Here is a 248,020-nt window from a genome sequence, read left to right as displayed (position 1 = left end):
GGTGCAGTACGTGCTGGCTATTTGTGATTTCAGATCGTTGAAAAATATATGGATGGACGTAAACGGTAATGTTATACCATTTCTTTCTCTTTTTTCAATGCTATTATATGAGTGAGTTGTCTTCATTTATATCACGACATGTTAGCTTAATGTTGGAGGAAAGCCAAATCTGACGATGGATGTAGACATATTGGACTATTATAGAAGTGTATGTATACCTATCTATATATCGCAGGTATAATGACTATTGTGTATAAGGTAAGCATACTTATGTGACCCTTGATGTTTAATCATTAAATTTTAATGTGTTTGATTACATTCATTAACGTTGGCATGGTAACAGGAAGCAACCTACATAGTTATCTGCACTTACTTTTGACTTGGCAGCGTCGGCAGTTTGTAGAGAATATTTGTTTTTTCTTGTCAAATAACATGTTTAAATCTCATCGAGTGACCTGCAAAGTTGATATTTACATGAGTGGAACAGGTCACGAGATGAAATAAACATTTTATTGAAATAACAGCTGCTATGTTTACTGTTATTCTCTTGCATGGTTTTCATAGTCTAATGTCATTAAGGTGGAGTGAAAGTAGTTCCGGCTGGTCATCCAATGACGTAAAAAAATTAAGATTCAAGAATCAGGATATTTTAGTGTAGAGAACATCCTTAAGGGTCAGGGTACACTCGAGTGAATGTCGACTTTATTCAGAGAAAAAAATTGTCATCACCAATTACGTAATAAAAATACGTTTCAAGTGATTGTGGGGCATTTGATTGGCTAACCAAGTAAATATTGTTTCCATAAACCGAAAATAAATTAGGCCACGCCCACTAATGGTTGTTTCCTGATTGGCTGATATTAGAATGGGTAGGGCTTGTGTTGCACGTTGCGAGTCATCACTGTTGACGTATGTAAATTTATTTATAAGAATTGACTTGAATATGTTTGGGTTTTTTTTGTTTATGGAATTATAATTGTAAAAATCGACGTGCACACTTTGAGTAAATCCGCGGATATGCGAGTATGTACTCCTGCTTTTACATCACCACCAAAAATAATAATATCAAAGTCAATTCTTAAAAAAGTAAAGTTATTATTTTCACAAGTGTAGAGATAACACTTTCCTATTGTTCAATGACATTACAATCATGTCATGGAATAATGACATGACGTCATTGGGCATTATTATCCTTGTGTTGAGATTGTGTGTGAGATTTAGATTTTTTTAAATTTAAACAAATTGTCTTTTCAACTAAAATTGGGATCGGTAAACAAGACAGCGCTTATTTTAATACCTCTCCCTGTATAGGAGAGTTGGAAAATGTGTCGAGACGTAAATTTCTGTTGTTTTCATTAACACCAAACTTAAAGAGAATATTTGGTTAGCTTGTCAACAAGATGGTATCACTGGTCATCCAATGACGTAAACAAATTAAGATTCGAGATATTTTAGTGAAGAGAACAACACCCTTAAGGGTCAGAGAACCAAATATATGCAAAATATGTAGCATGTTTTACAGCATGTTATTAAGAAGCAAAATATTTTCCATATTTGCATGCATCCTGAAATATCTTTATGAAGAACATCCTCACGTGGGTTTCAAGTCAAACATATATTAATGGTGTTATCCGATTGCTGTGGCTAAAATAATGACAACTCCAACCTAAAACTTACTCTCAAAAATGATAAACTACCGCACAAAATAGTATTCAAATATTCTTTAGCACGAGACTAGTTGCCTGAGACATAATCGTTTTCTCTCCCATTCATGCCACCGCATGACACATGTTGGCACGTCACGGAAAGTGTCGATGTTATCCGACTGCTCACAGCTGTTGTGTTGCTCGCCACGTGTACCGGCTGAGACAGTCGCCGTGGGGTTACCGGGGGTCGAGGGAGTGACGGCTTCGGTGTTGTGACGTCACTACTGGGATACCAGCCACAAATTTCCAAGTGGTTCATTCTCAGATGAACAAATAAAGACTAGAAAGATGCACAAGAAGTTGATTGAGGTTACATTAGAGAAATGGGTTATGTGACGTTATTTTTCTCACACAATCATTATGTGTAGCAGGAAATATGAACAACATTGATTAAATAGAGATTATAAAACGGCATGTGTGTCATACTGACTATATGACATATATGCAAGTGTAAAAATTTGTTTATTACCAATTATTTCTTTAGCCTAGTGGTTAAAGCCACAGGAACTCGATGATAGCGTCTCACAGGAACTCGATGATAGCGTGTATAGCATAGTAAATTCGTATAGAAAAATAAAAATAAATTCTATACGAATATATTACGCTATACACGCTATCATCGAGTTCCTGTAGTTAAAGCGTTCGCTCGTCACGCCGAAGACCCGGGTTCGATTCCCGACATGGGTACAATGTGTGAAGCCCATTTCTGGATTGCCGAGTGACAATTCGGAATGTCATTCCGACCTAACGTCACAATACGTCGAATGACGTCTACAATGTCATCCGGATGACGTTAACAACACACGGTGCGCGTGAAGTGATATTTGTGCAGGTATGTAGAGCCCTAAGACCGACATTGGGCTTTATTTACGTACGATGTTTATGAACACGGTTATTTCAAATACTATGGGTAATAAAAGATGTTCTTATCCATATATGGTTCAAGATAAATCGAGTAATTAAAATTCCATATAAAACTCATGTGTTAACGTATTACACAATGTTTAATGACGTCGGGTAATATCGAAGTCACAGCATTTTGACCCCGTTGGCTTCACGATACTTCTTTTAAATACAGGGGACAATAAGTCTTCACACAAAAATATTATGAATTGTTGTTATTGCAGGCAATATTACCTATATATCCTACTGATATTACTCGTGTCAGGAAATGCAAAAACATTTTGACACTCGTTTAATAAAATCAGGACAACACACACAGGAACCATGTACTACTACCACTACTACTACTACTACTACTACTACTACTGTTACTACTACTACTACTACTACTACTACTGTTACTACTACTACTACTACTACTACTACTACTACTGTTACTACTACTACTACTACTACTACTACTACTACTGTTACAACTACTACTACTACTACTGTTACTACTACTACTACTACTACTGTTACTACTACTGTTACTACTACTACTGTTACTACTACTACTACTACTACTACTATTACTACTACTGTTACTACTACTACTGTTACTACTACTACTACTACTACTACTGTTACTACTACTACTGTTACTACTACTACTACTACTACTACTGTTACTACTACTACTACTACTACTACTACTATTACTACTACTATTACTACTACTACTACTACTGTTACTACTACTACTACTACTATTACTACTACTACTACTGTTACTACTACTACTGTTACTACTACTACTACTACTACTACTGTTACTACTACTACTGTTACTACTACTACTACTACTACTGTTACTACTACTACTACTACTACTACTACTATTACTACTACTATTACTACTACTACTACTACTGTTACTACTACTACTACTGTTACTACTACTACTACTACTACTACTGTTACTACTACTACTACTACTACTATTACTACTACTACTACTACTACTACTACTACCACTACTACTACTACTACTACTACTATTACTACTACTACTACTACTACTACTACTACTATTACTACTACTACTACTGTTACTACTACTACTACTACTACTACTGTTACTACTACTACTACTACTACTGTTACAACTACTACTACTACTGTTACTACTACTACTACTACTACTACTACTACTGTTACTACTACTACTACTACTATTACTACTACTACTACTACTGTTACTACTACTACTACTAATAATAATAATAATAATTATAATAATAAGAAGGACGATGATGATGATGATGATGATGATGATGATGATGATGATGATGATGATGATGAGCATATTTCCTGTTGTCACTGTCCGACTGACTAATCACTGATCTTGTGACGCAGTATACTAATGCTCACATTCCTGGCAATCTTGCAATGTTTAGGTGCCGTTTGTGAGATGGGATTGTTGTTTTCCATAAACTATATGGCCAGTGTCTTTATTTAAAGACGATCACATTTTACTGAAATGTTTTAATTTAAGCAAGCCCCTTCGTGATTATACTGTTGTAAATATCCAACAGTAGAACAGTTTGTAACTCCTGTTTCATATAGCTCTTAACATCTTCCGATAATTACATTCAATTATGTAAACATATGGCTTGTGTACGTTTCACTGATGAATGTTTACCCCACTCCCCTGTAATTATATCTGATGCAACCCATTTCACTATGTCACTAACAGAATTACTAATAATAAACTTTCCTCTACAATGTATTAATATATAAACAAAATCATAAATAAATAAAGAAATAAATAAATAAATAAAAAAAATATAAAAAAATAAATAAACGGGCGGAATCGATAGACAAATAGGATGGAAAATGTAAATTTCAAAATTTAGAATGCCACAATGTATACTGAACAGAATAAGTTAGTAGTCATTGATATTTTTGAGGATACTTTATGAAATTGTGTGCTCGTTCTTCAGTACCAAAACAAATATCCCCCTAAATAATTCGCGATTGGGAACTTATTTTTGTTCAGTAAATGTTTAATGACAGTCGAAAGAAAACCATCAATTTGAAGAACCATGTCTTTAACAGATGCCTACAGCAAGTTGAAACACTATCTATACACTGCCGTCGTTCATTCTAATCCCGCGATTTTTATCATAATGTTTTACCTTGGTATAAACTGCCAAACTGTAAAATAATTAAGCCAACAAGATGTTTACACGGGTGTTTCATGTGAATGGCGAAAACTAGACACTTGTTATCAATAGTTTTTATTTTCTAAACCTATTAACTGTGACGTTGTCAAACAGTATTGGCCCTAATATTGCACCAACGAACGTCGATATAACATTCGCGGTAATTTTAATTTCTGGCCACATGTATAAATTAAATCAAGCTGAAACATGTTCGGGCTATTTATTAGCCATATCATCCGATAAATCTCTCTGAACAACTGTACGTCTTAAACTGAATGAGTAATACCGTTACACAAGGAATTTAATGTCCGTCACACGTCACCGCTGATATTTATGCATATGTCGGGCTGTAGTCATAACAGTCTGCGCCCACAACAAGCAGGTCGATCATCACATAGCGGTTCAACGCTACGTATAACAGTATCTACTGCGCACCTGTTGATAGAGTTACGTCCCTTGATGTTTTTTCACCTGTCGACAGGTATAGTGAAATATGATTGGCGAAGTTTGAGGAAGTGCCATATCACTACTTTCTCTGGGAACATACCTTGTGACTCATACTGGAATACCTTACCCAGAACACCAGTATACAACGGCGAAACTCATTAATGTAAGTGCAAGCTTATCTTATCCTTTATCCGTTTGATTAGAACCATATTTCAGCCGATGTCGGTCCCTCACGCGAATGTCATTCAACATGTTCTCAGACGTGGATGACATCAGTTCTCAGCTGAGAACGTGTGTCAGATTTCAAACATCCCAAACTATTTTGACTCATCGCTGGGCGTAACAAGATACTTCCAGAAAAGATCGTCGACTTGAAGAAAATTACACCTACTCGACACACAGATCCCGAATGACCGACCTGATAGAAAAGTACCCTCAATTTACAGGTAGCTGTTTGGGGAAGTCAGTCACACGCCCACCTGTCCGCGTACCTCTAATTATCTTATGTGTGTATATGTAAACATACAGTGAACAGTTTTACCTCTACAGCCTGGTGTCATCAAGGTGTGTGTGTTCAGTGCAAGTAATGTCATTTCCTTCTCAACCACTGTTCACGGTCAGTGGTGTGGCCATAGGCTTTGTTTTGATATGAACATGAAACTTGTTGTTTACGTTTTGGAAACACCGTGGGTATACTTTCGTTTTGATTTGGCATTCATTGATATGGATTGTCCAAATATCACATAACATATTGATATTAGTCACAGCAACTTTCTATAATTATAGATTTATTTTTTGGTTTTCAGTATACTTTCAGTACAATGCATGACAGCTGTTATAGCATATTTAATGTTGTTATGAAAATGGTGTATGCCATGTGCTAGGAACATAGTATATTTGTTGTCAGGTGATTATGTCCGCCATGTTCAGTTCTGTAGATCTGAACGTAGACAACATTTTACATGTTTTAAGGCCACAATAATTTCATCATTATATTTTGATCCACATTTAAAAAAAATCTGAGGCGTTTTATTGTTTTAGGTAAACTGTTGCAGACATCTGGGTACATTAACTGTTAAGAGATGTGGTTCGCATAAATGTTTGTTAGGACTACGTAGAGGGTTTAATGTCATCAAGTAAAAAACAAAAAATCACATGTATCACTTTTCTTGTCTATATATACTTACAGTAGACAATGGAATGATGTGAGGTGGTATGTTTAATGGTGAGAGGGTGAAAATCCAGGCAGAGTTTGGGAGGCACGGGTGGCCCAGTTGTGGCGCCGCAATTCGCTGTGCAGAGCTGCGTCCCTTGGGCACGCCAGAAACCTATGATTGTGGGTTCGAATCCTGGTTTGCCCTGATTATGTTTCTAGGTTTGTCAGCATCATACCCATGCTCATGGGTTTCACTGCAGTAGAAAACATCTGACACCTGCATCACTTCGGGCTTTCCTCCCACATTAAGCTGACACGCCGCGACATAACTGTAATACTGTTAAAAGCGGTGTTAACCCCAACTCACTCACTCATTCACCATGCATAGTTGCATCGCTTAGGCATGCCACATGATGATGGGTTTGAATCCCAGTTAACCTGATTTTTTAGGTCTGTCTGTACCATAACTGTACCTGTGGGTTTCATCTAAGGTGAAAGACTAGTTATGAAACGTTAGCTTCCACACACAGTGTTCGACAACCTGGTGATAGAGGCAGTATTTCACAAGTTAGAAACACCTTAGACACTCTCAGGCAGTAATAAATTAATTGGTAGATTTTCTTTCCATCTCCAAGGCATTAATGGAACTCAAAGCCTATAATTGTTGGGGTTCCAGGTAAAGATATAGGTTACACACAACCAAATGTTTTCCCATAGACTTCTGTAGTAACGTTATATCTTTTTAAAAAATAACTAGGCATTCAACAGCCATTACATTTACATATATGCACAGTCTGGCCTTAAAGCTGCAATAAAAACACAAATTTTGGCTAGGTTAGTCAGCTCCTTTTCCGAGTACAGGAAGCTGAACACACCAACCCCAGTTCCGCACCAAATGTCGCCTACTTGAAAATATCTGTGCTCACATAAAGCACAAGTCATCTTGTTAAAAACGTCAGCACCAAATATTGAAAAATATGGGCAGTTTTAATTGCTGGATGGATGTACATTTAAAAGACATAAAAATCTTACACAATATCATCCAATCACAGCCTGCAGATGTCTCTTGATCTGCACTGAAGGCTCCCTACGAAAACCGCACTGTCACAACCAGTTCTGATTTGGTGTAGTAGAACCTATAGGGGCCCCAGAGAAATGTCAAAAATTGAAGTGATGTCAGATTGTGCATGCTCAGAGACCATAAGTTAAATATATGTGTATTCCCCAACTGAAATGTAGTGTTAGCTAAGTGAAGATAGTTAAGATTTTTACTGTGTATGATAATTTTATAATGATTATGTACAGATATAAATTAGTGGTACCACATTATGAAATAGCAGCATTTACTCCTAAACATGCATACACATTTTCTGAGTTATGCTGGTATAGAATTGGTCTTCAGTAACCTTGGTGACCGATGCTTGTCGTAAGAGGCAACTAATAGGATCGTGTGGTCAGGCTCGATGACTTGGTTGATGCATGTCATTGTGTCCCAGTTGCGAAGATCAATGCTCATGATGTCAATCACTGGATTGCCTTGTCCAGACTCAATTATATCAGACTGCCGTCATATAGCTGGAATAATGCTGAGTGTGGCATTAAACAACAAAGAACAAACAAACTCAGAATTCCAATCTGATTTTACACACAGCATTTTTTTGGCATTGTTTGATTTTTGACACTTTCACATACCCCAGTTTTTTTTAGTGTCACTGCATTTTTGACATCTCTGAAACTACAGGGCCTATGGAGCTGAAACTTTGTATGAATGATCACAACTATAGTATTCCTAAAATTTCCAATCTGAATTAAAACACGGACTCCATGGAGGCCACATTTAGAAACACATTTAGTATAATAATGGCTATCAATTGGCCATCTCTTTTCCAAATATACTGCAATTGGCATTGATCTAGCTAGTAGTGTTTGTTTGTTGTTTAACGCCGCACTCAGCAATATTCCAGCTCTATGATGGCGGTCTGTAAATAATCAAGTCTCGATCAGACAGTCCATTGATAGATATAATGAACATCGATCTACGCAATTGGGATACGATGACATGCATCAACCAAGTCAGCCAGCCTGACCACCTGATTCTGTTAGTCGCCTCTTACGACAAGCATAGTCAGTTTTTACGGCAAGCATGGGTTGCTGAGGACCTATTCTACCCAGGATCTTCACGGGTCAGCTAGTAGTGAGGCCTATGATGTGTGTTTTCCTTTTTTTGCAATTTCATTACTTTTGACTATGATTCAACCTTTACTGCATAGTTGGTGTCACACAGTGAAAATGTTGTCATGGGCAATAAAAGCCAAGTATGCAAAACTTGAACACCATAACATGATAACTTTTACCCCACTGCACTCAACCTGCCTCCATGTTTCATCAAGATATCTGCATACATTGGAGAGCAATGTCAAAAAGGAGGTTTATATTTTGTGGTTGCCACGGAAGCCAAACTTGACATCGAAGAGAAATGGTTCATGCAACATTGGGAGAGGTTGTCAGTAGGAGGTCCAGCCAATGTTTCACCATCCTGCATCTTTTGACATAGGAGCGAGTATTGTTTTACACCGCTTTTAGCAATATAAAAAGGGGTTCACATATTGTACCCAAGTCAGGAATCGAACCTGGGGCCTTTGGCATGATAAGCAACCGTTTTACCACTAGGCTACCCCATCGCCCGTTTTGCCAAAGGAGAAAATAGAAAAACGTTTTTTCCCGATTTGACTAGTGTGTCAGTTATCCCTTGGCTGGTCAAAGGCAATGGCTATGGACCTACAAGACTTCAAAGAGGGGTCTCTCTTGTAATGAACTATTTAAATGTTACATGACCCTGTGCTCCCCCAGTAACCCGACCTAACTGTTCAAAGACCTCTGCGCTTATACCATGGTCTTAGTTATCTTCTCCTCTGTTCCTCCTTGACTGATGAAGCTGAGATTTGGCATGCAGGTTTCTTCTTATCTTCATCTTGTTCAAATCAATGTGATTTATTGTAATGTTGTTGTTTTTGAATACAGTAAACTATGTTTATAAAAAACACGCTCATAACGAACTGACGGATAACAAACTGTTCTTTTGGTCCAGGCCATTTGCAATATGTTTTATCATATAAAGTTGATGTATATAACGAACACACTTATCACGAAAAAACGGATATAGTGAACTCACCTTGTGGTCCCATGTGTAACGATAATGTTTAAGTGTATAACGAACTATTTATACCTGAGTTTCACCAATTCTGCCTATCAAAACATCCATCGCCAAACGCGGCTGTTCAAAGCGTCAATAAACAATTGAAGGCAACTGATTTACTCTTAAGTACTGACACCTTGTCCTCAAATTACACCCTCAATTAACAATAGTTACACAGTGATTGAAGTGGATATATTGTGTGTACACTGTACACTGTACACTTTTATATTTATCGAGTAACATGATGTCACATGACTTGACAAAAGATGTCTGATGGTCGAAATGCATGTAACGAATGAAGGATATAACGAACCAAAATTAGTGGTCCCTTTGAGTTTGTTATAACCGTAGTTTACTATAATTTAAGAATCAAATTTTACAAATACCATATTCGACGTAATAAGCGCCCAGGGCGCTCTCAAAATTAGGAATAGGGGGCTGTTATTAGAATATTATTTTGGTGGAAAAAAAACAGAGTTGAAAGATAAATTTTGTGGTTTATGCTGACAGCCTGAAATGTTTATGTATGACAGATATATTTTTCCAGAATTATATTGCCCATAATTAAGGATGCATATAACACACGAGTGTGTCTTATACGCGAATAAATAAGTCTTGTGTACATTGATCAGTTGGAAGGGGTTCTAATTGGGATTGTTCACTTGCCAATATGTTAGCAAATTTCGCCGTGGGTGCTTATTGGAGCGGGGCGCTTATAATGTTGAATACGGTAGTTTAAAAATCTTATAAGAAGACCCAATTGTGATCAAGGTAGGGCCTGGATGGGTAACTCGGGTACTCGGGTCGGTTGGGTACTGAGAAGGACCCGGGTACCCACAGGACTACCCAGACCCGTGGTTAGTCAAGTGATTATATTGTTAATGGCAAAAATTATCTAGAACTCTATGGTTACACTATAAGTGACAAATGTTCACATTTCTTTCTGACTATGCACTGAATCCTTCTGACTTTATATGTTTGCATAGGGTAAAACTTCAGTCAACAATGCATGACCAGATCAGTTTATACGTGTATCTAAATACATTTTGACAGGAGTACGGTCAAACGTTTCCCAATCGGACATTTTGTACCTATCTAGGGTCAGGTAATAGGGGGGTGGGTACCCGGGTAGTAAATTTGGACTCGTCCCAGCCCAAGTTGAAAGCATCACTATTTGCACTCAACATTGTTGTCCTAAATGATGTTGTAGAAAATGTTGGTCTATTTCCCAGAATCTTTTGTACCCTTTTTCTTAAACTCACCATAGATGTTTGTACAACATCAGGTGGGCTGCAGAGTCTTATGGCTCTAATGTTTGGTTAATGTCACCGTACCCGATGATAATGATCTCACAATAGCTATCACTGGATTGTCTGGTCCAGACTCGATTATTTACAAACCGATCTCATATACATGGAATATTGCTGAGTTCAGCATTAAACAACAACCAAATCAAACTTAAGGACAGTCTCATAAAAAAACAAGAAAATATGTTCGGTCTGGCCTAACTCCAAAAATAAAAAGTTAGAAGCATTTTCCATGCGCAAGTGTTTATTGTTATACGTTATTAGAATAGACATGGCGATAAATGGGGTTTCAGTGTGACATGAATCATCGGGTGTTTTACATCATCTCTTTGGCTTACTCAACTGCACATATTACATACTGGATGTAACTTGCAGATCATTTATATATGACCGCCTCCGTGGTCCAGTGGTAGAGCGTCTGCCCGGAGAGCGGAAGGTCGGGGGTTCGATCCCCAGCCGCGTCATGCCAAAAGACGTTAAAAGATGGTACTTGTTGTTACCCTGTCTGGCGCTAGGCACTATAGGGCTAAAACAAGGACAGGTTGGCTCGGAGTCAGTATACTGTGTCTGAGTGGGGTATTCATGTTCAACTGCGGCATGGTATCCCAGTGAGCTAGCACTATAAATCGGCCTCAGTCCGGACTAGTACAAGCAGCCACACATACACACGTACATGCAGTCGCTATATAAGTGCAATACTCTTGGACGTTAAACACCATTTCACCTCACCTCACCTCATTTATATATTCTTACCATGTCTAAATTATAATTTCTTGATTTATAGAATTCCAAAGCCTATTTGAATATTTATGTATGTAAATACTGTGCAGACACTTAAAGTAAATACATTGTTTATTCAAATATTTTGTGCTCTGATCTAATGCATTTTCATTGTTGTTCGGGAACATGTTTGTAAGTAGATAACTGAGATTGTGTGTTTGTCAATTCACACAACTCTCTCTGTTTAGCGTCAGGTTTGATCACAGCTTGCAATTCTGAGGCCACAATGAAATAATGATTAGATTTTCTTCCAAAGTTTACGAAATAGAGGCAAGAGGTATATATTCATTATATTGAAACAAACTGTGTATCTGTGCACATTGATGCAGGAATGCTGTGGTGAGGTGAGGTGAAATGGGCTTCAACATCGTGTCAAAGATTAATGCACTTATATCATGTATATAGCTTCTTATAGTGTTATAATAGTCCGGACTAAAGCCAATTTTATAGTGCAAGTCGACTGAAATACCATGCCACAACATCAATACCCCACTCAGACACAGTATACTGACTCCGAGCCGACCAGTCCTTGTTTTAGCCCCTTAATGCCAAGTAACAGGCAGGGTAACAACAAGTACCATTTTTTAACGACTTTTGGTATAACACTGCCGGGGATCGAACCCCCAATCTTCCCTACCACTAGACTATGGAGGTGGTGTGGATGCTGTAGTATATGGTGTATTCCATTCACACAGGTACAAGTAATTAGGGAATACACAAAGTAGTTTTCTTCGTCTGTAGGTACTTAATTATAAAGCTGTCCATATTTTTTTATGAGTTTTCCATTTCCCGGCCAACTTAAATTTTCATTCCGACGTGAAGTAAGAAAAAGATTATGTGTCTCAATTTTCCCGGCCGCTGTTGAGAAGTGTGCCCTGATGTGTTTTAAAAAAGTACTACTACCGTACACACTCATAAAAAACCCCAGCTCAGACTGATCTTTCTTCAGCAATTTTATTTAAAAATTCGTTTCTGAAGCAAAGCGATTCGATCTACTTATTAATGAATTTGAAGACTGTTACCAAGTGTTTTAAACTTTACAATGTCATAAAATAAGTTACACAATTTTTGAAAAACATGTTTTTAAATTTTAAAAATATAAAATTTTATTTTATTTCACCCGCCCGCTCTATTGCTGGTTTGAGGTAGGAGATGTGTGACATTAAAGAAATCTGAAAAGCCTAATAGAATGATATGAAACAGGGTGTTTTGAAAGAGGTGGCAGAGATGAAATTTGATAATTAAGTTTCTACGGCCTTATCTGAAACATGATATGCCTTCCATATAAGTATGTAGAAGATGAGTGGCATGTTTTTAGATCTGGTGTTTGCTTGTGTTATTGTTATTGCCAGTGTGATGAACACCAGTCCACAGAAGGAGACCAAAAACTAGACATATGGACACTAGTGCTATAGGATGAATGATACTCATGTGAAAACAGTTTACAGTTAATTTTTTGGAGTGAAGTATATCTTTTCTAATAATAAGTTTGTGATGAAAACCAGACTATAAAATACAAAAAAGAATCTGTTTCTGGATTGAGGTGATATATGTGCTGTGAAAACAATTTGTAGGATCATTAATATTGCAGAATCTTTTTATATTTCTGTGATGTGTCTTGTTTAGGGTTTCAAACTATATATGACTGTTGGTATATTTTTAGTATCAAAATTGTGTGTCTAGTTGCTTCTCAAAGAAATGTGTAACATAATGATATTAGTTTTTATCAAATAGTGAAAGAGCTAATATCAGCTGAATATTTTATGTTGCAACAACAATCCTTCAAGCTGAGGCCCTTCCCCTTTTTCTTGTGAGTTTCCCATCTTCATCTCCCCCCAGCTTGGCAGTGAGCAGAAAAACTAAATAAAAAACTAAAAAAACTTTTTTCGACCAATTCTAAGAACACAAAAGGTAAATAATTTGTGAAATATACTTGACACTTGACACAATGTCCCTGGCATGTATGTCAAACTTAGTTGCCACCGGATTGCGTAGACCGATGCTCATGATATCAACCACTGGATTGTCTGGTCCAGACTCCAACATTTACAGACTGCCATCATATAGCTGGAATATTGCTGAGTGCGGCGTTAATAAACAACTAATAAACAAATTGCCACCGGAGCATACACAGGGTCAAGGAAAGCCTGCTTGCGAAGGGATCATTTTAACCCTTTCTGATATGTTTGGATTATATTTGAGACAGTTCCAGTTCAATTTGGCTTAATAATAGGATCCAGCTCACCTGGGTTTTTTAATGAGCGTGAAATGATAGGAACATGTTTTTTGTCACGCGAGCTCATTGAATTCCATAAAATTATGATAAAACGGAATGAAAATTAAGGGCCGGTGAGAGATGGGAAACACAAAAATGTAATATGGACAGGCTGATAGCAATTAATGCCTAAATAATTGTTTTTAGTAGATTCAGTTTTATCATGATTATTGTTTCCGTTTAAAGTATTTTGGATATTTATCAAACTGTTCCTGTATGCAAATTGTATAGATTCCTAATATGGACGATACAAACAGTGTTGAATCCAGGTGGGAAGAGTTGACCAGGGATAGAAACTTGGAACTAAGGTCTGCCAACTTAAGGATTGACTTGATCCTTCATCGAAACGTTGAATGTAATTTCACCAAGGCTATAAAATAAAAAGTTGTAATTTTGAAAGATGTCCTCTTTCCTAGTTTATCTCACAGTCCCTGAACCATATTATTTTACCCTCGGCCCAGCCCTTATTGTATAGCAAAAGCTGTAAATGAGCAAGTCTAGATTTTCCTCAGGTTCACTGGGGCTCCTTTTCAATTCAAATGGAGTTTGTTTCTATCAAAATTATATATTTTCGGAGACCTTGCATTAGTCTGTAGGGGCGGTCGGGTAGCCTAGTGGTTAAAGCGTTCGCTCGTCACGCCGAAGACCCGGGTTCGATTCCCGACATGGGTACAATGTGTGAAGCCCATTTCTGGTGTCCCCCGCTGTGATATTGCTGGAATATTGCTAAAAGCGGCGTAAAACCATACTCACTCACCCACTCACTCATTAGTCTGTACATTCCTTTCATTGAGATTAATAATACCTTTTCATGTCGGAGTACCAACATATTTGTGAATCAGTCGTTAAGAGTGTTCCCAAATTTATCACTTCCATGTGTTTGTCTTGTTTGTTTTTGTTTCATATTTTAAAGATTGTCACAAAGTATTATCGTTACAAAATATATATAAAAAGTGTGCTCTTCATGCACTAGGAACTTATTTAATCAGGGTCTTACCATTTTTACAGTTTCATTGTCACGGAAATCAACATCTTCCCGAGGCAAGTGAGTTAACTGACTATAAAAGTCCAGTTTCCACCCTTGCAGAACTAGGCTGGTATTATGGAGTTACATTTTGGCTGGACTAACGAGTCTATGCATAGTCCAATCAAAATCGCGCAACGAAATTGAAATTCAATTCGTAGACTGTCGTGCTGATTTCGGTCGATTGCAGGATTTGCAAAGAATGTGCACCGCCAACTCGTTGTCAACAGATATTTTCCAAATCTTTTCATGATTTTAATCAAGGTGCTCACATGATTTGATGCATTTTGCGATGTAAGACCCGTTTTATAACAACATAGATCTTGATTATCGATCAGATCGTTTTGATTGGGCTGAATCAAATGCAAGTGATATGAGAGGTGGAATCTGATTGGTCCATAGGAGAGGTTAAGAAGTGACATAATTTGTAATAGCCACTGGTGGCGCTATGATCGAGCCCAGGAATTCCAGCCTAGTTCGGCAAGGGTGGAAACTGGACTTTTAAAGTCAGTTAACTCTCTTGCCTCGGGAAGATGGGAAATAAAATGAATTTTGTTACCCAGTTGACTTGCTATCTTCCCGATGGAAGTTATCTTAACTGACTATAAAAGTCCAGTTTCCGCCCTTGCCGAACTAGCCTGTAATTCCAGAGTTACATTTTGGCTGGACTAATGAGTCTATGCATAGTCAAATCAAAATTGCATAAGGAAGTAGACATCCGGTGGGTAAACAACATGGATTTCAACGTGCAGATTTCGGTCGAGTGAAGTGTATGTAAAGCATGTGTATTGTCAACTTGGTTTCAACAAATATTTTGCAAATCTTCTCATGTTTTTAAACGAGGTGCTCAAGTGATTTGATGCACTTTGCAGGGTGAGACCTGTTTTATTACAATATAGATCTTGATTATCAATCAGATCGTGGTGACTGGGCACCGCCATTTGGTTTGAAGCAATATAGTCAACTAACGCCCTTGCCTCTAGAAGATGTGAACTTGCTTGCAAACAGAGGCTTAGCTGTTGTTTGAGTGCTCAACATGTCAGGGGTCACTCAAGGACACTCGAGGGATGGACACTGGAAACTGTAACTGTTTTTTTATACAGTTTGCGCAGGACAGTTATGGCAGGAAATTAAATATGTCCGATATTTAAGTTTGGATAGGAGCTAAGTTTAGATAGGAACTTGGTTAGATGATGACTGATTAAATAAAGCCTCAGAAGTGAGTGAGGAAGGAAGGAAGGAAGTGAGTGAGTGAGTGAGTGAGTGAGTGAGGAAGGAAGGAAGGAAGGAAGGAAGGAAGGAAGTGAGTGAGTGAGTGAGTGAGTGAGTGAGTGAGTGAGTGAGGAAGGAAGGAAGGAAGGAAGGAAGTGAGTGAGTGAGTGAGGAAGGAAGGAAGTGAGTGAGTGAGTGAGTGAGTGAGTGAGTGAGGAAGGAAGGAAGGAATGAGGGCTTTGAGTGAGCAAGGGAGGAAGGAGTAAAGGCACTGAGTTGGTGAGTGAGTGAGTGAGTGAGTGAGTGAGTGAGGGAGGAAGGAAGGAAGGAAGGCACATTCCTTGACTTGATATCAATGTTCATCAGATACACATAATGAAACAATTTTAATAATCAACACCTGTAGCTATATATAATATGTACCAAGTATTTTAATTATGAAACACCTTGTTTTGTTTTTTCGACACATTCACAGATTGTGCAGTGACGTTGAATCTAGGAAATGGTTTGAAAGCAGAGAAATTTGCATAATGGGAGACTAAATATATAAGTGAGGGTGAATGTGTAAAGCTGCTTTAACCAGTACTTGAGCCATGGTGTTACTGTGTCTCACAGCGTCTTGTGGGGAGGAACTTCTGTTAGCGACAGGATATTTGTTTGGTTTCTGCCTCAAGACAAATTTTATCCATATTAAGAGAGGCAGAACATGTTTTGTTTACAGCGCTTATGTTTTTAATACACCAACCATGACATTTTTTTTCGAAAAACATGAGGCAAGATTATTATTTTCCATTACTTTCTGGAGGAAATTATTTTTTTGCTGGTATATTCTAGACCCCAACCCCTAATATATTGAATGGTTGGTCCCAAAGGGATGCAACTCTGCACATATTGACAGAAGGTGCACGTCATTGTAACTATTGACATACTGTTGCCATGGTTATGATGTCCTCAGCATCCTCAGACAGTGCCATCAGCATGATGAGTATCAGTTCCACCATCAGTGAGCAATTGTGCAGGATCAGCCAGAGAATTGGATGGTCAAAATGGCAGCCAAATATGGTTGGTTGGTTGGTTGGTTGGCTTGTTTTACGCCGCACTAAGCAATATTCCAGCTATATGACGGCGGTCTGTAAATAATCGAGTCTGGACCAGACAATCCAGTGATTGACATCATGAGCATCGATCCACGCAATTGGGATTGATGACCTACATCAACCAAGTCAGCGAGCCTGACCACCCGATCCCGTTAGTCGCCTTTTACGACAAGCATAGTCGCCATTTACAGCAAGCATGGGTTGCTGAAGACCTATTCTACCCCGGATCTTCACGGGTATGCTGTCAAATATGAAAGGTATTTGGTTGATACATAAATCAATCTGTGACAAGGGACAATAGAGTAGCCCAATCATTAAAGCGTTGGCTTGTCATGCCAAAGGCCTGGGTTCGATCCCCCATATGGCTACAATGTGCGAACCCCATTTGTGGTGTCCCCTGCCATGATATTGCTGGAATATTGCAGAAAGCTGCGTAAAACTATACCCACTCACTCAGTGACATTGCTCTTTTAATCTGTGAAGGGGCGGTCGGGTAGCCTAGTGGTTTAAGCGTTCGCTCGTCACGCCGAAGACCCAGGTTCGATTCCCGACATGGGTACAATGTGTGAAGCCCATTTCTGGTGTCCCCCGCCGTGATATTGCTGGAATATTGCTAAAAGCGGCGTAAAATCAAACTCACTCACTCACTTTTAATCTGTGACACTGTGCAACGTGGAACCATACTCACAGCAATGACAATTTTATGACTTTATTAATCAATTTAAGACCCTGAATAATGCCCAGTCTTCTTACTTCAGCACGTTAACTAGTTTCCAATTATATTTGACTTCGAACTCCGTGTAATTAGACTGATCCAAACAATCAATTTGTTTTCTGATAAATGTTTGATGGAATTCATCAAACCACTCAATAATCACAGGGGTAGAAGTTACACTTAATTAATTCTGGTATCTGATTTGCAATAACATTCCATCGTTTCATCTTTTCACTCCTAGAGGGAATAAAACATGATTAACATGCCAGTATGTCGGCATTATTTACAGGGAGGAATCGGGGGATTCCATGCCATGGAGCCTAATTTCAATATTGCGGAAACAGAGATTTCAGACAACTAAGAACACATTTATAAATTACCTTGTAGCAGTAATGGAGGCATGCCAAGGTCAGGCTGTAGAGAATTTCCAGGGCCTAAATTTGAAGCTATTTGCTTTCTAAAATTGTTGTATTTTTGTCATTTGGTTAGGTCGTGTTGACCCCTTGAAACAAACTCGAGTTTACTCTGACTTCAAGAAATTGAATTTGGGTTGATGTAAATTGAGGATTTGATGAATACATACTGGACGGAATAAGATAAATTACTTTTATCCATGTGTTCACAGTCGAGATAAAACGGGTGAAGTAAATTACACAGATTAAGCTGACATTGCAACCATGATGTCATGGTGACCAATTCATGACCCTTCTAATGTTTATTTGAAGTTTGATGTGTAGTCATTTCTTAACCATGGCATGTTTGTCAATAATGTATACTCATTTTTGTTTGTTGATTGTTTGAATGGTTGCATGTTTGTTAATTATATATTATATATCTATATACTTCACTTATCCAGATACAAGTATCGTCTCTCGTGTGCTTTATTTGTTCCCCTGATCAGTGGAACTGTATGCATTCCAGTGATCATTCTCAACTCCCTGGGGAGTATACAACTGTATCAGTATGTGTTTGTATAGACTAACATTTAGTCTCTGAAATCTTAAATTACACAATATCCTTCTTGACTCTAAAAAAATATAAAAAATTCCCTATGCTGATTTCAGAATATAGAGCTAGCTAGAGCTGGCTAGACTTGCTTTTGTATGCATTTCTAGATTTATTTATTTTTATAAAATAAATATATTCCACTGTCATGGTGCAGGACAAGTGTTTGTAATATACAAAAGATTTTAAAATGTATATAAGTTCTACTCAATTTTTTTTTTAGGGATCATCAAATTTTTCGTTCTATTTAAATATACAGTATATATTTATAACGAACGTGCTTATAACAAACTGATGGATATAACCAACTCCTTTTTGGTCCTATCCAATTGCTATATATATATATGCTGTATATATGCTTATAACGATCTATGGTTATAACGAACTAAAATTAGTGGGCCCTTTGAGTTCGTTATAATTGTAGTTTTCTGTTCACTCAACACTCAATTTTGTGTATCACTGAGAGATTAATATCCCTCTCAGAAGTGGAGTAGTATATCATTTTTCTGTTTATAGGAGTATTCTTAGTACCCTGGTCCCTGACTTGCACAAAGCGATCTTAGCGCTAAGACTATCGTAAGCCTATGTTAAAGTATGGGAGTTAAGATGTGCAAGTTGGCCCTAGTGCAGACTGAATGGTAAGCTGGGTTTATTTAACACTTCTTTAAACAGTGAGTGAGTGAGTGAGTGAGTGAGTATTGTGAGAGTGAGCTTTTAGCAATATTCCAGCCATATCCCGGCGGGGGACACCAGAAATGGGCTTCACATATTGTACCCATGTGGAGAATCGAACCCGGGTCTTCGGCATGATGAGCGAACGCTTCAACCACTAGGCTACCCCCCTTCTGTGAACAGTATTTCAATATAAACTCTGTGTGTTGGATTAATGTGAGTCACTACATGATTTAAAACAAGGGTATGGAACTGCTATACCTTGGATCATATGGAGGGTGAATCTTGGATTCAAACCCTTCCCTGACCATGATCCTGACATGACTAAGGGATACAACTCTACACAACAGTGTTGACCGAATGTGACCTATTGCTTGAACATGTTGTCTTCTGAATCATAATGTTCGATATTGCCATGGATTGGAGAGAGTGGTTCAGTTTGGGATTTTGTTTGTTTGTTTGTTTGTTTGTTTGTTTGTTTGTTTGTTTGTTTGTTGTTAAACAATACTCAGTAATATCCGAGCTACATGACAGTGATCTTTCAGTAATCAAAACTGGACCAGACAAACCAGTGATTGACATCATGAGCATCGATCCACGCAATTGGGATACGATGACATGGATTAACCAAGTCAACAAGCCTAACCACCCTATCCAGTTAGTCACCTGTTACAGTGAGTGAGTGAGTATGGTTTTACGCCGCTTTTAGCAATATTCCAGCAATATCACGGCGGGGGACACCAGAAATGGGCTTCACACATTGTACCCATGTCGGGAATCGAACCCGGGTCTTCGGCGTGACGAGCGAACGCTTTAACCACTAGGCTACCCGACTGCCCCCTCACCTGTTACAACAAGCATGGGTTGCTGAAGACCTATTCAGATATATATTTCAGCGGGGTTGTAGGGGAAGAAAGAAGTTGGAAATCAAAGGATGCTATGTACTGCATGCAGTTAGTGTCCCCCTGAATTGTTGCCATTTAATGTGAACATACATTTTTACTCACTTTGGTAAAGAAATGGGAGCTGTTTTCAATTTGATGAGGAAGATGATGATGATGATGGTGATGGTGATGGTGGAGATCATGATGATGATGATGATGATGATGGAGATGATGATGGAGATGATGACGATGATGATGATGATGATGATGATGATGATGATGAGGTAGATGATGATGATGATGATGATGACACAACATTGAAAATAACATCTCGTCTTTAACCATAATGAGATATACTACTAAACATTTTATCCTATTTAGAGCAAACAAAAAATTATTTTTTAATGCTATTTCTATATCAAGTTCGAAATACAAAGGGAAACCCATCGTGACAACAAAGAGTGATTAAGAGTGATTAAATATTTAATCTGAAATCAATATCAGTCGAAGGCAGTGCATTTTCTTACTTGTTTATACTAAAGTTTTATGATGAATTTAAAATTACCTCACCAAAGAACTCTCCATAGATACACAATAACAAATTCCTGTTAATATTCTGTGACTAATTATTTTCATTTCAATTGCTGTAATGATCTAATCCCTGAGGATGAAACCTGTATTCTTTACCTAAAGCCCTCCCCCTCCAGACTCAAAGGCTCCCCCTCTCAAATCCCCCCCCCCTCCCTTTACTCCATCCCCAAAAGACAATGAGATTCTTTTCCCCAAAGTGGGGACCTCATCATTTGTATTGAGGTCAACGAAACACTTGTATACATTAGCCTTAATAGTGGGTCGTGTTACTCCAATTGTCCTGGGATATATGATGCTGATGCCTTGGCTGAAAATGCTATGTTGGAACCGATCTCTGATCAATAACTCCAGTTCCGAGTCGCAACGAGGCCACGAGGCCCAACTGGCTCTTCTCCATCTCAGACTCTGTACCGAGCAGGAAAAAATAAGCTTCTTCTTTCTTGTGTCGAACTGACGCTCAGTGGGATTGCATCGTTATTTCATTATTAATCAGTTTTGAAGCTTGGCAGCTGTAAATCTATGCATCAAGGGGTTTGTGCTGTTTCACCAAGCAAGTCGTGGAGGATGTGTTGTATTTTGATGAATTGTAGCTACAGCCGATTTGAAACCGTTTCTGCAATTATTGGATGTATTTCATGATGCAACTCAAGTGCTCGGTCAATATTTAAACATCGGTAGTTGTCGGGACGAGGCTATCGGTGTGGATATTGCATTGGAATTAGTTGTCACTACAGTAGTATCTGTGTCAAGAGTTTGGTTGTAGGCAGCAATGGCATGAAACAGGAATATTAGAATTGGCATTTCAAGTGGAACCGTTCTCATGTTTAATGTATCAGAACCAGTGAGGATGCGTTGAATTTGTCCAGGCTGACAACAAAAGCTGTTTTCAAGCATACAGTGTGTTCATAGCTATGTGACATTGCAGTTTTCTGCGCTCTACCGCCTTATACAATTGTTTATAGGAATTTTATATGACAATCTACCTCTGAATTCTCTCACTGAAGATCGACAGCGTCTTAATTTTGTAACTCTTCCTGGAAATCAATTCCCTACTCACGGGATTGCCGTTTGGAATATGACTTTACTTGTGAAGATTTCACGTTTTAGAAATGAGGAACTGTTCATCTGTTGCCATGGAAATGTACATGTAGCGCAACACATGTGCTTTGGATAGCTACAATCATTTCCATCTATAAATTCTGGAGAAAATCTAACAGAGGACATGGGACTCCATTATCCGGTTTGGGATTCTCAACGGATTACTGTTCTCCAACCTGATGTGTTATCATTACTGATTCACCTGATCATTGTGTGATCCTGAATACTCCAAAAGAGTACACCCTTCATTCATTGGAGTTTTTTCACAGATTTCCATAATTAGCTGTTGATATATTTGATATTAGACTAGATAATTTCTTAAAAGAAATTTTATTTTTCATTCTTTTTAATTTGATTATCCTTTTTTGGATGCAATAAATGTGTAGCGGGTACATATATTATGCAATTACTTTTATAACTGCTGAAAGATATGCAATTTATTTCTAACCTTTGCCCTTTTTGAATATTTTATATGAATCCATGATGTCCTCCTCTGTATCTAGTCCTGAATTACCTCCCCTTTCTCCTGGTTTTCATGAAATTGAAGATGAAATTGCTAAATTTGTGGAAAACTTTAAGTCTCGGACGTCCTTCTTGGACCGCCGTTTGAGTCTGGAGTCGGGCGATTCCTCTCTCTCTGGGTGGACTGGAAGTTCGGCATACTCCACGACGTCGGATTGTACGTCCACGAACACTGAGAGTCCTGACAAAGACGGAGAAGGTGCCTGTGCTAGTCATAATTCCATTTTGCGACAAAAGGGCATCATTGCTGAAAGTCGCAGGATTAGTGAATGGGCGTGGCTAACTGAAGATGACGATACACTTGACATTGAGAAACCCATACAATGGAAGAACACCAGTAAGTATGGCGATTATTCATTGGCTAGAAGTATTTGGGGCAACCATTAATGGCCTGCTTGAGGAACTGAGAGTGTGTATCCCTGTATTTAGATGGCATTATAATGAAGTATCCCTGTATATAGATGGCATTATAATGAAGTATCCCTGTATATAGATGGCATTATAATGAAGTATCCTTATATATAAACGGCATTATAATGAAGTATCCCTATATATAGATGGCATTATAATGAAGTATCCCTGTATATAGATGGCATTATAATGAAGTATCCCTGTATATAGATGGCATTATAATGAAGTATCCTTATATATAAACGGCATTATAATGAAGTATCCCTGTATATAGATGGCATTATAATGAAGTATCCCTGTATATAGATGGCATTATAATGAAGTATCCCTGTATATAGATGGCATTATAATGAAGTATCCTTATATATAAACGGCATTATAATGAAGTATCCCTATATATAGATGGCATTATAATGAAGTATCCCTGTATATAGATGGCATTATAATGAAGTATCCCTGTATATAGATGGCATTGTAATGAAGTATCCCTATATAAAGACTCATTATAATGAAGTATCCCTGTATATAGATGGTATTATAATGAAGTATCCCTGTATATAGATGGCATTATAATGAAGTATCCCTGTATATAGATGGTATTATAATGAAGTATCCCTATATATAGATGGCATTATGATAAAGTATCCCTGTATATAGATGGCATTATGATAAAGTATCCCTGTATTTGGATGGCATTATGATAAAGTATCCCTGTATTTAGATGGCATTATGATAAAGTATCCCTGTATTTGGATGGCATTATAGTGAAGTATCCCTGTTTATGGATGGCATTATAATGAAGTGTCCATGCATATAGATTGCATCCTTAGATTAAGTGTCCGTGTATATGGATGGCATTATAATGAAGTATCTGTGTAAGAGGATGGCATTATAATGAAGTATCCATGTGTATGGATGGCATTATAATGAAGTGTCTGTGTATATAGATGGCATTATAATGAAGTGTCTGTGTATATAGATGGCATGATAGAGAAGTACCCCTGTAATCGGATGGCATTTTAATAAGGCATCCCTGTATATGGATGGCATTATCATGAAACGTCTGTGTATATTGATGGCTTATAATGAAGTATCTGTGTAATAGGATGGCATTATAATGAAGTATCTGTGTAATAGGATGGTATTATAATGAAGTATCCCTGTGTAAGGATGACATTATAATGAAGTGTCCCTGTATATAGATGGCATTATAATGAAGTATCTGTGTAATAGGATGGTATTATAATGAAGTATCCCTGTGTAAGGATGGCATTATAGTGAAATATCCCTGTGTATGGATGGCATTATAATGAAGTGTCTGTGTATATAGATTGCATTATAATAAAGTATCCCTGTATATAGATGGCGTTATAATGAAGTGTCCGTGTATATAGATGGCATTATAGTGAAGTATCCCTGTATATAAAGATTGCATTATAATGCAGTCTGACTAAAATAAGTAATATATTTGTGCTTGACTGCAAGTTGTTTGGAATTAAAAAGTTTCCGAAATATGAATTATGACTTTTGAAGTGTGCTTTGAGACAAAAGTACTGACCTTAGGATAAATAATTCATGGAGAACCTTCAGTGATGATAGAGTAAGATAGTAAACGCCTAATACACTTCTCGAAAAACCTCTGCATATTAAAAGTTTATGGAGATGTTCCTATGGTGACATATCTTTTGTGTCAAAACAAAAAGTCGGCACAGAATGACCTTGTCAGAAGCTTTCCTCAATATGTGTCTCGTAGGAAGCTGAAAACATGATGTTACCATGGTAACCATATTATATATTACATAAACTCCACAGATACCTCATATTTATGGGAATTCATTTCACAGATTGCATCATATAAGGAGTGAGTTGTAAAATCTTATGAAAATCTGCTTGGTCTCTCCACTTAAAGGCCTGTTTTCACTGATGATGATGTGTGATGTTGCTGAAGTGCAGTCTGTGAGTGAGTGAGTGAGTGAGTATGTTTTTACGCCGCTTTTAGCAATATTCCAGCAATATCACGGAGGGGGACACCAGAAATGGGCTTCACACATTGTACCCATGTAGGGAATCGAACCCGGGTCGTCGGCGTGACGAGCAAACGCTTAAACCACTAGGCTACCCAACCGCCCCTGCAGTCTGTAGAACCCTAACTCACCTCAGTGTATATGCAGCTTATCTGGAGCTCTGGGTGATGTCCTTTTGTGCTGCTACCAGGACAAGGACAAGTGAATGGGTCAGGACAAGCTTCAAGTTTCTCTGCCATCAAATTCTATGAAATTTACTAAATATGAGCTGCATGAAATATACTTCCACTCAGTCTTCCTATGTGACCACTGATCTCACAAACTACTGTCTCAACTCAACTGACCTCAACTGCATTTTAGTCTTGTTTGGCCATAAGAAATTAATTATTCGACTTTTGCAACCACATCACAGAATTATATTGTTCCATAGTACCTTTAGATGATTCCCATAAGGATTCCTGAATAGGTCACCAGTAACCCATATGTTGGTTGGAAGAGTGAGTGAGTGAGTTGGGTTTAACGCCACTTTTAACAGTATTCCAGTTATATCACGGCATCTCAGCTTAATGTGGGAGGCAAGAAGTGATGCAGGTCTCAGACGTATACCACTTCAGTGAAACCCACGAGCACGGGTATGGTGCTGACAAACCTAGAAACATAATCGGGGCAAACCGGGATTGGAACCCACAATCATAGGTTTCTGGCGTGCCTAAGGGATGGAACTCTGCACAGCGAATCGCTGCGCCTTAGACAACTGGGCCACCCGTGTCCCCGTTGGTTGGAAGAAGCAACCAATTGGATCAAGTTGCCAGGCTTTGACAAGGTTGATGGCGTGTCATCGTACCCTGGCTGCATGGATTGTCTGGCCGTGACATCATTATGTTCTGTTTGTTTGTTGTTTAACGCTGTACTCAGCAATATTCCAGCTATATGATGGCGGTCTGTAAATAATCGAATCTGGACCATACAATCCAGTGATTCTCATCATGAGCATTGATCCACACATTTGGGATCAATGACATGCATCAACCAAGTCAGCGAGCATACATACAAATTATATGTACCCCTGGGCAAATATTACTTCACACAAACTTGTGTACTGTTTATCCGGACATCATTCAAATTCATTTGTGGTTTAAATGATGTCACACTAGAAATGACATCATAGCTGAAGATTGTTGATGTTGAACAACATTTGTTGTTTTCTAAGACAGCGGTCATGATCAGTGCAGTTTTGTAAAGGGTAACTCAAAGGATTGATAAATTATGGGTTTTAAAGAAAAGATTAAACTCACATGTGTGTCATACTGGTTTTACGAAACTCGTGTAAGATTTAATGTATTACCGACCGTCTACGTGGTCTAGTGGTAGAGCGTCCGACCGGAGAGCGGAAGGTCCGGGGTTTGATCCCCGGCCGCATCATTCCAAAAGATGGTACTTGTTGTTACCCTTCTGGAGCTCTGCATTAAGGGGCTAAAACAAGGACTGGTCGGCTCGGAGTCAGTATACTGTGTCTGAGAGGGGTATTCATGTTAAACTCCGGCATGGTATCTCAGTGAGCTAGGACTATAAATCGGCATCAGTCCGGACTAGTACAGGCAGCCACACACACACACACACGTGCATGCACGTCGCTATATAAGTGCAATAATCTTGGACGCGACGTTAAACCCAATTTCACCTCACATCACCTCATGTATTACCATTGCCCTCGTTTAGGAAATACAAGAATTCTGACACTCATTTCATCAAATCAGTACGACAGAGAGTGGGAGTGTTATCTATAATCTCTATATGTGTTATGGAGGCGCCAGGTATGACATAGTCAAGGCTACAATTCTATGAGAGTTTGTTTTAGAGCGTTGCTATGACAACCGACAGACTTGATTGTAATTCAATAAAGTCAAGCATATCTTAATCAGCAAGCTTTACTATGGCTTGACAGCAAACAGGAACAGCCTGATATCAGTTTGTTCCAGAAGTCTGGGGCACAATATTAGTTTTTCCGTCTCCGGTGTCATTATTAATAATAGACTGAAGACCTCAGACGATCTTTACTCAAGCAAGGGCTACGTCATGGTGAAGTGTTTCATTGTACTCTGATATGTGGATCAGTACTGACACTATGAAACTCTGGTTTGTGTAGTCCAGACCTGAACTCAGACGATGAAACAGCTACATATTCCTGACTATAATATACAAGTATATTCAGGACCAATCTCATTAGAATCAGAGTTTAATTATGGGCAATTAAATTCTGGAAAAACATATCTGTCGTATATAAACATTTCAGACTGTCAGCATAAACCACGAAATTTATCTTTCAAATTTTTTAACCAGAATAATATTCTAATAAGAGCCCCCTATTTCTAATTTTGAGGTCGCCCTGGGTGCTTATTACGTCGATTATGGTATAATCAAACTCTGAATGCAAAAATATCATGTGCTGCAAGTGGTTCAGTGTGGCAAGAGCCCTGTTCCACAAAGCTATCTTAGCGCTAAGTCGGTCGTAACTCCCATTCTTTAACACTGACTTACGACAGTCGTAGCACTAAGATCGCTTTGTGGAACGGGTCCCAGGACCGTAGCCCTAGAATTTTGCGGGAATCAAGGGTTTTTGGAATGGTGTTCGACATAAAACAATCCCAGGCTGCCATCAGGACCCACAGACTTTACAAACTGCTGGCCCTGACATAACTCTTCAGACCCTCATTTCATTATAAAACTGCAAATGATTGTGACAAATAAATGGACATGTAAATTTACTGAGGACCCATACAAATTTACAACTACAGGCTCGACACAAGATGTACCTGCCATGGGCCTACAGGCCAGCGCTTCTTTCGAACACTGTCCCGGGACCCCAAAAATAGTTTGACTTATCCCGCTTCCAACACTTTCAACTCAACATTATTACTGATATTATTACCGTAAGACCCTGCCATATGTTTACATGTTAATCACTTTTTCCCTATTAAGGTCTTGCTGTTAATTAGTTACAGTTAACTTTATGAGTTCGTGTCAAGTTGGACCCGTGAAGATCTGGGGTAGAATAGGTGTTCAGCAACCCATGTTTGGCGTAAAAGACGACAATGCTTGTCGTAAAAAGCGACTAACGGGATCGGGTGGTCAGGCTTGCTGACTTGGTTGGTGCATGGCATCGTATCCCAATTGCGTGGATCGATGCTCATGATGTGAATCACTGGATTGCCTGGTCCGGACTTGATTATTTACAGACTGTCGTCATATAGCTGGAATATTGTGGCGTTAAACAACAAACAAACAAACAAACATGTCAAGTTGTCTGTTTCCAGTCTTGATGTATCAGGCTGTACAGCGTTTTCACCGTTGTGCTTGATGCAAATTTCAAGTTGTGTTTTGAGTTTGACTTTTAAAGGAAAGTTTTAACTTAAATTAATTCTTTGGACAGCAAATTAAGTTCAAAACAACCAAACATGTTAAACGTCTAGTTTGACACATCTTGATTAAGTTGTGATCTCTGTAGACAGCATGTTCGGGGACTGGCCTGTGAGTTCGAAACAGCATCTGATTTGCATCTGATTTGACAAGGTAAAATAGTGTTCTCTATAGTAAGGTTGAATAGTGATCTCTATAGTAAGGTTAAATAGTGTTCTCTATAGTAAGGTTAAATAGTGTTCTCTATAGTAAGGTTAAATAGTGTTCTCTATAGTAAGGTTAAATAGTGATCTCTATAGTAAGGTTAAATAGTGTTCTCTATAGTAAGGTTAAATAGTGTTCTCTATAGTAAAGTTAAATAGTGTTCTCTATAGTAAGGTTAAATAGTGTTCTCTATAGTAAGGTTGAATAGTGATCTCTATAGTAAGGTTAACTAGTGTTCTCTATAGTAAGGTTAAATAGTGTTCTCTATAGTAAGGTTAAATAGTGTTCTCTATAGTAAGGTTAAATAGTGTTCTCTATAGTAAGGTTAAATAGTGATCTCTATAGTATAAAGAGTTTGCTGGGACCTGACTGTGATTTTGACATAACAGGGAATTCAGTGCAAACATGTTCGTGACTGCGGGTTTCAACTGTATGTTAAAGTGAATGATTGTACACTGCAAGAACCAGGCAGTAGCACCATTGTGGGTACTTGGCTGTAACTGCATCCTCTGTATAGATAATAACAGTAATTAGGTACTATTAGAGTAAGTACTATTGATCATACTGTCTCCATGGATCATTTATTGCATATTTAAGCTGCTTACTTGTGGCTGAAGACTATCTGTGTAAAATGGTTATGATCATCTGTCATTATTTCCGAGGCTGTCCATTATATTTCTGATGTCTATCTCACAAAGGGTTTTACTCTAACCTGAAACCAGTTGTAGGAATATGTGATCACAATACTGTCTACGTTACTTTGAGGTGAGGTTGAAAAGTTCTGAGCCTATGGACTGCGTTGGTGGAGTTGGTTTTCCCAACCGTGGTCCACACACTTCTGCCCAAGATGCTGGAATGCCTGGATTCCACTGGTGCAGACGGCTCACTCCTGCTGGTGTAAAAATCCCTCCACATCAAAAATAATGTCAAGAACATTTACATAATGTTTGCCAGACAGTTCTTTCTTCAAGTTTGGGAAGAGATGGAACATTAATGGAGGAAAACGTTTCACCCACCCCTCACAAATACTTATGTATTCAGTATTCTTTAAATTCTAGCAAGCGGACATCATTGATCGGGAGCTTTGTTTTAGGGCTGTAATAATATGTTGAGATTCAAATCTCGATAAGGAGTTTTTGTGATTTGATGCACGATTCGGTCTCATGGTGTCCAAGGCCATTCAGCTCATAAAATCCCATAGATCCTGGTACAGTAATACATCTAACTCCTAACAGAGACATAGGTATGGTTCCTACTAATTGTTCCATTTCTTTCTTTGTATGTGAAGAGTCCTATAGCAGTGATGTCATAATGAACACATTGTCGCAAATAATTGAAAATGATGTAACCCTTTGTTCTTGACGTCACAGACGATTTGGTTTGAGATTGTTTCAGTAGTAGGAAAACTGTGCTGATGTCTCAACATGACGACATGGACAACATATGACTATGGACAATGGAAGGAATATCCTACTTGCAACTCAATATTACAAGTTGTCTGTCCTTTGTGAAATAATTTTGAAAGTTCCTTGTCTATGTAACAGGGCGTGGAGTCATCCCACAGATGACATCCTTACCTTGTCAGCTTGCTGACAGGGTTAACCATGCTCGTGGTTTTACCTAAGTGTCACACTTCTGAGCAAGGCGTCACTTTTGGTTTTCCTCCCACTTTAAACTTACACGCTGTGATATAACTGGAATACTGTTCAAAGCCGCGTTAAGCCCGACTCACTCACTCCAAATATGTTATGACACGACTGTCAAATGATGCCAGTGGTATAAACATACCTGGATGATATGCTGCATGCCCCTGGCCATTCCCATGAGACCAGGAACTTGGCAATCCCTACTTACCAGGGACTAATCAAGCTTGATGTATGTGCAGCCACAAGTGATTAAGCTTTGGTATACTTGAACATTGATTGTTTAGTGCTAGCCGTTACACAAAACTGTTGGCAGCTAATGGCTAGTTACAACACACACTGACATTCAAGAATTGAATTAGAGCTCACATGTGACAGGGTCATCCATTTGTAAATTTTATAGAGGTAGATTAAGATTTTGATAGCAGTGGGGTACACATTATGCACCAGCCACGAAGTGAACAAAATACGTGCAGCTCTTGCACCTGAGAATTTCACCTCTTGCAGATAGAAATGGATAACAGTTGTCACCTCCATTGCTTATTTTGTGGATTTTATTGATTTCAATGGATATTTAAGCTTGGTGAGGATGAGGTTAAATGATTATTTCACTTGCATGGCAACATGCATGCATATGTGTGTGTGTGTGTGTGTCTTTGTGTGCGTGCGTGCGGGTGGCTGCTTGTACTAGTCCAGGATTAATGCCGGTTTTATAGTGTTTGTCCACTGAGATACTATGCCGCAGTTTAACACGGCTACCACATTCAGACACAGTATACTGACTCCGAGCTGACCAGTGCTTGTTTTAGCCCCTTAATGAAGAGCGCCAGGCAAGGTAACAACAAGTACCATCTTTTAGCATCTGTTTGGTTCGAGGCATGTTTGGTAGCTTGGCTCCTGAGAGTTTCCAGGGCTTCGGCCCCGGCCCACACTGAAGCAAGTGACTTTCTTTTAAATATGCCTCTGTTCACCCAGCAGTAGCAGGGTAACTGGTAGGATCAGAAAGTAATAGGACTGTTGACCTTGGGTTGTATACTCCCCAGGAAGCTGAGAATGAAAATCAAGAGCACACTGATTCATGGACTGGGGTAATTACCATGTTGCGCTTTGAACAAATATTGCATGTGGATTTATGCGCTTTACAAGTGGACTATTATTATATTTAAACCAGGGTCAATCAGTTTTTTATAATTTTTTCAAGTGTAACCTATTTGGCTTTGACATATATTAACAAGAAGTCTTTGCATTGTGCACATATCTTAATTGAAAGCCTATTGAACTTGTGGTATGTCTTCAATCATCATTGGAGCATCAATGATTTGCCAATTATGTTCTTTAACAAACACCTGCATCTATATATGTGTCCTATTCTGGTCCCAACGACTGGATCTCCAAAATGTCACTGAAATTGAGAAATATTTGATTTGGGCTTGTCAGCCTGTATAATCCGGACATTCTTATTGATCTTCTCCATCGATCTCAGTCTTCAAATATGTTTTCATGTTTTCTGCTGTCTCTCTTTAAGGAGGGAAACCCATTATCTGTTTTTTGCATTTTAGAGATGTGAAACGAATATGCCCTTCAATCATCATAGTCAATATGAAGAGTGTGTATTGTATTTCACCTATTTGGCATTCTGTTCTAATTGAATATTCATTATTACGATTCTTTGAAATCGCGCCAACCTGATGAATGAGTGATTTGGGTGTCACGCCACTTTGAACAGTATTTCAGTTATATCACAATGTGATGGCTTGATGTGGGAGGAAATCCCAAAGTTATGCAGGACTTAGATGTTTATCAATTAGTTGAAACCAAAGTGCATGGGTATGGTGTGGACAAACCTTAAAACAATCAGGGCAAACAGGGATTTGAACCCACAATCATAGAATCCTGGCATGCCTGAGGGACATAACTCTGCACAGGGAATTATGACACTTCTGACGATTGGTATAACACTGCACGCCAGGGAGAGACTGGACTGTGAGGAAAGAACACGAATAGATCAGAACCTGATTTTACCCGATGGAAATGGCAAATTAAATGAGTTTGAAATTATTATAAACTAGTGAGTGATTATGATGTTTCTTTGACGCCTTCTTGGCAATATTCCTTTATTATCGGTTTGGGGAGAAATGTATAAAATTCTCATGACAAGCCAATCACATTTCTTTCCTTAATTGATTTTTTTAAAAGAAAATATACTGTAGCCAAATCTGTGTTGAAGATGAATTAAAATTTGTCTAGTGCTTCACATTTGTGCTGCAATATTTTCTTAGATGTAGATGCTGAGTGAGTTAAAATTTATCATCGTATGGGCGATTTTTCTGCCATTTTAGTTGGTTTGAGAACAATTTATTTATCAAAAAAATATCACAGTATCAAAGTTTATATGTTGCATTAATCAGATGTATAAAGAGTTTCAATATATTGAAACGAAAGTCATAAAAATTTAGAAGTAATTGTCTTCATTAATTTTTATGATGCTAATGAAATAATCATTGCTGTTTTACAAATTATCTTTCCCGACGATTGCTCCCAGTTCTATTCTTGGAACCCACACATTGCTAAGTATGTGGAATGCAATCTGTGAATATATTAGTAAAGACTTCCCCTTTTAAATATTGTGCCTGAAGGTTGTGCCTGAAGGTTGTGCCTTGGGTCAACCCAGTGCTGAAACAGCTGCAGGGTGAAGCATGGCTTTTCCGGCTGTCTGTCAATATCTGTCTGAAATAACATTCGTATTGACAGTTATTTGTGGGGGTCACATGGCCAGCGGTCAGTTTGGCATGGTGTGGACATGACAATTGCAGCTGTTGATTTGTACCACTGAGAAGCAGTCTTGTCCATGCAGCTGTTGATGTGTACCACTGAGAAGCAGTCTTGTCCATGCAGCTGTTGATTTGTACCACTGAGAAGCAGTCTTGTCCATGCAGCTGTTGATTTGTACCACTGAGAAGCAGTCTTGTCCATGCAGCTGTTGATTTGTACCACTGAGAAGCAGTCTTGTCCATGCAGCTGTTGATTTGTACCACTGAGAAGCAGTCTTGTCCATGCAGCTGTTGATTTGTACCACTGAGAAGCAGTCTTGTCCATGCAGCTGTTGATTTGTACCACTGAGAAGCAGTCTTGTCCATGCAGCTGTTGATTTGTACCACTGAGAAGCAGTCTTGTCCATGCAGCTGTTGATTTGTACCACTGAGAAGCAGTCTTGTCCGTGCAGCTGTTGATTTGTACCACTGAGAAGCAGTCTTGTCCATGCAGCTGTTGATTTGTACCACTGAGAAGCAGTCTTGTCCGTGCAGCTGTTGATTTGTACCACTGAGAAGCAGTCTTGTCCATGCAGCTGTTGATTTGTACCACTGAGAAGCAGTCTTGTCCACTACAGAAAGATGGGGGACAATTTTAGTTCTGAACTGAAGGTGTTAGGTAAGATGGTTGATGTAGACCCAACTCTACACAATTTGTCCTCGGGTTATACATTAATCTACGGTTGTGTTTTGGAAAGAGAAAGCAAAAAGTTGAAAATTGTGTCTGGTTTGAAATTTTGATAACTGTTATTCTATTTAAAGCAACACACTATAGTAATCTGTACATTGCATACAAGGATAGAAATGCTTTGATTTTCAACTATGCCACGGGGCACTCAGTAAGTTGTTCAGGTGTGCCACATGGCATCCAGTAAAATGTTCAGGTGTGCCACGGGGCACTCATTAAGATGTTCAGGTGTACCAGTAAAATGTTCAGGTGTGCCAGTAAAATGTTCAGATGTGCCAGTAAAATGTTCAGGTGTGCCACATGGCACTCAGTAAGATGTTCAGGTGTGCCACATGGCACTCAGTAAGATGTTCAGGTGTACCATGGGACACTCAGTAAGATGTTCAGGTGTACCATGGGGCACTCAGTAAGATGTTCAGGTGTGCCATATGGCACTCAGTAAGATGTTCAGGTGTGCCACATTGCACTCAGTAAGATGTTCAGATGTGCCACGGGGCATCCAGTAAAATGTTCAGGTGTGCCACATGGCACTCAGTAAGATGTTCAGGTGTGCCATGGGGCACTCAGTAAGATGTTCAGGTGTACCATGGGACACTCAGTAAGATGTTCAGGTGTACCATGGGACACTCAGTAAGATGTTCAGGTGTTACACATGGCACTCAGTAAGATGTTCAGGTGTACCATGGGACACTCAGTAAGATGTTCAGGTGTACCATGGGGCACTCAGTAAGATGTTCAGGTGTGCCATGGGGCACTCAGTAAGATGTTCAGGTGTGCCACATGGCACTCAGTAAGATGTTCAGGTGTGCCACATGGCACTCAGTAAAATGTTCAGGTGTACCATGGGGCACTCAGTAAGATGTTCAGGTGTGCCACGGGGCACTCAGTAAGATGTTCAGGTGTGCCACGGTGCACTCATTAAGATGTTCAGTTGTGCCACATGGCATCCAGTAAAATGTTCAGGTGTGCCACGGGGCACTCATTAAGATGTTCAGGTGTGCCACGGGGCACTCAGTAAGATGTTCAGGTGTGCCATGGGGCACTCAGTAAGATGTTCAGGTGTGCCACGGGACACTCATTAAGATGTTCAGGTGTGCCACATGGCATCCAGTAAAATGTTCAGGTGTGCCACGGGGCACTCATTAAGATGTTCAGGTGTGCCACGGGGCACTCATTAAGATGTTCAGGTGTGCCACGGGGCACTCATTAAGATGTTCAGGTGTGCCATGGGGCACTCAGTAAGATGTTCAGGTGTGCCGCGGGACACTCAGTAAGATGTTCAGGTGTACCATGGGGCACTCAGTAAGATGTTCAGGTGTGCCACAGGGCACTCATTAAGATGTTCAGGTGTACCATGGGGCACTCATTATGATGTTCAGGTGTGCCACGGGACACTCATTAAGATGTTCAGGTGTGCCACATGGCATCCAGTAAAATGTTCAGGTGTGCCACGGGGCATCCAGTAAAATGTTCAGGTGTGCCACGGGGCACTCAGTGAGTTATGCCATCCTTTTCATTGAAATTGATAATGGCATTTTCAGTTTCTGTATCCCTGCTCTAGTTTGTAAATCATACTGTATGTTAAGTGTGTCCATATGCTCAAGACCCGTCAAGATGAGGGGAAGAATAGGTCTACCATGTCTACAGCAACCCATGCTTGTCGGAAGAGGAAACTATGCTTGTTGTAAGAGGCGACTAACAAGATTGGCAGCTTATGCTCGCTGACTTGGTTGATGCCATATTTCTTTCCAGGTAATAATATTCAAATATATGCCGTTTATAGAAACTTTTTCACAGATAAATGATGTGGATGCTCTATCTTGTAGACAATAATGTAGAACGTTTGTGCCAAGGATATGTTAGATTAAGGGGAAGGTAATTTGATTGGGCTGAGCAACATGACGTCAGCCTATTATGGCGTAACTCAATGGTGTAATTTCTCGCAGGATATAGTACTGTTGGTGTTTTTGATCTTTCAGCTAAGCATCTTAGAATACAGCATTCAAGATCCTTTTTCACCTGTTGCTGTAACTGAGTTGAGCTATGACATCATTACTAACTGTGACATCATAATCATTGTCCATTGTGACGTCATGGAAACACCTGCCCCTGTACAAGTAGTTCTTTAAAGCCCTACCCACTAGAGTGCGGTAGTTACTACCGCAGATGGGGCTTTAAGTGCTGAGGGAAGGGATTTAGACCTCTGGATTGTCTGGTCCAAGTTTAATTATTTACAGACCGCCGTCATATAGCTGGAATATAGCTGAGAGTGACATTAAACAACAAACAAGCAAACAAAACATGTGTCTCATTGCTGTCGATGTACACATGGAGCTTAATGTATGGCTCCTTTCAAAATTATATTTGGAGCCATTTGGCTCCATAAAAGCACTTCTTGGCAGAGTTTACAGAGACTTGGCAGTATAAGAATAATTACAGTATCAAGGAATACAACAAATCCTTGGAAGTGAATCTATGATAGCCAGGAATCTCAGTGGAATGGTCCAAAGCTTTCATCAAATTTGATGGCATTATTTATAATGGCAGATGATGCATGCCACAATACAGTTACGTTTCAAGTCTTTGATGAACAGAAAAAGTTAATTTGCACACTATTATCGCTGGATTGTGATCTTTGATAACGCTGATGGCGGACTCGTATGTAAATTTACTCACTGGCCTCAATTTGTTTTTCCTTGTAAGTTGTGAGTAAAGGGCACCATGGCGGTGTGTGCGTCGCTTGTTAATTTTAATTGAACATGGTATTGCGAAGAATTGGATTTGACACTGTGGTGGTGTTGCTTCGATTTTGTTCCCGGTAATGACATTGGTGTTGTGTAAGTGTGAGGGATAACTTCTTAATGTACTTCAATTTGGGTTTAGGAAAGAAAATTAATTTGAAATGATTTTGGTGAAGTCATAGTGGTATTCAACAGGGGCGTCTGATTGTCGTCTTCTTTTGTGTGTGTGTGTGTGTGTGTGTGTGTGTGTGTGTGTGTGTGTGTGTGTGTGTGTGTGTGTGTGTGTGTGTGTGTGTGTGTTTATGTTCATTTGTATGTGTTCATTGTGTGTATGTATGTATGTTCATTATGTGTTTATGTTCATGTGTGTGTATGTTCATTTGTGTGTGTGTATGTTCATTTATGTGTATGTTCATTTATATGTATGTTCATTTGTGTGTGTATGTTCATTTATGTGTATGTTCATTTATGTGTTGATGTTCATTTATGTGTATGTTCATTTATGTGTATGTTCATTTGTGTGTGTATGTTCATTTATGTGTATGTTCATTTATGTGTATGTTCATTTATGTGTATGTTCATTTATGTGTGTGTTCCTGTGTGTGTGTATGTTCATTTATGTGTATGTTCATTTATGTGTATGTTCATTTGTGTGTGTATGTTCATTTATGTGTATGTTCATTTATATGTATGTTCATTTGTGTGTGTATGTTCATTTATGTGTATGTTCATTTGTGTGTGTATGTTCATTTATGTGTATGTTCATTTTTGTGTGTGTATGTCCATTGTGTCTGTTCATGTGTGTGTTTATATTCATATGTATGTGTGTATGTTCATTTGTATATGTTCATTGTGTGTGTGTTCATTTTTGTGTGTGTATGTTCATATGTGTGTGTGTGTATGCCCATTGTGTGTGTGTGTATGTTCATATGTGTGTGTGTGTGTGTGGATGTTCAGATGTGTGTGAGTATGTCCATTGTGTGTGTGTGTGTGTTCATATGTGTGTGTGTATGCCCATTGTGTGTGTGTATGTTCAATTGTGTGTGTTTATGTTCATTTGTATATGTTCATTATGTGTGAATGTTCATTTGTGTATGTGTTCAGGTGTCTGTATGTTCAGTTGTGTCTGTATGTTCATTGTGTGTGTTGGGGCGGAGGGTTGTAGTTTGACCACTTGGCAATATACACAAGTATTTCAATAACAGGAAGGTGTTTTTGTGTTTATTTTCTCCTTGTCAGTTGACCACCAGGCAAGTCATGCAAACACTACTCAGCCATGAAACATTCATCCCATTAACACAAGCACACCACTCACAAATCAGTCCACCTACTTGACCCAGCTGGGCTCGGTGTACTACAGCACCATGCTGCACTGACCATGCTGACTGTCGTAGGTAACAGCACAATCAATAAAACAGTAGTCTCAGTCCAGCAGCGTACATTGCTGTCAGTAGCGACAAGTACATCACTACGTCAGCTGACTCAATCACGCAGTGACAGTCAGACAGGGGACATTATGAAATGTACATGTGTAGCTTTCACTCAGCAATGATTACCTCTATATAATCAGATTTTCGTGAGATAGTTTTTGTCTGAAAGAAAATGAATGATTAAAGCATGTTAATTGAATGATATACACATTTTATTATTTCTTATGGCAACCTCCAAAGTAGTTGCCCTCAATACTATCCATAGATGTTAAAAATACAGTCAACTACGGATATAACGATCTCAAAGGGACCACTAATTTTAGTTTGTTATAACCGTAGTTCGTTTTAGCATATACACACATATTGCAAATGGACGGGACCAAAAAACAATTCATAATATCCGTCAGTTCATTATAAGCGTGTTCGTTATAGTTTACTGTGTACTTATAGTGTCACTATTGAGGGGTCACACAGGTAATAAGAGGTAAAAAAGTATTAAAAAATTGTTGGATTTTCAAATTACAAGCGTGCAGCTCAGTTGCACTTGGAATGAACCATTTTATACCCACTTTGAATGTTACTTGTCATGCATTGTGTCAAGGAGTATCTGATGCTGTTGTGAACTGTTCCCTGGTATTATATTTCTCATGGGGATTTATTCCCTGGAACAGTTTTTACATGGAAAATCTTTCCACAACACATTTACACTGGCAATATTTGTTCCGGATGGAACTGATCATTGTTGACAATTACACGGTATGGGCTTAACCACCATTGTGTCCAGGCATGTTTTTGGTTTCCTTTTCCATCTCCTTCGATCTTGCTCTTTTCATTGTTTTAAATAGACATTGTTTATTATTCCAGTTTTATTGAAGTTGTTTGTTGTTTAACGCGGCACTCAGCAATATTCCAGCTATATGATGGCAGTCTGTAAATAATCGAGTCTGGACCAGACAATCCAGTGAGTGACATCATGAGCATCAATCCACGCATTTGGGATCGATCCCGTTAGTCACTTCTTACAACAAGCATAGTCGCCTGTTACAGCAAGCATGGGTTGCTGAAGACCTATTCTACCCCGGTTTTATTGAAGTAACCTATCAGTGTGACATAGGCACAAACAACATGTTCTGTAACTGTTAATCACATAGTCAACATACCCAGATTGATGGCCCATGTTCATGGTCGACACCCTACGCACCTTATAAGGTGACCCTTCAATAATGATGCTGAGAATGTTAACTTGACACTCGACATATGACTTGAACTGATCTTTCTCTCAAGTGCAATAACTATTTTCATTCTACCTCAATGACATTTCGGCTTGGCAGAAATATCATGGAGATGGTTAAAATAATGCATAATTAAAATGTGGAACATTTGTTTTTTCTGGTTAAATATTAGTGTTTTGTGACAGACAAAGTGGCCCTGCTTGCAAATGATCAGCTTTGTCAGGAGACTCGCATCTTCTGGAGGCAAGAGAGTGAACCGTTCCACAAAGCTCTCTTAGCGCTAAGTCGGTCGTAACTCCCATTCTTTAACATTGACTTACGACAGTCGTAGCACTAAGATCGCTTTGTGGAACGGGTCCCTGGAATTTTAGCCTAGTGCCTTCCATCCTGCTATCCTATCTACATACAGCCTGTTTGTTGTCAATAACATTAGAAATCAATACTGTTGGAATACATGGCTTGACGCTTCAGCTTGTGAGGCAACAATCCTAAATACAGGAGGAAACATGGGGATATGGAATATCTATTTTGTTGTACGTTACTGGCTCTTATAATTTGCCGTGATCGATATTTCACGTCAGAATTAGCTGTGATTAGTTATTTCTCATCAGTACTTTTATCCTGAATTTGCAAAAAAAATACATGTTTTTTTCTCGTGAAATGTTTTAGTCGTTATCATTTGTATGTCGAAACCGCGAATACAGTGTAGTAAATTTGGGGAACAGTTGCTTGAGAAATGTTTGAGATGGTCTGTCTGACAAGACATTTGACCTTACAAATGTTATATTTGGGATAACATTTTCTTAGTAAAGAACAGATTCTCCTACTTTTGGGGGTTAAGTCCCGACCGAGATTCAAACCCACACTGCCAGAGTGAGGCACACAAAGTGAGCGATCTAACTCATTCAGCCACCGAGGCTTCCACAAAAAATAAAAGTTTGACAACTGGTAGTCTAGACCTTTTATAAAATGAGGAAAGGGATTTAACTTTGAGTTCATGTACAATATGAGATGCACTCCTATTTAATACATGCAAAAAACATCCTCTTCACAAGGTTTAACCCTCTGGATGCCGAGGGTTTTTTTTACGCATATTTTCCTAAGATATGAAAAGTGAAAGTTGTGCGAGAATTGTGCTCACACATCACTGGATCTACCTCTGGCTATAAAATTACACAGAGATGGAGATTATTAAATTTCCTGTCTGGTGGTGTAAATTGAACTGCAAATATTAAACTGGCTTTGGGAAAAGACATTGCTAAGTGTTGTCCGAGAATTTATTCTGTGGAAACAGGAAATTTCTCCGCTTTTTATCGTACACCAAGTCTTGTTGGGGTAAGTGACTGTAAGAGTAATAAGTAAGAATGGTCTATGGTTTATCTCAATGAAATATGAATAAATTTACACGATAATTATCTTTGATTGTGAATGGGTCGAAATATTGCCTGTTGGGTTTTAATCCAAGACGTGATAATGATTCTTGGTTTGTCAGCACCATACCTGTAGTTGTGGCTTTATGGCAAAAAATAATGGAAAGTGGTAAACATCTAAAACCTATATCACTACCTCCCTCGTTCTCCTGGGATGCTGAACCCAACCCACTCACCTGTAACACAAACCCGTGGAGATCCGAGGTGGAATAAGTGTTTAGCAACCATGTTTGCCGTAAAAGGTGACTGTGCTTGTCGTAAGATGCAACTTATATGATCGGGAGGTCAGGTTGCTGACTTGGATGATGTCACTCACTGGATTGTCTGGTCCAGACTCGATTATTTACAGACCGCTGTCATATATAGCTGGAATATTGCTGAGTGCAGCGTCAAACAACAAACAAACAAACCTGTAACATGGTAAGATATATTGTACTGCATAACAAAAAATATTGAAAATGACAAAAATATGCTGTTTCCATGATAACAAGTTCCGGAGTATAAATCAAAGATTGTCATTTCTTGATCAAACTTTGCACAGGTGTCAGACTAGCCAAGAGCTGGTGCATTTTGCTAATTAGGAATTTTAGAAATGTTTTTTTGCCTGTTCCCATGACAACAAATGGTGTTCAAATCAGTGAAGAATTCAGTTCCAGATCATGACTCATGACCCTTTTGTATTTCTACACTTCTCAATCAAGAGATCAATAGGTGAATGTTACATTTTAGTCACTGTCTCTTCAGGCAGCTTTGTGGTCAGGAACCTGAGGCATACATGCATTAGAAGATATAATTGGCAGAGATGAGACTAACATCTAGTCCCAGTCTTCAAAATAAAAAGTAAAATCCAAATGGAGCCCAGAACAATGCTTAATTTCTGAGGCAGTCTAGACTTGCCATATCGTTTTAGACTTGAGATGCAATTATTTTTAATTTATTCCACGTGTCTGGGAGACAGGCTAGGCAGTTATGAATATTTCATCCTTGTTCTTGAATAATATTCCAACTAAGAAGACTATGCTGACACAGCTATCTGACAAACACTCACCAAAAGGCAATGTCAGTAATACAAGCCTCAGCAGTATCAGCTTGCTTATTCCTTTGAATAACAGAAGTAATTAAATGTATGTCAATTCATTAAGCCTGGGGCCTAATTAATGAGTCCTTAGTGTTCTAACAAAACATCGTGGCATTCCTTTGAAGGGATTAACTAAAGATAATCCCCTTTGTCCAGATGGAATCTGATACTTAGCTTCAGGCAAATTACTGTTCATAATCTGATAATGAGATAGATGCTGTTATAGCATTGATAATAGGTGGCAACCAATTGAAAAGTTTCAACCAATAAGAATCAAAATGAGTCTACATGTTGCAATGCTAGAGAATGTAATATCATTCCTCGCAGAAATAGATGTTAGACGTGGCAGCAGAATATTTGAGTTGCACGTGCAGATGTTGCTTGCGTTAGATCTTCCATGGATCATCTTTTACCAAGCTGATGTCATAGAATCTGTGCCATGTGAAATCATCAAAGGATATAACAACCAAAGTGAAACCAAGTGTGGTGAAATCATTGTCTCAGTGGATGACAAGAAGCTGCGTCATATTCTGGATGTGGATGTGGATGTGGATGTGGATTTCAAAATTTCAGTATAGATCTAACCAGGAGGGGATTGTGTAATAGTCAGTGGATTTATATAACACTTTTGAAACTATTTTCCATACTACTGATCAATACAATTTACAAGTCAATGGTATGATTATGCTTGTAAATGGCAGATATTAATCAGAATTCATCCACAATGACTGTCACAGGTAGGACTTTTTCAAGTTCTTTAAACTTTCATCAATATTTAATTAATATTTATGATGATTGACCACCACACTGAGCAATCTAACGCTGATCTCGACAGAGATAAATATCATCTCTCAATCTGTATTCATGGCATCACAGAACCTTATATCTTATATGATAAAAACAACAACATAATGATCAATATGTATACAACTCCGATTTGTAACCTGTAAAGTTGGTGTCGACTTGCCGATTACTTTGGTCTGCAGCGTCACGATGGAACTGTCACGCCATCCACTCCACTTCAGGAGCTCATTGCTTAAAATATTTTTTTTGGTAAAAAAGTGAAAGTCACGTCACTTTAGGAGGTCATGCAAATAGGAGCTGACAATCAAACTTGCACAACAAAACACTTGTACTGTGCGTTACTGTTTTTTTACAATTTTTCTGCATTTTTATCTGGCTCCTGATACGGCAGGATTTGTTAGAATAGGACAGAATCTTGTGTAAAAGCTTGTATCATGAAGTGGTTTCCTCAGTGTCGGCCATGAAGAGCGTATCATGCTTTGGATGAATGTATTTACTTTGTTCATCAATGTTTGTCCACAGTTAATTAATTGTAAGAGCTTCATATCTCTAATTTGTAAAAAATATTGGCTAGGTGGCATTTTTATTTTTGATATCTTATTTTGTTTAACAAAGTGTTTAAGGCATCTGTGTACAGGATTCACATGAAGCATGAATGTTTGGTAGGACGAGGCATGAATGTTTGGTAGGACGAGGCATATTGTATTGTTTCATAGGCATTGCTTAGAAGTTGTCGGATGACAAAGTAGACACAATTTATGGATAACAACTCCTTTAATTACTGTAAAGGCGGCATTTCAGTATAAGGATCTTATACCGAAACGTCACCTTTACAGTAAATAAAGAAGTTGTTATCCATAAATTGTGTCTATTTTCTAAGCATATTGTGTATTTCATGAGGTAAAAAACACAAGGGAATGGACATAGCGATTTTCTTTAAAGGTTCATGTTTGTTTGTTTGTTTGTTTGTTTGTTTGTTTGTTTGTTTGTTTGTTTGTTTGTTTGTTTGTTTGTTAATGTTGCACTCAGCAATATTCCAGATATATGGTGGATATATATGATCTGTAAATGATCGAGTCTGGACCAGACAATCCAGTGACATGTATCAACCAAGTCAGTGAGCCTGACCACCCGATCCCATTAGTTGCCTCTTACGACAACCATCATCACCTTTTATGGCAAGCATGGGTTGCTGAAGACGTTAGACCTATTCTTCCCCGGATCTTCACGGGTCTGAAGGTTCAAGGGTACAATATATTGAAGAGAGGCAGGGTCGTTCGAGCGACTTGATGAAAACCAAGTAAAAATATATTGGGATGTAAATCTAATAATAAAGTTATTATGCCTTAGTTATATTAGCCTGTAATTACTGAGGGAACGCTTCATTTTCATGAACACAGAGTTTCTGAAGATAACTTCTTGGAATCTTGTGTATCATATCATGAGTGCCGTGAGTACTGTAAGTTTAGAATTACTGTGAAGATCCCGGGATAGAACTGGTCCTCAGTAACCTATGCCTGTTGTACTAAGGCAGCTTGGGTTGTATACTCCCCAGGGAGCTGAGAATGAAAATCTATTGCTCACTGATCCATTGACCAGGGTAATATTAGTGTAGTGCTAGGAGCATCCACTTGGTGAATGGAATCTGGCGCATTATAAATGCACTTATTATTATTATTAAAGTGCATCTGGTGGTCAGACTCGATTGCCTATTATCATAACCCCGTCAGCATGGGACGTTGTTCATAATATCAACCACTCTGGTTTGCCTGGCCCAGTTTATTGACAAGCTTCAGTCACACTGCAAATGTCACACATAAAACAAATGTTTGAACATGAAACCTTTAATTCACCTTTGAAATTAGCTCACGCATGAACAGCCTTTGCAAGTTTACACTTGCTAACCATCTGCAAAGGCTGAGCCAGTTTTGTGGTGTTAAAAGGTTGTTTCGATCATTTGAAGCTACTTTCAATGAAGAATGTGGCTTTAAACCATGAAGAGCTGACTTCAATGAACATGAAGTCGATTCTTGTGTGGTTAGATGATGGATTTAAGACTAAAAATAGCTTTAAATGATGTATTTTCATGACAAAGAAAAAGTGGAAGCTAAAGCTCATTAGCTGTCTTATGGAAGGAAAAGGGTTTTGAGATGTAATCAGTTGTCTGACGAGTAGCATGTTGTTTTGGCGTCCCCCTCCTTTAAAGCTTTAATAATTCTATGGTTTTACCTTTTCTTCCCATATTTTAATGCCTACCCAATTTATTGATAAACTGTCAAAACACTCTCATAAAAAAACAAGGAAAAACCCACATGGAAAAAATACTGATTTGCTCGGAAAGAAAATATCACAATAGCCACAAAAATGAATTGCCTACCAGCTATTTTAAGAGCTTTGTGCACGAAACCACTATGTTTTATAGCTAATCTATAAAGATCTTAATGTCATAGGTAAAACCTGAATGGTGTTAATGAGTCTTGGGGAATGTAGTGAGTGGATTATCCAGAAAAATTTCATCCTTTGACTGAGCATGGGTAGTTTTCTGTGACTTTGGTGGAAATGAAAAAGTTAATGATTTGTGAAATATTGTAAAACTTGTGGAAAATTGGAAACAAGTCAAAATGGTGGACTGATAGCATTCTTGTCAAGTGTTCGAAGGAGGAAAGGTGGATGCTCTTTTCCTTGGATACATGACATTGAGATGTTTTGAGACTCTTTCAAAGTGAAGGTTATGGTTGACAAATCAATGAAAAATTTGCAGAGGATGAGTGAAAACAGAGCTGATGCAGTCATATAAATGGGGTTTCATTGATTTTTAAAAATTTGAACCATATTTTAAAAAAAACCTTCAAAATATGCAAATATGGTTATTACAAATACCATCAGATACATAGAACATCTTTTTTATGTATTATACTAATATACTGTTCATTTAAAATTTATATCTAAAATTTACACATATGGTTTTGGTAGCCACCTCGGTCATGCATTTATATTGAGAAACAAGGAATATTCATATTTGCTTTGAATTCTTTTTCTTTGCACTTTCTGTGATATTTTATGACTGTGTGTTTGTGTTTCAGGTAATGCGATGGATGAGTCTGTCTGTCACTACAGCGTCCTGGACGTCGCACAACTTTTACAGTCCAGGTTCGCTCTTCTGTCAGGTGAGGATTTCCTACTGAGTTGTCTCCCCTTTAGTTGATGTTTACAAACTGGTTTAAGTAGAGGTTGATAGTTGAATCAGAGTGAATTCCATCCCAACCTTTCCGCAAACCATCACTATGCACTTAGTTGCCTATCTTCTTAGTAATCATTCTCCTCATCTTCTGATGTTCGAATCCATCTCCTACAAACCACCCCCAACCACCCAGGCACTCTACCTTCTACCCTCATTCCATCTCCCTTCCACAGTTCACCCCTAATCTCCAAAAAACTCCACCCAGCCACCACTGACACTGAGAGGCCAAGTTCCCCATCCGCGTCATACCAAAAGACGTTAAAAGATGGTACTTGTTGTTACCCTGTCTGGCGCTCGGCATTAAGGGGCTAAAACAAGGACTGGTCAGCTCGGAGTCAGTATACTGTGTCTGAGTGGGGTATTCATGTTAAACTGTGGCATGGTATCTCAGTGGGCTAAAACAAGGACTGGTCGGCTCGGAGTCGGTATACTGTGTCTGAGTGGGGTATTCATGTTAAACTGTGGCATGGTATCTGAGTGGGCTAGCACTATAAATAGGCATCAGTCCGGACTAGTACAAGCAACAACAAACACACACACACACACACACGTGCATGCACGTCGCTATATAAGTGCAATAATCTTGGACGCGACGTTAAACCCAATTTCACCTCACCTCACCTGAGAGGCCAAGCAAGTATTTAGAAAAAGGAAGAGTTTTGTTTGTTTGTTTGTTTGTTGTTTAACACCACACTCAGAAATATTACAGCTATATGATGACATTCTGTATATAATCGAGTCTGGACCAGACAATCCAGTGATTGACATCATGAGCATCGATCCAGACAATTGGGATCGATGACATGCATCAACCAAGCTGTAGCATCCATGAAGACCGAGGTTAAATGGATGTTAGCTTCTTTATTCGTTATCTTGTTTATCTATAAGCCGACTCCGTCTTCATGTGACCACCTGGCTCATTGCTTGCTTAGTAACCACATTGATTAAATATGCATTCGTTCAGTGTCAGGCAGTGTAATACGTGGAATCTCTACTTGAAGTATTATGATGTTGAGAGACAGAGCAGGTGAGGTTTAGTAGGTGAGGTTTAGTATCTGAGAGGTTAATGAGAGCAGGTGAGGTTTAGTATCTGAGAGGTTAGTGAGAGCAGGTGAGGTTTAGTATCTGAGAGGTTAGTTAGAGCAGGTGAGGTTTAGTATCTGAGAGGTTAGGGAAAGCAGGTGAGGTTTAGTATCTGAGAGGTTAGTGAGAGCAGGTGAGGTTTAGTATCTGAGAGGTTAATGAGAGCAGGTGAGGTTTAGTATCTGAGTGGTTAGTGAGAGCAGGTGAGGTTTAGTATCTGAGAGGTTAGTGAGAGCAGGTGAGGTTTAGTATCTGAGAGGTTAGTTAGAGCAGGTGAGGTTTGGTATCTGAGAGGTTAGTGAGAGCAGGTGAGGTTTAGTATCTGAGAGGTTAGTGAGAGCAGGTGAGGTTTAGTATCTGAGAGGTTAGTGAGAGCAGGTGAGGTTTAGTATCTGAGAGGTTAGTAAGAGCAGGTGAGGTTTAGTATCCAAGAGGTTAGTGAGAGCAGGTGAGGTTTAGTATCTGAGAGGTTAGTGAGAGCAGGTGAGGTTTAGTATCTGAGAGGTTAATGAGAGCAGATGAGGTTTAGTATCTGAGAGGTTAGTGAGAGCAGGTGAGGTTTAGTATTTTAGAGAAGTGCAGGTTTATTCACCAAAGAAAGAAGCAATGAGACTCATTTGATCTAGAAACTCTGCCTGTTGATGGTTGTTGACAGTAATGGACTCATCAAAAATATCAATTTTGTCCAGATGGTCATCAGATAGCGATGGGGCACAACTCACGAGCTGCAAGTCAGTGACCTTGAGACCTTGCTGTGTCAGTCACATACATATAATTACATTGGGAATTTATCATGAAAGCGATATGTACGAACCGACATGACACTTCAAGATGCGACTATGCTTGTCGTAAGAGGTGTCTGGTGGAATCAGGTGTTTCAGGCTCGCAGACTTGGTTGATGCATGTCATCATATCCCATTTACGTTGATCGATACTCATGATGTCAGTCACTGGGTTCTCTGGTCCAGACTCAAATATTTTCAGACCGCCGTCATATAGATTGAATATCGCTCAGTGTGGTGTTAAACAACAAACAAACAAACTTCAAGTTGCAAATTATTTCGAATAACTCTTTCCCATCATTGTCATGATTAGACTGTGAAGAAATTTGTGAATCTGAAGAAATTTGCCAGAACCAGGGATGGTGATTTTAAGTCAGGCTCATGACGAGGATGCTGAAGTATATTCATTTTAACAAAATACAAATATTGGTATTCTGGTGATTCCTCTTTGAGGCATATCTGAGAATGCTTGGTGTTTTTATGACCAAACTAATATTCCTTTGTCCAGAGTTCAAAATATGTGTATTGTGTAAAATATGCAAAATTGATCACCATAGCCCAATTATTTTTGAGTTGCTTTGCATACAACATGTGAAGATATATTTCATTCTCAAAGAAAACTGTCACTACCACTGTAAATATCATGCACATATATATCAAGAGCCTGGTAGCTTCTCTGCCCAATCAACACACCCAGTACACCACGTCACAACAGAGTATCTGTATCGACCTTACTCTCAAATGAGAAACTTTATAAGCCACGGAAATCAATGCTTGTATAGGTTGTTGACTAGACTCGCTTTAGTCTTTAAACATGTTTTATTGCCAACTCATCTTGGGGTATTGATTCAGATGTGCCAGATCAAATATGCTCAGCTTGGCTACTCATTTGACGCTGTGTCCAGGTATATAGACTTTGTAACGAAACTGCTTGGAACGCCCACCTTGAAGGAAGCTTTGCGCTAGTCTGTCAGGCCATCCACATATTTTTATGTGTTTCTCATCTCCATCCTCAACCAGCAAGGAAGCGGGAAGACGAAAATAAACAAAAATGCAAACTGTTTTTCACAAATTGTTTAACTTACTTTATGATATTTTAAGTTTGAAACACTAGGTGCCTGTCTTTAAATAATTTTTTTACGTAGATTGAGTCGAAAACAAATTTTTAATAAAAAATGCTCAAGAAATATCAAGCTGACCTGCGTTTTTTTATAAGTGAGCATAGCATATTTCTGGTATTTTATTTTCCAGGTCCTGACTAGATTGCGCACAGGCAGTTATCATTTAGCTTGACTGTGGCATGAAACATCTTTTACTCATTCATGTTTTCTTCCGGGGTAGGGGGCGGTCGGGTAGCCTAGTGGTTAAAGCGTTCGCTCGTCACGCCGAAGACTCGGGTTCGATTCCCGACATGGGTACAATGTGTGAAGCCCATTTCTGATGTCCCCCGCTGTGATATTGCTGGAATATTGCTAAAAGCGGCGTAAAACCATACTCACTCACTCACTCTTCCGGGGTAGAATAGGTCTTCAGCAACCCATACTTGCTGTAAAGGGCGACTATGCTTGTCGTAAAAGGCGACTAATGGGATCGGTTGGTCAGGCTCGCTGACTTGGTTGATACATGTCATCAATCCCAATTATGTGGATCGATGCTCATGATGTCAATCACTGGATTGTCTGGTCCAGACTCGATTATGTTACAGACCGCCGTCATATAGCTGGAATAATGCTGAGTGTGGCATTAAACAACAAACAAACAAAGAAATCATTCATGCTTTCATATATGTTCAATAAAAGCCTAAAAGTTAAGTCTGGACATAACCACAGAACAGTCGATGGCCAACTGTCACAGGCCATTTTGAAAACATTGACCCTTCACATCCATTGTTGAGGTCTGTGCCCAGTCAGTAGCTGTGGATTGATGTAATTGATTCACATTCAATTTGTCAATATTTGTCAACATTATTAGCGGCTGTCATTGATATATGGAAATATTGATATATTGACGCACAGTGTCTGCAGATGTTGTATCTGTACAAAAAATTCAAATATTGATACAAATGAATTATATCATTTTTAGACTATTTGCAATATATAGGTTAATTCATTTTATATATATATATATATATTTTTGACAGTAGACTGTCTCATGGAACTATGATAAACATGCAAAATAAACTTTTACAGTGATTGAAATATATATTGATTTATTCAAAAATCATAAATTACTTTTTTACTTATTACTTATTCTAACATGCTTTAATCGATGTATCAATACTAATATATTTCACAGCTAATTTGTTATCATGTGTTACGGAATTTTGACAAGGTTTGTAAAATCAGATCATGGGGAAATGTCTCAAGTTGTTTGTATTGAGTTAATATATGTGTAAACATGACAAATTTCCAATTTAAAGGCATCAGTAGCAGAAATTATGTCCGATGCAATTCTCTATTTTGACCATATAGTCCCATGTGGTTTTTTTCAAATTAACAATTGACATGCCTTTGCACGTGTTTGTGACAGGTGTCACCGGTGGGGCAGAATATGCACACCTTTTTGCGGACACCTACTTTTTGATAGTGATTCATAAACACATGGTCATGATATAGTCAGAATCGTACTATCAACTTCTATTAGAAATGGAAAGGGTTTTGTTGTTTTATTTATGCCATACCTCCGTGATACATGATAGGATATGCCCCAGCTGTGTGATATGTACATGTTATTCACACCAGCTGGTACATGTACATGACTAACTGTCACATTGTGTGTCAATCTGATAACACTGTCGTGGACGCTGCCAGTAGCACTGAGTCTGATCAGGAAACTCTGCAGTGTGTAGTGTCATTGTGTTATGGCTTGACTTTTGGATGATGTATTGCTTTCTGTTGTATAGTATGATATAAAATTTGGACTTGGAGCTTATTGTCCTTTTAAATATCAGTTTGCATGCAAGAGCAACATGAAAAAAAACATGGAAAAAAATGAACAAATTACTGAAAACTTACTTTGTAGTTATAAGTATGAAGTTCAGTGTATCCTGGTACATATTGCCGCCTCATATTATCAGAGAAGAAAAAGTGTTTGTTTTTCTTGGTCCCAGGTCTGTAAGATCAGTCAAACGAAACTAAATTAAAGGTTTAAATTTTAAGGAATAATTGATCAAATGCATTGCCTGAAAACTCCAAACACTGCGAACTAAGGCTGGGACGAGTCTAAATTTACTACCCGGGTACCCGACCCCCTATTACCCGACCCTACCCAGGTACCCACTGTAGGTTTCAAAATGTTCAAATGTTAAATTTTTTCCTGGAAAAAAGTATTTATTTATAGTATAAAACGATCTGATTGTGCATATGCTGAAGTTGACTGAAGCTTTGTCTTTACTAAAACATATAAAAATCAGAAAGAATGTGTGCACAGTCAGAAGGAAATGCGAACATTAACGACGTGTACTTATGAAGTGTAACCATGAAATGTTTTTGTTAACGTCATAAAAAAATATATCACATGACTAACCACAGGTCTGGGAAGTCCTGTGGGTACCCGGATCCGACTCAGTACCCACAGGACTCAAGTACCCTAGTTACCCGTCCCAGCCCTACTGCAATACTATTATAAGGAAACTAAAACCTTCTTGGAAGTACATAAATATACATGAAACTGTCAGAATACCAATCATTCTGCACTGTATACAGAATCAGCATGTTTTTTTCCCCACTAAACTGATCAATTGACAGTCGTAATTTCATGCCAAATAAAAAAAAATATAGTGTTTCACAAATTTAGTTTTCTTTTTACTTCAAACAACCCAAGTATTGTAGATAGAAACAAATTGTAAACCATGCCGCATCAGCTCAAAAGATGTTAAAAGATGGTACTTGTTGTTACCCTGCCTGGCACTCGTCATTAAGGGGCTAAAGGAAGGGCTGGTCAGCTCGGAGTCAGTATACTGTGTCTGAGAGGAGTATTCATGTAAAGCTGCGGCATGGTATCTCAGTGGGCTAGCGCTATAAAATTGGCATTAGTCCATAGTCAGGACAAGCTGTGAGCCACAAACACATATGTTCATGCACATTGCTGTATAAGCACAATAATCTTGAATATGACGTTAAAACCGATTTCACCTCACCAATGATGATGATGATGATGATGATGACAAGGACAAGGTAGATGATGATAAAGTTAATGATGATGATTATATAGTAAGTATAAGACAAAGAGGGCAATATTGATGATGATGATGATGATGATGATGATGATGATGACAAGGAAGATCATGATTTAGGTAATGATTATATAGTAAGTATATGACAAAGAGGGCAATATTTATGATGATGATGATGATGATGATGATGATGATGATGATGATGATAAGGACAAGGAAGATCATGATTTATAGGTAATGATTATATAGTAAGTATATGACAAAGAGGGCAATATTTATGATGATGACATTGACATATTGATATCAGTGGTGATGAAATAAAGAAGTGTGACCTAAGTATAAACATTTTGTTTACAGGTGGCAAAGCTAAGAATGGAGCACCGATCATCACTTTCTCTGACTGCCCAATGCTGCCTGAAGTATCCGAAGAGGACTATAAGAAAGTCACGAAATATCTTTGTCACATACCACCGTGAGTTCTTGCAGGATAATTGTTCCTTAATGTCAGGTTATGAATGGTTTATTATAGCACGGGGACGAGTCCAAACTTACTTCCCAGGTACCCGACACCTATTACCTTACCCAACCTGGGTACCCACTGTAGGTCTCAAGAGTTGGATATAAAATGTCTGCTTGGAAATTGTTTTACCCGAGCCCTGGCAAAAAGTATTTAGATACATGTATAAAACGATCTGATCCTGTATACACTGAAGCTGACTGAAGCTTTTTCTTTATTCAAACATATAAAGTCAGAAGGAATGTGTGCATAGTCACAAAGAAATGCTAACATTATTAACTTGTAGTGTAACCATGGAGTTATAATGAATTTTTGTCAATTAACAATATATATTATCACATGACTAACCAAGGGTCTCGGAAGTCTTGTGGGTACCCGGGTCCTACTCAGTACCCATCCGACCCAAGTACCTGAGTTACCCATCCAGGCCTAGTTTATTGTCATTTATTGTGTTGATGTTGAAGGCTGCAATTCATATACTGTGAAATACATAATTCAGTTGACTGCTGCTGGTGTTGCTGAAGATGGTGATGATCATTGATGACTTGGTTAAAGATGATGATGATGATGATGATGATGATGATAGTAGTGTAATTTGATGACATTGACACTAAAGGGATGACGATATCACTAATTTACTAAGTCTTCTAATGATGAGGGGTGGTAGGGTAGCCTAGTGGTTAAAGCGTTCGCTCGTCACGCCGAAGACCCGGGGGCTCGATTCCCAACATGGCTACAATGTGTGGAGCCCATTTCTGGTGTCCCCTGCTGTGATATTGCTGGAATATTGCTAAAAGTGGCGTAAAATCAAACTCACTCACTCACTCTTATGATGATGATGATTATGATGATGATGTATGAAATGATGATAACAGTATCAATGATGATGACATTCTCGATGAATGTAATTCTTACATATAAAGATAAATAAACGGATGCTGTTGATGATAAAATGATGACAGTGATGACCCAGGTAGCCCAATACATTTGCTCATGAGACAGTAAAGATTGTGTAATTATGTTTCAGCTTGAATGATGCTGAGTCTGGCTACGTCCTTGTGATTGATCGTAGACTAGATGGATGGAGCGCAGTCAAGTCAATTCTTCTCAGAATCTCAGTCAGTGCTCTTCCTTTGTTTAACTCGCACATAATGAAAATATTGATAATGATGACAGCCATGAGAATAAAGATAAGGATAATGTTGACACAAAATAATTGATGATTATTTTGATTGATGATGATGATGATGATGATGATGATGATGATGATGATTTGGGGTGGTGGTGGTGATGATGATGATGATGATGATGATGATGATGATGATGATGATGATGATGATGATGATAGGCTGTAATGAGAGCCCAAGAAGCCATGCAATAACTACGGCTCTAGATAGCTATAAATCCATCAGTGATACATCTGTATTGAGTAATGAAAGAGGATGAATAATGACAATGAATAGACCAGAGTAACCATGGAAACAGAAATAACCAAACCATTGATACCATACTTATGTTTTATGCTATATAGTCATCACACACCCATTCTTATGGTGTATATATATGGGTTATGGGAATCTATTATGGAAAGTCGAGACTTTTGTAAAATACTGATACTGCAACCCATAGTTATAGCCCCTGCCAGTGTTGCTGCATCTGAACCTTCATGTATGTATATACTGCATGCTGATCCAGGGACTGTTCGTTTCAGAGTTACTTCCCCACTCACATCCAAGTGGTGTTTTTGCTTCAACCAAAGGGCTTCTTCCAGCGGGCGTTTGCCGATTTCAGGTCCAAGTTTGTGAAAGAGGAACTCGAATATAGGGTAAGTCTATCATTTTGCAATTGTGGAAATACCTTAAGTTACATAATTCATGACTTTTACTGTTTGGTTGCAAATATTTCATTTTCTTCCCTGATGCTCTTCATTTTCATACCTGATGCTCTTCATTTTCATGTCCTGTTCTCTTTTAGTTCATGCTCTATGAAATGTTCTTCATTTTCATCCCTGATGCTCTTCATTTTCATGCCTGATGCTCTTCATTTTCATCCCCGATGATCTTCATTTTCATACCTGATGCTCTTCATTGTCATGCCTGATGCTCTTCATTTTCATACCTGATGCTCTTCATTGTCATCCCTGATGCTCTTCATTTTCATACCTGATGCTCTTCATTGTCATGCCTGATGCTCTTCATTTTCATACCTGATGCTCTTCATTTTCATGTCCTGTTCTCTTTTAGTTCATGCTCTATGAAATGTTCTTCATTTTCATCCCTGATGCTCTTCATTTTCATGCCTGATGCTCTTCATTTTCATCCCCGATGCTCTTCATTTTCATACCTGATGCTCTTCATTGTCATGCCTGATGCTCTTCATTTTCATACCTGATGCTCTTCATTGTCATGCCTGATGCTCTTCATTTTCATACCTGATGCTCTTCATTGTCATGCCTGATGCTCTTCATTTTCATACCTGATGCTCTTCATTTTCATCCCTGATGCTCTTCATTTTCATACCTGATGCTCTTCATTTTCATGTCCTGTTCTCTTTAAGTTCATGCTCTATGAAATGTTCTTCATTTTCATACCTGATGCTCTTCATTTTCTTCCCTGATGCTCTTCATTTTCATACCTGATGCTCTTCATTTTCATACCTGATGCTTTTCATTTTCATACCTGATGCTCTTCGTTTTCATTGTCATTATTTCCATGTTCTATACCTACTGATTCCATTCATGCTGTGTGCATTCATGTGGCCTTCATTTCAATGATTTTGGTCATTCGCTTCCTGTCTCCTACCTTAAAATAATGTAACATTATTTGGCAACCTCAGAGTCATATATAACAATCTGTATGTGACAAATAGTTGACAACAGTGCAAAAGATTTAACTTTATACTTTATGTAGAAGTAAGAACCGAAACGTTTATCCTCTACATTGACCTATGATCCCAACTTCCTGAATTTTTACCCATTATAAAGTATTGATGGACATCGTCATTAGCATATCCATAGCAGCCTGAATGTTGGTCAGTAGTTTGACCTTGACCTTGACCTGACTTGACCTTGGGCCAAATTTCTGACCACATGACATCACAGCATGTCAAGAGATTATGAGTGACAACCATGCTTGAATCACTTTTACCTCTTGGGAGGGGCCTCGAACATGTCTGTACTCTCTTAAGTAGGATTAGTTGCATACCTGTTAGCTATTGACGCAATAGTAAGTGATGCTATTTGTAAACTGCAGTCAGCAGCTGATGGTTGATGTTACTTCACAATTTATTATGGCCCATCCTTGAATTATGAAAGCTTTGTGCTGACAAGTTTAAACTTGCTGATCAGGAATTAAGTTAACATCCTGATATATTTTCAAAATGCAAGAGGAAATGATAAAAATATATATTCAGTTTATGGTTATAAACATTTCTTCCACTTGTGCAGGGCGGTCAGGTAGCCTAGTGGTTAAAGCGTTCGCTCGTCACACCAAAGACCCGGGTTTCGATTCTCGACATGGATACAATGTGTGAAGCTAATTTCTGGTGTCCCCCGTCATGATTTTGCTGGAATATTGGTAGAATCGGCGTAAAACCATACTCATTAACTCACTCACTCCATTTGTGCAAAAATAATTAATTTTTCATAGGTGATCTCATGGAACAAATACGACCTCAGTAAGGTTATGACAAAATGTATTTATCTTTCTGTGAAACTATTGTCATAAACACGATGCACAATTTGTTCTGCAGAGTAAAAGGTAAAATCTTTACATTCAGACTCGTTCCTACGTTTTTGACATATAGATAAAAATAATCACAGGATCTTTTGCCTTTTGATAAATGATAGTATAAATGAAGAAAATCATGATGTGGTGATAAGCCCTTTGGCCTAGGATAAATGTCAGATCTTTTTTAAGAATTTCATGATGTGGTGATATGCTCTCTTATGTATGATGAATGTCTGGTCTTTTCAAAGAATTTCATGATGTGGTGATATGCTCTCTTATGTATGATGAATGTCTGGTCTTTTTTAAGAATTTCATGATGTGGTGATATGCTCTCTTATGTATGATGAATGTCTGGTCTTCTCAAAGAATTTCATGATATGGTGATATGCTCTCTTATGTATGATGAATGTCTGGTCTTCTCAAAGAATTTCATGATATGGTGATATGCTCTCTTATGTATGATGAATGTCTGGTCTTTTCAAAGAATTTCATGATGTGGTGATATGCTCTCTTATGTATGATGAATGTCTGGTCTTCTCAAAGAATTTCATGATATGGTGATATGCTCTCTTATGTATGATGAATGTCTGGTCTTTTCAAAGAATTTCATGATGTGGTGATATGCTCTCTTATGTATGATGAATGTCTGGTCTTTTCAAAGAATTTCATGATGTGGTGATATGCTCTCTTATGTATGATGAATGTCTGGTCTTTTCAAAGAATTTCATGATGTGGTGATATGCTCTCTTATCTATGATGAATGTCTGGTCTTTTCAAAGAATTTCATGATGTGGTGATATGTTCTCTTATGTATGATGAATATCAGATCTTTTTTAAGAATTTCATGATGTGGTGATATGCTCTCTTATGTATGATGAATGTCTGGTCTTCTCAAAGAATTTCATGATATGGTAATATGCTCTCTTATGTATGATGAATGTCTGGTCTTTTCAAAGAATTTCATGATGTGGTGATATGCTCTCTTATGTATGATGAATGTCTGGTCTTCTCAAAGAATTTCATGATGTGGTGATATGCTCTCTTATGTATGATGAATGTCTGGTCTTTTCAAAGAATTTCATGATGTGGTGATATGCTCTCTTATGTATGATGAATGTCTGGTCTTCTCAAAGAATTTCATGATATGGTGATATGCTCTCTTATGTATGATGAATGTCTGGTCTTTTCAAAGAATTTCATGATGTGGTGATATGCTCTCTTATGTATGATGAATGTCTGGTCTTTTCAAAGAATTTCATGATGTGGTGATATGCTCTCTTATCTATGATGAATGTCTGGTCTTTTCAAAGAATTTCATGATGTGGTGATATGTTCTCTTATGTATGATGAATATCAGATCTTTTTTAAGAATTTCATGATGTGGTGATATGCTCTCTTATGTATGATGAATGTCTGGTCTTTTCAAAGAATTTCATGATGTGGTGATATGCTCTCTTATGTATGATGAATGTCTGGTCTTTTCAAAGAATTTCATGATATGGTGATATGCTCTTTTGCCTATATTTAATAACGAGGCCTTTTTTAATAATTTCATGATACCTTTCCTGAATTGAGGTCACTCTAAGTAAGCTGGAATGATGAGTTTCCTGACCTGCTGCCGTTGCATGCTAACATGTTGTGGGATTAATTGCCATCGATTCCTGGATATTGATAACGAATGTGTCACTGCTGAATCATAGTTCAATTTTTAGAACCTGACATCAAATGTGACATATTCCCTAAAAAGCCCCTGGCTCAGATTACAGGCAGTAGTGTGAGATTGACTCATCCCTTGTGCCAGACCAAATCAGGCCCTGCATGAGCATCTGTGAAGAGGAATCAGTTGTTGCCGAAGTCATGCATTTATGAAAATAGACATCCAACATTTCCTTAATTTTGTTTACTTGATAGCCACATCGATTTATTCTCTTCCTCTACAGATTTTTTTGTTTGGTCAAAATGTCAAAATGCATAGACTGAAAAACAGCCCCAAATCTGTGTCTTAGTTTAATTGAGGCTTTTTCCTGAAAAGAACTTTTTCAGTGAATATTTTAATATAAACCACTAGAATAATAGATGATTTTTACTAAAGACCAAACTAATTTACGTACTTGATGTAAAGAATTTCTTGGTCTATTAGACATGATAGTGTAAAAAATTGTGCTTAAACTGAGGGTGTCTTGGTTGTTTTGAGGTTATTCCTTAAAAAAACAAATATATTTTTAATGAAATTTTTTTTTTTTCAAAATTAAGGATAAACTTGTCAATACAATAGGCAAAAAAAGGCCATAGTGAATTAGTTATTAGATTTTCTCCCTGCCTGCGTGACGACAAATGACTCATATTATATTGTACCCAATCACTGAGAGATGAAGGAAGAGGCAATTGTTATTTGAATTGATGAAATACAAAGTACAATGTATATGTAGTCCTACCAAACATTCATTCTTCATGGAAATTGCATCTTTGGACAGTTATTTATAAAAAAAAGTAAAATGTGTTTGGCTTCACATATTTACAAAAAAAAGTATATGAATATCTAATATGTAATTTACAAAAAAAAGTATATGAATATCTAATATCATTTATTGTGACCTAATCAAAATGGTTGAATTAAATAGGCTGCTTTTATTAGTTGGTTTGCAGATGTTTTCTATCAAAACTTGAAGTTGGTGGTAAAAAAATGAAGAAAAAATTACTTCCATATTTTTTTTGTCTTTTGTGTAACATATGGTTGGTAGATATTAAAAATCAAAATTATAATTCATTGCCATGATGGCTTAAAGATCCTGAACAATTATTTAAATTTTCTTTCTTGGTGAGTTTGATATTTTGTTTTGGGACATGCATGAAAACAGTTTGTGATATATTTTATTGCTACTTCTTCAGACTCGATGGTAATAAAAAACTCTCAATTTAGAATTAATTTCTTCTATGTTCCTGAATTTTACACTCTATGATCCTTTAACCAATAAAAAACAAAAATGCCTTACTGAAGTTCTTTTCATGCAAAGACATGACATGATGTGTTTATTAGTGGCCCGTTTCTCTGGTCTGCTGAAGGCTATTTTTATCACACGATTTACCCCATAGTCACGTGGCGATGAGATGCTGATTGTCATAATTATATCGTCTATTTCCAGTGATTGATACAGACAGATAATCTGTCAGTGGCATCCTGTTAATATCTGTTCCCAAGTACCCCATAAACTGATGACAACTTGACTTTTATGGGGAGAATATTAACTGATATGTCATGAAAAAACGATATTATTTAACATTTGTATGCATGGCCGTATTTAATTCCATAATGATATAGCCAGTGAAGTACTCAACAAAGATTGAAAATTGGATATTTCTGTCATAATTCTTATAAATGTGTAAGGGATGGAAGTCAGTATTTAGTGTCATATTAATATTATGCATGGACTGTGTGTTTTAGAAATTGATATTTGGACATATATAAAAATTTATTACCCATAGGTTCATGAAAATAACAGACTATCATCAAGTCTCAGAAATGAAAATATTTTATAGAAACAAATGTTGTGAAATTATTTTGATACAATATAATAAAATGGAGCCCAGAGACTCTTCATGTTCAGAAACTGCAGTAATCTAGACTTGCCAACTATTATAGACTTGCATGGGCTGTATTGGATATATTTGTTTTAGGATCTGTATGACAGACAAATTAAAATCATATGTGCACTAGTGCAAATATCCCCTTTTCATTATTAACTTCGTCCAGATGTCATTGTTGACGTCATTCGAATCTTATAGTAACGTAAGGTCAGAATGACGTCACACTAGAATCGACAGCATAGCTGAAGATTGTTGACATCATCAGACAGTTGAGGTTTTCTAAGACAAAATTTTTTATCATTGCATTTTTTCAATGGGGAGCTCAAAAGGATTAAGAAATAGTGGGTATTAAAGAAATATTACACTTACATGTGTATCATAATGATTTTACGAATTTTGTGTTATAATTCATGTATTAGCCTCGCTCTCTTTCATGAAATACAACATTTCTGACACATGTTTCGTAAAGTCAGTATGACTCACATGCTTGTATGATAATTTCCATATATTTTTGGGGAAATGAATTTTAAAAAAAAGCTGATTTGTATCAGAAACATTAATCTGATTGATGTCTTTGTTGAAGAATATTATCGTGAAGCAGGAACAATAATTTGTACATTTTGACAGAGTCTTAATGGTTTTTCTGCTCTATCTAAAAATTATAAAATCAAATTTCAGATAGTTTTGTTTCATTTGAATAATGGCTTCGTGATAAGAGAACCAAGGAAACAGAACATGAGTAGAGATTCTTGAAGACTCAAAGCCAAAGCCAGATTTACTGGAACAGCTAATTCCTGCTGAATGTGTCTTTCATGACATATGATTGGCAGCAATGCCATCCACTTGAAATTGATGAGTATTGATTAAACTAGCTGTAAGCTTTGATGTAGCACCTTCCTATGTTACTGGTTCACATTGCTCCATCATTCTAACTTGTTAAACTTGAAGAATTTTAATTTGTTAAAAAAAAATGGAATTTGAGGTAATTATATATTTTTTCTGCTGTTGAAAATAATAATTATAACATCTCATTGTGTAAAGACTATTAGGCCCCATTTCTCATTTTTTACTGATTTATTCAGTTTTGAAGTGGAAATTCACAGTATATGAAAAAAGAGAGTTAATTTCCTGTATTGTAGCTCAATCGAAAGAAGAACTTTTCATTAGTTTAGAAAGAAAAATATCTGACATAAAATCAAGACAAATAAACCATTCATTCAAATAACTTTTTACCATTTGTGTTTTCATATCATTGAACCAGGATGTAAATAGAAAATTATTTTCAAAGCATTTTCTACTAATATCTCATGAATGACAGATACATTATAGCCAGTCATCAACGTAATATTTTTTTCTTCATAAACATACTACATTTAAAACATTTTGAAATATTTTAGTCCAGACCAATTATTTTCTTATTTCACCAGTTTCCTTGGGCGATATGCCAAGATTCAAATTTAACCAAAATAATGAAATGCTGTTTGATTAATATGTTAAAAAATAAAAATAGTCATATTTCAATCATATTTTATATCTTTATTTTTAGATTGAATTTTGACAATTTTGTGTAGGATCATATGTAAAACAAGATAAAAATATTGAAATACTGGTCTGGTCTTTCCCACAAAAGAACCCATTAATATCAAGAAAAGTGCTGAAGAAGACAATATTTATTCTCACACAAAGGGGCTACTCAGCAAAAACCTTCCTTTCCCAAAATAGTTGGAAAGTCTCATTGATCAGATGGAGAAAAGTCTTCTTGTTGTGAAGTTTTGACGTGGACTTAGCAGTTGGCTGCATTCAAGTCTCCGACATGACAGCCCATCTCTCTTTCTAGAAATTGACGATTATTGATTTCATACTGTGATGAAACGCCTCATAAATTTATTGCTGGTTCTATAAGGTGGACACCCTTAATTCAATTAATGGTTTTCGTTTTCCCACAAAAAAAACAATAAAATAAAACATTTCTATTAAGAGAAACTTAGACAGTGTAGTTTAATGAGTTGATGTGGGTTTTGATCGTATTTTTATTTTTATATTTCTTGTGTAGGCTAGCTTGGTAGGAATGTAATTGATAACCTTTAAAATATCACGCTGCGTTATTGATTGACAGCGCCATGGGAAGTGTGTTTCGATCACGTTGAAGTCATGTTTTTATTAGAATTTTAATTTTGGTTGTAAAGTACATGTTGTGTTTTTAAAAATGAAAGGCACAAAAATGGTCCTGTCAAGTATGAGGGTATTTTTTTAATGTTGCTTCAATAGTACAATCTCTCAGGAAATCATGGGGAATAAAGGCTGGTTCCTTAAGTGCTCAGGCCAGTGTAATTAGGGTAAGGACTATAAGATAAAGTTGGATTGTATGCAGTGTATGAATTAGTTTGGATTGGTGATTGGCCAAATTAAAGTATTAAAGATATAAAGTATTAAAGATTTAAAATAGTAAAGATATAAAGTGTTAAAGATTTAAAGTATTAAAGCTGGAAAGTATTAAACAATGTTAAAGTATTTAAGATTTAATGTATTAAAGTAATAAAGTGTTTAAGATTTAAAGTAATAAAAGTATTAATGTATTACAGATTTAAAGTATTAAAAATTATCAGTATTAAAGATAGAAAGTATTAAAGATAGAAAGTATTAAAGTGTTAAAGATTTGAAGTATTAAAGATTTAAAGTAAAAAAGATTTAAAGTTTTATTAAAAAGTATTAAAAATTATATGTATTAAAGATAGGTAGTATTAAAGATTGAATGTATTAAAGTATTAAAGTATTAATCTATTATAGATTTAAAGTTTTTAACAATATAAGTATTAAAGAAAGATAGTATTAAAGATAGAAAGTATTACAGTATTAATGTATTATAGGTTTAAAGTTTTAAAAATTATCAGTATTAAAGATTTAAAGTATTAAAGATAGAAAGTATTAAAGATAGAAAGTATTTAAGTATTAAAGTGTTAAAGATTTAAAGTATTAATGTATTATAGATAGTATTAAAGATAGAAAGTACATATTACAGTGTTAAAGATTTAAAATATAAAAGATAAAACATTTTTTTGTCCTTCCCATCTCCTTTCATTCAAGAAATTATATTTGTCTTGAAGCTGTCACTGAAAAAAACAATTTGTCTCCTTCTAACAAACATCCACACACACACACACACACACACACACACACACACACACACACCTCGCCTGCTGCAAGAATATCTAATACATGATTCCCTGAATTGCTCCACTGTGGTTTGTTTCTCAAACTATCAACCACTGGTTTTGTCTGGTCCAGACTCAATTCAACACAAATCATCGTGTTCAAGCTGTGATAGTGTTGAATGAAGAGAAATCCAACATTCCCACTGCTGCCAAGCAACCCTTTTTTAAGGGTAAGCATTGATGGGTAACTTCAATGACCCATCTCCGTCTTCTCTCCCTCTCTTTAAAACCTCTTTCCACCATCAGTACCATCAGAGGATTGCAGAGCTTGCCCCAAAACCGTTATAAATCTGCTATTTTGACATTTTCACAAAAAGCCTTTTCTATAGTTTATCATACTGTCAAAATAATAACATGACCGACACAAGTGCATTTTAAGATTTTCATGTACACTGACGAGTAAATACAAGTACTTTGACACCACCGGTACAATACGTAGAAAATGCAGATTTCATTCACAGAATTTCAGCCAATTTTCTTACACCCTGGGCTTGTATATTCCACGTTATTGATCCTATTGGTCTATTCCTGGCCCAGGCAAACACTAAATCAAAGGCACCAATATTCCACGGAGAGCTCCCGCGCTTCTCCTAACTATTGCCCCTGGCCTTACATCATTGCTAGACTTCACAATGGCGGCAAGTTTGTATGGAGATGGTCAATGGAGAGGTCATATGTTTCGTGTTTTCAAAGATAGCATCTATCTATATGTTATCCTTGATTTACTGCTTGCAGACAAGAGCTTGTTGAAAAAGTCATTTCGGAAATGAAATTGGATTCCAACAAGGAAGATTTAAGGGGTTCGGTTCCAAGAATTTGGCAGGAACGATGTATATTTTGTTGGTCATTCTGGATGGTGGGGCTGAGAGTGGACAGACAGATGCTGACAGATGTGGACTGAGAAGACACATAGACATATTTCAACACAGACAAAACCAGACATTGGCAAAGTTTTGACAGACAGAGATACTCACACAGGTACATGCAGATATGAACAACAACAAACACAGCTAGAAACAGGCAGATGGTATCACAGACACAGGCAGACATTATGACAGACACTGACAGATATTGACAAAATCATGCAGACACGGTGAGACATAACAGACAGAGAGACATGAACATAGACAGGGACACTGATATGGATACATATATGACACAGACATGGACACAAACAGACATGGACACAGACATATATTGACTCAGACAGACATAGACAGGGACAAACAGACATGGACACAGATAGATATTGACACAGACAGACAGGCAGACATGGACACAGACGAGCATACAGACAGATACAGACAGACATATTGATACAGATACAGACAGACGTAGACCCAGACAGACATGGACACAGACAAAGACACAGATAGATGTGAACCCAGACAGACAAAGACACAGACAGATATGGACACAGATACAGACAGACATGGACACAGACAGATGTGGACACAGACATATTTATACAGACACAGACAGACAGATATGGACACAGACAGACATGGACACAGACAGATGTGGACACAGAAATATTGATACAGACACACACACAGACAGACATGGACACAGACAGATGTGGACACAGACATATTGATACAGACACAGACAGACAGATATGGACACAGACAGATATGGACACAGACATATTGATACAGATACAGACACAGACAGACAGGCATGGACACAGACAGACAGATATGGACACAGACAGACATGGACACAGACAGACACAGACAGATGTGGACACAGACATATTGATTCAGACAGACATGGGCACAGACACAGACAGATATGGACACAAACAGACACAGACATATTGATACAGACAGACATGGGCACAGACACAGACAGATGTGGACACAGACATATTGATACAGACAGACATGGGCACAGACACAGACAGACACAGACAGATGTGGACACAGACATATTGATACAGACAGACATGGGCACAGACACAGACAGACATGGACAGAAACAAACAGATGTGGACACAGACAGATGTGGACACATACATATTGATACAGACAGACATGGGCACAGACACAGACAGACATGGACAGACACAAACAGATGTGGACACAGACAGACACCGACATATTGATACAGACAGACATGGGCACAGACACAGACAGTCATGGTCAGACACAAACAGATGTGGACACAGACAGACATGGACACAGACAAATGTGGACACAGTCATATTGATACAGACAGACATGGGCACAGACACAGACAGTCATGGACAGACACAAACAGATGTGGACACAGACAGACATGGACACAGACACAGACAGATATGGACACAGACAGACATGGACAGACACAGACAGACACAGACAGACAGATATGGACACAGACAGACATGGACAAACACAGACAGATGTGGACACAGACAGATGTGGACACAGACATATTGATACAGACACAGACAGATACAGATATGGACACAGACAGATGTGGACACAGACATATTGATACAGACACAGACACAGACAGACATATATGGACACAGACAGACATGGTCACAGACAGATGTGGACACAGACATATTGATACAGACGCAGACACAGATAGACAGACAGATATGGACACAGACAGACATGGACACAGACAGATGTGGACACAGACATATTGATACAGACACAGACAGACAGATATGGACACAGACAGACATGGACACAAACAAACACAGACAGATGTGGACACAGACATATTGATACAGACACAGACAGACAGATATGGACACAGACAGACATGGACACAAACAGACACAGACAGATGTGGACACAGACAAAGACACAGACAGACATGGACACAGACAAAGACACAGACAGACATGGACACAGACAAACATGGACACAGACAAAGACACAGACACAGACAGACACAAAGAGACATGGACACAAACAGACATGAGCACAAACAGACAGACACAGACATTATATTGTATTTCTGCAGCTGGCGTGCCATCCTGCTGTACATGCACCAACATGTTTCCGGTCAGTGGTATTGACGTACATACAACATCCGATGTCATTGATTTTAGGCCTATTTCTAGCAGCTTATTCATCTGTGCATCCTGTGTTGGCATAACAACCAACTGATGTGTTTATCAGACTGATATTCCCTGATTACAAAAGACCATCCCCAGTCCCTCCAAGCATCCCCCAGGCCAGGAATCAATGCGGGGAGGTACACAGGCCAGCACTGGCTGACAGGAGTCAGCTGCCAATTAGCCAAAATTCATATTAATTTTATGGGGCATCTTTGACTCAGGATTTATCACCTTATTTTGTCTGTTATTAGACTATTTCTAGTTATCTGTCTTTCGATGGTCTATTTTGGGCGTGGATATGACAACAGGTAATTCTCTGCGTCGGTCTAGGACTTTGCATTTACCTGTTGCTGTGGCGTGTCTGTCAAATGAATTACTCATCTTTTCTTTCACTCTTTATCTTACTCCTTCACTCTGTCACTCACTCTTTCTCTTTGACCCGTGAAGATTCAGCTTAGAATAGGTCTTCAGCAACCCAAGCTTGTCTCCCCATGAAGATCCAGGGTAGAATAGGTCTTCAGCAACCCACGCTTGTCTCCCCATGAAGATCCAAGGTAGAATAGGTCTACAGCAACCCATGCTTGACGTAAAAGGCGACTATGCTTGTTGGAAGAGGCAACCAACGGGATCCCAATTGCGTGAATCGATGCTCATGATGTCAGTCACTGGATTGTCAGGTCCAGATTCGAATAATTACAGGCCATCATACAGCTGGAATATTACTGAGTGTGGTGTTAAACAACAAACAGACAAACAAACAAACAAACACTTTCTCTTTACCCATTTAGGACCCAGGTTAGACGGACTACCCTGCATCTGAAGTCAGATTGGGGAAGTTGGCTCACTGTTCCTCCCTGTGTCCCGACCATGTGATTTTGCCTATTCTTTCAAGACCTTTTGTGTCAGATCTGGATTTGATCATTTACAGACTACCACGATAGAGCTTGAATTTGGCTGCTGCATGAAAACAAACAAACAAACGAACAAATAATACAATCAAGAACAATCCGCCCGGAGAGCGGAAGGTCCGGGGTTTGACCCCGGACGCGTCATACCAAAAGACGTTAAAAGATGGTACTTGCTGTTACCCTGTCTGGCGCTCAGCATTTAGGGGCTAAAACAAGGACTGGTCGGCTCGGAGTTAGTATACTTTGTCTGAGTGGGGTATTCATGTTAAACTGCGGCATGGTATCTCAGTAGGCTAGCACTATAAATCGGCATCAGTCCGGACTAGTACAAGCAGCCACACACACACACGTGCATGCATGTCGCTATATAAGTGCAATAATCTTGGACGTGACGTTAAACCCAATTTCACCTTCACCGTATATACAATGTTCCTCCATCACCACTAAGTATATGGCGGTGTATAACAGTGTATGGCAGTGACACTTTGATTTGGGAAATCAGCCAATCATTTCTTTTCACATTCTTTCTTATCATTGTCAGTAATCACATACAGTAATTCTAGTTTCAGAATACAAAATTTATGAACCATAATTGAAAAGCAAGAGAAATAATTTAAATTGATAAGTTATCAGCTTTCATAAAAAAGTCTGGCCTCTCGTCTTTTCCTTTCCATCGCCTCGATTGTTACACAAGAGAATTCCATCTCATTGATTTCTGAATACGCCACAAGAACCAAAATCTCTTGGCGCGGAGCAGCAGAACTTTCAACGAACAGCATCAATAAAGGAGATCTACATTTCCCCCAATTTCCCTCCCTGAATTCCCATGAGAGCTGTTAATCTTGATTTGAAGACATTATAGTGGCGGGGATGGAAATTGGCTACATACTAGGCAGCATAATGTAATAAATGAACTTAATTGTCGAATGTTACATTGCAATGTAATTGATAATCAGTCCAACATCTTCTGTCTGATTTTGACTAAATACCAATTCTAAATGTCAGAATATAAGAATCTAATTACTGTTCTGGCACCAATGGTCCCATTACTAATTTCCATCAGTGCAAGTAGGTATGAAATGGAGTGTTGTCAATTTCAAAATTGAACACACAAACTGCAATTTATGATGATGTGTATTGCCCACATCATTGTACATTTCAGTCATCACGTTCCGTTGACATGAAACAGATATGTTTTATTCCCAGCAAATTTAATTAATCAAAATATGACAATGGCTAGTCTACCCATACTGGCTTATTGGAATAGTAACCATTTGGAGAAAAAGCAACTTTTTAATGTCATCATGACATGACCTTTATGCTTTAGTCTATTTGTGACAATTCACTAAAAGATTAATGTGCTGTTTGTGTTAATGTGTCAGAGATGTGATAACGAGTAAGAAATATGAATTTTTTATGCAGCTGTCAATTTGATCAGGAGACTGGAAAAGATGTTTGTCTGAAGTTACATTGACATTTTCATTTTTTTTTCTCCAAGAAATTAAGGTGTGAGAGAAGAGCTCAGTGTTTGGATCATGGAAACAGCAGAATCTGAAGAACAACATTTAGACACTCTAGATAAACGAACAAAACACTGTCCCCTGACATGTGCACTGACAATATACACAATTAAGTATTTCAATAAAAAGAAGGTATTTTTTTTTAAATTACTTGGGGGTCATTTTTAGCATTTGGTTCTAATGTTATACCAAAGTTGGAGTCGATCTCCATGAACACCCAATTCTATGGGAACAAAAAAACCTGATAATTTTTTTAGCAATTGAGTTTTTACCCTTGGGTTTCTATTTTAATTGGGTTATTACATTTTTCATTGGGTAACCAATATTTTTTCACTCATCTATTCATCACTCTATTGGGTTTTTCCCAAAGTAGTGAACAAATTAAGATTTAAAAAAAAAGGAAATAACTGTTCTAAATATATAGGCTTGACATGGAAAGTAAATTAGCTCATTATTGTGTTTTGGAAATTAGCTCCTTTGTATTCATGCTGAAAAAGCTTTAATGGGTATTTACGTGAGCTGTTTTTATGTATTTGAGTTTTTCATTTAATGCATGCATTTCTGTACGCAAGTTGATTAAAAGTAATTGGGTTTTGAATAAAAAAATATAAACAAAATATATTTTTTTTGTGGGGGGAAGGGTTATTTTACGCAAATACGCTGCTTATCTGTAGCTCTGGTAATGTCAGTGTTTGAGCTGTAAGGCCCGTGACAGTCCTCACTGTGTGAGTGTGTTACCTCCTTGTGATGCAGGTTATACTGTGTGACAGCCCCGTGGAGATGCTGGAGCATGTGGACCCGTCCATGCTGACCACGGATGTGGGCGGGGCGCTGGAGTATGACCCCAGTGAGTGGACGGAGCACAGATCGGTGAGTGTGATGAGGGGTGAAAATAATTTATGATGACTTTAAGGTTGCAAGGGTTGGTAATGAGTAGAATTTTATGATGTTTTATAATTTTTTGCAACTTTGAATCGTCATGAAGATGCTGTGAATGGACTTGGAAGTGTTCCCATGAAGGATTTTGATTTTTTGTTGGGATGAACCTTATTTGGCACCTGGAGTTGAAAATATTGACAATGATGACAGCAATGAAAATGAAGATAAGGATATGATGTTGACACAAAATAATTGATGATTATTTTGATTTGTGATGATGATGATGATGCTTTGGGGCAATGATGATAATGATGATGATGAGAATGAAGATAAGGATAATGTTGACACAAAACTAATTGATGATTATTTTGATTTGTGATGATGATTTGGGGCAATGATGATGATGATGATGATGATGATGATGATGATGATGATGATTTGAGGGTGTGATGATGTTGAAATCGTTAATCATAAGACCATGCCTTCCACTCATAATTCAGCAGAATTTCATCATTGTTTTCTAGGCTATAGAGAAGTTTGCATTCAATGTGGATGCAATAGGCAAGACTCTAAATAACCTCGTCAAGAAACTGGATGAGACAGACCTTCCAAATGACGTTCCGGGAACGGAGACGCTGATAAAAGGCCACATCCAGGAGAGGAAGGAAGTGATGGAGGATGTAGCCAATGCAGCCAGTCATGGCGACACGTTACTCAAGTGTATCAGGGGAGAAAACTCTGAAGTGCCTCTAGTCAAACTCACCAATGTCTTGGAGCTGGAAAGGTATGTCAGCAAGCTCCATCCCAGCATGTGACCTTTGTCACTGTGAGGAGCTTGGTAGGCCTGATCAGCAGTACTATTATATCAGGCAGGCTGAAGTTATCTCCCTTATGTAGCTGTACAGCCAAGATCCTTCACAGCGCATGACACCTTCGTTACACTCTCGGTAACATCAATTCCACCAGTGAATCTTGAAATTTGCCCTCCAACCCCAAATGTAGTAACCTTTATACTTTGGTTTATGTCTTTGGGAATGCCATCATAGTTCATTTTGAAAAGCTTTACGACTGACCATGTTTTCCAGATGAATTTACTTTGTTGTTTGTATAATCAGATTGGTTCGAGATTGAAGGCTAACGGAAAATCACTTAACTTCCCCGTTACGTTCTAACAATACCAATCACATGATAGTTGGAATGAAATAGATATTCAAATTGACAAACAAAGATAATTAAGCTGGGATAAGAGTTACCAGCTTCGCAGCAGTCATGGCTTGTTTGAAAACATAATGGTCATTCGGTTGTGAGTTCAACTCCAAGCATGGTTGTGGTCACCTGTCACAGTAAGGAGTTTTGACATGTGGCAGCGATAGTATAGAGAGCTCTGCGAACGGGCTATCGCTGTGAGGAGCTAGGCTGTACAGCAAATGTGTGTGAGAGTTTATGTGATCTTTTTTCTGGTACAGTAAACTACGTCTATAACGAACTCAAAGGGACTACTGATTTTAGTTCGTTATAACCGTAATTTGTTATAAGCATATATACAGCATAACTACAGCATACAGTCGGGACTAAAAAGTTAGTTCGTTATATCCGTTAGTTCGTTATAACCGTAGTTTACTGTATGTTGTAAAAACCCGTAAAGCAGGTTTTGTGCATCCCAGTGACTCTTATGCTAATTATATTGTTGGTGATTTAAATGTGATTAGCCAGGGTATGAAACTCCCAACATTTTCAGCCAGACCACAGGGCTGGCTAGCTGAAATACTTGCCAGCCCTGACCAAAACCTGCCTGCCCACTATAATCATATGTTTCTCAGGATTATTTAATTAAAACTTTAAATCAAATTCATTGAACATGAAGTAATGCAAGAAAAGAAATAGCAAACACTTTTTAGGTCAGAATTGTATTTAATATCCTAGAATACATCATGTAAATAATGCTTATCATCGGGAAATATTTAGAATATTTTTACATATGAAATATAACCCGACCGTCGGGCAGGGGGATTTGAAAATCTGGCAGCCCGAGTTGAAATCAACCCGTCTCGGACGGTCGGGCAGGCAGGTATTTCGAACACTGGATTAGCCCTATAATACATTTTCCAGCACATTCAAGTGTTGTTTATATAAATTTCTAGGAATGGTATTTATTGAACTTAGGCTGTACACACTTCAGCTTAACTATTTAATTACTAAACTGTGTTGTTCACCACTGAAATAATGACTTAAATTGTTGGGTCAGTGTCTGTTGTGTACAGTCAGAGAATCTGAGAATCAGAGAAGTGCACATAAAATCCCTTTGTTAACTAAAGCATTCAATGATCAGAATATCGATGTGTGCTCAATAATTCAGATTATTTATTTAGAATAGAGAAAATGATTTATTCATTAGGACTTATATTTTTTTAGTTTGTTTATGAGCCTGACTGACCAAAAATTGCTGAAATTAGAACTTTTGGCAAATTTAGGGATCATTAATATTTTTGTAGTGAAGACTGAGCAAACAATTTCATAAAGATCCCCCCTCCCCTCCCCCCCCCCCCCCCCCCCAAAATAAAAAAATAAAAAATCCCTAACATTTTTTGTTCAGTAGATAGCTGTTTTTTATATATTTTTCCAAAGTATTTGACATTTAGGATCAATAAGAGCTGCTGTGGCCTCATAATTGTGTGAAATGTGGAAAATGTATGGCATTCAGTGTCATACAATCCAATCCATATAACTGAATCAGTATTTAACAATGTTCTCCTAATAACTTCTAACAGTTTATTAGTTATTATCATTCCCTGCCATCAATTGGAAGGAGGATATAGAAATGGGTCCTGTCCATCCATCCAGAGTAGAACTCAAAAGCTATGAGAGATATTTTAACCAAATTTGGCACATAGATAGGCCTAGTGGTGAACTGGTGCCTTTTGATAGTTTGGGATTTTTTAATAATTCATTCTTCGAATGTCCATCGCAACGACTTGGACTTGGACTGAAAATGGCGGTTGTGCTCTTTTTCAGAGCAGATCTTGAAAAACGTACAATATTTCTTGCCGTGCACACAACTTGACATGTCATACTGGCGGGGGATATAAGTATTTCCTGCTTGATTCATCAGAATTTAATAACCTATTACCTTTATAACTTTTTGAATGAATTCATAATATTGAAAAAACTGCTGATACAGCACAAATCAACATCCGTAACCTAAAACAAGCATATCCTCTATGAAATATATTCAGATATGTTTTTATTACTCAACACTCATTTCATTATTTGACAAATTTCAAAATTAAAAAGAAATAATTAAATAACCATTTCCTGCCTCGCACTAAATAGGAAGACTAATTTGAATACTTCACATTTTGATATAAAATACAAATATAAATATTGTCTGAGACAAATTTTCAAATATGATTAGTTTCTTGGTAAATATTGTTATACAGGCTTTACTCTTTCCAGCCAGACTGTCTAAGGGCTGTGAGCTTGATGCAGCCATGTATGTTTATAAAGATTGTATTTAGACGCAACGATGCTCTGAAGTGTATATTTATTGACAATGGATGCAAACACCACGTGGATCTTGCACTGACCGCTAGGCTCATCCACAAGGGTCATCTCAGAGGAGCCGCATCAAGTGTCTTAAATAAACATCTTCTGATGTCGTACTTAAATTGATGTTGTGCTAAGAATAGAGGTTTGTTGATTCAGAATCAAGCTGAGTGGCCAAATTGCACTTTGTTAAGTTCCATGTTGTTTGATGTTGTCACATGCTGCGTGGACGTGTGTTTATATCGTGTGTTTATAGCGTGTGTTTATATCGTGTATACTTGGATGAGGCAGGGATTTATGTAGACCAGCTCAGAGGCCGATATTTGGCCTCATGCCGCAGCAAATGTCATTAAGATTTCCCAAATTGGAATTATGAATTTCCCATTTCATGTAATAAATATCAACTAAATTTAATCTTTTTAAGGGTAAACTGTATTTCCCCGATAACAGGACCGAAAGAGAAGTAAAGGTTTCCGTGCTTAGTTATATTTTATTGCATTGAATGCAATGTCATAATAACTCCAGATAACTTTTTGAGTAATTGAGTTTTTACTCGAAGGTTTCTATTTTAATTGGGTTATTACATTTGGTAACCAATATTTTTCCCTTATCAAGTCATCACTCTATTGGGTTTTTCCCAAAATGAGTAAACATTTTGAGATTTTAAACAAAATGAAATGTTTTAGATGTATATAACGGTTCGAAATATGGGCTTGACTCGGGAAGTCAATTAGCTCGTAATTGTGTTTTGGAAATTGGCCCCTTTGTATGCATGCTGAAAAAGTTTCATTGGGTATTTACGCATGATTTGAATAGTTTTGGGGGGTATTTTACGCAGATAAGCTGCTTATCAGTAGCTCGGTAATACAATGTTGAAATAGCTTTAAATTAAAAAAATAAGAAGTATTTAAATAAGAAAAAAAAAATTCTATTTTGCCTGCAAGGGGCACCTTGTCTTGAGTCCTAGATAAATCCCTGTGAGGATACAGGTTATGTTTACATTTGTGTCATGCTGGATGATCCATGATGTCAGTTGGAAACCATGGATGGTATAAATAATTGTGCTCTCTCCAAGAGATATGTATAGAGTGCAGGCATGGCTATAACTTTTTTTAAATGTTTTTGGTGTGATTGAGCAATTTGTGTTCCGAAATCTTGTAATTTCATTGAACATATATCATCAAAGGAGTTAGTAATAGTGGTTTAGACCCGTGAAGATCCAGGGAAGAATAGGTCTTCAGCAACCCATGCTTGCCGTAAAAGGCGACTTTGCTTGTCGTAAGAGGCGACTAACGGGATCGGGTGGTCAGGCTTGCTGACTTGGTTGATGCATGTCATCGATCCCAATTGCGTTGATCTATGCTCATGATATTAATCACTGGATTGTCTGGTCCAGTCTAAATTGTTTACAGAATGTCGTCATATAGATGGAATATTGCTAATTGCAGTGTTAAACAAAAAACAACCAACTAAATCATAGTGGTATATGTTTACTTTTTGTATACCTGGGTGCCGTTGTACAAAGCGATCTTAGCGCTGAGGTGATCTTCGGAACTCCCATACCTTAACATAGACTTATGACAGTCTTAGTGCTAAGGTAGTTTTATACAACGGCACCCTGGTCATCTATAAAATATCTGATTGTATAGATATTTTGTATACTTTAAGAAGAGGTGTTTGCACACATATGTACACCCACCGACCTCCCTTTCTGCTGTTTGGTAAATGAGGGGTGTTTTTCGTGATTGGGCTATTTGCATTTAGTAATGATGTAATATTGTTGAAGATATGTCACGATTTATGTTTACTTTTAGAATACCTATGCCCTATATAATTCCCAAATGTTTGGTATGCTTAAAACAATTAGGGATGTAAGGGTGTGTTTTCCCCCTTGGATCAACGTATGGTGTAATTGTTGTCATCGATTAATATATTCTTCAACATATTTGCAGGCTTCTTGTTCAGCTTGAAGAGACAAAAAAGAAATTTGGTGAATTCTGGAAAACCCATGAAGACAAACTACGTCAGTGCCTCAAACTACGGGAGTTCGAAGAAGAATTTAAACTTGTGAGCATTTTGTGAATTTTAAAGCATTTACTCTGCTTTGGTTCCACTGTAATGGTCTGCAGTTTTAGCCACTGGTCCAAAGACCAGTCAAGTTAAATTTTGTTTGGTCTAGCTAGATGAGCTGTAAATGATTGAGAGTTAGAATTGGTCCTAACCTATGCTTATCTTAAAACGTGACTTAATTACTAGACCTAGTTGTCATGCTCGGTGACTTGGTGCATTGCGGGTCATCGTAACCCATTGGTGTGAGACGTTACTCATAATATCAATCACTGGATTATTTGCTCCAGATTGGATTATTTTCAGGCTGCCTTAATAACTGGACTAATGCTGAATGTGGTATTAAACAAACCTTTTTTTTTAAAAACCCAGAATTATGATATTCCATATACTATTACCAAATATACTGAAAATGATTCAAAGAGATGTTCCTCGCACAGACTTGCTGTCAACAATATGTATGTTTCTGCTGTTCAGATTCAGTATGCCATAGAGCGCCGTGTCGAGACGTTGGAGACGAAGATGTCCGAGACAGGGGAGTCAGTGTCACAGGTGGAGACTCAAATACGGGTTTTCGAAGAATTTGAACCGTCAGCTCGGGTAAGTGATTTCTGATTCTTACATGAGTGTACAAATTTTGAATTTATTCTCTTTGTAGAAGGTGAGACACCAATCCATCTTTTCACTTTCAGAGGTTTTAATCATGAGCTCTGTTAGTTAGCTTGATTAACAGTAACCAGAAACCCTGCAGTATAGTGTTCAATGCAGTCTGTCTGTCCAAACAAAGGGACATTAGTCTGTACCCATGATTTGTCTGTCCAAACAAAGGGACATTACTCTGTACCCATGATTTGTCTGTCCAAACAAAGGGACATTACTCTGTACCCGTGATTTGTCTGTCCAAACAAAGGGACATTACTCTGTACCTGTGATTCTGTCTGTCCAAACAAAGGGACATTACTCTGAACCCGTGATTCTGTCTGTCTGTCTCTCTCTCTTCAAACAAAGGGATATTATGCTGTACCCATGACTCATCTGTCCAAAAAAGGGACATTACTCTGTTCCCATGATTCATCTGTTCAAACAAAGGGACATTACTCTGTTCCCATGATTCTGTCTGTCTGTCTGTCTCTCTTCAAACAAAGGGACATTACCCTGTACTCATGTAAATATAAAACAGGAGAAAAATTTGACAAATAATTATTGTGTTCAAGTTGACCTCCAATGTATTGAGTATTTAAATATGTTAGTAAGACAAATTAAATAATTTTTGTGATTTTATTTCTGGGGGTTGTTTATGATTTTGAAAATACTACATTAGTTAAGTGATAACTGTTTTGATGTTGCAGTTGGGATATTCTAGATTGATATTAAAACAAAACATTTTATCAAAATTATGTTGTTCTATTTCAAGAACAACTCGTCCTTGACTTTATGTCAGTTTAACATACAGACAGAAAGCCTGCTATTGATGTTCTGCCTGAATATTTGTTTGGACAGGATTCTGCCTTTTGTGGCAAAGATCAATTTGTAACCTTGAAATGAGCAAATTTCCTAAAAAAGCATTACCTTTCTTCAAAGTCTGCTGTGAGTAAAGATGAACGCAACCGAAATAGCTGCACAAGATCTAGGCAAATAAAAACATCAATTTCAATTGTCTTTTCAAAATACAAAATCGTCAGAATAAACACATTGTATCTTTTTTTTCACACTAACAAATGTTGTTGTAAATCTGGGAGTAAATTGTGTAAAATTCCTGCTCAAAGTTTGTCAACAGAAAAGTCTGCTATCATCGAGAAAAATTGCCGTAGAGTTATCGACATTGCTCTAAACACTGCTGCTTCAGCATTTTGTCATTTCTGTAATGTTTGTCAATTTTCTTCCAATCTTTTCCCCAAACAATGCTTTCTGGATTGTTTGTGCATGGCTGGTGACGGATAGCTCAAAGTGTTTTTTGTGACATCATATATAGTTCTTGCTTAAAAAATGTAGGCCTGCACTTTCTAGACAGTTTGGTTTTAAGAAAAACATTACTGATATATTACTGATGTATATTATGTCATGTTATGTTTAATTGTTGACACATTCTGAACAGTCAAAGCTGTAATTATCCATTTTTTCTTGTCCTTTTCTTAAATTGTGATATTGATGATAGAAAATAAACTGTAAGGTGATATTTCATTTGTGTCATATAATTTTCTTTCCTGCTTATGCTTGTCTAATTCATCACTTGATTATTGTCAGATGAGTTTGATTGATATTGATGCTGACATTTAAAAAATCTGTTTTGTGGAAACCAGTGACACATGCTGTTATGAATCAATGTCACACTGCAACAGCCTGCCAGGAGCCAGGAATCTGTTTTACATATTCCCACATTTGATGTTCAAGTATTCCTGTATGTAGGCCTGTCACTATGTTTTCTTCTGATAACTTCCATCACTGTTGTGCCTTTAACACCCTATGGAATCTGTTTTGGTAGATAATCTGTTTATTCTCTGTCATTGATGTATTGAATAATCATGTACAGTGAAGTATCGGGTGATGGAGAGTGTCTTCAGTGTCGCTTGTCGTTTGTAAAAGGCATCTTAGATGACAAGGCTGGACAGATTTGTGAAAGTGACCAGCCTGTCATATTCTGTAGGGTAGGGGGGTGTTGCTTTGGATTTTTGTTGTAGCCAAAATATTTTTTAAGGCCCCAAAAAACAATTCTCTGAAAGGAGGAGCATGTCATTTTGTTTTCCAAATATATATTTTCAGGACATTCAGCATGTACAGCATCCAGGGTTTTGTTTGTTTGTAAAACTGAAGATAAATATATCCTGGAACAAATTATTATTTCTCCATATTTGCATTTAAACACTTCCTAAACAAGTTAGCTTCGTTGTGATATTTAGGCCCACTAGTTCCAGGACATGCCCTGGATTAAACAGGAAGAGCGTGGGAGTCAGGACTCAGCCCTGTCCTAGTCCTTATCCTAAAAATGCCAATTGAGGAAGGAACCGGCCAGGTATATCCCCCTGTGGTTAAAACAGGAAACATCGATTCGTCCCTACATTGTAACATTCCTCCTTCAAGTGTTGGATATGTTCTAACAGCTTAAAAATTCCTCAAAGTTTTCTCAAGTTGTTATTTCAGCAGAATAGAAACAATCGATGACGGGTTTTGCAAATGTGTAGGAAGGAATGTGCTGAAGTGATGTTTAAAGTATTCTTAAGTTAACATCTAAATATGTGATGTCAAATGTTTAGTGATTAATATTAATAGATGTACATATCAGCTGTAATATGTAACTGTTTGTAGGGGTGTCCTCTTCAGCAGCATATGTAGCCAACAAGGCTGGGCTACTGTACCTTGTGATGTCAGGATGAGGCACTTGTTTGTTTAGTTGTAGATTTAAGATTAAAAGATATAACAGTTATTACTTTGAAAGCGTCAACAAAACTCTTTTCTGTAGTGTAACAACAAAACAAAACTATTGTTTCAACTTTATTAATCAAAGAAAAGATTTTTAAAATTTATGCATTCGTACATAATACCTCTTTTAATACTTTTACAAAAGTGTGAAATTCTGGACGTTCATAAGAATCCTATATAAAATATAATTTATTTGTTAGATTATTCATTTTTGCACAAATATCTCCACATTACAACAAAAATATCTTGTAACATCTTTTCTGTATGGTTTTATGCCTCATCCATCCATGAATGTTATTGATTAGTTTATCCTTTCAAAACATGTTGTTTATCACTTCCTGAGAGAATCATTCTCTATATTTACAAAAATGAGTAGTTTTGAACTAAAACGATTCTTTGAAGGTCTTAGCAGGGATTAATAATAAGAAAATGTTTATGTAAAATATATAAACAGCCAAGAGAGAAACAAATCAGCTGACTCAACAGAAATGTGATATAGTGTCTATTCAGCTTGGAATCCAATACATCAGCAAAAAACATAATTAAACAAGATTTAATGGCGAAGAACGTTTTCTTCTTGGTCAAATATAGATCCCCAAGTGCATCACAGGAGACAAATATTTCTGTGTACATGGTTAAGGGGTCAGTATACAAGTGATCAACAAGAAACCTGTTCACAAGACCAGTCTCCCGCTACTATGTTGATATTTCTTGTATGAGTGTAGAAAATGTTCCAACGCAAACCTTGGAGACGAGTTAGCTGGGGTCACGATCCACAGAATCAGTTGGGATCAGTTCACAGAGGAAGGTTGTGCCTTGTGGTTGCATATTGTGAAGAACCGACCAGCTGGGGGGTTGGAACTGTCGTGTGCAATATGGTTCGGACCTATATACATGAGGGAGATCGGCATCACGGAGATAAGATTCATCGCCATCGATATAGGGTTGATGTTGAGGTAGGAATGAACAATCTAATAGGCACATTTTTTATATATCATATTTTATTATTTGATTCAGATTTTGTACACGTATAACTGAATCACTGAGAAAACTGCAACTTTGGAAGGGTTTGTAATTATTATGTGTCAACTCAGCAATATTCCAGGCATATCATGGGGGCCTGTTAACAACTTGGACATCTATTATGTAGGCCTATTTGTAAGCACTAAGCTGAAATTTTGTTGTAATGGTCTTTTCTTTACCCCTCCCACCAAATGTTTTATATTTTTTTTAAATTTGTAAAGATATATGAACAACTTGATTCTTTGGTACAATCATGTTTTGTTTTTATATTTTGTAATACCTTTTAGAGTACCAAATGCAAATGTTTCTATTATTTTGTTCCTAAGAGACTGACGATTTAATACTCTTGTGTTTTTTGTCTTTTTGTTTTTTTGGGTGGGTGGGTGGGAGTAATTGGGGGTGTGTGTGGGGGTGGGGGCAGGGGGGTGGTGGGGGGGGGGTGGGGGTGTGTGAGTCTAAATAAATTAAACAAATCATTCACTGGAAATTGCTGAAAGTCTTGAATAGCCTAGTGGTTAAAGCGTTGGCTCGTCCCGCCGAAGACCCAGGTACGATTCCCGACATGGGTACAATGTGTGAAGCCTATTTCTGGTGTCCCCCGCCGTGATATTGCTGGAATATTGCTAAAAGCGGCGCAAAACCATACTCACTCATTCACTTGAATAAAAAATCCTCTTTGGCCTCTCCTTTCAGAGAAACCAATTGTATGTCTTGTATTATCTTCAGTCATAATTAGGAATATTAAATGTGCGGCAAAGGTTTCCTCTGTCAACCAAGTCTATCTTCCCCCAAGGCCATAAGGATCCAGCTATGCATGCAGGTGTCTAATCATAGCCAATGTTATCATTGAACTAGCAGGGAGGAGAGGATACCAAGATCTCATATCCTGGAGATGAAAAAATGTCTGTCGAGAACACTTGGAAATGCCTCTAACTTACAGTGTTGGTGTGAAGGTGATATGGCAACATGATGGACAGCATCTTCTTCATCAGATGTAACGTTCCTGTCTCTTTACTTCCTCTTCATCAGGGGGCGGTCGGGTAGCCTAGTGGTTAAAGCATTCGCTCGTCACGCCTAAGACTCTGGTTCGTTTCCTGACATGGGTACAATGTGTGAAGCCCATTTCTGGTGTCCCCTGCGGTAATATGGCTGGAATAGTGCTAAAAGCGTTGTAAACTCCTCTTCACTCCTCTTCATCTGGTTGATGGGCAAGAAGTTGCCCTGAAACGTTGTTAGAGGTACTTAAGAAGTTATTATACTCAATGTTTAAGTATACTAAACTACTGAATGTCTAGGAAGACTTTAAGGTTGAAGCTTCAGTTGAAATTAGATTTGTATTGCGTTATGTTTAGAGTTAAACATTTTACATAATGAACTGATTTGTTTTGTAATGTTGCATAATTCCTTAATACCAGTACCATATTCGACATAATAAGCGCCCAGGGTGCTCTCAAAATTAGAAATAGGGGATTCTTATAAGAATATTATTTTGGTGAAAAAAAACATATTGAAAGATCGTAAATTTCGTGGTTTATGCTGACAGCCTGAAATGTTTATATACGACAGATATATTTTACCAGAATTGCCAATAATTAAGGGTGCATATAACACACAAGTGCGTATCATATACAAATAAATGCAAGTGTACATTGATCAATCAGAAGTGGTGCTAATTGTGATTGTTCACTAGCCGATACAATTAGCAAATATTGCCATTGGTGCTTATTAGAGTGATTCGCTTATTATGTCGAATAAGGTAATTGTATTTTTCTGTATTTTAGAGAATAACGAATGTTATGGTTATGTCATAGATTGGTTTTATTCAATTGAAAATATAATAATCATTTGTATTTTTATAAACATAGGTTTTTAATTATTTATCAATTTATAGCCACATTTACGTTAAAAGGGAATCACCTGATATCTGTTTCTTCTTTGAATGAAGAAAAATTGTCAATAGATACAAAATATTTGATAAACATAATCATAATCAATAATAGTCATAACTAGTCACATACTTTGTACCTGTTTTGGTATCATTGATTAAACATGTCTGTTCAACCATTTAATAAAATAATTAAGAAGCAAAAATTTCAACCATTTAATATAACAATTGATAATATTTGTTCAGCAATGTAACAAGTTTTTCTTTCTCTGGCCTCACGATGTGAATAAAAAGAACAACACCGCCAAACAATATTTCACTGCTATTGTGCACACACGAACAATAATTTCTAAAGGCTTTTGAAATATTGAGAAACAATTATTTTGTATGCTGGCCTATGAGCTAGTTTCACATAGCACGCGGCACAGCTGAGGTCGCCTGGAGAACAAGAGCTTGCTGGTGTACACACATTTACCTCACGCTCTCCTGACCTCCATTGACAGTTCACAGAGCATCTTCGTCTTTATGGAGCAACTTACGCTGTACCATATATGCACCTGAATAGTGGAGTAGAAATTTCCCAGACATCCGAGGGTCAGGATATTTGTGTTGTGGGTATTACCATGCACAGAGAGCTTGATGGACAGGTAGGATGTGTTTATTTCAGTGGTGTTAATGTTGATATCGGGTTGCAATTAGCAGGTTGTAAATTTCAGGTTGTAAATTTCATGATGTAATGACTAGGTCATGCAGCTGTCTCCTTGCTGAGCAGGGAAAGGAGGCATCCGTCTCTGAATCAATACTCGTGATATACAGGGTTGTTTCCTTGCTAATGTCACAGTTCTATTTCATGCATACCTGTAGCTTAGGAGGCTGGTTTCCTTGATATCACATGATATCACATGTATACCTGTAGCTTAGGAGGCTGGTTTCCTTGATATCACATGATATCACATGTATACCTGTAGCTTAGGAGGTTGGTTTCCTTGATATCACATGTATACCTGTAGCTTAGGAGGCTGGTTTCCTTGATATCACATGTATACCTGTAGCTTAGGAGGTTGGTTTCCTTGATATCACATGTATACCTGTAGCTTAGGAGGTTGGTTTCCTTGCTATCACATGTATACCTGTAGCTCAGGAGGCTGGTTTCCTTGATATATCATGTCTATTTCATGCATACCTGTAGCTCAGGAGGCTGGTTTCCTTGCTATCACATGTATACCTGTAGCTCAGGAGGCTGGTTTCCTTGATATATCATGTCTATTTCATGCATACCTGTAGCTTAGGAGGCTGGTTTCCTTGCTATCACATGTATACCTGTAGCTCAGGAGGCTGGTTTCCTTGATATATCATGTCTATTTCATGCATACCTGTAGCTCAGGAGGCTGGTTTCCTTGCTATCACATGTATACCTGTAGCTCAGGAGGCTGGTTTCCTTGATATATCATGTCTATTTCATGCATACCTGTAGCTCAGGAGGCTGGTTTCCTTCATATCACATGTCTATTTCATGCATACCTGTAGCTCAGGAGGCTGGTTTCCTTCATATCACATGTCTGTTTCATGCATACCTGTAGCTCAGGAGGCTGGTTTCCTTCATATCACATGTCTATTTCATGCATACCTGTAGCTCAGGAGGCTGGTTTCCTTGCTATCACATGTATACCTGTAGCTTAGGAGGCTGGTTTCCTTGCTATCACATGTCTATTTCATGTATACCTATGGCTTTGGAGGTTGGCTATTTTGTTACATAAATTCCTGGTTTTAATGCATATGTCTTTATATTTTTGAAGATCTGTTCAGTTCTATGTTGGCAGAAATATTTTGCATAGTCAATGTCGGTTCCAATCAGTTGAACGCCTAAGACCCAGGTTCGATTCCCGACATGGGTACAATGTGTGAAGCCCATATTCTAGTGTCCCCCACCATGATATTGCTGGAATATTGCTAAAAGGGGTGTAAAAAACAAATTCACTCACTCATGCCCATCAGTTGATGACTAATTCCTTGCTAATAGCGCCTTGGAAATTTGACAGTTGGTGTTAAGCTAATTTATTCATGAATAGGACAATTTACCTTAACGTGATCTGGGCAGTGTGGAATACTTGAATTGGTGGCTACTGAAATCTGTTGTGGAATGTTTGTGGCTCTGCAAGTGGTAGTTTATTCAACTGTTGTACATTGTTTCTATTTGTGACCGTCTAGGTGTCACAAAACGATGTATCATTGTGACAACAATGTCATAAACAACCTTGTGCTTGTATATATATATTATTCACAGAAACGCGTCCTTGTCACCTGCACATCAAAATGAATCATGAAAAAATCCATTATTTTGAAATCAGTATGAGTGACCTAGTTTGTTAAACCGATGCCCTGTCTATTGTGCATGTTCTGCAATGGACAACCTGTCATGAAATATGCAGGACCTCCCATCACCTGTCATGTCCATTTCATGATTTATGCAATGCTAAGGGTGGTTCATAGTTGTCCTAGATCTTATAACAAATCTGTTGTCAGTGATATACACGCACAGGGTGTGGTTCAGGGGATGGAGGTTGGGGTGGGGATTTAATCCTCACCCTCATTGAAGATAAACATTCAAGATGTAGTATACACCATATGAAATATACTACACATGAAATATACACCATTTGAAATATACTACATATGAAGTATACAACATAAAATGTACTACATATGAAATATGCACCATGTGAAATATACACCATAAAATATACTACATATGAAATATGCACCATTTGAAATATACGACATAAAATATAATACATATGAAATATGCACCATGTGAAATATACGCCATAAAATATACTACATATGAAATATGCACCATTTGAAATATACGACATAAAATATAATACATATGAAATATGCACCATGTGAAATATACGCCATAAAATATACTACATATGAAATATGCACCATTTGAAATATACAACATAAAATATACACGAATCTACATTTTACTATTTGTGACTGAAATTACTTTGGGGAAATGAAATGTCAAGGATTAGGAATTAATGTTAAGACTAATGTTTATTGTGATAGAGATTAATTTTGTACATGAACAATATTTATAGAATTATTATTGATATATTTTATTCATAAGGAACTTCAAAAAGCAGCATGTATGCAATCCTCCACTTTGAAATATGAATCAGTAAAATTTGGAAATCTGATGTTTGACTTATTTTATGCAATGAGAAAAGCTTTGTTCACCAGGCAATAGAAAAATTAATGACCCGTTTTCAAATAAGTTAAGATTTATTTTGAATCATAATCATGATTAAAGATGAGTCCAACTGCAGTGAAAAGTGAACAAAGATTACACATTAAGTGGGCTTGTTGCCAGGCAAACTTGTTGTAACAACGCCAAGGAGCTACACATTGATTCCCTGTGAAGCTGTTACGGAACCAAAGCATGATTTTCTTCTACGTGGATGCGAATAGTAATTTCAGATCCATCACCTTGTGTCAGACTGAGAGAGAGATTGTCTGAGATTATGATAACAAATTGATGAAGATATTAGGAGACTAAGAAGTTGTGTGGTATGATATAATCAAACAGCATTATAAAATGTATGAAGTTTCTCATTTATATACTGAAATATCCGCTTAATACAAGAATCTGGACAAGAACGTCAGTTGCATGTCTGCAGGAGAACCATGAACCTTCTTCCACTGGTTTGGGCGTTAAATATTAACGGCATTGTTGATTGTGAAAGTTTCATATATCCTGGTGATAAACACGGTAATTAGTGTCTGCCAAGATGAACAGCTGAATCTTGGTGGTTAAGAGGATTGCCTGTGCTAACATTTACCCTTGAGGACATTCATGGCATTTCTTATTTCCAGTTTGAGTTGTGTCCCTTTTCCATGCCAGGATCCGGTTAAGACCAGATTAACCTTGATTTTGATCTTTGGTCAGACCACTTCTGCACTTGTGGGTTTCTGAATAGCCAGTTTCCATCTGTGGAAACCCGGGTAAGTGTCTGTCTGGCCTGTAAGGAGGCCCTAGTGGTTGATGTGACACGACTTGCTTGTCATGCCGCAATTGACTCTATTCATGCTTGAGTTACCAGACCTATGATGGTGAGTGAGTGAGTTAGTGAGGTTTTACGTCGCTTTTAGCAATATTCCAGCAATATAACGGCGGGGGACACCAGAAATGGGCTTCACACATTGTACCCATTTCGGGAATCGAACCCGGGTCTTCGGCGTGACGAGCGAACGCTTTAACCACTGGGCTACCCGACCACCCGATGTTGACAAATAGGTCTAATTAAAACATGCAAATATTTTATAAAAATAATCCTTTGTAACTTGTGATTACGATAAATTCTTTACATGACAGGTTTTTATGGAGTGAACGTTTCTGTATACCTCGTCCTTTGATCTTGTGATGTACAAGTGATAACTCACATTGTTAGAAGCTGGGTTACTCTGATGAGGCACAGGTTAGAATTGGTCTTCACCAGCCATGCTTGTTGTAAGACTTGATTATGTACAGGCCATCGTCACATAAGTGGAATATTGCACAGTGAGACATTAAACAAGAAACAAATGTAATATACCGTATTCGACGTAATAAGCGCCCAGGGCGCTCTCAAAATTAGAAATAGGGGGCTCTTATTAGAATATTATTTTGAGTTGAAAGATCGTAAATTTCTCTGGTTTATGCCGACAGCCTGAAATGTTTATATACGACAGATATATTTTTCCAGAATTTAATTGCCCATAATTAAGGGTGCATATAACATACGAGTGCGTATTATACACAAATAAATAAGTCATGTGTAGATTAATCAATTGGAAGGGGTGCTAATTGAGATTGTTCACTAGCCAATATATTAACAAATATTGCCGTGGGTGCTTATTAGAGCAGGGCGCTTATTACGTCGAATACGGTAATCATGATGTAATTACACAAGATCAAGTTGAAACCTTGTTGGACCCGTGGAGATCCGGGGTAGAACAGGTCTTCACCAACCAATGCTTGCCGTAAAAGGTGACTAGGATTGTCGTAAGTGGCGACTAACAGGATCAGGTGGTCAGGCTCGCTGACTTGGTCGATGCATGTCATCATATCCCAAGTGTGTGGATCTATGCTCATGATGTAAATCACTGGATTGTCTGGTCCAGACTCAGTTATTTACGTACAACAACAAACAAAGAAACAAAACAAATAAAAACGTACAGTACATATTTTCTCAGTTGGTATGCCAAGAGACACATGACTATAGTCAGGGTTAATTTGAATTCATTTTTTGTATATTGTAGCCTATATCTCTACAAATCTTAAAAAGAAATGTAGAAATATAGGCTACAATATACAACAAAATATTTTCATTCCAGCATTTTATTTTACATTTAAGGTAGGTTTGTCAATTAAATGAAAAAATAAATAAATTGTTCTGCCAAACATCAATATAAAATATCGATAAAAATTTTCAACAATTCCAACATTGAAAAATTCACATTCCTTCATCCATTGCCTATGAATGTTCATACATCAGTTTACCTTTAAGGAATTTTATATGTAAAGCAAACATGGATGAACTGACACCATTTAGGAATGTCTGGATTCTGGTAGCTAGGGCTACGTGCCATCAGCCTTCTTTTATGAGGGGAGGGGCTAACTTGCCGATGTGTGTTGATGAGAGTTTACTTGGTGCAGTGTGTAATAAGTTAACAGAATCTAGTAGGTTACATCAATATTTCTTTCATCTCCATATAGCTTGCTATGTAATGATAGCAGGCGCTGAGATCTGAACACCTTAGTTATATTGATCTTTGTGTAGGTTTAAGTTGAATTGATTTTGTGCTCATTTTTTATGTCAGTGTGTAGCATTCTATATCTGGTAAATCGAGATTTGGTATGCATTTGTCACATTTACATTAATGGGTTGCTGGTTAAAGACGTAGCTCTAAACTTGTATCATATATTTATGTAAAGCGTTATGCTGAGGGGTGGTGGGTTGGTCTTGTGGTTACAATGCTCGTCACGATGAAGGCTCTGGTTCAATTCCACACATGGGTACAATGTGTGAAGCCCACTTCAGGGGTCCCTGCTGTGATATGGGTGGAATATTGCTTAAAGCCGTGCAAAACCATGCTCACTCTATTCACCTTTTTTTTTAGTAAGGCCTGGGTTTGAAATTCCAGATTGTACTGCGTCAATCCTTGTGTTTAGGAATCAGTGTCAGATATTTTGTTTGTTTGTTTGTTGTATAACGCCGCACTTAGCAATATTCCAGCTATATGACAGCGGTCTGTAAATAATCGAGTCTGGACCAGACATTCCAGTGATTGAATTGAAATCATGAGCATCACTGTCAAATAGTGATGATACCACCCACTGCTGGCACCCTTCACAAACACATGCAAAAACAAGTCAATTCTTCACCTGAAAACACACGGGAGTTATAGGGTATTGAATTAGAGATGATTTTTGTCACTGATGTGTCAAATTTGGATACACATGACTAACATAGCTGGAAATTGAAGCTGGATAAATCTGGATTTAACTGGAAATGTCCTCCACATGTCTGCTATTACACTTTTTGAAAGACCAACCATGTGCAATATCAAAGTCTGTTAGTTACTTTGACAACAATAGAGGCAATTAAACTTGACTGATGAGAAACAAACTCGCAAGTCAGGGTACGTCAGTGTTTTAGTTCCATTGGCTGGCAATGGTTCCACAACCAAATTCATCAATATTCCTGACATGATGCCATTGTCCACAGGCACAATTGATCGTGTCCAACCTACTTCATTGTTCACTGTACCTGGACAATCAACTCTTTGCCAGAATTATCGGTGGAGAAACGTAAGACCATTAAATCCAAATAATCAATGCTCCCTCACAGGGAGGGGTTAGTTTACAATTTCAGGTTTGGCTCGAGTTCAGCAATTTTGGCCATTGAATATAGAATAATGCAAATTTCTGCATTGTTATAATGGGGTTTGTGGGAAACATGTTTACTGTGTTATTGCCGTTATTTAAAATGTGATATATATGATATATAGGTCATGCTGGTTTAAGTTCTTGTGTTACATCTTGAATGATACAAAATTAAAAATATAAACTGTTTTAAGGGTCATTAGAGGTTGGTATCCCAATACAATTCTTGAAATGAAATAACAACACAACCACAAACAAGTTATGTCCAAAATAAGCATATTTTAAATTAGCACTGTATTTTCAATTTATTTGCTTTGATTCAGGGAATTTCAAGGCAGGTTCTTCCATGAAGCGGGGACACGGGTGGCCAAGTCCTCTAAGGCGCTGCGATCTGCTGTGCAGAGTTGCTTCCCTTGGGCACGCCAGAAAACTATGATTTTGGGTTCGAATCCCGGTTCGCCCTGATTATGTTTCTAGGTTTGTCAGCACCATACCCGTGCTCGTGGGTTTCACCGAAGTGGTAAACGTCTGAGACCTGCATCACTTCGGGCTTTCCTCCCACATTAAGCTGGCACGCCGCGATGTAACTGGAATACTGTTAAAAGCGGCGTTAAACCCAACTCACTTACTCACTCTTCCATGAAGCCGGAGTGAAATGGCCTGGCATCATATGATACAGGTGGCTCAGTTGCCAAAGGATTGCAGGTTGTTGTGCAGAGTTGCTTCCCTTGGGCACGCTAGAAACTGATGAATGTGGGATCGAATCTCAGTTTGCCCTGATTATTTTTCTAGATTTGTCAACACTACACCTGTGTTCATGGGTTTCACCAAAGCAGTAACTATCTGATACCTGCATCACTTTGGGCTTTCCACCCACATTAAGCTGACATATAGTTAATAATGAGTTAATATAGCTTAACTCACTTTGTAACAATGTAACTTTATTGAAAGCATTACAGATAAGTTTATGCCAAGAATACAGAATCAAAATATGTATGTAAACAATATGTAGATCTTTTAAACTACCAGTTATAGTAAAAGCTGGAGTTCTTCGTCAATATTATGATGAAGGTAACTTTGTATCAGTTTGATGGTAAGAAGAAAAATTTCCTCCAACGGTTGTTGTTGCAATTGATTTGATTGATTTAACGCTTGTGTGCAATTGAGTACATCGATTAAACGTTCGTGTTGCAATTAAGAACATGACAGAAATATTGTTGAACTTTGACTGCACTTAGAAGGGATCCAGTCAGACTGGTTCTAGCACATGGAGACTGGGGAAACTGGTTGGTGTATCATTAAACTATTTCAGGGCAGTCAGTCATATTTACATTGGAAACAGGTATGTGATGGATATCGTGGCCCTGCGAGTGGCTACAGGTTACACACAACCAAATGTTTTCCCATAGACTTCTATAGTAACGTTATTTTTTTTTCAAAAATAACTAAGTATTCAACAGCTATTACCTGTACGTGTGTACACAGTTTGGCCTTAGAGCAGCAATAAAAAAATAAAAAATAACTAGCTTAGCCAGCTCCTTTTCCGAGTACCGGAAGCTAAACACAACACCCCCAGTTTCGCACCAAATGTCACCTACTTGAAAATAGCTGTGGTCACATTCAGCATAAGTCATCATGTTGAAAAAGACAGTACTAAATATAGAAAAACATGGTCAGTTTTACTAACTGGATGGATGTACATTTGAAAGACATAAAATTCTTACAGAATATCCTCCAATCACAGCCTGCAGATATCTCTCGATCTGTACTGAAGGCTCCCTACGAAAACCGCACTCTCCAAACTGGTTCTGATTTGGTGTAGTAGAAGCTGTAGTGTAGGGGGAGAGAGGAGACAACATATTGGTCGGGATAACCATTCCTGATAAATATATCCGTGAATGAATAAATGAATGAATGAATGAATGAATGAATATGTGACAAGTGATGCGTTGTAAGAGGCGATTAACGCGATCAGCTGGTCGCGAGGCTCGCTGACTTGGTTGATGCATGTCATCTGAAACCAACTGCGTATGTCGATGCTTGTGAAGTAAATCACTGGATTGTCTGGTCCAGACTTAACTATGTACATAACACCATCAAGTAAATAATCTACGCTTATAACAAACTGACAGATATAACGAACTGTATTTTTTGGTCCCATCCCTTTGCTGTTTATACGATGGATATATGATTATAATGAACTACTGTTATAACAAACTAAAATAAGTGGTCCCTATGAGTTTACTGTATCTGGAATATTGCTGAGTGTAGCGACCCCGCCTCCGTGGTCTAGTGGTAGAGCGTCCGCCCGGAGAGGGGAAGGTCCGGGGTTCAGTCCCCGGCCGCGTCATACCAAAAGACGTTAAAAGATGGTACTTGTTGTTACCCTGTCTGGCGCTCGGCATTAAGGGGCTAAAACAAGGACTGGTCGGCTAGGAGTCAGTATACTGTGTCTGAGTGGGGTATTCATGTTAAACTGCGGCATGGTATCTCAGTGTGCTAGCACCATAAATCGGCATCAGTCCGGACTAGTACAAGCAGCCACACAGACACACACACATACACGTGCATGCACGTCGCTATATAAGTGCAATAATCTTGGACGAGACGTTAAACCCCATTTCACCTCACCTCACCTGTGTGCAGCATTAAACAACAAACAAACACACAAACAAACAAACAAACAAACAACCATGTCACTGAACAATGAAAAGAGTATGTCATAACCTTATTTGAACCCAAAGCTATGACAGAGCCGTCAATATTCCAATCTAATGTTAATACCTCTATTATGGTATACTAATTCAGTTCCCAATGAATATAGACTCAAGCTGAAATAGATAGGTCATAGCCAGTGATGCATAATCATTTGAACAATGGCCCAGTTCAGTAACTATAAACCAGTCGTCTGTCCACACTGTCGTGTGATTGAGGGGAGATATGTGCCACCTTGGGGATCATAGTGCTATACATATGATATATGGTATTGATTTCAGTGATATATAGCTCAGTTATATAAGTATATGGACATTGATATATTGAGAACAGTAGTAGAAGGCTTAAGATGGCATGAGTTTAGATCTACAAGCTGATTGTGTTTAACATGGGACAAAGGAAGTGCCGTTAAAGGTGCATGACCCATTTTTTTACATTATTTAAATATGGTAGATTTTACATTGAATTCATGTAAAGTATTTATGCAATATGTCTTGATATTGTCACAAAAATGACAAGTCATTAATAAAGTGGGTTTTTTTTTACAATTCTGCCTTATGAGGGAGATAAGTATTTCCTTATCAATCCCAGGGTTGTTAAGTTTCAAGTTTTTTCTATAGATAAACATTGTACATTTCATAACTTGTCAATACTTCTCCACCACAAAATACCATTAAGAAAGAATTGTACTGTATATTAATCTCTTACAACCAAATTTGATATGTTGCCGAAAATTGAAACACTTAATTAAAAACTGTTAGAAAATTGGTCCATATAAGCTCTACTGTATGAAATTAATTACACATTTAAGAAACTGTTGAAAAAATTTGTCCTTAAGCTCTACTGTATGAAATTAAACACACTTTTAAGAAAATGTTGAACGAAAACTTGTCCTTAAGCTCTACTGTATGAAATTAAACACACTTTTAAGAAACTGTTGAAATTTTTTTTGTCCTTAAGCTCTACTGTATGAAATTAAACACACTTTTAAGAAACTGTTGAACGAAAATTTGTCCTTAAGCTCTACTGCATGAAATTAAACATACAATTAAGAAACTGTTAAAAAAGAAATTGTCCTTAAGCTCTTCTGAATGAAATAAAACATACAATTAATAAACTGTGAAAGAACATTTGTCCATATGTGCTCTACTGTATGAAATTCTGAATTTAAATAAAATATAATGTTTAATATTCATATCTTACAACCTGAGTCCTTGACACAGTGCAATTTGAATGAAATTGATTTGTTGTAAGGCCGATAGGAATTACAGGGGTGAGCTCTGTGGTGTTCAATTTCCAAGCATGAATATATAATGCTTTGGTAGTCAGCTGATCGGAGAGATCTACTTGGGGAGTTATACTTATCTTCTGTCTACATGTATATTTCATGTATATTTCATGTAGACATTGATGACCTGCTATGATGTGTGGAGATGGCGTCTATTTCTGTCATACAGTACATGGAGTTTCAGAGTTCACCTCTAAATGTTCTAAGTACAAATGGTATTTAATAGATTTACAGACAGGGTGGCTCAGTGGGCTAAGGCCCTGCAATTTGCTGTGCAGAGTTGCATCCCTTGGGCATGGGTTCGAATCCAGGTTTACCCTCATTATGTTTCTAGGTTTGTCAGCACCATACCCGTGCTTGTGGATTTCACCAAAGTGATAAACAGCATTAAATCCAACTCACTCTCTCAAAGTGGTGTTAACTCCAACTCATTCACTCAATATAAACAGACAGGTAGGGGAGTAAGCCTTTACCTCTTCATTCACAAAAAATGCATTTATTTGGGCTTTTTTTCTGTCAGCTGACAATTCTTTTAGGTCATTTAAGAAAAGGTTTAAAAATATCATTTTGTTTCTATTTCAGCTATATTTCATTTTGGGTGTTTTTTTTTAAAGTTCTTGACCAAGTGCTGAATTAAAAAAACAACCAGGCCTCAGATTCTTATAATGGACATTCATGGTGGTGTGTTATACACGTAATAGCCTATATACTAACCAGTAATACTTCCACGGCGAGATCTACATTTGAGACATTTTGTAACAAGTAGTCTTATACAATAACTACAGGATGCAAGATAATGTTGTTTGTTAGGGTCTATTTGAGGGGAATGTTGCTCAAACAATATGGAAATAGTTGTTAAAGCAAACATGCAAACATAAACATCATCAAAACAATCATATCATTAACCCAAGACATTTTCACAATTTCTTTTAACTAACAAGGTTAAGGCAGGCTTTTCCATTAAAGTTTAGGTTTTGCCTGGAGTGATGATAGGAAAATGTAATTAAATGAGATCAATTTATCATCACAAAATGAAATGCATGTTACTGTCCTTTGATCTGATCGGCCGCGTCATACCAAAAGACGCTAAAAGATGGTACTTGTTGTTACCCTGTCTGGCGCACGGCATTAAGGGGCTAAAACGAGGACTGGTTGGCTCGGAGTCAGTTAAACTGATTGGTATCTCAGTGAGCTAGCACTATAAATCGCCATCCGTCTGAACTAGTACAAGCAGCCACACAAACACACACACACGTACATGCACGTCGCTATATAAGTGCAATAATCTTGGACGCGACGTTAAACCTCATTTCACCTCACCTCACCTCACCTTTGATCTGTCTGTGGTGTCATGCATAAAAGAATCGTATTTCAGTGTGTGTTTCATTGGTTCAAATTTAGCTGAAAAGGGCCAAATTAATACAATAAACTACGGCTATAACGAACTCAAAGGGACCACTAATTTTAGTTCGTTATAACCATAGTTCGTTATAAGCATATATACAACATAACTACAGCAATTGGTCGGGACAAAAAAGTAAGTTTGCTATATCCGTCAGTTCGTTATAAGCGTGTTCATTATAAACATAGTTTACTTTACCATGATATGAGTGAACATGTAAATAGTTGTGAATATGCTTATACTGATGATTAGATGCCCAAGATGCCCTGCTCTACATGTAGCACCCGTCACAATTTTATACTAAAAGTAGGTGTTTGTTTGTTGCCTGACACTGCACAGTAGAACTCGCGCCTTACTAATATCTGCCATACGTGTAACACTAACCTAGAAACTGCAACAAAAAAGTCCACACATGTCTGTTTTATGTCAATTTCATGTCAGTTTCAGAGATAATGGGGTCTGTTCTTATCTGATCACTCATGTCAGTGTCATTTCTACTGACTGAGATTGACACACACAGCTTTTGCTTGTTAATTTCGACAGGCAGGTCTATAAATGTGGATCATTCATAATATATAGACCTAGGTGTGTCTACTGTTTTCGTTCAGACGGTGTCTATTGCAGGCAATCACATTGCCTTGACAGGTTGGATAGATGAGGATTTGTTAATTGCGGAAATTATGAAATTCGTCTAATGTTTTGTGTTATTGGATCTTTGATGTGTTACTGATTTTGATTAGATCGGTTCTGGAGTAATATTTGTATTTGACGTTGTCATGGAAAGAGCTGTGAGTTACCATGAAAATCTTCATTGAAGAGGAAATCAGAGGAAATTAACCTTAGGACAGGCATTGATGTGAAAAGTGAACATTTGAGAAAATTGGTTTCTGTCACAATTGATGCCCTATGATCATATATCTGTTTTCACTCTAAATCCTGACTCATCCCTGGAAATATGATCTGTCTGATGGAAGGTGTGGCAGTGCCAGTATGCTAAAAAGTGTGAAGTAATGTTTCATGTTAAAGTACATGTTTATATTTTATGAACAGACATATATGGGTTTTCTCTGTCCCATGGTGCCAGTACGTGAGGTATGTAGTGTTATGCCATTATGCTGTCAAGCTGTCAGTTTATGTTATTTGGGCAAGACTATTATGTCTTGATAATTTTACAGGTTTATAGTTGAAAATCCAAAGCATTTAGAGAAAAAAATAACTATGTGTGTCTCATTGGTGAAATATTTGTATTTGTGAAAGTCTTCCGTCACAATTGTAAGGAATTATTTTTCAGCTGGCTTGGTTTGTATAATTTTGAAACCACAACAACAACAACAACAACAGCATCAACAACAGCAACTTTAATAATATCAATTCCACCCATAAAGCACAATAAAGTCACAAATGTTCAATCTGTTTCTGAAAAAAACAAACAGCTTTACAAAAATATGAAAGTACAAACATCTAAACACTCATTATTCTTATTTTTCAAATTTTGGGAAACTACTGATACCTTTCAGAAGGTCTTTCAGAAAGATTTATTTCCAGAATTCCAGAATGACATGTCACATCTCCTAGCACAAGTGTGCATTTATTCCATTTCACCAACAACGGCTGCCTGTTTCCTTGATTTGACAGGTGGACATGAGTGGTTTAAGTGTTAATGGTGTTGGAGCTCTTTGCCCTGCACACAACAATGTTCAAGTATGCTATCAATACCTTAAGTAGAACTGATAGGGTTAACATGAGATAGGGTTGGACAATTAGGAATTAGCACAATGGGACAATATGGTTGTAGGCAATATGGATAATGAGTATTTGTATAGACAATATTCTGTTACGGATAGTACTTTAGTTGATGTGACGGGGTACTGAAGAGTATTGCCTGTATCTTGAGACTTAATGTTGTAAGGTTTGGTGTTTCAAGGTGATGATTGTGTTTTAAGGTGATGATTGTGTTTTAAGGTGATGATGGTGTTTCAAGGTGATGATGATGATGTTTCAAGGTGACAATGTTTTAAGGTGATGATTGTGCTTCAAGGTGGTGATGTTTCAAGGTGATGATGATGATAATGTTTCAAGGTGATGATGATGATGTTTCAAGGTGACAATGTTTCAAGGTGATGATGATGGTGTTTCAAGTTGATGATGGTGTTTCAAGGTGATGATGATGATGTTTCAAGGTGACAATGTTTCAAGGTGATGATTGTGTTTTAAGGTGATGTTGATGGTGTTTCAAGGTGATGATGGTTAAAGCTTGTTCATTGAATAGTTCAGGAAGTTACTGGTCTGTATTTGGAGTTATTGTTTCATTGTTTTATATGAATTCTTCTATCTATTGGTTAGTGAAGATTACCAGTGGAATGGTGATATCTTATAATCATGATCTTAATTTCATTTTATGTATCATGGATGAGCTTGATGTGCCCAAGGTCATGGAAAGTGTTTGCTTGTTTTCACTGGAGACAAACCCTGGCGGGTATTTGTGATCACTGTATGATCCTGAAAGATTTCCAGCTTTTTATGTTTGATCAAATTCCCTAATTGATATGTAAAAAATCTCACCTTTTGAAAACGTTTCAGAAAATAGGGGGGAAATGATTTTGCGTTTTAAAAAAAAACCTGATTGCTGGACATACTGGATGTCTTGAAAAAATGTTTTGTGAAATATAATGTTTGAGACAAAACATTGTATGTCCTCAAGCAGTGGCTAAACTACTGATCTAGAAGACAATGAAAGGAAATATGGATCTAGAAGACAATGAAAGTGCTCTGGAGGGCTATCCATGTGTTCTAGTGGGCAATCAAAGCATTCTAAGAGGTGCTGAAATGTCCAAAGGAAGTTTTCAAACAATAAATTAACTGAAAAATAGCATAAAATGTTTTGAGAACAGAAACATTGTTTGGGTGTCTTTTTTCTGTTTATCTGTTGATTCCAATTCTACAAAAAATAACCAATACAAAAAGGTACAGCCCTTGAATTGATGACATTCTATAAAATGTGAATACTACATGAAGCACAAATAAGATATATAATCTTTATATAACTATTTACATAAATTGGCATGAGGGTGGTTGTCACTGCAGTGTTGGAAGTGACCTCTATGATTTATAAGTTTCTTTGAAGAAGGCCCCCTGCTTGAAAGCTATGCTAAACCAATAAAACTGTTCAAATATGCTAACCACAAATACTTGTCCGTGTATTTGTTACTGCGTGAGATAATCTTCTCAGATGACGACATGTAGGAGGTAAGTCTGACCAGCTTAAGGAGATAATCCCAGATTAGATGCTCCTTGTGACAAGTGAGGTATCCACCACGACAGTTGGTGAAACAGAGTGAGTAATTACAACCACATATATTTCATGACTTTTTTAAAGATTTTTTTTTAGATATTTATTATGATACTAAATTCATTTCTGATTCATATGAAATACTAGAAATTGTATTTTTAACTGATAATTGAGTGAATGATTGTATTTTTTATTAAGTGAGCCTAGTTTGGGGGCATTTGTTGTGTTTAAGCTGGTTAATACATGTACATCCTAAATGAGTAATTCGATTTGTTGGTTTTTCATTTGATATATAGGCATTTATATGAATATGTTTTGGGATTTAGTTTGTATTCGTACTGATGAGATTAGAAACTTGATAACTTATTGTATATTTGGTGGCACATTTGTCAACATTAAATCCAATTATGAAATTGTAGCACAATAGTTATATTAACATGATTTATAAGAAAAACATTTTTTCCTAAAAATACAATAAATAAACCCCTCAAAACCCTTTCTATATTCAGAAGTAATCTCTGCTAAGAACAGAGTCACTTGTACTATTCATTTAGACTTGTCATCATTTTTGGAACAAATAGCTGTAAAAACTGCCTGGAACTGGTTCCCTGCGTACATCCATAACCAGTTCAGGCTGGAGTTGGTTTCCAGTTATGTCCACAAGCTCTCTACTTAAAGTAAAAACAAAACCATCACCTTCAGATCATGTTAGAGAAACAGCTATGATAATATAGCTACAGTTATCTAATTCCCTTTCTCTCACTGAAATAACTGTTGCATAAATTATCCCTTTGACAAATGGCAGCTTATACCTTATGTCAGCTTGATTAGCGCTGATGATGTGAATGTCCACCAGAGTCCACGAGGTGACTGCTCCAAGCCTGATCAGTGTTAGTAGGTAATACCTGAATATCCCCTCCTAGGGGCATGGATAGGGCTTGAAGCAGGGCTCCAGTAGAAGTCATCAACATATGAGGTAACGCTGCTCAAGCGAAACTAATATGTTGTAGTATTTGTTCATGAGGACATAAATCATGAATCTATTAGGGTTTGGACAACAGCAAAGCCGTTACGATGAGGAAGGGTTTGACAAAGAACTGCTGCTAGTCACTTCTTGAAAGGATTTGTGACTTCATGAAAGGATTTGTGACTTCTTGAAAGGATTTGTGACTTCTTGAAAGGATTTTGTGACTTCTTGAAAGGATTTGTGACTTCTTCAAAGAATTTAGTGACTTCTTGAAAGACATTTGTGACTTTATGAAAGCTATTTGTATCAGTTGAGGGTTTTGTAACAGTTGTAGAAACATGTTCAATAGACGCAGCTACTTGAAAGATGACTTCTCATCTTTATGTGTGTACTAAATAGATTCCAATGGGACTTATTCTGCTGTATTTCAAAAGGCTAAGGAAGGTTTTTGTGTATGCTGAATGTGCACTTTGGATAATCAAATGATATTTACTTTTTGGATGAGGTAGTATGATTTATTTTCTGTGAAGTTTTGTCAGTTGTGTAAAGTTGGACAATTGTGCATAGTAGTTTCTGTGTGATGGACTTTACTGAAGTCTGACTTTATGTACTGATTTGGTAGTTGATATTTTGGTTTGTATTTGTTTGTTTAAACATAAAATATATTTACAATTTCGCAATGACCATGGCATTTTGTAAAGGGGGTACTCGGTCATATAAGATAGATGATGGTGTGAAGTGTATATATGTATATATATAGTGCCTATGTGAACAACGTCGCTATATAAGTGCAATAATCTTGGATGGGACGTTAAACCCCATTTCACCTCACCTATGTGAACATGATAGATCTGAATGATAGATATTTGAATATGATGATAGACATCAAAAATCATACTTCTATTGTGGGATTCCGCTTTGGCTCTGAAATGTATACACTTTTGTATTTTGTTCCAAACATATTTCTTTGCGATGAAAGTACTATGTCTTTAACGAACAGCCAGTTATGTTGACGAGATCTCGTAGCTGTCATGTTCAAGTTAAAACACAGAATGCAAACAAAAGTGGAGGTGTTTTGTGTGTCCTGATAGCTGAAGACGTCAGTTTCACTCAGACGTCCATTTCACCAGCTGTCATCACACAAGCAAGAAAACGAAAGGCGCACAAGAAGCTCTGAAGTGTTCACTCATATAGACAAGTTGAAGACCAACATCCTTTTAGAAGATGAGCAACGGAAAAACGCCTGAATCATCCTCGGTGAATAACGAAGGAAAATTGGGAGTAGAATGATGTACCAAGGAACTTAAGATTGGATCACTATTATCTCGGAGACAATTATCTCGATGGATATATTCCACATCGGTGACGCATCAAGAAGTTGTGAACACTTTAACAACAATGTAACAAGAATAAGGTCATCACAGCCACAACAGAGGGCACTGAAGCTTGCCTATAGGGTGTCCAGCACTCCCCACAAAGGGTAACGGGGCGTGTCGCAACCCCTACTCGTGAACAGGAGACGGTACCCCAGATTGTTTGAGGTCATTGTTGACAGTGTAGACAAAAGGATTGTGTCATTTTCTGTAAGAGGACGAGATGCCGTTATATCGGAAGTGGCGTTGGTCAACCTCAAGTGTCCCGTCGTTGTTTATACAGAAGGTAGGTGTCATAATTGACGCCATTGTCTCCTGTTGGTATGGTAAACCTGTCTTCATTTCTTTATCAGCTACAGGAGGCCTGTGTTGGTTTGGGAGATACTAATGTCTCCCTTTAGAAGCGTCTTGCTGTGACCTGATGAGGACTTTTGGTAAATGATAGTTTGTGGATAGAATTATGTTATGTTTGTTTGGTTGTATTCAAAGAATTTAGAATAATTTTTATTCATCTCTTTTTCCCTTACTATGTACATGATGTATTGACACTGTGATTTAAATATAAGCAACAAGACCCATTCCGTAGTCATAAGAAATCTCTGCGAAAAGTTAAGTTGATATTACGATTCCAACTGTATTATGAGCATGTGTTTTTGAATCACTATCATATAGTCATGACACCAGGTGTTTCGCGAAAAGGTTAGATTAGAAAGATACTGTTCAAAATAGCATAAAAATAACTCACTCACTCACTCACTCAATATAGAGATTGATTTTAACACAGCAGCATGAATAGCAAACTTTTACTTTATTGCATAGAAAAGTTTTAAGATGAATGTTTATTGGTTATGTTAAAATGCTCATGCTGTGATAATGGTAAGAGAAATGCTGGTCAACATGTCAAGATTTTGAAAAAGTCAATCATGTATATAATCTAGATGATAATAATGTGTTCCATATTTCAGTAAATAATAATTTTGATATATCCTTTCGTTGTAAACAAAATTGAAGTACAAAATAATATCATTCCATTTTTTAGGAAATGTGTGACTGATGTAATAGGCACCTGGATACAAATTACACCTCAAAACTGATTTTGAATTATTATCTTGACGTCTCGGTGATGACACATCAACAATTAATAATTTTTGTCTTTGTAGAAAAGGATACAGTGACAAAAGTACTGGTTTAACCTCTCTGGTTTTGACCTAGTCATCCCTTATGATTCATAAACATGAAAGTAAACAACTTGTTTTTTTCATCATATAATTACATTAATATCCTACATATATGTTTAAATTCCATTTCATACACCAGCACAAGGTTCAGATATCTTCAATGTGAAATTGACCATGCAAAATACAGATCATGTAAGTAAACTCAGTGATATGATAGGTTGTTAGGAATGTAGTGTCGTACATTTCGGTGCGCCAATGAACAATGTGTATAGGTCTGTACATGTTGTTGAAGCTCAGTTTATAAGTCTAGGCAGCACTACTTTATTTCAGCCCAGTTCATGTGTGACTTCTATTAGGTCCATGGTTATTGGTCGTCTATTGTGAAATGTACATGCATGGCCGTGTATAATGACGACAGTCGGGATATTAACATTGTAAGGATCTGACTAAGCATTTTGGTATGAGGGTTTCATAGTCATTGATCAGTTGCTTTCCATTTTAATGACACAGAAAAGATGACATTTTTTTCCAGGAATTGTATGGCTTTTGCATGCTTTTTACAAACTGTAGGCTCTTTTCGGTGACATGGAAATCATTGATTAGAGGGATAGTACCATTGCGTTTTGATATACAAAAGTTAAAGATACTTAAGTTAGAAGTCTTTTCACTAATGGACCCTCTACATAACTACCGTATTCAACGTAATAAGCGCCCCGCACTAATAAGCGCCCAGGGCGATATTTGTTAATATATTGGCTAGTGAACAATCCCATGTAGCACCCCTTCAGATTGATCAATGTACACAAGACTTATTTATTCGTGTAAAATACGCACTCGTGTGTTATATGCACCCTAAATTATGGGCAATTAAATTCTGAAAAAATATATCTGTCGTATATAAACATTTCAGGCTAAAAACATTACTTTTCTAATAAGAGCCCCCTATTTCTAATTTTGAGAGCACCCAGGGCGTGTATTACGTCAAATACGGTATATGCTTGTTAGGGTTTTATGCGAAGCAGAAATGTTCGTCCGGTTCACAAAAATGTATTGAATGGACCCAGGATGGAGAATATTTTGATCCTGCAGGATGCACAGTTATATTCATTGTAGTAAATTCTTGACAAGAAATATAAAGATCCTGCAATTAAAGTAATTATCAAATCTTACAGTACAGTACACTATTTTTTGCTTTATTTTATTTCGTGTAAGGACCCTTGATTTTAATTATTTTGTGTCCTCTGGACCCAGTTTTGTTAGTCAAGGTCAAACTTGATTTCAGATATACATGGGTTTATTTACTTCATCACAGTTTTACATCCTTTGCAATAACCGTGTCTGTTGCAAACTATGTCTGCCATTTTGTCTGCAGTGTGTCGAACAGATATGTATGCAGGAAATCTTTTGGTCAGAATACTTTCATTGGTTAGGCTCAACTTGGGAGGATATTCACTTTAAATAAAATACATTTGATGTGATAGTGACTATGGATGACACTTTGACTGATGCTGTGCTTGTAACTGTGGTTGGTTGTGGTTGTGACTGTGGCTGTGACTGTGGTTGTGACTGGCTTATAGTTTGTCTGACTGTGTCTGATGTGGTCGCTATTTGATTGTGGCTTCTGCTGTTGCTTGTGGTTGTGACTGTGGTTGTGACTGTGACTGAGGGTACTAATGCTGTGGTTGTGACTGGCTTATGCTTTGTCTGACTGTGTCTGATGCAATGGCAATCTGGTTATGGCTTGTGACTGTTGACAATCATATTTGCTATCCAAATCTTTTCTTGTATGTCAAGTGGATAATCAAAACCCATAAACCTACTTTTTCTACACCTACACAGACGTGTCTGATACCAAATAAAACTTACAAAAGGACATTAGTACTTCAGTCGTGTAATGAGATTGGCAAATATTCACCGGCTGCTTCCGTTTCTGTATTGCTGAAACGGACATGTATTGGTAATCTGCTACATTTGATGTAAGGTGGTGTCAGCCGTGTCCAATGTTTATCCCCTGATTACACCCCAACTGTGAAGACACCTGATCAAAATGGGTCAGGCATAAAGAAAGAGGATTAAATATTGAAATTGGGTCACATTGCTTCCTGAGGTATCTGGTTGTATGATTCAGTAATCTTGCAGTAAAACCTTATATATTACAACCTAAAATAACTCACTGTCTTGGACTCCTTTTACATGTATTCTATATATTTTGAGTTCATATGGAGTCAAGATATTATGTAAACTATAGTGTCATTAACATGGTGTCCACAAGACACAGGTATGGCGGGTTGGACGTGAGAGTAGTGCCGACAGTCTTGAAATCCTAGATAAGTCATGGAATTTTGTTTTGAGTTACCCAGACCTGGAATAGTTGTGGAAAATAGAAAATCGTTTAAGTCTGGAAAATAATAATTTCAAACCAATACTTGATCTGGTGATATATCAGCAACAGGTATAAATAAAATAAGTAACTGTTGCCATGTTATTGTGAGTCAACACCTCCCAAAGTTTATTTTGTTGAGATTAATATTGATGTGATATCCTGGAATACTAATGTAATATTATGGAAATGACATTGAAAGTCATGGTATTTGTCAGGCTATGTATGTCTAGGAATCTTGACAGATAGGAAATGGAGGAAATTGCAAGGATGCATTGGAAGAGAAGAGGGGTTGGAGACACAGAGGGATGGGAACGGCTCGGTGTAGATGTACCCTCTTCCCTATGTGACTTCTCAAGTGGTCATTGATTTTGCTTTGCCTGTCCATTGTAAATCTTCACAAAGTTTCTTTCCATTATCAAACAATATGCTCTTTCTTGATGCAATTGTTTACTCACTCACCCCTAGTCTAGTATCAGATTGCTCTTTTCCCTGCTACAAATTGTCCCGAAATCCACAAACAATTGCTACCTGATACCCTTTAACTCTGACATACAATTACCACCCCACACCTCAGTCCAACACCACCCTACCAACATCACCCCACCCCACCCCACCCACATCACCCACCCCATTTCAGTCCCAATCCCTTAAACTTGCTCCTCAAGACTGTGACTCCTTGTTACAAGTATACCCCCCCCTTCCCCATAGTCACACTCCCCAACCCCCTATATCAACAGTAGCTGCTTTCTTACCCCATAGCCACCCCACCCCCACCCCACCCTACCCTCCACTCTTTCTGCTCCCCGTCCTTGTTTAAGGGCCTCATATAATCCTCTACCCTGATCTTCTTTCCGACGTTTTGTAGCCGTGAGTCTATTTAGTGTGTCGCGATTTCCGGCTCTTTAGAAAGGCTCAGCTGTGTGTCTTCTACCTAGGTGCTACCCCATTGGCTGCCCACCTTGCCCGGCTCACCTGAAGAAAGGGGCCCTGTAGGGGACCAACCAACAGTGACATCCTGGGTGGGTGGTTGGGAGGAAGGGGGATTGCATTTTGTACTGTACAATATAGCTGAAGAAGACCCAACACTAAGAGACCACCTGTTAATTTTAAGTTGGGGGAAATAAAATACAAAAAATATTTTTTAGAGATAATATAGTTTGTCCTTAAGTTTTACCACCCCAGAATATTCTTAAGCTTTAACTTTTTAGTACAAACGTGTAATTTTCTGTGTTGATTATTTGAATAATTGTTATTTGAAATCATGTTTAAATGTTTTAGAAACTGATAATAGAGTAATTAGACCTGATAAAAGTACATGTTGTTATCGTTAAGGTATAGGATTGATAATTATTAAACATTATAATGAATAAGTAAGAATTTTTTGTAAAAACATTTTCATCTACTAAACATTGCTTAGATTATTTTTAGATCTATTTTTTGGTATTTTAAGAAAGATGCTAAATAGAATATAATTATAGCTTTTAAAGTCCATTGAATCAATAACAGAAAAAATGTATGAGGATTTACAGAAATATTCATAACCAAATACAGGTTAAAATGAATTCAAATTAATCTGTAGGATTCACCTTCACAGGCCTCCTCACCTATTACAACCCTAACAGGGCCTCTCTTATTGTCACAGGAAGTTGATTGAAGGAATCCTACCTGTGCGTTAGCGTCTGGATGGTCGTGTGTGAAAATGTGATCGTTTATGTCCGAGTTTTAATCAATTCATTGGATTACCTGGATGAAATGTATAACCAGGAGTATATAAAACAGGTGAGGTTGGGATGTCCTAAGTTTGACAATAGACAGTGTGTATTTCACGAGAACAGAGTAGTATATCAGCTACTCAAGTCAGTGACCTCACAGTGATTGTGTTATACCTGTATGGAGAATGACAGCAAGGCCAATTTGTCAGCTTGTTCATTTCTTGAGAGGGTGTTGTATATTTCATTGTGTCTAAATTTGACGTCAATTTCATGTGATGGATTATATGGGCAGATTATATATATACCTGTGGATGCATATATCGATCATTGATTGACTTTAGGAATCTATGAGTGATAAGACATTCTGAATTTGTAAATAATGAATTTCTTTTTAACAATGCTTTTTTTCCATGAAATTTCTTACGCATTTGTCTTGATAGAATTTATATATCACATAGCAAACATGATTTGATAACAGTAAGTATCACATATTAATATATATAAATGATCAAACTTTTTTATGTCAAGGAATTACCGTATTCGACGTAATAAGCGCCCCGCTCTAATAAGCGCCCACGACGATATTTGCTAACATATTGGCTAGTAAACAATCCCAATTAGCACCCCTTCCGATTGATCAATGTACACAAAACATATTTATTCGCGTATAATATGCACTCGTGTGTTATATGCACCCTTAATAATGGGCAATTAAATTCTGGAAAAATATATCTGTCGTATATAAACATTTCAGGCTGTCAGCATAAACCACGAACTTTATCCTTTAACTCTGTTTTTTTCACCAAAATAATATTCTCATAAGAGCTCCCTATTTCTAATTTTGAGAGCGCCCTGGGCGCTAATTACGTCGAATACGGTATGTTTTATTCTGAAATATGTTGAGCATATCAAAATGTCCAATTTTGTACACAAGGTCTTATTTGAATTTTTATACTATTAGCATGTCTTTAACAATACTTCTATCTGAAGTTTACATTTTTAAGAGTCTTGAATAGCTTGCATTGAATTTGAACTATTTGGGATTTTGTCTGGAAAAGCTCTCAATTGAGTCTACACCAATATTTCTGTCTATAACGAGCAATATATTTGGCACTCTGCTTAAAATACATATGTTAAGAATAACAAGTAGCTGGTGTAAGCTGATTTCTCACCATGGAAGAAAATCTTAGGTTTGATCCCTGAAGGCAGTTGGTAGACAGGTCCTGGGGAGATTATGGGGGACTTAATGTTTTCCAGTGAGCTGCTAACCTGTTTCAGACAGGCTGCTGTTTCTAAAATTGTACCTTGCTACTTTTAAGGTTTGGTACAGAACTGGAGCGGAGTAAGAATGATAGGATACATGTCTGATTATTATTTTTAGAATGTGCTGTTTCACCTTGATGTATTACCTGTATATATTCTATGCTTATCTAACATTACATCTAATATTACAAACAGCTATAAGTACTAAGGCACCACCCTTAGTGGGGTGGCTATGGGGTAAGAAATCAGCTATAGTTTTCAAAATAAAAAGATATTAATGGGAGTTTTTGAGGTAACAGGTTTAATTGATAGTGGTTCAATGAATTTATTTGTGTTGGTAGCGACAGTAAATGAGTTTTTTCAAACATTTTACTTATTTCTGGTTGCTGGAATTAGAAACAATTGCTTATATTTCATTGTATTTTTCACATTTTAATTTTTTGGAGTCTGCAGATTGTTAACATGGTTGACCAATTTTTAGAATATGTCTGGTCTGAAATGAACTTAGGATTAGGATTAGGATATAGTTTAAAGGTCAGCAAAATAGCAATTGGAGATGATCCTCTCAATTCCAGTTTCTCTGAAGTCTTAAAAAATTGGCTTTACGTCTGTGTTTCCTTGAACAACTTTTTTGAGGTTTTATTTTCAGTCATTATAATGATTAAGTTCTCATAGATAGTCTTATCACAATTTTAATGTTTAGATGAAATTTCAAGGTGTTTTCCAGATTCCATTCCATTAGAAATACTGTTTTGACTTTTGTATTCATAATCAATACATTAATTTCTTTGATGACAACATTGATATTATTTTGTCATATAAGGGAAAATCGCATCATGATAAAAGTGACAATACCCTTTCCATTATGACAGGAAATCTCTGCTAGAAGCAGTCTGTTGTATGATTCGACTATATCATAAGCATGTGTTATAGAGAAATGTCATGACAGGATTGACTGTTTAGATGGGGACAGGGGTTTAATAGATTGCCTACAGGTAACTAGGGCTGGGACAAGTCAAAATTTACTACCCGGGTACCCACCGCCCTATTACCCGACCATACCAGGTACCCACTTTAGGTCTCAGGCGATGTCTCAAAATGTCCGTTTGGGAACATATTTAGCATAGCCCTGGCAAAACGTATTTAGATACATGTATTAAACAATCTGGTCATGCATACACTGAAGTTGAATTAAGTTACATGTTTATTCAATTATATGAAAAATCAGAAGGAATGGGTGCATAGTCAGAAAGATATGCGAACATTAGTGACTTGTAGTGTTACCATAGAGTTCTGGATAATTTTTGTCATTAAACCATCACATGACTAACCACGGGTCCAGGTAGTCCTGTGGGTACCGGGGTCCTACTCAGTGTACCCACCCGACCCGAGTACCCAAGTTACCCGTCCCAGCCCTACAGGTAACACCCATCACGTTGCAAGTTTTGATCACTCTTCAGATATACAAATCATAAACACCTTGTAACAGATTATTGATGTCAAAGAAACAGTTGTACACAGCTGTTCACAGCAATGATGATACAATCAAGGCAAATTAAGCCCCTCGAGCCTATATCAGCTTATCCTTGGGCCGTATTTGATAGTTCGGACTACATGTACCTGGCTTTCCCATGTGATCTTTCAAACAGGACCTCCATAACTGAGCTTTATGACTACTACAATGTGAGAATGTATGAATATCAATGGAGCATCTTGCTTCCTGTCTGTTGCATATGTTTTTAGATTATCCATCAGTCTTTTGTAAGGTTTTTGTCGCGTCAGCAAGTTTACTGTGAGTGGTTGTGGTTCCATGTGAACAAAACACTGTAGGATAAGTCTTTGTCTGGTCATGGGAGAAGGAAGAGGGTGGCCTTTGTGGGAAGAAGAGGCTCTTCGGGAGCATTGATATAGGGGTAACGCTCTTTTTCAGGGCATTATCATTTGCAGAGGCCCGAGGTTTTCCATTAACTGCCCGACGAAGGAAGGCAGTTGAAAAGACCGATCAAATAAAAAGAAACAACAACATCGGTTTTGAAACATTTACTGCAATCAACACGAATGTCACTGACCACATTTTACAAATATGGAAACGTCATAGAACAAACCAGATGACGTCACTATAATACGTGACGTCATTTTCTCTACCCTATGACGTCACCGAACAACGGGCTTGATAATGGCCCGTCGTCAAGCAATATGAGGGCATTATCAAGTTACAGTGGCCCGCTTATTTCTGATAACGTGCGGGCGGTTTAATGATAATTCTATCCATTTTAGCTATAATGAACTATATTGTTGGGGATGAGGGGATGGCATACAGAGGTGGGGGATGATATGTGAGGGTGGATGACATTAAGGGAAGGAGAGGCTCTTCGGGAGCATTGATGAACTATATTGTTGGGGATGAGGGGATGGCATACAGAGGTGGGGGATGATATGTGAGGGTGGATGACATTAAGGGAAGGAGAGGTGCTAGGAGGGTGGAGGATGGTTGTTGAGGAGGGGATGGTAGATGATTAGATAGGGAGGGGTAATTTATGATAAGTGAGATTAGGGTGATTGATGATTGTTGTGGTTGGGATGGTTGGTGCCTGGTTTAGTTAGTGAGTGGTTGTTGATGATTAGTGAGATTAGGGGTGGTTGATGATTGTTGAGGATGGAATGGTATGGAGGTGGATTACTAGTGGTGATGGAATGGTAGATGATTAGTGAGGGTGGGATGGTAGATGATTAGTGAGGGTGGGATGGTTGATGATTAGTTAGGGAGGAATTGTAAGCAATCAGTTATTGTTTAATTAGATTAAATGATATTATTTTTAATCACATATATAATCAGCTCACATAACACTTAGCTTCATTGTGTCTTGTTTATTAAACATGTTAAAATATTATCACAAAACTTTCTCTAGCCAAAGGTCCTTTAGATGTGCATATATACAACATTTTATGCGCTAAACATAAACTGTCCAATAATCATTTAAAATTTGCGCACACAACTCGAATCCTTTGTCCACCTTTACACAACAGTTAAACATTGCTATTCTACAGTGAAACATGAAATATTGATAACTGATGTCAAACTGTTAAAAGGTCAAACTCTAGAGAACAGTGATAAAACAGTCAATAGTTTCACCTAGATGTATTGAGTTGCAGGTTGGTGGCAGTCTGCATAATACATGGAGATTCAGGCTTCAGCAGATGTGGAGGAATCTCCTGTTATAGGCAATATGACTCATATAGATGCAGCATCATCACTGTGCATTGGGAAGTACTGTATTCGACGTAATAAGCGCCCAGGGCACTCTCAAAATAAGAAATAGGGGGCTCTTATTAGAATATAATTTTGGTGAGAAAAGAATACAGAGTTGAAAGATCGTAAATTTCGTTATTTATGGTGACAGCCTGAAAAGAAACAAATGAAAAGTCTGTGCGTATTATACACAACATATATTTTCAAGAATTTAATTGCCCATAATGTAGGGTGCATATGACACATGAGTGCATATTGTACACGAATAAATAAGTCTTGTGAACATTGATCAATCAGAAGGTGTGCTAATTGTGATTGTTCACAAGCCAATATAGTATTACTAGCAAATACCGCTGTGGGCGCTAATTAGAGTAGGGCGCTTATTACGTTGAATACAGTACTTAAAGTAATGACATTATTGGTATCATGATTCATGATCCTAACATGAAACAAAAATATTTCCTCTCCATGCATAGCAACTATTAAGGCTTTTCCCTTGTGGCACAGGGTCACTTTGTGGTGACTTTATGAGGAGTGTATCTTCAATATCTGTAGTCAGGCAAGGTAGATTTTATCACCAACATTTATCATTGGCTTTGCCCAGCTTAACCCCATCCCTTGGCTTCAAAGAGGAGGAATGAGCTGTAAGTTATACCAACAGTAAACGGACCCTTGCTAGTCCACTGGCTCTACAAGTTAAATGGAGCCCGAAATTGATAAGGACGTCACCAGTGTTACGCTGATGCTATCACACTGTGTGGATATTGAACCATAATTCCCCTGTGATTGACTCTTAATGGAGCTGTAGGGTAGTGACCAGGGGTCAAGAATCAAACACAGCGGTCAGTTTGTTCTTGTGATTCTTCTGTCAGCGTTTGACCATTGTCAGTGCTTGATATGAATGATGATGTTATCACAAGGGCCTGGTGGGTGTGAGACGTACGTACACCTCTCCACTGAATGTGATAGAGTGCAGACAGAGATATAGTGTGTGTGAAAGTGAGTATGGTGAGTCCAAATTTACTACCCGGGCCCCCCCCCCCCCCTATTACCCGACCCTACCTGGGTACCCCCCTTCCCCCTATTACCCAACCCTACCTGGGTACCCCCCTTCCCCCTATTACCCAACCCTACCTGGGTACCCCCCCACCCCCCTTCCCCCTATTACCCGACCCTACCGGGTACCCCCCACCCCCCTTCCCCCTATTACCCAACCCTACCTGGGTACCCCCCCACCCCCCTTCCCCCTATTACCCAACCCTACCGGGTACCCCCCACCCCCCTTCCCCCTATTACCCGACCCTACCTGGGTACCCCCCACCCCCCTTCCCCCTATTACCCAACCCTACCTGGTACCCACTGTAGGTGTCAGGAGATGTCTCAAAATGTTCGATTGGGAACATTTTTAGCATAGTCCTGGCGAAACGTATCTAGATACACGTATTAAACAATCTGGTCATGCATACACTGAAGTTGACTTAAGTTATATCTTTATTCAACCATATGAAAAATCAGAAGGAATGGGTGCATAGTCAGATAAAATGCGAACAGTAGTGACTTGTAGTGTAACCATAGAGTTCAAGATAATTTTGTTCATTAAACAGTGAATCACGTGACTAACCACGGGTCCGGGTAGTCCTGTGGCTACCTGGGTCATACTCAGTACCCACCCGACCTGGGTACCCGAGTTACCCGTCCCAGCTCTAGTGTGAACTGATTCCATATTTGTTTAATGTGGATTTTGATGATGTAGTGTTTGTTTTATTCATTTATGTAGAGGTTTGTTATCTTGTGATGGTCAAAACCTTTTCTATTTTCAATAAGGATGTCAATAAGGATAAGGTTATTTAATTCCATCATAAATACAAACTTAGAATGGATAAAAGTCAAAAGGCCCTCCACAGCAGTTGTATAGAGCATAGAGATGTTAGGTTCTTCAGTTTATGGACAGACAGATACACTGGCAAAGGGTGCAAGGTAGACTAACATCTAGTCTCTGAAATGAAAATAATTAACCAAAGCTTGTTGTTACCCTGCCTGGCACTCATCATCAAGGGGCTAAAACAAGGTCTGGTCAGCTCGGAGTCAGTATACCGTGTCTGAGTGGGATATTCATGTTAAACTGCGGCATGGTATCTCAGTGGGCTAGCACTATAAAATTGTCATTATTCCTGACTAATGCAAGCAGACACACAAACGCAAAATGAAAAGAAACTATACCACTCAGTTAATTGTACTGTTTCTACAGTTCTACCTGGCACTGTAGATGTCTTGAATATTTTGATACCCTGAAAACAGTTACCATGGTTACTTGAATATGAAACAGTTTCAGTAAGACGTGTAATCGGTTAAGAATAAATTGAATCTTGATATCCTTAATTGATACACAGATGTGTTGATAAATGAATTAATATGTGATGGATATATGCCTGAGTATATGCCTGAGTATATGCCTGGTATATGCCTGGTATGTACAGAATATATGTTCCAAGATCAAGGAGGCATTTAGTAATGCATGAAATATGGATTGCATGTATATATACATGATAGATACAGATCTTAATGTACGCATGCACTGATGGCGTGTCTGAGACAGCTGGTTACAGGTAAGGATACACATGAGATTGTCTAAACCAAACTAGCCGATGTCCTAACCGAACTAGCTGATATCTAAACCAAACTAGCTGATGTCTAAACCAAACTAGCCGATGTCCTAACCGAACTAGCTGATATCTAAACCAAACTAACTGATATCTAAACCAAACTAGCTGATGTCTAAACCAAACTCGCTGCTATCTAAACCAAACTTACTGATGTCTATACCGAACTAGCTGATGTCTATTTGTTTGTTTGTTTGTTTGTTGTTTAACGCCGCACTCAGCAGTGTTCCTGCTATATGACGGCAGTCTGTAAATAATTCAGTCTGGACCAGACAATCCAGTGATGGACATTATGATGTTTAAACCGAACTTGCTGATGTCTAAAGCAAACTAGTTGATATCTAAACCAAACAAGCTGATATCAAAACCGACACTAGCTGATGTCTAAACCAAACTAGCTGATATCTAAACCAACCTAGCTGATATCTAAACCAAACTTGTTGATATCTAAACCAAACTAGCTGATATCAAAACCGAACTAGCTGATATCTAAACCAAATAGTTGATATCTAAACCAAACTAGCTGATGTCTAAAGCGAAACTAGCTGATGTCTACACCAAACTAGCTGATGTCCAACCCACACGAAGTGACATTGTTACAAATACAATAATTGGCCACAACCTTGTAGAAAGTTTAAGAGACACAGTAGTGTGGGCACAGCTGCCACACCTTGTAGAGTGTGTCAGTAGGTTAATGGCACAGATAGAATCAGCCTACAGCAACAAACACAACTGCTAATGCTCTTCTAACCTATGTGTGAATCCATGCAGAAAATCTACAAAATCTAACCACTCAGTATATAAATAAGGCTTGACAGATTACGGCCTAATGGACATGTTGACACCCTCATGGTGCCGGTGCTATGAGTAGACATAATTTCTTCAGGTTAGAGCTCATGAAGATTTTTAAAGAGAACAATGTCACCAGGAAACTAAAGAGATTTAGGGGTTTACTTAAATGGTTATTGAAATTTTACTAAGTGTTGTTGAGGACAAGTTTTGGTAAAGGAGGTGACTTATGTGTTTTTTCATAATGTAGGTATAAGGCTAATGAGAGTTACATATTGTGTGGATTCTACTTAAGATCATTTTGCTGCTCAGGTGCTTCAAAGGGATGCAGGGATGTATGGGGTAAATTGGAAAATTCTTTATCTTTGGACCTAATTCACTTATTCTGTATTCTTAAATACAGCTATCAAATGTTCAAATTAAGAAGGTGATGAATATTTCCTCAGAAACAGCATTTAATTGTAAAATCATACAAAAGAATGTATTCATGTCTGCAACAAATATCAAATTGCATTGGCACATTTACTTTGAGCAGGAGGCTTTTATCATTGAATAAAGTCATTCATTCACTTTGTGATTAATGTTTTTTTAATATTTTTGTTAGCTTATTTACTGATAAAACTAGCAAAAATGAAAAAAGTTTGAATTATAAAAATAACAATGGGTTTTTTTTGCCCATAAGAGGAATGTGAACATAGAATTAATATGTGTACCAGAACCGTCATCTTACTCTAGAATAGGGGCGGTCGGGTAGCCTAGTGGTTAAAGCGTTCGCTCGTCACGCCGAAGACCCAGGTTTGAATCCCGACATGGGTACAATGTGTGAAGCCCATTTCTGGTGTCCCCCGCCGTGATATTGCTGGAATATTGCTAATAGCAGCGTAAAACCAAACTCACTCTCACTCATTACTCTAGAATACACACTCAGCTTCTGGCTAATGTGAGAAATGACTAAATACAATTGTTTGTATAAACCATATGGAAACCAATGTATTAAATGTATATGAACTGTGTGAGAGTTAATTAACTTCAGTTTTAGGAAGGAGAAGTTGAATGCTGAATCAGTACCAAGCAGAACCAATACGTGTACTATTCTGATCTCAAAAGTGAAATCTGACATTTTTGTGAAACTATTTCTTTTTGTACTTCATGACCTCAGAAGGGTTAATCGTCTCTATTGTTAAAGGCAGAATTTATTACCTCTCCTTCTTTATATTTAATGATTTCGTAACTTCATCCGTCAAAGAAAAAATTGTTTTATTATTGATTGTTCAGCTTCCTTTAGGCATGACAACTGGTTAATTGGATGGATATCGGATACGGTGTTGTTACAGGCATTCTCTCAGTGGCCTTTAGAGGTATACAGTCATGTATATAGCATACAACTAGTCTTATACTTCCACAGTCGACTTTTATGGTGTTGGCAGTTTTGAGTGACCAGGAATGCATGTTCATGACATACGTGTGAGCTTCATACTTGTTCGACAGACAGCTAGTACTCTACAAATGAAGCTCACATGGTTTTGACTCTAAGAGTTCCCTGCTGATGCTTCACCGTCGTATTTACTCACGTCTTGGACACGGACTGACCGTGTATGTTGGTTGATTGTGGTCAAATATTGGCAGATTGTCTCCCTTGTTTGCTTGTTTCATTAACATGTTGTTTGTCCTCTGCTGCTGACCTCCCGCTGGTGGAGAAGTAGCTGAGGTGTAAGTCAAGGATGTGTTTTGTATCCTATTCTCTTAGTGCAGTGTGAAGAAATTCTTTGTTGGTGTATGAGAAAATGTTTTCTACTCTGTTTGGTGTGTGGGTTTGAGCCAGTTCAGTATTGTTCTTTTATCTTTGGAAATCAAGGCTCTTTATTACCTCAAACATGTTTAGGATCACTTTGTGAAAAAATGATGTATTTTTAAAAAACACACAAATATGTTCAATATCAATGGTTGTTGTAGCTGATGACTAATTTGGTCATTGATCCATAAGAACACCTGTCAAATGAGCAAATTGTTATTATGTGAAGGCACCCATTTCTTCAAATTTTATGGCCTTAAAAATGAAAACAATTATTTTCTCAGTATTTGCGAATTAAGACAGATGATTTAAATGGTGAATAAATGCCATGATGTTTTTCATGTTTAACTCAGTGTCCGCAGAAACATGATAAAGGAAACTACAACATGTTCTTTCAGTTGTTATGTCTTTCATCTGTTTAGTACTTTTGTGTATTGGAAAGGAGGAAAGTAACCACATCTTGGCAAAAATAAGAAATTATTCAGGCCAAAGGATACACTTCACTTATGATGGGTTAGATTGCTTTTGTTGAATTGAATGAACGAGTTGGTCAGCAGCTTGTAAAGATATGTATGCCAAATTTCAAATAGAGTGTCAAGTAATATTTCATATGAATATGTATCTCGTCTCAATATTAAGTTAATGTTTCCGTATGTAGCTCTAAATATCACAAAAAATCAATCCAGATTAATGGTGCGATGCTACTTGGGATGAAAAGTTCAGCTCCTGGGTGAGTGTGTATATTTTATGAACCCTAATCATGTACATGGACTTTTTTAAGGCCACTAGACCATAGCTACATAATGCTACAGACAGTTGTTGATGCAGAACAGCCCTTTGTTCAATTTATCTTAGCTAAATTGTACTTCATTTCACTAACATGCAGCGTCACTGATGTAATTATCTGTTATTAGAGGATGAGAAGTATTTGTAAACCATCATCTTAATCTTCAGTACCTTACACAGCTGGTCTCCATTAGAAACATCTGAAAAGAGTTTAGAAATAGTCACAAAGGGTTTAGACGAGTGTAAGAGTGATTATTAGGGTCGGAAAATACGCCAGCATGGAGGGTAGCCACTTCACCATACTGAATGCAAACAAATATAGGTGTAGCTTGGTAAAACTGGTATGGTACACTGTAAATTGTGAGTGAGTGAGTGAGTGAGTGAGTATGGTTTTACGCCGCTTTTAGCAATATTCCAGCAATATCACGGCGGGGGACACCAGAAAATGGGCTTCATACATTGTACCAATGTGGGCCATCGAACCCAGTCTTCAGAGTGACAAGCGAATGCTTTAACCACCGCCACTGCAAAATTATACTGAGACTTGACACATGATATTCTTCGATATTTATTGACGTGTGTAAATTCCCCTCTTTTTTTTTAACTATCTGCACATGAGGCTCATTTGTTTCACTGGAAAAATAGTGTCGTTTTCTTATTATCATTTGAACATGTACACCAAGTGTAGTTTTACAAAAAATGTCATAAAAGAAACTTTTCATCTTTTGATATTTGTACCAAATTTTCAAAATCTTTTTTTTTCACTAAATGTATCCCTATAATTATTGAGGTACTCCTACCATGAATATTTAAAACAGTTTCCACAGTAACCATGTTTTCAACACTTTTTAGATGAGTGCCCATATCTTCATTTGCTAAAAATTATAATGTCAGTGATATAGTCTTGAATATTTTATTATGATCTTTCGTTATATGATGTACATAATGTCAAATCTAAAATGATTTTGTAAGGTTCTACATGGCAACAGTGAAGAACATATTCGGGGGTCAAATCACATACGAGTTCTCAGTCACAGCTGTTAGACAGGACATTTGATGGTTGTCGCTCTATAGTGCTGGGAGTTTACTGTTGACTTTGCTTATGCCCTTGAAAATGGGAGAGTATCCTATTCGACGTAATAAGCGCCCCGCTCTAATAAGCGAACATGGCGATTTTTGCTAATATATTGGCAAGTGAACAATCCCAATTAGCACCCCTTCCGATTGAGCAATGTACACAAGGCTTATTTATTTGTGTATAAGACACACTCGTGTTTTTATGCACCCTTCATTATGGGCAATTAAATTTTGGAAAAAAGTATTTGTCATATATTTAAACATTTCTGGCTGTCAACATAAATCACAATATTTGCGATCTTTCACCACTGTTTTTACACCAAATAATATTCTAATATGAGCCCCCTATTTCTGATTTTGAGAGTGCCCTGGGTGCTTATTACTTTGAATAAGGTATTAGAGTGAGTGAGTATGGTTTTACGCCGCTTTTAGCAATATTCCCGCAATATCACGGCGTGGGACACCAGAAATGGGCTTATATTATGTTGTTTGTGAATATGTGAGTATGTACATACTTCATTTCCTGTAAATAGTGTCTAAAGTATCTTGCTAAAGTATCCACTTGTGCAGTTGATATCATCTATTTTGTCAACTCCTGATGGATTTATTGGGATGTTGTCCTTTTATGTTCTAAGATTAATTTTAATGTTTTATTCTTAAATCGTTGTCCCAATAGAACAACTTCTTTAGATGGATTTGGATTTGTCCAATCTGAGAGAGACTATTTCCCAGGTCAAACCAGTTGCAGTTCCCTTCAGTAGTGAGTGAGTGTGTGAGTTTGGTTTTACGCCGCTTTTAGCAATATTCCAACAATATCACGGCGGGGGACACCAGAAATGGGCTTCACACATTGTACCCATGTCAGGAATCGAACCCGGGTCTTCGGCGTGACGAGCGAACGCTTTAACCACTAGGCTACCCGACCGCCCCCCTTCAGTAGCGTTATGGCTGACAACAATTTTAGCACTTCTCAGAGTTCCAAGACAACCTCTCACTGGGTTGTTTGTTTGGGACGCTATGTTTGCAGTCAGTGCTTCAAGACATACAATTATTTTACAAAACATACAGCATGCCTAGTGAAAGGTTTTTTTTGTGTAGAACCTGAAGACAAACTAGGTTTTTCCAGCATTTTTCGGTAAATGTTGAGGAACAGATTAGTTTTTTCAAATAAATCCTACTCCCTCCAGATTATCAAACGGTCAGCCCCTCAGTGAAGCCCTTTCGTGTCTTTGCTTTTCTGATTGTTTAAATGCAAATAAGAATTTCATGACATCTTCCAAGAATTTCCAAGTGTTTATTTACAACCAAAGGTCTCTAACATTGCACTCCAAGCCGCCATTGTCAGAGAGGAATTAGCATTCTAAGATAACCTTGGAACGTTCACTACTTTGTGATGTGGTCTTGGACACGTAACGTAATTTACGGCAACCAGAGGAAATAGGAGGACAAATTTGCACACCATGTCTTTAGTAATCCCACGTAGTAATGAACTTGTCAGAGGAAAAAAGTAGCATTCCTTTGTTTGAGGAGGCCATTGAGATTTCTGTTGGCATTTGGCAGGGTAAACCTTTGTAGAAAAAACTGCCTGAATTTCATCGCAAGGTGATGTATTTGATTTGTGATTAGGTGTTTGCAGATCTTAATTCAATGATGCCAAGGTTTCCTTTGCATGGATGAATCATGGTGTTTTCGTTTGCTCTGTATATTTTCAATATGGGATGAAAAGGACAGTGTATGAGGTCTGACTATGGAATAATTACCGTATTCGACGTAACAAGCGCCCAGGGTACTCTCAAAATTAGAAATGGGGGGCTCTTATTAGAATATTATTTTGGTGAAAAAAAAACAGGGTTGAAAGATAAATTTTGTGGTTTATGCTGACAGCCTGAAAAGTTTATATACCAGAGATACATTTTTCCAGAATTTAATTGCTCATAATTAAGGGTGCATATAACACAAGAGTGCGTATTATACGCGAATAAATAAGTCTTGTGTACATTGATCAATCAGAAGAGGTGCTAATTGGGATTGTTCACTAGCCAATATATTAGCAAATATTGCCGTGGGCGCTTATTACGTCGAAGACGGTAATGTTGTTTGTTTAAAGGGACTGGAATAGGAACCTGGTATACAAGCTGGTCCCAGTTTGTGACAGTTGATCCAGAATTGGATGTGGTTGCAAGAACGTTTTAGTAGGCATAGTAGAGATGGGTGATCAGTTGCTTGAGTCAGTACACCATTGTATCATAACAGATTCTTGCCTGGATTATTTATTGGTTGTCTGGTTAAGTTCCTTGTAAAGATGTGTGAAAGGTTGCTTGAGTTAGTTCATCATTGTATCATGATAGACCTTTGCCAGGATTATCTACTGGTTGTCAGGTCAAGTAATAAATGCAAATTTTTCACTCGCATTAACACAACAGCCTACAGATGTCATGTTGGAAAGATGGAATTTTCAGGGGACACACCTACCAAGGACTTGCAAATAGGAACAAGAAAATACCACAAAACAATCCAAGGAATTCTTCCATCAAGATTTGCCACAATTCAGTTAGTTCAGGTGGCACATTCTGGACACTTTGTCCTAGATTTGTCAACTTGGTCTCACATACAATGACCAGGTCCAAGCCTGAGAATACATCTATCTGGTCAGGGGCCCTACATTCAGCACCGATGTGAGGAGGCTTCTCACCTCAATGTGGGTGACCCTGAAAGATGCTGACTTTCTGTGAGATGACCTTGTGGACTTGTGGACACACGTGGACACTGTGGCCATGTAGTGGTCATCTGTGTGGCCATGTAGTGGTCATCTGTGTGGCCATGTAGCATGTGTAGTGGTCATCTGTCTCTGTAGTCACTCAGTCAAAGAATGAGTGATACTGTACACTGACAGACATGGGTCTGTATGTTGGGGTTGGGACAAGTACAAATTTACCACCTTGGTACCCGACCCCCTATTACCTGACCCTACCTGGGTTCCCCATGTAGTTTTCAAGATGTCTGATTGGGAACATTTGTACTGGAGCCTTGGCTTGTGCTATTTAGATACATGTTTAAAATGATCTGATCATGTATACACTGAAGTTGAAAGAAAGAAATGCAAATATTAGCAAAGTGTAACCAAGCAGTTTCATTGCATTGTCATAAAACAATATATAATGTATCTAATAGGGCTGGGACGAGTCCAAATTTACTACCCGGGTACCCAACACCCTATTATCCGGCCCTACCCGGATACCCGCTATAGGTCTTAAGAGTTGGGTTTAAAATGTCCGAATGGTAATCGTTTTACCGCAGCCCTGGCAAAAACTATTAGATACATGATCATGTATACACTGCATTTGATAGACGCTTTATCCTTACTCGAACATATAAAAGTCAGAACGAATGCCTGCATTGTGAGAAAGAAATGTGAACATTATAGCTATACTATCTTGTAGTGTAACCATTGAGTTTTATTGTTAATGTCATGTTATTGTAAACAGTATGTCACGTGACTAACCACGGGTCCGGGTAGTCATGTGGGTACCCGGGTCCTACTCAGGACCCACCCGACCCGAGTATCCGAGTTGCCGGTCCCAGCCCTAGTATCTAACCACGGGTCCGGGTAGTCATGTGGGTACCCGGGTCCTACTCAGGACCCACCCGACCCGAGTATCCGAGTTGCCGGTCCCAGCCCTAGTATCTTACCACGGGTCCGGGTAGTCATGTGGGTACCCGGGTCCTACTCAGGACCCACCCGACCCGAGTATCCGAGTTGCCGGTCCCAGCCCTAGTATCTTACCACGGGTCCGGGTAGTCATGTGGGTACCCGGATCCTCCTCAGGACCCACCCAACTCGAGCACCCGAGTTACCCATCACAGACCTACTGTCCGTTACTATTAACCTTTATGAATCTGCGAGTGTACGACTGAATCTGAATTGATCATTGCTTGGAATAAGAATAGTCATTTCTCTCCTCTAACTTCCATGTAATATTGACTTGCTTGCCATGTCACCTCATCAATGTGATGAATTTCAACTAGCTTTATTTGTTCGTTTGTAAACCTTGAAATGAGCAGTTTGTTAAATCGACAAACTATTGTTGCACTGGTAGAGTTTAAATTTGAATTTTCTTTAATGCCTTTTTGAAAACTGATATGAGTGCACACACTTTACATCATCATCATCATCATCATCATCATCATCATCATCATCATGGCAACAACATGACCAATAACAACAATAGCAATAATTCAGTTACAAAGAACCAAAGACATGTTCTCCTTTGAGCAAAACACAGAAAAACAATATTCCTGGGATGTATTAATAATAAATAATATGGCAATTGTACAGAAATACAGTTGTTGTTATGAGAAACACACATGATAAAACACATACTTTGGTTTGGTAAAATGGCAGCCTTTTTCATCTGAGACGTAATGAACAGTTATCTCCTGCAATGAAAAATAAATTATTTAGAAATGAGTTACGTTCTGAGAGCAGCGTTAATCAAGTGCTGTTCCAGCATCGATGGCCCAGTGTGAGCAAGTTACCATTAGTCACAGAACGTGTTGGGCTCTTTTGTATTTTATTGAAACATCTTTGTGTTAAGAGAAAAAAGAAAAATGGATTTATTGTTTTATCAATATATTCGTGAATGATGACAGAATGTGTACATTGAATTTGGATTGATTTATCTCTAATGCTGTTTCTAAAAGCTGAATATTCTCTGTCAACCATTTACTACCTATGTTACTAGACCCGTGAAGATCCAGGGTAGAATAGGTCTTCAGCAAGCTATGCTTGTCGGGTATGCTTGTCGTAAGAGGCGACTAGCGGGATTGGGTGGTCAAGCTCCCTGACTTGGTTGATGCATGCCATTGTATCCCAGGTGCGTGGATCGATGCTCGTGATGTCAATCACTGGATTGTCTGGTCCAGATTATTTACAGACCGCCGTCGTATAGCTGGAACATTGCTGAGTGTGGCGTGTAAACAATAAACAAACAAAACATATGTCACTAATTTATTAACATCAAACATTTCTGAAACTCAGCAACTTTCTCTTGAATGATATCAGCTGTCACCTGTATTCAGCAACTGTTAAACATATGCTTGACAATTCAAATCTTGTCTAGACCTATCAAACTGGTTTTTTTTACCTTTTTAACATTTCCTAGACCTTTCACACATTTTTGGGGCCTATCAAGCCTTGTCAAGAGCTTTGATTAATGTCTCACCATGATCAAACATTTTCTAGACCTTCCTATGAGTATCCCGGTTCGCCCCGATTATGTTTCTAGGTTTGTCAGCACCATACCCGTGCTCGTGGGTTTCACCGAAGTGGTAAATTTCTGAGACCTGCATCACTTCGGGCTTTCCTCCCACATTAAGCTGACTTGCCGCGATTATAACTGGAATACTGTTCAAAGCGGCGTTAAACCAAACTCACTCTCTCCTATGAGTATCAAACATTTTCCAGAACGATCAAAATTTCCTTCAGATGTCAAATCATTGAATTGTTCATCTCCTTTTGCAGAAGGACCTTGAACAAGCAGAGAGGATGCGAGCTCACGGGGAACAGCTGATTCTAGATGACCACTACGCAGTGGACAGCATACGGCCGAAGTGCATCGAGCTGCAGAGGATGTGCCAACAGTACAAGGACCTGCTACGTCGCAGACAGGAAATACTCAGCAAGTCACATGACCTGCAAGACAGACTCGATAAGGTAGGGCATTTGCTACTCTGCATTGTGGGTTGTTGTTTAACGCTGCACACAACAGTATTTAAGTTATATGATGTCAACCTGTAAATAGGGGCGGTCGGGTAGCCTAGTGGTTAAAGCGTTAGCTCGTCACGCCGAAGACCCGGGTTCGATTCCCGACATGGGTACAATTTGTGAAGCCCATTTCTGGTGTCCCCCGCCGTGATATTGCTGGAATATTGCTAAAAGCGGCGTAAAACCATACTCACTTCACTTCACTTCAACCTGTAAATAATCAAGCGTGGACCAGATAAACAAGTGATTTCCGAGTCTGATCACCTGGTCTATTCTGTCGTCTCTTACTACTAGCATAGGTGTGAAATTGGTCAAGATATTTCATGAAATGAAGCATTGACATATGAAAGATGTTATTCTTTATGATAATGAACTAGTTTGAATAAGAAGTTTGATACCTCTATCATTGTATATACCAGTGCAATTGAAGTCTAAAGGGAGATAAGTCCAACTAATGCTTCACTCCGGTAACTGTACAACTCACATGGGTAACCTTAAGTTTGTTTGTTTATTTGTTGTTTAACGCCCCGCTTAGGAATATTCCAGCTATATGACGGCGGTATGTAATTAATCAAGTCAGGACCAGACAATCCAGTGATTGCCATCATGAGCATCAATCCACACAATTGGGATAAAATGACATGCATCAACCAAGTCAGCGAGCCTGAACACCCGATCCCGTTAGTCGCCTTTTACGACAAGCATAGTCGCCTTTTACGGCAAGCATGGGTTGCTGAAGACCTATTCTACCCCGAATCTCACAGATCTAAACCTCATGGAATAATTACATTCCAGTCTACATGAGACAATTTCATTTATAATCTATTTTAAATGTGGAGGGATAAACAGTGACATTTCTATATTCTAGGCCAACAGGTGGTGCACAAAAGGGGTGGATCTTCTGGCCAGCCAGCCAATCGATCGCTGCCAAAACCAACAGGGGGCGGAGCAAGCGTTGCAGGATGTGGAGTCATTTCTGGCTACATCCAGGGAGCTGAAGCTCAACAATCCGCGAGAGTTTCGGCAGCTGTTCGAGAGCATGATGACACCAGAAACACGGGTAAGTACTTGAACTGTTCATTTAACTGGTTATAGTTTTAGGTGTAGAGAACACCTTCCTAGGCTAGATAGATCTGTGTTGTAATAGATGAAAAACAAATTTGAGATTTTTCCGATATTTTTGTAGGGAATGGGATGGAATTGAGGCGGTTTTTTTAAGAACAGTTTCTGCATTTTCTGATGACTTGTGTGTTTACACATTCAATGTATTCAGTTTTGGTAACAGAAATTCTATGGTTCTCAAGAAAGCATGTCCTTTTTAATTCTGAAGTAAAAATTCAATACAAGAAATCTGTAAAAAGGAAAAGAAGTAGGTTAAGGAGTTAGTCTGTGTTCTGTAGTCCTATGTCCCACAGGTAGGTATGATTAGTGTTAATCAGTAAGGATAAGATATATGGATATCGACGTAGTGTCAATGTGTTGAATGTTTGATTGAAATTTGAATTAGCAAGGTTTGTTGCTCTAATTCAAAGAGACAGCCAAATGGCCTTGTGTTCCTTTAAGATTAGTTGTCATGATGGCTTTTCGAGAGTTTTTTCATGAGTAATTGTGTTCCTTTCACCAAGACGCTTCTACTGATACGGACCTCCTGGTTTGTATGGAACATGGTACAGACATTTTTCACTGGTTTTCCTTCCGTACTCATACAAGGATTAGCTTGATTAATGCATGATAGCCATTGAGTGAATCAGAGATTCGGATCATCCACAGTCTGGTGCCAAGATATTGTAAAATGAATGAAGTGTGTGCTGAAATCTGATTGGTTGAAAAAGGTTTTTAGATGGGACTGGATCCTAATAGTTTTCTGCAGGGATCCGGAAACGGTCATATGTGCCGGACATGTCCGATTGGGAATCACAAATGTCCGGTTTAAAATATTGCTTACCGGACATTTTTAACAACAAACAGGGTCCAAATAATTGATGAGCTTTATCGTATTCCTTCAGAGAATTCAGGTGAATAAACAGGTATAACAAACTTGGTCAATAAAAGTATGAAATTTGATATGAAACATCACTAAACATGATGATTTACCATTTATAAGGTATTTCCTGCTCTCCAAGGCATTGTTTTATTAAGATTACCGTGTATATTTTCTCATAAACTAAGCCGGAAATGGCAATCAGCTGTGCACACGTTTCCTCCCAATCTACAGGTGATTAAATTAAAACGTACCCAATACTACAACTTCAAAGAATTTTGATGCAATGGTCGTAAGAATTTGTATCTGAAATTATTATTTTACCAGGAATAATATATTCCAATATTGTGTTATTTTAGTTGCAGATCCTACCATATATACTTAAAATTATAAGAACCATAAGCTTAGCACTTTGGTAGGATTGTATGCAGGATATTTTTTGACGTTTGGAACGATTTTGACTAGTCTCCGTAGGGACTTTTCTGGACTTTTCACTGCGTTTGGATGCTACTTTAATATGTATCTTATTTTTTCTCAATTTGGAGTAATTGATTTGATATTAATGAGCTTGCAACATGGGAAATTTAAAAAAACTTCAAAGATAATGCAAATACCTACAAACGAACACAGACATACGGTAGAGTAGCTAAGTGGTTAAAGTGTTTGCTAGTCACACCAAAGACCAGTGTTCGATTCCCCACTTGGGTACATTGTGTGAAGCCCATTTCTGGTGTTCCCTACCATGATATTGCAGCGTAAAGCCTTACTAACTACTCGGAAATGAATAGCATTCATGAGTGATATTGCATAATAAACATGATACCGATCCTGGGTTAGAATAGGTCCTATCAATGCTTGTGGCGTCATGGATCAAGTGGTCAAGTGACATGCATGTCATACCACAACACGTAGGAAGTGATCCCTTTATCAATCACTGGCTTGTCTGGTCCACACTCCATTTTGTACTGGCCACTTTCATACAGCTGAATATTGTAGAGTATGTGATTTAACAACAAAGTAACAGACAAAACAAGTGATGTATGAATGGATTGAACAATGAACCTGATTTATTAGAGGATTTGATACAAGCCCTACAATTGAATTCTTTTGTTTGTCTTCATTTGAACATTTTCATCAGAGGTTTTTAACAGAATCATTAGAACAGAGGATGAGTAAATAAGTGACTAAATGGATGAATATATAAATGAGTGAGTGACGGGTTGAGTGACCAATTGCTTGCAACCATTTCTACAGTTGTGCAGCTATTTGCGACAGTCTGCACGTTCGCATGTTGTTGTAGCATGCCACCAGACTTGGTCCTGTGATTAGTCAGATATCTTTCATAAATATTTTATACATATTTCATGACAACTAATTTGAGATATGGATTAAGTGTTATGTCAGTCTTCAGCATTCAATGAAATAACTTGATCAATTAATGAGTAATTCTGTTTCAAGAGCATGTGAAACTTTTTCAGAGAGGTCAATTTTAGAAATAATTTGTTTTTGTTTTTTTTACGTTTACTATTTTTTGTCAAGTCAAAGTCTTTTTTTGTCTCACATGGTATTTTAAATATCGATATTCATTTGGTATTTGAAGCTGTAAATGTAAAGTATGTCATAATTGGGTTTTTTAAATTGAGGGTAGAAAGAATAAAGACAAGGCTTGTCAGAGACAAACCAGCAGGGTTTATACATTTTGGTGAATATTAAAAGATTAGCAGTTTTCTATTCAGTATGAGTATGACTGGAATAAGTTATATTGTATGCTGAATAATTGTTGTCTTGTGTGTAGTACCAAGATCACAAGTTACCGAGAGAATGCAGTTAAATATTTACAACAGTGGTAGTATGACTTGTAAAATATGCAATTTAATTGATGAGACAAACGTGATATTTGGAAAATATTCCGACTATGTGCTGTTTTGTTGACGACAAGCTTATATATGCATGGATGAGGTAAACAACCGTCACAGTGACAAGTACATGAGTTTGTTGTTGGTTCAAATTAGACACAGTAGTTATATTGAGACAATATTCATCCATAAAAAGTCGACATTTTGTTTTTTGTATCATTTGCAAAGTTTACGAGTAAAAAGTTAAATAATCAATTTAAATATTACGCCTGATGATATTTGTCATAGAAAACAATTCAAACGAAGTGAAAATTACATTTATTAACTTTGTTTAAAAAAAATGTACAGTTGTCAATATCAGGCGGTTGTGTATTACATGTAGTGATAAAATGTACACTTGTCTGTTTCAGGAGGTTTTGTATGACATGAAGTGAAATTTATGTTTGTGGATTTTGTTTTCACTAAAACGTATACTTGTCAATTTCAGGCGGTTGTGCAGCAGGTCCTGAAACGAATGGAAGATGTGCAAGGAATGTGTCAAAAGAGGAAGGAATCTCTATGCAAGATGGCCGCCCGACAATCCAGACCGATTCAGCCTGTGCATCCCGAGCCCGCCCCAAGCCCTGCCTCAACATCGTCACACCAGGTGTCGCCACTCCGTCTCGACACAACAGACTATGATCCCCATCTGAAGCGAAGAGTCTCAGGGGACAGTGCAAAGAGGAGTCCATTGTCCCTGGAGAAATCGGCTCGGGTGAGATAACAGTTGTTGTTGTAGTTTCGACATAGACAAGCCTTTACGTAAGGCCAGATATTGCATCAACATTATTTTGATTCCATCACAATTAAAAGGGGATGGAATCAGAATATCCCCAAATCATGAGTTGTTCAGGTCAAAATGGAGCAGTCATGAGTTGTCTCCCTTTACCTTCTACAATTTGTATGGATGGGACTTGACTCAGATCTGTGAAACGTTTTTAAACTTGGGTTTGGCATCTAGTCACATGTATAAAGTCATCATGTCGAGTGATGTTGCCGATTACATTCTTACTTTGTAGAAGTTAACTGTCATGTCATGTGAACAAGATATGTTCGAATTACAGCACTGACATATACATAATAGAAGCATTTGCAAAGAATCTTACAACACTACTGCAAAGGACTTTGAGTTAGTGGGTTGAATCTTGCTGCTCCTCTGAACAGTACTTCGGTGTATTCACAGTATAAAAACTTAATGTTTGAAGAAAGCTGATGAGGCATGACATACCAGTTGGTGAAACTCATGTGGTGCTGGCGTACAACGAACCATAATCGGGGCAAATTTGGGATTGGATGACCAGCTGATCCTGACCTTCCTAAGGGTGACAACTCTGAAGAGGTGGTGTCGTCATGGCACAGAAGCTGGAAGTGTGAACAGATGTATGTTATTTGAGGAGAAATCAGTGATTGGAACCTATGACCAGATGATCCTGACACAGCTAAGGGAGGCAACTCTGTAATCATGGCACGGAACCTGGAAGTGTGAACAGATGTATGTAATTTGAGGAGAAATCAGTGATTGGAACCTATGACCAGATGATCCTGATGCAGATAAGGGAGGCAACTCTGTAATCATGGCACGGAACCTGGAAATGTGAACAAATGTAAATAATTTGAGGAACCAATGGGAGGACACGGCAATGGGAGGCAATTCAGAAGAGGTTGTTTAATCATGGCACAAAACCTGGTTCTGAGAATGCTACAGGACGTTAAGATGGACTTTGAAATAGAGGAATACTGGACAGACATTTGTCAGTGCTCTGTAGCAATTCCTTGAAAATGCAACTGAAAAATGTCATTGACACACACGTTGAAAATGTTTCAAAACATTTGTACAGTGTTAAGATTATCATTGAACAATAGCTGCAATGCAAGAATGTAGAAATTATATATTACAGTGTGTTAATATGTTATATACTTTCATATTGGACCTTCCTGCAAGAAATATAAAATTTGTAGATCTGCAGGAAGCTGAACATTTTTGTTTTATTATTTTGATTTTCTATATTTTGTTTGGTACCAAATTATTGTTATGAAGTAGTGAACCTTACCATTTTACACTATGTGTCTTGCTTGTATATTGAGAACAGACATGATACGATCATTGTGTCATGATATTGTTACAAATCACCATTTTGTTGTTTGAGTTTGATTTTGACTGATTTGGAAGCCAACCATTTATACATTTCCATCAAATAAACCATCAAAAGATCTACAGCTTGTGCTTTTTGTTGCAAACGAGCAAAGGGAGATAACTCCAAAAATATATCTTGCTGGAGAATCCAGAGGTTAAAAAATAAGCTACAGCGTGACACCTTAGTTACCCTCATCTTCATACCATCGCCGCCACCAGTGTGCAAGCAGCCATTACAAGAATCTTGAAACTTTTCTCCCTAGCCCCAAATATCGTGACACTCATATTTTTGCATGTGTCTTTGGGAATGTCATTCTAGTGAATTGGGAAAAATACTAACTTGCTATTTCCCAGATTAGTTTACGTTTGCTTGTTTCTTAAAATCAGATTTTTTGAGATTGCAGATTAATGGTAAGCACCTAGCTTCCATAATCACTGCATAAAGTTGAAACAAAATAGAAATTCAAATTGACAAAATAACATAACTAGGGAGGAGTATTCAGCATCACGACAGTCCTCAAGTTTTTGTGAACGTAGCAGTGTGTCGGTTGTCAGATCAACGCCATGCTAAGCTATGTCTTATTTGGGATAGGGCAGTCGGGTAGCCTAGTGGTGAAAGCGTTCGCTTGTCACGCTGAAGACCCAAGTTCGATTCCCGACATTGGTACAATGTGTGAAGCCCATTTCTGGTGTCCCCTGTCATGATATTGCTTGAATATTTCTAAAAGTGGCATAAAACCATACTCACTCACTCACTTATTTGGGATAATACCAGCTATATATGAAACTTGATAACACCAGCTATATCTGAATGAGATAACACTGGTTATGCCTGAAGTGTGATAACACTAGCTATGTATTATTTGGGATAATACCAGCAATATATGAAGTTGGATAACACCAGCTGTATCTGAAGTAGGATAACACCAGCTGTATCTGAAGTGGGATAACACCAACTGTATTTGAAGTCGGATAACACCAGCTGTATCTGAAGTCGGATAACAGCAGCTGTAGCTGAATGAGATAACACTGGTTATGCCTGAAGTGTGATAACACCAGCTGTATCTGAAGTCGGGTAACACCAGCTAAGTCTGAAATGGGAAAACACCAGCTGTATCTGAAATGGGATAACACCAGCTGTATCTGAAGTGTGATAACACCAACTGTATTTGAAGTGGGATAACACCAGCGGTATCTGAAGTGGGATAACACCAGCTGTATCTGAAATGGGATAACACAAGTTGGATCTGAAGTGGGATGTCCGAGCATTAAAAATGTTCTCCCTCTACATATGTTCTGTTGGAATCAATATACCTGAAGTTTGGTTCCTGTGGAACAATATTCACGGGAAAGGAAAATCCACAGGAAAAAAAACTCTTGGTACATTGAAGCCATCAGATCAAATGTTCAGGGGGAACATGTGTTTGGTTGACAGTTATTTCTACAACAGCAACAGGTTGACAAATCTGTTTATTGTAGAAATGGGTTGACAATTCTGTGTTAATTGTAGAATTTGGTTGATAATTCTGTGTTTATTGTAGAATTGGGTTGACAATTCTGTGTTTATTGTAGAATTGGGTTGACAATTCTGTGTTAATTGTAGGATTTGGTTGACAATTCTGTGTTTATTTAGAATTGGATTGACAATTCTGTGTTAACTGTAGAATTGGGTTGACAATTCTGTGTTTATGGTAAAATTGGGTTGACAGTTCTGTGTTTATTGTAGAATTGGGTTGACAATTCTGTGTTTATTGTAGAATTGGGTTGACAATTCTGTGTCTATTGCAGCATCGTGTTGACAAGAGTGAGATCCAGCACCCTGCACATCTGAGTTTGTCTGGTGACCGTAGCAACGCCAGCAGTGTCAGCAGTAGCAGCTTGACGGTGTCGGACATGTCGACAACAGACTCGCACAACCAGCGCAGCTCCTACTCCTCCATGTCTGTTTCATCACTGTCAGAAATAGACACGTTACAAGCAAAACAAAGGTCAGCAATACAATGCAGTATTTTAAACATATTTTCATTCAGAGTTACTATTTTGTAGTCATCTTTATTGATTGCTAGAGCAACATTTAAAAAATCCTTGTTGCTGATTGTCCAAAAATAGTCCCATCCAAAGTTTTTGAAAAATGTTTGCATTTTAAATTATGTTGTGATTCCACATTTTTTTCCACTAGGAAGTTCACTTTTTGATGTAACCCTTCTTGATGACCAGCAACAATAATGGCCACACAACCATACTCTCTATATCATTGTTTTCATTTGGCACATGGTGATTTCAGTTTGGACTTGTTGGGAAATTTAAATGAAAAGTTAATAACCTTTCAATGTACCTACCCTTTTTTATTATGAGATGAGAAATAAATTATGTGACTTTATATTAGTAATGTTTTAACAAAAGGATATTTTTATGCATAGGTAAATATATTTCTTAAAATATTGGTTATTTACTATAGTTCAGCTATTATAATGTGGATGGTACTAGAGTTTAAAGATTTAATCATATTACCTCAACAGTATCTGGAAATGAGTCATTAATTATTTTAAAATATAATTTGAAAGCATATGTTTTCTCAGCAGTGGTGTCGTAAATAAGGGGAGATAACTCTAGTCAAATATATAATGATATCTGGATATGTGTGTATTTATGTTGCACACACAAGTTGATGATGATGGTTTTGATTGCTTCAAATATTTTTTTCTTTTATTAACTTACAGGCATGTAATGAATGAACTTATCGAGACAGAAAACACGTATGTTGGAGAGCTTCGAGAAATTTTAAAAGTAAGTACTTGTTGATAATTCACTGTGAAATTCCCTGATAACTGGTCCTACATTTACATTTTATTGGTCCGACATATACTTACTAATGGGGATCTATAGCTGTACACATTTAATGTAGAGAGTTGTTACCCTTTGCATGACAGGATCTGTTGACAGTGGGTTCCAGTCCCAGATTCAATCTGATTATGAATTGCTGTGTACACAATACCGTGTTGCTTTTGCCATGATGGTAAATGTCTAAGAATTGCACAACAACAAAATTAAATGGCATGGTATTATTTGAATAGTTATATAATCATCATTAAAACCAACTCCAGATTCAGGGGCAGTGGGATAGCCTAGTGGTTGAGGCGTTCACTTGTCAAGCTGACCCATGAAGATCCGGGTTAGAATAAGTCTTCCGCAACCCATGCTTGACATAAAAGGCGACTATACTTGTCTTAAGAGGCGACTAACGGGATCGGGTGGTCAGGCTTGCTGGCTTGGTTGATGCATGTCATCAATCCCAATTGCGTGGATTGATATTCATGATGTCAATCACTGTATTGTCTGGTCCAGACCCGATTATTTACAGACTGCCATAATATAGCTGGAATATTGCTGAATGCGGTGTTAAACAACAAAGAACAAAAAAAAAAAGAACTTGTCAAGCTGATGATCGGGGTTTGACTCCCCACATGGGTACAATTTCGTATATGTAACCGAAGTTGTGATTGTACTAGATTTCAATTAACCCAGATACTTCTGCTCATTGTTTCTTTTTATTTTGTTCATCTTCCTTTATTGTTAAACATGTAATTAGTGATTATCTAATTGTTTTTAGGGTTATTATGAAGAAATGGACAGTCGGACAATGCAGCATTTAATACCGGCAGAGTTGGTGGGCAACAGACATATTCTGTTTGGAAACCTTGAACAGATATGCAAGTTTCATCAAGAGTAAGCATTATTTACTTATTACTTTTTGATGAAGTTAAGATATTCCTCCTCGGTTTTGGTTGTAAATGTAAACCCCAAGCTTGAGGATTTACATTTCCAACCAAAACTGAAGAGGAGTGTTTAACTTACTTATGAACCATCTAAATTCAAGAAATTACCAGTAAGAATAAAAAAACATTGTGATACTGTATATTAGTAAAACAATACAGTAGTTGCGCTATAAAACAAATTCAATGACAATACCATGTGCAGCATGCAGACAACTGAAGTCAGGACATGTAAGATTGAACACACTTCTTCACCTGCCCCTGTGGCTCAGTGGGAATACAGAGCGTTATGATACCGAACTTGACATGTGAGGTTGCAGTTTCGGTTCACATCATGGAATTCTCATGTAAAGAAATCGTGACTTTTAACCAATAAAAAGTCATGTCATTGTTATTGTTGCAGACATTTCTTGAAAGAGTTAACAGATTGTCGAGAGGAACCAGCCAAGATGGGAAAGTGTTTTGTAAATAGGGTAAGTTGACCTAAATCAACCATGTGTATGAGTTAAGTGCTAAAACCATCATCAGTGTGTAAATTAACTGTTCAATATTTTGAACAAGAGGACTCTAACATTTATCAGTATTGCCAGCATATATGAATGTAATTTTTGTAAATTAGTGTTAATTTTGTAAATGAGCTGTTCTTTTATTTTCCACAAAAGATTCTAAAAGTGAATTATTACCAGCTAAGATGAGGATGTATTTTTGTGAAATAATGGAATGATTAAAGGTGTGTAGTGACCGACTTTGCTTGTAAGCTTTAAGTTCAAATTTACCTCACAATTTCATATTTTGGTTTTTAGTTCCGAATGATGTTAAGGGTGTGAAATTCCTTGTATTTTGGTACCGATGGCACAGTTAATATCATATGGCCTGGTCAAAATAACAACACATTTCTTGAAAAGCACATTTCGAAATTGTTTTCTGAAAAATAGTACATTATGGTAAATGAATTTCCCTTCACACAAATATACGTGACAGACACATTGGAAAATGATGAGCATGCATGTGAACATTAGTAGTGCATGATTAAATTTAATTTCACAATTATTTTTGAGTATGCAGTAATGAAAATGAAAAAAATGTTTCTCAGTCTCAGTCTGAAAGGATACAAGGCAAACTTTCAAAATTACAACAAAGTGACATTCAACAAGAGAGATGATTGATCAAGGCTATTCTTTCCTACATTGTCTTGGCACACAATAGTTCCAAAGGGCACACCTACATCTTTATGCGTGCCAAGTGGCACACGTGAAAAAAATATAAATCTCTCCCTTGTTTGTTTCACAGAAAGAAGAATTTCAAATGTACAGCATTTACTGTCAGAACAAGCCCAAGTCTGAGAATCTCCGAATCAAGATTGGGGACGGCAACTCATTCTTCAAGGTGAGCTACAGAACATGGACTGGAACTTGAACCTTCTACAATGGGGATCAGGTGTCCACAATGGCCGTTTAGGGGCTGGATTGATGATGTGATATTTGACATATAAAACCGCCTGCTGTGATGATGATGATGCTGCTGCTGATGTTGTTGATCATTGATGATCATCATCAATCATGAATTGCGCAATTGTGCTAAGACCATATACCACCATCGTGTTTCCATTACCAAGCAATAAATGGGTACCAAGTAGGAAGCCATCGCGAGTGATTAAAAATTCTGTGCATATCAGTTGCAGCAATACTCTCCCCAGGGAGATGAGGAAGGACTTTTGACTGTTGTGAATCTTGTTTTGTTGTATGATCTGGCATCAGTCAACAGGGTTTGCGTGACATGATTGTTATCTCTGAATGTTTATTCTATTTTCTTATTGTGTGTTGACATGTCATGCAGACTGAATGTATTTTTTTCTACAACAGGAGTGTCAGAGGCGCCTAGGTCACAAGCTTCCTTTGGGGGCCTACCTCTTGAAACCCATTCAAAGAATCACTAAATATCAGCTACTCATTAAGGTATGTTCAATTTGTCCTCTTTATTTGAAAACATTTTTAGTCAGTGCCTAACCTTTGTATATATTTTTCAGCAGCTCATTTAAAAAATATTGTGATGTAGCATATTTAAAGTACGAAAAGATAATAATCAATATCAACGCAACAGGCAGTGAGAAGTAAGTGTTGGGCAATCTATGCTTAACAATGACTTGACTCAGGTCAAGTGGCTTTCAAAGCTAATTAGCTAATTTGATTGAAGTTACTCAACACCCGATTAGTCCTACAGAAGATGTGCAGAGCTTGGGAGTGGGGATTGACACCAAGCTCAGAAGCATAGCTTGTGTTGATAGATACAGAAGTAAGTTCTGATTGTGTGTTGCAGGAGATGCTGAGATTTACAGGAGAGAATCAGGAGTTAGAGTCCCAACTACAGGGCGCCCTGGACACCGTCCTGAGCGTGCTCCGATACCTCAACGACAGCATGCATCAGGTGTCCATCGTGGGCTTCTCGGTAGGCAGACTTACTGAGCTAATGTTATCTTGAAGTTTAGTGATACATGCAGATTACATCAGAAAGCATGCTAATGATCTATGTTATTGCATTTAGTCTCAGAAATAAAAAATATTTTTGGTGAAACTGCCTTTTTAATATTATAGAATAGAGACCAGCAAAGTAAAGAAATCTAGACTTGACAAAGTATTGTATACTTGCTTAGGAAACTTTTGAAAAACTTTCCCCTTTGACACACTTGAGGGGCGGTTGGGTAGCCTTGTGGTTAAAGTGTTCGCTCTTCGAGCTGAAGGCCCAGGTTCGATTCCCTACATGGGTACAATAGGTGTAGCCTATTTCTGGTGTTCCGTGCCAAGATATTGCTGAAGTGGTGTAAAACCATATTCACTCACTGACTCACCCAAAGGAGGTCACTGACACACAGACAGACATGTGTTCAGGTGCAGAGAATGGCATGATGGTAGCTAGACTGCATCGTGATGTTTTGAAACTTCACATCCCAGACTATGCACAGCTGTACAGATTTTCTAAGATTAATGAGAAAATTTTATCTCTTTCAGAAACTGCATTTCTTTTAAAATAGAAAGTCTTTATCAATTCAACATTATTTTATGTATCACAATACAAATGTTAACATTGCTCTTGTGTCAGGAAACTTCAGTAACTCTCATTTAACCATTTCAGGAAAATTTGTCAGAACAAGGGAGACTAATCATGCATGGCAGTTTTAGTGTATGGACAGAACACAAGAAAGACAAGATCAAAGATTTGCGGTTCAAACCCATGCACAGACACTTGTTTTTGTATGAAAGAGCATTAATATTGTGTAAGAAAAGAGAGGAAAACCACAGCGGAGATGATGCAGTGTACAGCTTTAAGAAAAAATTAAAGGTAATTTAAAAAATATGAATTTCCAAAGAAAATAGCTCTTTTAAAATGTATTTGCAGTAGATCTTAACAAAGAGAAAAAGCACTTGAAGAAGACATGATAGATGCAGTTTGATATTGAGGAAAACCAAATTATTATTGAAACAATTATTGTTAACATTACTAAACTATATTTCAGGAAATGGTATATTTCAAACGAATGTTTAAGTGACTGATTTGCCAATAATGGTACTGGAATGGTGCCTTCTGTTATTCTGGATTTATGTTTTGGAAATTGGTTGTTTTTATTTTCATAGGAATAAGAAAATATTAATGACAAATTTTATTTGCATCTTCGTAATTCAGAAGGATCACAATAAAACAATCAGGATGTATATTGAATGTTTATCAATATTCCGGAAATAATATGGCGAGCACAATATTCCCCACTTTTTCACGATGTTTTCTCTCTGTAGTTATCACAAGTGGGTCTGACAGAGAACATCAAGGGAGACAAAAAGAAGTTTGAACTGTGGCTTCGAGGTCGGGAGGAGGTGTACATCATTCAGGTCAGTGAAAGACGACCAGTCAGACAAGTCCCTCAGACATATATTTGCCTGGTATTCACACCCATCTGTGTGGGACAGGATTTCAAAATATGACAAGAAGAATTAAACCAAAACATGGAATGAAGAAAGAGGGTGTCGTGAGAAGATCGGGACTAGTAGCCATGTTTATGAATTGATTGAAAAGCTGAGAACTGAATGAAACCTGTGGTGAAAACATTTTAAGTATTGAATAAATATTTTTAATGGAGTGTCCTTGTACTCTCTTGAAAAGGTTGTTATTAATAGGGGTCTAAATGTACACTGAAATCTACTCTTAGATTTCATTTTAATTTAATTAATTAATTCACTTTTAATTAATTAATTCACTTTTAATTTTCATCAAAGAATCAGTAAGTCCTGCATCACATTAAGATGACATGAAATGTTTTTAATATTGCTCTCAGCGGAGTTTCTCAATCACTCACCATTATCTGTGTTTCCAGGCCCCTACGATGGATGTGAAGGACACATGGATCAAAGAAGTGAAGAAAGTCTTGCTGAATCAGTTTGATCAGATTAAAAGTAAGTTTAGCAAATAAATATTTCCCAAAATAGCAAAACTATTTCCATAATTATAAGAAAGTTTCTACTTGAAGCAGAATCCATCCTCCGCTTCAATCTAATTAAAATAAGATTTAAGTTATCGCTACCGCTAAACAAACATCTGAGGACATCCCATTACGGGTCACCACAGACCGACCTTGCGCGAACTTTGACTGATCAATGGAATGACCAATCTGAAGGCAGCTTTCTCGTTCTTTACGGCACTAATTTCAAATTGGCGTCTACACTTCGCCACATATTTTGACAAATTCTCGATTACAAATTTGAAACCTAAACAAAAGAACATTCTGGAATGGCTAATAGATGGTCTAGATTGTATGGATTCTGTAGTTTAACCCGTAACTATCGTTCGGAATACCCCGTGTTGAAGTTTTCGAGGTTGTATGATTAGAAGGCACATTCCGACTGTCACTTTCATGATCTGGTAAGCAATGCTCTGATTGGTAGGATGAAAGGTCGTTCTGACGTGACCCCTAATGGGATGTCTTCAGAACTTTGTTTAGCGGTAGCGAGAACTAAGGTCTGATTTTAATGAGATTGTCCTAAGATTCCAGTCGTTTCTTTATGAGTCACTTTCAAATAGTTATGATACCAGGGTGCCATTGTACAAAGGGATCTTAGCGCTAAGGTGATCATAACTCCCATACCTTCACATAGATTTATGACAGTCATAGCGCTAAGGTTGTTTTGAACAATGGCACCCAGGTGTTTGCAAAATTGTGCGAGTAAGCTGACCCACCGGTTTCACCCATCACAAACACATGCAAGGGCAAGTCCATAGTTCACCTAAAATAAACATGGACACGAGACATGACTGAAATGCTGTTCCAAGTGGCACTTGTGAATAAATATTCTGTATATTTTCAGCACATCATTCTCACCATCAGAAATCTCAGGAAGATCTATCAAGTCACCGGCGACACCCTTCAGACACTCCACACAGGTACAAAAGTGAATCCTCCCCATCTTCACTGCCATATGTCAAATACAGACAAACCATGCAAGGAGCATCATGCAGTAAAACCTTTTTTGCCTATGCAAAATTAACATATTTTTTCAGATTGTATTATAAGGAATATTTTTACCAATGTTTTTAGTCTTGACAACTGGAAATCTCAACAATCATTCAACAACAACCCTACAGTGCCAATTGGTCTTGGGATGGTGTCTCCAATAGAGTCCCCGACAAGTCCCCCTGACTTTGTGGAGGATGATGGTGGCTGGTCAAGTGGGGAGTTTTCTAACTCAGATGAGGATGAATACATCCCCAAGATTGAGGTAGGTTGTTTGAATGTGCTGCCTCCAGGTTAGAATTAGAGTCAAATGAGGTTAATGGACTTCATGGACCGGGTTGTCAGGCTTGGTGACATCTTGATAGCATGTCAGTGTGCATCTTCCCGAGGCAAAGGAGTTAACCGACTGTAAAAGTCCAGTTTCCACACTTGCCGAACTAGGCTGGTATTATGGAGTTACATTTTGGCTGGAATAACGAGTCTTTGCATAGTCCAATCAAAATCGTGCACCGAAATTGAAATCCGGTTCTTAAACTGTCGTGCAGATTTCGGTCGATTGCAGGATTTGCAAAGAATGTGCACCGCCAACTCGTTGTCAACAGATATTTTCCAAGTCTTTTCATGATTTTAATCAAGGTGCTCACTTGATTTGATGCATTTCGCAATGTAAGACCCGTTTTATCACAATATAGATCTTGATTATCGATCAGATCGTCCTGACTCGGCGATACCATTTTGTGTGAAGCAAACGAAAGAGATACGAGAGGTGGAATCTGATTGGTCCATAGGAGAGGTTTAGAAGGGACATAACTGGTAATAGCCACTGGTGGCGCTACGATCGAGCCCAGTAATTCCAGCCTAGTTTGGCAAGAGTGGAAACTGGACTTTTAAAGTCCGTTAACTCTCTTCCCTCGGGAAGATGGTCAGTGTGCCCTGGAGTCCATTCAGGAAACCGACAATACTCACAGGTACTTCTCTGACCATCTTCCCGATGCATGCTACATAACTGACTATATGAGTCCAGTGTCCACCCCTGCAGAGCTAGGCTGGAATCTCTGGGCTCGATCGTAGTGCCACCAGTGGTTGTTATGAGTTATGTCCCTTCTATGTCCCTCCTACTGACCAATCAGATGACACCTCTCATATCACTTGCATTTTCTTCAAACAAAATGTCGGTGCCCATTGAAGATGATCTGATCGATAATTAAGATCTATATTGTAATAAAACAGATCTTAGGATCACATTATGGAACAGAGCCTTGACTTACTCTTATTATCTAAGGCTTTAAAAAATACAAGAATTGGTTCTCAGGCAATGACTTTTGAAAGTATCATGCGGGTAGGTGGGCCTGTGGGCAGGCAGGAAGTGTCTTTTTGTTTTGGTTGTTCAAACTAGTATGTAACCTATTTGGTTTACAGATATGTAACAAAATAAACAGTTGTGTACAATCAACCTGGGAAAGGGCCTCCCTACAGTAATGTATTCCTTGATGAGTAAAATACTGGAATACAGTATTGGACTACCGTTGGACATGGATTATTTAAGGATTATTTTTTTTTAAATGGAAATATAAACGAAATGTGTGGTAAACTTTATGATGACACAGATGGTGCCTGAGAACCAAGTCCATTATTGTTTATAGCCTAATAGGCAGTAAATACTCAAAGTGATGAATATGTTATGTATTTGTTCACAGCCTTCGTACCGCGAGCACTTTGTGTCCCTGGGGGACTACTTCCCAGTGGACCAGAATGAGCTGGGTCTACATGAGGGGGACCTGGTGGAGGTCCTGAGGGTGGGGACCAATGGATGGTGGTATGCCAAGCACCTGACATCATACCTGGAGGGCTGGGTCCCGTCAACGTACCTGGAGACAACACGGCGCGCGCTGCCGTCAGATTCAAGCACAGGTTAGTATGGATGTCTATGTGGTGGGCCAATAGCCTGTAAAGAAAAGTAATGGGCAATTACAGATGATCAATCATGTTAGCAGCATGGCATTCATCATCTTCCTGAGGCAAGAGAGTTAACTGACTTTAAAGTCCAGTTTCCACACTTGCCGAACTTGGCTGGAATTACTGGGCTCGATCGTAGCGCCACCACTGGCTATTACGAGTTATGTTCTTTCTATGCCTCTCCTATTGACCAATCAGATTCAACCTCTCGTATCACATGCATTTGTTTCAAACAAAACGGTGGCGCCCAGTCAAGATGATCTGATTAATAATCAAAATCTATATTGTGATAAAACGAGTCTTACATCGCAATGTGCATCAAATCACGTGAGCACCTTGATTAAAAACATGAAAAGATTCTGAAAATATCTGTTGACAACGAGTTAGCGGTGCACATGCTTTGCAAATCCTGCAGTCGACCAAAATCTGCATGACACTTTACGAACCAGATTTCGATTTCGGTGCGCGATTTTGATTGGACTATGCATAGACTCGTTAGTCCAGCCAAAATGTAACTCCATAATACCAGCCTAGTTCGGCAAGGGTGGAAACTGGACTTTAATAGTCAGTTAACTCACTTGCCTCGGGAAGATAGGCATTCATGACAATAGTACCCCTCCTGACTCCCCTTGAATGGCAGCTGTGACTCGCAGGTGGGTATGTGGCATCTCCAAGAAAGTCAAACGAATTCTGACTGTTTACTCCTTGTGTACATTTTAATGAGTTGTATATTACCCTTGATCTTGAAGTACAGAACCAGTCTACTCCCTGTTATGTGTTGGATCAGTGTATTTGGAGACATCATTGTTCAATAGAATTGTAGTTTCCTTGTTGAAAGGATTACTGTTAAGGGTAGGGTCGTGAAAAATAATCTCATCAAACCATCCTCTGATTGTGCTTGTTGGAATTCTTGCTGTGATTGTTAGGGTTGTGAAAAATAATCTCATCAAACCAACCTTCTGATGGTGCTTGTTGGAATTCTTGCTGTGATTGTTAGGGTCGTGAAAAATAGTCTCATCAAACCAACCTTCTAATGGTGCTTGTTGGAATTCTTGCTGTGATTGTTAGGGTTGTGAAAAATAATCTCATCAAACCAACCTTCTGATGGTGCTTGTTGGAATTCTTGCTGTGATTGTTAGGGTTGTGAAAAATAATCTCATCAAACCAACCTTCTGATGGTGCTTGTTGGAATTCGTGCTGTGATTGTTAGGGTTGTGAAAATTGTGTCATATGTACCTGCTATAATTCCTTCTTTTGTTGCTTGATGTAAGGAGATTTTTAAGTTTGACTCTCAAGTTTTTTTAAGAGTTTGAAAGTTTGGAACAGCTTTTTTTGGTATAACCGGTCAACAGCTGATGTGCTTCCTTGCATCGTTCACCCACTGAGTTACGTCTCACATCACACAAGGGAGATAATGCTTGTTAGCCTCATTGCTGTGTTATTATTTTACTCAGCAGCACATTTCAAATATATCAATTGTCATTTGAGGAAAACACAGGCTTTCTCACCGTGATTGTCGTTGTAGTTCAAGGTAATGTAATTTCCTGTGCAGAGTTCGGTCCCTTAGTCATGCCAGGATTCTCTAATTGTAGGTTTGAATCCTAGATTCCCTCTTCTTATGGTACTTAGCCTGTCAGCGCCATCCCTGGGTTTGGTCAAAGATGTAAACATCTAAGACCTACATACCTTTCCTGCCAAATTAAGCTGAAATTGTGTGAAATTACTGCAACTCTGTTCAGAGTAGTGTAAAACCAAACTCACTCACTCACTCATTGTTATGCTTTCATCATTTTTTTATCAGGATAATATTTTTTATGTTTAAATTTGTAATGAGTCTTTGTGCAGTTTTTGCTTATACAACCACCATTTTCTTAGTTTCGGTCAGTTAATCAAAATTTCTTTTAACCTTTATGTTGTTTTGTGACTGGCTGATCATAGCATTTTATCAATACAGTAATTAAAGTATTGAGCAACTGTGACACTGAATTTTGAAAATAATTAATTACCTTCAAGGTGATGAGGAATATTCCAGAAAAATGAGTTAGACATAATCTAACATGATATTTAATATTTCAAATCATGTTTTAATATAAAAAAAAGTAGTGATCCCAGAAATTACTGAAATTATCAACTTAAAATTCAAATATGTTTATTTCCAATTTTTTGCTAAGAATATATCTTAGGTCGTTCTTGTTTTACAATCTTAACACTGTCAAGAAATGTCTTTAAAACTGCTGATTCTGCAGTTTTAATTTTTCTTCATAATCATTTATACATGATCCATTTATCATCATATTAAGCGTCAGTAAGTCGTGGACCACATTCATACAAACTGTGACATTTCTTTTGACCAGGGTGGGCACCTTAACAGGTAAGTTCATCATCAGGAGAAGATGACCAATAAACTCTAGTGTGTGCTACTAACCATGGATACTGTAGACATCTTACAAGGTTCATATACATGGTTCTGCATCTCTGTTGTATGCACTGTGCCCTGAACTTGCATTCATACATTCTTTCATATTTGTTTTTCAGATTGTGTGCTATATTCCAGTTTGAAATATGATAATGTTTCATGTGAGATGGGATCAATATTTGTCTGAAATGAAATTTTTAAAAAATAGACAAAATAATTTAAATATTATATTTGTGTTTCTCCACAAAATTGAAGTTTTGAAGATGTTAAGTGATCGGCCTTGTGAAAAGGGGATATATTAAACTGATTTATTTTGACCTTTTTTCATCAAAAAATAAGTCAAACACCGTTATGACAAAGTTGAAGGGACCTACGTAAAATTCCAGTTATCAAAGGTTTGACACAACCGAAAAAGATGACTAATGTATGACCAAGCTTCTACAACTGTAAGTTTGACACATCAAAGTGTCCCTCCCACACTGGTGTTTGACTGTACATCTGAAGTGAAAAAAGAAAAGAATATATGTATTTTAGATGAAAATATTTTGAATATTTTTGCATCTCACTGATTCATTCGTGATATTTTGACATGTTTTTTTACTAACAAAATATGTATAATCAAATAGCTGTTATCATGGTTATATGAATGCATGCTGTAGAACCTGATTGACATGTACAGTAGTGTGTATATTAACTACTAGATGTATGTAGATAGATATAACACTGGGAGGCGGAGCTAGTGCTTTGTTCAATACTAACGGAATGGGATATGTTTCGCTGATTGACAGCTGCCAATCAAAAGCATGAGTGCTATTGATGTCAATGTTTGTGATTACGAAGATGTAAAATTATGTGCTATTTTATTAGCTGATGTTTTGGTCCAAAGAATTCTTTGCTTTGTTGATGGCATTCCACTCGTCTACTATGTGACAAAATGGCTCTATGGCTACAAAGTAAGATTGGCGTATCATAAAACATACTATTACCATAATATTACTATTTCCAAAAGTCCAGAAAATGTGATTATTTTACCAGAGATTCACAAGAAGCAAATGTTATCCAAAATATTCATAAACATATTATTATGGTCATGTATGACTCTCTAAATTGTGTCATGATGCTCAAAATAATATACAGCCATGAAGAATCAAGTTTTTTAAACAAGGTGAAATCATGTTATTAAATGTCAATGCCAGATAATGGCCTGGATCTTGATTATCCAAGACTTAATCATGATTATCATGATTATCCTACAAAACAGATTCCTGTCAAAATAGCAGTGAAAATTTTATGAATGGATCACTGGAAATCAGTGATGACACCAGGTGTTTGCAAAAAGGGTAAGACATTTATCAGTATCAAGGAATGCTTAATAATGAATTTTCTCTTACGATCATATTCAGTCGAAAAGAACCTCTAGTAACTGAGGATAGTCACCAGATCATCAGTGGAGGAGACACCGACTACTTTCAGTGTCGTGTTATATGTCAATGTCTATGTAGGAATTTATAATACCGTATTCGACGTAATAAGCGCCCCGCTCTTATAACCGCCCACGGCGATATTTGCTATATATTGGCTAGTGAACAATCCCAATTAGCACCCCTTCCGATTGATCAATGTACACAAGACGTATTTATTCGCGTATAATACGCACTCGTGTGTTATATGCACCTTTAATTATGGGCAATTAAATTCTTGAAAAATATATCTGTCGTACATAAACATTTCAGGCTGTCAGCATAAACCACGAAATTTATCTTTCAACAGTTTTTTTTCACCAAAATAATATTCTAATAAGAGCCCCCTATTTCTAATTTTGAGAGCACCCTGGGCGCTTATAACGTTGAATACGGTAGGTGCCCAGCAAGAGAGGCGACCAGTTGGATCGGGTGGTCAGACTCTGTGACTTGGTGGATGACTTGTCATCATACCCTGATACTGATCACTGGATCGTCTGGTCCAGACTCAATTATGTACAGACTGCCATCTTGTAGCTGGAATATTGCTGAGGGTGGCAAAAAACAAAGTGACAAATAATGTCAATGACCACAGCACTGAAAGATATTTAAAACCTAAGTGTGTGTTTTTCTACAGCCTTTTATAAAGTCTGTAAATGAAGTCATTCAGAAATGGACTAAACACTAGAAGAAAAAATATCCAAACATTCAAACGGAAAAAGTGTTTTATCATTGTATCAATTGTTGTAAATTTCAGTTTGTGTGTTTTGCACAATGTATTTTCATTATTCTTTTGCATAATGATATCAATAATATGACAATAATAAGTTAATGCATGGTCTGTTGTGTTTCAGATATTAACCTAGATATCAATGTTCTTATGGTATTTCCTTGTTGTCTTGTGGACAGCCTCGATAAATATGTAGGTTTTTTTTAATATTGATATTGTTATGAGGAATATATGCCCAGTGGGGTTTATAATTGACTATTAGAAGGATACGTGATGAATAAATTAAGAAAAATGCTGTCGTAACATCTTCTGCTTGAATCTGACTGCATTGTTATAAATTGTGTGTTCTAATATTTCTAAGATCTTCTTCTTTACGCTTTACTATATTCTTCATTCATTGCCTCAGAACTCACCATGACCATTTTTTGGTGCAAAACTCATAACTTGTTGTTGAGCTCATCTGGCTTGAACTATCGGGATTCATCCATCATTCACCAGGTCGAAACCCAACATTAGATTTCAAGGAGTACATACATTTCAGTGCCACACTCCAATTACTGGGCATTTATCATATTGACTACTGCTCTCTATTTTCATAACAACTTGCCATAAGCTTGGAACACAATCATCATGCAACACCATGTGTATCTACAAAATACCATAAAATGTCTTCATTTCATTGCGATATGACATCACAGGACCCAGATCAACCAATCAAATCATTACCTCGCTAGTTAATCAGGTCACCAGTTGTTATATTTGAAGTGCGATTCATTTTTGAAATGAGTTAAATGCAACAAATAACAGAAGAGATGAATGTCAAACACTTTCCATTTTTGTACTTTTAAAGTTTATTATAACAGTATGAATGTCTTGTGGTCATATTATTGCCACCATTTTGAAAAGACAACAAGGGTTACCTCCCTTGCCTTGTGATTGCAAAGTGTATGGTGATTTGAGTGTGATAATAACATACTTTATCTCACCTTACATTAAAATGCTAGCTTCTAATTGGTTAAGGAGTGGGCAATTATTTTCCATGTAGTCCACTCATGTACCCTGCTGAGAAATCAATCGGAACATACCTTATGTAACTTGCTTATCTTGCATAATAAGTATCTTTGAGCTGAAATAAACCAATGTTTATCTATATGCATTGGGTAAAGGGAAGTAACTTGGTTCGTTTGCATCGTCTGCTAGCTGTCAAAATGGCTGAATCAAGGCCTTTTTCTCAGTGAAACTTTGGATATGTATTCCAGGTCTGTAGGAACGAATGTCATTGAGATAAATTTGTTGTCTACCAATCCTTTGGGGTGTATAGTGTGATGTACCCTGTGTGTGAGCCTATGTACCCCAAGCCTTCAGGCTCACACACAGGGTACACAACACCATATGCCCCTCGACATCGGTTGACAACTTATATTATAATTTGAAGGTATCGCTGAAATCTCAAGGTAAAGGTGCCAACGCAGACTTATGTCTCTTTAAGTAAGTGTTTGTTCATCACGCCGAAGACCCGGGTTCGAATCCCGACATGGGTACAATGTGTGAAGCCCATTTCTGGTGTCCCCTGCTGTGATATTGCTGGAATATTGCTAAAAGCTGTGTAAAACCAAACTCACTTTAAGTAAGAGTTACCATTCTTTCACGCATGTCAAATAAATCCCTTTTAATCGGCATGCAACATTGACATTTGCTTACCACTTGAAATCTGGTTCTGAGTAGGGACCTGTTGACTGCAAACTTTTCATGTTTCAAACATCATCTCCGGAACTGCCTGATAATTTTAGTTGGAATTTTTTGTGTTTTTATATATACTGTACCAGGAAATAATTATTTTCCTTTTTGTTAAAAAAACCCCCCAAAACATGAAAAATTAAAACAATATCTATTGGTCTTCTCTCCAAAAGTTGGAACTTCCTGTGAATTGTCGTAACCAGAAGTATTGTCAGGTTTGTCCAGTGTGTCAGTATAGGCTGTCAGCTTTGGCCATGATAGATAAATATATATGTATTATGTTGCAAAGGAAAAAGAATGTTTTTGACTTACCATATTCGGCGTAATAAGCGCCCAGGGCGCTCTCAAAATTAGAAAATAGGGGGCGCTTATTAGAATATTATTTTGGTTGAAAAGATAGATTTCGTGGTTTATGCTGACAGCCTGAAATGTTTATGTACGACCGATATATTTTTCAAGAATTTAATTGCCCTTGATTAAGGGTGCATTTAACACACGAGTGCGTATTATACGCGAAAAAAATAAGTTTTGTGTACATTGATCAATCGGAAGGGGTGTCAATTGGGATTGTTCTCTAGCCAATATATTAGCAAATATCACCATGGGCGCTTATTAGAGCAGGGTGCTTATAACGTCGAATACGGTATTAAAAAATCAACTGACCTCTAACATTCTTCAGGTGTTCCTTACCTTAATAAGGATTTTGTTATTTGCAGTAATCCAAACTGAGCTCCATTTGTAACAAAATGAATATTAATTATTTCAAAAGAAATCTATGAATAGTCTGTGTCAAGTTTTTTCTGATTGTCCGTCCAAAGATTAGTTTCCATGGCAAGTATTTGTCCATATATACAGATAAGTTGATGACATTTGGTGTTTAGGCTGTAGTGCATGTTGTTCATTTTGATTACCAACCAAATTATGGTCTAGTTTCCTTGGTAACCAATCAGAAAACTTTTAGATATGTCCTTTCGTTAACACTGATAATTTTAGGGTATTTGGCATGTGGCTTGTATGCAATGTTTTTGCATTTTTAGAGATAAGAGCTACAGAGCCCATGGATCGAGTTTCTGACAGAATTATTTTTAATAATTTTTGCCCTAGATTAAATATTTGATGCTGACTGACTTTCCCAAAGTTATGTAGTTATTATAGATTAATGTTGTGAATAAAATTAGTTACCATCCTAACAGTATGCCTAAAGTGACACATTCTAATTAAATGTTGTTAATGTAGAACAGAATGAAGAATACATATAATGTTAAATTGGACAACAATATGTTTACTCAAGGCAAGAAGACTTTCAAATTTATTTTAATAGCACCTCCTTGAAATTGAAGAGCTGATACTTAATAAAATCCAAAGGTCAGTAGCTCTATCAGATGGTTAAGATACAAACTGTTCACGAAAATAGTGAGCATATCCTGCCCCACTGATGGCACCAATCACAAACACATGCAAAGGCTAGTCAATGTTCCCCTGAACAAACGGGATAACATATGGTCAAAATATGGACATCATTTTGGTCAGTGATGGATGAAAACGTCCTCCACAAGTCTACCAAAAAACTTTATGGAAAGCTTCTCTAAGGCCCTTGAAGGTTGTATTTTTTTAGCAAGATTTGCATGAGGCTCTTTGATGTTTGTTAAAGGAGCATGTTCGATTGTAACCAAGTACGAAAGTCTGAGCTAAGCCAACTGGGCATGATACACACCTGTAGGTATGATTACAACCATGTCACACATTCTAACCAGGGGGCATTGGTGGCCCAGTCGTCTAAGGCGTTGTGATTCGCTGTGCATAGTTGTGGCCCTTGGGCACCCCAGAAACCTATGATTGTGGGTTCGAATCCTGGGTTGCCCCGATTATGTTTCTAGGTTTGTCAGCACCATACCCGTGCTTGTGGGTTTCACCAAAGTGGTAGACGTCTGAGACATGCATCATTTCGAGCTTTCCTCCCACATTAAGCTGACATGCTGCGATATAACTGGAATACTGTTAAAAGCGGCGTTAAATCCAACTCACTCACTCACACATTCTAACCAGCTAATAACTGGTTTGGTTGGCTCTTTTGACAAACACCCATGTGGTTTCCAGAAAGGAATATATGTCCCAAGGAACCAATGCTTGTTTACAAAGCGATGACTGCGATCAGGTGGTCAGCCAGAATTTTGCTGCATCAAAAAACACAAAACAAATCTCTTGCCCAGCATGATACACCTTGGACCTCTTTTTACCTCGTCTTCCTATGGGCATCATTTACTGCCTCCAAATCCTATACTTGTTTCATATTTGTGAAGTACCATTTCCCTTTCATTTTGAACTCATAAGAGTAAAGTGACGATAAATATATGAAAATCTTCAAGTTTATTATTTCCAAGCTTGACAACTTAAGAACAATTCAGTAGTGGTGTAACGATACATCGAACTATCGATTGATTGCGATTGCTTGTCTCACGATAGTACACTATCGATTGCAACTTGAAACAATCGATACTATTGGCGATAGTTTGTCTAACTATTGATAGTTTCGATAGTTAATTTGTTTTGTACATTTACTTTCTTAAAAAACATAGAAACAACTCCTATGATCACCTAACCTCTGTCGTGCTTTCGTTTGGATTGCACTACTTTGTCTGCTTGATTTAGAGTTACGTCCCTTAGCTACACATCGGTAGGCAACATTGACAAGATGGCGGACGCCACATGTCAGTTTGAAATTGTCGCCAATAAGGCAGGTAAATCGTGGGTATGGGACCATTTTGGCTTTTTCAAAACGCAAAACAAGACAGACAAGCAAAACGTAGGTTGTAGAATCTGTCGGATAATTCTAAAGTATTCAGGAAATACTACAAATCTGACCGACCACTTGACAAGACGGCACCCAGATGTATCAATATGAGAGCTTGTAATAGTCACATATGATTCAGTAGCACAACTGGTCCAGGAATCAGTTGTCAATCACATTCATTCACATTGGTGCTAAAACACTGCAGTAACCTAAGACTTTACCAGTTACATGAAGTGAAATTTTGTATTAAAATGTTTTTGAGAGGTCAATTTGAACTTGTTTTCTTTTCATTTCTTGTTTTCTTTACAAATTGTATCAGAGAGTTATAATTATTTTGATGGTGTCAGTCAAAATGCTGAAATATATGCTGCTAAAGCCTGCTATAATTGGAAGTGAAAACTATCGCAATAGTATTGCAATTGTAGGGCCACTATCACAATAGTATCGCAATAGTTGTTTTAACTATCGCAATAGTATCGCAATAGTAAAAAATGCTTCAATAGTCACCCCTACAATTCAATCATGTTATGATGAATTAATCAATGGGAAAAAATACTTGGAAATGGAAAATAATTGACTCTGATTAATTGGAGGTTTCAATTTACAATAACCACCTCTGATTCAAACAGCTGATTTTATGACTGCATCGCCACATATATGAGCTGATATTTATAATAAAATAGAATTAGATTTAGAAGTATGGCTGCAGCAGCTGACTGGAAACTTTCCCAGGACCGTTTTTACCCACTAATTCTAGACTTCCAACGAGGCCAATGGGGGCTCCAGTCTGCAGCAAATGTCAGTAAAAATTCCCAGTGCCCCCTTAGCAAATTTTAGACCAATCTGTTTATAAGCGCCACCTAAGACAAAAAAAGGAAATGACAATCCATATCTATTTTTTATTTTTTATTGTTTTTACTTGCATATTACAGATTATTGAGATAAAAACAGAAATATGGAAGGTGTATATAATTGCATTGAACAATTACCAAAAATGTTTAGATTTCATCAACATTTGAACATTGTTTGTTCCCTACTACTTGATCTTACGAATTAACTCCTACACACTCCTACCAGTATCTGTTTTAATAGTTAGAAAGCCAGAACCTGGTTCCACAAGGTGACACAAGGTGATGTATATACAAAGACTGTTACTTTCTACTTTCACATGGCCTTATGATGGTCGTAGTGCTGGTGGAACGTTTTAACGAGACACGGTGTTGCCACTGAATCCACAAGCGATGCTGATTAACTTTCATTGGCTTCGTCAGTAAATGTAGTTTTCTTTGAAGCAATTAAACATTGTTTTCTTTATTTCCAGAATCTCTGGTGCCAGGTCAGAAAGAGATGTACAACAGTCGGTCAAGTCTTACAAGTGGCACAGCATCAACCACAAGTCCTGTCGAAACCACAGTGTGAGGAACAACAGAAAAAGAGTCATTGAAGCATTTATTTCAAAATCATAAAACTATTTATTTTCCATTGAAGATTTATATACTCAATTCTAAAAGAAATGCACACCCAAGAGTAGGAAAATTCCAAAAACGACAGGGACAACAGAAAAAGAGTCAATGAAGCATTTATTTCAAAATCATAAAAATATTTATTTTCCATTGAAGATTTATATATTCAATTCTAAAAGAAATGCACATTCTCAAGTATGAAAATTCCAAAAACGAAAAGGTAATATAATTGATAATATAATATAATAAAATTTTTACCTTTTTCTTTTCTTACATTTTATACTTTAGGGTGTGTTTCTTTTGTAATTGAGTATACATCATAAACAGCTCAGTTCGAACCAAGTCTACGTTGACAAAGATTGATGGCTAATGGGAAAAAGATGTAATAGTCAAACCAAGTAATAGCAAGAACATGTTAGCTATTTGCTCTCCAGATTTGTTTGCCAATGCAAGGAGGTGTATGAATTTGTTTTATTGTTAATTTGTTGTGATATAGGATCTACTATGGAGTTGATTAATGCACAAGCCTTTTAATGAATTTTTTAATAATGTTTGAGATTTGCAATAAACTTGCCTTGAAATACGATCTGATTTAAAAGTCAAAAGGAAAATGTGATGGGTAGCAATAAAATGATTAATTTACCCATGAGCAATATTTACATGTTTGATTTTACACATCTTAACATGATACTGGAATGTATTTGTTAATGTCCATCTTCTAACACCAAGAGGAAACGCTGTGGTATATTAGATAATGCTAGATAACTTTGGCCAAGTGGTCTACTTTATGAAGATGTTTTGGCAAGCTGATGTTGCTGTGTTCAAGTCTGTTTCAGTGCTACTTTTTTCATTTCAAAACAAAGCATGACCTCGTCATACATATAACTAGGTTTTGATAACAATGTGTGGTCTTCATCAGACAATTACAAACTTGCGTAAATTTGAATCAAGGGTTATTCAGAAGACAAAGAAATTATGTAAAAGGGTAATGCGGCTGAAAAATCATGTTTTTCTTGTAGTGTGGAGAGCGATAAGAAATCCCAAAAGCACTGCATCACAGCCATGTTGTTGTAAGACAATGAATTATGATTCTCCTGATAGTTCTAATAATATACATGCCAAAGAAGCATTTTCTGTTCTGGCAATCAGTAAAGTTTCAAAATTGGTCCAGTAAAGATCTGGCTGAAATATTTGTACTTGGAATATTTTAATGGAAGAATTGTTTCTTTGCCTTCCCTATTCTGTCGCGGTATGTAACATAATGAGCAAATGAAGGGAAAGATCTGGTGACCTGGTCAACATTATAAATGAGAAATATGTTTTTCTCATGGCCTTATGAGGTAATAGGGGGCACGGGTGGCCCAGTCGTCTAAGGCCCCGCAATTTGCTGTGCAGAGTTGCGTCCCTTGGGCACGCCAGAAACCTATGATTGGGGTTCCAATCCCAGTTCGCCCCGATTATGCTTCTAGGTTTGTCAGCACCATACCCTTGCTCCTGGGTTTCACCGAAGTGGTAAACGTCTGAGACCTGCACCACTTCAGGCTTTCCTCCCACATTAAGCTGACACGCTGTGATATAACTGGAATACTGTTAAAAGCGGCGTTAAACCCAACTCACTCACTCACTCACTCACTATGAGGTTATAAAAAGTCTTACCATAGCAGCAAATATCAACTAAGTGCTTCTTAGAATTGGTTAGGCTTTTTCAGGGTATAAGTTTAATGTAGTTATCATGGTTAGTTGTGTTTTAAGATGGCAAAAGTAGCCTTCACCCAATTCTTAATGTGGAGATATGTCTTTGCATGGTATTCTCACATTTTGTCATTGTTTGAAGAATTTACAAAAACAAGCCTTAAGTCACAAACAATATATATGGGAGTTAAAGTTTTTGTGTTTTTGTTATTTTGTGGTAAACTTGTATATTTTGGTTCCTGATGCCTGCTTATAACGGATATATCAAACAGCTACCATTGAAGATATTGTCTTCATTTCATCATTCCATTTGGATAATGCTATTCTAAAAAAAGAATAATCATTATTAAAAAAGAATTTATTTTCAAGTAGTGTAATTGTATCCTGACCTGCATTCCAAGTCCTATATTTCTATCTGTGATCAGCATTGTGCTTTTTGGACAAGGGGAAATAACTGTGATGTATTTGTACTCCAAGGGAGATAATTCTTACAGATAGAAATATACACAGGGAGAGGGAATATAGCAGTTGAGATTTTATCTTGTTACAACTGAAGATGTTTATGGTAATCTTAAGAGATATTTCATTGACTGTTGTTGTTTTAATGCAATACCATCTTATTGTTATGAATTTTATCCTGTAAAAATTGTTTGTTATTAATTTATTACTGAATATTGTACATAACTATGTATGTACTATATTATTGCCGTATTGGTTTCATACTGGGCTTGTTGTCCCAGATTTTGATTCCTTGGTAGACATCATGATGAATAAACACTAAACATCAGCATAGTTTTGTTTTTACAACTTACCTATATGGACCACGTTACAATAGGTCCCCAGCACTTAAAGGGGTACTTTGTTCAGGCAAATTGGCAGCTAAAATTTCACATAGACATTACTCAGGTGTTTATTACATAATCTAGAAATTACAACTAGGCAGAAAATGGGTAGCCTACTGGTTAAAGCGTTCACTCGTCATGCCAAAAACCCTGGTTCGATTCAGTGTGTGAAGCCCATTTCGGGTGTCCCCCGCCATGATATTGCTGGAATTTTCATAAAAGCGGCTTAAAACCTCACTCACTCAGCCCCTGGACCACCAAGCAGAACACTTAAATTTCAGAGAAATGTGTGATCTGTCATTCTTGTCACAAGAAGATGCTTCGCACATCCTTCTCATGAAGGGAATGAAACCTAAATAAGTCGTTATGATCCAATGGAATAACCACTGGGCCACCACACCACCCAATGAGGACAGGATTGACAAACAATGTCCATGTATGATACCATACTTATACTGTGGAAATATGGTATCGTACTAATAGTAAATATAGAGGAGGGGGTTGGTTTGAGTCTGGACTGCACACCATAGGGGGTACGATGACAGACAATCAACAAGGACAGGACAGCAAAGCTGATCACCCAATCCATTAATTACATAAATAGCCTTTTCTGAGAGGCATATTCTAACCAAGATTTCCCTCAGGGTTGAGAGATACCAGCAAGTCTGTAGCGAAGCAGTCTTCATAAATGGTTCCAGAAATGGGGCCCAAAATCTCATTTTGTTGTGCAGAGATTCCTTACCACAACCACCTGTCGCATGTTCTTGCAGTAGCTGAACTGCCACCATAGACCATTAGGGAACCACCACAAAATCAAGTGCCACAACAGCTACATGGTGAAGGTTTTCATGGTACTGTCTGTAGACACGGTTATGGCTGCCAAGGATGGATACATTGATTCTGCTCTCATTTGTGAACCTTTTCCCCATTGAACACGTCTAGGGTGTCCTTGGTAGACATGCACGTCAACGTCAAAATCCACCCATCACTCTCCATGGACTCTGTGTTGCTCTCACCAACGAAACAAGCTGGCCGACTCCTCAGAACCATGCCTCGAAGAATTCGTGCATGTCTGGCCAAAGAGGTGGTTTTACCCGATATTATTTTGAGTGAGTGAGTTTGGTTTAACGCCGCTTTTAACAGTATTCCAGTTATATCACAGCGTGTCAGCTTAATGTGGGAGGAAAGCCCGAAGTGACGCAGGTCTTAGACGAGCACGGTGCTGACAAACCTAGAAACATAATCGAGGCGAACCGAGATTGGAACCCACAATCATAGGTTTCCGGCGTGCCCAAGGGACGCAACTCTGCACAGCGAATCGCGGCGCCTTAGATGACTGGGCCACCCGTGCCCCCCGATATTATTGACGTTTGCTGCAAAATGCAAATTTCTAATTTGAGCCCCGACCATTTATTTGGCATGGTATGTTTTTTAATTTATTTTTTTAAATTATTTACTGCCACGGGCAGTTCTGGTTCATACTGAGGGTACATATTTCATTAATTACATTGGGTACGAAATTGTCGTAAAACCATGTCCAGTTGAGAATAAATATTTCCAGCGCTATTTCATCTCATGTTATCTATTTTGTAACATATTAATACAGAAAATATATAAATTACTGTTGTGTTTATATACTAAATAACGACCCATTAAATTAAAGACCCATTTGATTGAAAAGTTGTGTTTGCAAAACCATGGAACGCATGGTACTTAGAATCAAATAATTCAATAACAAATATCCAATGATATACAACACACTCTTGTAAATTATATTGTATTGTTAAGAATAGTCACATTTTATGGTTATATACTAGTTTTGAAGTTAAATCTGTGATAATATCGTACTTCTACTCTCCTTTGCCGACAGTTTTTATTTCTAAATTTTATATATTGTATATGTGAATTAGGCACGATATGGATGAAATATTGCCGATGTGACTATAAATATGAACTCACTCACTAAGGTTCAGAAGACAAGACAGGGACACTATTCTGTTCACAGATTTGTCCAGGTTGCAGTCTGGATAGTTCTGATGGTCGCCCAATGGTCCACAGGCGTCAAGGACAGTTTCGGGGTGGAAGTGTAATGGTATGGGGTGACATCACAACTCATGAAGAACACAACTTACCATTCTCAATGGCAATTTGAATGGCGTACGGGGCGACATCGTTTAAGAACCCGTTCTACCCATTGTGCAAATGCAGAAACGTAACGTCGCAGTAGGATAATATATGCATGTGGTAACAGATGTTTAGAGGCAGCACCACTGCGGCATTTCCGACTGTTTCTCCAGACCTCCACCACCCCACCCCACCCCACCCCACCCCACCCCACCCCAATAGGACGTCGAAAGCCGTTATGCCCCTTTGCAATGTATTCAGGAAAAATAGTTGTGTGTCTTATTTCACAGCGCGTACACTAAAATGATTGTCAGCATTGTGAAATTGTTGTTAATATACACGAATGACGTGAATTTTGCTAATTATCGCTAGCCTCTAATCATTCATTGAACACAAAACTATGAACAACAAAGCCGAAGAGCTGACAATGACAACCATACACAGACATGTACTCAGTGCACAATGAAAAAAGCCAACTTGGCAGGTTTCAACTGGTACCAAGCATGTATTCCATATGCGTAGACAAGCTCCAGTTCATCTTCCCGAGGCAAGTGAGTTAACTGACTTTAAAAGTCCAGTTTCCACCCTTGCCGAACTAGGCTGGAATTCCTGGGCTCGATCGTAGTGCCACCAGTGGCTTTTACGAGTTATGTCTCTTGTATGCCTCTCCTATGGACCAATCAGATTCCACCTCTCGTATCACTTGCATTTGCTTCAAACAAAACGGCGGCGCCCAGTCAAGACGATCTGATCGATAATCAAGATCTATATATTGTGATAAAATGCGTCTTCCATCGCGAAGTGCATCAACTCACGTGAGCACCTTGATTAAAAACATGAAAAGATTTAGAAAATATCTGTTGACAACGAGTTAGCGGTGCACATGTTTTGCACATCCAACAATCCTCACGACAGTTTACGAACCGGATTTCGATTTCGGAGCGCGATTTTGATTGGATTATGCATAGACTCGTTAGTCCCGCCAAAATGTAACTCCATAATACCAGCCTAGTTCGCCAAGGAATGAAACTGGACTATTAGTCAGTTAACTCTCTTGCCTCAGGAAGATGGCCCCAGTTGGGCAATAACATTTATTCCAAAAACTTTACACCTAAAAAAAGAACATAAACAGGTTGTTTAGTAAAACGTTTAATCATTACAAAAACTAAAAGAGTGAATAAAAACTATTTAAAACATACGCAAAGAACATAACTGAATAACTCAGTTATTACTTGAAGAGAGAATTCAGAGAAGAGGCAGCCCGGGAATGAAAGTCGGCTCACTCACTCTTAAAATAGTTTCAAATGTTTACTTGTACTTAGGCGTTGTCCTTCTTTCATAAGGTATCACCTTTGGTTACTTCCGTGATCGTAACTAGGCAACCAGCCACGGCCACCTGATTGCAATGACTTTTTCAGAGACATTTTTTGTCAGCCATACTGCACACATGCTGTAAAAGTCGATAAGATAACCTTCACACTGACACCGTTGAGGCTGCAACTTACACATATTTGTTTCTGTTGTACTTATGTCTGTTCCTCGTGAAGTAATGTTGAAAGCACCTTGAATGAGCTCGTCAGTTACAAAATTAATTCACTGGGGACAGATAATCTGTTTGTTTCTTTCTTTGTTGTGGCCAAGTCATCTAAAGCGCAGCGATTCGCTGTGCAGAGTTGCGTCCCTTGGGCACGCCAGAAACCTTTGATTGTGGGTTCGAAACCCCGATTGTATTTCTAGGTTTGTCAGCACCATACCCGTGCTCGTGGGACTCACCGAAGTGGTAAACGCATCAGTTCGGGCTTTCCTCCCACATTAAGCTGACACGCCTCGATAAAACTGGATTACTGTTAAAAGCGGCGTTAAACCCAACACACTTACTTACTTATAACATGTACAAAGTGATAAACACGAGATTTGTATCCATAGCGTATATATATTTGATTTTGCAAAGATGTTCAACAAACCATAACCCCAATAACACAATAACGAGCCCACGCTAGTAATATAACCCAGATACATTACCGCACCATTTAGTGAGTGAGTGAATATGGTTTTACGCCGCCTTTTGGCAATATTCTAGCAATATCACGGCGGGGGGCACCAGAAATGGGCTTCACACATTGTACCCATGTCGGGAATCGAACCCGGGTCTTCGGCGTGAAGGGCGAACGCTTTAACTACTAGGCTACCCGACGCGACCGCCCCATCGAACCATGTAGATAAAGTTAATGGTTGTAAACATAATAATCTTCCATTTACTTATGACCAAACATTTAGGAGTGCATGGAACATAGGATAAATCCGGTCTTACACGATTTTATATGTCCAGAAATCTGTCATCTTTGCACATCATTTACGATTACTTCACACGCCAGGAAATACACGAAAACGATGACCATATTCGCACAACTCTGCAACATGTTCATAGTCATAGTTCATAGTTCATAGTTTAATGTTATTTCATTTCAAGGCACATTTGTGTGCACACATTACACAATACACACAAAATGTTCACTTTTGGCTGCCAAATGATGCGTGCATTTCAAATGTTTGTCAAACGAATTGATGCAGCTCTCTGACGTTTAGAACTTTAATGAAACCCACGAGCACGGGTATGGTGCTAACAAACCTAAGAACGATATCAGTAGAACCGAGAAGTAGAATCATAGGTTTCTGGTATCCCCAAGGGACGCGACTCTACACAGTGACTTGCAGTGTCCGTCTAAGACGACTGGGCCACCCGTGCCCCCACGTATGTACATACTGAAAAAAAACTTCTTCTCCTACAGTACTTACCGCCTGTGCTAGTATACAGTCATTCATGCTCTGATCATATGCAAGAGCAAGTAATAAAATGGTGTGGTACACACAGATATTAAACCCAATGATCTATTCAACCATTTCACGTTCAGTTAGTCAATTTACGCGCAAGCGGATACATTCGAATTAAAAGAGCATGAAAGGACGAAAACGCGATATTTTGAAACTTGTAACAAATCGGGACAACGCGACATGTCACACTGTTCCATTGTGGCGCTTATATAATAATAATATTTTTATTATTATTATTATTATTATTATTATTATTATTATTATTATTATTATTATTTATATTATTATTATTATTATTATTAATGTTATGTAATAATTGTTGTTGTTGTTGTTATTGTTGTTGTTATTGTTGTTGTTGTTGTTGTTGTTATCATCATCATCATCATCATCATTATTATTATTATTATTATTATAAATTTTATATAATAATTGTTATTGTTGTTGTTGTTATTATTATTATTATAATACAACACAGCGACATATAAGAACCAGCTGCGATTTATCGATAATATGATCTCACACCTCCCCATAGTGACGATATTCGTGACTTCGATTTATTTTACTGATACGTTTGCCTTTCTTGCTGTCAGTTATATTATACAAAACCCTCTCTGGCCTCTGTTTAGACTGCGTACAGGTGGTAAGATCGCCCCTTTACAACATATGAATGTGAGACGTCAGATATTGATTTCAATGCAATTGGTAACTTCGGTTGTTATCACCTGACGACGTATTGTAGACTTTGCACTGTGATATTTGTCACGCATTTTCTTGTTACGAAAAATCAGTAAATGCGCTGTCGGGTCATTGGGTTGTCTGGTCTACTATCGCTTGTTTGCTTACATGCCGTTGTCGTATGGCTCTGGCACTGCGGCGTTAGGCAACGAACAAATACTTATTTTTTATGCAAATTGTGTGAGTAGCAAGGTAGAATAGGACATGCGTACCCGTATACCGAGGACCTGGGCCCACTTGCACAAAGCGATATTAGCGCTAAGATGATCTTAACTCCCATACTTTAACATAGGCTTACAATAGTCTTAGCGCTAAGATCGTTTTGTGCAAAGGGGCCCTGGTGTCATCATTGACTTTCAGTGCCCAGTTCAAATAATTGTCATCTCCATTTGCCTTTTTCACCCAACGGAATCTGCTTTGTTGGATAATCGAGACTGGTTATTCTCTGGCGTTGACGTTTCATATTTAAGTGAACTGAGTCGATGTTTTTGCTGGTCGATAAGAGTCCCCGGGCTACAACATAAGCTCAGTAGCCTTTATCAATTATACTGCGTCCAACTGTCACACGCCTTTGTCCTAAACGCAATATGACCTCACAATAAAGATTAGTGACATGTTAAATGTTAAATTGGGGTTTCAACCTCTCTGAGAGGATACTAGTAGTCATTCTAGCACTTGGCGGACCGCCTCCGGTGTCTAGTGGTAGAGCGTCCGCCCGGAGAGCGGAAGGCCCGGGGTTCGATCCCCGGCCGTGCATACCAAAAGACGTTAAAAATATGGTACTTGTTGTTACCCTGTCTGGCACTCGGCATAAAGGGATTAAAACAAGGACTGGACTGCTCGGAGCCAGTAACCTGTGTGAGAGTGAGGTATTCATGTTAAACTGCGACATGGTATCTCAATGTGCTAGCACTATAAAACCGGCATCAGTCTGGACTAGTACAAGCAGCCACACACACACGTGCATGCATGCACGTCGCTGTATAAGGGAAATTATCTTGGACGCGACGTTAAAACCCATTCACCTCAACTCTAGCACTTGGCTTGGTTTACGACGGAAACAACGAAACAGCACATTTCTTTACACCCTTTCTATGATTCGAAATAGGTTAAACAATGTCAACCTTGAACATACAAACTTCAACATATGTATGCATGATCTGAAAACGCACATGAACAAAGAGAATCAACCATTTATAGTGTAAGGGAACGTATACACATTTATGTGGAACAAGAGTGAAACTTTCTTTGTTAATGGATGTTTTTGGTGGAAAGGTTGTTTTCGGAGGAGAATACGCAGTAACTGAGGAAACGTCTATGCCTCGTTTGAGACAGTACACAGACATGTCTGTCTGTCAGCCATGTCACGTTCAAGCTTAAGATGCTGTCCTCGCGTGTCAATACAGGACAGTGAGCAAACCTGACAAGCGCCTATCACCAGATAATAATACATTAGAGAAGCATATGTATATAGCACGTTTTTTTATACAGAGAATTTGTGAATATTCTGTTTGAGTATTATAATATGATAATAATATGTTAAATGTGTACACATGATCTTTTATCAGATGTGCAGAAAGGTTAAACCCATAACTTTGAGGTGAACCCCTAGACTGGTTATCGAATTGCTTTGTGTGTTGGTTTATTTGCTGTTGTTGTGTGCTCTTTCCCCTGTAGTGATTCATCAAAAGTATTATATACTCTGTAGTGTTAAAGGTATGTGGCGTACTGCTAAAGTTAAGATATAAAAAAAATACTTTATCAGACAATAACATACTGAAGTATTCAATTAAACTATCCGTTTGTGTTAAATCATATCCATGTTGCTGGAGATAATTTTAACGCCGATTACAATTTAGGTAATTTACGAAAACTATGAAGGCATTTACTGCACTTGACATTGCTGACATGAAAACCTGGTTTCACAAATTTACATTTTCTTTATTACATAGTTTCAATAATGTAATTCCTTTAGAACTTTTGTAAAAGATTTTCCCATACTTTACATATAGAAGCAACATATTATTTGAGAGCTAGGTAAACGGCACAGGCGATTGCAGTTGAAAGCAATGCTGGAGACATTGATAATGCAATACAATATCCCGTTTTAAATACATTATTGTTAGCTCGAAAGACGATATTCTCGAGGAAGGGGAAAGGGTTTTAGGTACGTGTCAATTAGCAAGAGTGGGTTGGGGCGGCTCAGGTGACAATATGGAAAGTATTTAGAACACTGAAAGCATTTTGTGTCAATTGTATTATATTGGAACTGTTTACAATGCGTTATGGGGGTATATAACATTGGTCTGGGTAACAACAGACCATAGACTGGAGGACCGTCACATACTATAGTAAATTTTAAGACCATGCTTTCCCCTCCCCACACCGCAATACAGTTAAACGTCCTGTAAGTTCTACTCTTAATAATACTGTTGGCCTTTTAGTCATTGTAGGCCCGGGTCAGATTCACCTACTTGGGTAGGGTATCTATGCATTTATTGGCTATGTATCACGTGATGTGTTGACGGGGTGGCGTTGCGTGTATATAAATCAATATTCGCATTACTTACTTGCGGTGCAGTTTGACAGACATCGCCGTGCAGTGCCTCGATATGAGCTTATATTAACAGTAAGTTCGTCTCCCTCTCTCAATTTGTGAAATGTAACCAGGGATGCCCATGTGTCATGATACTATGTGACTATTGTGGAGATGAAATACCCCTAGACTCACAACGTGTAACTGTGTATCACAAGGATGTGAACGTCCGCTACGTGACACAGCAGGATTGTATACCAGTGGGCTATGATTGTGTCACTGTATGTGTCAAAGGTGACAAAATCATCTATTTCAATAAGGGGAGTTCATTACCGAAAGGCTTTGAAAGTGTAACTGTTTCTGTCAGAGATCGGGACATACAGTATGCAAGGAGAGAAAACTTAATACCGGAAGGTTTTGAAAAAGTCACTGTGTACAACAGGAATGCGGACATAAGATATGCAAGAAAAGGGGACATCCCACCAACAGGCTTTGATCATGTTTCTGTCTATGCAAAGAATGAGGAAATAAAGTATGAGAGAGAAGGTCGTCACATCCCAGTAGGTTATGAACACGTGACTGTCTATGTCAAAACCGAAGACATACTATATACAAGGCAAGGAGAGCTGGAACCGACAGGGTCTGAACCCGCAGACGTTTATGTGAAAGACAAGGACGTAACACTGGCACTGTGTCTACAAGTGAAAGAAGTATTTCACACAGAGTGTCTGGAGTGAGTATTGCATTTCAACATTGTATATGCACAATGTGCAATGACGTGTTAGTAGTTGCTGTGTTTTCTGAAGGTTTGGTTAATTTGTTGGTCACGTGGTTTTGGTGTACAAGTCTTCAAATCCTTACTCCTTTGAAACTACTGAATTAAATGTTTCCGAACTTGACTTGTCTCCATAGATAGCACATCAAAACCTGCTAATCGCTTTGTGATATCTTTTTGTGTTGTGCCCATATTTGATTTCCACTTTGATAATTTGTTTTCTCATAAATTTTACTATAAAGATCATATCCTGTAAGGTTCTTCACAGAAAGTATTGAAAGTGCGCATAAAGTCTTGGTGCCTCATGTACCCCATCATTTGTTCAAGATTGCATGTTAAAAGTAACCCCGCTTGGCAGTTATATTTGATGTTTTGTTTAGTACTGTTCAGTACAAATACTGAAAGAAGCGCCTCATGTGTATACGATTAATCCCCGTTTTCAGAGACCCAAGAGCAATACCCAGTCTTGTCGCATATGTTTTCAGTATTGTGCATACAACCCTTGAAGATGAGGGTTAGAATTTGTCTTCAGCAGCCCATGCTTGTCTTAAGATGAGACTGTGCTTGCACACCAGCAGAGGAAGAAGTTTATCTGAGAGAAAACTGTGAATCTGTAAATCACAGACATGGTGATGTAGATCAAGTAGTTGTTCATGTTTCAGTCAGACCAGTGAGCGGGATAGTGTTCTATGACAAACAAGGACCACTTGCATATCGATATGACAAACAATTCAAATTGATCACACGGATTAATATCAAGGATTGGGTACGTGCTCTCACAAAACGATCGGAAACACCGGAGTGAACTGATATATAACAAACAACGGTAAGTTGCCAGTGTCACCTAAATCAAATTCATATCTTTTGTGGATTCCTTTTGAGTTACCAACTCTGTTTCCAGTTTGGAAAATCATCTTTGCTTCATGTTGTTTAACCTAAATCATAATTAATATTGATCGTTATATTTACATATCGTTATATTTAAACCGAAATTATTATTTGACACACAAATTGTTGTACCTAAAGAAATGTATATGGCGTGTTTGTGACGACCGTAACATTTCGTCGGCCAGAACCAGAATGTCCCATCTTTACTTTTAAAAGATTTGAGCAAATTGCATTTCAAAGTTTGAAGTACTATATGAAGTAACTTAACCAACAATAAGTATTTTTTTCACTTAAAACAGACGAATACCGATTCTTTGATATGCTGTTAAAGACAATTAACCTCCTTCTTCTTGTTTGAAGATAACTGTTATTTTTGGTAATAATACCGCAAATCTTGGTCATTTGTTTAAGATTCATACTGTTCTATCGTCATTTTTATTCCATTAATCATCATAACAGATCAAACTTGCCTCTCCTTGTGTACAATACGAATTGCTCGTGTTTTAACTATAAGGAAGTTGTTATCCAATTACAATTTGATTCACCAGAGTAAATTTACAAACAATTTCTTCTTTTAAAGATTACTGCAGAAAATGATATTTTTATTCTATACACTAAACTGCTGAAAGAGAGCACAAATATTTTAAAAGTTAAACATAACTTATGGCAGGCAAATTGAGAAAAAATCATAATCGGAGACTTCAAATGGGTCATATATCGACTTCTGAGAATGCTTAAATAAAATTTGTTTCGTCAGGGTCGTGTAGTCGAACTCAATGGAGATTTCTTATAATTATCGATATATTTTTGTCGCTTTTATAAATTTGTATTTGACATGTATCAAGTTATGCGACTTTTTCCAAATATGGTAATTATGGTTCATATTTGGAGTAGTAAAAAAGTGTTTAAATGTTAGGTTTAAGTTGTTATGTATCCCGACTTATATTGCCCAAAGCAATGTTATTTGCTTATGAAGATTTCGTTGGGTTACATGCATGTGATGTACTATGTGATGTAAGGTTTGGGTTTAATTTCAATCCGGGGATATTTCAAACTTTATGATCAAGCATAGATTAGAAAATTTAGGAAAGATAAACATTTTGGGAAAATGAATCAACACAGATGGGAAATATTAATTGAATGATAGCTATGGAATATTATTCAGGAAACATTAATATTTGGGAACTTACAATGAGCCTCTGCATGCTCAGTGAGTGAGTGTGTTGCCACTTTGAACATAATTTCAATAATATCGTGGCATATACGCTTCATGTGAGGAAGGTTTTAGTGAAACCCGCGTGAACTACTATAGTGCTAACGCAACCAGAAATAGAATAAGGGCTAATCATGGATTCGGACCCACGATGACAAATTGTAGGCACGCATAAGAGTCGCAACGTTGCACAGACTCGTGTAACTTTCAAAAGTAATAAAGGAAGTGATTTTTTAATGTGTACACTGTGTGAATCACGTTTGTATTTTATTGAACCGCTTTGCGACATAAGGTAAATTACATCACACAGCACCAAAGTTAGATGATCATAGGTAGATTCGTTAAATGATTGAATTCTAATGATATATCTGTTTCTTTGCTAAATGCGATAAGTATGCTCATAAAGGTAAATCTACTGTTATGTTCTTTTCCTTGATCTGCCTTGCCAAATTATTGTAGCATAATTTTACACAGGCTGATAACAAATCTATCCTTTCATAAAACAAAATATTCTTATGCTCTACTAATGTTCTGTTAAGCGAGAATATATTGTAATACTTGTCGATGGAAATGTTTGTTTTATAATATTCTTGATGTCTCGATGTTTAATCATTTCAGGCAGCATGTGGAAGCTACTAGTAAGTGCATATATATTTGTTACAACATTTAAGAAAACATCTATACAAGATCGGGGAAATATTATTGATATTTACTATAATTCTATACAGTTGTCAAGATTAACATTATTTTATCTGTAAATCACAAGATGTTTCCCTAAAGAGTTTTTTATGTCACAGTCATCAATGATCGATAAAGCTGTACCAGTTTCATTTCACATTATCAGTGCAAGCTTCACGTTTCATTTCATGTTCAAGCAAAATATCGCAAAGGAGGATGAGCATGTTCTATGTCTGGGGACAAACGACTTTTTTCGTCCGGGCCTAAAACAGATTGGAAACAGTCTCTATGAAATAAGAAGTTACTTCATTCAAAAAGGTAACAAACGTAATCATTTGACGGACTGACTTCAATAAATTTTAACAAAGCATATAATTTATACCAAGGACATGTTGAGGTCATTTATAGATACATTTTAGTCAAATCTTCGAAAGACACCAAAACGCTTTGCCCCTTAAAACTTTTAATAATGCCCTTAACATACACAAAAACATCAGGTAAGTTATTCGGTTCATTTGATCGATGTATAAAATCATACAAATTGCAACTATATTTTGATCTTCTGTATCATAATGTGTCACATAATTGGCATACGGCCATTGTACGTGCGATGGACAAGCTTTCAAAGAACTGTATATTTGTATATTTTCAGATGGTCAGAATACTGTGCCAACGGTCCTAAGAACCCCTTTAGCACAAGTGAAAGAACGACTCATTGAACACATAGAAAATCACGCTTTCGACTTTGTATTTGATCCTCTGACCAGTGAAGTGGTAGACTTTCCAAACCCAAAGGCTGGACCATGCTTTATGTTCTTAGCCCATTCCTTATCAGTAGTACTAGATTTCCCCACGTCACCCCGTCCAAGCCACACGGTATGCGATATATTCCTGGCACTACCTACACAACCTGTGATAGTTTTGTCACTGGTTGATGGAGATGCAGAGTCTCCTGAAGCAGTGATGTACAATACATCAGTGGCCAGAGGAGTGATAGAGACACTCAGCAGATTCACGGATGAAGATGTCAACTCCATACATGGAGTCATTCATACGTCAATCCCCGAGGACGCTGCCTCATTTGAGACTCGACTGAAAAAGTTGGCAATTGATTCTTCACGTTTTGTCACAAGCGATTCTTTGGTAATGACACCTGGCAGATATGAGAAAGTCCTCACTGCTTTCTGGGCTGGTGTTGCTGAAACAAAATCGGTGCTTAAACATACTGGTGACACTGATGGTGATTGTCTGAGATTTCTCACCAAAGAACAATGTGTCATTCTGGTTGAGAACATAAACAATAAGGATGTCCAGGTGAAGTGTGCCCCTGGAAGTGGAGCCACGACGTTGATGCTGGAGGTGGCCAGGAGACTCAACCGACAGGGGGACACTCTGCTGGTGTGTAGGTCACGGGAGGAGAGGGACAGACTCAGGTTTGTATTAAGATATAGCAAATGTAGACTTTATTGAGTCGGTGTACTTAATGTTTGTTGCCATCAGTAACATTAGTAGTCGTATTAAGTTAGGTAACACCATAAAGCAATAGAATTACTTTCGTAAATGAGTCTGCAGGAAGAAGCCTTAACTTAAAGCCTTAATGATTGTTTGAAACCATCACTTGATATGAGTTCAGTTTTGTAAAAACGTGTTTCCAGGTCGGTGTACCCATCAGCTGTAGCAGCAGAGGATCTCAGTACGGTTGACCTGTCCTCCTGTGTGTATATCGTGGATGAAACCAACACAGTCATGACACACGCAAGCAGTCGGAAGTGGCGATTTGGAACCTGTAAGTATATTTATATATGACAATAAATTCAGCACTCTGTAGTCAAAACCAGACTCTTTGTCGTTAATACATATACTTCCTTGTTAGATTATGAATGTTATTTTTAATCTGACAAATTTGATGAAAGAAAGAGAAAAAAAATTAAATAACATAGCATTTCTTAAGTACTGTTGATACAAAAACTCATTCTGTGTGCAGCTAACAGCTTATAGTTTGTTGACGACTTGCATGTTGTTCATTTCAGATGTAACTGATATTAAGGAACTGACGTCCCAAATATTTGAGGCAGAAAGAGTAATGTATATTGTAACACTAACCATATCATGGCAGGGTTTAGAGGTGTGAATGTTTCGATTGAGACAGGTATTTTCTTCACATATATTTTGAGTCGTCATTTCCGTGGGGAGTTTGTTTCCTGGGCAGGATTGCCAAACACTCATAACCAATGAGACTACAACATGTAATGAGAACACTTAAATAACAACTAGCTGCTATTAATACCAGTCAGTCGTATCAATACCCTACAGGGATAAGAATATATTCATTGAATAGCCATTACTGGTTCCCTCGAAGCCGTTTGTTCCAGAGTTGCTGATTATTAACAAAGTTTTCATTTTATGTTTGCAGGAAACAGAAGGGATAGAGAAACAAATAGATGTTTTGTCTGATGGTAAATGTTTATTACAAAGTCACGATAAATAATGAAGTGAAATAGAATAAAGCTATTTCGTGATGATGATGATGATGATGATGATGATGATGATGATGATGATTAAGATAGAGTAAATAACGTCGAGAGAGATGTGCCAATAACAACGCAAACAAGCCTCATGATACGACTCTCAGCTTCATAGTTTGTACCTATTATACATGCTTTAGGGTTTAAGTAATTTTGCTTTTTTTTTCAAAAACATTTCAGATGCTTGGAAGAAACAGATTGAATATCTCCTCAGGGATTTCAGTGTGCTGAAAATATTTAGTTACAAACTGGGACAAACATGGCGTATAGCTGTAAGTTGATGGATGGATGGATGGGTGGATGGATACATACATACATACATACATACACAGATACATAGATACATAGATACATAGATACATGGATACATAGCAGAAAACACTGTGATTACACATCCTTAGTAACAAAGATATAAACGTCTTATAACATACACCAATAGTAACTGTATTAATGCCACATTGGTATCTTTGTTTATATGCAGGTTCGTCCGCTACGCCATAGTCTGGAGGTCAAGCCACAAGGGCTTACAAGCAAAGGTCACTACGCATTTGAGTATTTCCATCCTTAAACGCCCACGTAAACAATGCATGTTTTGAAAGACTGACATATCCATTGACTTGGCTAAAACAAAAGTCCGGTTCCCAGGAGATGGAATGATTCACTATTCATTGAAATTACATGAGGAAACCCAAAGTTTAATGTTGATTATTAAAGGGAATAATTATCGATTTATAGATTTCGTTATATAAATGGTTGATTTGGTTTATTGCTGCTTAATGGAGTATAGAGTTTTTATCGATGTCTCTCTATAAAACTGCTTGGGGTGATGTTTACTGGGGTTGGGGGATGTGATGACATTTAGAACAATTATTTCAGATGTAAAAGATATTCTTTCTTTTTATTCATTTCAGCCTTTGGCGGCTTCAGACAACTCTCTTCCACACACGAGGCTCAGTTGTCAGACCTACATGACGGAATGAGACAACAGAAGAATATGTTTCCTCTTCTAAGATCGGTAGGTCTAGAAATTACAGAGATCTAGGGTATGAATCGCAAGCAAAATAATGACTAACAAATAAGATATGATAATGAAAATCACATTGTCTATATATTTTGTTTCAGGTCATGATCAAAGATAAAACGCTTCAAATGTATCACGAGCTTAAAATGGCCCACTTGATGAATGGTATGTAGTGTAGATAATAAGACTGATGGTTATGTCCTCGGAGCATAATGTAGCCAACTAAGTAATGCATGTCATAACACGTTCACTCCTCCACTCATATTGTCCTTCATTCCAATGTACTCCGCCAAGCCTTCCCCATGACCTTCCTCCAGACCTTCCTTATCTTGACCGTACTTCATCCCAGTCATCTAATTGGTCCTGTATACCACGCATCCTACTTGCCCCCCTAGTCCCTTGTCAATTTGGCCATTCCTCCCTGGAGCATCTCGTTTCTTATATCATTGTTCTGCTGTCTAAACTCCACATAACATATATCGCATGTTATATTTCTGTATTTGAACTGTTATTGATCATGTTCTTCTCTTTCCTTTCTCCTACCACTACTACCCAAAATCCCCAATTCTTCCATCTGTGCTTCACCAGTTATTCCATCTCTCATTCTGGTGCCATTGCATCGTCCTCCTTCTGTGTGTGCTTCATCTTTCCATTCTCCCATCTGTCTCTCGTTATTCCCTCCTACACTCAAACATGTTGTACCAGTGGGACATTTGCCTTTACAGTGGTTCAACTGGTATATAACATGTGAGTAAAATGAGAGTACATAAATGGATACATTTCAAAGACATGTATAATAAAACAATTGAATGATGACTGTACGTTCTAATTGTAGTTTCAATCTTTCAGCTTTGGGTAAAAACATCATCTTAAGATTTAAAGAAGTTTTTGCTGAGATAGTTTGCTAAATGTTGGCTGTTAAATGGAATACATTGGTTCCTTCAAGATCAAGGAAGGTAACGTTTTATTACTTTTCAGGTTGGACATGTCGAAAGTCCAGGAATTGAGCAACAAATGGGTAAGTTTCAACATATTATTTCTGTTTATTATTATTGTGTTTTTATCGATGCAATATGTATTGATCGAAATTACAATGACAGCATGTTGCTGCTACTCAGTTGTCTCTCTAACAACACTGAAAATGTGAAAACATTTTTGTTTTTGCTTGTTGCAGAGAGGCTTCACTTTGAGTCAGGGAAGGAAGGAAAAGAATCCGACATTCAAGTGTGTAACTTACAAGAATCTCACGTTCGTAGACTGATTATCTTAATCTTATGATTAATGTTATATTCTCGCTGTCGCATATTACGAACATATTTAGGAAAGGTGCATATTATCTTCAACTGCAATCTGCCAAGATCTGGATTATAGAAACATATCAAACTTCCTTTTCAACCAATGTTATATCTGAAGTAATCATAGAATACATGACTATGTGTATTTCAGCCAGTACGGGAGGAAGGTATCCAGACAACCGAATTGGAAATAGAGCCACAGGACACAGATGGAAAAGATCTTAAAAGCCGTAAGTACCTGCAGCTGAGGGTCCTGTGGGTAGAATTAAGATTGTCCACTCGTGAAAACTTAGTAAGAATTATCATAAATCATAAATTTACAAGTTACTTTACCCAGATAAAAGGCATCGCTGCCGTATTGCTCCCTTACAATGATTCCCTTTATATGTGTCTTCAATTTTCAATACAGAACATAAAGTCATTCACGTATTGAAAAGGTCACCCCGTGAGCGGTTGATATATTAATTTTTTATGTTTGTTTGTTTGTTTGTTTGCAGGCTGGCGAGAAATCGACAAGCTTAATCACGATCTGGACAACCTACTGAAGGTAATTTTTCATATACTAATATTTATCATAACATTCATAATAGATTTTTTTAAAATACAATGGTGAATACTGGAATGAACGATGGACAATTACAAACATTTTTAATGGTCACACGCACGAGTAGATAGATATAGTGTGTCTTATCAAGTTTTTTGTTGTTTCAGGACAGGGATCAAAGAAAAGAACTCCACAAATTATACACGGGTATGTAATCCGGTTCTGGAAACGTATTCACTTAACTGAATGTCCCGCATGTGACGAAATTTCTACTACCATGACTACTACTACTACTACTACTACTACTACTACTGCTACTACTACTACTACTACTACTACTATTACTGTTGTTGCTGCTCCTACTACTGCTACTACCAAGTTAAATGATAATTAATTACTAATCATTGTTGATAATGTACTGCTCAATGATAGGTTTATCTACTCTATATATCGTTTTCTTTTCCAGTGGAGTGGCAGGCAACAATGGAGTACCTGACTCGATACACGACGGTCTTATCTTTGTTAGACAAGGAGGTACCCAGTTTCGATGTTGTGAGTATAACCGTTTAGCTGTGGATTGGGATATCTACATTTTTAACATTCGTTTTACATTTTACTTTACAGATCATTTCCAATTTTTGGAAAACACATTGTGAAAATGAAAAAAATGCTTGTATTTTTAAAATTGTAGTTAACAAATGAAGCAAGCTTATATCATCATGAGAACATGAAATAAAATTATTCTCCAGACATGTTCACCTCATACTGAAACTTCTCTGTATAAATTTTACATTTATTAAAGTATTTAACTTCCTCTAACGTTATGTCAGTCTCAAATAAACAAATAATTATTTGTTTTTCATGCTTGAGTTGGAGGATATCCACACTATTCACATAGAGAGAGAGAGACGGGGGCGGGGGGGGGGGGGGGGGGGGGGGGGGGGATTTTACAAGCTGAACAACAAAACATCCAGTGACATATCAGTTACGTTTGGCAACCAGATGAATGACTGTTCTTGTCTACACATGAAACATGTACCTTTACTTACAGCTGGCTGGTTCTATAACGTCACAATCTGACAACACGAGTGATGGTCGAGGCCACAATAGAGGTAAAACACAACTTGAAGCAATTGATATATTCAGTTCCCCAATCAGCATCAAAATAAAGCTATGCAATGCATTTGCCCATGAGGTACAATCTGCAGCAAACTCTTTTGTATTGATCCCCATACATCTAGGAAATTGCCAACTACCCAGCAAACATTTGACAGTTTTATAAGTTTCATACATATAAGTCACAAAATATTTCATGAGGGTTTTTTTCTCTTTTGGTAATTATCAGAACAGGAATCTAAAGGAAACACAAGAGCTCCCGTTCTGATTCACCAGCTGAGGCAATACCAACAAGGACGACTGACAGAAAACCACCTGGCTGCAATTGCAATGGAGGTAAATAGCAGGGACAAATATCAATAGAAAAACAGATATCTAATCTATCATGGACCTGACTACCAACATGTACCTAGGATAACAACATAGCCCACATACAGCCACTCCATGAATGTCTTTGTCGTTTAAATGACCACGAAAAGAAGCGAACATAAAATCCGCGTATGTATTCCCGCTTCTCATGCACTGACCTGATTAAGCTTAAATAGTTTATGAAATTCACACACACACACACACGCACGCACACACGCACGCATGCACGCACGCACACACACACACACACACGTGTATAGATAGATAGACAGACAGACAGGTGTGTGTGTCTGTATTTTATCTTTGTGTAGTTCATATGTGCTCAACATGCTCATCTTAACATTTATGCATTAAAGTCATTATTATCAGTATGTTCTACTGATATCTGAAACCTATATATTGGGAGATACTTTGAAATATACATATTCATAGCAATGTTTACTGAATTGAATGTATTGTGATTTGATATACATGTATATGGTATATGGTTATGTATATGCTTAGAGATCGGTACGATCTGGGTGTGGGGTGGTTTACAGGTCTGCAAGCTGTTCATTAGCAAAGTGAATTTTCAAAGTATTAATTCAATGCTTGGAAATATCATGATCTTTTTCATGCGTTGATCCCCTTTGTGTAATTGTACTACGACTTTTTTCTCTTTCGGGATCTCAAAATGTTGATGATAAAAGTTTGTCATTTGGATTATGTCTCAATACTGAAGGAATGTCATCCTCCATTGAACTCGTGAGCAGCTGCCTGAATAGTGTCACTGTCTGTTCTTGGTTGATTTCTGTGAAACCAACACGTTACTGAATTATTTTATCTTGTAGATAATCAGGGAAAACGAGCAGAAACTCACGGAACTGAAAGCAAAGAACGATACTCTGGAAAAAGGTTTGTACTGTTAGGTGACAATGCCTACAGACAAATCTCTACTGTTGTGTTCTTATTGAAGTTTCCGACATGCACTGTATACACAGATAGATGATGCTATTATGCTGGACTTCTGTAATACAACTGCTGACAAGGAGCGTTGTCCCAACATCGAAGGAGTTTATCTTTCACGTGTAGTTTTGTTTCAATACTGAAATTGTTTCTGAAATTAGCCGTGCTTCATAAAATGTGATGGAAAATGAGGTTTAACGTCGCGTTCATGTTTATTGCACTTAAATAACGCCGATTTTATAGTGCTAGCTCACTCAGATACCATGCCTCAGTTTAACATGAATACCCTACTCTGACATGGTAAAATGATTCCGAGCCAACCAGTCCTTGTTCAAGCCCCTTAATGCCGAGTGCCAGGCAGGGTAACAACAGGTGCCATCTTTTACCAACTTTTCGAATGTCGCGGCTAGGGATTGAACCCCAACCTTCTGCTCTTCGGGCGGACGCTCTATTACTAGCCCACAGGCGGTCACTTCACATAAAGTTGTGTAAATGTTATGTTTTTGCAAATAACAACACACTATTTAGTCATTCGTTTGATCAATGTTTTATTCTAACAAATTCGTTGACAAAACTCATACCTAGTAACCGGAAACATAGCGACACGTCCTAAAATAGGGGTGGTATAACAACTTAATTTACAATGTCAATATTGGACCACCATTTGATGCAGGTGATGCAGCAGGTGCGCATTGAAGACACGAGATGATTGAAAACAGCCAGGGGGTTGTTGTTCAAAATGGCAAGCAAAGCTTGGCCCAACTTAGCTATATCGTTACCGTCTGGTTCTGATACTGTTGTAAGTGTCGTTCCATCTCAACCCAGGCATATTCCTTTGGGAAGAGGTATGGAGAAACACCATGCCATGACAGTACAGCAATGTTATGCTGCCTCAAAATAGTTGTTCCAACACTTGCAACATGTGGTCGGATTGATCCTGCTGTAACGTGACGTTACGTCCCTGGATTTGCACAAAGGGTAGAACATAATCTCAAACGATATCGTCCCGCTAGCGCATGCCATTCAAATTACCATTAACAATGATGAGTTGTGTTCTCAGTTGAGTTGTGATGCCACCCCATACAATGACACCTCCAAACCCAGACTGACGGTGTTGAGTCACGCAAGCGACAGTAAGACGTTCTTCTCCGTGCCTGTAGGCCCTTACATGATTTTCCGCGCTGACAACTCAGTCCTGTCTTCTGAACCTTATATGCTGTCAACACCAAACTAGACGTGACTGACGGTGAGGTGGAGGCAACATTTGGGATATCGCTGAACGTTGTGGTCAGATATTATGCTTCCTCAACCTGTTGTGTATGGTTTTGCCACTAATTGGTCTCAACCTAGGACTTGTCCGAGGTAGTTATGTAGCAGTTTGGTATCGATTCCGTACATGCACCAACCGAATACGGTTGGCTTGTTGACATGACGTTACACATTTCCAACCGGCCCGTGGTACGTTTCGAGTGTTGCCATGTCATAGATGATATTGTGTTTCGATGAACATGAAAGTGTCTGACAACTTTGTTTTGCGCCGTCCCTGTTTGCAGCATACCCACGGCACATAGCCGTTGCATTGCGTGAGCGTTAGTTTCCCAAAAGTGTTTTGTTTATGAGCACCTGATAGATAGACAATTATTGTGTGCTTTTGACAATCAAAACAACGTGTGTGAGTATCATGCTCCCGACAAACACGCAACCATTCAAAGTGTGCGCCGTGAATGAACATGAACGTGCGAATTGTGAATCTCGACATTAAAGTCGAGGAGATGTCTCCATAAATTTGTATTGAAAGATGCATATGTAACGGTTACTTTTTTCCGTTTATGTATATTCATACCATGATAATGAATCGGAATCGGAATCATACAATGGGCTGTTCTTTTAGCAGAGATTTATGATTATTGTAAGGTGGTGTCGCCCTTGCAGGGGTTCATTTACTAAAATGGTCTGTCAATACCATAAAATGCCATATCTTTTAAATAAACTTGTGAGAGAATCTAAGGATTTTGTGTCCATGGGAGATATTGCACCCCAATCTGTCACTGTCTATGTAATGTTGTGTAGTTTTATTATTAAGTTGTTGATCCCCAAACTTTTACCCAATGAAAGTAGCCAATACCTAAATGTGTAAAGATAGTTCTCACCTTTCAGACTATGGAAGCACTGTACACATTGTTGGACTGACATGTCAACCTAGACTGGTTTCGTGTAAGTATTTCCGGGAACGAGTGAAAGCATGGGCGGATACAGAGGTGGGTAGCGGGGGTGCGCACCCCGCCCCCCCCCCCCCCCCCCCCCCTTTTTTATTTCCAAAAAAATATTTATTTCGGTATAAATTACTACCAAAGACAATAAATAGATCTTAATTGTGCACCCCCCCCCCCCCCCCCCTTTTCAAAAAAGCTGTATCCGCCCATGGAATGGGTGACTAAACGTACTCTTGTGCCAGTCAGCAATATGGGCGCAACATAACGACGAATCTGAAAAACACAAACTGTCATGGTATAATTGCAAACAATGAGGCAGCCAACATGTTATCAGATTCCATTTTATATAGTTATGACACAAAGCAAAGAATGCAAGGGACATAACTCTTACCATGTATAAAACAGATATATCCAACTTAAAAAATATTGACAGTAGCTCTCTTTTGACATATAATAGTATTATAACTTAACATAATTAAAAGTAGGTTTACTTCTATGTCCAATAATACAAAAGTAAAATATATAGTAGTCTTTTGTACTTGTCGCATCACAACTGCTAAATGCTACTGAGCTTATGTTGAAACTCGGGCACTTCAACCGACCAGCAGAAACATCGACCAAGTTCAAGTTAGTATAAAACGTCAACGCCAAAGGATAATCTATCTAGATTATCTGCCGTAACAGATTCCATTGGGCGTAAAAAGCAAAATGGCGGTGAAAATAATATGAATGGATCACTGAAATCAGTGATGACACCAGGTGTTCGCGAAAAGGGTAAGCATGTCACTCACCCGCCACTCACACAATTTACATAAAAAAGTAATTGTTGTCTGACGCGGTGAAACAGTACTCCTGGCATACAACGGCGGCCTGTAAACAAACCAGACAGTCAGTTGATGGATCGGAATACCCAGTGACAGGAAAGCGCATTTACTGATTTTGCTGAAACTAAAAACGATATGACAATTTTGAATTATGTCTGCTGAATCATGAAATATGTTCGGGTTTTCTTCAACACATTGGGAGACGGAGGGGCTGGGGGCAGTTATAATGTGTCACTGAAAAACCAGATGTTCGCGACCTACATGACCTATGCTAGTATATTGACCTTCACTATGTCATGATCTACCCTATGAGAGAGGGATAATTCTGCTTAAAATGCAGTTCAAGTGACTTCTAATATGAATGTGTTCGTGTACTGACCCAAGTGTATAAAATGTCTCATGAACTCACAATGCATACTACACTGTAGTAGAGTTTATGTATGTGTGATGTCTGCATTCGACTTGTACATAAAGATTAGGAAAGAGATGCTACATTTGATAGTAGCTACATTTCACATTGGGTGAAACACAGAATGTTATACAGTTGTGGTTTTAATGTCTTTTAATGTGTATTTGTATTATTTCGGCAATGTTGATGGATTGTAATTGTGATTGTGGTTATATGGGAGTCCACCCTCTCCGCGTAATTTTAGAAATTAGAAGTTTAGAACAAAAAAACTTGTCACTATAAAGCATATATGCTTATAACGAACTACGGTTATAACGAATTAAAATTAATGATCCCTTTGAGTTCGTTATAACCGAATTTTACTGTATGTGTACGCAAGCAAGTCAAAATTATTTCGACAATTTTGATACATTTTTGCGTGTTATAGGCAAAAACACAGCTTATCTGAGCTCTGTGAGATAGCAGACGTCTTTATTTCTCAAATTCCCGTGTTGCAGACTGGTGATCCAGTGTGGTTTGGTTGGTTTGTTGTTAAACACAGCACTCAGCAAAATTCCAGCTATATGACCGCTGTCTGTAAATAATCTAGTCTCGACCAGACAAACCGGTGATTGATATCATGAGCATCGATCAATGCAACTGGGATCGATGACATACATCAACCAAGTCAGCGAGCCTGACCTTCCTATCCTGTTAGTCGCCTTTTACGGCAATCATGGGTTGCATACTGGGGATGCATTTGGATAGCAATGGGGCGAGAGAAAAACTCATCCCTTGGTTGTAGTACCATGTGTTACGTTAAATTATTTCCTTATAACACCCCGACACAAAAAGCAACCCGTGTATCAGTCGGGGTGTAGTTACAATAACAAGATCAATCGTGTGAGTTATTTAAAAAAAATAATAATCACACCGCATGCAGAATGCATATGGTCTGACCTGTAGATAAAAACATGAAATTTGGATTTGTAGACAAGGCCAAGTTCACAAAATATATTCTGAAGTCTGAATAACGACTACAAGTAGGGCTGGGACGAGTCCAAATTTACTACTCGGGTACCCACTCCCATATTACCCGACCCTACCCGGGTACCCATTGTAGGTCTCAAGAGATACAAAATGTCTGATTGGGAATTTTTTTTCCACAGCACTTGCAAAACGTATTTAGATGCATGTATCATACACTGACGTTGACTTAAGTTATATCTTTATTCAACTATATGAAAAGTCAGAAGGAATGGGTGCTTAGTCTGAAAGAAATGCGAACATTAGTGACTTGTAGTGTAACCATAGAGTTCTAGATAGTTTTTGCCATTAAACTATATATCACATGACTAACCACGGGCCCGGGTAGTCATGTGGGTACCCGGGTCCTACTCAGTACCCACCCGACCCAGGTACCCGAGGTACCCGTCCCAGCCCTAACTACAAGTTATCAGAAAATGCACTTCGTCTTCAATACTCTAGGCATAAAACAATTTCATGTAGGATTTGATATGGAGGTTTGTGGCTTTGAGAAACGGCCGAGAGGTACATGTGTAATGTGCCAATCTAAATTCTGAGACAATACTGCGTTGCGATCTCTAATAGTAATACTAAAAACATAATGCGAGACACTCAAAAATTTTTTTGAAACAATGCTGTCCTTCACTTCACGTTTCACACACACACACACACACACACACACACACACACACACACACACACACACACACACACACACTGTGACGGGGTAACGGTGAAAGTGACTGAAGCGGACATAGAATATACCTGTTCATGCGGTGGATGATGAACACAAAAATGTCAAAAATATCCTAAAACACGATAGTTTTTAGTTTATTTTCATCCTATTCTGTAAAAGATTCATATAGAATCCACACACAAACACTTTTGTTGGGAAATTCACTCACTGAGGTCGTATTTCATACACGAACATCGTCCACGCACAACACACGTCTGGCAGATATCTCCACAATGGGGGTAAATAAAAAGTGTACCAAAAATTCTTTTATATTACATTTTACGGTAAATTAATCCATTTGTTTCTTAATGAAATGCATTTTGAATTCTTGTAGTAATAGTTTTACATTGTAATTAGCGCACTACTATAGCGCAGTTGTGGGAGATATCCTGTACTGATGAAAAACACAGACGAACATTCAGCGCGCTGTTTGGAAACAAGCAAACAATCAGCCGATATTTTCAGTAAATCTCTTTCTGTATCTCAGTTTGTAACAAACAGTGAAATAAACTTGCTACACAACAAATACAATGTTTATTTCCAGGTCCTAAACGTCACCTGGACGCGGCTCGGGCCAACACAGCCTGGTGTCCCGTAACTACAGACGGTGAGCTGGTCAACTCGGAGCCCAACACAGGGGATGAGGGGCGGAACAGGCTACAGAAGTACATGGGGACCTGTAGCTCCCCCATCCCCCTTCCTCCACCCCCCTCCACCCTCAACCCCCTCCCCACAACACCAACATACTGGGAGACAAAGACCAGGGTGCGGGTGGTGGTGGAGGGAGTGCCGTTCTATGTCCTGGAGATGGGGCTATGCGAGGCAGGACAGGTGGACAGTGGGCCGTGGGTTTCTCGACAGCGTCGCTCCTGGTGTGTCCGTGTAGGGATCTGTGGCAGACACGGGGAGAGTATCTGTACCATGGTGTATCGGGAGAGGGAGCGGGGCGAGTGTCTCCAGAACACCATGTCCGCAACTCCCGGCACACAGGCCACCCTCCACTATGGCGTGGTGCTGGATGTGGGGAGGGGGAGAGTGGCCTTCATTGACTTGGACAGGGGGATTGTTCTTGGCAAGTATGATGAGGTGTTCGGGGAACCTCTTGTCCCCCTGTTTAGTGTTGGGTATCCCTCACCTGACTATACAGTGTCGATGAGTCTGATCAGCGGGGAGGACGTCGACATGACAGACACTAAGAGGGCCCTCGTCTACCAAGCGCTGAGATAGGAAATAAACTGGTTATGTAAAGTTGTCTGTGTAACTGAGAGATTTCTATCAACTGTTTCAATGACAGGCGGGGAAAGTGAGTGAAGCGGACATAGAAGTGTTCGGTTTGTGTTCTGTTTGTTGTGTACAAAATACAACCAAGTTCTTCACATGTCTGGTTTCACTACTTTCCTGGTTTCTCCTGGAGTTGGAAATTATTTTAAATACTCACACGAATATTGTTGTAATGGAATTATTGGTGTAGTTGCTGAAATTATGTCACAGCAACAACTTTCTGAAATGTTATGTGAAACAGAAGTGAGTACATGGGCAAAATGTAAAACTTCTTTCAAAACAAGATTTTTTCTGCTAATATTGATTTATTATGATAAAACAATTGTTTTAAATACCCACACAAATATTGTTATAATGAAATAATTGCTGTAGTTGCTGAAATTATGTCACAGCAACAACTTTCTGAAATGTGATGTGAAACAGAAGTGAGTGCACAGACAAAATGTAAAAATTGTTTCAAAACACGATTTCTTCTGCTAATATTGATTTATTATGATAAAACAATTGTTTTAAATACTCACACGAATGTTGTTATAATGGAATTATTGCTGTAGTTGCTGAAATTATGCCACAGCAACAACTTACTTAAATGTGATGTGATACAAGTGAGAACATGCAGTGACAAAATGTAAAATTGTCGCCAAACACGATTTCTTCTGCTTATATTGATTTATTATGATAAAACAATTCTTTTATATACTCACACTAATATTGTTATGATGAAATTATTGCTGTAGTTGTTGAACCTATGTCACAGCAACAACTTTCTGAAATGTCATGTGACACAAGTGAGTACAGAGACAAAATGTAAAAATTCTTCCAGAAAATGATTTCTTCTGCTTATATTGATATAATACTATAAAACAATTGTTTTAAATCCATACATAATATTGTTATTATTAATTTATGGCTGTATTGGCTGAAATTATGCTACAGTAACATCTTCTGATGAAATGTGATGTGAGGTATGTCGCAAAAAAGCGAGTGTACAGACACAATGTAAAAATTGTTTCAAAACAAAACAGTTTCTGCTTATATTGATTTTATATGCGAAAATAAGGTTTTTAAATTCACACATAAAACTTGTTGTGATGAAATTATTGCTGTAGTTGCTGAAATTGGTAACTCGCCACTATCTGGTCTGACACAGAAATGAGTGTCCCGACGAAATATTAAAATTCTTTCCAAACAAAATTTCTTCTGCTTATGTTGATTTAATACAGAAAATATTTGTTTAAACCCACACATGAATCTTTTAGTGATGAAATTATTGCTGTATTTGCTGAAACTATTCCACATGGTCATTCGTTGCTTTTGCTGAAGCTAGTGCACACACAACATATAAACATTCTCTCGGAACAAGATTTCTTCTGTTTGTGAAGGTGTGATACTGTAAAATATATATCTTAAATCCAAACATGAATAAGTTATATTAATGACATGGTTACTGCTGTCATGGCTGAAACTAGGCACATTTGTAATTCTCTTGTATTTGATATTCATGACTCAATAATGTCACCATTTACTATTAGTTTTTTTCTATATTTGCGAAGATTTACAACTATAAGATATCTGTTTTGAATACCTACGCTAATAAATTTATGACTTAACAATTGCCATAAGTAAATAACAACAAAGAAAAAACAGCTTCTCTATTCATATAATGCCAACAGTGGCCGATTAATTGCCAATGTCGACCCGATGTAGGTGTGCTAGCTGGGACAGGATCATGATGATAGAATATTTATTAAAAAGAGTTCATGATTATCATATATGACGGTGGTCTGGACCAGACAATCCAGTGATTGACATCATGAGTCACCTTTTACGGCAAGCATGGGTTGCTTAAGACCTATTATACCCCGGATCTTCACGGGTCTCGTATGCATAGAGATCCATGTTATCTCAATGTATCTAACCTTCTGATACTGATTGACTGAGACCCATTATTTTCAATGCACTCTTCTAATATGAAAGGTACATTTCCTATGTTCACTGCTTGAATTGTCGAACTGTTGCCATAACATTTTGCATCTCGCACTGTGATGTAAGAATATCACATTACAATGTAAGGCGCCTTTCTCAAGATATTTATAGTTTCCAAATGAAATAGATCTAAGGGGAGTAACTCCAATTTTAGCTTCTGTCTTTTTAACGCCGCACTCGGCAATATTCCAGCTATATGACAGAGGTCTGTAAATAATCGAATCTGGACCAGACAATCCAGTTATTGACATCATGAGCAACAATCCACACGTTTGGGACATGATGACATGCATCACCCAGTCAGCGAGACAGACCATCCGATCCCATTGGTCGTCTCTTATGACAAGCATTGTCGCCTTTTCTAGCAAGAATGGGTTCCTGAAGATCTATTCTATCCCGGATCTACCTTTTATATTATCAAAGATAACTGGCGATGTGCCTACAGATCCATGTTAACACAATCTGTTACACTTCCCTACTATATTATCAGAGAATACTGATACTATGCCCACAGAAGCGTGCACCTACTATTTTCTCCCAAGAGTGAGGTTGTATGCATGGATGCATGTTAATGATAATGATGAAACACACACTTGTTGAAGGTATTGTATATTGTTTTATTTACTCCCATGTAAGCTATATCAGCGTACAAACCATTCTGTGTAAAATATGTTGAAAAAGACATTGCACTCTATTTGTTATATTGTCAACATGCACACTTTACATGGCAAAGGAACAGCAAATGGGGCCGACCTTGCAGACCTAAAGCACTGAAATACCTGAAAAGGATATGTGTTCAATTCACTGTCTTCAAGAAGCAAGACATTCTACATTTTTTACTTCAAACACACATTCAAACAGGAAGGAAAAAAACATCAAGCCCAGATATGAGCACCATTGACCTCGACAAGGAATATAAGGGATCGAGTAACCGGTTCAAGATTATTCAACCTGCAATGTCCAAGTTAAACATGAAACTATTTTTACATTTGGACATCAGCATATTCTTCATAATGAAAAGTGTGGCAGGAAAAGTACCAAAAATTGTTAACAGAAATCATGGACTTTTGTAAACATCCGTGTAGTTGGTGCATATCTGCTTTCTGACTAGACACAAAATGAATCTCAGTTATCTTGACAAAGTACACGTCACGCTCACACAAATAACACATATCACTCAGAAGCAACATGCTCACTGTTAAAGTTAACTGATTGTTACTTATTCCACCACAAGTTTGGTGGACAATTGACTCTGATAAAGTCAGAGGTTTCAAATCGCAATAACAAGGTTCTGGCTGAAACAGCTAATCTGATGCGAGCATCAGTGTACATGTCTTACACAGGACCACAACGCAAAGACTGTCATGGTATTTCATTGAAGGAAAGAAGTATTTACCTGTCCCATAGTTTTTGAAAGTTTCTATGAAAATGGGAAAGTTGTCAAAAGATATAAATCAGAAGTTAAAATCCATAACTAACACAGCAAGTAATATACATTTTCCTTTTTGCCATCATTCATATCCATTCAAAATAATTTACAGCTAAAAGATATACAGTTAACAGTAGCTGATATGTTGTAACATAACACAAATACTGATCAAATATGTGGTAGTCTCAACTCACATACCTAGCCTTACCGTTTAACACTGGTATCATTTATATACATTGCAAATAACTACATGATCACGAAAGACGAATCTGTATCACTGACTACATCCTGAAATTCACTTAGACGCCCACAGCTTAGTATCACCTGTGGTACATTCCATACAAACTGATTCATGTCATTCAACCCTTCGAAGGTGACCCACGAGTTCAAATCGTCCGTCACCAAATACCTGTGCAGAGTTGCTTCCCTTAGGCATGCCTGGATTCAATGATCATGGGTTTGAGTCCCAGGTTTGATATTGGTCCTTTGTCATGATGGTGTATATTTTAGGTCTGCATCACTTTCCACTCACATTAAGCTGAAAATTTATGTTATAGCGGAAATACATTTTGAAGTGTCATTCACCCAAACACACTCACCACGTACTCATTCAAACGTTTTTTAGAGCATGTGACATGGATTAAGTTCAGATTTCTTTTTAGATCACAAGAAGATGAGAACACCGAGAGTCTTACCACCCAGACAACGTTAACAGCATTTATTTATTACTGTATGTCTCATAGCCGACATTACAGAGCTGAAAAAGCTCTAAAAAAATGAGGTCAGTAAAACGAAAATAAATAAAATACGAAATTTCGTTGAGAACAATTCAACATTCATCCAACAATCATTCAACATGTCTACCATTATATCATGAGTCCATGTCATAGTGATATGCATCAAAGGAAACAATATACCAGGTATATTAACAAGACACAACCAAAACCAGAAAGTAGAAATCATTTAATACTGAAACATCCAAAGCATTCATTCTTTATGGATGCTTGTCTTTGGCAGCTGTTCATCATTCTACCATGAATTTGGAATTTACTTGATTCTGATTGGTCAATCAGAGGCTATTAAATCACAATAAACCCCCTCTGATTGAAACAGCTGGTTTAACGGCTAAGGATATGCATGTGCACGTTGTGCTTGCCCACAAAGATGGCAGAGCTAACGAATTCCGTGTCAGTGGGAACTTTTGACACAGGAAGTTTTGCTGATGTCTAGTTTAACAAACACGTAAACAACATTTGTCGTCTGCTGCTCAAGCTATCATATTATGATGTAATCACATAAACACACACACACACACACACACACACACACACACACACCCCACACCCCCACCCACACCCGACCCCCCACACCCCAACACACACACACATTAACAGACGTGAAGGACACGCCGCCGAAAAGGCAAAAGTATGTATTACATATTCTACCCCTACTTCATCTGTTTCAACTGCAAAGGAATGGACAGACAACTCCCTCTGTTTTTCACAACCCCTACGACCGAAACCAAGGGTGAGGTCAAACCATACTTTTGCTGAAGACTCACAGGGTTGTCTACTGACTGAACATCGGTGGGGGTTTCAGGATAAAGTGCAGGGAAAAAGTCACGAATTTATGCAACAGGGACCCAATCATGTCCCGTAGCAGCTTTCAAAAAATACCGTTCCAAACTAAATCCAAGTAACATGGCTTTTGTTCAACTCCCGCGAAAACATGTGCATGAAGCCGATGGTACATGGTACACACTAAAACCCCTTGGTCACAACACAATCTCTCAAATGGTGAAAGTAATTTCCACACAATCCAGCTTGAGCAAGGTGTATACGAATCACTGCGTCATAGCCACAACTGTCACTCTCCTCTGGCATGCCGGTGTTGAGGCGCGCGAAATTGTAAAATTAACAGGTCACAAATATCAGCAGTCATTGATGTCTTACAACACAGACTCTTCCTCCAGCCAAAAGCGGCAATACTCGGGTATTCTCCAGGGTATCAGCGTGAACAATACTTCGAATAATCAGGTAAACATGTCACAACAATTTCACACTGGAATGTCTGGTCCGTACCAACTCTCCAACTGCCATGTTACTATAAATAACTGCTTCCGGGAGTAGTGTTTGATTGAGTGCGTTATGACTGTGGGGAGAATGGGTGTATTCGAATTCTGTTTGAAGTTCTCAGTGAATTTTTTCAATGAGATTTTTGAGAATTTGTAATGTAAACATAAGATATTCGAATTTGAATAAATTAAACGATTGTTATATATATTTGTCTTCTGTTATTGTTTTAAGTTGCTATTATAAAGAGCGTTCCACCCCGATGGGAAAGTGAACCCATATTCTCATATATGGAGTGTCCAGCTTACTCAACAAAACGTTGCACCTCAAAGAGTTTCATCTTAAACCGGTCATGGTAGAATGGAGTTAAACCTACTGTGTTTTCAATGTTGAGCTAGGTTACCTGTTGACCCGCAGGCTACGCGTTCGGTTTCAAATTCATTTTAGTGCGGTTAAATCTACAGGTAACCTAGCTCTACATTGAAAACACAGTAGGTTTATCTCCTAATTCAACAATGTTTGGCTTCAAGTATATGACTATCATTCTACCCATATAGTTTTTTTTATTGTTGACAAAAAAATAACTACAGCACCAGACAAAGATATAAGATAATATATTTAGGATTATCATACCTGCAAATCAGAATATCGAGATCTGATTGGTTCACGTGATCTTGATAAAATACGATGTATCCTGCCTGTGAGGAAAATAGTTTTTGAGAGTGAAAATAAATCCCTTATACCCTGCCATGAAGAAAATAGTCTGCATGTGGATTTCTCAGCGGGAGAACAAATTCCCTAAATCCCGCTTGGAAGTAAATACTGCAAGCTTTTTCCAAGTCAATGAATGTCACGTGACATAGCACAAGTTAACCTCAGCTCAGTCGAATAGCTGTTTCCAATCAAATTTGAATTTGTTTTAATTATTTTACAACAGCAGATTTAAACATGTCGGTAAGATAAATTTGTTGGAGCAAGATCACAAGAGGTACATGGGGTTTCATGCGTCCCGCATTAAGATGTATACCACGAGCAATTATAAGGTAATGAAAACATGGCAAAATGAAGAACTTAATTTCAAGGAACACGATATAAACTTTAAGTGCTTAGTAGTTCTTACGTTTATAGTATATGCACAAGATTTGGAAAGGTATGTCTGATTGCCAGATGGATCTACAAGCACTGACCAGCTTGATTGATGACTAAATCCTCATGACCAAAATAACCATAAACATTATTCTCTTAAACATCAACTGACTTTCATTGTCCAGCTACAGGTTCATGCAGATATCAAACTTTAGAAGCATAAGTTTGGTGTCTGTCAAAGCATTTTTGTTCAAGTCACATTAAGAAAACACAAGACTGTGTATGGACAGACAAAGGTAGAACATTTGGTACATCATCCCTCAGTTGCTCCCAAACGCCAAATGTCTTTGAGTAAACGATTCCCGTGGTCCCCTAGCAGAGGCACCACACTGTTAATATCACACACTGTCCTCTGTATCACACATCAAATATTCGCGGCACGTGGTCCTGTCCACAGCGCACAGGTCACATATCAGTGGATGGATTTCGTTTCGGCAGCCTGGGCTTTCTAGGGCTTCGTCCTGTCCCACACCTAAGTACATGTAAACATGTGGCGTCTCCTTGGACAAGTGACTTTGTTCGAAATGTGCCTCTGTTCCCCAGCAGTGAATGGGTATCCGGTAGCATGAGGGGGGCGATGTGGTTGTTAACCTTCTAGCGTCAACAAGCAGCTTGGGTTGTAAGGGAAATGATAATGCTTTGAGCATACCCTGAGTGGTGTGGAAGTATGCAAAATATAAATAGCCTATTAATATTACATAACATCATGTCAGGATACAGTCACTATGTCACTCAAGCCACCCAGAGAGCTGCGCTGAAGACTAATATGTTTTCTTCTCAAGAAATCGTGCAACAGTAAACAAGTCGAGATCTCATTCTTGCTATAACGGGATGTTGGGGATAATTGTAACAGCAGTGGCATTGAGTGTGAGTGAATAAGGCCTTAATTCACAGCTTAATCACAATGAGTATTAAACAACTAAGTCTGGGTGAGTGGCTGATACCATGAACAACAGTTAATGGCACACAGTTAATGGCACAACAATGTACTCCTTGTAAGACATAATATCTTCCGTCAGGAATCAAGACAAGCATGTGGGGAACTGGGGATTATTCTGCCCATGAGATACGGAATATAAAGTCCCCTTTAGGTGTTTATGGTTGTAGTCAGCCTTGGTATCATGAAACAAAGTGGCAGCAATCAAACAAATGGGACAGTTGCGTCCCCTGGACACGCCAGAAACCTATGATTGTGGGTTCGAATCCCGGTTCGCCCCGATTATGTTTCTAGGTTTGTCAGCACCATACCCGTGCTCGTGGGTTTCACCGAAGTGGTAAACGTCTGAGACCTGCATCACTTCGGACTTTCCTCCCACATTAAGCTGACACGCCGTGATATAACTGGAATACTGTTAAAAGCGGCGTTAAACCCAACTCACTCACTCACTCACCTTAGCATGTCTATCGGTAGTCCTAATTACTACTCAAATTTGTTAAGGCGTGACTGGCGTGTCCGTCTGCATTAAACATTATACACACCACTGGTCACCGCTCATCAACTTCCCTTCAGCACAGGTAACCAAGTTTGTGATTGTGACCACTTCAGAACGTAAACGTCATGTAAAATATGCATTTATCTGTAGAAACATCTTCCATGCTTACATTCAGCAACATGCACAAAATATTCAATGCCAGGATGTTGTAATGTGCCTAAGGTTATGCCTTAACAGTCTCACATCCTGTAAAATCCCAGGATTTTGGCTTCTTTGTGTAGTTCTTTCTGGGTTCGGTTCACACGTTAGGGTGCTGCGATGCATACACCTATGGGATTAACAGATGCAGGTAGTGTTGCGATGAATACACCTATGGAATTAACAGATGCAGGTAGTGTTGCGATGAATACACCTATGGGATTAACAGATGCAGGTAGTGTTGCGATGCATACACCTATGGGATAAACAGATGCAGGTAGTGTTGCGATGCATAGATCTATGGGATAAACAGATGCAGGTAGTGTTGCGATGCCGACACCTATGGGATTAACAGATGCAGGTAGTGTTGCGATGCATACACCTATGGGATTAACAGATGCAGGTAGTGTTGCGATGCCGATACCTATGGGATTAACAGATGCAGGAAGTGTTGCGATGCATACACCTATGGGATTAACAGATGCAGGTAGTGTTGCAATGCATACACCTATGGGATTAACAGATGCAGGTAGTGTTGCGATGCATACACCTATGGGATTAACAGATGCAGGTAGTGTTGCGATGCATACACCTGTGGGATTAACAGATGCAGGTACAGTTGCGATGCATACACCTATGGGATTAACAGATGCAGATAGAGCTGTGAGGTCGGCCCCTATATGATTAACAGATGCATTTTGAGCTATCATTTGAAGGGATCAGGGGTTTAATGTCTGTTTGTAAGATGTAGGGACTGTGTCACTAGAAGGGACCAGTAAACAGACAACGATATTGTACTGGCATCTTCATTTTGAGAGCGTTGGAATTCGTATCCAGTCAATAAATCAAGCAAATTGTCAGTGTAAGACTAGACTCTAGCATCACCTTAGTCACCATGACACCGGCATATCCTCCTGCAGCCTGGGGCAGTCTGTCACGTATTGAAATAGCCACAAACACATGTTATGTTTTAAGAATGTATTCTATATATTCTCCCCACATTCATGATTCGATTAAAACCGAATTATCTACATTGAAATCTAGACTAATACTCAGATAACTAATACAACTAACTAAACTTGCTTTACATCTATTTCTAACCTACATCTGTGAACCTCTTACTAATATACTACTACTACGACGACGACGATACTAATACTAATATCTTACTACTGACAATAATACACACAATAAATAATTAACCACACGGATTTGCATAAAAACACTTCAGCGCCTATTCCAATTCTAGTAGATACATTTACTTCAACATATGTGTAGTTTCACTACCATTAGTGTCACTGTCACTCTCCACAAGGGGTCACTTCCTCACGATGTTGTTGTCTCCACACGCTGTATGTTTTGCCTAGGTTGTAGACGCGTCATGTGACATCCGGATGTCACGGCTGTGTACATCCAACACGAAACGCAATCCCGGAGATGTACGCTGTGTGAGACTCATGCGGATCACGTGATTCCGTCCTTACAATGCATCGGAAATACTTCTCTTCTTGTGCCTTCTTGGGTGCGAAATTGTTTGTTAGGGTCGCATAACAATACACAGTTTGGAGCGAATCATGTGGAAAATGACAATTTGTGTTCATGGTGCTGTGACAATGATGAGACCTGATTCTGCCCCACCCTGATTCCGCGAGAACCCGATTTCGTTTTATTGTATACCACACTACAGCTCACCCTGTAGTCAAATGAACCGCCATCTACTAAATTGTATTGAAGGTAACTCTTCCGTGTTTATGAAATTTCCATCATCAATATTGTAGAAGCACACTGAGTCAAATAAACACCACATGAAACACTGTCGTAACTTTATGTACCTTTCACATCTTCAAAACAATTGTCCTTAAATTCCAATTAAACCTTTCATGACGTCAGGCTTTTTTGAAAAATATCGAATCGTCAATGCTTCACGAGTAATGTATTCGCAATGGATAGAGGGACGTAGTATGTACAAACCCCTACAATATTGACAATGTAAATTACCTGGCCTGGCGGTGACATATGACAATGATCTTGACGTATTGTGTATACGATTTCATATGGTAAGTAGTCATGGAATTATTCAGGCAATCTCGGAAACATATTTTGTTGCTTGGTATTTCTGAAGAAAGATTAATGACAGTTTACCAGATCGTTAGGCATTGCTTGTAATATATGCACGTGAGATGACAGTTGATAATATCGAAATAGTTGAAGCGATGATGATTGAACCGGTGATTCATTTTTGCAACATATTTGTTTAAACCCAAGGAAAGTTGTTACACGAGGGTACCGTTAGGTGTATACATGGTACAGTAATACAGAAGAGAGAGAGAGAGAGAGAGAGAGAGAGAGAGAGAGAGAGAGAGAGAGAGAGAATCTACCCCTGACAGTGATATTTCACTCCTGCAAAACAGCATGGGGAAAGGGAGGTAACCCCACCGCGCTAGTGTGGTGAAGAGCAACCATACAACTGTCATCTTGCAATTCACGCTCGAAGTTAAATGAAGTGCTCATTGCACTTGAAATCAGTTCTATTATCCGCGATCCGAACCACCAAATACATGTACATGTTTTCGCGACTGCTGAGGGGCTGAGTCCATTCAGCAAGGATCTGAATGCCACAAAGGGTGCCCCAGTAGCATGGTACGCTTTGTTATCGCCGTACTTTATTTATAATGGATCGTAATGGCGACAACGTACTAACACATTAACCGCATCATACGCAAAATGTTACTTATTTTTTATTCAACTTTTATGACAGATCAATTAGGCTTGATTGATGCTGACTGTCTTGACCAAGTTCGGTAAACAAAGTACCTGTCATTGACGACTCAAGGACGGGCAGCTCTATATTATCGCTGTATCAATAGTGTGTGTGTGTGATACGTGTGGATTATGTGCTTTAGATCACTTACTGGGTTTTTGGATTATGCTCAATCAGTATTCATACGACCTACGTTGGGTCAAAGGACATGGTCCAAACAAGTGGATTCTTTTCTTACCAATTTCGAATGCAGGTAGGGGTAATTCCACTTAAAAAACATTCCGGAAACTATCATAAAAAAGTTAACGTGACATAACGCAACGAGTCCCGTATTCGATCATGCGATGAAATATTGTGATGATTTACCGATGCCGCGATACTATAGAGCCAGTGATAACATAGAATCATACTGTACATGATAAATGCGTGATCACCAGTATGCGACCTACATCAGCTAAATATGCATTGATTTGTGCTTTTATCATACGTTTCTGTTCTTTGAAGAGATGTATGTTGACCTTTGTCACAAAAGGCGGGCAACCCTTTATAAGTGAACAGCAGCATTTTAATCTATAATTTCATTGTCATGTTTGTGCAAGAGAATGAAACAATCTACGTCCAGTGTGAAGGTTTCGCTGCTGAATAAGGTCCACTCCGTACGTCATCTTTCCTCAAGAAGTGACTGACATGAGATCGGGTGGTTACAGTAGCACGTGTTCCACGACAGAGTGTGCACCTGGAACTGCGGGCCTCAAGCAACAACGCCTCTGTGGTATAGTCGATAGAGCATTTGACAGTATGTTGATTAAACAAGGACCGGACGTTCCGAGTCAGTATACTGAGTAATTAAAAACCCAAGAAGATCCGGGTTAGAATAGGTCTTCAGCAACCCATGCTTGCCGTAAAGGCGACTATGCTTGTCGTAATAGGCAACTAACGGGATCGGGTGGTCAGGCTCGTTGACTTGGATGATGCCTGTCACCAATTGCGTGGATCGATGCTCATGATGTCAGTCATTGGATTGTCTGGTCCAGACTCGATTATTTACAGACCACCGTCATATAGCTGGGATATTGCTGAGTGTGGCGTTAAACAACAAACAAACGAACAAAACAAACTAAGTTAAAGCTGTAACCTTTCGATAAAAAGAGAGACAACTCTTCCTGCTCTACTGTGGTAAACAGATAGAGGGAGAGAGAGAGAGGGAGAGAGAAAGTGCCAAAGCACATTGCTGGTTGGTGTTCCATATCGATGTAAAGGGAGATAAATCCTACTGACTTATTGAAGTAAATAACTGCTTCTCAGGACGCCTCGTTTTAAAGTATTTATCTCACCCAGACTAAGCATGTTAGCATTTACATTTACATTTACAGACATACATACACATATCACTTATAATTGCAGTTGACCAAGATACAAGAATGTGTATGTTTGTTGTTTAACGCCGCACTCAGCAATATTCCAGCTCTTTGACGGCTGTCTGTAAATAATCGAGTCCAGTTATTGATACGATGAGCATCGATCTACGTATTTGGGATACGATGACATGCATCAACCAAGTCAGCGAGCCTGACCACCCGATCCCGTTAGTCGCCTCTTACAAGGAAAGTGGCTTTTTACTGTAAGCATGGGTTGCTTCATGAAGACCTATTCTATCCCGGATCTCAACGGGACTCAACCCCAAAAAGGACTAGAATCTGTGCTTTACTAAGAAAGTTGTATCCCAAATATAACATTTGTTACATTTGACCACTTTCTAAATGGCATTGTGTATTCATAGCTTTCGGCCATGGGAGCCGTTCCAATATACACTTGTCAGAGGGGTACTCAAAGTACGTGATCTAGACTACCAGTTGTCGGACTTTCATTTTGTGGAAGCCTCGGTGGCTGAGTGGGTTAGATCGCTGACTTTGTGTGATGGCGAGTAGGTGCCTCACTCTGGCAAGTGTGAGTTCGAATCCCGTACGGGCTCAACCCCAAAAAGTACTAGAATCTGTACTTTACTAAGAAAGTGTTATCCCAAATATAACATTTGTAACAAATATATGGCAAATATACTTAACCAAATTAAAAACTTCACAAACTATCATAAAAATTCCTAAAATTTTAACATTTTGACCAGTTATCATTGCGGGCCCTTATTGTGTATTTAAACAGTAATGGCCACGTATTGTCTTCAGATAACACCCGTTTTTATGTAGGTGAATCGATCAAAATCATGTGCACAGCACTATAGTAGCAAAAGTGTTTTTTCACGTGCAACTGGCCATAATACCGCACGTGTTTTTAGCCATACTTGTTAGCAGTCATTAACAACAACAACAGACACAAGAAAACAAAAGTCTTTACGGCCATTTGTCAAGTGTTCAACGTGAACGTGCCATCGGCATGTTGCAGACGGGAACGTCCGTAGCTGAAGTCGCAAGGACGATGGGTTGTAGTTGACGGACTGTTTATGATTTACAGACGCGTCTACAGCAAACGGGTACCACCGCTGATCGCCCTCGGCCAGGTAAACCACGTGTGACGTCACATGCAGAGGATCGTCAGATTGTCTTACGTCACCTCCGTAACCGATTTTTGACGACATAGTGCCCAAACTGTTCGAAACCGTCTGAGAACTGCTCACCTTCAAGCACGACGGCCATACTGCGGGCCGATTCTGACTCAATTACACAGACGTTAACGTCAATTGTGGGCACAGCGACACTTACGATGGACTCAGAGGAATTGGAATCAAGTGATGAATCCCGATTTAATCTTCGATTTGCTGATGGTAGGGTGAGGGTGTGGAGGCGCCGTCATGAACGTTACTCCCAGTGTTGTGTACAGGAAGTTGACAGATTTCGAGGCGGAAGTGTCATGGTCCGGGTGCTTTCTGTGGCAATGCACGTTCCAGGCTTCTTGTCATCCGTGGCAACCTCCACGCTGCTGCTTACCGCGACCAGGTACTGGCACCGGAACTTCTGCCTTTTATGGCAGCACATGGGCCCGGCTTGATCTTCCAACACGACAATGCCAGACCCCACACAGCAATTTTGACAAGGAATGCGGGAGTGAACGTCATAGACTGGCCGTCAAGGTCTCCCGACCTCAACCCCATTGAACACGCCTGGGATGCTCTTGGCAGAAGTTTGCGCACTCCTCAGAACCAACCACAGAATTTGCAAGATCTTGGCACCATTTTGCAGCAACAATGGCGTACTCTTCCCAATCATGTGTTCACAAGCATCACAAGGTCCATGTGGAGGCATTGTGTGGCAGTTGTCAACGCACATGGTGGCCATACACGCTACTGAACTTGCGTGCCATCAGATTCTCGTGCTTGGGACTAATGATTTAAACTGTTGATGTTATTACCGAATACCGTAGGTGCTTGGAATAAATTATAATTACCACCGTTAATTAAAATCCTTCTTTGGACATAAATGATTAAATAATACCTTCTCTGATACATTTGGCCTCATATAACGGATTACTTTTTAAAATGTGAAGTTTTTAATTTGACTCAGTATATTTAAACAGTTAATCAATTAAAACCAGTTGTTTGACTTCCTTTGTGTTGAAGACTCGATGGCTGAGTGGGTAAGATCGATGACTTGTGTACTGGCGATTAGGTTAAAATCCCTTCTGTGCTGTATTCCAAAGCACCACAGAAACCCGTGCAAAGAGGTTTCTGTTCCCGTGTCAACCAAATGTACCGCTAAATTCCTCTCAAAGATTAACGATAATCCTTAATGCAATCAGGGACAGACTGTCTATATATTCACCAACAGTAGTTGAGACAAGTGGATACCATTTGGATTCCCAAAGTCAAAGGATTTGTTTGTATTTGTGCAATCTCATAAAAGAACCACGTTGCATTATGTCAACAGGATTGGTTATTCAACTTTGTACAAAACTATCTCACACCATATATCTTGATCCATGGCGCATTTGTCATGATACGCGGTGACCATAGATACATACACGTCCTCAAATGTATGTAATATGAGGATGCAAACTAATGAACATAGATAATGGAGACATATCGACTGAAAATATTGTATTTTCATTCATTTCAAACTGTATTACAAAATATATGAGGTCAAGGTTTACCGAACTCTCCGATGGGTACCCTACAGCATGATGTTTACATAAACTGCTGTAGTACTCAGGACGTTTGGTGTAACCTCTGTGCATCATGCCCACATGCTCCTGACCCGGTTCATAATCACAGCTTAGACTTGACTTGATCCCAGGTCAGGAGCACAAGCCGACTACTCCATCCTGTGTTTTCCTTGTAGATGAATAAAGTGAGGACCATGAGGATCCTGCAGGATCGGGGGTGACGCATAATCCTTATGAATCGGGACAAGTATCTCCTTTCTGGAGCGTTGTGAAGTGACATATCCAACAACAATGTGTAATTGTTAATCCACCCAGACCATCATGGAACCACCCAAAATCGATTATGCGCCACTACAGTACTATAATTGAAACGTTGATGTTGCCATCTGTATTCTCGCGGCCATCATTGATGGGGAGATTGATCTGCTTTCCTCCGTCAACAACACTGATAACCACTCACGTTGATTTCAACCCTGATGACTTTCGGTAACAAGGGAGTTTGTCAGTTGTGGGCGAACTGATAGACGAACAAGAGCGGGGACCAGCAGAACGCAATCTGCTTCTTATGGTGGTCTGGCTCATGCGGATATGATTTGCGTTAGAGTGTTCATCACCTATCTGACGTGATGTCAGGAATCGGTCAAGAAGGGCAAGGCTCACAAGGTACACATCCCGCCCTGTGTTTTGATCCTATGACGACCTGGTGGTCTGGTATCGCTGGCTTAGCCTCCCAGTCCACACTCTGCACTCTGAGTGACGTAAAATGGGCACAAAACTCACGTTAACCTTTGCCTGTTTGGAGCATCCCAACAGCTCTGCCTCGATGTTCATCACTCTGTGGCCATCTGTATGAAGGCCCTATGGCTGGTGCCTGGCATCCCAACTTGTCCATGCAATCCATGTCGACATCTGTGAGAGAACCCAGTTATCAGTTCACTGGTCAAGCAATCTTGTACTGATACAGAGACTGGTCCTGCAATTCCCCCTTTACATCTGCATATGTGTGTGGACACAGTGACTGGTCCTGCAATCTCCCTCAACAGTTGTGTGTGGACACAGAGACTGGTCCTGCAATCCCCCTCAACAGCTGTGTGTGGACACAGAGACTGGTCCTGCAATCCCCCTCAACAGCTGTTTGTGGACACAGAGACTGGTCCTGCAATCCCCCTCAACAGCTGTGTGTGGACACAGAGACTGGTCCTGCAATACCCCTCAACAGCTGTGTGTAGACACAGAGACTGGTCCTGCAATCCCCCTCAACAGCTGTGTGTGGACACAGAGACTGGTCCTGCAATTCCCCCTTTACAGCTGTGTGTGGACACAGAGATTGGTCCTGCAATCCCCCTCAACAGCTGCGTGTGGACACAGAGACTGATTATGCAATCCCCCTCTACATCTACAATCCTACACTAGATCCAGTGACCAGCCACTGTAACCCTACTCGGCATGTAATTTATGTATTAACTAATTATATTTATGATGTTAACTTTTCAAGACGCTGCTGTTTATTTATTTTCCAATTCGTAACTGCTCTTATGTTTTAAACATGCTTTGTAAAAAGAAACATATTTGATAAAAAAATACGTCTTACACATTCAGTCCCATATATGGCACATTGCAACCTGTACATGTAATATTACATGTATAAGGGAGCGTTTTCTGGTGATCAACAGACCTTTACTGCTTCCTTCATTCGACCTACAAATGTGCACTGCTATCACATTTATCTGCGTGTTGGCTTTCCCTTGAGAGGTTTTAATATTACCTGTCTCTATAGCTGGTTTCAGTTGGGCAAACATCTGTGTCAGGCATATTGAGTCGCTGTATGGAGATATATCGAGAAGCAGCCATCAACAAGTATACATCAAACACATTTATTGACGACAAAAGATGTTGAAACTACCGTTGCGTTTAATCCATCATATATTACCGACTAAAACATATATTTACTTCACGTGAATCTGATGTTTGGCAAAGGGTATTAACTGTTCTCTTTCTGCACTGCTATACTACGTTACATGTATTTGGATACTTAGTGTATTTTAGCTTGCTTAAACAGTAATTGGATGTAGGTGATAAACACACGATGTTTTTAATGTGTGTTTCCTGCAGCTTTGAAGACGCCAAATAGAATCGAACGCTTTAACCACAAGGCTACCCCACATGCATGTCTCCTGCTTACAAAATTATTTGAAATGAATCCAACAATTCACACCAAGACTAAATTGAATATGTTCATGCTTACCATCGATGGAATGAACTGCACCCCAGAACCATAGACTAGCCAGTTCGTTCAGGTATATCCTTCTGACCATAAAACAACCACGTTCACCACTCATGCATGAACATTGCTACATCCACAATATAGGCTCTTACTACATATATTCCAAATCATCAAGCTTTAGAAATGAAGATTTAATTATTTTGCGAAAAAATGTATTTGTTCGGGATTATATTGCAACGATGTCACTACAAATCGTCACTTAGGGCACAGGATCAACAGATGGTATTTAAAGAATAACTTACGCTTTATACTACTCTAGTGAAATTACTGTTTAAAATAGCAAGCCAGGCACAGTTGACTTGCCTGTTCACGTGTTTGTGACTGCTGCCCCCAGTAGGGTAGGCAAGGCTCACCTTTTGTGAAGACGTGGTATCATCACTATTTGATAGTGATTATTAAAGACATCCTAATGATATAGTCTGAACCGTACAATGGAGTCTTCAGATTTCTTTAGTTTATGGAAAGGGGTTTGCATCTTTAACTCCCGTGGACGTATATGGTATTTAGAAATCTGAGTGTTGGGTAATTTGGTTTAATGACAAAAACCTGAGTTGACCTATCCTCGCCGCTCAGGTTGTTGTTGTAGATGTCCCGTTAGTAGTAGTTGTAGCAGTAGTAGTAGCAGTAGTAGTAGTAGTAATAGAAGTAGTAGTAGTAGTAGTAGTAGTAGTAGTAGTAGTAGTAGTAGTAGTAGTAGTAGTAGTAAGAGCAACAGCAGCAGGACCGATGAGGAGTGATGTTCATGATATCAATCACTGGATTGTCTTGTCCAGACTCGATTATTTACATACTGCCGTCGTATAGCTGGAATTGTGCTGCGTTAAACAACAAATAAACCAACAAACAGCAGCAGTAGAAGCAGAAGCAGCAGCGGCAGTAGTAATATAAGTTATTATCGTTATTATTCCTTTTTTTTATTTTTATTCCTACCAGTTTCAACTGGCGAAGAGACGTTAGGGAAAAACTTATCTAGTAACAGCATCCTTTGAAATCAGTAATATCCACAGCAAAAAAAGTGTAGGTTTCCGTCTGCCGGAAACCTTCCGGAAACCTTCCCATTTTGGATCCGGCCCGGATACCTTCCGGAAACCTTCCAAAAAAAATGTCAAAATTTGGGGGGTGCATTTTGTTCACTTAAGTGTGAAACACAAAAAAAATTAACTTGAAAATACCAAGCAATTTGAAGGTTGTTGAAGGCATCTGGAAGGTTTCCGGAAGGTATCCGGATGCAAATTTTCTTCATGACTTGCTTCTGGTAAATAATGTTAGCCTGTGCATTACAGATACCTGTTGTAATATTCTGTGTTATTTTAATGGTAAATATCCTCCTAAAACATTTTTGGAGAAGAAAATTGTTCAATTTCATATTTTGTCCTTTTCGGATGTTAATGGTATTTAATGAACAAACATCAGTTCTTGTTTAATGATATCCTTAAATTTCATGTCCAGACTTCCAGTTTGTACTGAGAAAAAGAAAAAGTCATTGACAATGTGCTCACTTGGGCCTTTGGTCCTAGTGAGATGATAATAAGACTATTTGTAACGGTACATGTACTTGTTATATCCAAAATACTAACTTCATTGACATTTGCCTCACCCTAGTTTTATGGTACTACAGTAAGCTCTTCCTCAGTTACTGTGAATTATTTTATTAAAAGGGATTGACAGTTAATTTGACACTGGAGTTGTAACCACTGCACATATATGTGTATTCAAATAATATAACAACAATGTGCTTAATACTTCACAAATATCTCCAGAAATAGGCATTTTAGTTATAATTGCAGAAATACTTTATGAATGACCCCTTCACTGTTGCCTTGATCTTACACTTCAACTGAGTTATCACTTTTGAGTGTGAATTTGACCTTCAATATCAGTGATAAATATTTCAAAAACATTTCAAAGAGCTATCCAGCACATAAACCAAATATGCAGTCCTTTGGTAGAATTCAACATATCATTGACCAAAATATGGCAGTAATGTAACCAGTATATGTATAAGAGTTACTAAGACTTCTGTAGAAAAGGCAATTTAAGGGAAAATGTAGTACCGGTATATATAGATCACACACGACCTTTTTCCAACTTTGACCCCTGCCCAAAGGAAGAGTTAGACCACAAACAAACTTTTTGTCTGGTTGTGACTTTAACCTTTGACATAACAGATCAATATGTCATCAGACGTTTTCAGAGCAAAGGAAACATGTGTTATTTATCTTGAGATGCCCAAGCAATGCATGGTTTCATAAGATAAGTGTGGCTATTAAACTGAGGCAAAATCATGAAACATCCCCAATTACACAGCTGGTAAATGAAACATAAGCAACAATCAAATTATCAATTTCTTTTATTCATATGCCTATAGTATATCGCACATTGAACAGTGTTCACATGATGGTTCCTGATGCAGTATGCAATTTCATCCTATTCTTCAATACTCATAACAGAGTGTGATAACTGTTCGCTTGACAGTACCTACGGATTATGTTCACCAGTTCAGATAACTTACTTTCCCTCAATCCTCCTTTTCTTTCTATATTGCCATGGATGAACAGGAACCAGGATGAGGGGATAACAGTTACACTCTATCTCTGCTGCATTGTGTTAGTAGAATTGTGAACTTTCCATTTGGTGTTTGGGTCCACATTTAAAGACAATAAGTCCCATTTATCATTCCTTTCAAGTGTTTACAAGAATTTCCTGAATGTCCTGGAAGAATTCCACTCCAGCTTGGCATTGGTTGTTCTTCTCACATTAGCCAGACCAGCCTTTGTGTGTCCCAGTACCATTTGGCATACAATTTCTCGGTCGGCCTCCATTGAAATAACAGGACCCTCATCATCGCTGTCTGCAAATCACCTCTGATATCTGAAGGGGCGCAGCCTCTGTTTAGGACTCCCTTGTCTGGTCCTTCCAGACTGTCAACCTGGAGTACTCATCCAGGGATCTCAAGCAGGACTTCAGTTTCTGCAGCATTATGTAAAAAGATTTTAGCAATCAAAAAGAATTGTTGCCACATGTACTTACAGATAGAAGGCAGCAAAATCACTTAAGTTGTCATATGTGAGTCTTGTTATATGCTAAACATTTAAGATAATCACATCTCAAATCTCAACCAGACAAACCAGTGACTAATGTTATGAACTCGGTCCAGACAAACCGATGATAACTATTATGGACAATATCCCACATCACTGTGGTATGATTACATGTGATCAATGAGCCTACTCAATCACAACCTTATCTATTAATGAGGCTTGGAATGCTGGGAATCTTTTAAAGAGATGTCATTTAGTGATTGTTTCAACTCATCAACATGGAAAAATATATATTCACAATCCTTGTCATATAGCCAAACTATTGCTGGATGCAGTGTTAAATAAATGATTTGGCTTTAACACTGCTTTGAACAGTATTCCAGATATATCACCGCATGTTAGTTTGATGTGGGAAGAAAGTCCTAAGTGATGCAGGTCTTTGATGAATCCCATGAGTATGCGTATAATGCTGACAAACCTAGCAACATAATCGGGGAGAACCAGGATTTGAACCCATGACTATAGGTTTCTGCTAAGCCCAAGAGATGCAACTCTGCACAGAAAATTGTAGTGCCTTAGATAATAGGACATCTGTGCCTACAGCGATAAGGAACAAACTGAAGACATATTTGCAAAATAACCATATGAACCAAACAGAATAATTTCAAAATATTTACCACTCACTGTTGCTCTTCTGTGGTCTTTCTTTGCATTGATGCTCCACGGATGACTGTCTCTTTTATTCATCCGGACATTCTACAAACATAAGTAGCATTCACATCACAGAAATGTGCAAACTGTACATGTTGTACATTTGATTCAAATGAAAAAACCCCGGTTGTGATTCCGACTTAGAACTACCTAATCATAATAATTCATGTCAAACATTCAGAGATGACATTTATCCCCATATTTAACAAATGTTAAAACAATATTTTGACAACAAAGTCAGGGTCATTCAACACATACATTACATAGGAAATAACTTGTTCGACAATGCAGAGAGATCCTCACCGAGGTGAATATCATTCCATGAATTATTGCCACATTTTCTTGAAATGCAGATTAATGCAATGCAGTATTTACTTTTATTTCTCGGCTATTTGTTTGGCTTTTCCATGGCACTGTTTTGACAGAGATCTAACCTTGATATGACACTTTGTTCAGAAATGATATAAATAAGAGAATACTTTATTATTCCAGAGAAAATTTGGGTTACATAGTAAAAGCACAGAGAAACAAGTATAAGATTCATGATTTAAGTTAAATACACTCGACCCGTGAAGATTCCGGGGTAGACTAGGTCTTCAGCAACCCATGCTTGCCGTAAAAGGCCATTATGCTTGTCGTAAAAGGCGACTAACGGGATTGGGTGGTCAGACTCTCTGACTTGGTTGATGCATGTCATTGATCTAAATTCCGTGGCTCGATGCTCATGATATGAATCACTGGGTTGTCTGGTCCAGACTCGATTATTTACAGACCGCCGTCATATAGCTGAGTGCGGCGTTAAACAACAAACCACCCTAAATACACTCATACATACACACACAAACACAACATCCAAACACCAGGGTTAGAAATTGGCACTAGTCATTTTGACATTTTAAAGGTCTTGCTATATGCTATCATTTTAGGACTAGTGGACTGAAAGTGCAAACACTAATCAACTAATGAATTGAGTGGTCAGACTAGGTTGTCATCATACTCTGAGGGCATGGATCTTTGCTGAAAATAACAATCACTAGATTGCCTGGTCCATGTTCAATTATTTACAGGCTGCCATCACAGAGCTGGACTATTGTGAGTGTGATGTTTCACATTACATTGAAATATACCATGATGAATACATGTAGTTTGTATTTATCACTAACAAAAATACTCACTCAATACTTGGTATCCTCCCTGAGGATGTCTGTGAACCTCCCCACAAACCCTGAACATGCTGAAACAGAAAACAACTAACTTGTCTTTATCCTAATGTTTCAGTGTGAATTTGTTAAAGATTGATAAGCTGTCATTATTCATTGTAATCCATATCTCACTTTCAGGTGGTTCAGGTGGCAACACATGATTGGAATTGAATGCCACGTTTTGTTTGACATGCACTTTGCCAGATTTATACCCTTGGTAACTAACCCTCATCATCAAATCCCAGCGTTATGTTGAGAATAAGGACACGACCCTTAAAAGTCCTGCACCTGTAGCTCTTATGCAATCCCAAATAGAAATATCATGTCACAACAAACACTTGATCATATTAATAACAAAGGGTTTCCGAAAACAACAAAACTAAAAGGGCCCTTGACGTTTACAGTAGTAACATGGAGATCAGGAAAATATCTAAATCAATCCATTCCATAAGATCTCTGTATAGAAATCATGGAACATTATGTCTCGAAGCCCTGCTACGTACCTGGCATCTGCAAGCTGCTCTTCCTTCCTTCGGCTGTCAATCGAGTTTTCGAAATACTTGACGTCCTCGTTGTGGATGGCTCAGGTGGATTTCGACCGGGATTTCCGAGTTAGAGGTGATTGAGAACAATGTATCGATACACGAGGTAAGCATATCGCAATCAAGCATCACGGTGTACATCGATTACACGAGGTTTGAGTGTTTGTTTACATTTGTGTTCCAAAATGGCGCCCTCGGCCATACAGGGAATTATGGGTAGACTTGCTTGTCCCGGAATAACACGAGTTGGTCACGAATGACGAGCGGTCATTTCTGCAGCAGTTACGGAAAGAGACGAGGTTGGCCGATTACAGTTCATACAGGCCATATTGGGAGCCGCGGGGATTTCGGTCGTCGCTATTTTACACACTTTTCGAGACCGCGGAAGCGTACCGCTTTTATCGAGTGGTATAGCTCTTCGTATCTCGCGTACAACTCAGTTTGACTGTTATTCTATGTGCGTTCGGCTGATACATGTGCGCTGTTATCGCTCTGTCGCCTGGCAAACAAGAAATGTTATAATACATGGATGCGGTGAATTCGTAGACACCGCCACCTCGAAGACAAACCGGGAGAGAATTTGATCGAATGATGATAAGTAATCTTAGCAATATTATTATTATCACTTATCGGCATACCTGTCTCGTTTATGTTTCTGAGTGTTTCGTTTGCATGTTGTTGGGTTTTTTTAATTTTAAAAGTGTTAAATAAAAGATATGGTAAGGCCGCTTTGTAAATAAATTAATAATCCGGTAAGTGGTGAGTAGGGGATAACCGTACTTTAGATCTAAATATTTTGTACTTATAAACCTACTTATTGTCTAACATTATGGGGTTTTAACATTACATTAGGCCATGGCGATGTTTACTGTGTATGAAGATACATTATAATTGCTCATATTATATTAACTGTCAGTACAAGATGCTAGATCTATGTGATATCTGATTAAAACTTTCTCAATCACAACTTTGTAAACTTGACGTAAAGGGGGAAAAAATCAGAACTGTGAAGCATATCAAGGTAAAATCAACCATTCTTTGCTGAACGAGCAACCATTTGATTTCTAAAAAAAAAATGAAGCCTATTTTAATGAAACAAAATTTGGGAAAACAAAATATGCAGATATGGGAATACAAGTGTTCAAATAACATGGGCGGTAATATCGATAACATTAGGGTAGCTGGGTTCTGTCTACAAATGTCAGACAAACTTATCGCATGACTACCGTCTGAATACAATATATGACGCCCGCCACGCCTAACATAAACATATAAACGACATGATCACTCAACTGACGATATATGCGCTGATTAATATCGGAAAACTGATGACATGTCCTTGTATCCAAGTGTCATTAGCAGTCGTAAAACACGCGAACTTGCTGACTTTAATTGGTTTGTAACATTAGACGCGAATTGGACAGTTGCGATGAGTTGTCTCCCTTGAAAAGTGCGATAGTCGATAAAACTAACGCATACACACGGTCTCGAAAAGTATGTAAAATAGCGACGACCGGGGATTTCGACAGTGTGTATTAGGAAGTATACCTATGTGGTGTATGGAATGTGCGTTTGCCTACCATGCCAGGCAGTGTGACAAGGGATATCCCAGCGGATGTAATATTCCTACAGCAGAAATGTTTCACAACCTCGATTGCAGGGAGCTGAAGATGTGACATATTCAGACAGAGACCATAATACATAGACTGTTATATGGTCTCTGATTCAGGTAAGGAATATGTTAATAATATTCATCACGTATTAAAGTTATTTATCTTCTGTAAGCCACTTATTCTGTTTTATATATGTTAGTAAATGTGTGATTTAATTTTTGTAGGATAAGCAATCTACCTAACTTATGTTAATCCTTGCTAATGTATATGATGTAGAAATATGTTTGCTTATTTATATTCCTTTATCTAGATACTCTATAGTGACTCATTTTTTTAGTTCATACCGTACCGACTAAACTTACTTTTGCAGGTGTGAATAATCAAGAACAAATTAAATGACAGGAGTTTTGCAACAGTGAACACTGTGAAGTGGAAGATAAGACATTTGAAAGGTATGGATATTTTCACTTGAACTTGTTGAAGAATACCGTGATGACAACTTTATCATGATGGGAATTTTGGCGGTGGGGTAGCCTAGTGGTTGAAGTGCTGAAGACCAAGGTTCGATTCTTGTCATGGGTACAATGTGTGAAGTCTATGTCAGGTGTCCCTTGCTGTGGTATTGCTAAAAACAGCGTAAAACCATACCCACTCATTTGGGGATTCCGGGTTGGAATTGGTCCCCATCAACCTATGCTAGTTGTAAGAGAGGGTTATACTATAAAGGGAAATAGTACCTCGCCTACTATTGCCTGGTGAAAACAGCACCTTGTTATTTTTTTTACCTTGGGTCTGAATATGCCCGAATACATGAAATTAAACTTGCATGGTCACTTGTAAACACAAATGACTGAGAAATGTTCAAAAAGGTTTACATTAAAAACTAGCATCTACTTGCCGACTCTGATTTGGAGATGCAACTAAACTTATTGTGAAAATATAATATAATAGAAATTAGCCTCTGCTCAAATTTACTCATGATTCTGATTGGGAGGTGCAACTAAACTTATCATTGAAAGATCACATGCTTTGAAGTTTTAAGTAGCTTTACTCAGATTAGCTCAATGTCAAGCTGAGCCTGAGTCTGGCGAAAATGTCAAGAAACTGGACAACAGGTATACTATATATGTCATATTTATTTTAGTAAGTAGGAAATAAATAGTAATTTTATAGAAATTTCATTTATATATATTTCGGCCAGGAATCAACATGTCTCTCCAGATAACAGACAACAATTAGTAGCCTTTTTTGCCAAATCAAGGTGCTGTTTTCGTTGGAGAAATCAGTGACATTTTGCTGAGGTGCCGTTTTAGCCTCACCCATAAGAGATAACCTAATAGATCAGGTGATCAGGCTCAGTGACCTGGTTCATGGCATCTGACAGTGACCATCTAACAGTGTGGATTGATGTTCACAAGATCAATCACTGGATTGTGTAGAATTTTGGGCCTACCTTTAGAATACAGTACCTAACTTTTCAAACAGGTCACAGTATCCTGTGATGTAATTCGTAGTATTCTGTTGCCTGGCACACTGGCAAAACAATGCATTGTGATGTCAGGGGTCATTGGATGTGCATATATATGCTCTTTTCAGTGGTCTATCGTCTCCACACACTATGTTGTTGCATGAGTTTAAATTATTTGTTTACTAAATATTGTTTTAAACATTTATATGTGAACTGGATGGGTAAACAAGCAAAAACTTATTTGAATACCGCTCCAGAATTAGAATACAATATGATATGACAAAAGTACTGTCAAGGAATACAATTATATACATGTTCTTATTATAGAAACTACGTTGTCGGCGCTGTCAGGTCGCATTTTTAGTAGTAATAGTGTACTGCAATATACGGCAAGGAATAGTATTATAAATTTAAGATGCTATGTACAATCACAAAACCTATTGGATAGCTGAATGTAGTCTTCTACTGATTTAAGAATTTCTAAGTTTATTTTTGACGTCCTTTCAGGATTACCTAATAGAATTGAATTTAGATCATATCCCTTAACATAATAGTACATATTCTGTCTTAAATCATTGTAATTTGGACATATGAGAAAGAAGTGAAGTGCATCTTCAGTGTGATGGCCACAGCTACATGCAGGATTATCTTATAAATATTGCCTGCGGATGCACATTTTATAACAAGTGCTTGTTTATTTTCTATATACTTTTATTTCATTTTTTACTTATTACAGTGGTTAAAATGATTATAAATATAAATTGAAACTAATAATGTGCAATAAGCGGGTTATAGCTGAAACGACACCTTAGCAAAACAGCACTGACTGGCTCGGTGACTTGGTTGATGCATGTCATTGATCCCAATTGTGGGGGTCGATGCTCATGATGTCAATCACTGGACTGTCTGGTCCAGACTCGATTATTTACATATAGCCGGAATATTGCTTGAGTGCGGCATAAAACAGCAAACCAAATCATAAGTGTGGGATGAATGATTTGAAATTAGCAAGTTTAATGTGACCTTCAATCACTACAACCTGATCTGAAAATTTGCATCATGATAGTTTCAACTGTAGATACAGTTAATCTGTTTTTTGTACAGTTTCTGTTTATTCAATATATATTTTGTTCAAATAAGCTTTGCCTCTTCACCAACCCTATTCCTCTTTTGGAATAAATAGTGTCTAATAATTCAAACACCATCACCATCATCCTAGTGAACACAACAAAGAAATGCACATCAAATACGTCATTATTATTATTTCTGATCTCTGATAAATTAGAAAAAAACTGTTATCCAGCAAGATACATTTCCTTGGTCCCAAGAAGCATGTTACATAGTAAACTGACTTGATAACTGAATAGCAGTTGTAAAGGCACAACTGACTAAGCCGTCACTACTCAATTAAGTAATTAACAGACAATTGCAAGTATTAATACCCACCCGACACTAATTGCCCTGTTAATCCCTAGTCCACAATGAGTTGACATTGAGTTCATTTTGCTAATTAGCTGTTTTTAGAGTAGCAAGGTAATAAACATCAAAGGTGGGGCAGGCTTTGATCATGTGTTCTGTAGAAGAGATGATGTCACTTGTTTTATGTTTATTTAGGATTAGCTACATCCCTTGATGCTACCAAGGCAGCCCTTGAGATTATCAGACAGTTTGGCTAGACACAAACTGATGTCTCCATTGTAGCACACTATGTGTCAGACACAGACTTTGACCACTCTGTGCAGATGCATATCAATGCATAAAGAACATTGGGTAGATGATTCAACAATGCCACACAAGTCAAAGTTGGGTTTCACTGTATTTAGAAACAGACGATGGATCCAAAACTTTATAACAGTAATTATGATTAATTTAAACTTTGCCAGGCTAATATTTTGGCAGATTTGCATGTTATTGTTAATCTTCATTTAGTTAATTTTCAAAATAGATAGGATGAATGATAAAATATGATAATGAGTCATGAATATTTGAATTCAGATCAGAACAAACAGGGAGGGTCACCCCAAAATGTGAGAGTCTCTAGGGGAGACTTTTGACAAAACGGACAATAAAATATAAAGTGCTTTGCAGTGAGGGTTGTGTCAAAAATGAATGAGAACATACCGGTAATACATGACCGGCCCCTTTAATGTAATATACATAGTTTTTAGTTGATGGTTCAGGTTGTACTTTTCAGTTGAATTTCTTATCACTGTCTATGATGGACTACCAATTAACGGTAGATATTTAATATCCATAATAACTTAGATAAATGCTTCTACAGTCTCATCCTAATTTGTCAAAATTTGAATTTCAATATAGCTTCCATTAATGAATTAATGAATTTGGTGAGAATATCTATTGTCTGAATTCCTAATGTACTTTCTTTGGTATTTGGTGTGCATGGGTAGCCTAGTGGGTGAAACAGTCTCTGAAACCCGGGTTCAATTCACCACATGGGTACAATGTGTGAAGCCCATAGCTGGAATATTGCTAACAAGCTGCATGAAACTATACCAACTCACTCGCTCATTATGTTGTATTTTGAGATCACTTATATGACATGTGTTTTGATAATTATGAATAGTTGCATTTATGTATTTATGTATAAGAACCTATGTAACTTAGTTTTGCATAGTCTTGTTTACCCTTCCTTACATTTTGATGTAATGCAAACACTCAAGCAAAATTCAGGTGAACCTTGTGGTATTGTTTTCGAAGACCGCATACATTTTTGTATTTTCTGAACACTTTTCTGTTTGCAATGGCTTATTTACATGTTCAAAGATTGGTTAAATATCAGTTGCAAGATAAATTGTCAATACCTCACTGTTTGAGAAAACAACTTTAAACATTTGTAAATTTATATGTGTGTGTTTCATAACTTTTGACTAACAAGTTTCTAAAGATGTTATGAAATGTTTCAGGTACCTGGATTTCACAATCTGACACCAGCTACATTTGAGAAGATCTTGCTCACACAATTCAGACAAGGGACTCGCCGGAAGATGAACAGTACTCCTGATAACAACCAACAGATTCACCTCAGAAAGTGATGATTCTGAATGAATAATGCCACTAATGTGACTGTAGGTGGTTTTATTATGACACTAATGAAGTCTGAATGAATTTATGCCAAAGCACTGTGACTATGTCCAGGTTGTGTACACCGATGCTGACCATACAAATCTGAATGACTTTTGTGGTTTACTGCAGAAACATAATTGACTTTAGATATTCTTCTTCAATAAAATTCTTCTGAGATTTGACTAATTTGTTTATTTAGAAAATGGCATTGAAGCGTCTGTTCTGTAAGGCCTTGCAAACACCACTGGTTACTTTATGCTAGTTCCTCTTCTTGCTTGATCAAATTTCAATTTGTGATATGTACCAATGAAATGCCATATTATCAATAAATAAGATTTTTTTCCAAAAACATGATTTGTTTTGCTTCATTAGCATAAAAATATATAATACTGATCAGCCATAACATAGGTGCTGAACAAATATGAAATGTACTAATGCCCTGAATGTTTTCCTACTATAAATACTTAACAAAAGTTGTAGTTCCACCATAGTAGACAAATGACATTGATATTTTTTCTGTACTTTATTTAGGTGTTTTCTATGGATGCCATTAGTCTTATGCACCAATTTGGGACAATTGTATTCTGTTTTATATTCCCATGAAACTACACTGTCCCGATATAACAAGTACTGATACCGTTCCAAACTAATCTGTTAATCTCACCAGGGCCAAATGCCAAATCACATAGCCAATGACTTTCCATTTTTTTCTGAGTGAGAATGCTGTTTTGCCACTTTTAACAATATTGCAACAATATCATGGTGGCGGACACCAGCAATAAGCTTCACACATTGGACCCATGTCACAAAACAACTTGTGAACAATGCATGCCCACATATCTCAGTTTGAGGAGGATATTTACCATTAAAATAACACAGAATATTACAACAGGTACCTGTAACTTTTTCTTTTTCTCAGTACAAACTGGAAGTCTGGACATGAAATTTAAGGATATCATTATACAAGAACTGATGTTTGTTCATTAAATACCATTAACATCCGAAAAGGACAAAATATGAAATTGAACAATTTTCTTCTCCAAAAATGTTTTAGGAGGATATTTACCATTAAAATAACACAGAATATTACAACAGGTACTTGTAATGCACAGGCTAACATTATTTACCAGAAGCAAGTCATGAAGAAAATTTGCATCCGGATACCTTCCAGAAACCTTCCGGAAACCTTCCAGATGCCTTCAACAACCTTCAAATTGCTTGATATTTTCAAGTTAATTTTTTTATGTGTTTCACACTTAAGTGAACAAAATGCACCCCCCAAATTTTGACATTTTTTTTGGAAGGTTTCCGGAAGGTTTCCGGAAGGTATCCGGGCCGGATCCAAAATGGGAAGGTATCCGGAAGGTTTCCGGAAGGTTTCCGGCAGACGGAAACCTACACTTTTTTTGCTGTGATCGTGAGGTGAGCGAGTAGTCAGCCACTGCAATATAAGTCTCCCAGCATTATACGGGGAGATATGTGTAATGCATGGATGGATAATCACACTGCCATTAGTTACAGCTTAATGGGAAGGGTAGAGCTTAGGTAGCCCGGCCTTAGATAAAGTCACACTGACATGGTGTTGAATACACCGGTTCCCTAGCAACAACCACGAACTACTGATCCTGTACAATGACAATATGTTTCTGCCGTGTAAAGCTACTGTCCGCGTAGCAGTAATGTATAACTTCCTTATTTTATGTATGCAACACTTGAGTTTTGGAGAAGGTGTTGATTCTATGGAAGATAATATGATCTATCATATGGTCTGTATATACAGGTTGTCCTGTAGGCAGTGGCAAGTCACATCTGTTTACCTTATTTGCCTCTACAAACAAACAGTATACTAACGGTCAGCTTCCCCAATCAAAATAAGAAACTACACGTGTTAAGATAAGGTATTGAGGTTAGGAAACTGAATGCATACATGTTATACAATATATGTTATGTTGGCAACACAAGAATCAGGTAAACAAAATAACATGTGTCGCGTCATGTAGGTGCAAGTTACCTGAACTCAATATTTTGTGGACGATCGTATCTTTTTGACAAGCAGTTTATGAAGCTGACAAAGGTTTGTTATTTATGTAGAAAACATGCGCTGTTGAATTGAATGAATTTGGTATGAAGCTTATGAAAACAATACACTTTTTAAAGAAAGTTTTCATATGCAAATAAAAATATAAAAATATCTGGGATCCAATCTGTTTTCCGGTCAATCAGATTGCAGCCCACGCGCATGAATATGTTGTTGTATTATGTTGTGGAAACAGTATATAAAAATATAAAAATATTTTATATCTTATATTTGCAGCAATGATTTCATTTAAATATGACGTTGGACCTAGGGTATGGGCAATTCCACGTTCACTCGAATATGAACTGCCATGGTATTTTATAAACGCGTGTTACATGTACAGATGTAGATAATTAACTATTTCTGTTGTGTCCATCTCCATCCGTATTCGATGTTAGAAATGGAAATGTAACAGCTACTGTTGCGTGGCTGCTATGGTACATGGAACTGTAAGCACTGAAAGATCATAGCCAAATCTTGTTGTTATGTAAATGTATGTTTCAAGTTCCTACTTGTGGGAAGTTGACTGCTGACACCTTCAATGACTTGAGTGAATTTGTTTAAAAGTCTAGATGCATGCGTTTTGAACATAGCCTTGTTATGGGGTTTGAAGGATTTAGAATAACCTGGTATTGAATAATGTTATCTTGACTGGGCACTGGTGATACACTATAAAGAAAGGTTTTATTATAGGTTCCAGAAAAATAATTCTAGGTTCCAGAAAGGTAATTCTAACCACAAGAAAACTTCAGCGAGTAGGAGGTCAAATGGATTTAATGAAAAAAGCATATTCTTCCCAGGGACTCTGCAAATCGTTGCAAACTGTGCTTCTTTTCAGATAAGCTTTTATAAAAGTGAAGTAAATTACAACTGACTAACCACTGTCCAGACAGAAAACAGAGTGGCTCTATATTCAAAATATACTATATCAAATATGTGTCATAGTTTGTGAATTTAAATTATAAAAGAAGATTTGTTGAAAGTTTGTGTTTATGACAATTCCAAAAGTAATCTATATGCTCTAATCCTTATGAAAATGTTTATGTTTAGAATCATATTACACATACAGTGCGAGAAATGTGTGTTTTCATTCGGAATTAAAAACAAGATTGAACATCTGTGAAAATGACATTGACACATAAACAATTCTTGTAAAGAAAGTTCGTAATGGTGAGGTGGGGTGAAATGGGCTCTAACGTCGCGTCCAAGATTATTGCACTTATATAGGGACGTGCATGTACGTGTGTGTGTTTGTGTTGCTGCTTGTACTAGTCCGGACTGATGCCGATTTATAGTGCTAGCTCACTGAGATACCATGCCACAGTTTAACATGAATACCCCACTCAGACACAGTATACTGACTCCGAGCCGACCAGTCCTTGTTTTAGCCCCTTAATGCAGAGCGCCAGACACGGTAACAACAAGTACCGTCTTTTAACGTCTTTTGGTATGACGCGGTCTGGAATCGAACCCCAGACCTTCCGATCTCCGGGCGGACGCTCTACCACTAGACCACGGAGGCGGTCCTTTTTCATAATGACATTCGCATATGATGATGGATAACGAGAAAGATTTTAAAATGCTTGTTAGAATCCCAAGCGTAAAAAGTCTTTTCTGGTCAATTTCAGTGTGTTTTCCTTTACTAAAATCCATATGGGGACAGAACAAAATGCATATTATTAAAATTTAGTAATATACAGTTTTTTTTATCTATTTCAAGTAACGTGACACAACGTGAGGCAGAGTATATTTCAAGAGGTCTTGTCTAATATGCAGGTGAAGCCTTCTGTTAGGATGGAAAGATATTTGTTTTACGCATCTGGTATGTTATTTATTAGATTATGAAATGCGTCCGTATTTACAGCTTCATAAATAAACATAAACAGACAGACAGACAGATAGTTTATTCAGTAAGAAGGCCATAGGCCCATAATACAGACAATGGTCGATTGCATGAACTACGCATGCGAAGGAAGTAGTCGATTTAAGTTTCTCTTAGCTGTTGGACTTTATATGGATATAAACATGTGTGATATACAACATCAAAGTTTTCTGATGAAATAATTTCAGTAAAAGATGTTACAGTTTGAAACTTGATATACTGTTTAAGATACATATTTCTTAGGGCTGAATAACGCTCACATACAAGTAAAACATGAAATTCATTTTCAATAAAAGATATACCATTTTCTTTACAATATTTACATAATCGTTCAGTGTATGAGACATTTGTATATCTCCCCAAGTCAATTGCAAGTTTAAACTTGCTACATCTGAAACGAGTCATACATATTCTCAGATGTACTGGTATGGGGAGTGTAAGATATTTTTCTACATTCAACAGGGATTTAAAATGTTTATAATAAAAGGTATCAGATATACTATTGATAGAACTACAACATGATTGTTGAAGGTTATCAAATACTCTTTGCTTAAAAAGATGAATAAATACCTTCACATTGCCAACATCTTGTGTTAACCATACATATCCAAAACCTAATTTAAACAAAATATTCTTAATGTGAGTAGCCCATGTGGTGCGACCAGAATGGTCCAGTGATTTGAGCATTAAATAACATTGGCGAGGCAGTATGTGCTCGTCAAAACGCAGTAGCCTGCACCAATACTTGATGGCCCTTGTGGTATACACAAGTTGGAGAGGGGCTCTTCCGCACTCTCCTAAAACCATTGCATTGTTTGTTGTTTTACCTGTATTTAGAAACCATTTACACATTTTGTTCTGTACATCTTCAATAATTTTACAATATGAGATGCCCCATATTTCTGCGCCGTAACAGACAATAGGCACAATCATAGCATCAAATATCTTAAATAAATCTTGACAGGGTATATTACCAACTTTCTTTTGATATCTATATAATGTCATAATGGCCTTGTTACTCTGTGCAGCAAGAGTATTTAGTGCCTTAGTCCAAACAAGTTTGGGCGTGAATACAATACCCAAATATCTATAAAACGACACAGTTTCAATATATACACTAGTAAATTTCCATTTTTCATAATGTCTAAGGGGTCCGCCATTTCTGAATACCAGAACTTTAGTTTTCTTCAAGTTTACCTTCATGCCTGTGGTATTGCAAAAAATGTTCCAAGGCATTGATCTTCTTTTGTAAATTTAAAGGTGTATCAGCAATAGATGACACGTCATCAGCAAACATAAGTACATATATTGCTGGGTAGTCTTTAGTAATAAAGATAGTTTGTCCTCCATAATTTTCCATAAAATTTACAAGTTTATTTATGAATATTAAAAACATCTGAGGGCTGAGGATGCATCCTTGACGGGTACCTATATTACACCTAAAGTATTTGGATAACCCAGTAGGTGTTCTAACACAGGCACACAGTTTATTGTACATTGATGTAATAATAGACAAAAACTTTTCGCAGACACCAATATCAGCCAAACTCTGTAACAACATATTGTGATCACCATTATCAAAAGCTTTTGAGAAATCTACAAATAAGCAGTAGAACCTTCCTTTCTTTTTACATGCGTACTTTTGGATAATGGCTTGTAGTGAAAATATATGATCTGTCGTGGAATAGTTGGGTCTAAATCCAGCTTGAGATTCGTCAAAGATATTGTTATCATCACACCACCTCTGTAGTCTAGCATTAAGAATAGATGTAAATACTTTGCATATGGTATCAATGAGTGATATACCTCTGTAACTGTTGGCATCATTTATATCACCAGACTTGAACAGAGGACAGATGATACTTTTCCCCCACACATCTGGAAAGTTACCACTCTCAAAGATTTTGTTAAATGTAATAACTAAAATTGGTGTAATTTGTTTCTCTGAAGACTTTAAAAATTCAGCAGCAATACCATCAGGCCCAGGGGATTTATTATTCCCAAGCTGGTTTATTTGACTTGATATTTCTTGTGCTAGAATAGGAATGTTAATTGTTAGATCATTATTGTCAGGGATATGGTACACTCTGCTATCAAGTTCAAGATCCTGCCTAAAAAGAAGAGACATAAAATGGTTAGTCCATTGCTGAGTATTAATTGATTGAGTGACTGCATAAACATAAACATAAATATAACGATTGTTTTCCACATCATATGATAACACAGATATAATGGATGAGACAAAGCTGTGTAAAATGTCTTTGTTACATGTATTCATCAGTCAGAGAATCATTCAAACAATCGTTGTTTATTCAGATTAATGAATTGTCTTAAACTCATATTGTACATCGGTATTATGCGAAGTGGTTGTGAGATACTACATTTACAGTACCCTTTTCTCTTACATTCATCTAACAAAATTTCGTCTTCAACATATTCATTTCTATCTTCCGTCCTGTACGCTAGTTTCCTCTTTTCAAAAGGGTGAGCATTCTCCTTTGTGACTGGTGTGTTTTCTTTCCATGCAGAACCGGTTCACAGCCATCGACTTGATGAATACTGTGTGGCTATGCAGGATATAGCTATTTATCACGTGATGTGTTGACGTGGTTGACACGAATGTGTGTTAGTCAATATCACATTTGTTACGGCGCAGTTTGAAAGACACCTCCATGCAAAGCCAACTGAGTTTGTCCCTCCGTATGAGTTTACGTTAACAGTCAGCGCTTCTCCTGGCATGTTGTAAAATGTAAACCCCTAGGTTCTAGATGTCATGATACTTTGTGATTATTGTGGAGATGAAATACATCCAGACTCTCAACGTGTGTATCACAAGGATGTAGACGTTCGTTATGTGACACTGCAGGATTGTATACCAGAGGACTTTGAATGTGTCAATGTTACTGTATTTGGCGAAGGAGACAACATCAAATATCTCAAGAATGGGAGCTTATTACCTGAAGGTTTTCAACGTGTATCTGTTTCTGTCAGAGATCGGGACGTAAAATATGCAAGGAAACAGGGACAACTACCAGAAGGTTTTGAACAGGTTTCTGTGTACACCAGGAATGGAGAAGTAAAATATGCAAGAAAAGGGGACATCTCACCAACAGGTTTTGATCATGTTTCTGTCTATGCAAAGAATGAAGAAATAAAGTATGAGAAAGAAGGTCAGCATATCCCAGTAGGTTATGAACACGTGACTGTCTATGTCAAAACCGAAGACATTCTATATACAAGGCAAGGAAAGCGTGTACCGACAGGGTCTGAACCCGCAGACGTTTATGTGAAAGACAAAGACATAACACATGTAAAGTGTCTAAAAGTGAAAGAAGAATTTCACACAGAGTGTCTGGAGTAAGTATTGTATTTCAACATTGGATATGCACACTGTAAAATGCCTCGTTAGTAATTGTTATGCATTTCTTGCACCTTGTTCAGATATTTGTTTTCTCAAGTTGTGTTTGATATGTGTTTTATTAGTTGGGGTGGTCGGGTAGCCTAGTGGTTAAAACATTCGCTCGTCACGCCGAAGACCCGGGTTCGAATCCCGACATGGGTACAATGTGTGAAGCCCATTTCTGGTGTCCCCCGCCATGATATTACTGGAATATTGCTAAAAAGCGGCGTTAAACCAAACTCACTCACTCACTATTAGTGTTTATTCTGATGATTGTGTCATTACAGAAAACATATTCCAAGGCATGATGAGGCAGTTCGTAAGTTTCTGAAAAATGTCTCTTCAAAATGCAATGTCCTGTCTACCGGGCTTCATGTCAAGTACCTATTTGGGGTTGGGAAAGAAAAACAAGATAAGTCAAAGAAAAAGGAGAAGAGAGATTGTAAAGCAGCGGAGTTACTGAGAAAAGTATCAGCTCTGCGCAACTCCAACTCTGGATATATACTGGTTCATTTTGTTGGCCTGGCGCCTGGAGATTCCTTCACTGGCGCATTTGATGAGTTTGCTGACCCAAAACTTCATGATTTGATTCAAGATGGGAAACAATTCTGTGATGTTTACAGAAAAGAGACACTAAAAAGTCATTGTGCTTGCAAGGATTTTGGCGACTTCCTTGTTCTCTATGTAGGAGCTGCTTCTACTGTGACAACTTCTAGATTCAATACCAAGACAACATTTGATGACTGCATTATTGACATTCCTGCAGGAACGCTCAGGACCTTTGTTAGAGAAAGGAAAACCTTCAAAGAAACATTCCATACAATTCCTGGTGTGACTCATGCAGATCACCTTCGGAATGTACGTGAAAATAGGTGCATTCAAATGAAGAGTCACTTTATACAAACGGAAGATGGTCAAGAAATAGCGGATAATATTATCAAGAATCTCAAACTTGCAGAATACATAAGCGCATTTACTAAAACTGAATGTGGTGGTTCTTATCTCTATGGTGTCCATGAGGAAAATTGTTTTCTAGAGGAATATGGTTATGAGACTAAAGTAATCCGCATCCAGCCTGTTGTTCTGAGGGACAGAACTGCATTCAAGGACACGTTAGAGGATAACATTGGGAATACTGTTCTCGTCTGTGACTATGACGGAAACGAGGTCTCTCCAGATCCGAATATATTTCAAGTTCAATTCATTCCTAACCCAGCAGCAAAGAAAGAAGGTGATCCAAGAGTCAGCTGTGAATCTGTAAATCACGGACATGGTGATGTAGATCCAGTAGTTGTTCATGTTTCAGTCAGACCAGTGAGCGGGATAGTGTTCTATGACAAACAAGGACCACTTGCATATCGATATGACAAACAATTTAAACTGATCACACGGATAAATATCAAGGATTGGGTACGTGCTCTTACAAGACGAAGGGAAACACCAGAGTGAACTGATATAATACACAAAAAGACGGTAAGTTACTTGTGTCATCTAAAATTCATATCTAATACAATAAATGGGGAAGGCTTCCGGTAAAGGGACCACATGGTCGATCACCGTTTAGGAGTATTCAGCAAAAATAAAGAGTATGTAAAAAAATGCATGATTTTCTTATGTGATTGTAAAAAGACTTAATTGTTACGTATGGACTGTAATAATGAAGAAATATGTCTTAAAAAAGCCTTTAAAATTGAAATTGTTATGAGGTATCATAAAGGTACGACATAGTCGGAAGCACATACATGCAGCATAAAGTGAGCACAGACACTCTGCAGAACACGCAGGGAAAGCAATATTTTACGTTCGCTTCATCGGGCACCTTTCATTATTCCTTATAACACAACGGCGATCGCGATCTGTTTCTTGCTGCCCGACATTCAGTATGCTCTAATCGAGCATCCGGTGGAGGTTCATGGGACTCAACATTTTAACATGAATAATACAATATGTTGACGAAAATAAATCTAGAAAACAATATTTTTGTGTTTGTATGTTAAGAAAGGGAATGTATGACAACTCAATTATTGTCCAAAATAATGACAATTATGGGTTTGTTTTATAATAAACGTTCAGCTTAATATCACGTGCGTATTACGACAAATGGGTCCATTTCAATCCATGGCAATATAAAACAATACTGATTTGTCGTATAGAAAGTTCCTCTTCAATGAACATTTAAACTAACACAATATTAATACCTGATACCTGCGGTTTCTGTCAATGATAAATGTTTGTTATGTGAAAGAAGTTTGTTTTCATAATTATATCAAAGTTATCTATGTATCTCTTAAACGATAAAGTCATGAATCATTAACCAGAAACATTAAATAAGTACCTGCTTGTTTAGGTTTTGCGACTACACTATTAATGATGAGAGTTTTGGTGGTATTCCAGAGTGACGACGGATAATGGGAGCGTGGGTGGCAGCCCAGTTTCTTACAAAGAGCTTGATAATATATGATAAAACATGATAAAGTGTTACTCCTTTGAACTGCATACTCCTATTAAATGCATCCATTTTATTGACATTATTGAATTATATAATTAACAAAATTCGAACACACACCGTTATTGAGGGATTCAAGTTGTTCAGTCCATGGCACAACTGCGGGTGTAATAAAAATTATTGGGAATTGATTACGGTTAATACAATACTGACGGTCTTGGGTATAAAGACCATTACGTATGAGCGCGTTGTCTGGGCAATGTTATACTTTTTTTTCCATTTAGCAAGGTTATACCTTTGCTAATAACAAGATATATGCAGATGAACACACGGTAGCTTCCTCATAATCATTGTTTTGTGGTAAAAAGAAAACACTTACACCGTCAGTTTCGAAGCTATTCACTTCATTTTTTTTATTTTGGAGGGATGACATTGTAGATTAGAAATCCACTCTTAACGCAATACCGACCACGTGGTTCCTTTACCGGTAACCTTCCCCATACGCTTGATTACGGCTGTGACTTCAATTCTGTGTACACATTTGGAACATAACCTTCACGTTGCTTGGCCAAAAATATAATTAAATCTTATTAAATGATTTCTTCTTCTCGTATCGTGATATATTAACTGTAATTATTATTTGACACAACATATATTGTACCTACAGAATTGTATATGTCAGACGAAACAACATAATATGACAAAATATATTCAATTACTATCTCTACATTGTCCTCCAGACAAAACTAATTGTTCATGGTGAATGTAACAACCCTAAGAAAGGGGAAATAATCAGAAGAAGTCTTGATACATAGGCTGCTGTATTGATTCACAATCGTTTAGGGACACTTTGATACATATTTCAGTGTTTTACAAACAAATTTCATGTATATGTTGTGCATAAGCATTTATCACGCCTGTGAATTGCAATGAATTGAACGTCCAATCACTACTATAGCAGTTTCAAAAATACACAGAACACACTAGAAAAAAGAGTCTAACTTACTGCTCTGTGTGTGCATGCGTGCACACAAAGAGGATTTGCTCGTAAAGACAAAACACTTTATCACTCATTTCAAGCATACAACCCATTTGCCAAGGACAGTTCATATCTGGAGTAGTGTGTAAAATATAAGTTTAAGCTGTTATGTATGTCGGCTGACATTACTCAAAGCACTGTTATATATAAAGATATTTGACTTCGAAGGGTAACAGGGGGCACGGGTGGCCCAGTCGTCTAAGGCGCCGCGATTCGCTTTGCAGAGTTGCGTCCCTTGGGCACTCCAGGAACCTATGATTGTGGATTCGAATCCCGGTTCGACCCGATTATGTTTCTAGGCTTGTCAGCACCATACCGGTGCTCGTGGGTTTCACCGAAGTGGTAAACGTCTGAGACCTGCATCATTTTTCCTCCCACATTAAGCTGGCACGCCGTGATTTAACTGGAATAGTTTAAAGCGGCTTTAAACCCAACTCACTCACTCACTCACTCACTCGAAGGGTAACAAGCATTTGACCTGTTTGTTTTGTAAGATGTGGATTTAGTTTCAAATCGGGGTTATTCTAAACTTTAGGTTCAAGCATAGAATAGACGATTATGGAAACTAATGTTTTATGGAAAAATGAATCATCACATATGTTTAACTGTCAGAATATTAAGGCATTGATAACTATGGAATATTAGTCAGAAACATTAATATAACAGAACATACAGGATTCCTCTGCATGATAAATGAGACAGTGAGCTTAACGCCACTTTCAACATAATTTCAATTATATCATATTGTATGAATGGCATTGTGTATTCATAGCTTTCAGCCATGAGAGCCATGCCAATTTACACTTGTCAGAGGGATACACAAAGTACCTGATCTAGACTACCAATTGTGGAACGTTCATTTTGCCTCGATGGCTGACTTTGTGAGCTGGCGATTAGGTGCCACACTCTGGGAGTGTGTGCCCTAATACACAGACTGATAACAAATCTATACTTGCCTTCTATTCCCAGAATGTATGCATTTCTTGTCGATGGAGATGTTTTTAAACTATTCTTGATTTTTACTCAATTTTTAATCATTGCAGGCAGGATGTGGAGGCTACTAGTAAGTGCACATGTATTTGTTACAACATTTAAGAAAACATATATGCATGTAAGGAAAATAATTATTGCTATTTACTATCTTTCTGTACAGCTGCCAAGATTAAATACCATTTATATCTAAAAATAGGCGACAATCACAAGACAAGTTATGTTTCCTTAAAGAGTTGAACGTTGTTTAACGCCACAGTCATCAATAATAAAGTTGTATAAGTTTTATTTAACATTGTCAGTATAAACTTCATGTTTCATTTCATGTTCCAGCAAAATATCGCAAAGGATGATGAGCATGGTCTATACCTGGGGACAAACGACTTCTTTCGTCCGGGCCTAAAACAGATTGGAAACAGTCTCTATGAAATAAGAAGTTACTTCATTCAAAAAGGTAATAAACGTAATCATTTTACGGACTGCCTTCAATAATTTCAACAAAGCATATATTTTATAGCATGGACTTCCTCCTGTTGAGTTTGGTGAGGCTATTTTCATACACATTTTATTAAAATCTTCGATAGACACCAAAACGTGTTACCCCTTGAAACGTTTAACAGTGCTCTCCAAACACACATATATATGGGCTAACTTATTTGGTTAATTTGATCTATGTAGTAAATAGAACATTTTGTAACCATATTTAGATCTGTTGTGTTGTAGTCTTTTAACAATATAATGTGTAGGAAAGAATTACTCATCCGTCCACATGATAATCACAGTCTGCAAATAAAGATTCTGTTATATGATACTCGTTAATTAGCGGTGTCACAGAATTGGCATATGACCATTCTTCATATAATGTTGTGCTTTCAAGAACTGTATATTTGTATATTTCTAGATGGTCAGGGTATTGCGCCAACAAAACTAACAACCTCTTTGGAACAAGTGAAAAAACGACTCATTGAACACGTAGAAAATCACGCGTTCGACTTTGTATTTGATCCTCTGACCAGTGAAGTGGTAGACTATCCAAGCCCAAAGGCTGGACCATGCTTTATGTTCTTAGCCCATTCCTTATCAGTAGTGCTAGATTTCCCCACATCACCCCGTCCAAGCAACACAGTGTGTGATGTATTCCTGGCACTACCTAGACAAGCTGTGATAGTTTTGTCACTGGTTGATGGAGATGCAGAGTCTCCTGAAGCAGTGATGTACAATACATCAGTGGCCAGAGGAGTGATAGAGACACTCAGCAGATTCACGGATGAAGATGTCAACTCCATACATGGAGTCATTCATACGTCAATCCTCGAGGACGCTGCCTCATTTGAGACTCGACTGAAAAGGTTGGCAAATGATTCTTCACATTTTGTCACAAGAGATTCTTTGGTAATGACACCTGGCAGATATGAGAAAGTCCTTACTGCTTTCTGGGCTGGTGTTGCTGAAACAAAGTCGGTGCTTAAAGATACTGGTGACACTGATGGTGATTGTCTGAGATTTCTCACCAAAGAACAATGTATCATTCTGGTGGAGAACATAAACGATAAGGATGTCCAGGTGAAGTGTTTGCCCGGAAGTGGAGCCACGACGTTGATGCTGGAGGTGGCCAGGAGACTGAACCGACAGGGGGACACTCTGCTGGTGTGTAGGTCACGGGAGGAGAGGGACAGACTCAGGTTTGTATTAAGTTATAGCAAATGTAGATTGTATGCAGTCGGCGTACTTATTGGTTGGCGCCATCAGTAGCATTAGTAATCGTATTAAATTAGGTAACACCATAAAGCATCAAACAATTGAATTACTTTCGTATAAATGAGTCTGCAGGAAGAAGCCTTAACTTAAAGCCTTAAATGATTGTTTGAAACCATCACATGATATGAGTTCAGTTTTGTAAAAACGTGTTTCCAGGTCGGTGTACCCATCAGCTGTAGCAGCAGAGGATCTCAGTACGGTTGACCTGTCCTCCTGTGTGAATATCGTGGATGAAACCAACACAGTCATGACACACGCAAGCAGTCGGAATTGGCGATTTGCCCAAATATGTGAGGCAGAAAGGGTAATGTATGTTGTAACACTAACCGTATCATGGCAGGGTTTAGAGGTGTGAATGTTTCGATTGAGACAGGTACTCTTCTTCATAGATATTTTGAGTCGACATTTCTGTAGGGATGACATGAACAAATGCATCTCATGAGTTTGTTTCCTGGGCAGGACTGCCAAACACTCATAACCAATGAGACTACAACATGTTATGTGAGAGCTTCCACGTCCACTCTATATAGCCTTCTCTTATGCAGTGAACACTTAAATAACAACTAGCTGCTATTAATACCAGTCAGTCGTATCAATACCCTACTCCATATGGTGTTTGTATATTTCCACAAACCTACCCATGACAAACCGTTTTACAGGGATAAGAATATATTCATTGAATAGCCATAACTGGTTCCCTCGAAGCCGTTTGTTCCAGAGTTGCTGATTATTAACAAAGTTTTCATTTTATGTTTACAGGAAAAAGAAGGGATGAAGAAACAAATAGATGTTTTGTCTGATGGTAAATGTTTATTACAAAAACACGATAAATAATGAAGTTAAATAGAATAAAGCTATTTCCTGATGATGATGATGATTATATTGAATATTATTCAGGAAACATTAATATTCGGGAACTTACACTAAGCCTCTGTATGCTCAGTGAGTGAGTGAGTTGCCTCTTTAAACATAATTTAAATAATATTGTGGCATATACGCTTGATGTGGGAGGAAGGTTTTAGTGAAACCCGCGAGAATGAGTATAGTGCTAACACAACAAGAAATAGAATAAGGGCTAATCTTGGATTCGGACGCACGATGACAAATTGTAGGCACGCATAAGAGTCGCAACTTTGCGCGAACTCGTGTAACTTTCAAAAGTAATAAAGGAAGTGATAATTTAATGTGTACACTGTGTGAATCAATTTTGTATTTTATCGAAAAGCTTTGCGACATAAGGGAAATTACATCACACAGCACCAAAGTTCGACGATCATAGGTAGATTCGTTAAATGATTGAATTCTAATGATATATCCGTTTCTTTTAAAGTTTGCTAAATGCAATAAGGATGCTCATAAAGGTAAATCTACTGTTATGTTCTTTTCCTTGATCTGCCTTGCCAAAATATTGTAGCATAATTTTACACAGGCTGATTACAAATCCATCCTTTCATAAAACAAAATATTCTTATGCTCTACTAGTGTTCAGTTAAGCGAGAATATATTGTAATACTTGTCGATGGAAATGTTTTTTCATCATATGCTTAATGTCTCGATGTTTACTCATTTCAGGCAGCATGTGGAAGCTACTAGTAAGTGCATATATATTTGTTACAACATTTTAGAAAACATCTTTACAAGATCGGGGAAATATTATTGATATTTACTATCATTCTATACAGTTGTCAAGATTAACATTATTTTATCTGTAAATAGGGGACAATCACAAGATGTTTCCCTAAAGAGTTTTTTATGCCACAGTCATCAATGATCGATAAAGCTGTACCAGTTTCATTTCACATTATCAGTGCAAGCTTCACGTTTCATTTCATGTTCCAGCAAAATATCGCAAAGGAGGATGAGCATGGTCTATATCTGGGGACAAACGACTTATTTCGTCCTGACCTGAAACAGATTGGAGACAGTCTCTATGAAATAAGAAGTTACTTCATTCAAAAAGATAACAAACGTAATCATTTTACTGAGTGCCTTCAATAAATTTAAACAAAGCATATATTTTATAGCCAGGACATGTTGAGTATGTTGAGGTTATTTATAGATACATTTTAGTCAAATCTTCGAAAGACACCAAAACGCTTTGCCCCTTAAAACTTTTAATAGTGCCCTTAACATACACAAATACATCAGGTCAGTTATTCGGTTTATTTGATCTATGAATAAAATTATACATAATGTAACTATATTTAGATCTTCTGTATCATCGGCCTTTATCAACATGATGTGTCACATAATTGGCATTCTACGTGCAGTGGACAAGCTTTCAAAGAACTGTATATTTGTATATTTTCAGATGGTCAGAATATTGTGCCAAAGGACCTAAGAACCCCTTTAGCACAAGTGAAAGAACGACTCATTGAACACATAGAAAATCATTCGTTCGACTTTGTATTTGATCCTCTGACCAGTGAAGTGGTAGACTTTCCCAACCCAAAGGCTGGACCATGCTTTATGTTCTTAGCCCATTCCTTATCAGAAGTACTAGATTTCCCCACATCACCCCGTCCAAGCCACACAGTGTGTGATGTATTCCTGGCACTACCTACACAACCTGTGATAGTTTTGTCACTGGTTGATGGAGATGCAGAGTCTCCTGAAGCAGTGATGTACAATACATCAGTGGCCAGAGGAGTGATAGAGACACTCAGCAGATTCACGGATGAAGATGTCAACTCCATACATGGAGTCATTCATACGTCAATCCTCGAGGACGCTGCCTCATTTGAGACTCGACTGAAAAGGTTGGCAAATGATTCTTCACATTTTGTCACAAGAGATTCTTTGGTAATGACACCTGGCAGATATGAGAAAGTCCTTACTGCTTTCTGGGCTGGTGTTGCTGAAACAAAATCGGTGCTTAAAGATACTGGTGACACTGATGGTGATTGTCTGAGATTTCTCACCAAAGAACAACGTATCATTCTGGTGGAGAACATAAACGATAAGGATGTCCAGGTGAAGTGTGTGCCCGGAAGTGGAGCCACGACGTTGATGCTGGAGGTGGCCAGGAGACTGAACCGACAGGGGGACACTCTGCTGGTGTGTAGGTCACGGGAGGAGAGGGACAGACTCAGGTTTGTATTAAGTTATAGCAAATGTAGATTGTATGCAGTCGGCGTACTTATTGGTTGGCGCCATCAGTAGCATTAGTAGTCGTATCAAGTCCGGTAACAACATAAAGCATCAAACAATCCAATTCCTTTCTTGAATAAGTCTGCAGAAAGAAGCCTTAACTTAAAGCCTTAATGATTGTTTGAAACCATTACATGATATGAGTTCAGTTTTGTAAAAACGTGTTTCCAGGTCGGTGTACCCATCAGCTGTAGCAGCAGAGGATCTCAGTACGGTTGACCTGTCCTCCTGTGTGAATATCGTGGATGAAACCAACACAGTCATGACACACGCAAGCAGTCGGAAGTGGCGATTTGGAACCTGTAAGTGTATTTACATATGACAATAAATTCAGCACTCTATAGTCAAAACCAGACTCTTTGTCGTTTATACATATACTTCCCTGTTAGATCATGAATGTTATTTTTAATCTGACAAATTTGGTGAAAGGAAGAGAGAAAAAAGAAACAAAAACCCACAGCATTTCTTAAGTACTGTTGATACAAAAACTCATTCTGTGTGCAGTTAACAGCTAATATTTTGTTGACGACTTGCATGTTGTTCATTTCAGATGTAACTGATATTAAGGAACTGAAGTCCCAAATATGCGAGGCAGAAAGGGTAATGTATGTTGTAACACTAACCATATCATGGCAGGGTTTAGAGGTGTGAGTGTTTCGATTGAGACAGGTATTTTCTTCAAATATATTTTGAGTCGTCATTTCCGTGGGGAGTTTGTTTCCTGGGCAGGATTGCCGAACACTCATAACCAATGAGACTACAACATTTAATGTGAACACTTAAATAACAACTAGCTGCTATTAATACCAGTCAGTCTTATCAATACCCTACCTCCATATGGTGTTTGTATATTTCCACAAACCTACCCATGACAAACCGTTTTACAGGGATAATAATACTAGTATATTCATTGAATAGCCATTACTGGTTCCCTCAAAGCCGTTTGTTCCAGAGTTGCTGATTATTAACAAAGTTTTCATTTTATGTTTGCAGGAAACAGAAGGGATGGAGAAACAAATAGATGTTTTGTCTGATGGTAAATGTTTATTACAAAGTCACGATAAATAATGAAGTTAAATAGAATAAAGCTATTTCGTGATGATGATGATGATGATGATGATGATGATTAAGATGATGATTAAGATAGAGTAAATAACGTCGAGAGAGATGTGCAAATAACAACGCAAACAACCCTCATGATACGACTCTCAGCTTCATAGTTGGTACCTATTATACATGCTTTAGGGTTTAAGTAATTTTGCTTTTTTTCAAAAACATTTCAGATGCTTGGAAGAAACAGATTGAATATCTCCTCAGGGATTTCAGTGTGCTGAAAATATTTAGTTACAAACTGGGACAAACATGGCGTATAGCTGTAAGTTGATGGATGGATGGATGGGTGGATGGATACATACATACATACATACATACATACATACATACATACATACATACATACATACATACATACATACATACATACATACATACATACATACATACATACATACATAGCAGAAAACACTGTGATTACACACCCTTAATAACAAAGATATTCACATCTTATAACATACACCAATAGTAACTGTATTAATGCCACTTTGTTACCTTTGTTTATTTGCAGGTTCGTCCGCTACGCCATAGTCTGGAGGACAAGCCACATGGGCTTACAACAAGCAAGGGTCACTATGCATTTGAGTATTTCCATCCTTAAACGCCCACGTAAACAATGCATATTTTGAAAGACTGACATATCCATTGACTTGGCTAAAACAAAAGTCCGGGTCCCAGGAGATTGAATGATTCACTATTCATTGAAATTAAATGAGGAAAGCCAAAGTTTAATGTTGATTATTAAAGAGAATAATTATCGATTTATAGATTTCGTTATATAAATGGTTGATTTGGTTTATTGCTACTTAATGCAGTATAGAGCTATTATCGATGTCTCTTTATAAAACTGCTTGGGGTGATGTTTACTGGGGGTGGAGGATGTGATGACATTCAGAACAAATATTTCAGATGTAAAAGATATTCCTTCACCTAAATCTTCTTATTCATTTCAGGCTTGGGCGGCTTCAGGCAACTCTCTGCCCCACACAAGGCTCAGTTGTCAGACCTACATGACGGAATGAGACTAAGGAAGAATATGTTTCCTCTTCTAAGATCGGTAAGATTTGAAATTACAGAGATCCAGGGTATGAATCGCAAGCAAAATAATGACTAACAAATAAGATATGATAATGAAAATCACATTGTCTATATATTTTCTTTCAGGTCATGAGCAAAGATAAAACGCTTCAAATGTATAACGAGGTTAAAATGGCCCACTTGAGGAATGGTATGTAGTGTAGATGATAAGACTGATGGTTATGTCCTCGGAACATAATGTAGCCAACTAAGTAATGCATGTCATAACACGTTCCCTCCTCCACTCATATTGTCCTTCATTCCAATGTACTCCGCCAAGCCTTCCCCATGACCTTCCTCCAGACCTTCCTTCTCTTGACCGTTCTTCATCCCAGTCATCTATATGGTCCTGTATACCACGCATCCTACTTGCCCCCCTAGTCCCTTGTCAATTTGGCCATTCCTCCCTGGAGCATATCGTTTCTTATATCATTGTTCTGCTGTCTAAACTCCACATAACATATATCACATGTCACATTTCTGTATTTGAACTGTTATCGACCATGTTCTTCTCTCTTTCCTTTCTCCTACCACTACTACCCAAAATCCCCAATTCTTCCATCTGTGCTTCACCAGTTATTCCATCTCTCATTCTGGAGCCATTGCATGTTCCTCCTTCTGTGTGTGCTTCATCTTTCCATTCTCCCATCTGTCTCTCGTTATACACTCTTACACTGACACATGTTGTACCAGTGGGACATTTGCCTTGACAGTGGTTTAACTGGTATATAACATGTGAGTAAAATGAGAGTACATAAATGGATATATTTCAAAGATATGTATAATACAACAATTGAATGATGACTGTACGTTCTAATTGTAGTTTCAATCTTTCAGCTTTGGGTAAAAAAGAATACACAGAATCGAAACACAATTTTACGATGGTAAGGTGTGACATACATATCTATAATCCCCGAAAATGTTCTTCTAAAAATAGATTAAAATACAAAAACTCAGACCACAATGTGCCAACATCATCTTAAGATTTAAAGAAGTTTTTGCTGAGATGGTTTGCTAAAAATTGGCAGTTAAATGGAATACATTGGTTCCTTCAAGATCAAGGGAGGTGAAGGAAGGAAACGTTTTATTACTTTTTCAGGTTGGACATGTCGAAAGTCCAGGAATTGAGCAACAAATGGGTAAGATTCAACATATTATTACTGTTAATTATTGTTGTTTATTGCTATATGTATAAATCGAAATTACAACGACAGCATGTTGCTGCTGGTCAAATGTCTCTCAAACTACTGAAAATGTCAACACATTTCTGTTTTTGCTTGTTGCAGGAAGGTTTCACATTGAATCGAGAAATGCAGGAAAAGAATCTAACATCCCAGTATGTAACTAACAAGAATCTCACGTTCCTAGCCAGGTTATAGTTTCACAAAATTAATCTTATTAATCAATGTTATATTTTGATTATTGCATATTTAGGAAATGTGCACAGTGCACATTATTTTTAACTGCAATCTGATAAGATCAGGATTATATATAATATAACTTCTTTATCAACCAAAATTATATCTTAAGAGTCACAGATTACATGACAGTATACATTTCAGCCAGTGCTGAAGGAAGGTAGCCAGACAACCGAGCTGGAAATGGAGGTACAGGACACAGATGGAAAAGATCTTGAAAGTCGTAAGTATCTGCAGCTAAGAGTCCTGTGGAGATATTTCTTATATGCTACTTTTTCTCCAGTATTTCTTTCCTGCAACAGATTGCTTCCCTATAGTTGTGTCTGCAACTTTCAAAACAAAACATATAGTCATTCATTTATTGAAAAGGTAACCTCGTATTGATTGGTGTACTATCGATGTTTGTCTGCAGGCTCGGGGGAACTCGACATGCTTAATCAAGATCTGGACAACGTACTGAAGGTATGATCATATTTTTAATAAAATATAACAAATTAAATGACCTTTTTAACAGCAATTTACAATGTGCATATAAAAACATTCACAAACATTCATAATGGTAACAATTACAAGTAGAAAGATATAGTGCATCTTACTAATAAGACTTCCTTGTTTCAGGACAGGGATCAAAGAAAAGAAAAACTCCACAAATTATACACGGGTATGTATTCAGATTCTGGAAACGTATGCATTCAACTGAACTTAATTGAATGTCCCTCACATAACAAAATTACTACTACTACTACTACTACTAGTAGCGGTGGGGTAGCCTAGTGGATAAAGTATTCGAAGACCTGGGTTCGATTCCCCACATAGGGACAATGTGTGAAGCCAGTTTCTGGTGTTTCTCGCTGGGATATTGCTGGATTATTGCTGAAAGCGGCGTAAAACCATACTCACCCGCTCACTTACTACTACAACTACAACTACAACTACTACTACTACTACTACTCTGTTATATGATAATTAATGACTCATTGTTGATAATGTACTGCTCAAGACTTTTTTCTGCAGTGGAGTGGCAAGCTACAATGGAGTACCTGACTAGACACACATCGGTCTTATCTTTGTTAGACATGGAGATACCAGGGTTTGAAGTCGTGAGTATAACCGTTTAGCTACAGAGTGAGATGTCTGCATGTTTAACGTTATTTTACAGATCGTTTCCAATTTTGGTAAAAATAATAATGTAGGTTTATGACCATTAAAGTTTCTGTTTATTTTTCTGAAAATGATACAATGCTGATATATCTTTAATTGTAGTAAAGAAATAAAGTCAGCTTGTATGTGATAGTCCACTTCTGAACGACAGACACATAGACATTATGCATGTTCCCCAGGATACTTGGAAATCAGATTTAATATTTATCAACATACACACACTCAACTGTCTTATATCACTGTTTCAGGATGCACCAGACAGACAGGAAACAACCATCACGGCACGAGTCCCTGCAGTACTAGGAACATCAGCATTATCTACAGAAGGTTATGATGAAAGTGGGGAACAGACAGGACCTTCAAAAAGTAAAAGGCGAAGACTTCATGTGAGTATGACTACATTTAATTTCTTCTATCTATACATTTGTCTACATAATCTTTTCTCAGCAGTGTAACATGCGTTTTTGTCAGAGAACATGAAATATAGTTATGTTCCACCCGTGACGAAACTCCCTTCTGATGTTTGAAACATTAAAAAATTCCCTTCTGGATGAACCTTACAAGTATATCAGTATTCAATTTTCTCTTACAAATGGTGTACACATGAATGTACAACATCCCATGATCCTATGTATCCATGAGAGTACTATTAGATTACCCCTACAGCGTGGATCATTTCTCATCATATCAATCACTGGATTGTCTGAGTGTGGCGATAAACAACACACGCACAAACGCACGCACGCACGCACGCACGCACGCACGCACGCACGTATGCACGCACACACACACACACAGCTTGAAACGATGATACCAGATGTGCTACCAAACTAAAATATTGGACGCGTTCGGAAACCAGATGAATGAATTTGTTCTTGGTTTTAACGCATGTTCTTGTCTAGTATTTAACCTGTACCTTTTCTTACAGATCGATGGTTCTGTAACATCACAATCTGACCACGAGTGTGATAGCGGAGACTACAATAAAGGTGAACCAAAACTTGCAGCATGTGATGTATTCAGTTAGCAGCAACTACATTGAGTGTGTAATGCAATTGCCCATGACATACCATCTTCAACTATTGTAGAGATCTCCACTCATCCAGAAAATTGCCAGCTATCCAGTGTTTATTTGACAGTTTTATACGTTTGATAGATATAGGTCACAAAATATTTCATGAAATTTGTTCTCTTTTGGTATTTATCAGAACAGGAATCTAAAGGACACACAAGAGCTCCCGTTCTGATTCACCAGCTGAGGCAATACCAACAAGGACGACTGACAGAAAACCACCTGGTTGCAATTGCAATGAAGGTAAATAGCAGGGACCAATATCAATTGAAAAACAGATTTCTAATCTATCATGGACCTGACGGCCAACATGTACCTAGGATAACAACATAGCCCACACACAGCCACTCCATGAATGTCTTTGTCGTTTAAATGAGGACGAAAAGAAGCGAACATAAAATCTCCGTGTTATTAGAATTGCGCAACAGGGGCTTTCAGACAGGCTTCATATCAGAATTACTGATGATGCTGTATTAACTGATTTCAGTGTTATTTAAGTTTAAGTGCTCAACATGTTCATCTTAACATTTACGCATTAAAGTCATTATTATACAGCATCATTATTGTTTTACATGTTATTCTACTGTCATTAGAAACCTATATTTTGGGACGCACACATATTTCACAGCAGTTGTTTTGTTTTGATTTTCAGATGACGAATGTGTATGCTAAGAGATCAGTTTCAAAATTCTATATCAACATATGTTAATTCGGTACGGTCGGGTCGTGGTGGTGGTGGGGCCGGTTTGGGGTGGGGACTTACACGTCTGCAAGTTGCCCCATAAGCAGGGTAAACTTTCAGGGTATTTATCTATTTATTCAAAGTTTAGACGGAATTGTGATGGTGATCTTTCTCATATGTTGATCCCATTTTCTCTTTCGGAATCCCAAACATTTCACGATTAATTTTTGTGATTTGGGTTAGGTCTCAATACTCAAGGAATGTCATCCTACATTTAACTTTTCAACAGCTGCCTGAATAGTGTTACTGTCAGTTCTTGTTTGTTTTCTGTACAACCAAGGATGTTATGACATCCTGTAAAACATGGCAACACGTTACTGAATTATTTAATTTTGTAGATAATCAGGGAAAACGAGCAGCAACTCACAGAACTGAAAGCAAAGACCGATAGTCTGGGAAAAGGTTTGTACAGTTAGATGACAATGCTTATGGACCAATCTCAAGTTTCCAACGTGCACTGTACACACAGATCGATGATGCTATTATGATGGACTGTAATACAACTGCTGACAAGGAGCATTGTCCCAACATCAAAGGAGTTTATTATTTATTAATATTTTCCCTTAAACAATATATTTTTATTAAAACATTAGTGTGTGTGTGTGTGTGTGTGTGTGTGTGTGTGTGTGTGTGTGTGTGTGTGTGTGTGCGCGCGCGCGCGCGCGTGCTTGTACTAGTCCGAACAAACGCAGATTTATAGTGCTAGCTCACTCAGATACCATGCCGCAGTTTAACATGAATACCCCACTCAGACACAGTATACTTACTCCATGCCCACCAGTCCTTGTTATAACCCCCTGAGATACCATGCCACAGTTTAACATAAATACCCCACTCAGACACAGCATACTGACTCCATGCCGAAAAGTCCTTGTTATAGCCCCCTGGGATACCATGCGACCATAGAAACATACCATGGAAACATAGCGACACATCCTAAAATAGGGGTGGTATAACAGCTTAATTAACAATGTCAATATTGGCCCACCATTTGATACAGGTGAGGCAGCGGCTGCGCATTGAAGACACGAGATGATTGAAAACAGCCAGGGGGTTGTTGTTCAAAATGTCTACCAAAGATTAGCCCAACTTAGCTATATCGTACCGTCTGGTTCTGTTACTGTTGTAAGCGTCGTTCCATCTCATCCCAGGCATTTTCCTTTGGGAAGAGGTGTGGAGAAACAGCAGGCCATGACAAACGGCTGTGTATGGTTCTGTCACTAATTGGTCTCAACCTACAAATTGTCCGAGCTGTTTATGTAGCAGTTTGGTATCGATTCCGTAGATGCACCAACCGAAAACGGTTGGCTTGTTGACATAACGTCACACGTTTCCAACTGGCCCGAGGTACGTCTCGAGTGTTGCCATGTCAGAGATGATATTGTGTTCAGGTGAACAGGAAAGTGTCTGACAACTTTGTTTTGCGCAGTTCCTGTTTGCAGCATACCCACGCGAATAGCCGTTGCATTGCGTCACAAAAAAAAACATTTATGAGCACCTGATAGATAAACATTTGTTGTGTGCTGTTTTCAATAAAAAAAACCATGTGTGTGAGTATCATGCTCCAAACAAACACGCAAACATTCAAAGTGTGCGCCGTGCATGAACATAAAGTCGAGGCGATGTCTCCATCAATTTGTATTGATAAATGCATTGGTTACTGTTTCCCGTTAGTATATATTCATAGCATTATAATTATTTACTCAGAATCGTACAATGAACTGTACTTTTAGGAGAGATTTCCTCTGATGATTGAAAGGTGGTATCGCCCTTGCAGGGGTTCATTTACCAAAGTGGTCTGTCAATCTAAAAATTATCTTTTAAATAAACTTGTAAGACAATCTAATGTGATTGTGTCCATGAGAATCTGTGACTGTCTATGTAGTTTAATTATTAAGATGTTGATCTCTACAAACTTTTACTCCATCAAAGCAGCCAGTACCTAAATGTGTTAAGATATTTGACTCTCACCTTTCAGATTATGGAAGCACTGCACACATTGTTGGACTGACATGTCAACCTAAACTGATTTCGTGTAAGTATTTCCGGGGACGAGTGAATGGGTGACTAAACGTTCTTTTGTGTCAGTCAGCAATATGGGAACAACATCACGGCGAATCTGAAAAACACAAACTCTCATGGTATAATGGTAAACAATGAGCCAGACCACATGTTATCAGATTCATTCAAGAATGCAAGGGACATAACTCTTACCATGTATACAACATATATATCCAACTTAAAACATATGGACAGTAGCTCTCGTTTGACATATAAGAGAATTATAACTTAACATAATTAAACGCCAGAGGATCTTACTAGATTATCTGCCGTAACAGATTCCATTGGGCGTAAAAAGTAAAATAGCGGTGAAAATAATATGAATGGATCACTGAAATCAGGACACCAGGTGTTCGCGAAAAGGGTAAGCATGTCACTCACCCGCCACTCACACAATTTACATAAAAAAGTCATTGTTGTCTGACGCGGTGAAACAGTACTCCTGGCATACAACGGCGGCCTGTAAACAAACCAGACAATCAGTTGATGGATCAGAATACCTGGTGACAGGATAACGCATTTACTGATTTTGCTGAAACTAAAAACGATATGACAATTTTGAATTATGTCTGCTGAATCATGAAATATGTTCGGGTTTTCTTCAACATATTGGGAGACGGAGGGGCTGGGGGCAGTTATAATGTGTCACTGAAACCAGGTGTTCGCGACCTACATGACCTATGCTTGTATATTGACCTACACTATGTCTTGATCTACCCTATGAGAGAGGGATAATTCTGCTTAAAATGCAGTTCAGGTGACTTCTAATATGAATCTGTTCGTTTACTGACCCAAGTGTATAAAATGTCTCATGAACTCACAATGCATACTACACTGTAGTAGAGTTTATGTATGTGTGATGCCTGCATTCGACTTGTACATAAAGATTAGGAAAGAGATGCTACATTTGATAGTACGCTACATTTCACATTGGGTTTAACACAGAATGGTATACAGTTGTGGTTTTAATTTCTTTTCATGTGTATTTGTATTATTTGGGCAATGTTGATGGATTGTAATTGTGATTGTGGTTATATGGGAGTCCACCCTCTCCGCGTAATTTTAGAAATTGGAAGTTTAGAACAAAAAAACTTGTCACTATAAAGCATATATGCTTATAACGAACTACGGTTATAACGAATTAAAATTAATGATCCCTTTGAGTTCGTTATAACCGAATTTTACTGTATGTGTACGCAAGCAAGTCAAAATTATTTCGACAATTTTGATACATTTTTGCGTGTTATAGGCAAAAACACAGCTTATCTGAGCTCTGTGAGATAGCAGACGTCTTTATTTCTCAAATTCCCGTGTTGCAGACTGGTGATCCAGTGTGGTTTGGTTGGTTTGTTGTTAAACACAGCACTCAGCAAAATTCCAGCTATATGACCGCTGTCTGTAAATAATCTAGTCTCGACCAGACAAACCGGTGATTGATATCATGAGCATCGATCAATGCAACTGGGATCGATGACATACATCAACCAAGTCAGCGAGCCTGACCTTCCTATCCTGTTAGTCGCCTTTTACGGCAATCATGGGTTGCATACTGGGGATGCATTTGGATAGCAATGGGGCGAGAGAAAAACTCATCCCTTGGTTGTAGTACCATGTGTTACGTTAAATTGTTTCCTTATAACACCCCGACACAAAAAGCAACCCGTGTATCAGTCGGGGTGTAGTTACAATAACAAGATCAATCGTGTGAGTTATTTAAAAAAAATAATAATCACACCGCATGCAGAATGCATATGGTCTGACCTGTACATAAAAACATGAAATTTGGATTTGTAGACAAGGCCAAGTTTACAAAATATATTCTGAAGTCTGAATAACGACTACAAGTAGGGCTGGGACGAGTCCAAATTTACTACTCGGGTACCCACTCCCATATTACCCGACCCTACCCGGGTACCCACTGTAGGTCTCAAGAGATACAAAATGTCTGATTGGGAATTTTTTTTCCACAGCACTTGCAAAACGTATTTAGATGCATGTATCATACACTGACGTTGACTTAAGTTATATCTTTATTCAACCATATGAAAAGTCAGAAGGAATGGGTGCTTAGTCTGAAAGAAATGCGAACATTAGTGACTTGTAGTGTAACCATAGAGTTCTAGATAGTTTTTGCCATTAAACTATATATCACATGACTAACCACGGGCCCGGGTAGTCCTGTGGGTACCCGGGTCCTACTCAGTACCCACCCGACCCAGGTACCCGTCTCAGCCCTAACTACAAGTTATCAGAAAATGCACTTCGTCTTCAATACTCTAGGCATAAAACAATTTCATGTAGGATTTGATATGGAGGTTTGGGGCTTTGAGAAACGGCCGAGAGGTACATGTGTAATGTGCCAATCTAAATTCTGAGACAATACTGCGTTGCGATCTCTAATAGTAATACTAAAAACATAATGCGAGACACTCAAAATTTTTTTTGAAACAATGCTGTCCTTCACTTCACGTTTCACTCACACACACACACACACACACACACACACACACACACACACACACACACACACACACACACACACTGTGACGGGGTAACGGTGAAAGTGACTGAAGCGGACATAGAATATACCTGTTCATGCGGTGGATGATGAACACAAAAATGTCAAAAATATCCTAAAACACGATACTTTTTAGTTTATTTTCATCCTATTCTGTAAAAGATTCATATAGAATCCACACACAAACACTTTTGTTGGGAAATTCACTCACTGAGGTCGTATTTCATACACGAACATCGTCCACGCACAACACACGTCTGGCAGATATCTCCACAATGGGGGTAAATCAAAAGTGTACCAAAAATTCTTTTATATTACATTTTACGGTAAATTAATCCATTTGTTTCTTAATGAAATGCATTTTGAATTCTCGTAGTAATAGTTTTTCATTGTAATTAGAGCGCTAATATATCGCAGTGGTGGGAGATATTCTGTACTGATGAAAAACACAGACGAACATTCAGCGCGCTGTTTGGAAACAAGCAAACAATCAGCCGATATTTTCAGTAAATCTCTTTCTTTGTCTCAGTTTGTAACAAACAGTGAAATAAACTTGCTACACAACAAACACAATGTTTATTTCCAGGTGCTAAACGTCACCTGGACGCGGCTCGGGCCAACACAGTCTTCTGCCACGTAACTACAGACGGTGAGCTGGTCAACTCGGAGCCCAACACATGGGATGAGGGGCGGAACAGGCTACAGAAGTACGCGGGGACCTGTAGCTCCCCCATCCCCCTTCCTCCACCCCCCTCCACCCTCACCCCCTACCCCGCCACACCAACATACTGGGAGACAAAGACCAGGGTGCGGGTGGTGGTGGAGGGAGTGTTGTATGTCTTGGAGATGGGGGTGTGCGAGGCAGGACAGGTGGACAGTGAGTGCTGGGTTTCTCCACACCGTCGCTCCTGGTGTGTCAGTGTAGGGAGCTGTGGCAGACACGGGGGGAGTATCTGTACCACGGTGTATCGGGAAGGGGAGCAGGGCGAGTGTCACCAGAACACCATGTCCGACACTATTGGCACACAGGCCACCCTCCACTATGGCGTGGTGCTGGATGTGGGGAGGGGGAGAGTGGCCTTCATTGACTTGAACAGGGGGATTGTTCTTGTCAAGTATGATGTGGTGTTCCGGGAACCTCTTGTCCCCGTGTTTGGTGTTGGGTTCCTGTCATCTGGCTACACTGGGTCGATGAGTCTGATCAGCGGGGAGGACGTCGACATGACAGACACCAAGAGGGCCCTCGTCTACCAAGCGCTGAGTAGGAAATAAACTGGTTATGTAAAGTTGTCCGTGTAACTGAGAGATTTCTATCAACTGTTTCAATGACTGGCGGGGAAAGTGAGTGAAGCGGACATAGAAGTGTTCGGTTTGTGTTCTGTTTGTTGTGTACAAAATACAACCAAGTTCTTCACATGTCTGGTTTCACTACTTTCCTGGTTTCTCCTGGAGTTGGAAATTATTTTAAATACTCACACGAATATTGTTGTGATGGAATTATTGCTGTAGTTGCTGAAATTATGTCACAGCAACAACTTTCTGAAATGTGATGTGAAACAGAAGTGAGTACATGGGCAAAATGTAAAAAATTCTTTCAAAACAAGATTTCTTCTGCTAATATTGATTTATTATGATAAAACAATTGTTTTAAATACCCACACAAATATTGTTATAATGAAATAATTGCAGTAGTTGCTGAAATTATGTCACAGTAACAACTTTCTGAAATGTGATGTGACACAGAAGTGAGTGCACAGACAAAATGTAAAAATTGTTTCAAAACATGATTTCTTCTGCTAATATTGATTTATTATGATAAAACAATTGTTTTAAATACTCACACGAATGTTGTTATAATGGAATTATTGCTGTAGTTGCTGAAATTATGCCACAGCAACAACTTACTTAAATGTGATGTGATACAAGTGAGAACATGCAGTGACAAAATGTAAAATTTGTCGCCAAACACGATTTCTTCTGCTTATATTGATGTATTATGATAAAACAATTCTTTTAAATACTCACACTAATATTGTTATGATGAAATTATTGCTGTAGTTGTTGAACTTATGTCACAGCAACAACTTTCTGAAATGTCATGTCACACAAGTGAGTACAGAGACAAAATGTAAAAATTCTTCCAGAAGATGATTTCTTCTGCTTATATTGATATAATACTATAAAACAATTGTTTTAAATCCATACATAATATTGTTATTATTAAATTATGGCTGTATTGGCTGAAATTATGCTACAGTAACAACTTCTGATGAAATGTGATGTGAGGTATGTCGAGTGTACAGACACAATGTAAAAGTTGTTTCAAAACAAAACAGTTTCTGCTTATATTGATTTTATATGCGAAAATAAGGTTTTTAAATTCACACATAAAACTTGTTGTGATGAAATTATTGCTTTAGTTGCTGAAATTGGTAACTCTGGTCTGACACAGAAATGAGTGTACCGACAAAAAATTAAAATTGTTCCCAAACAAAATTTCTTCTGCTTATGTTGATTTAATACAGAAAATATTTGTTTAAAGCCACACATGAATCTTGTAGTGATGAAATTATTGCTGTATTTGCTGAAACTATTCCACATGGTCATTCGTTGCTTTTGCTGAAGCTAGTGCACACACAACATATAAACATTCTCTCGACACAAGATTTCTTCTGTTTGTGAAGGTGTGATACTGTAAAATAAATATGTTAAATCCAAAGATGAATAAGTCATGTTAATGACATGGTTACTGCTGTCATGGCTGAAACTAGGCACATTTGTAATTCTCTTGTATTTGATAATCGTTACTCCATTTGCCATTATTTTTTTTTCTATATTTGCGAAGATTTACAACTATAAGATATCTGTTTTGAATATCTACACTTATAAACTTATGATTTAACAATTGCCATAAGTAAATAACAACAAAGAAAAAACAGCTTCTCTATTCATATAATGCCAGCAGTGGCCGATTAAATGCCAATGTCGACCCGATATAGGTGTGCTAGCTGGGACAGTATCATGATGATAGAATATTTATTAAAAAGAGTTCATGATTATTTTATTCTTCGAAAGAAGAGACTTGACTCAAAACTTCCTTTTTCTAAATTATTAAATATTTTATGACATGGTAAAATTTTGCATGTAACTCAGCAAGACACAGAAGATTTTGAAATATTACTCCAGATTCCATTATTTCATATTCCTCATGTTTTCATTCTTTAGAATAACTGTTTTATCACATATAGCTTATTTTAATCAGGGTGTACTGGTGGTCCAGTCCTCTCACAGCAGACTTTGATCATGGGTTCTAACATCAGATTAGCCTCATCTTCCTGAGGCAAGGGAGTTAACAGTTTTTACCCTTGCCAAACTAGGCAGGAATTCCACAGTTACATTTGGCTGGACTAACGAGTCTATGCATAGGCCAATCAAAATCGTGTAATGAACTAGTCATCATGGATTTCAACATGCAGATTTCGTTGACTGCAAGATGTGCAAAGCATGTGCACTGCCAACTTGGCAGTGACAAAAGATTTTGGCAAATCTTCTCATGTTTTTAATTAAGGTAGTCAAAGGGTGGGAACAGGACTTTATAGTCGGTTAACTCCCTTGCCTCGTGAGGAGGGATTATCCCTGATTATGATTCTTGGTTTGGCAGCACCATACCTGTGTTCGTTGGGTGAACATAAGTGATAAATGTCTGAGGAATGCATCACTTTAGGTATTTCCCCTACATTAAGCTGAGACGCCATGATAGGACCGAAATACTGTCCAAAGCTGCATTAAACCAACCTGATTAACCAGGTTTCACTGTATGTACAACAGCTTACCACAACACAACTTTGTACACAACATGATATGCAAACCAATTTTGTATCGTTGTACAAATCCAATTTGATTGAGTGTTTATTTCACCTGGTGACATTCATCTATGTCGGTGTAATTTGGATGTGCATGTATGCTGTGTTAATCATGACCCATGTTGTCTGTATATGTGGATGAAATTGCAGTCTCACGATTAACAGAGTTCTCCACTTTTGATAGGGATATTTTTTTATTTCCAGGACACACAAAACTGATTCTCATTATATGTCAAGTGTTTATTAAATAGAATGACATTTCTGATTATCCCTATCAAACGTTGAGTAGCTCAGTATAAAAAATATGTCTATGTGTATTTCTGCATACATGTAGCTATGGCATAGTAATTAAATCATATGAATCTCATTCTTGTGTTACTTTGTATATTTTTATTGATTTTAATTTGATGCTCAAAATTGACAGCATATAGATGCATCAAGTGTAGCATTCTGCAACCTTCATCCTGATCAATCATACAGAGAACTTGAACTTGATGCTCAAAATTAACAGTATAACCCATAAATATATATGCATATTGGTCCGTAATAACAGGATGAGCCATACATACCCTAATGTATTATCATAACTTATTGATTGTATGCGCAGTTGGTTGGTTGTTTTGTTGCTTAACTTGGCACTCAGCAATATTCCGGCTATATGACGGTGGTCTGGACCAGACAATCCAGTGATTGACATCATGAGTCACCTTTTACGGTAAGCATGGGTTGCTTAAGACCTATTATACCCCGGATCTTCACGGGTCTCGTATGCATAGAGATCCATGTTATCTCAATGTATCTAACCTTCTGATACTGATTGACCGAGACCCATTATTTTCAATGCACTCTTCTAATATGAAAGGTACATTTCCTATGTTCACTGCTTGAATTGTCGAACTGTTGCCATAACATTTTGCATCTCGCACTGTGATGTAAGAATATCACATTACAATGTAAGGCGCCTTTCTCAAGATATTTATAGTTTCCAAATGAAATAGATCTAAGGGGAGTAACTCCAATTTTAGCTTCTGTCTTTTTAACGCCGCACTCGGCAATATTCCAGCTATATGACAGAGGTCTGTAAATAATCGAATCTGGACCAGACAATCCAGTTATTGACATCATGAGCAACAATCCACACGTTTGGGACACGATGACATGCATCACCCAGTCAGCGAGACAGACCATCCGATCCCATTGGTCGTCTCTTATGACAAGCATTGTCGCCTTTTCTAGCAAGAATGGGTTCCTGAAGATCTATTCTATCCCGGATCTACCTTTTATATTATCAAAGATAACTGGCGATGTGCCTACAGATCCATGTTAACACAATCTGTTACACTTCCCTACTATATTATCAGAGAATACTGATACTATGCCCACAGAAGCGTGCACCTACTATTTTCTCCCAAGAGTGAGGTTGTATGCATGGATGCATGTTAATGATAATGATGAAACACACACTTGTTGAAGTTATTGTATATTGTTTTATTTACTCCCATGTAAGCTATATCAGCGTACAAACCATTCTGTGTAAAATATGTTGAAAAAGACATTGCACTCTATTTGTTATATTGTCAACATGCACACTTTACATGGCAAAGGAACAGCAAATGGGGCCGACCTTGCTGACCTAAAGCACTGAAATACCTGAAAAGGATATGTGTTCAATTCACTGTCTTCAAGAAGCAAGACATTCTACATTTTTTACTTCAAACACACATTCAAACAGGAAGGAAAAAATCATCAAGCCCAGATATGAGCACCATTGACCTCGACAAGGAATATAAGGGGTCGAGTAACCGGTTCAAGATTATTCAACCTGCAATGTCCAAGTTAAACATGAAAATATTTTTACATTTGGACATCAGCACATTCTTCATAATGAAAAGTGTGGCAGGAAAAGTACAAACAATTGTTAACAGAAATCATGGACTTTTGTAAACATCCGTGTAGTTGGTGCATATCTGCTTTCTGACTAGACACAAAATGAATCTCAGTTATCTTGACAAAGTACACGTCACGCTCACACAAATAACACATATCACTCAGAAGCAACATGCTCACTGTTAAAGTTAACTGATTGTTACTTATTCCACCACAAGTTTGGTGGACAATTGACTCTGATAAAGTCAGAGGTTTCAAATCACAATAACAAGGTTCTGGCTGAAACAGCTAATCTGATGCGAGCATCATGTGTATATGTCTTACACAGGACCACAATGCAAAGCCTGTCATGGTATTTCAGTGAAGGAAAGAAGTATTTACCTGTCCCATAGTTTTTGAAAGTTTCTATGAAAATGGGAAAGTTGTCAAAAGATATAAATCAGAAGTTAAAATCCATAACTAACACAGCAAGTAATATACATTTTCCTTTTTGCCATCATTCATATCCATTCAAAATAATTTACAGCTAAAAGATATACAGTTAACAGTAGCTGATATGTTGTAACATAACAAAAATACTGATCAAATATGTGGTAGTCTCAACTCACATACCTAGCCTTACCATTTAACACTGGTATCATTTATATACATTGCAAATAACTTCATGATCACGAAAGACGAATCTGTATCACTGACTACATCCTGAAATTCACTTAGACGCCCACAGCTTAGCATCACCTGTGGTACATTCCATACAAACTGATTCATGTCATTCAACCCTTCGAAGGTGACCCACGAGTTCAAATCATCCGTCACCAAATACCTGTGGAGAGTTGCTTCCCTTAGGCATGCCTGGATTCAATGATCATGGGTTTGAGTCCCAGGTTTGATATTGGTCCTTTGTCATGATGGTGTATATTTTAGGTCTGCATCACTTTCCACTCACATTAAGCTGAAAATATATGTTATAGCGGAAATACATTTTGAAGTGTCATTCACCCAAACACACTCACCACGTACTCATTCAAACGTTTTTTAGAGCATGTGACATGGATTAAGTTCAGATTTCTTTTTAGATCACAAGAAGATGAGAACACCGAGAGTCTTACCACCCAGACAACGTTAACAGCATTTACTTATTACTGTATGTCTCATAGCCGACATTACAGAGCTGAAAAAGCTCTAAAAAATGAGGTCAGTAAAACGAAAATAAATAAAATACGAAATTTCGTTGAGAACAATTCAACATTCATCCAACAATCATTCAACATGTCTACCATTATATCAGGAGTCCATGTCATAGTGATATGCATCAAAGGAAACAATATACCAGGTATATTAACAAGACACAACCAAAACCAGAAAGTAGAAATCATCTAATACTGAAACATCCAAAGCATTCATTCTTTATGGATGCTTGTCTTTGGCAGCTGTTCATCATTCTACCATGAATTTGGAATTTACTTGATTCTGATTGGTCAATCAGAGGCTATTAAATCACAATAAACCCCCTCTGATTGAAACAGCTGGTTTAACGGCTAAGGATATGCATGTGCACGTTGTGCTTGCCCACAAAGATGGCAGAGCTAACGAATTCCGTGTCAGTGGGAACTTTTGACACAGGAAGTTTTGCTGATGTCTAGTTTAACAAACACGTAAACAACATTTGTCGTCTGCTGCTCAAGCTATCATATTATGATGTAATCACATAAACACACACACACCCCCACACCCCACACCCCAACCCGACCCCCCACACCCCAACACACACACACACACACCACCCCTCACCCCCCAAAAAAGAATTTAAGATGAAATCGTGAAAGATGGCATTGTCTTTATTAACAGACGTGAAGGACACGCCGCCGAAAAGGCAAAAGTATGTATTACATATTCTACCCCTACTTCATCTGTTTCAACTGCAAAGGAATGGACAGACAACTCCTTCTGTTTTTCACAACCCCTACGACCGAAACCAAGGGTGAGGTCAAACCATACTTTTTGCTGAAGACTCACAGGGTTGTCTACTGACTGAACATCGATGGGGGTTTCAGGATAAAGTGCAGGGGAAAAGTCACGAATTTATGCAACAGGGACCCAATCATGTCCCGTAGCAGCTTTCAAAAAATACCGTTCCAAACTAAATCCAAGTAACATGGCTTTTGTTCAACTCCCGCGAAAACCGATGGTACATGGTACACACTAAAACCCCTTGGTCACAACACAATCTCTCAAATGGTGAAAGTAATTTCCACACAATCCAGCTTGAGCAAGGTGTATACGAATCACTGCGTCATAGCCACAACTGTCACTCTCCTCTGGCATGCCGGTGTTGAGGCGCGCGAAATTGTAAAATTAACAGGTCACAAATATCAGCAGTCATTGATGTCTTACAACACAGACTCTTCCTCCAGCCAAAAGCGGCAATACTCGGGTATTCTCCAGGGTATCAGCGTGAACAATACTTCGAATAATCAGGTAAACATGTCACAACAATTTCACACTGGAATGTCTGGTCCGTACCAACTCTCCAACTGCCATGTTACTATAAATAACTGCTTCCGGGAGTAGTGTTTGATTGAGTGCGTTATGACTGTGGGGAGAATGGGTGTATTCGAATTCTGTTTGAAGTTCTCAGTGAATTTTTTCAATGAGATTTTTGAGAATTTGTAATGTAAACATAAGATATTCGAATTTGAATAAATTAAACGATTGTTATATATATTTGTCTTCTGTTATTGTTTTAAGTTGCTATTATAAAGAGCGTTCCACCCCGATGGGAAAGTGAACCCATATTCTCATATATGGAGTGTCCAGCTCACTCAACAAAACGTTGCACCACAAAGAGTTTCATCTTAAACCGGTCATGGTAGAATGGAGTTAAACCTACTGTGTTTTTAATGTTGAGCTAGGTTACCTGTTGAACCGCAGGCTGCGCGTTCGGTTTCAAATTCATTTTAGTGCGGTTAAATCTACAGGTAACCTAGCTCTACATTGAAAACACAGTAGGTTTATCTCCTAATTCAACAATGTTTGGCTTCAAGTATATGACTATCATTCTACCCATATAGTTTTTTTTATTGTTGACAAAAAAATAACTACAGCACCAGACAAAGATATAAGATAATATATTTAGGATTATCATACCTGCAAATCAGAATATCGAGATCTGATTGGTTCACATGATCTTGATAAAATACGATGTATCCTGCCTGTGAGGAAAATAGTTTTTGAGAGTGAAAATAAATCCCTTATACCCTGCCATGAAGAAAATAGTCTGCATGTGGATTTCTCAGCGGGAGAACAAATTCCCTAAATCCCGCTTGGAAGTAAATACTGCAAGCTTTTTCCAAGTCAATGAATGTCACGTGACATAGCACAAGTTAACCTCAGCTCAGTCGAATAGCTGTTTCCAATCAAATTTGAATTTGTTTTAATTATTTTACAACAGCAGATTTAAACATATCGGTAAGATAAATTTGTTGTAGCAAGATCACAAGAGGTACATGGGGTTTCATGCGTCCCGCATTAAGATTTATACCACGAGCAATTATACGTTAATGAAAACATGGCAAAGTGAAGAACTTAATTTCAAGGAACACGATATAAACTTTAAGTGCTTAGTAGTTCTTACGTTTATAGTATATATGCACAAGATTTGGAAAGGTATGTCTGATTGCCAGATGGATCTACAAGCACTGACCAGCTTGATTGATGACTAAATCCTCATGACCAAAATAACCATAAACATTATTCTCTTAAACATCAACTGACTTTCATTGTCCAGCTACAGGTTCATGCAGATATCAAACTTTAGAAGCATTAGGTAAGTTTGGTGTCTGTCAAAGCATTTTTGTTCAAGTCAGATTAAGAAAACACAAGACTGTGTATGGACAGACAAGGGTAGAAAATTTGGTACATCATCCCTCAGTTGCTCCCAAACGCCATATGTCTTTGAGTCAACGATTCCCGTGGTCCCCTAACAGAGGCACCACACTGTTAATATCACATACTGTCATCTGTATCACACATCAAATATTCGTGGCACGTGGTCCGCACAGGTCACAAATCAGTGGATGGATTTCTTTTCGGCAGCCTGGGCTTTCTAGGGCTTCGTTCTGTCCCACACCTAAGCACATGTAAACATGTGTCGTCTCCTTGGACAAGTGACTTTGTTCGAAATGTGCCTTTGTTCCCCAGCAGTGAATGGTTAACCGGCAGCATGAGGGGGGCGATGTGGTTGTTAACCTTCTAGCGTCAACAAGCAGCTTGGGTTGTAAGGGAAATGATAATGCTTTGAGCATACCCTGAGTGGTGTGGAAGTATGCACAATATAAATAGCCTATTAATATTACATAACATCATGTCAGGATACAGTCACTATGTCACTCAAGCCACCCAGAGAGCTGCGCTGAAGACTAATATGTTTTCTTCTCAAGGAATCGTGCAACAGTAAACAAGTCGAGATCTCATTCTTGCTATAATGGGATGTTGGGGATAATTGTAACAGCAGTGGCATTGAGTGCGAGTGAATAAGGCCTTAATTCACAGCTTAATCACAATGAGTATTAAACAACTAAGTCTGGGTGAGTGGCTGATACCATGAACAACAGTTAATGGCACACAGTCGAACAATGTACTCCTTGTAAGACATTATATCTTCCGTCAGGAATCAAGACAAGCATGTGGGGAACTGGGGATTATTCTGCCCATGAGATACGGAATATAAAGTCCCCTTTAGGTGTTTATGGTTGTAGTCAGCCTTGGTATCATGAAACAAAGTGGCAGCAATCAAACAAATGGGACAGTTTAAAAATACTATATTTGTATTTCAAGGACCTTAGCATGTCTATCGGTAGTCCTAATTACTACTCAAATTTGTTAAGGCGTGACTGGCGTGTCCGTCTGCATTAAACATTATACACACCACTGGTCACCGCTCATCAACTTCCCTTCAGCACAGGTAACCAAGTTTGTGATTGTGACCACTTCAGAACGTAAACGTCATGTAAAATATGCATTTATCTGTAGAAACATCTTCCATGCTTACATTCAGCAACATGCACAAAATATTCAATGCCAGGATGTTGTAATGTGCCTAAGGTTATGCCTTAACAGTCTCACATCCTGTAAAATCCCAGGATTTTGGCTTCTTTGTGTAGTTCTTTCTGGGTTCGGTTCACACGTTAGGGTGCTGCGATGCATACACCTATGGGATTAACAGATGCAGGTAGTGTTGCGATGAATACACCTATGGAATTAACAGATGCAGGTAGTGTTGCGATGCATACACCTATGGGATTAACAGATGCAGGTAGTGTTGCGATGAATACACCTATGGGATTAACAGATGCAGGTAGTGTTGCGATGCATACACCTGTGGGATTAACAGATGCAGGTAGTGTTGCGATGAATAGATCTATGGGATTTACAGATGCAGGTAGTGTTGCGATGCATACACCTATGAGATTAACAGATGCAGGTTGTATTGCGATGCATACACCTATGGGATTAACAGATGCAGGTAGTGTTGCGATGCATACACCTATGGGATTAACAGATGCAGGTAGTTTTGCGATGCATACACCTATTGGATTAACAGATTCAGGTAGTGTTGCGATGCATACACATATGGGATTAACAGATGCAGGTAGAGTTGCGATGCATACACCTATGGCATTAACAGATGCAGGTAGTGTTGCGATGCATACACCTGTGGGATTAACAGATGCAGGTAGTGTTACGATGAATACACCTATGGCATTAACAGATGCAGGTAGTGTTGCGATGCATACACCTATGGGATTAACAGATGCAGGTAGTGTTGCGATACATACACCTATGGCATTAACAGATGCAGGTAGTGTTGCGATGAATACACCTAAGGGATTAAGAGATGCAGGTAGTGTTGCGATGAATACACCTATGGAATTAACAGATGCAGGTAGTGTTGTGATGCATACACCTATGGGATTAACAGATGCAGGTAGTGTTGCGATAAATACACCTAAGGGATTAACAGATGCAGGTAGTGTTGCGATGCGGACACCTATGGGATAAACAGATGCAGGTAGTGTTGCGATGCATAGATCTATGGGATTAACAGATGCAGGTAGTGTTGTGATGCATACAACTATGGGATTACCAGATGCAGGTAGTGTTGCGATGCCGACACCTATGGGATTAACAGATGCAGGTAGTTTTGCGATGCATACACCTATTGGATTAACAGATTCAGGTAGTGTTGCGATGCATACACATATGGGATTAACAGATGCAGGTAGAGTTGCGATGCATACACCTATGGCATTAACAGATGCAGGTAGTGTTGCGATGCATACACCTGTGGGATTAACAGATGCAGGTAGTGTTACGATGAATACACCTATGGCATTAACAGATGCAGGTAGTGTTGCGATGCATACACCTATGGGATTAACAGATGTAGGTAGTGTTGCGATACATACACCTATGGCATTAACAGATGCAGGTAGTGTTGCGATGCCGACACCTATGGGATTAACAGATGCAGGTAGTGTTGCGATGCCGACACCTATGGGATTAACAGATGCAGGAAGTGTTGCGATGCATACACCTATGGGATTAACAGATGCAGGTAGTGTTGCGATGCCGACACCTATGGGATTAACAGATGCAGGTAGTGTTGCGATGCCGATACCTATGGGATTAACAGATGCAGGAAGTGTTGCGATGCATACACCTATGGGATTAACAGATGCAGGTAGTGTTGCGATGCATACACCTATGGGATTAACAGATGCAGGTAGTGTTGCGATGCATACACCTGTGGGATTAACAGATGCAGGTACTGTTGCGATGCATACACCTATGGGATTAACAGATGCAGATAGAGCTGTGAGGTCGGCCCCTATATGATTAAC

General features: G+C 38.1%; 4 protein-coding genes and 1 long non-coding RNA gene across 11 annotated transcripts; all 5 read left to right on the top strand.

The window, feature by feature from the left end:
* The first annotated feature begins 5,308 nt into the window (after positions 1–5,308).
* LOC139447303 (guanine nucleotide exchange factor DBS-like) lies at positions 5,309–152,248 on the top strand. Of its 3 annotated transcripts, XM_071228600.1 has the most exons (27): positions 21,866–23,134; positions 45,793–45,876; positions 52,347–52,461; positions 53,534–53,624; positions 54,218–54,331; positions 69,274–69,390; positions 69,924–70,183; positions 74,895–75,009; positions 75,487–75,609; positions 121,711–121,902; positions 122,822–123,013; positions 126,278–126,544; positions 129,752–129,951; positions 130,684–130,750; positions 131,574–131,689; positions 132,140–132,209; positions 133,027–133,122; positions 133,599–133,691; positions 134,053–134,181; positions 134,866–135,072; positions 135,525–135,617; positions 136,100–136,178; positions 137,088–137,163; positions 137,318–137,498; positions 138,931–139,144; positions 141,544–141,560; positions 149,645–149,732. In XM_071228600.1, exons 1-26 carry the CDS (start codon positions 22,756–22,758, stop codon positions 141,555–141,557), a joined length of 3,684 nt encoding a protein of 1,227 aa, XP_071084701.1. In that variant the 5' UTR covers positions 21,866–22,755; the 3' UTR covers positions 141,558–141,560; positions 149,645–149,732. The 3 variants fall into 3 exon arrangements, with proteins under 3 accessions (XP_071084702.1, XP_071084701.1, XP_071084700.1); XM_071228601.1 differs by lacking the exons at positions 21,866–23,134; positions 141,544–141,560 and adding an exon at positions 5,309–5,426 and having other exon boundaries at positions 149,645–152,248; XM_071228599.1 differs by lacking the exon at positions 141,544–141,560 and having other exon boundaries at positions 149,645–152,248.
* Positions 152,249–164,124: 11,876 nt separating this feature from the next.
* Positions 164,125–239,598, top strand: LOC139447431 (uncharacterized). Its single transcript, XM_071228772.1, has 22 exons — positions 164,125–164,419; positions 164,754–165,534; positions 165,757–165,887; positions 166,132–166,181; positions 221,816–221,858; positions 225,490–225,581; positions 225,831–225,888; positions 226,273–226,376; positions 226,484–226,547; positions 227,234–227,280; positions 227,496–227,535; positions 227,683–227,732; positions 227,959–228,037; positions 228,227–228,276; positions 228,433–228,475; positions 228,829–228,914; positions 229,224–229,361; positions 229,904–229,964; positions 230,184–230,290; positions 231,128–231,191; positions 232,768–232,824; positions 235,955–239,598. Exons 1-22 carry the CDS (start codon positions 164,212–164,214, stop codon positions 236,638–236,640), a joined length of 3,039 nt encoding a protein of 1,012 aa, XP_071084873.1. The 5' UTR covers positions 164,125–164,211; the 3' UTR covers positions 236,641–239,598.
* Positions 169,659–180,200, top strand: LOC139447436 (uncharacterized). Of its 3 annotated transcripts, XM_071228780.1 has the most exons (8): positions 169,659–169,693; positions 169,953–170,038; positions 170,538–170,598; positions 170,832–170,938; positions 171,802–171,865; positions 174,074–174,130; positions 177,648–178,341; positions 178,808–180,200. In XM_071228780.1, exons 2-7 carry the CDS (start codon positions 169,970–169,972, stop codon positions 178,328–178,330), a joined length of 1,041 nt encoding a protein of 346 aa, XP_071084881.1. In that variant the 5' UTR covers positions 169,659–169,693; positions 169,953–169,969; the 3' UTR covers positions 178,331–178,341; positions 178,808–180,200. The 3 variants fall into 3 exon arrangements, with proteins under 3 accessions (XP_071084881.1, XP_071084883.1, XP_071084880.1); XM_071228782.1 differs by having other exon boundaries at positions 170,859–170,938; positions 177,648–180,200; XM_071228779.1 differs by having other exon boundaries at positions 177,648–180,200.
* On the top strand, positions 202,788–207,737 carry LOC139448068 (uncharacterized). The gene is made up of 3 exons (XR_011652060.1): positions 202,788–203,028; positions 203,283–203,364; positions 207,305–207,737. It is a non-coding gene; the product is annotated as an uncharacterized lncRNA (long non-coding RNA).
* Positions 214,044–219,719, top strand: LOC139447433 (uncharacterized). 3 transcript variants are annotated; one of them, XM_071228775.1, is made up of 4 exons: positions 214,044–214,780; positions 215,111–216,296; positions 219,352–219,371; positions 219,632–219,699. In XM_071228775.1, the coding sequence occupies exons 1-2, from the start codon at positions 214,197–214,199 to the stop codon at positions 216,270–216,272; spliced, it is 1,746 nt and encodes a 581-aa protein (XP_071084876.1). In that variant the 5' UTR covers positions 214,044–214,196; the 3' UTR covers positions 216,273–216,296; positions 219,352–219,371; positions 219,632–219,699. The 3 variants fall into 3 exon arrangements, with proteins under 3 accessions (XP_071084876.1, XP_071084877.1, XP_071084878.1); XM_071228776.1 differs by having other exon boundaries at positions 219,356–219,371; positions 219,632–219,697; XM_071228777.1 differs by lacking the exon at positions 219,352–219,371 and having other exon boundaries at positions 219,632–219,719.
* Positions 239,599–248,020: the final 8,422 nt, after the last annotated feature.

The sequence above is a fragment of the Haliotis cracherodii genome, unplaced genomic scaffold (genome assembly GCF_022045235.1).
Source record: "Haliotis cracherodii isolate W230 unplaced genomic scaffold, xgHalCrac1.p SCAF_7, whole genome shotgun sequence".
Lineage (NCBI taxonomy): Eukaryota > Metazoa > Mollusca > Gastropoda > Lepetellida > Haliotidae > Haliotis > Haliotis cracherodii.
Note: the sequence above shows the minus strand (reverse complement) of the source record. Positions and strands in the feature narration are given on the sequence as shown.

Excerpts from the sequence above, each read along its gene's own strand:
- LOC139447303 (XM_071228599.1), top strand. The coding sequence starts at position 22,756 with ATGATGTCCTCCTCTGTATCTAGTCCTGAATTACCTCCCCTTTCTCCT. Across the intron at positions 75,010-75,486 it reads TCGAAGAAGAATTTAAACTT|ATTCAGTATGCCATAGAGCG; the intron begins GTGAGCATTTTG and ends TCTGCTGTTCAG. Across the intron at positions 137,164-137,317 it reads CCTTCAGACACTCCACACAG|TCTTGACAACTGGAAATCTC; the intron begins GTACAAAAGTGA and ends CAATGTTTTTAG.
- LOC139447433 (XM_071228777.1), top strand. The coding sequence starts at position 214,197 with ATGATACTTTGTGATTATTGTGGAGATGAAATACATCCAGACTCTCAA. Across the intron at positions 214,781-215,110 it reads TTTCACACAGAGTGTCTGGA|AAAACATATTCCAAGGCATG; the intron begins GTAAGTATTGTA and ends GTGTCATTACAG.
- LOC139447436 (XM_071228780.1), top strand. The coding sequence starts at position 169,970 with ATGGAGTACCTGACTCGATACACGACGGTCTTATCTTTGTTAGACAAG. Across the intron at positions 170,039-170,537 it reads AGGTACCCAGTTTCGATGTT|CTGGCTGGTTCTATAACGTC; the intron begins GTGAGTATAACC and ends CTTTACTTACAG. Across the intron at positions 171,866-174,073 it reads GAACGATACTCTGGAAAAAG|ACTATGGAAGCACTGTACAC; the intron begins GTTTGTACTGTT and ends CTCACCTTTCAG.
- LOC139447431 (XM_071228772.1), top strand. The coding sequence starts at position 164,212 with ATGTCACAGTCATCAATGATCGATAAAGCTGTACCAGTTTCATTTCAC. Across the intron at positions 166,182-221,815 it reads AAATATTTGAGGCAGAAAGA|GAAAAAGAAGGGATGAAGAA; the intron begins GTAATGTATATT and ends TTATGTTTACAG. Across the intron at positions 228,915-229,223 it reads AGATACCAGGGTTTGAAGTC|GATGCACCAGACAGACAGGA; the intron begins GTGAGTATAACC and ends TCACTGTTTCAG.